This window comes from Poecilia mexicana, unplaced genomic scaffold (assembly GCF_051168715.1).
Source record: "Poecilia mexicana isolate PSO_F unplaced genomic scaffold, ASM5116871v1 scaffold_23, whole genome shotgun sequence".
NCBI lineage: Eukaryota > Metazoa > Chordata > Actinopteri > Cyprinodontiformes > Poeciliidae > Poecilia > Poecilia mexicana.
The window spans coordinates 6,764,472-7,015,111 of record NW_028263392.1 but is presented as its reverse complement, the minus strand read 5'-3'; the positions used below and the strand labels follow the sequence as shown (position 1 = coordinate 7,015,111).

The window sequence follows — 250,640 nt, the reverse complement described above, 5'->3', positions numbered from 1 at the left end:
GACATGCCTATGTGGATAAATAAACAGGTAAATCTGCCTGGTAGTAACCGACAACCTTGTAATTTCCTATGGATCAATAAAGTACCACCTTACCTAACCTACTATTGATAGCAGTCCAGCTACAGCAGCTAGTCCAATAACGCAACACTTAAGTGAAAATTGGCATTGCCTGCTGTCTAAACATTGCGAGTACTTGACCGAAATACAAAAGGAAAAAGAAGTCTGAGCAAAGATTTCCGTTGATGTCTTAAATGTGGTTGCAGATTTGTAAGGGTTGATCAAAAGGGTTGAGAAAACAGACTTTTAATGACTGTCTTGGCGAAATTTTGAATAGGACGTATGGTCTAATAGAAAATACTTCAGAAAGAACACCTGCTTTTCTTTTTTGTCAAAATATGACTATGCCAGTGTGTTTCATTTTACTAAACAAACATATTTAAGCCGTATCCAGCTTTATAGCATATTGATGTTTGAGCTGCATTAAAGTTTAAACCGTTTCATTCTTTTAGAATGAGCAGTCATTACAAAATAATGACTGTCGCGTTTATTTTTAAAGTCTAATCACTGGAGATAATCACACAATGAATACCAGCGGAATGATAGGAGACGGCAAAGGTGTCGTCGCCACTGCTTTTATGCCGAGGATAGACGGTGTGCAAGTCAGCTAAAGGTACTATCCATGTAAGGTTACCAATAACAACCCACTTCTAACATGAAGACGTTGGCGGCTCGCATATCAACGAACCACAGGCGTGTATCATCTCAGTGTTTTTCAGCCACAGGAGCCAGGTTTCCGTCTAATAGAAAATACGATCCGACGTCTTCACCGCATCATGTGGGTCAAGGTTGTGGCGTGGCTACTGATACGACAATCTGCTTGTCTCCAGTCTTTTCAAATGTAGCCGTCTACAAAAGCGGGGTCACGTTGCAGGCATGACGACATCAGCGACGAAAAGTGTGCAGTCAGTGTTGGAGGGTATGCCGGATTGCACGTTATACGAGGATCAGAGGAACTTGCATGATGCAAATCTCTTGCTGAGTAAGCCCGGGGCCAATTTAGCGCAACAATGTAATTTGAACGCTCAAAGATGAATGACACAGTGGGTATACTTGTCGAGACTAATACACTATCAATCCATGACGGCGGCGCCGGAAGAAATTTGTATATATTTAACTGCGTTGCCTTGCAAACGCATTATACCCTTGAACTTTTACGTACACATTACAGCCACAAGCTTCACTGCATTTTATTGGGCTATGATTTGATAGACGAAAACAGAGTAGTACGTGCTAAAAAAGAAAGTGGAGAGAAAAATGGAGATCAACACTTAGATCAACATTTTTCATTAATCTTTTTAGTATCGGAGCAAGAGAGAAACTCCTGTTAGTTTATAAATTACTTATCCTTCTCCGTATTAAACATGGCGAACCAATATGTAGCTCTGTACTTTTACCTTGTCTTTCTTTTGGTTTGTTGTTTCCTTCTAGGTCATGCAAAGCACTTTAAACTGCCTTGTTGCTGAAAATGTGCTACATAAATAAAATGACATTTTAAAACAAGCTGAAGTTGTCTTGGTAATGTAACTGAATGCAGAAACTTTTTGCACTGCTTTTTTTTTTAATCACTAAATACTATTTTTATTTGAAATCAAACCAATCCAACGCTAGCCCCCCCCCCAAAATATTGCATCTCGAGATCAAATATCTTTGCTCTGTCCAGTCGGAGTCCATGCAAAGGAGTGACAGCGCCTCAGAGTACCATTAGTATTCCATCATCGAATGTATTAAACGCGCAGGAATGTCAATTTGCATAGCATGTCAGGCCCAGCTGGAGGGAGGCGGCGGGTCTGTCTGTCTCCCTGCGTATTTGTCTAAAGACGGGACGTGGTTGACACTCTCAGGAGGTGTGAATTCCCTGCTTGTGATTAATTTAGCCCTTCCTGTGGAGGCAGCCTGCCACGAACATTTACCGGGGCCCAGTTTAACTCCAATCAACATGTTCACAGCGAATGCCATCTGGTGGTTTGATTCTGACAAATTACCCCCGCATGTTGTGCTTGATAATGCCTCAAAAAACTGCCGTGTTTATTCTCACTTTGGTGGTTTGTTACTGTGCAAGCAGGGCGGAAAACATTGGCTCCATGTTCCGCCGAGCTGACGATGAAGAGAAACCAGACAGGCGACCGGGCCAAACAAACTCTTGTCGTCTCCTGGAGGGAGCTGCGCTCGGATTTGATCCCACCTCCCCCATCCCCACCCGCCTCCCGAAGACGCTCAAAGAGTTCTTCCGGCTTCGTTGATCCTCACCTGGAGGTTTGCCCCGTGCCGCACCAGTCAGGCTTGGTGGGAGATCTGCAGTGAACGGCGGCGCGCCATGGCGTCCCTGCAGTGCACTGCTGTGTCTGCCTCTGCATGCGTCGAGCAAGACCCAGCCTCCGAGGCCTCAGCTTCAGGCAGCCTTCCTTCTTGTGTCGTTAGGTTCTTTGAAGAACTCAGAGGTCTTTGCTTCCCAGAAAAAAAAGAAAAAAAAAAACAGCTCTGGGGAAACATAAACATGCGTGGGCAGGAGGGTACTGATGCGCTAAGGCGGCACACATGAATTCAAATGTTCTTAATTTTGTTGACAGTTTGAGAGTAAGCTCATTTCTTAAAAGTTGGGATTTCAGGGTTGTAATAAAAAAAATGTGCCTCATATAATTCTTGCCTTTTAAGGTTAATAACAATTTTATTTAGTTTTTCCTGATTGCAACAGGAAGATGGCCTCGGAGAATCTTAATGTCAAATGATTTCCTGGTAGGTAAAATATCTCATGTTTTCTACGTCGGCAAAACAAAAGTTGCGATATTTTTTTTCCAACACTAAAAGACAAAGAACGTGGCAAGCATGATTTTTTTTCGAGGGATATTTCTAACAAGGTATTACATGTTTATTGTGAAATGGTGCTAAAAAAAAAACCTCCATTGAATTTAACATTAAATAAAGGTAGCTCGAGTTGCATGTTTGTTTTTTTTTCTCATCTGAATATTGCACCAATACATTTCTTATTAGCAGGCAAATTCCACGTTATTTCCTTTATTTTCATCAAATGTTACAAGCTGTTAGTGTTTGTACACGAGCGAGGCCTTGGTGTTAATTTTGCCACTTACACACTCAAGCACACATGCACTTTAAGCTTATGCACGACTGGCTTCCTGCCATCATTCACACAACTTAAAGCCTGTGTTTAATTTCCATTTTCGTGCTACGCTGGCTGCCCCTTAAATTATTAATGTCCACCGGCGGCAGCGGGAGTCCTTTTTTTCTTCAAAGTGCTGTGTTTGTGTTAGGTGGGGGGGGGGGGGCAGACACAACTGTGATAAGGAAGTGTGAGGAGAAAGGCTTCGAGAGCAGAATTAGAAGAGAATGGAGAACGGAAAAGGATGTTTGAGCGTATAGGGACGGAGGGAGGGAAAGCTCTGTTTATCATGTATGATTAACTAAGACGAAAAAGGTAGTTCCACAAAAGCGACCAGATGGAGTAAGCGGGAGAGGGGGGGAGACGAGGTGTGGTGCAGGTAGAAAATAGGGGAGGAAATTCTGACCTTTGTGTTATTAACACGTCAGTAATGTCCATGTGGCTTCCCGTAGGGCAGTGGCACTGCGGCAGAGTATCTGTGTAACATTTTGAGGTCCAGTACATGAAGGGAAATGTTGAATTTGTCAGAGATCAGCATTTTTGTTTGTTCCCTTAAAGCAACAACAGCCATGGAAAAAAACACGACCCGCTCCGTGCTTTGGTTTTCTTGCTGCCTTCTGTCTCTCTATGCGCTCCTTAACTCGGATTTCTTCTCTAGATTGTCATTCTGTTTTCTTTTTCTCCTGAAATGAGCAGGTTTTCATAGGTTTCCTGCTGGACAAACTTCACAATGACGCGACAACCGCAATTTTTCCCATCGGAGGAGTTGTGTTCATGTTTATGTTTAGTTTTTTTTTTTTTGTATTTTCCACGTAGACCAAAAAGTCCACTTGGCTGTTCCCACTGGTTTAAAGATTCTCCCACCTGAGATTATTTTTAACAATGACCCACCTGTTTGTTCTGGTTTATCCCAGATAAAGCACACTTCAACATACACCTCGCCATGCAAATTTTTAGCCTTACTAACCCAATGCACAATCCTCACAGTGGACAAGTAACAGCAATCCAAAGTTGTTTTCTGCTTCGCTGAAAATGATTGTGTTCTTGTTTGCGCCTCTCTCTCTTTCTTTTTCTTCTTTTTTTTTGTTTGTTTGTTTTATTTTTCTGATTCATCTCCTTGGCAGCTACAAAGCAGTCATGCTGGGAGAGTGGGAGTCGCCGTTTGCAGTGCCTGGTAAGATATCTCCAAATTACAAAGGAGTGTAAACGTGTTATTGACCTATATTCTTAGCTACACATATAGAAACCTATCTTTTGAACCAGATCCCTCTGGCTCATATATCTGATCTAAGTCTTATTTCTCCTCTCTTCCCCACAGCAGCCTGGTGGGAGGTAATGCTGCTGCTCCGTTTCTTTGTTCTTATAAGCAGAGACTCAAGTCTGGTGACAAAGATCAATGATAAATGTTCCTAGTTTTTTTTTTGTTTTTTCTTCCTCTTCTCGTTTTCTTTAATTGCAGCAAATGTAAGTGGATGCAACCCTCTGCGTGCCGAGTCCTTGTGAGTGTCCGTGTTCGCAGAGTCAGCTGAACCATAAATCATCTGCATATTTATATTCAGAACAACACTTCCAAACAATGTCGCCCCCAATTACTCTAACCGCTGTGAATCACCGTAAGACGCAGAGCGAAACTGCAAAACAGCCACGGCGACAGCCAGGTGAAGAATCCTTCAAAGTGGGTCAGAAAGCAGCTTCGACTCCATAACCTCAAAGAGTCTTTTGAAATTCCTAAAGGCAAGGGTTTGTTTGGTTTTTTCCTTGTTTCTTTTGTTTTCTTCAACCACGCTCCATCGATTCATATAAGGGAAAATTGAAACTAGGAAATGATGCAACAGGAGCTTATTTCATTACCCTGTCATGTTTTAGTTTAGCTTTTCGAAATCTTCATCAAATGCTGCTTTGATTTTGAATGCGCTTTTGCTCGACATCGCTCAAATGTGAATTTGCGGCGAAATAAACACGTACACTGCCTTACTCAACACCAGGAAAAAGCACAAAGTGCTTAAAAAGTCTTGCGGGACATACTGTGTGCTAGCTTTGCACATTTACAGACTGATAATTGATGGGATAAACGGCTCTCGCTCAGCCAGATTATCTGGAGATTACACCAACGTCGATTTCCACGTCAGCCACTTCCACCATCGTTCACTATGGAGAAACATCATCTTGTGCGTCAGTTCAAAGGTTACATTTTCATTTCATCTGACCTTTACTCCCTTTTTTTTTTTTTTTTTTTTTTACCCAACATGGCTTGCGGCAGACTGTAGTAGAACTTTTTACCACTTTCTTTAAACAGCAGATTTCATTTTCCTCTCCAGAGAGAGAGAGATTAGTGGAGTGCGTCTAGTTGTTGGCAGCTTCTTCTTCTTGAGCTTTTCAACCTCCTAACTCAGGTTTCCACAGCTTTGTCTTTGTAGTTTCCATTTTGGATTGAACAGCACCCTGTGAGATGTTGAAACCTTAGGATTTCTTTTTCTTACTTAAACATGCTTTAAACCTTTTCAAACCCTTAGCAGTTCCCTTCCCAGACGAACTCCACAATGCTGTTGGTTGGTTGAACAGTGATAATCAGTCTGATTTTCTTTTCATCCATTTATCAGTTTTTTTTTTCTTGTTTTTAATTCCATTTTTCTGATTTTTTTTTTTAAGTAGAGGGAATCGGCCTCTGTAAACAGCCAGTTTTCCAATGCAGGTTTTGAGAAAGACATCAAAAAGGAGCGAATCAAATGAAACATGACAGTTCACACACTTGCTTGTTTGAAAGATCTGGGTCTTTACACAAGATGTGAGCAGACTGAAAAAAAAATGCTAACAGTTCATTCTGTGGAAAGAAATAATACTAATTTAAAAAAGACTAGAGTGCACAAACTGTGGTGATGAGTAAGTGTTGTAAACCTCGGTGTTCTTTGGCAAGAAGCAATGCGAAGAACCACAATCCAGCAGAGACACAAAAGCGGTAATGACTAACATCACTTTCACTTCAAGGGGGACAAAAAAAACTTGTTTTTTTCTTAAGTTGCGAGGCATAAAAAGAAAAAGAGACAGTCATCAGTGAGAGTCATTAGGTATCTCTGCTTGGGGTGCAGACTCTCACAAAAACAGTGGAAAAAAAAGACTCAACTGCTCTTGTTTTGAAAGTGGATATTTTGTTAGTGTCGGGTAAAAAAAAATAAAAATCTAAACTTAGATCTGAATTGTTTATCGTTCAAGATGCAGAATCACATAAAACCCATCTTAGGCTAAAGGGGAATACAGCTGTTTTGGAGTGTCACACGTTTTAATGGCGTTTGGACTCACCGGTTGGACCAAAAACTCAGATGTTCATCCAACCAGTTGAGACGGTTTTTGTTTTGCAACATAACCATACTTTTCAAGCAAGGAATTCCTCCCCCAAAATTGTAACGCACCGACTTAAATCAAAGCCACTCAGAAATGGAGAGTCCACAGGTTCTTCAGAGCAACGCGCCACCACCCTAACCCTAACCCACCGGTCCCCAACGATTCTGATGCACCACAGGGATTAAACGTTCACAACAGAGATGCTGTTTGCTAAGAAAAGGCTGATAAAACTCCAGCGGCTTGACGACGAGCCATCTGCACGCGGGTAAAAAAAATACAAACACACTTATATGCAATGCATGTCACAGGCACTGCATCCAAAATCTCATTAGATTGATTCTTTTCAGTGGAGGAGTTAATTCGGGCGTCAGCGACGATTGCTTCTGCTTGGAAAACAGGCCAAACAGGTGAAAGATACCGAATGAGAAATGAACATATTTCCTTTTTTTTTTCTTTTTTTTACTCCTGGAGGCACGTTAGGAAATTTAATTTACACATGCAAATTAAATGTTTTTGTTCAACGCATTCCGCTCACGGTCCCGGTCCGGATGCGGTGTACGTTGCAACCGCAGAGATTAGCGCACGTGTCGTTCACGCACACGAGATGTGGAATCTACGGAAAGTCAGACCGGAACATCAGTCACCATTTCTTTGCGTCACTGTTACCGATACGGAATATAATACGGGTAGTTGGTAATTGAATTGGTTGACTCCTGGCCTTCGGTGCTTTTAGTAGCTGCCGTTCAATGACATTTTACTCAAATTTGCTGGAATTGAACAGCTTTGCCAACCTAAATAATAGTTATTTTAAGGAAAGTCCAGCAGCTGGTCTTCTTCACTTGGACTGACCTCAATCAACAAGTTCCAAGACTTCCATTCTAACATTCTTTTGCTGCTATGATCCACTTTGCAAAGCAAATTATTTTCCTTGTCGGAGCTTATAGGTTGGCAGAAAAATCTAGCAAAACGTCTGAAACCGGAAATCATGCCCTGAATACATAAAAGCTGCTAATGTCAATTCGATATCTGGAAGCGTGGCCAACACACGACAGCTGCCAAGCTATGTAATTGTTGTCTGCCAAGCTACGACTTTGGCAGACAACATTTCTGAAAACAGGTTCTAGTTGCAAATAGGAAAAGCTGCTTGACTTGGGAGTGATTGGGTTAACTGTTTGTGGCAACAGACACCGGTTGATTCATTCCTTTACTTTCAAATACTTGAGGAAAATGCACAAGTAGAGATAATACACAAAACATGTTAGCTACATGTTTAAAAGACAATGAAAAAAAAACGTTAATCACTTAAGTCTGAGAATAATTTACATGAGTAAAAGCCATATAGGATTTTAAAATATTTTAATTTTTAAAATTTATTTATTTATTTATTTTTTTTTGGTGTGGTACATCACATTAATGAAAGGTATTTTTGACTCTAAGTTTCTTTAATTTCTTTGAGTTTACCACGCACCCGAGAACAAAACACATGATCGCAAAATTGATTTCGTCCTCTTTTCTTAAGACCCGAGGCCAAATGAAGAGGAATGTGGCGAGAAAAAAAAAAAAAAATCTGCGTCCTTCCTTCGTTGTCTCTTTTCAGTTGGTTTTCGAGGTTCTCCACCTGAAGCGCGCTTATCGCAGTCGATACAGAAGAGAAACCTGACGTGTGCTTTTGTTTCAGCCCACAGTCGCCCCCTCCAGCCCTCACTTTCCGATCCTCCCCTCCTTTTGTTCACGCTTCCACTGTCGGGGGCGACTCCAGCACAAACAAACGCGTATCCGCCAATTAGCGCCGTCAAGCCTTCACCCTCTGCGAACCTCTCCCGTTTGCCACGAAACATACGGCTTTAAAAGACCCGATAAGGAAGCGTCGTCATGCCGGCTGCTATGTGGAGCTGGAAGCAAAACACGTCGAAGGAAGGGGGATTTAAGTTGTACAACCTAAAAGGTCTGGTTCCCAAATTCAGGAAGTAATTTGCCTGCATGCCTGCAACAGTCTGCTCCAGTATATATCACTGCAGAGTGCTCGCCCCGAGCTCAGGTTAATGCAGCGCTCTGCAGTCAGAGGCATGCTGCGGACTCCTGTTGCCATCAACTGCCTGTAACCTCTTACATCTGCATATAATTCTGAAAAGTTAAATTTGATGTATAGGAGAAGAAAAAAAAATCTGCAAAGGTCTAACTTTTACAGTTCCATGAATATTGCCACCGAATTCTGGGCAAATGCCGTATCCTCATGCAAAACCAAAGCCAAAAGCAGTGAGTCTGCAGTTGCCAGCTAATTTATTGCCGCTCAAGTTGTTTCATCGGTCTAAAGGATATTCTCATCTAAACTGTGGGGATTGTCAGCATACATTTAAAAAGTAAAATCAAATTGAGGCTGCATATTTTCATGGGTTTTTTTTTTGTTTTGTTTTTTTTATGACAAGGCTTGAAACAAACCTGGAAAGTTTTAAAAATGTACCTTTCTCGTGGTTCACTGAATGTCCCAGAATAATCAACTTGAGGTGCCATTTTCTCTCGCATCTGTGACTGGAATACCATGAACATGCAACTTTTTAAATCATATTTGCTGCTGTGGTTCCAGAACCATAAAGCTATTATGAATGGAGTTGTAGCCTTTACCTTTAAGGAATATGTACAATAAAAAATAAAAAACAATCTTAGGACATATATTTAATTGTAACTTTCACAATACTGACAAATTTAAGTAACATTATTCAACATGGCATGAGAGGATCTCCAAATCTTCAGACCATCTGGAGATTTAAAAACCAGTAAAGCAATATTTTTGCAATTCCAAATTGAAATGAAAGCTCGTGCAAGTAAGTCAGAACTGGAGTACACAGGCACGATGATTTCCATTTGTTTGTCGCTTTTAAATGAATCACTTTTCAAATAAAAAAAAAGATACCAAAAAAAATGTGTACACGTTTGCAAATTCCCCCTAAAATTTGCACCACATTGTTGCATTAATTATCCGAGTAGGCTCAAATAAAAAATAAAAAAAATCGATGCATTTCTAGCAATATGACATATCAAGCTGCCTCTCCACTGTAAATGTGAGCCCGACAACATGCGGAGAAACACAGTGAAGCAACCGCAGCATCGTTAGAACCATAACAAAGCATGAAACGGTGGCCAGCCGTTGCATCAGCGCCGAATGAACGCACAAGACTTTTTGTTTCAAACTGCTGCCGTTTTCAGAGAAAAGCTCCTACAGAGGCCAGGGTCCTTTAACCAAGTTGAAAACAATGTGCCTCACCTGTCTGTAAAACAGTTCTCCGCTCCTTTTATGGTTGAGTCTTGAGGGCAGTTCGACTTATTTCTCCCCGTTATTCAGAAACTGCTGGTTCCAAAGGCAAAAACGTTCAAACCCACCAGACAGGTTTCGGCGTTTGGGATGCAGCAGTCTCCACACTTGCGGATACCGGAGGAAAAGAAGAATACTTTTGCAACAAACAACAACAACAAAAGAAAAGTAACAACGATAAAAACAAAATCAGCAGTTGCACTCGGGGTTGGCTCTTGCATAGCGGCACCCCTCCTTCTGTGCGCCCTTGAAAATTTTTAATTTTATTCCCACTGAATGCACACAAAATAATCTTTCTGAACATGTATGAGAGCAAAAGAAAACGTGTACAAGCTACAATAGCTATTTGTTTTATCTGGTGCATACCATTATCACCACCCCCTTACCAATGCCGCCCTGGGCTATGTCCACACTCAAATTGTTAGGGAAAGTCCAAAGGGGAAAATGTACAAAATTACATTTCTGTTCATGTCTATGCAATTCATTCATTTAATGTTTAAAGTACAATGAAATTTTAAATTAATAATAAAAACAAAATCTGGTGGCCTAAAAACTGAAAGAAGGTCTTCACAGAATCTCAGCAGAAGAGAGAGGATCTGGACTGTGCTTTGTGTTTTTGGTTTTTTATTTTTATTTTTTTCCAAGGAAAATGTGGGAGTAAGCAAAGTAATATTTGTGTGGCCCAGTGGATTTTTTTTTTTTTTTGGGGGGGGGGATTATTACTTCTGAGAGCAATTTATTTCTTTATTTTTCTAAAGAAAAATGCCCTTAGTTTAAATGTTGAATTTTTCTCATTAATTTTCAACTTGAGCAGAAGGATTTTAATATAACTCTCCCTGGATCTGGATGTGTGCAGCAGTAAAATAAGCTTCTTCTTTTTTCTTTTTGTTGTTTTCATTTTCTGTGCCAATTTATTTATTTCTACGTGTGTGTGTGTGTGTGTGTGTGTGTGTGTGTGTGCGCGCGTGCTACCTATACGTTGCATGTTCTCATCCGACAAAAACGTGAAGGCGCTTCGAAACTTGCTATTGGCATTCAATCGGGAGACTTCACAGTCGTGTTTCTGCACATTTTGTCAGGTCGCAACTTTTAAGCGTATCCGAAGTTTGTATATCTCGACCGCTTTCTTCGCAATATCTAAAATAAACAAACTTCCCTATCGCCGCCTGATAAATGTAGTTCTGCTGCTGTTTCAGACACTTCTTCATTGATAACTGAGGCACAGCGGGTGGTGGAAAAAAAAAAGTGTATTTCTCCAGGCCATCTGTGGGTGAGTCATGACCGGAGTGCATTACAGATTGATATGTTATTATCAAACACTGGCCTCCTGGCTGCGAAGAAGAAGAGAGGGACAGACGGATGGAGGCCAGGGTGGAAGAGTACAAACTAGGATGAAGGATGGTGGAGGAGGAGGAGAGGGACGAGGGAAAGATGAAAAGGCACAGAAGGGAGGGAGGAGAAGATGCTGTTCAGCTGAGAAGTATAAAGTTGTCACTGTGTGGATAGTTGGGCCACATGCAGACATGAAGGTGATGCTGAGTTGTTGTTCCCCCCCAGCATACACCACATATATAGTCCAGCATACAGTACAGTACACCTGTATTATACAAAATGAGGGCATTTTATAAGGGACACACATACCTTAGAGAAGGTTTGACAATAACAACACACAAATGAGGCCATGTATCTTTTACGTTTCTGAATGTCAACACTGCTTCATTCCATTAAAAATGCCCAGCCTCGCCAGAACGTGATCAGTTTACCTCAGCTCAATCTGGTGGAAGTTCATCAAGGTATAATTGTCTTGTTTCCAGTGCTGAGGTGCACAAACCCCCGGATCTCGGCTAGCTCATTATGCGGGCAGCTCCAAATAAAACCTGAGGATGTTGCTCCGAATGAGGACGTTTTATTACCGAGAACCTGGCAGCAGACGAGCAATACGCGTATAATGATGCCGAGAGAAAAGAAATACATAAAAAGGTGGGGAGAGACGGTGCTGAATAATGGGGAGGCTTGATTTAGCAGTTTCACCCTCTAACCTTTCCAGAAAATACTTTTTTTTTCTTTTTTTTTTACAATGGGCTGTTAATGCTTTCTCTCCTTCACAAAGCCCACTGATCCACTTTTATGAAGACACATTTTCTTTGTGCTGTTTTTTTTTAATGCTGCTGTATATGCAAAATTTAAAGTAGCTTGACTACGTGAGGTAATACAGCCAGCGTTCTATTTAATCTGTGCTTTCTTATTTGCTATCCAGTGTCGAACATCGTAATAAATCCCCATGTTGCTGCAGGGCTTACTGTATACTTTCTTTCATTACTTTGGTTTTCATCTCTCTATTCTTACCCCGCCTGCCCCCCCAGAAGACTCTAGAAAATTTCCAAGTTAAATTTTTTTTAAATGTACTTTTGCTTCACAACAGCTGCTCCAGGAGAGCTTTCTTGAGGGAGGGTTGCTCTGGCGACAGTCGCTCGACGTGGTTTCCCTCTCTCTCTCTCTCTCTGGTGATTGGCGTCTCATTTCAAACGACACTCGGAGCTCTAAAGAGAGACTGAATCGGGACAATTTTATTTATTCTTTTATTTTATGACTATTACTTTGTCTAGATCTGGCAGCGCATCTGTGGATTTCATGACGTGCGCCTGGCTCACAAAAGTTCGGAGAAAGGAAATAAGTTTCGACTGAGGCTCAGTTGGCAAATTCTGGAGCGACATGAATGATTTAACAGCGTAATATGTGCTGGAGTTGGAGAGAGATTTTGACAAAGACAAATAAAGTGCAAATGCTCTGATTCAGTCTCGTGCAGTAAAGAGATACGACGTAAAGAATAGCTCTGAACTTGTTTACTAAGATAATTATGCCTTTCTTCAAATGATTGCTGCCCAGTGCGGCAGACTCATCATCTGGTAATTTGGCTGTTTTAACTCATGAGCCCTCTTGTGACACCACTGCGCTCAGTAGCCCTTCACCCAGCATAATTACTTGATTTAGCATTCCCCTCTAAATCTTTGGGAAAGAAGGGCGGCCCACGAGAAAACTGGCTTTGATATTTCTTATGGCTTTACAAAAAAAGTGGAAGATTACGCACTGTGTTTTCTAGTAGAATATTTGGACTCGGCAAAGCCGAACGAACTTCATTTGAAATGACTCGACGAGAATCTTGTGAAACTCTACTGCCTGTCAGCTGCAAGGCTGGAGCAAAGCAAAGCGTCCGAATTTAAGAGGCCTTTAAAAGCTCATATTTCTGCGGCGGGGACTTTTATGGGAATTCAAAGTTGAGACAGAGAAACGAATGATTCAAATCTAGAATTCTACATTAAGACTTCTTCTGCTACTCCAGGTCAGTCAATCAGCATAATCTCAGAGATACTATGGCATCTAAGTACCATGGTTTTCAATACTCACATTTGTGGGAAATCATATTTAACTATGAGGCCATTTTGGCAATGTGTTCAGAAGCATTTCATGCGAATCCGGTCTTAATTCAAACTCTACATGCTACTTTAAGTCAAATGAAAATTGATTCTTTCGTTGTGCCCACTCCCTGTGTAAGGAAACCATTTCTGGTGAGCTCTTCTTGTTTTATTTTGCTGCTGTTGTTGTTGTTTTATCTTAGAAAGTACACCTGGCTCAGCGACTTTGTGTTTTCCTGTTTTTCCCCTTCTGTAATCTCTAAGCCGCAGTCGGCCGTGGCGCGGGGCCACACATCCTGAGCCAGGTTTCGTCTTGTTAGAAGGCAGCTTGTTCCTCTGCACTCCTAGAGATCTGGGCCTGCAGAAAATTTAAAACCTTGATGCAATTAGCTTGCCGTACCTTCGTGGCAAGCTTCTTGCCGTTTGTCTTTTCAGGATCATTTAATATTAATGTATCATTACTGGACAGAATTTAGATGTGATGTCCTCCTGACTACCAGTAGTTCATTTTTGTCCTCTGTAGAGGACATTTCTAAACTTGAATATCTCCCACCCACTGCATTCTACTGAATTAATTCCTTCTGGTATCTAGAGAGGACATTTAGGGCTTTTCAATGATGCCACATGTGAAGGGGTGGGGCTTTTGTACGTGCCTTTTTCTCATTCATAAAAATTACGTTCATCAGTACAAGCACATTTTATGGGGAGAGACAAAGAAAGTGCATAAAACTTTTTATTGTGCAAATTTTGGTTTAAAATTTTGTTGGCACATTCTAAATAAGTCTCTTAGCAGCATATTAAAACATTCTATGAATTATTTTGACTCTATTTTATCGTAGTATTTAAAAGTTGAAAAATAGTCCTTTGTAGTGGACATTTGTAATTATTTTTCTGTTTTTTCTGTATCCATCCATCCACCCACCCACACATCCATCCACCCATCCATCCATCCATCCATCCACCCATCCATCCATCCATTTTCAATACACCCTTGTCCCTTGGTGGGGTCGGGAGGGTTGCTGGTGCCTATCTCCAGCTAACGTTCTGGGCGAGAGGTGGGGTCACCGTGGACAGGTCACTAGTCTGTCGCAGGGCAACACAAAGACAGACAGGACAAACAACCATGCACACACACAAATGAACCTAAGGAGAATTTGGAGAGGCCAATTAACCTGACGGTCATGTTTTTGGACTGTGGGAGGAAGCCGGAGAACCCGGAGAGAACCCACCAGACACAGGGAGAACATGCAAACTCCATGCAGAAAGACCCCGGGCTGGGAATTTTCCTGGTAGTCTTCTTAACCTGATAACATCACTAGGTTGCGTTTCACTGTTGTACATTTAAACTGGTCAAAATTGGGTCGATTAAATAGGGACTGGATTTGAATGTCTGAAGTGTCTTAAATCGTTGTTTGTTGTAAATCTGCACTAAAATAACTGAACTGAAAAGATTTTTCTGCTTCTCACAATTTATTCGTGTCATGTTTTTCAGATAAGAAGGCTTGTTTTCTTTAACATTCTGAAATATTTTAAATGAATAATATACGAGCCAAGCATCGTGGTAGATCAAGAGAAACTTGCATTTTTATCACACTGTGCTTAGCTGACATCTTAAGATGACTGGTTATGGATTTCTTGGGAATTAAGAAAGGATCCTTTCTATGCAAAACGTTCACACGTCTTAACAGTTGACTTTCAGACAACACTTAAAACTTTGACATTTAGATTTGTGTTAGTGAAGGAATTTGGCGAAGAGCAGAGGCGGTTATGATTAGACCCGAGGCCTGTCGAGGATATTCAAAAGGGATTTTTTTTTTTTAGAAAAAAGAGTCAGTGCAAGGTCAGATCTGAGTTGGTTTTGCACTATGTGTCAAAAGGCTCTTCTTATTGCATATTTTTTCTAAAAAAAAAAAAAGCTAATGAAGAAGAAACCCCAGCGTGTGACATTGTATAATAGCGAAGAAATAAAAGTTTAAGGAATCCTAATCAATATGCTTCCATACAGTCCCATTTAATTGAGCTTTTTTTTTTAAATCTGGGCTAAGGTTTATTTTGAATCTATCCTGCATAGAGATCACATCACAAGCTCACAAACTTATTAACATATACTTTATCTATTCAGGTAGAGCAGATGCAGTGACTATGCGTAGCTATCTTCAATATTTGTCTTTAAGGGAAATAATAAAGGCGTATTTCGGCTTCTCCGATCCCTCCATTTCATAATGACCCTGCAGCCTCGACAGAAAGACGGAGGAGTTTTGTTTAGCGTTTGCTAATTGCACAATCATGAACCTTCACTGACTCATTTCGCCCATCTTAAACAGGGCAATAATGCGCACACATACACACACCTGTGTGGCATTTACCCCATAATAACCTGTTAAGGTAAAATGTATTTTAGAAGTCATTTTCACGCCAATCAGGCATCTCAATAGACAGGCAGTTCTAAGCTGCTATTACCGTTCTAATGATGCATGAAAGTGCTTAACTCACTCACCTTGACATTGTGTGAGTAAATGTGTGTCGGAGGTTCTGACAAATGGAAGGGGGAGGAGGAGGAGTGACGCGACGGCGGCGTGAGCGACGACGGAGGCGGAAAACGCTTTAAAACGATGTTGACGAGCGATCCCGGCGTCCTCTGTGAGTGACTCACTCGCGAGAGCGCAGACGGCGTCCTGATCCCCCCCGTTCTCACAAGTTGCGGAGGACAAATTCGCCGCAACACATTTTCGAGAACCGACAATGTGCTGCGTCTTAAGCGGCAAGTTTGTTTTGGAGATTATGCGTGCCGCTGATGTGATCCACAGCGATTGTGTTCGCCAACAGGCCCCGCGCGAGTGACACCAGCCGCTTGGAAAGCGCGACAAATCCAGCCTCCGTTGCCGACACCTGTCAGTCCTATGTTTCTAAATCCAAATCTGTCGCCACTCGTAACCAGGCAAATAGCTTTTGCTGCAAAGCTTTCTAGAACGGCGTAGTTGAGAAAGATGGCAGTAAAGAGTTTACTGTTGATGGTGTATGGTTATAAAGTCCTGTGAAAAGTAAATATGTATTGGGTTTTTTTGTTGTTGTTTTTTTTTGTTTTTTTTTTGTTACACTTATATGTTTGGGATGATCAAAAATGTCATCTTCATATTTGACCTTTTCTTAGAATTCAGTTTTTTTTTTCTAGTGGCCCTAATCACCTTCCATACAATTTTAAGCTACTAAGGAACATTTTTTAAAAATCTACACTGTGCATCTATGCTTAATAACTGTTTGTGCCACCCTTGGCCCCAACAACTGTTTGCATCTTGGCTCTTTTTGTGCTTACGTTTTGATAATTTTCTTGTTTTATGTGTGTGTGTGTGTGTGTGTGTGTGTGTGTGTGTGTGCGTGCGTGCGTGCGTGTGTGTGTGTATATATATATATATATATAGGTAAATAAAACAATATCTTGCCAAGTTAATTCATTTATGCGACTTTATTGCTTCCATTCTTAACTGTTTCCAATCACCCGATTCTAGCATGAACCATATTTAAGTTCAGACTAGGTCACTTCAGGAAATCAGGTTATCTTTGTCTGATTAAATTAAAAACAGTACAAATCTGTAAAATGAAAACACTCTTTAAATCCACTGTATATTAGTGACAGTGATAGCTTCCTGGCCTTATTATGCCTTCAGATGTTGGTTTATTTTGCTTTGGTGTTCAACATGCCCATGAAAGTGATTGTGCCCTAGATATTTGCGAAGCGTGTAATGCTGCACAGCGAATCAGGCAAGGTATATCACTGACGTCCCGCTTCAACATGTCGTGTTGTGCACCATATGGACCTGTGTCAGGACGCATATCTGTTTTAAAGTGCAAGTGGTTCTCAAGGACATGTCATGTAGCCATGCAAACATTAAAAGGATGAGGCAGTTTGACGAGAAAAAAGAAAAAACAACAACACTGAAAGTCTCGCGCTACGGCTAGGAGGGATTTTCTACAACAAATCAAAATTCGTCACAAATTACTCGCTGATTTCCATGTGTTTTTGTTAAAAAGAAATTACATAAAAGTAGACTCAGGTGGTGTATTTTAACATTTATGTTTTTTTGTTTTGTTTTTTTTTTACAAAAATTGACAATAAAAACACAACTGGATGCTAAGGAAGTTTGGCAAAATGCATGTTTAAAAAGGGGGAATCCACTTTTCAGCAGGCTGTGTGTGTATTCTAGTTGATGACATCATAAGAGGCACAGAAATCGAGGTAATTTGTTGGTATTTGGGCTGCACTGTTGCTCTACATCAAAAAGTCCCTGGGTTCAAAAGTAAAATTACAGACTTCCTTCTTTCTAAAACACAGTCAGTCCCACAAGTTTCAACTTTCATACAGAAGTTTAATACACAAAAGTAAAATGCCTTGAATTTCTATAGGCTGCACCTGCTCACAAGGTGCTATTCACTATAAATAAAAGTTATTGGAGTGTATCTGTTTGCCATGACAACCATTTTTCATAGGGTATGAGAGCTCATATTAGGACAGCTTTATGTTGTGACTCCACTGCTTTTTCTGTTGATTTATTTTTTTTCGGAATCCTCCTTAGGATCAAAGTTAAAATCTTTAGTTTCCATGGTCATATAAGCCTTATTTCCATCTCCGTACATGGATGTCTCTTCAGAAACATTATGCCAAGCTTGAGTAATGAAAAAAATTTGGCCTGAGGACGGAACCACTTAGCGCTGCTTTGAGTGCACTCAGAGATCCATTTGGAGGAAACATACGTGGCGGCCTCGGCATTCGCGTTCTTGCTTTCTTCACTTCCAGGTCGACGGAAGACAATGTTGTTAAATCAAGGAAACATGGGCGACGTGCTCACCCCACGTCAGCAATGCAATCTCGGCTCTGAAAAGAAGAAAACAGAAGGTTTCGCCCAAAATGGAGCTTGGGAAAGTTGACAAACAGGGACGCCAGTAGTCCGCATTTCTAATTTCTGGGTGAAAACCTTTACCACAGTCAAGTAGGGGTTCCACAGGGCTGTGTACCAACCGACTAAACAAAATAGCCATGTTGGTGGACAACACAATTGAGCAAAAAATTTCATAGGTAAATAAAAACTGATGGCATAGTTTCTTGACAGTCAACGTTCGGGATCAAGAAAGACGAAGCTCCCGTATATATTTATTGCTCCGACTCTTCATGTTGGACAATTAGCCATTCCCTGACATTTGAGGAACAAGACCAATGCATTACATGAGTAACATGTTTTCTTTTCTTTCCCATTTTGATGGGCCTATATTGAGTCACATTGATACTGCAGGGGAATTGGAAGTAATACCTACTTGTAGAATAATCTCAAAATCTTTGATCAATTTAGCAAAATGATAAATTGCTTCACTTGTATGTAGAATATTTTTCAGGAAGTGGATTTTGTTTTAGATTTTTGAGACATCTTAACCATCAGTAAAGGGTTCTGAGGCTAATTGTTGACTCCTGCCTTTATACTGACTCTTCCCTCAGCGAGTCAGTACAGGTGTTGGCAGGCAGCGTGGAAAACAGATGCTGATTTATTCAACCTGAGAAAGCGCGGCATGACTTCCCCTGTCTTTGTGTCCCATTGTTTTCTACAAGCCAACTTGTGTTTGGGGGGGGGGGGCAATTTTTTCCTCTAATTTGTCCGTTAAAAGGGGAGCGAGCGCAACCGGAAGCTGTTCGGACCTGACAAACGGCAGCCTAAACCGGGTCAATTACAGACGGGGGGTACTTTAAAGCCAACCGGCGGAGATAGGAGTCGAATCCCTCATTTGCGGAAACGGTGTGTGCTTAATGAACAATGCCGTTATCATAAGCTCTGTTGATCACAGAATTAAAATCCGTTCTGCCGAGGCGACCGGTCGACTTCAAGAGAGTGCGCGACATCTCTCACAATGGTGCAAACAGATTCATTATTTGAAGCATAATTCCCCCCCCCCCCCCCGTCCCCATCCTCCTCCCTCGCTGGCACAATTAATAAATCAGACTTTTCATCGTCACGGCCCAGTGGGACTGAACAGGTCGTGTTATTAAAAAGCCATCGCTGCCTCACTCAGTGATCTCGGGGAAAAGGACTAAATTGGAATGGTAATGTATTATTGCTCTCAACTGGTGGTTATATTCTAAGCTTAGGTTTGCAGAGAAGATGTGCGGCTCTCTGCTGTCCAGTCGAAAGTTATTATCAAGTTGACAAATGCCAGCGTAACGACTTTTGCTTCTTTTTCCTTTTGTTGACTTCTTTGATGTCTACTAGTTCATCCCAGTCCTGTTTTCTGTCTTGTAAACAGCAGGTCTGTCACAGTGTCATAAACCATTTTTTTTTTCTCGCAAGGAATTGAAGTGCAATTAGAGGCCTAGTCAAAGCATACTCTGAGCAATCATGTTAAAAGAAAATGACCTAAAGCAGGGAAACAGACTACGATAGAAATGTTGCGCGTACTCTGGAGTCTGACCTCCAAAAACTTGTTTTCCTGTTTATTAAACGTCTCCGTACTCTTCATCCACCAGTCATCAGCTTGTCTAATCACACCAGCTGAAGTCACACGCCTCTCGTTTTAGATTTTTCATCTCAGCCCTGATGGATATGCTAAACACAGAGAACCTTTTTCATTAAGGCTTCTCGTGCAAGCCGCCTCTGCTAACATCCAGATTGGGTTCAACTCTCCATCACACTGATTTCTCTGAAGATGAATCTCTGATTGAACAGACCTCTTCAGACAGCTGGCGTCCCCTCGTGTGTGAGTGTGTGTGTGTGTGTGTGTGCGTGCGTGCGTGTGTTGCCCTGTTAACAGCGTTGTAATAAAGAAGAAGAAGTTAAAAAAAAAGGCTTTCTAGAAGATGAAACTGAAGGAATGCACGTTGTGTGGCCAAACTGAAAATGAGTCCTTTATGTGAAATTAGCTCTGTCTCTGCTCCTCTCAGCCGCGCTCTGCACTGCTGAGACGAAACCTGCAGAAAAAGGTAGCCTGTAATTAAATGCCAAACATCTTAGACGTTTGTGCAGTGACACTTAACAGAGGCTGATAGATAAAATCCCCCAGTGAGGCAGCTAGATGAAATAGATTCTTTTATGTTGTCCTCCGCTCCTTTTGAGTTTTTTTTTTCTCAAATCACAGCTCTGGAATCTCTGCACCGGCATAATGAATCTGCGGCACGAGGTAGGCTGTCTGTGCCAATGCGGTGAGTCGTCACGGCAGCGTTGGAAGAGTCGTAAAGATTTGCGCATTTACATCTCATCTTTGGTTGGAATATGGTTGTTTCCTAATAGAAAGTGAAATGTGTCCCTATGGTTAAGGCGTTTTTAAACACTGACTTGCTAAAGTACCGATTTCAATGCCTATTCAATTTGTTCTGGATAGATTTAGTGTGTATGCTCCAATCACTTGATGACCCCCTTAAATATGTTTTCGATTTTTCACATTTTACACATAATCATGCATTATTTTTAATACCAGACTAATATAACCTGAACTGTATGCGAGTCTTTTATGTCCTTATGGAGGAATTGTGTTTTAATTAAACCCCTAGAAGGTTTTTAAGCATCCCTGAACCAATGGCATCTGTTCGATTTTAAGTTCAGGCTTTGACTGAGCCAGTCCTCAATTTTATTTATTTTTAAAGCTTTTTGCAATGGTGTGCTTTGGTTAATTGCCCTGCTCCAAATGATAACAGGATTTTGCAACCCAGTCATAGGCTTAAATCACAATCTAAATATGACTTTTTGAAGATATAATCTTTTTTATCTTTTTTTTTTTTTAATTGATTCTGTCTTTAACATAGAATTCCTTGGTAAACATGGTTGTATTTTGCTGTTTCATCAGAGAAGAGCTCGTCACGCAACAGTTTCATGGAAATAATTTGATCAAATTCTTCAATTATGTGTGCGTGCAAGCATCTAATTAAATAGCTGGCGACCCTTTAGTTCTGGTATTTATCTAGTTCCCAGTGCAGACATAAATGGATTTGGAACCCCTTAAAGCCTTGGCAAAATCAAGTGAAACTTTTCTGTTTGTTGCTGCCTCATCACAGGAAGAGAATTAACTCATTTTATTTTTTGTCTCATTAATTGTGTCAGGACAGTGCATTTTTTTTTTTTGCAACTCGAGTAGCAAGCAGACTGGATTCGTAGTTCAACAAAAGACACGGTACAGCTTGTTTTGCATTTCTGTAAAGGAAACTGGATTAGTATCAATTAGTCAGATTCCTTTGTTTCTTTACGGTGCTGAAAAGCCAACAGATGCTGGAAGACAAGCCTTTCTTCTCAAGCATTGTCCAGGGAATTTGAGATTTGTTTAGTAGTCACAAATAAAGGTGCTTATCGTCTACAGTTTATAAATCTCCTGCTTACGAAAGGGAAAATGAAACAACATTTTTTTTGTTTTTTGGACCTCTCTAAAGAACTCATTTCAAAATAAATCATGAAAATTTACAAGGGATGTGTTATTTTTCATATGTAAATGCATCGTATCCCATCTAATTTGAATGATTGTGAGTTTCTAATATGTTGGTTGATTTGTGTTTGGTCATCAAGTCCTGCTGCCATCATCTAAGACGTTTCTCTTATCGCAACGTTGATTTATTCTTCAAGGCTGCGGATCCTAGAACACCTCACTGTTTACATCCTATATTCAGATGTAAAGATTTAAAAAATAGGGCGATGTGTGTGTGTGTGTGGGGGGGGGGGGGGGGGTGCGTGTGTGTGTGTGTGTGTGTGTGTGTGTGTGTGTGTGTGTGTGTGCACATTTGTGTGAAAAGCATATGTTCCCACTTGTGCCTGTAACAATCTCTGATCAAAGCACCATGCTCTTACACTCACTCTTTGTTTCTATCTCTCCCACACGTACGTAAAGTAAAAGTCAGAATCCTTTTTCATTTTGTCTGCGTTCTAAGGAGGTGTTTATTGTTTTACGTCTTTGTATGTGAAAAATGTATCTTGGGGTCAATAGAAAATGCTGACTAAATATGTCTTCGTTTATTTATTATTTATTTCTAGATTTTTAGTTAGCCAGAGCTTATTTTATTTGAACAAGTTCAACGTGCAAAATTTGAAGCTGAATCAGTTCATCACCGAATCATGTTAAGAGAAGTGAAGCCACAAGCAAAATAAAATTTATATATATATATATATATATATATATATATATATATATATATATATATATATATATATATATATATATATATATATAACTGTAAACATTATATTTAGCTCATAATCAAACAAGCTTGTTCCATAGCCTGGAGAGTTTTGGAAAATTTTGAATTTTCCAGATGTCAAAAATCTTTTGAATTAAATTGTGGACAACTTATTCTTATTAAACATGGGGAACCTAAATGTAGTTTTATATTTTTATTTCTTTTAGTTTTGTTGTTTTCTTTGTATTTTCTTCTAATTCATGTAAAAGCACAAGTGTTATTATTATTATTATTATTATTATTATTATTAATAATAGTAGTAGTAGTAATATATGTTTGACTGAATGCTTTAAGAAATGTGAGATTTATCTTTATTTATCTAAGGTGATTTTGTGGGGCATTATAACACAAATACAGAAGAAATGGCTGCTTTTGTCTGTACAACAAAAGCGAAGCGACACCCGTTTTACCCTAATGAGATTCCGTAGTGAGAAATCCGGAAGCACTGCTGTTGACAGCTAAATACCCAACATGTAAGTCACTTTTTTTCTCTTTTTTTTACCATTATAAAACAGATATCACATTTGTTTTCCGCTGTTTTATTCTTAGCGTGTGTGAAAGAAACAGTCGGTTGCTCCCGTAAGTTAAAGAGCCGCCACAAATTAGACGTGGTGTTAGTAGAGAAAGCTAACATAGTGAGCAAACTTTTCAGCTTCAGTGAGTGCCACATCGTCACAGACAGACAATAGGGCCTCAGTTTGCTTTTAACGCTGACCAAACAAGACACGCATACTTCTGGTCGCTGATAGTTACGCTTAGATGGTTTTGTAGCTTGTTTGGAGTCAACATTATAAGGTGTCATGGTGATTTAGATCTGAAATTATGTAAAATGGGAGCTCAACTGTCCGTAAACTGGCCGATTAAAATGTTCGGAGCCACATTTTATTCTGCACGTAGATAATATGAGCATGAATGAGGCATACCTATGTTGTTAAACAGCATTCAGCAGAAGGCTCGAAAGAATCCGAATTTTCTAGTAGTGAGCCTGCGAAAAACTGTCTAAAAAAACTTTAACTTATGATTTGTTTTAGAAATTGAATTATTTTTCATTAAATAAATGTTCAGTTTTTGATTCAGGATAGTGCTTTTATTCAGTCTAAAGCTCGCATTTTTTGTGGTGGTTATAGTTTCGCCAGTGAGGGGGAATATTTTTCATTGAATCGAAAACAGATTCAGCATTTCATCCATTCATTCATTCACTCATTCATTCATTTTGGCTAAATCTGGGTTTTGTTAAGACTAGAGCATGTGCTCTCATAATACTTTTTATTTATGAATTGTTGAAAATGGGAACTAGCAGGGTTTGGTAGACATCAAGAATCCCACTAATCTTTTCCGTCATAAAAGGAATGAAAATATAACAGTGATTCTTGAGAATAGGGACAAAATGGGTTTTAATTTTCCCATATTTTTTTTTTTATTATTTCTCAACCTTATGTATGCAAATATGACAAATAATGTTTAGAAAATATGAAGACGCTAAGGTACAGGCTCCCAGTTGCGATTTTTTTTAAAAAAATTACATTTTTAATCGACCTGACCCAAAACTTTGTCATCACCATCTGACAAAAATAAATCTAAAATGATTTTTAAAATACCCCATTAGTGATATTTTTACTCAATTTACAGACAAATGCTTCTCAAGAAATAAAATAAATATTATTTAAAACAAAAAACAAGAAAAAGTCCATCTGATGGAGTTGACAGTGCATGACGGAGTTGACAGAACTGAAGGTGGTGACAAACTAGTGAGTAAAATGAAAAACTTGGTACATGTGAAGTAATGCAATTCATGTAAAATACATTAAAATGAATTAGTTGCACAATTAAGTGAGATTTGACAACAATTTCACTGAAAGAGTCAGAAAAACTGACGGAGTTGACATCTGACGGAGTTGACGAAATGCCAAACTACCTCAATTTATATGATGTTATTCTGAAGGAGGCCATATTGTAGCTCGTCAGGTCCATGAAATCTTTACATTATACCAAAATTAAGCTTTTATTTCGCAAAATTTCATCAAAGTTTTGTAAATTGTCAGTTATGGAGTTGACACATCATGGTTGTGACAAACAACTTAGGAATAAAACAGAAAAAAAAACTAAAGAATAACTTAAGCTAACCAGAGCTAACTAGCCCTCCTAGCAAAGGAAGAGAAAAGACAACGTCATGGGGTCCTCAGAAGTTCTGGTGCCCCCCAATAATGCCTGATTTTTTTACATTCTTTTCATTTCTGACGGTGTTGACAAAAACTAAGGACAAATTTCAACGGAGTTGGAAAATATCTAAAAATTATTTTTAATTCAATTTATCGATACTTTTATAATTATTTATATGACTTCTTATACTTAATTGTCATAATATATAATTTTAGTATTTCTTTAATTGTTTTAAAATATAAGAATGTATTGAGTTCTGCTCCTGGACAAGGGCTTTTACAGGCATCATCCACCGACTACAATGTTTAAAATAAAAAAATATTCAGCAAAAAAAAGAAAAATATACATTGTTGTGCTCACATGACCCAGGGTAGTTTAGTTAGATATTTGAAAAAAATATATTTTGTGTATATTTTATTCAAATTTCATGCTTTATCCATAGGACCTGTTTTGTCCCTATTCTCAAGAATCACTGATAAAATAATTAGTTAAATTTGTTTGCGTTATTTTGCCAAAAACTTTAGAAACTGCAGTCTACAGCACAAAGATCACAGCTGTTTTTAAAGGGACAGCAAAGACAGAAGCATAAAAACCAATCGAGGGAATGAGCTGGAAACTGAATAGTGTGCTGTAACTATTTGACTTTTTCTTTGAAAGCTACATTTATGACTCTTTATTTTCCAGTAATCATTTCTCTTCCTTTTTTTTTCTTTGTTCAACAGGGGTTGATTTTGTGGAAGATCAACATGAGTCAAAAGTCCTCAGAGGAGAATAAAAGCAGGACACTGATCCGGTGTTTTTCTCTTTGTTCCGCGTTTGGATAAGTCGAGTTCGAGCCGACCATGGACCGGGAGGATGAGGAAGAGGAGCTGGCGGTCAAGGCGGCACCGAAGGAGGCGGACGTGTTCACATCCGTGTGCTGCCTGGGCTACTTGTCCAGCATCAACCTCCTGGTGGCGGTGTGTGTCGGCATGTACGTACGGTGGGAGGTGACGAGCGAACCCATGATCCTGGTCATCTTCATCCTCGGCCTCTTCGTCCTGGCAATCGCCTGCATCCTCCATTACTACTTTGCCATGGAGAAGGCCAGCCTCAGCTTGTTCCACCTGTGGTTTGGCTTCCTGCTGGGACTCCTGTGCTTTCTCAACAGCCCCGCCTTGAATTCGAACATCACAGAACTTGTTGCCAACTATCTCCTCGTGGCCAGCGTGGTGATGAAGGCGGTATGGGCCGTGACTGAGCGCATATGCCGCTCCGTCCGCTACAAACCCATGCTGCTGTCGTCGGCCGAGTGGCTCGAGCTGCTCGGGTTTGGAATCGCCAGCACCACGATGCTCCTTTCCAAGTCGGCGGCCATTGTCGGCTTGGTAGTGGCTCTGGGAGCTCTCATCGTGGACTTGAGGATGAAATCCCTTCTAGCCTTGCCCAACTTGATCTGTTTTGCGTTGGTTACTTCGCTTGTGTTCTTTCAGGCCTTACACATCCCAGCCAACCCTTATGCCTTAGGTTGCTACCTGGGCAGGCAGCTCTGTGAGCCCGTTTTGGACGTGTACTTTAGTGGGCTCGGGCCCAGTGAGCGCTGGATGCCAGTGCTCTCACTAGGGAAGGTGTGGAGGAGACTGTCCCTGTTTCCTCTGTGTCTAATGGAGGTGGCCTTCTTTGTCTTCGCTGCCTTAAAGGTGAGAACACCACTGTCAGGGAATTGTTCATTTAAAGCAATTTTACTGTCACATATCGGTCTGATAAAGTAGAAGGAGCTCAATGATTTCCATTTGCATTATTTATCGTTTTTTTCTTTTTCTGTCTCTCCACCAAAAAACTGGATGACAAAAGTTTTCAGTCTCAGCTATCCCTTTTTTTTCTTGGAAGGACAATTTTGTTTGCAGAGACTTCATAATTCATCTTATTTGTTATTCATGTTTATTTATTTTGCATATTTAAAATGTCTTCCAGTTCCAGTTTTTAAATGGTTATTAGAATGTAAAATTTATTGATCTTTGAGAATGTGTCCTTGCGTTGTCGTGGTGGCAAAACCACAATTACAGTAATTTCAATTTATTTACAATTTATCATCCAGCAAAATGTATCACCTTGACTAGTCTAGTCATGTACAGGTTTTTTTGTTGTTAACTTTTTCCGTGTTTCTATGTTAATCCGCAAAGTGTGACAAACTAAAGCAGCTTTTAAGATTACTTTTTGTAAAAAAAAAAAATAAAAAAAAATCTATAAATAAAGAAAACATTGATCATTAGCGCCCCTCTTCAGATTTCTCACCTACTTCGTGTTGGTCTATCTGTCTGCGCGGAGAATTGCAAGGGTTGTGAACATTTTGGCAACGTTTATTATATGGATTTATCAAATCTTTGTCTCCTTGTCTCGGACAGCTTGGCCACTTGGAGCTTTGGTATCTGGTGATCCCCGGCTTCTGCCTGTTTGGCCTTTTCTGGGCCATCTGCCACGTCATTTTGCTGATCACTATTTGGGGCTTCCACACCAAGCTGACCGACTGCCAGAAAGCCTGGCGGACCCATCCGTCAAGTAGACGGAGTCTGGACCAGGTCATGGCCTCTCGGGGCATCCGACACTTCTGCCTCATTTCAGAACGCCTCGTCTTCTTTAGTCTGCTGTCAACTGTCATACTGGGAGCTGTGTCGTGGCAGGTAAGATATTAGCTGTTACATTTTGCCTCCATCTGCATGCGGAAATGTTTATGGCTCACCCCAATGATTATCGCGAAAGTTTTTGTCTACATCACTGTCTTTACATGATTTCTTGTCGCTCCCCAAACGGAGCCTCTTTTGCCTCTTACGTGAAACAAATTTAAATATCCCAATCTCCTTGCACGAATAGCACTGATATCTTAACTGGCCTTATTAGGTGTTTACCTTGGAAGAGTCTTGTGGGCACCGGTCCTGATTCACAAAAACGGTGAATCATGGTTGCTACCAGCTGTGAATGTGCCTAAAAAGCTTTCTTTAGTTTACCTGAGATTTCAATGCAACGGAACTCGAATTGCAGTGAATATCTTCCAAGGTTGACCACATAAGTCCATGTAGCTAAAGTTTTATTGTTGCATATGTAAAATATCATTTAACAAAACTACGGCTGCAGCTAATTATTTTCATCGGTGAGTATTCGATTGAATGAGTTACCAGATAAAAAGAATTGGTCCATTCTGCAGATTTTTTTATTTAACTTCTTAAGCTTATTTTCACAAAAAATACGTTTAAAAAAATGCCCAAAATGCAATAACATATCATTCCTTTCATGTATTTTTGGTCATTTCCACCAATAACCGATTATCGAATTAGTTGATGATTATTTCAGTAATTGATTTGTCACGATTAATCAGATTAAATGGTTTTAAGCCGCAATCAAGATGCAATTCGTTACAGTTTCAGCACCACGTTGGTTGAGCAGGTAACGTTTTTTTAATGAAGCTAGGTGTGTGAATGCATTTGAAAGTGAATTTATTCAACCGAACGCAGCGTTGGCTTGGCTTTTGTCAGAAACTGTTTTCACGAGGTTCACTCAGATCGCCGTGTCACTTTGTTTTTCATTAAATTCCCGACCGCATCTTACCAAAAAACGCAGGTCAGAAAACTGTTAAGTTTTAATATGCAGCAACTGAACGACAACTTCGAAGCGCAGTCATAAATCAACCCCTGGTTTACTCGTTTCTGTTCGGCGTAACGCGACTCTTTCTCCATCAAGATGGCCCATCATATTTTACTTTTTTGCCTTTCGATTAACGGCACTGTCGGTCCTCGACTGTCGTTTCTGTCCCGTTACGTGTCGGCGCCAGTTAAGTGAGCCTGTTTGTCTCGACGCCAGCCGCTTGTGGCTAAACAAAAGCGACTGCCTGTTTGGATTTTCGCAGCCCTCCAACGGTCTCTTCCTGAGCGCCCTGCTGGTGGTGTTGCCCCTGGAGTCTCTCACACACGGCCTGTTCCAGGACCTGGGCAGCTGCCTGGGAGGAACCTGCGCTGGCTACGCACTGGTGATACCTACCATCTACTCCAGGTACGTCCGTCCCGTCACAGACGTGTGAAAGTTCTTAAAATTAAGTCAGTCGCAGATGCGTACGCTGAAAACTGACTCTGTTTTCTTTTACTCGTTTTAAATAGAGTAGAAACAAGTACCATAGGAAAACAGGCATTTCGGTTATTTCGTTTACTTATTTTGGACATTCAAAATGTCTCCCAGTTCCATTGTTGAATGTTCTGTAGAAATTAAGGTTTTATTTTATACTTGAAAGGATGTACTTGCATTAATATGCCATAATAATTATTATTATTATATATTAAATGAAAGCAGAATAGAATAGAATATACTTTATCGATCCCCAAGGGGAAACTGCTTATTAGTTGACAAGCTACTCCATCCAAAATGGTGTCAAAAATGGCAATATTTTCTTTTACTGCAATAATTTCTTGGATAGTCTGTCATCATGACAGGACGAGCTATTGATTAATAACTTAAAATACTGACAAGACCACATTTAAAATATGTCAAAACCTTTCCTTTGGGAGGTAAATATTATTCCTCTCCCTCTCTGGACTTAACACAAGACTAACTGGATTTAAAAAAAAAAAAAAGTTGCATAAACATGTTAATATTTGAACCCTGCAGGGATCACCATGGGTGTCTTTTGCAGCATACTAAGTTGTTCAGCTGCAGCAGACTCTGAGTTAAAAAAACAACAAAAAAAACCAGTGTTTTTGAAGTTGCCTAGTCAGTCAACAGAAGCTAAACACCGCTTACGTGCTCGTGTTTTCAGACATAAGAGCACCTTGACTGTCTGGATGCAGACAGATTCTAGTGGTATTTCTGGCTACTGTCGGAATGCCAAGTCTTTTAGCTGCTTGTTAGCGTCTGGAAAACACACACAGCTTACTCTAAAGAAAAAAAAATAATATCTTAGTTTGATTTTTAGACGTTTTAGATGTTCTGGGCACAAGTCTAATTCTGTAGGGAAAGACGGAGGGAGGAAATCAGCAATAAATAATCAAAACCTCTTGATAGTTGCACGCCGTGTTTTCATATTTGCAGCACCCTCTCGGGGAGATCAGAGAGGTAAGGAGAGGGGACACAAGTTTGGTAAAAACAAAAGGAAGAGAGATCCGAAGGCTTTAAGCACCGAGAGAAGGTGGTGGAGGCAGGGGACACGCAACTGAGGGGAGGATTTTATTTAAGAGGGGCAAGAGGGTGAAGCTCTGAGGGAGACTGGGAGAAAAGGACTCGATTTCTTTTATTTATTTATTTTAAAGATGAAAGAGGAAGTGTCGCAGGGTAAGATGTGGTCTGAATCAGAAAGCGCCAGCTTCGTCTCCCAAAAGCACAATGGGATCTGAAACGATTAAGAGTTTTCGCTTTTTCGCATTCATCTACTGCCACAAAATGTAATATATTTTATTAGAATCACATAAAAGTAGTTCAAACAGGGCGGAATTGGAGGAAATGGAATGCGTGCAAAGCACTCCCACACCATCATGCTGCCACTACCGAAGCAATTTGTCTTTTGCCAAAGAAAAAGATTCCCCACCTCCATGCTTTGCATCGCGGACGATGTGTTCAGGAAAAAAAAGCAAGGATTAGTTTCTCTTACTAAAATTTGACATTTTTTTTAATATTATTTTTAGATTTTAAGGAGACTTTTCACCTCAGACATTCAGATAAACATTTTAAGGATATGTTTGGAGGTGATGGTGAGGGCACAGGGGTGTGTTACGTGTCGTGGCTCCTGTATGGAGACATCTGTAAGTATGATGTATGACTTTGCCATCCACTTGACCATGAATAACATCAAGCCCTGAAGATAAAAAAAAAAAGAAAGAAAATATACAGCTGCCCCGAAATGCTGAAAGCCTTGACTCGTTGTGTGTGTGTGTCTCTTATCGTGTTGTTGCTACTGTCCGGGAAAGCCTTGTGCCACATGCATCCAAATACTCTTTGAGCTCACCTATTTTCAACCTTGTTTTTCATTGCCTTGACCCATTTCTGCCCTTGTTTTTCTATTTTTTCTATATTTTGCTTTCTTTCTCTGCTCCTGTCCTCTGTTCGTAACGTTTCTCAGTGGAAAGCAAAGACACTTCCCTGCTCCCGCAGCCGCGTGCCACTCCATCCTCCACTCTCTCTCGTGAAGGGAACGAACCAAGTCGTTCGTCTCTTCTCTGCTGGTGTCACTTCTCCGACTTCCCCCGCTCTCACGTCTCTCTCTTCTCTCTTTCTCTCTGCGCCTCAGCGCCAGCGGCCAGCCCACCACTCTCCTGCCTCCCGAGCACGTGCAGGAGTTGAATCAACGCTCCACGACCATGCTCAACAACATGCAGCGCCTCTTCACGCACCACATGATCCAGTCGTTCGGCTGCGACTACTCCACCAGCGGCGTTACCTTGGAGACCGTGCAGAACAAGCTCCGCAGCTTTCTGGAGGTCCGGACGGCAGACGGGCCTCGCCACGACACGTATTTGATTTTCTACAGCGGGCATTCTCAGAAGGGCACCGGGGCCTGGACTCTGGCAGGTTAGTGCCCAGCTGCCATCTTTGTTGTGGTGGCAGATGCGTGATATTACAGCACAATTATTTGTGGAAAATGTTTTCTTGCCATTATACCCCCAAAATATTCTGCTCGTATTCCTTAAATGTCTCCATTTTTGTCGCTTGTTTGCCTGGAAAGTCCAATGTCGACCAAACATGTGGAATTTATGCATAAAAGGTCTCGGTTTGGTCGAAGGGAACTCTGGTGCGGTTTGAATGCGTACATGAGTGCAAACTGACCGGAAGCATCATTTAAAGACTTAATTTTTGTATTACCCTGTTTAACTTTGTCTGATATAAACCACTTGCTCAGTGATCTGAGACATTAAAGTGTGACACAAAAACCAAAAATAGAAGAAATCTGTAAATCACAATGTCCTTTTCCTTCCCCAAGGAGGCGAGAGTCTGCACCTGAGCCAGCTGCTGGACATGTGGAAAGAAAAGAACGCCGGCCACGGCTCCCGCCTCATCGTCATCCTGGACACGGAGAACTCCCTCCCGTGGGTCAAGGAAGTGCGCAGAGCCGAGGGCGTGTACATGGCGGTGCAGGGGGCCGAGCTGCCGCCCTCCAGGCTCGACCCGGAGTTCGGAGACGTCCCCCTCCTCGGCGACTTCACCTCCGAGTGGGTGGAGTTCAACTGCGACCCGACCGGCGACGCCCAGTGGGCCGAAAAGGGCAGGACCGTGACGGCCACGTACGGCGTGTCCAGGCACTGGAGCGACTACACGCTTCACCTGCCCACCGGGAGCGACGTGGCCAAGCACTGGAAGACCCACTTCCCCAAGGCCACGTATCCCATGATCCACCTGTCCAACTGGTGCTGCGGCCTGAACCTGTTCTGGCTGTGCAGCGTGTTTCTGCGCTGCTTCAGGAGGTGCAAAATGACCTGGTTCCCTCCAGCCGTTCTGGACACCGGGCAGGGCATTAAGCTGGTGCATTCATAGGAGACAAATGGATTAAAGTTAAAAAAAAAAAAAAAAAGTTTGGGGTTTTCTTAATCTGAAGAGGGTGGGTTTATTTTTTTCAGTTAATTTTCTATCAAAAGTTCTTTATATCTAAAAGAAATGCTTTTTATATTTTTTATTTACGTTATCATTATTTTTAATGTTATGTGTCACAGTATATATTTTTTTTTGCCGCCGAAGACCAAATGAAAGACAGAAAATGAGAATTGTCTTACAACTTAACTTTTTTTTTTTTTTTTTTTTTAAGTTTTAAATTGTGCCATTTATTTATAAAGTTCTGCCTTTACTAAGGGATTTGGGCTCACCATGCCTGCGATCTCGTATCCTCTTATGAATCAATGCTTTACAAAAGTGACTTTACACCGTTCCGTACCCTCTCTTCAGTCGTTTCCCTCCCCCCCCCCCCCAATCAAGCTTAAGAGTTCTTGCATTCTGTACAAATTTACGCTGCAGTGTAGAAAGCATCTAATCACCTTCGTTCTGTCGCACAGAGCACCAGACGATTCCTCCGTGCGTTGCTGCTTTAAAGGGAGAGTGTTTCACAAGCATTTCCAAAGAAGGTCAGGTAGCATCGCTCACATGCAAATATCTCTACTGTTGGAACAAATATTGCAACAATAAACATGATCAATTCTGCTTTTGTCGGAAATATTATTGAAAATGGCTATTTAGAGTGTTGGTCTTTCAAATTAAATGCAGTTTAAATACATGAAATTTTGATGTATTGTGAAAAAAATATGCAAAAGCATAACGTAGGGCGCATCATTTGTGGAAATACACGCGCTTGTTGGATAAAACTTTCACCGGATGACATCAATACAACAGCTGTGCCTTTTTAGAATATCTCAGATGTTTTATAAACACTTTTAAGTCTGCATTGAAAATTAGCAGATTGCATCGTAACTTTTGCACCTGCGATGGCATTTTAAGAGGAAATATAGATGTTTTTTTTCATTACTATTATTTTTGCAGTTCTTTCCAGAAGTCTGGTTCGCTGTGTCTCGCCGTGCGCCCGACTCTGAAATGTCAAAGCTATTATCTCGCATTACAAGTCCGTTCAGAGGCTTTTACACCGTGCTGGATTTAACGCTACTTGCTGGACAGACTGCTCAATTTTCGCAGCAGTGGTGCAACCAAAGGGGAAAGGGTTGCGGCAATGGTCACATCCATACAGTAGATTTCTTCAGGTATAAAAGCTTTTATCCCTATTAATATTAAACGACAAGAAGACAAGTTATAATTAGATGTGATGTTTTTTGTTGTTGTTTTTTTTCATTCATTTGCATGGCTTTCGGTTTTTGGTGTCCCATTCGAAGATTATCAATTTCCCCCCATCTGGTCACTTCCTTCAAATAACTTTGAAAGTGAACTTTGAGTGTTTTTTTTTTTTTTTAACTGTTTCACAATCTGTAGAAAACACAATATTTCACAATGAGATAACTTGTAGTTGACCTAAAGTGCTATATTCCAATATAAAAATATTGGAATATAAAAATATTCAATTAATTATGCAATCCAACTCTGGATTGGATAATTAATTGAACTTAATAAATAAAAATAAAAAAACTTGACATTTAAAATAAATACCCAACAATAATAACCTTAATATCTTCTTACACATTGAAACGTCTGTAAATCTGTCTTTAATTAAACACTTTAGGAAACATTCAGAAGCATTGGGGGTAAACGATCAGGCCTTTTCATGGGTCTCTAGCTGGCTACTGAGATGATAAAAAGAGAATACATGACACTTCAACTATAGTTAGTCTGGGCAAGAGTTATGAGCTTCAGCAGAATTGGGGTCGGACGAAGCCGACCTTTCAGCATCAGTTATTTCGTAATTTCTCTTTTGAGAGTTCAAGGTCAGTACAGTGAATTTAGGCAAATATGAACTGTCTTTTATGTGGGCAGCCTGTGCTCCTTTTGGCATGTATAGATTTCTGCCTACCCACGACACGCTCGGAGAGAGAGAAATCAGAACGATGATCAAAATGCAAATGAATAAAAGTCGTCGTTTTATTATTATTATTTGTCGTGCTATGAAAATTATTGTTAGAGTTCATCTTAAATCAAGCTAAGCTGTCGGTTCTCACAGGCAGCCAGATACGCTTAGTATGAGCCAGATGATGCTGATATGCCAGATTTAATTAAAAAGCGTAAATCGGAGCCTAAAAGGACTGTCAGCCGTCTGTGTGGGATCGGAGGTTCGGTAATTAGCCGCGCTGTCACAGTTGGGTTGAGGCGGGATGGGGCGAGGCTGAGCAGGCTTAGTGAAACAGATGAGATTTTCCATTCTCATCACACATCTGGAAGCCCAGATGTCTTCCTAAGTCGGTCGGGCTTTAACCCCGTAGTTCCGCTCCCGACAAATGCTCATTTAGATGTCATCTGCGAGACTCAGCCGAGGTTTTTTTTTTTTTTTTTTTTTTTTGGTGCACCTTGGTAGCTCTGAATAAAACACATCTGCTAAATGAATCCTATGGAGCGTGATTTTAAGATTAACTGGTGGAAACTGGATTTTCTCTGGGGAAAGTGTTGCTAAAAGTTGCAGGGACAAACTTTTTTTTTCACGTAGAATGATAATAAGCTGATGCTTTGTGAGCTTTACACGTCTGAAATGTTACTGATCTCACTTTCAATATGGAGAATGGCTTAAATTCATGAACAGCCCTTTTGCTTAGTTTTATTAAACGAAAGTAAAACAGAAGAGAACAAACGGACAGATACTGTTAAGAGTATAACCTAATTTTCTTTATTTTGGACTGGTTTTGCCTGCATAAACAACTAGTGGTGTGGCTGTCCTCTGTCTGATGCTTAAATGTCCCACAGCAGCAAACGCACCATGATGGAAAGGCTAATGAGGTTCGCCTGTTGGTATAAGGACAGAAGCCTGAGAAGACCAAGAAGAGCTTTTAGGTGTTTTGGAAGGCAACCACCTGCTGTCAAACAAAAAGTTTTCACCCGGAGCAAAACCCACCTTTAAAACTGGACTGAGCTTCTGAGGCAACCAGATGAGAAGCTGCTTTCCGGAGGGCAACATAAAATGAAGGTCCAGGTAAGCTAACCACTCCGGTCTGGCTAAACCACTCCCTATTGCCATTGAGCTATACTGAAGTTAATTGCATTGTTTACGTTTTTGGTGTTATTTTTGTTTTGGCTAAACATCTTTATCTGAAGACGACATCCCATTTGTCTCGTGAATCGCTCAAACTCCCCTTAGAAAACCTACAATGCCTCGTTTTGCTCGTCTTAGGCAGTTTTTGTAACCATCTTTAATGCTTCCTATGTCTGCGCAGGTTATCAGAGTTGAGTAGTAACTGGTTACATTTACTCTGTTGCATTTGCTTGAGTCATTTCTTAGGCGAAAAATGTTTTACTTTTAGGAGTATTTTCACTTTTACTGGAGTAATTTTGTTATGAAGTATTGCTACCCTTTCTTTGGTAAATTTTTTTTGGCTCCTCTACCTACTTTGAGTAACTTCAGTCAATGAAGAACAAGCTTTAACCAAAGTTCACCAGAAACAGATGAACACCTGCTGTTTTTGTTAGTTTCAGAAGTTGTTTTTAAATACCAAATACCAAAATTTCCATATAACTTTATATTTTGGTGTGGCTGATTAGGTCATTTTTAAGTATTAAATTTTGATCCTTTAGTCAGTACTTGAGTTGCCTTTTTACCAAATACTTTTTTACTCTTCAATAATTTTTTGTACAGCTGCTTTTTTACATTTACTTGAGTAAAAAGTTAAAGTAATGTTGAAATAGTGCAGCTCTTACTTGAGTAGAACTGATGTGACCCCAGCTCCGCGTCACGCAGAGGTAGAGGAACTCGGTGCGTTAACTAAGACGTGTTTTTGAGTCATTTTTCTCTTGCAAGCCAACACTGAGGCAAAGACGACAGGCAAGAAAATTGTCCGAACTACGTCACGTCTGTACGGTTATTTGCAGGAAACAACGGCGAAATCAGCATTGAAGCCCAAGTCTTTCGCAGCCAGAGGGAGAATGAAAACAAAAAGTCTCATTGGATGCGAGTGTGAAAGCTGTGTCGGACGCATTTTGCATGTACAAAGTCGGTGAGTAATCATTTAAATATGAGCTTATGAAAATCTGCCTTCAGGAAAGATGCTTAAAAATACACAGGAAAGATGCTTAATTGTAAATACCACAGTTACTGCAGCACATGTTACCATACTGCCATAGAGGTACCATTGGAATTTACTCAATTCCAATGGTATTGGAATTGAGTAAATTCCAATACCATTGGAATTGGTATCAATTCAAAGATACCTTGATCTTTGATTTGACTATCATACAGTGTCATTATGACAAAACTAGAAGTTACCTTCGTGCAAATGAACATGTGGTACTTGCCTTTGATCACAGTTTCATTCGACTGGACATGAGTTACGCTGCAGGCCTCGACCCGTCATTTCTTGCATTATTCCAGACACCATTTGGGTTTTGGAAATCTAATAAATTTTATTCCGCTCTCTACATCCTCTGGGTAACGGCTGTCGGGATTGTATGTTCCCCACTGACAATGTTTGTCCGTGATTTCCTATTATTTTCCTCAAAATTTCTATGACCACTGCGTGTTAGGATGATGACCCCTGGCAATTCTGACGGGGGTTCAGTTCCTCCAGATAAGAGCCGTGTACTTCAGGACGAATTTTGACCGCTGATTGGGTAGTTGCTGATAAACTCTCTAGAATGATTGACAGGTGGCATCATGTCAGTTTTTGGCTACTCTTCCCACCTCTCTGCACGTTATACAACTATACGTGAGTCACAATAAACTGTCAAAGTTGACACACTCTGCTGGGAAGAAAAAAAAAATACATTTCTGTAGTCTGTGGTGGACACCTCTTTTCAAATCCTTGAATATATTCATGAAATCCTTTTTATTGAGAAGAATCTGAAATCAGACAGAATTAATGCAAACCCGTCTCCTTGTGACTCATCTCCTCGAACTCCCACCGTGTTTTGAAATTGTCTTTCCAGCTAACGCGGCGCTGATGAATGACTCACCTAAACCCACTTCTGCGATCCTCAGTCTGTGTAGCTGCCAGTAAATCTGGCTTGGAGATGCACACGAGTTCCCTTTACCATCACGACTTAACATACTCACACACTGACCAGGAACATGCCTGTTTACTACCCAACAAGCACCCATTTGGCTGTAGGCTGTGGGTAATTCTGGATTGCTCTCTTTATCCCTTTTAATGAGTTGGGTTTTCGTTTGAGCCCGTGAGGAACTGCTTCCCCCTGTGCAGCACACAAGCTAGCATGAGTGACGAATTTAGTTAAATCCATTCGGCATTAGACAGATACTGAATTTATACTGCAACCTTTCCCCGGCTCAACAGAAATCCCGAAGAAGACGCGGGACTTTGAATAATTTGTTGAAACGAGCCATTTAAAAACGGGCGCAACATTTAATTTTGAGATCATTAGCGAGTGGATGCTTGATTCTGACCTGCTTCTAGTAATATAGTGTGTATTTACAGATGTGCACGCAATACCAAGAAAAAGAAAATGAACACTTTTTTTATTTTTCTGTGTGTGTGTAATGTCAGAAGAACCCCAGGAGGTTTAGCAAGAGCTCGTTTGATTGCAGCCTTACAGTCGGCTCATGCGGTTAGCCAGCCGAGTTCCGGGTGAGGAGAAATGAAAGAGATAAAAAGAATGAAAAATCGAAAAATAAGGACAAACTGTGATCTATAAATAGTGGAAAAGACAGCTGTCTCTTTAGCTCCAGCTAAAAGAGAAAGCAACGGGAAGAAATAAAACATCCAAGAGGGATGAATAAGCCATATTTGTCTGCAGATGCGAGGATGAGACACTGACAAACGCAAAATCCAAAACAAATGTAGTCCTCGTTCACACAGATGGTTTACTGTGGGAATTAAAAGCATGCTGAAGCCCTCGCACAGTTAAACTGCTGTGATCAGAGCTTCATGCTGTTGGGCAATTGGGCAGTGACATGGAATAGCCTAATTTAGAGGCAGATGACAGAGTGTCCCTGAACAGAGAGGAAAAATAGACGGAGAAAGGCTCAGCAAAGGTGTGACCCTGAAAATCATTTTTTTTCTTCTTTTTTTATGGCTATAAAAAAATAAATAAGAGCCCACATGGGTAACGGCACAAAAGAAAAATTCCACAGAGGATTGCAGTCATTTCTTTAGTAGGCAGGACAATTGAATTGTCGATTTAATATTTGAGCTGAAAGTAGCTTAGAAAGAGATAAAGGATCCATAACTAGGTGGAATCATGGCGCCATAACCACAGAGCAGCATTTCAGACAAGACCTTCCATCGATCTTCATTGTGTGCCAAAAATATAATTACCCACTTTACAGACTCCTTCAGTTTCTTTTTTTTTTTTGTTGCTGTTGTCGCACTTAAATGTTTCAAATCACCAAACAAATTTTCGTCTCAGACAAAGATAGCCCGCATCAATACAAGAAGCAGATTTCGATTTTCACAGGAAGTTTATCCTTCTTTCTTTGGGAGCCTAATGGTTTGCCATCAATTTATATTAAAATTTTGCTCTGAAGTATTTAATTAAAAACTAACCAGTCTAACTTTCGACTGCTTTTTGTCAATTTCATAAGTGTAATCTCATCCAATGCTTTCAACACATTTCCATGCAAATTATCATTGCATATAATGCAATGATAATTGCATTATATGCAATTATCATTGCATTATATGCAATTATAATTGCATTATATGCAATTATAATTGCATATAGTTGCAATTATCATTGCATATAGTTGCTAAAAGTTGCTTTAGCAACTATATGCAACTTTTAGAACATCCAATAGTTTTATTTTTTCTCTCTCTCTCTCTGTCTTTACAATATGTTGAAGCTTGGAAACAATGTTAGCATCCTTTATATTATAGATAGTAAGGAAAAACATATTCTCCATCCAGGACTAGTACAAGACTAGGGTCAGGAAAAGGGAAGCTGACGTCTTTGCAGACCCCACACACCCTGGACCCAAACTGCTTAGACTTTTACCATCAGCTGGGCAGGACAGAAAGCTATTTGCAAAAACCAGCTGCCACAGAGACTCTCTTTCCCCAGGCTGTTTCTCTAAACATAATGAACACTTCACAGCTAGAGTAGTCAGCTACTCTACTGTGACTCAAAATAAGCTTTTTTTTTTTTTTTTGACACTGCCATAGTAATCTGTTTTTCTTTCTTGACATTGACTGTAAATTCCTGTACATATTCCTTTATCCTTATTTTATTTCCTCTAAAGTTTATATATTTACGCATTATGGGCATGCTTTTGAAAAAAGAGTCAAATTCCTTGATTTTGGACACAATCTTGGCCAACAGAGCTGATTCTGTTTCTGATCTATTAAGGGCATTTCCTGAAAGAACAGAATGTTTGAACTGCAATTTTATGGGGGTGAAAAAAAAAAGTTATTCTAAGCGGACTAATCTGTCTCTATACAACATCCTTTGTGTTTGAAGAACACCACTGGGAGAAAATCTAAAGAAGGAGGAAGTATCCATTATTGAAGCTTGCACTTCCCACTGAGCAAATTGGTAGGGGATCAGTGTTTTTAAGAAACGGTTATTATTAAAAACAATAGGCATGTCAGGAGGGAAATTAACAGAAAGCAGCTCTTGTGTTCATTCCTCTTCTGATTATCACGGATGAGGCATGAGACCAGGCAACCTGTCTTATCACCTGAAGCGTGCATCGCATTTTAATTCGTGAAATGTGCTACGTAACTTCAGTTTTGTCCAAAATTTCTGAAAAGCTTCAAACTAAAACATAATTAAAGCCTATGTGAAGCGCGTCTTGCGGCAGCGGTTTAACGAGGCCTTCAAGGGCATTCTCAAATTCAAACTGCTGTGAAAAACTTTTTTCTTTTTTTTTTAAAAGAAAAAGCAACTTTCTTGATGGGTCTCTTTAATAACATTCCTTGAGGTCTGATCCGCTGCTGGCCTTTCCCACTCCTCCCTCCCAGAACTGGAGCATCTTCTGGAGCTGCGGTCTCGGGTTGAGATGTTTTAACACCCCATTGTTGATCATATTTGGTTTAATTACCCTGACTGGACCACAGGGGCCTTTGGAATCACGGCCTGATGCACATTCAACAAACTGACTGAACCAGCAATTGGGAACGACGAGCGTTCGTCTCTGCTCTGAGTATTTATCCGAGACCGACCTTCATATCTCGACTGTGTTTGCAGAAAAAAAATCTGACAGAAATTCCGATAATATTATGTTAATAGTGAGAAAAGCCGTGAGCATGCTGATTAATACCTTTATCTGAGACGTGGTCAGGCCAGGATTTCATTTCCATGCTGCGTTTAAGATAAACAAGATGGCTATTATTGCTTTCTTAGAATCGGCATGCGTGCTTGAATATTTGAACCAAAGCACTAATTTAGTTCAGTAATTCAAATTGAAAGAAATTTAATCTCAAGGTACTTCACAAAACCATGTAGCCTTCTACGGTTTTAGGCCAGTTATTAAAGTTTTTCATCTGACTGTATTGAGACTCTTTGCAGTGGTCACTCACACCGAGGATGCACCTGGTGATGGTGAGCAGGACTAAACCACCAGCTGAACCTGGCTCGGTGTGAACATCAATCTGCTGTAGCGGTCTAGAGGTTTGAGGAAAAAAATGGAACATAATCGAAATGGTGAAGGACCAAAAGCAACATTTGTAGTTTTAAACATTGTTTAAAACTACAAATGTTGCTTGTGGTCCTTCTGTGGCCTCTCGGAATCATAATTAGCGTGCCCTCAGGAGTAGCCTAGGTCTGCTTAGCCACTACTTTGATCAGTTTGCCACTGCTCCATGGTGAATTGGTGTCTCAAAGCCTTATAAATGCCTAATTAACATTTTCAAACTGACCGATAGCAATTATGTTATTGAGCTGAACTTACATTGAAGATCTTCAAGCATACTTACTGCTCAGTCAGGGTCTGTTTACATGTTTGTTTTTTTTTATTATTAAGTTCTGGCATTGAGAGGCTAGTGTAGCTGGATAAAAAATACTGGTTAATCACAGTAAATTCATGATTTAGCAAGAAAGGCAAAGACATTTTCACATTTCACCAGATTGATTTGGGTCATTCGTACACTGGCTAAATGAAGTGGCTATTTTAAAACTCGTTTGGTTTGAAGCATCAGTAACAAAAAAACAAAAAAAAAAAAACAAGTGGGGGCGGGAGGGCCTTTCTTTTTTTCTGTTTTTTTTGGTCTCACTGTATTTTGTACGCATGACTCACCCTAAGAAATGGCACAAGTTCCTTTTTATAATCAGAGAAAGATAAATTTGAGTCTGACCCTGACCTGAAGAGAGAAGCAGCTGCCAAGCCACTGCATGCTTACTTTATTTACTCACCAATGAGGCTTCCCAGCGGCGGAAAAGATTGAAGCTGCAACATCAGGGAATGACTTTTATTACCCGGGGGGTCCTTTTGTGTTCCTGGCTGTCCACTGCGAAAAAAGGCTTTTTATTGATTTTCTTTTTTTTTTTTTTTTTTTTCCCTCCCTCTCGACAGAGGAGAGGGGATTTGAAAACATGCACAGGCTAGGTTCGCTATCTCTGAGTGCCTCAAGGTAACTACTAATAACACTGGGAGATATTTTACTGTATAAAATATTTACCCTATTTTTATTTTCCTATCTGCATTTTGCATCTCTGTATACAGTCCATATAATTATGCACGCATTGCTGTTTATTTACATACATGAATAAATGCTGGCCTTATGTACCAGTGTTTATCTGGGCATGTGTGTGTGTGTGTACGTTTATTGCCTTGTGCAGCATCACAGAGAATTAACAGTCTGAATAACTTAAGCTCTCACCATGTTAATTAAAGCAGCTTGCCCTCGCAGTGATGCTGCAGCCATGGCGAGACTAATTAATTTTTGAATGGATTCTTTTTGGACACGAGAACGTTTCTGAGAACTACCAGTGTCGAAACAATTCTGTGCAGTTAGAAGAACTGTTATTAAATGTGGCTAATTATTGTCGAGCAGAACACAAATTCATTTCCTCCTGGTTGTCGCAGCTACAGGGGAAGTCTTTGTTTTTGTTTTAATTATTTTTGTAGATGACTGTGTTCGCTAATGACTAGATGGATATCAAAGGTAGAACACATCAAAAATCGCCTAACAAGTTCCAGCTGCATCTTTGCCTGCAAGTCACATCGATGCAAAGATATTGACGGCCCTTGAACTCCTTTTTATGTTTTGCCACGATGCAACCGCAAAACTCAAAATTGTAGCATAGATGAATCCTTTTATAAATAAAAATCTGAAAAGTGTGGCATGGCTTTGCTTTTTCCCCTCCTTTAATCTGGATTACTTTAAATGAAAGCAGTTTGGTCGCAGTGGGGTGTCTTTAAAGAGTAAATGGAGTCTATCTGAACACCAGGACTCCTCATGAACCTGGACACCTTGTCCCCACTGTGAAATATGGTGGTGGTAGCATCATGCTTTTTAGCCTTTATTAAAAAATATAGGTGTGGCACATCACCCTGAATAATCCACCCCTATAAAACATGGTGGTGGCATCATCATGCTACAGAAAACCTAGAATACACTTTGTAAATCACATGAGGCCAAAGCTGACCTTTTTTGACCACCCTATGTGCTTTGAACCACTTATCTCCACTGTGAAATTGTCAACATCATGCCAATATTTTCTTTAATAGGGACAAGAAAGCTGAGAAGATGGATGCCGCTGAATATTGGACATTTTGCAAATTAGAGATACTTTTTCCCCTCTGCTTCAGCTATGCAGCACTTTGTGTTGGTCTGGTGTTTTGTAAGGCTGTGTATTATTAATTTTTTTCTCTATTATTGCCTCAGAGTGGCAGTTAATTAATTTAGGAGTTGAAAACAAGGCAAGATGTTGCTAACAGGATGTCCTTGCTGGCAGCTTTATCGGTTAATAAATTCAGATGACCCACGCGATGCAGAAAACTAACCTCTCTTCCTGAACACAAACTTTCGAAATTGCCGTTGCCAGTGCTTACCTCCAGTCCGTGCGCCTGTGATTGAGTATGCGCGTTTCCGTGTGCCTTCACGCCACAGAGCCACTTGGCCCGGGGAGTCTAAAGAAAACACCTGACCCAGAAAGCGGTACAAGGAATGTGAGGCATAACCCTGTCCAGCTCCCAGGTCCCCCCATTCATTCCCATCAGGACCTGTAATAACGCTTGTAACTCACGGCTGAAATTGCTTTCTGCCTTGTCGGAGTCAGTAGAACCGGACCGCCACGTGGGGGATGGGGCGGTTTCAGTGTCAGTGTTTCCTTCAGTGTGTGAATGTGGTTGTAAGAAGCCTGTGGTCAGCCACCATGAAACAATCATATTAGTGTAATGATTTATTTGTGTTGAAAGACCAGGCAGTCCTCGTGATATAGGTTTACGACGGTGTGATAGAGTGGCCTCCAGGCATGCTGTGTTTCTACATTCCTCCTCGTCTTATCTTCTGCTATGCTCAGAGCACTTAATTCGTCAGTACTGATGTGATGAATAATGTACACTGTCATGTTTTGTTTTTTTTTTGTTTTTTACCGGGTGCTTATCTTCTCTGGAACATTTTTTTTCTTTCACTCTGTGGAGCCACCATTTGGATATACAGTGCTTCAAAAATATTCAGATCAATTACTGGATGATTTTTTTTTTTTTTTTTTTGTCTCACTCCATTGTGTGACTTAGTTCTCAAATTCACTTGGTATACAATTTCATCCTTCCACCAACTTTCAGCAGCTTCCCTGCTAAACAAAAGTGATGTTTACCACCACGTTTTAATGGTATAAAAATACGAACTTTTCTTAAGCTGTATATTTGACCTTTCATTTCACAATATTTGATTACTTTGTGTTGGTCTATTACATAAAATCCATGGATGTTTTTGTAAACTGACAGTGTGAGAAAGTTGAATTAGTGGAAGCACTGTTGTATGGCACTACAGATGTGACAAACTCCTACTTGTTTTTTTTATATCCCCAAAATTTACCCATACCACTCAACATACAGGTCTGTATGACTTGTTGCTAGGCAATCGGCAGCTTCATTTAACCTGGACTGACATTTGCTGCGACGTCGCAGCGGCCCATCAAGCTGCTCGGGGCTCCATTTGAGAAATTCCAGCCAATCATGCCGAGTTATGCAAAGAGCTCTTGAGAAAGTAAAAGGGTTCAAACTGTAGGGAAGGCAGAATCCCAGTCATTACAGCTTTGAAATAATCTTCCATGTCGACACTTGAGGCACGGCTGCATTGATTTTACTCAAAGAGCTAACTGATGGAAGGTACCCTCTTGCAGTTACTGCGCACACTTTTATAATGCTTTTTGAAGGCAGCTATAAGGGCGAGCATTAAAACGGGTGATTAAGCACAAACCGACTGTCCTCCCTTCTGACATATATATTGAGAAACGATATGCTGTGTCAGCTTCTATAAAAGCATTGTCATCAACATCTATTTCATCATTACAACAAAAGTGCTCTTGCTCTGCACTTTACTCACCTTCAATACAATGAAACTGGCAAAAGCTAGCGCAGGACAGAAATGCCTGGCCCAAAGCTTTTTAATAGGAAAGTTGCTTGTCCTGAAAACTTCATTTATTTATGCTGCCACCATTTGTCAGAAGTTATGATTGTCAATGTCACATCTGAGATTTCAGAGAACCCTGTAATATTACAGGCTGGCTCTCATTTTTACTTGCAGGCTTGTATAGAGTAGTTATAAGCAGGCAGTCATCTAGAAAGAGGTGGAAAGTGATTAGTCTTTAAAAAATAATTCATAAAAATTTAGTATTATTACTCATAAGTACATCTTATAAGTAGTAATACTTTTAAAATGCACTTATAAGTAGATTTTATAACTTGCTTATTCATGAATTGTTGTGCCGAACAATTCATGAATAGATGGTTGTTGGGTACACCAAAAAGAGAATTACAATAATCAGAATGGCACAGCTGTTACGTGTATCAGGAGGGCGTGACTATGAAATGTACAAGGATGAAAATGAGCTGACTGTCAATATTTATGCGAGACGGAAATTCGAGTATTGTTAAGGATTTTATGCAGACTCCTGATCTATGGTTGAGTAAACTCAACCAAAACAGTAAAGTTGTTCATTTCAGGGAACGTAGATTTAGGTCGCTATGAAATTGGAGTATTGTCAGGGATTGGTTGTTTTGGGGTCAGAGGCAGTTTCTTTTTGAGGACAATACTTAGCATTGTAGATTTTAGAGCTAAATGGACATTAATAGCATTCAACATGCTGAGGTGAGTGAACCTTCAATGTTGAATATAGTAGATTTGCATAATAAGAGATTAAGTAACATTTAGAGACATGCTGGAACATTTGAGTTAGGTGAGCTATGTTTTTATGTGATTTCTAGAGCTCAAAAAAAAAATTTAATCTTTGAGTAAAATGTTTACCTTAAACACTTTTGTCAAGCACCCAAAAGTTACCAAATATGTTCCTTGCCTTTCATCCATATTAAACTTTTCCTTGACCTTTTGCAAGCCTCCTTCCTTTATGGTTTGTTACGCTTGTAACAAACGGATCCGTGTGGAGAATAGAACATACAGCAACTGGGATATCTATGACAAACCTCTTCTTGTGAAAAATAATTGATCAGACTACACACATCCTGCAGAGCCATGTAATATTTTCCAGGAAAACTCTATCGAACAGAACTAGTTGACGTATTCGAGTGCATCCAGCTCTACGCAGCAAAAATGGGGACAGCCATAAAAATTGCCCCGGGTGTTTTTGGATTGATTCAGCTCTCAGCTTTGGAGGGGGTCAAGGCTGAGTGAGGCTAAGGTTAGCTTTAATGGTTTGAGCCTCAGTTTATTGGGGGTTAAATGAGACAAGGACCCAAAACTATGTGCTACCTAAAATCCAATTTCGTTTTAATGCCTTTTTGTCATGAGATGACAGCAATACTGCTACCAATATTCCTCAACTTACTGGGGGATTGCTACTAAATTTTGTTTATATGCGGATCATTTGGCTCAGCTCACCAACAGAGTAGTAGTAGCACCTACTACTCTGAGCTGCTATAATTTAACAGTTGTTTTTAATATCAGTACACCTGCAGACATTGCTGTCAAATGCATAAAATACACATATGGGCACACATCGTTGAAGAAAAAGAATAACCATTACTATTTGCAAAGTTTTTTTTCCCATACACAAAAAGTATTTTCTTGTTTTTTATGCATTTGTTTAAAATGTCTTTTAAATTATCACCATTTATAGAATAATAGAAAACTGAGGGAAATCACTATCTGACTAGAAAATCTGCAGTTGATGACTTGGTGAGATGCCAAGGGTTTTGACAATGTGGTGTAAATGTAATTATCCAAAAACGGTGGCTGGGATGTTTCCACCACTTCATTACCATGCTAGGTAACTGTTGACAATCTGAGAAAATGGCTTTGCTGTTTTAGCACCAAAATTAAACCTGATGTTCATTAGTGAGAAAAGCAACATCAGCAGAATAAACGAGATGATTTTATTTTTCATAACTGCATGTCTAGGTGTAAACAGACTAAACATTTGTTTGTTTTTTAGTTAAAACACATATAGGTACAAATGAATCTGTAATTACCCTAGGATGATGCTGAGAAAGATCCCATTAACGGGTCTTTGTCTGTGTCAGCGACGGACTTAAAGCTGTCTTGGGCAACGGAGTGGATTGCCAATTTGTTGCATCACTGGTTTAGCAGGCACAGAGGAGGGCAGGGAGAGACGATGCAACACCCCGGAGGAAGTCGGTGTCCAAACTTTTTGGGAACAATTATTGAATTTTCACAGCGTGCCCCTAGACACTGGTGACAAACTGGAAAACAAACATGAAAGGAAGTCTTGTTTGTTGGCAGATGGGACGAAAACAAGCAGCGAAAGGATATTTATTTCTGTTGCGTCTGAGAATTTTACCCCCAGATGTAGTGTGATGTGGGCAAAAAAAACACTAAAATATTGATTTAAATTCAGTCTAAATCTAAAAGAAATGATGAGCCTCTAAAGAATGAGTATCTCTGGCTGCACATAAAGGCATTGCACCTTCTCTGGCAAGCAGCCAGCTTTCATCCAGGCTGCAGCTGCAGAAAATCTAATACAGATGACTTCATCATTTTTGCCTAGTGACCTTTCTGGCTCCCTTTCTTTTCCTCTTTACTCCACACCTCCCTCCCCATCCCCTCTCTTCAACACAAACACACCCTTACTACATTCATCCCAGAGTGTCGGCAGCTCTTTCAGTGCGCACCCTCCCAACCTTTCTCGCTGTTCACCTTGCCTCCTTTGCTACCCCACTGCCCTTCCTCCCTTCCAAGGACATTATCAAAGCAAGGTTGAGCGTTGCTCCAAGGTGAGGCGGCGACAGAACTCTGCAGAGTTGCGGCATCGTTGCCGTCACTGAACTCATTTGCCCGTTGCACAGAACACATCTCATCTCAAACCCAACGGCTGCAGGCGTAGCGATCGATGAGTTTCAGCTCAGCCCCACTAGTGACTGTGAATGAAATGCAAGACAGTGCATTTATTAAGTGAAGAGATATTGATAAGAATGTGTTATACACCTACGCAAAACACACCAATTCAACTGTGTTAGGTTTTTTTGTTTTCTTTTCTTTTCTTTTTTGTTCAGAAATTATTCCTGTGAATGCAATGATGGGTTGCATGGAGAGAGTAGAGTTTTGTTTGTTTGGAGGAGCTGAAAGAATATGAGGAAAATATATTTTTTCTGCTCTGAAGGCTTCACCAGTTGAGTAATCATACCATACATGTTGACACATGGAATCGTTGAGGTGAGCTGTTAAATAAGGTTTTGTAGCTTGGCTTTGTCCCCCTATTAATTCCTTTTCACATAAACTGTATAAATTAATTTCCAGACCCAGAAAATTCAAAATATTCATACATAATTTCCCAATCTGAATTCCTCTCATTTTCCTGTCATGCATTTTTCACAAACTTAGAGTTGAGATGCAAGGTGTTTTTATCTTCAAATTGCAACCTGCTGTATCCATTCCAAAAACACAACTAATGTGTGTTTAGGACTACTATGAGGGAACACTCAACTGAGTTTCAACACTCTGCCTCTTTATTTGAGGAGAAGTTAAGAATTTGCAAATGGCCGTCATTAATTATTTATCCACTTTGCACAATGCATGATTGCCACTGGCTGTGAAACGAGTCAGCATGATACAGCCACCGGTGCAGTTGATGGTTGGCAGTTTCTGAAGTTCAAAATCTTTAAATTGAGTCTGTTGCACTTTCTAATGTCATTGTGGCCAAACATCTTGGTGTTTCCCTTGTCTGATCTAATGCTTTATTAAGAAGCATTCTCAAAATTAAACCAGGTTTGAAGTTGGCAGTTCAAGAATCTTAACTTGAACTTGTCCAACTATCATCAGTAGTAGTTCTAAATCTTTTCTATTGCATTTTTTTTTTGTTTTTGTTGTGTTTTTTCTTTCTGTTCTGCATTTATCCCAACTATCTTCCCATCAACTCTGGCCTCCTTCACTGTCCCTTCTTACGGTTTCTAGCATGACTTGCATTGTTCTGTAAAACCTTATAAGAACAGAATTGGCTTCAAGACAATGAAAACACATTTCTGACCCGACGTTACTTTCCTGGACCCTCTGATTGAAGCGGTTGATTACTGTCAGTGTTCAGCAGCAGCAACTTAAAGAAAACTGCTGTAAACTTCTTCTGGTAGAATACCTTTGCCATGTCCTTCTCTCAGTGTCGAGATGAAAATTGAACGTGGAGAATGTGCTTAAAGAAAATTGAGGCCGTTGTTGGAAATAGCAGGAAAAATTCCTGTTTTAAGTAGTTACAGGAAAGGAGATTGCTTGAAGTATGTTTTTTTTCTATTACTGATAACAACAAAGCTGTTTTCAGGAAGCCACTGGTGCACTTAATGTAGTCTCTCCAGAATAGAAAAACTGCAAATCAATTCAGAAACCCAGTAAACAAGGGCGTTCGGTCATGCTGTAAGCAACTCAGAAAGTGTCTCAACGAAAAAATGTAATGCTTCACTTTTGAGTCAGAGAAACTGTGCGACTTGAAGGTAATTTAACAGTACCACAAAGTCCGAAGTAAAAATGGAAATTCTGGGCGGTCAGCTCCAGGGTCTACCAAAGTAAGCCATGATTTTAAGGCGCGTTTCCATAGTGATGTATACCTTATCATTAGGTCTGTTAAGCTTTGCTGTGCATTGACAGGTGATGCCAGGGGCTTCTGTCCTAGTTAGGAGTGAGAGTCTTTTGAATCTGTGACATTAGGCAAACCACTTGTTCTACTTGAGACTGAGACAAGGGTTGGATGGCACAACTTCGCTTCCAGGAAGCACATGCTTTCTTTACAGTTCTATGATAACTGTTCTTGAGTGAAAAAGTCCAGGTTTTACTTCATGAGTATGACGGTATTTAATAGAAAAACATGGTCATATTTTCCAATTATGGACATTGTAACATTAATTAGGTCATTACTGGTAGTGTAATAAACTTTGCGTTATATACTTTTATTCTAATCTTGTAATTTCTTTAAAATATAAGGAGATTTTTGTGGAATATCCAGTTCAGTCACATCTTTGAGGTAATTTGAAGCAGTTGTCAGTCTTTTTTGCATCTGTTCTGAATAGTGCAGATGGTTTGGGATAAAGGTGTGCTATATAGTGTTTTCTGCATTATTATTATTATTATTGGTAGCAGAAGTATTAAGTTGATCATCCAGAAGTGACATCTCTGATCTCTCACCTGTAAAGTTTCAAGTGTCCAGCATGCTGAGGTGAGTGAATCATTAACTGTTTATACTATTTTGTCAAATGTGAAATGAAGCAATGCTGGACTGTTATGTTTTTGTGCTATTAAAACAAAATGCAGGCAGGAGTGTGTAATTGATTATCTTTTCAAAAGGGCTTTGAATTTTAAGGTGTCAACATTTTTTTGACATTATGTGCACATGATTATGTATTGTACTTTGTTCACATTCCGTTTTTGCTCAAAACCACAAAAAATAGCCAATTCCCAAAGTTGGTACTGTTACATAATAACGAGAGCAACATTTCATTTGCCACTCTATGTGCTGGATTTATTGGCACATTGTATTATAAATCCAGCATATAAATTTTTTTACCTACTTAGGTGACATTTTAAAACATACAATTGAATCATTAAGGAGCTTTATTGCAATTTCTCTGTGCACATTCCAGCACACATGTAGACACAGACAATGAAAAATACTTAAAGTGAGTAGTGAAATCTTTCCTATCATTTAAACCTTGCTTCCTGACATCGGAGAGGTGAACAAGGAGGTGCAGTAAACATACGAGGGGCGACAGCACTGATGGAAGGGAACACAGCATCCTATAAATAACACCAACGCATTTACCTGCACTTGTAAAGGATGATGGAATGCATTTAACCCTGAATGCCATGTAAAAGCAGCGACAGAAATACGCCGTATAGTTAACAATAATTGGCCTCCTGATAGCCTGTGCTGCGCTGCTGTCCTTTCACACCATAAGGCTGCTTCTTGGAGAGGGGTTGAGGATAATTATGGGTGCTGTGTGTGGATCAAAAATATTCACTCCACTTAAATAGTGAGAGAACGGAATGTTTCTCTGATATCGATTCGATAACATGTGGCCATATTAGCATTTTTCTTGGATATTACATGCTAACTTGGCTAACTATCCAAACCTTGATCTAATTTTTCAATGTTACCTTTCACCGTACCTCCCAAGGCCCTTTTGACTCTTAGTTATTATTTCCTATGACTTAAAATTAACGTACCAACAGGCATCATATTTTTTGTCAGACTTCAATCAATTAGAAACATATCTATCAAGAAATTGACTGCATTACCTAAACGTACAACACAGCGGTGCAATAAACTAGACATTCGCGGTTGTGACAGAAAAACATCTTTAACTTAGGAATTACTTTGTGGGTTTCAGGAAATGCATGCTGCCTGACACAAGCGTGTAAGATGTAAGTCGACATTGAGGGAAGGGGTTGTGATTCCCCATGAATGAGATTTACTTGTTGAAGAAAAATAACAGGAGAGCTGAATGTTTGTTTATTGTTGGAAAGGTGTTGCCATATTACTTCATTCCTTTATGTTTAGTTTCTAAGTTTATTCTTCTGTTATGTTCTTTGTCCATTTGGATTTATTTCCTTTGAATCTTTTAGTCTTATTTCAACCAATTAATTCCCACTTAAAATAAATAGTGCTTTTGGATTGGCTGGTTTGCAAACACCATTCAATATCCCGTCATCTTAAGTTGGGAAGGTACACTATATTTAAAAAAAACAACATATTTTTAATCATATCTTGTGGCACATTTCATTTGCCGCATTATAGTAGGTTTTTTTTTAATCCATTCTTCTTCGCAGAGCTAACCTGATTTTTGAAGTACATCGACTTCTCAATTATGACCCATGTACAGAGTTGCATAAACACTCATCTTTTTTAGGGTATGTCCTTTCATCCATTTGTGAGGCAGGATTGAAACAGCTATACCATCCATGTACATAAAGATGGTGTGTGTGTGTGTGTGTGTGTGTGTGTGTGTGTGTGTGTGTGGTGTGTCAGAGGACTGCTGGAGCAGTCATCCTTGCTCTGAGTGACCTTGTTTAATTCAGCACATACATCCAGGCACTGTCACACACACAGCCACACACTGCCACAGGCGTCAGGCACACAAATACACTCATGCACATACATGCTTGCGGTCATGTGAATACACAAGCATGCTCACCCTGGGGACAAGGACATATTTTGTCATTGCTGCTTATCAACAGATATAAACAACAGACAACTAGTGGGAGGTTGGAAGGGGGGGATACAGAGGATTTTCAATCAAGTCAATACAACTACATTTCATCATACATCTGCTTTAACTCAATAACCAAGCAAGTAAGAGGAATATGAATCAAAAATGTGCTTCGATTATTTCGGGCCAGACTCAGGATTCATATGATGATGCCGATAGAGCCGCACTCACCTCACCCCCACTCCCCTCACATGCCCCTCATTAACCTTACACTATCTTGTCTGGTACAAAAAGAAAAGCAATTAAAAAGAGGGAGAAAAAACAGTACAGTGAAGCTGAGCAAATTAAAGAGCGGTGCGCAGTGTGTTGCAATAATGAGCGTAATGACAGATTCAGTGGTTGGTAAAGAAGGAGATGAGAAAACATCTAGAAAAGCTTCCTTTATGAAACCAGCCAATCCAGCTGGTGAGTTCCTGTAGTGATGAGCAGAGGCGACCAATCAACTCACTCGTTCTGAGCCTTGGCAACAGCTTCCCCAGCACAGCCAAGCGACAGTGGGATGTGCGAGTGTGTGCGCGCGTGTTTGTGAAGATGTCCTAACATCTGTGGGAGTGTAAAGTGTGTATTTATGCAGCAAACGTGCACTTCCTGAAAATTCCTTTTAAAAATCCGCCTCCTCTGTATTCAGGTGTCGTGCGAGACCTGGCATGTCACACAGACTGCCACGTCTGCTCCGATCTGCTGTCTACACTCAAGACCAGGGCTGCTGAGCTGCTTTCATCCCCATGAGTGGCAGATTAATTGATGACTTCATGAATTCCTTATTGCGGTCCCCTAAAACACGTGAGACTCTGAGCTAATACACACAGGGGCGTGTGCCTGCATAAATACAACGATCTTGAAAAATTCTTCCAAGTTGGATCAGACAGAAATTGATTTATAGTGCAGCTGATGTTACAGATAACACTAACCATATAGCTAAATTGAAACCAAATGAGTGTTTGTTTTGTCTTTTTTTTTAGTAGACTAAAATCAATATCAATTTTTTTTTTTATGTCCTGTCTGTTGATTTTTAACGCCGGTTTCCATTTGGACCCAACAACAGGGAAAAGCTGCTGTGTAGAGTCAATAAGTTGAAAAATAGTGTAAGCACAGTGCTCATGTTCAAAGCAGAGAGATAAGCTTACAAGCAGGTAGTGCTTCAAATTCAAACATGCAAGAGGCTTCGAGGAAAATAAGGCAGTGACTGCAGCTGAAGATAGATATATATATATATATATATATGTTTCATATCATTGCCAGCATTTCAGCATTTCACAAGTGAAAAGCTTAACCCCTTTTTTTTTTGTACATTTCTTTATTATTCCCCAGTTATAATAATTTTATGGATCTGCTTTGCAATGTCTTAAGTATTTTTAGTTTTAGCTTCAATTTTTCCAGGAAGTCAACGCTCTGATCTGAGAACTCTGATGTACGAATGATGACCTAAGATGAGCCAGCACCTTGTATTTGCAAGTCAGAAAATCATTGGAATTAGCCAATTGTTGTGACGGCAACTACTTTTAGCAATACATGACAATATTTCCCGTTTTATGTATTAAAATGCAAAAACAATTCTTCCTCAAATGGAGATGTTGCATTGCAACATGTGCTGCCGATTCGATAACAAAAAACAGAAGCGACTTTTTCCTTTTTCTTATGAGACGGTCACGTTATTTTGCGATTAGCCACATATTTTAAGGTCAGCAGATGATTTCATCACACACGCTTATGTAAAAGTGGTGTAAATTAGATCAATCTGCACACGTTGAAGGATTTTATGACTGCAGTGATTAAAATATCAGATCTGATGGCTAATGGATTTGACAGTACAAGCACACTGCCAGTCTAGTATCAGTGGGATCGGGCACCCCACTGGGATACAAGTGACAATGAGAGTGCAGAATGGAGTCATGCAGCTATTGTATCCTCTACTGTGGCAAGTTGTACCTGTCCCTCAATATCCTCTCTATTAGCACCCAGTCAGGGCTGATGCTTTTGAATGAGGGATAGACCAGGAGAACTAGCTGGACCTTGGATTTTGAAGGATTACAACATAATGCTTGCCATCCTTACAAACCTGGTATTGGTGGACATGTTTTGTTGAAGATGTAGTCCAAGCAATGTTAAAGGTAAACGCAGCTCATTGACGCGCTTCCTGCTCGTCAAATTAAACCTACTTCCTGCTGCCGTGTCCCATTCTCTGTTATGTCTAGCATGCGTTTCAACGTCTCTGTAGATTCAGAACATGTTGATTAACTCCTCCAGCTTAGACTTAATAGAAGGAAACCCTCCAACATACTACTTGGTACTTTATAAAATGGTCAACATAAGTGTGGGATTAAGACGTGTTGACAAGAAAATCACGTTGATTCTTCCCAAATTTCAGTAATGCAAATCTTTCAGATTTTTTTGCCTTCGAACAAAAGAAGTCTTTACTCTGACTTGTGGTGAAACACTGAAGTTGACTTTTAACCAACCCCTTGAAGATTTGAGACTTGACTTGGAAAAAATGGCTGGTGGTTCGTTGATTAATTTTAGATATGACATTTGTCCTTACAACAGATTTTTAAATTACTACTTCAGATAAATTTACACATGCAAGCATTAGAAGGGGTTAATAACAGCTGAACATGGGGACGGAAACCCTCCAACTTTGGGGTGCCGCCTGTGACTCAGGCTGTGAGTCATTGCTTTGGAAGAAGGGCAACAGCATGTGCTTTTCTCAGCTTCCAATGTCACGTGTGTGTTAACCCAGATTTATAGGCTAGTTGTTTTTTGTTTGTTTTTTTGTAAACATGGGGTTTCTAAGAGCTAGAAATGCAAATAGCGGGTTTCCTGCACTTAATCTGTCATGTGTGGGACTAATGCTGCCACACATGGAGACAGTGTCGTCCACCCTAACCATGGCCTCTTGCCTCCTCTCTGTGGCATCATTTGGCGAACAGTTGTCATCCCTTACAGGGGTCTCCGCTTGTCACTGCCGCACAGAGGAAAAGGGAGTCCGAGTGTGTGCGAGAGACGCAGGGTGTGTGGCAGGGAGGGAGGAAAGCTTTTCGAGGTGCTGGAGGAGGGAACGAGCTTTGCCGTAGAGCTGTGTTTGAGCGTGCTCGCTTGTACGTATCGCACGTCCATGTGTGAGAGCGTACAGTAGCTGTGAGTCACGCAGTGTGTGGGGGCTACGATGCATCTGCGCCCAGCACGACAAAATGTGTTTCGCTTGACTTTATTTCAAGTCTACAACCACATTCCATATGGTGTCGGCTTCGCACAGCGGGATATAGGGCTTCGTTTTGTTGTGCTGCAAGATGAATGAGATGCACAGGCTGTTCGCTGAATGAGCGCAGGCCATCCGTCTATTTCAGAGCATAAATGCAAATGTTTTCTGAACTCGGTCAAGTCATGTAAGGCAGGCAGGGTAAGGGTAGGTTGAGGGAAAGTTAGAACTTCCATCTGAGCCTGTTATTATTGAGTGGTTGAGAATGGTTATGAGGTTATTTTGTTATAGTCCTGTGCGATTCAGTGACGTACTTTATATTTTCCAACAGAATGAGTCTCTGTGTCATTAGCTATGCTCTACACAGCAAACACATAATTGCTTAATGTGGTTTTGAGTGTCTACACATGATGTCTAAGTGGTAAACAGCTGCCACCAGCTGGGGAGGTTTAAAATTACACCCGTGTGCTTCAAAAGGCAGGGATATTTCTTTCATGTTAGTGGCAAAAGAAAACCTGAAGTTAATGATCCTGGACACTCAGCTTAAATGAGTTTTATTCCATTAAAAAAAATAAAAAATATATTGAGTGTTTTATTTTGATTTCATGAAAGACAGAATGAAAGGAGCACATAATATGTGAGAGGTAGCCACAGTGGTGCGGTTTTCCCACAAATAAAAAAATCTGAAATGAGTTTATTTGGTCAAATGGGAACAAAATTGAAGTTGCCAATAGGAAAAAGGGAAACTAAGGCAGGTTACCATGGAAATATCATTCCCATTAAGAATCATAGAATCAGCAGCATCATGCTGTGGAAATATTTTTCCCCCCTTTTGACTTTGACTTTTAATCAAAAATAATTGAAAATGTATCTTTGTTCTTCTATTTCCCAACTTTCCTGTTGGTCTATCACAATAAATTCCAAAAAAATGCACTGAAATTGGCTTGAAAACTTTCACAGGATGACATGTCTCCGCCATTTCTCAAGTTCCTGCAGGAAGAAGCACAGCTGTGCGTGAAAGGAACACATCAGGATTTAAACAGTTTGGGTTTTTTCTCAACAGTTTTAGCTCAGTAGCCATTTTTCATGCCTATTCTGAAACCTAATCTCAAACACCCATCTAGAATCATGATCGTAATCATCCAATATATAAAAAAGACTGCCTCTGAATACTTCTCCATTTTACTGCCATAGAAAACTATTGTGCTGCTATGTTCCCTTCTCATTTGAATATGTCATTCATTAGAATAACAAACATTTAAAGGGCCGTTTGAGTCGCAATGATCATTTTATAGAGTCATTATTCAGTAATAAAGCATCACACTGTGAGCATCTACAGTCAGAGAATCAGACATCGACTTGTCTCGTTACAGACTTATGTGCAGATATACACCCGTAAGACCATTTTTCATTGAGATAGCAGTTACTTTGAGTAAAGCAAAAGCTGTCAGCATGGTGAACACATCTAGACAGCCAACAGAAACCCCTACACCACTTGTCTCTGGGGTTATCGTGTTCCTGCTGCTGCACTGATTCTCATCAAAGTACCTCCGCTGCCTCTGCAGCCGTCTAATTATGCCACAGCTGATCTGATATATAGGACTTTCCCTCCTCTTCCTCTAGAGACCAAACAGAAGAACAACAAAGCACCCCATTTTTGGGGGGGATGTTTCTCTTCCTTCAACACTTAAGTCATCTCCTTTGCTTCCGCTATCTAAAGCCAGTGCACAGAACATGTTGAGGAATCTCGAGCCTGGCTGCTGCAGTCGCTGTGTGGCTCTAACGGAAAGTGACAGAGAGCGGGACGGATAATCTTCTTGATGTGCTGCATTTTTATGCAGCCTCTGGAGGCAGCAGCCATTTTTATCAGTCACTACAACAAGCCCTTTGGCATCTTGGGGATGGAGAGAACACACAGCATCCATTCAGTGACAAAGTACTGACTATCTCAGTCCATTTATTTATTTTTTTTCTTGTGATGGCACATCCGAGTTCAAAATTTCTGAGGAGTGCAAGTATGAGGAGCACTGCTGTCAATGTCAGGCTTGAGCAAAGAAAGAGGGGGGAGCATGCTAGATGACAGGAAATGGAGATCTTACAGAAGCGCACAAGTGGAATAAATGCCTTTATTCAAAAGCATCCATCAGGAAGGGGCTTTGCGTGCAAACGGACTCTTCTCGCTGACAGTGACTGGGAACATGGGATTGCCTAACTAGCCATAGCAAAGACTGGGTCGCAGTTGATCAGGCACGCTGCCACATTAGATCGCATTTACTCATGTGATTATGATATTAAAACAGACTTTGGAATTAAATCAGCTCCCTGAAAGGCCAATTAGCTGAAACACAATTAACATTTCCATAACAATCACATCTAATACTCATCAGCAGCCATCAGCTGGGTCATGCAAAAGACAATAGCGATAACGGGTGCCTTTTTTTCTAATCTTCTTTTTTTCTGCTGAAATGCTTCCACTAAATTAATGTTCTTGTTGCATTTTGGGGGCGGGGACTCGCTGTGAGTTTTGTTGCTCTCTGTATCAGTAAGGCCATATTTCAGAGATCTGAATTTAATGGAGATTTCCCACTTAGAAGATTAGTGATTGTTTTTTGTAAGCATTAGCTTTTTGAAGCTATTAGGTACTTAATAGCTTCAGTACCTAGAAGGTACTGAAGCTATTAAAACCATTAAAGCTATCGGTGCTTTAATGGTTTTAATAGCTTCAGTACCTTTTAGTAAAATCTGACTAATTCTCCACATTTTAAGCATTTAAACACTCTAGTGACACATTTGCAAACAATGTGTTTGCCGGCCACTAGACCATTGAGCTCTGAAGCTGTAATGTTTTTCACTTGAAGGAGCCATTTTAGATTTTAGGTCAGCTTCTCAATAAACCCAGCTTCAAATCCAATATGGCTCACAGTCGCATAAACGATAGCTGTGCTCATTTTACTGTCACACCCCCAATGTCTCGATAAATCAGTTGTGCAGACTCTGCAACCAAGGTTAGGAAAAGTGTAGCTAACACTAGTTAGCCTGCTTACCAATCTTTGTTGGCGAGGCTATGTTGCGTGTCCTCGTTTTGATGATCTGTTGTCAGAAAACAATTTATAGATTTTTCTATTTGTTTTAAGCTCGCTACGGCCATTTTGGATTTGGGGTTCGACATCTTAACTACGGGTTGTTTCCAATGATTTTTCTCACTTAAAATAGATAAAAGGGACTTTTTTTTTCTTTTTGGAATATGTGCCACTATCACTTTCATGGTTTTTCTTTGTGTGCCAGCAGCAACACATTTCAGACAGATAAAGTTCTTCTAAATTCAGGTGAGTGAATAATGGAAATGAGGCTAATCATCAATTAACTGCAGGAATCTTATCAGCTCTCTTCTCATTTGATCCTCATTTATCACTTGTGATTGAACATTATTTTTCACCTGTTCGCAATGGGACTCTGACGAACGCGGAATAACAACAGTGGTCCATTAAGATTTATCACGTCTTCTCCATCTGCCTGGATGTTGGAGAGGGACGATCTAATCAAATGATAATGTTTATCTACTGAGGCCGTACAAAGTGGGGAGGATTTGTATTAAATCAAGGTCCTAACTAATATAGTCCTGTCAGTAAGTGGTAAACGTATATTAATCAAATTTAAGGCTAATAAGGTAAACTTTTATAATGTCAAGAAAATGATCAGAAAGTCATACAAATGATTTTTTTTCCCCAGTGTCAAACCACCTTTTAATATTTTCTCATATTGTTGAAATAAAAGTCTATACCATATGGTACTATATACCATGTCTTTAGGAATTACCCCTTTTTAAATGAAGCCTTTTAACTTGGTATTATGAACTATTTTTAAAATTCAATGTAAAAAAAAAAATCAGAAGCATCTTTTTTGCCTTTAAAGTTTAAATATGAGTGAATTAATGTACAAAACTGACCTGTGTGTACACAGTGGTCATACGCAACATGTCCAAGAGGATTAGATTTTTTTTCACAACAGAACACCAGGAGTAACAAAAACACTTTTTCTTTTTTGTTTATTTCATTACCCTTTAATATATAACCACTACCAAAGACACTATTCACTTAACATAAATAATGGCAACTTATTTAGCAGAGTAACATAAATTCAGAGTTTAGGTCTGTACTTTAATGTAGATACCAATTTTACAGTACAAGACTAAAGTCAAATTTTCCATAAGTTACCAAAAATATTCTGGAAAAGAAGAAATGAATACACAGCAAAAAGACAAAAAACACTCAACTGTACACCACCAGCCTGTTCAAAATCCAATTTTAAATATTAAATATCCTCGACTGTCTAGTTAATGGCAAACAACTGATAAATTAAAGCATGTCAGCTAGCAGAAAACACTAAATGTGTAGGAGGGAATTTGATGCAAATTTCAGAACGGACGGTCACTAAAGAACACAATATTTTTTTAGAATTCCTCATAAAAGTGGCTTAAAAGAGTAAACAAATTCAACAAATAGTGAAAACGACAAAAATCTTAAAATTCTCCCACATCCACCCTCTTGTCTCTGAACTTGCTTCTGGCCTTGGTCCGAGCCTTGAAGGCAGCAGAGTTGTGGAGATGCTGAAACGGAAAGCTTTGGAATTAGTCTCGGTTGAATTTTATAGACAAGCCAGACCTCGTGTTGTTGTAGTTACCCTTTCGAAGCGAGAGATTTTCATGGCCTTCATTGTGGCTGAATCGACCAAAATGGGCGGCCCCAGTTCAAACACGTCCCGGATGAACTCATTGGCCTGGAGGAATGGATGCATTTCCATTACAACTGAAAGTTTCAATATAATTTACATGTGAAGTGTGACATGTAGAAACGCATTTCACTGCAATTCTTTTGAGTTGTGGTGCATCTCTCCAGTTTTGGTTGAATTTTTAGGAGCAAGGTTCTGCTGAAAGATGAACTTCTGCCTTTAGTTTTAAGTTTTGAAACCTTAAATAAGTTTCCTTTAGCTCTATCTCCCATCTTTATTCATTTTCACCATTCTCTTTATCATGATGCTGCCATGAGTATTTTCCCTCGAAGCCATTTTAATTTTAACCTCATCTAACAAAAACTCTCGAAGGCAATTTGGTGTCCTGGACTTTTGTGGGAAGCAGTGCAAGGGGGCAAAAATATTTAAAATGATACAAATGGATTCTTTTGAATACACAAAGAATTGAATACCTGAAGGTGGTAGTTCATCCCAGATCCCACAAACTCTCTGAAAGCATCATAGGTCCTCTTTCTGACCCAGCTGTCGATGGTCATGCGCTCGGTTCCGAAGCGAATCGTCTCCGATTGGAAGTTCCCCTCCTGGAAATGAATTCAAATATTTCAGCCACACATGCCAACCTGACATCCTTTTGAGTGTTGATGAATCTTTCTTCACACTCACCTCAACAGCTTTTAGTACGTCCCTGAACACAGACCTCTGCTTCCTCTTGTCGGTCTTGGCTCGGTGCTTGTTGCAGTCGGTAGCTAAAGCATTCAGCTTATTGCACAGTTCCTCCCACTTGTCAAACTCAAATTCCTGCATATTTAAAAAAAAAAAAAGTACTTGAGAAATCAGAAACTCAAACTTTTTAGTGTCCAAAACATGGTGGTGGAAAACAAACCCAGACATGAACTTACAGAATCGATGTCTCTGGCTAGCTCGAAGAGCAAAGCGATCGTCTCCCCAGCGGCGATCCTCATGTTGACGTCGTCGCTCTCCAGCAGCCGTTGCAGCCTGGGCAGGTGTCTGCGCAACAAACCAGCAAACATTTCAGCACCGGAACAGCCAACGTTAACACCACCGGTCAGATTCTCACTTTTTCAGGACGCCTTTGAGCTGATTGGCCGAGCAGATGGTGAGCAGCAGGGCCCAGGACAGCAGGGCGTTGACGTGCAGCTGGCTCATCTGCGGACTGATGGAAGGACAGGTTCCATCCGCCCGGGCGTAGGACCGGGTGAACAGGCTCTCGAAGCACTCCATGGTCGCCTGCACGTCCTAAAGCAGAGGAGGGGGCAAAAATTATTTAGAACTTGCGAGTGTATTTTACTTTGAAAATAAAATCACGAGTGATTGGGCAGCTCACCAAGATGTCATCCTCTGCAACAAGCGTACAGAGCCCCAAACTTGTCGCCACCTGTTAAAGAAGACATGCCGATTTTAGTTGAATTTCTGAGATTTCAAATCTTTAGACGGGAAGGAAGATGCAGACTTACAGCTTGTCTCGCTTGGATGTTAGCTGACCCATCTGCCAGGATGTTTTTGAAGATGGGCTTTAGAGTCTTGAACACCTCCTCGCTCTCGATCCCCGATCCCAACTGAATACACAGCAAGCACGCCAAAGACGCCGCCGCCCTCTGCTCCTCGCCTTTACCTGGCAACCGGAAGAGAAGCCGTCAACTTCCTGTGCATCTGCTGATGACAAAGAGACTCTGATGTAGAAACGAGGCCGATACCTTTCTTGAGGCAACGCTCAATGCTGTCTGTGATGGTCATCCTTCGCTCTGAGATGAACTCGTACAGGATCCGAGTGGCCATTGCCGTCTTGAGACCGTCCAGAGCCCCCTGTCTCGTCTTGGCACTAAACGAGAGGAATGTAGATAAAGAAAAAAAGATATGATCCAACAATCATAGGTAATCGTTTAATAAAATAAAACTGGTCCAGAGTGTTTTGTGGTCCATAAAGGATTCCTGGATCACCTGCTCAAATGTACAAAAAATATATATGCATTTTATTTTTTTAAAAGTAGGACTTTAACCTCTTATCCACAGTGCTGTCTATAAACCCCTTCAGCTTATACTGGAAATCCTCCTGGGCGGTGTCCTCACTTGCCTCTCCACCTAAAAATAGCAAAACAAATAGTAACATTATTCACAGTTAACATTTAGAAGCTTCCGCGCTTATTGGCACCTTTGAAAGGACGCATGCCATCCCTCAAAATAAAGAGCGTGATCTCATAATTACAATTTTTCAGAAACCCAAGCTATAATTTGAAAGCTCGTTTTGCTTTAAATGGTAATCCACAACGTGTGCTGTATCTCTGGAGCATAAATATAATAGTAGAGAGGGAATTTTCTGCTAGATGTTGTTCAAATTGGGAAAGATGAGAGAAAACGGCATTCCAGTAAAGCAGATGTGTTAAGATAGGAAATGGCTGCAAGAATTTAAATTGCTTTAATTTATAATCAGACTGATAATTAAAAGGTTCAATGCACACACAGAGGGTGGAGATAAAGACGGAAAAATACTCACAGGTAAAACCAAACAACAAGCGGAAAGTTACATTTTCAGGGTTTTATACACATCTTTATCAGGATTGCCAATCATTCTGAAGAACAGAGAGCTGTACACAGACGGGCCTACCTTCATCTGCCACACTTGTGACGTCACTGAAGCTGCTGCAATGACTGAGTGTCTCGATGGAGGCGTCCTCATCACTGAAAGGCTGCACAGCTCCATGCTGGCCCCCTGAAAACAAAACATTTATTTCAGTTTAGAAAAAAAAAAAGAGAAAAAAACCCAACAAAGAGCTTTGTTCTGCACAAATGTGTCAGACAAAATCCCTTATGTAAGTCAAGCATCATGCAGGTACTGCAGCAAACGCCACTGTTATCTAATCAGCTGTGTTCTTTGGACGGCTTATCCTGCAGGTGCCATGTAGGCAAAGGTAGTCGGGAGTGAACCGACTGCAGTTCAAACAGCTGTGTGCCTATTGGAAAGACGCAGGTTGTCAAGACGGCTCAACAGACCACTGAACGTGAAGACCGAGCTCAAATATAAATAAATAAATAAAGTCTAACTGCAGCTGAGAAAAGAACCAAGCGTTCAGATTTGACCAAATACGGAGACAACAGCTTGAAGTCATCTGGTACAGTTATTGGCACAAAGTGATCAACAGAAATACTTAGTCGTACTATTTCTATGTACTTTAAATGTTGGTCTAAGTTCTAGATGTGTGGAGAACAGCATAACAGAGCAGTGTCCAGGCGTGTTTCTGCACATGTCTAGTCAGCAGACTGGAACAATGCAACAAGCTTAGAAAAAGTGGCATTTCTCTTTTTGAAAGTATTTTGGTTGCAGTAAACATGGAAGTGGAAAGCAAATTCACACCACCTGTGACTTTTCAGTTAAAGCTGCTTTAAAACTTACATTTGCAAAGCTGCAAGCAGATCACATTTTCAGTGCAAAGTGTGTAACATTATCTGAAATAAGACCACTTCGAAATGCCTAAATTTAGCAAAATGTTATTACATATTTTTGAACAAAAATAACCAACATTATTACATTTTTGTCAACGTCATAATGCTACAATAAAAAAAACTTTTCTCAATTCTAACGTCCATTAACAGAGCATGTGCTGTTGAGATTTTAGCTTTTGACGTCTCCAAGCTATTTGTGCTTTCCAGTTAAAAATGAAGATACCATTTAAGTCTTCTATAAAAAGTAATTGAATCATGCAATAGACTGTCTTTTCCCACTGTACTCTTTTGTAAATACCTCAGAACTGTTGTGTGTAGGAGCCAGACAAGGTGTGTGTATTGCAAGGCTATCTAGGGAAAAGTGCATGACAACGTGCAGGCAGCTCCTGCACAACAAGCTGTTTAACTTTTTAACATTTATATTTAATATAAATCCAAAAATAAAAACAGAATGTCATTACAGAGCTAAAACGATACATTAAATACATACTTTAATAAGCCAAGGAGTGAAATTGTCTATACTTTGAAGCAGGGTAGGGTTATGCTTTAAACCTTAAGAATCTTTTATCCTTTAGAGAAGGGCTCTCATTTGTACAGGTGAGGAATTTCGGGAAGCATAATGACAGCAAGTAGGAGCCAAAATGAAATCCGACCAGACCAGACTCAACAGGCTCCTCTGTGACCTGAAGTCACCTCAGGAGGACATGTTTGTTTGGCTTTACTAATGCAAGCTTCTCAGATGTACCAGGGAAACGTTCAAAGCCGAGACAATGCACTTTAGCTGATAATTTTTCAAAGAAATTATCAGCTTAATCACGTCACACGTTAATATGTGTTTACAGTGTGTTGACGTGGGCTTTTCCCACACCACAGCTGATTTCTGGGAACCGGGCGGCGCCTCTTCGCTGACCCGCTATACGGAGGACAAAATGTCCTCCCCCTGCTGCTACGCCACCAGAACCGATAACATTGGAAAAAATACAGACGGTATTTAATAAAAAACGTGTTTAACGTCAGTAAATATTTATGACGAAGAACCGGTAAAACAAATCTGGCTAACAATCTAATAAGATAGCAATGACAAGCTTTTAGCTCACAGAGCTGGACTTCTCTTGTTTTTGTTTACACTAAACGCCATATACGCAACTGATAAAACCGTAAAAATAATTTACCGGTTTTAAAAAGTGCTAATCGCTTTTAATTAAATCTTATTGACGGCAGCAACGTGTTTGGGTCAGGGAGTTGTCGATGCTAGCTTGTTAAGCACGGTGTAAACAGAGGTTTTGCCTAACATAATAATGTAAACATTATAACTGCGTTTAGTAAAAAGTCATATACTTTAAAAGATTTTAGAAGAAAGCAAAGCTTTGTGTCGAAAATTTTAGCTAGCTTTTGTTTGCACCTAGGCCCGGGCTCCAACGTTTGTAGTTCCAATTGTTAACACGTACAATTCCACGCAATACGTACGGAAGACTAAAAGAACTACAATTCCCATCATACAAACTGCTCACAGACGCAAGGCCACAGCCTAGCTGCCGCTCTGCTACTCACCCTTGCCGTTCTTCTTCTTGTTCCTTGGCATTTTCGTGCAATTTAATATAAAAGATTTGATCAAAAATCAGCCAATACACGACCAGCTTTTATTGTACTGTCTAGTAAAGTGAAAACGTTCTCGTGGCACAGTGGATAAAAAGAAATCGAAGGCGATCTTGGAGATAGACTGTTGGCCGAGACGATACATTTTCCTCTAATACACCAGTGCTTCTCGACCGAAGGGCCGCTCTGTGGTTTTATACCGGCAGACATGTCACGAGGAGCTTTCCCGGCATCACTGACCAATAGGAGAACGGCCGGGAAGTATCGCGTGTGCTTGCGCGTGACGCAGTGCCGTTTATTGTTTTGGTGGAGACAGGAGGGAGATAAACCCATAAAGGGTTATCAAAAAAAAAAAAACATTTCTGATTTAGCGCAATATTTATTCCCCTTAGTATTTCTATTGGCACTGAACTGTTAACAGACGTACATGGACACACACTTAACCGTTTAAAAAAGACATTTTAATGAGATGTAACTTTGACAATTACCATTGCTTATTATGATGCTACTTAGTAGCATCATAATAAGCAATACATGGCACTGCAATGTGTGTGTCTGTATGTGTGTGTGTGTTTCTTTCACTGGCTTTTAACTCAAATTGAAGTATTGTTTTTTACATTTATTGTATTTATATTCTTTGTTTTTATTTCTGGTTGTGGTGAACAGCACTTTGGTCAACTGTGTTGTTTTTAAAGTGCTTTATAAATGAGGCTGGAGTGGAGTATTTGGCATTTTACAGGTAAATTGAAGTGAGTAGAAAATCAGAGGTTATTTGTAGATAAGCCAAAGTTAAAGGGTTCGTTCACGCAACACCTTTATCATTTATTTGACTTTGTGTTTGGGGTTCAGGGAGGTTCTAGGACAGGACAAAAATAGCTTGCCAGTTGACGGGTGGAAAACCTCACTGGAGATGCAGCCTCCTTGCTGCTGTTCCCATGGCTGGACTGTCAGCAGCGTTCTTCCCAGCTCTGAGGAAAAAGCCATAAAGTGCTGTAGCTTGCAGAATCCAAATCTGACTGTTTTATTCATGCACCTTGCATTAGATTCAAGAACGGTTTCCAGAGGTGCACAGCAGAGTCACCATTTCTTCAGCAGTTAGTCACTTTTTTTTTTTTTTTGTTCAGGGTGCATCGCTGAATCACCACACTCATCGGCAGCAGCGGCTACTCTAACGCCCTTGAGCCACACCGTGTAGGGACAGAAGCGCTGTTCTGGTTGCAGCATCAAGCTTGAATAATTTATTAGCCAATGTGTGAAGCTGGGGTGTGTTGAGTGGGTGCAGTGATGGTGTGCGGAGAGTGTGATGTCGAATGGGAAACACACTCGGCAATACCTGCAAATCCCAGATTTTATGCATGGTTTAGAATAAATTATACAACACTGGGTGGGCTCTGTGAAATACTCTTGCTTAAATGCAAAAAAAAAAAAAAAAAGCTGCTTAGTGTCATACTGATTAAAATCATCCAGCGTTGCTTAAAAATATTGAAGTTCTCTGGGACTCCCACACTTTAACCTTAACCCACTTTGACACTAGGGGGTGCCATCCTGTTTGAAATTCAAAGAGCCACCGTCTCTGCTATCACTGCAGTGAAGCAAGTGGGATTCTCTGAGATGTTTTTATGATGCATAATTTATGAAGTGAGTGAACGATGCTCACTGCCGCTCGGTCTGTGTCTGGCTTTAAACGTTTAATGGGATGGAGCGTGCGATGCAAATATGAAATGATACAGGAGGGAGGAGAGGAGGAAGAAAAGAAGAAAAAAAGTGGAATCAAACACAGTCTGGTGCTGAGGAATAAACGAGCAGATGTTGTATTTAAAGGCACGTTTATGCGGTTCTGGCGAGGCGAAGGAAGGGGTTGTCGGAGGGGAAAAGAGGGAGAAATCACCAAAGTAGGAGCAATGGGGAAAACGGAGTGGCTCGGTTCAGGCCTTGTTCAGCATGCCCTGCGTGTTGCATCAGTGGGCACAAGCTCTGGCCAACCTGATGCCACAGGAATACAAATCACTCCCTGCAGAGAGCGGCTATTGAGACACGGAGCTGACGGGCGATGATAGAAAATGTCTGAATATTAATTTCATTTGCGATGCTTCTCTATTAAATAATTCATAAATGACATAGCCTGGAGCTATGTGTGCTGAAACCGGCTGGGTTAAGCCTGTTGCAGCAAGAGGGGAGCTAAAAAAAATAAAATAAAGAATAATTATGGTGTCTGCAAGTTGATGAGAACACAACATTAAACAAAGATGAGCAGAGGTGATCTTTTCAAGACTGCAAGCAGTTTCCTTTGAAATGTCAGAGTGTGCCCTCTCCCTGTAGTCTACTTCAAACATTGCAAAGGACCTGAAGGAAAATGATATCAAAGTCCCTCATTTGGTTACTTTAGTTCATCTTTTACGATTAGCAGTATTTGCAGTACTGATGAGCAGTGTTTGTTTTGCAGTACCCTACGAAGGAACCATATGTAGTGTCTAAAGTTATGCATCCGTCAAGTGGAGTGTTCTTTCAAGTAGCCAATTTACACTAAAGCCCACATGTTTGTGGGCCTACGGACGAACGATGGCGAACTGAAAATCTGTATGAAAGTAAAAATCTGTCTGTGGAAGTGGGCATTTTTAGCAATATCTGCATTATGTTTATAGAGGTTTTCAAAGACGAACTGTTTAACAAGGTAAAAGTGGGCAAACAAAAAGTAAGTTGCGCATTTTTGACTTTTTCAAAATGCGTAGATCGTCAAAAGAGTGACGCATCTAGCACAGGCTATATAATAAAGGTTTTTAGCTAGTATTAAAAATGCTTGGATGGATGACTCGTCTTTCTAAAAAAAATAATTTGGTGGCATGAGAAAGAAACATCAAAATAAAGACTTCAGAGACGGTCTTTTGGACTGAATTCTATATAATGCTTACAGGAAGGTTTGGCAAAAGCCAAAGCACAAAAAAAAAAAATCAGCACAAACTTCACAGACCGTCTCTTTAACCCTGATTGCAGGGGCTCATAGAACCTGAGTACCCTGCAGTCACTGAGTTGATCAAAGTATTCTGATAGCTGACGGTTGCTTGACCTCACCTCATCGGCAGGGCAATGGTACAAAAAAAAAAAAAAGACAGCGGATCTACAATGAAATGGCACAAAAAGAAAGAAATGGAGGTACAGAACTAACCCAAAATACAGACCCCAACAGATGAAAACGCTCTGGGATATTACAAGAATTTGCAAACCTTGATCAACTAAACTTTAAGCGGCTCTCAAACCCACTATCGTAGCAACAACCCTCTTTGCCACGGCGGTGTTTATCCACAACCAATGTTACAGGCACCCATGTGTTTTTTTGTGAGGATGATTTTCCCAATAAAATTAGTTTCAGAAATCTCTTCATATAATTTCCCATTTATATTTGCGTTTATCAAACGCCCACCCCAACGCTATAACAATAACAGCAAAGTGCTGGTTAATAAAGATCTAATTTGCCCATCCCGCTCCTAAATAGAGACTGCTAGTCACTGAAGCTCTTATTATTTCCCCTCATTTCACTTTTTGTTTTGACAGGATTTAGCACTTCATCAGACAGCGAGGCTACGCTCCCGTCACTGTAATTACCTTCTCATCTTAGCTCGTTTTTTGTGTGTGTGTGTTTTCTTTCTCGCTGCCTCGTGTTTTGCATCTTCAATCTCAATCCATTAACCTTTTAACAGGACTCCAGAGGGATGGAGGGGTAAAAGGGCCTTTGTTCTGGGCTTCGCCGAGGTGCGCACCGCACCCTCAGAGCAATCGATAGGATGGATTTTGCTTGATCAAAGACAGTAAAACAGAATAGAAAATTAACTTGACTCCATGTCCAGGACGAGAAAGTAAGAAAAACAGAGAAATACCTGCAGTAGCACTTTATCACAAGTTTAAACCTCAACTGAGACGCCGTCTGCTTCAGACCAACTGTTTGCAGATTTGTTTACAAGCCATACGAGTTGAATCACTTGTTAAACCTGGCCATAGTTGAATGGACGCTTTGCTGTTAGCTCTCTGTTATTGTTTTAGAGAGAGACTCTTTCATGGACAAAACAAATCCATACTCTAAATTTGCTGAAGGATCCAGGACAGTAATTTGCGTGAAAGAATTTTGCACCCCCAGATAAGACTTATCAGATTATTTAGAGAGAGAAAAAAAAATCCATTTAGGCCCAAAAGCTTTCTCTCTCTCTCTTTATCTCTCCCTCTCTCAAACACACACAAATGCAAAAACAGGGTAATGGCATTATCACCTAGGCATCTGATTAAGCAGATTAAAAACACTAAGTGTCTGGCTGGTAATGGCTCTTTGGCTATCCTAACAAACTTGGATATCCCTCTTAAAGTGTTGCAGCCACTTTTCTACGTGTAATTGTTTGCACTATTATTAAGCCTTTAAGAACCATCTTAATGTAATTCACGTTTTATGCTAAAAACTCACATTGTCCATTTACAGGGAGTGCACAGAAACGCACACCACCCTAATCTTTTTACATTTTGCTACGTTACAGACAAACTTTGTTGCACTGGGGAAGACATTATGAAATGAACAATGTTGCGGGGAATTCTAAAACTACAAAACAAGAAAGTTAATACTTAGAACCAACTTTTACTTCCAGTAGTGCTGTGATTTGCAGATGTAGAGACTGAGTCCTTTTTACCCTTTTTATTTATTTATTTGTAAAATAGCACAAGCTCAAACAAATCTGAAGTCAAACCAGCTGTGAACATAATTTTTCAAGACTTTAGAGTCTCAAATGTATTTAGGTCTAGGTTTTGACTAGGCCATTTTAACTTATGTACATGTTAGGTAAGTGTTTTTTGTTGTTGTTTTTTTCCCCCCGTCTTTCCTAGTGTTTCTTAGGACTCAGGACTAAAGTTGCCCAAAAAAAAAAAAAAAAAAAAAAAAGGAAAACCAGAAAGAATTGCCACTTTAATATCCCACATTGCAGATTTCCACAAACAGATATTCAAAAAGCTCCCGGCGTGAAATGCGTTCAATTTGTCGACAGCATTTTTTGTAATTCCGTCTCTTATAAAAGCCCTTCTTCCATTATGGAGATTTGTCTCTTTGTTCCACTCTTCCCTTCTGCTTCCAGTATGCAAACCAGCACAGAAAAGGGTTGGCTAGCTGTAACTTGGAAGCGAGTTCTGGTAGCCAGCTTTGAAGATTTCTGGACCCACTCCTGTTAAAGCTGATGCAACTGGTTAGTGGTCAGCAAAAAAATACAAATAAAAACTCCCATCTGCACACAGGCATCAACTAAATTGTGGCTGAAAGTAATTCACTAGCACAAGAGATAACAAAAAACAACAATTAATATTAAAATGATATCAAACATTTCCAAAGCACATTCTGCAGGCAGTGATGAAGACTACTGATTTGTGTGTGTGTGTGTGTGTGTGTGTTTGAGAGCTGGCAGCAGCCATCCAGACAATGGGGTTTCTTCGAGAGGAGACATTATGCCCACAGGCTAATAAAGCAGGCAGATCTGTTGGGGAATCTCTCTGGCTTGGCACACTGGATGACTGTGCTTCATTGTTGTTTTCTACCCCTCTACCAGTCTTACCATGTGCATCCGTTCTCTTTGAGCCTCTGGTGCATACCCACACGAAAACATATGCCATCTGTCTATCAACCCAAATGGTTAATAAGCTGGAGAATATTAAAATTCAATTTGTTCCAGTTCGTTGTTAAGGAAAGTCTCTCAGTGGAAAATAAATTTGAGACATATTTATATATATTTTTTGTCAAACATCTTAGTACAAGTATTTGACATTTGCAGAAGGTGTTAAAATGCAGTGTGAAAGTTAGTGTTATCGGTAAAAAGGACATAATAAAAAACATCTTAATGGAGATTCTGCTTTCACACAGAAAAAAAAAAAACCCAATTATAACACTGTTGGATGGATGTTAGACAGTAGCATGTGGACCTGTAGACTAACCGTTGATTTAAAGGTTAATTAATGTCAAGTGATTGCACTCAACCAGGAGGCAATTAAGAGTAAGTTATTGCTCTCTTTTATGCAACAACCACCGTTCTATCACAGTCTGATCTTCACAAGAAAGTCCAATTACTAGTGTATCAAGGCGCAGACCTTTTTTTTTTTTTGTAACTTGGATAAAACATACAAATTTAAATTTGATCCTTTGTATCATCACTCACCGATGAAGCTTTGAAGACGGAAAGATGGAGACAGAACTTTTCTCTATTACTGTCATCTTCAGGTATGATATAGGAAGTACAAGATACCACACATTGGCAATACTTAATTTATTTACCCCAAAGCATATTAATGTTCTGTTGTGAAACTGCCGCTTGACAGAAAAGTGTATCTTGTATTGTCCTATAGCAAATTCTGTGGGCGAAATCATTAAAACTTTACTATTAAGAAGTTTGTTGGTAAATTGTAATGGAGCTACGCCTATTCATGCTTCACTACGGAGAACTCTTAAATTCATTATTTAAGTCAATTGAAGAAAGCGGAGCAGTAAATGTTTCAAAAAAGGAATGATTTTAACTAGGCGACCTCATACTGTGCTTTTTGAAGATGGAGATTCATAAACATTTAGTATTGAGGAAATAGTAGAAACCTTTTGTGAGCCCATTTAACAGTGGAAAGACAGTCGGTGGCAAATTAAACCTTCCAGCAAATTCTATGTTTAAAATGCTTTGCTTGCTGTTTTTTTTTTTTTTTTTTCTTCTTCCCCCGTTTTCTTTTTAGTCACCTGGCTTCCAGCAGCTGAAATACCAAAACGTGTCTCTCCTGCCAGTTCAGTTCAGACAAATCTTGGCAGAGACATGAAAATGTGGCTATAAAGAGCAGGACTTCAAAGAGGACCCAAACAGGGACGCAGCCTCAACTTCCTGTCAAGACACTGCGTCCAGGAAGTCAGCTGGGGAAACTCCACACTGTCATCTGGTGTCCATGAAACGCTCAGTTCCCCTTTTAGACTTCTCTGTTTGGTATTGTTTTTTATTGTTCGGTACAAGTCGGCAATGGCCTAGTTGAGTAAAATCAGGAAACCTGGAGGTGCAGACACAGGAGAAAGTAGGTGGTTTAAAAAAAAGAAAAGGACCAAAGTGTTTAAATTTCAGTCACAAAAAGATTGTGACGATGCAGGTGGGGAGATGTTCATGGTGTTGCCTGGCAACCGTATAGCTACAAAAGTGGGGGAAGTGTTGTGTGTGTTCTTTTTTTGTTTTGTTTTGTTTTTTTTACATAAGTGCTTTGATTGGTTTTAGAAGAAAAGACAAAATGGCTCATTCTATGTGGAATATGAATGAGTGGAAAGAAGAGAGGAAGTATTTTGTGGTGAAATTTACAACAGGCGTAGTATAAAAAGGGATCTAAAAACACAACATTTATAGGTTTTACAGTCTACATTTCACTTGATTAGAATCCATGAGAAACTCTGAATCTGCTGCTGGGGGATTTTTATTGGAGCTAAATTCTTTAATTTAAACACGGCCTCTTGGTATGGCGATCATCGTTTTCCTATGGCTGTACAAAGGCTTATATTACAGGGGCAAAGAGGGGGAAAAATAAATCTCCTGAGCCCAAGGAATATATATCTGAGAGCTGGTGGAGGATCATGGCTTTCAGGTAGAATCCGCTCATTGGCTTTCCTGTTCAGTCAGTTGTAAATCTCTGTAGAGAGGAAACCTGCGATGAACTGGAACTCAAGTAGTTCGTTCTGCTGAACCGATCGATATGCAGCACCGTGAGAAAATACTTCTGAATTTTGTTTTCCGACGAAGCCAAACCAAGAGAATGTAGATTTCATTTTACACGGAGTAAACCTCATCCAAACCAGCCTGGGCCGACTTTAAAAACGGATTTCTCCGTCGGTAAGTTATGCACGTGTGATTGAATTACTATTTCAAACGCGTTGGAATTTAGTGGATCATAGAGCTTGAATTGTTTATGGCTGGTGTGCTGTAATCTGTTCTCGATTGGCAGAAATCGACTAAATGGCAACAGATGAGAACAAGATGGAGGCGCAAGCTGGCAAAGGGAGAAGTTGATTACTCAGGCAAAAAAAACAACAACAAAAAACAGTGAACTACTCTGAAGCTGAATAAATCAAACAATGCAACTCCAATTTCTGGTTCAATGACTTCCTTAGTTTTGATGTTTCACTCATAAATAAACTGGTGCACAAAAACACCAGTGCAATTCCAACTACAAATATAAACGCTTTACTGTCTCGCACCAGCTTTTGTATTTAAATGACACTGGAAGGCAACGTATAAGCCGTCATGTTTGAATTATTAAGCATAAATTATAAGTAGACATTGATGGATGATATCTGCACATACAATTTTCAATAAGTGGCATGAAGCAAGTAGGGCCCTAAATGGATATTCGCAAAATGTACTGAAATTCACATTTATAATGCATGTCATTCCACCTGTTTCTTTTTTTTTTCTTCTTTTTTTTTCTTTTTTTAATCAGTATTCAGGCGGTACAATCTTGCAAGAGCCTTGACGGGATGGATTCTGATTTACACTGACACTAACATTGCTGTGCTCTATCTGAACCCTCACATCACTGCCAGCGGCTACAAATAAAGATAAGTAAATCCCAGCTTCCCCGCATTCCGACCCCAGAGGCTTCAAGGCTTGGGTGAACCTCTACTGTAAACACTGAGAAGAGAGGAAAAAGTTACACCGGCTTCTTATTTGCCGTTGAAGGGTAACGTGATGAACGCGCAAATCGGACAGAGGGCATTAAAAAAAAAAAAAAAAAAAAGGTAGAAACAGTCATGGTGGGAATACATTTGGAGGTCAAATGAGTCAAACACGGGAGAGATGCGTATAATGATAGAGACGGAGAAATACAGTTAATGGCTTCGGGCGGTGTTCAGATGAGTGTGCGTAGCGGTCCGGTGCACAGACTGGCTGTAAATTTATTACCAAAGTGTGCTTTGCTGCAGCTGCTCGGCCCGTGGCTTTCTCCGTAATTCATAGAGACAGAAACAAAGGGAATACGGCGGAATATTAGAAAACGCTGGGAATCAGGGGTTCAACACGTTCTATTAAATTTACGCCACTTTTTTTTTTTCTTTTTAAACGAAATGTATTACTTTGCAATTTGCACTTGGCACTTGGTCAATGGTCTCCTGTCACTTCTAGTCGTGATTAGTTTCAAGGAACCTGAGCAGCCTAGAAAGCAGCGTAACATAGAAATGTGAAAATTAGCAATGAATCAACCATTTTAACAAGCGGAGGGGGGGGGACTATAAAATCTTCCCTGACTCATTTCTACTTGCATATTTTTATTTCCCTGTCTATTCCACTGAGGTTTTCTAACCCCCAAAATACGAGTTTCCCTCTTATTGATGCGAGTGTGTGGTTGGGACTGGGTTTCGTCTTGCAGAGCAAATCTTTAAAGCCCTTAGCAGAAACCTGACATGTCCCAGAGTCCCCAAATCATCCAGCCGTCGTCACTGCACAAAGCATTAAAACTCAACACACTGAGACCAGCACAAACACTGACTGGGTATTCACCGTCTGAGGATGTTTGTGGGGCAGAACGATGCCCCTCTTAAAATGTAAGGTGGAAATGGCAACTAATTATCCATGTTACTCCCAGCCAATAGGACTTTATTTAAAAAAAAAAAAAAAAAAGGCTAGGTTGAGACGTTGTTGAAAACAACCCAAACTGCCTTTCCGTACCTAGAGTGCTTTTGACTTGCTTCCCCAGAAACTACTGTGGCAAGTACTGAAACCTCAAGGAGTTTCGAAACTCTTGCCGCAGTCTGAATTTGCTGCTCCGAAGTTCTCTGACAGGGGGGCTCAGGTGAGCCTGCTCCGGTCTAAAGTTCCAGAACTCTCCATAGGGTTGGCATTGTGACGTCTTTTGGACTAAAAGATCCTACGTGGGACTCTAATCTTCAGCTGTCATTCAGAGTTTCTTGCTGGGTCCTCGCAGTCTCACCAAATGATTACATTTAATTTTCACAACAGAATGACACTAAAAATAGTAGTCATTTTTAATTTGGTCCTATTTTCCTTACCATTAGGAACATTGTACAAATATCGGCATTCCACATCAGAAAATGTAGCCATCCTTTAAAAAAAAAAAAAGTTTAAACCTAAAAATGATGACGGTTGTTCTATTAGAAAATTACAAAAATGTCTTGTAGTAGTTTTTATCAAAAATTCAAAGATTTTTTTTTTATTTTTTCAAAATTTGCAGGTATAAACCTGTTTTATTCATCTCAACTAAGGGCAAAAATACCTATTTGGATTCTAAATGTTGCAGTTCCCTGTTCTATATCATCCTCCATTAGATTCCCCTACAGAAATCAACTGTGGCCGGATGATCAAAAACAACCCGAAGACGGCAGCCATAAGCTGAGCCAACATCCCATATTATTGTTTTGCATGTTTGCAAAAGGATTTTAATCATGGTGTGCTCAGTAAACATAATGGAAGCCTTTGATTCTAATGGGGTGCAAACAGCTGGATGCGGAAGCTGTGCTCATTCCCACCTGGACACATTCTTGGCTGCCTCGCTGCTATCAGCTAAATAAACTCCATTAAACAGTCCTGGCACCGACTCGTATTATTAAAAAAGCTTAATTATGTGTCTCTTTTTCTTTTTTCCTTCTCTCCTTGTCTGCATCTGTGCTGGCATGTGCAATCTGTTTCTCATTTTATCTGCAGGCCTAAATCTGTAAATGTTGCCTCTCTGCCTTCCTATCCTTGTATCCGTGTCTCCTTGGTGAGTTTCTTTTTTCCTCCACAGTCTGTATTGATTCTGCTTTCAACGGCAAGTGTGGAAGTGAGTGTTGCTTCAAGCTGGGGCAGCTGGGTGTCTGTTTTCCCTTGCATGTGGTTTACCCCATTTGCGTTTGTCAGTGTGTGAATCCCCACTCCTCCCCCAACCCCTCATGTTTCTGCTAGTCAACAGAAAGAGACAAGAGATGCCTCCGCATAACGCTGGGACATCAAATGTCAAATCCATGTATTCTGACTCTTGTGGACATTCAGTGAAAAATATAACAGGATTTCAGTGGGTTTATGTTTCTGTAATCATTTGATTTTTGGTTGAAATGTGTTTTTGTTTTGTTTTTTTTGGCAGAAAAATGAAAACCAGAAATCTAGCCCACCCCCCTTCTGCCTCATGTATATGAATAAGGTTTTCCTCTTTCTCTGGTGAATTCCAAAAAAATAATAATTTCTTTGTGTCCCCCCCTCTCCCCCTCCCAGCTTTCTCCGCCTCAAAGGTGCTTTTTTTTTTTTTTTTTTTTTTTTTACCGCGATTACAACCGTGGTGATGCCTGCGCCCTGCCACAGAGATCAAAGATTCACAGATCGTACTTCGGTGTTTGCATTTGCACTCGTACGGGAGCCGCCAACAGCCGAGTCGATCCAAAAGCACCGTGACGACGCCTCGGGGGTAAAGGGCGCGAAATCCGGGTCTGGATGTCAGAAACGTCGACGGAATGAGCTGCCTTCATCTGCTCACCGTGAAGGTGAACCACATGCTGGGATGCCTCAAAGCGTCGTCGGTGCATTTAAGACGGCAGTCTGCAGCCAGTCCTCAGACGTAAATATAGATTTAAAAAAAATGAGTGAAGCAATAACGGGTACTGTAGAGCAGTAAGTGGCTTTCTTTAATGGTAAACAAGCTCACGTCCGTGCAGTGACTTTTTCTCAAAAGCGGACTTTTGTGCAACCAAATCGCAAATCAAACATACAACACTCAGGTGCATTAGACCTTTTTATTAGATTTTTTTTTTTTTTTACATTTTTTGAGTAGATGTTGATTTTTTTTTTTTTTTTTAAATGCTACATTTCACGTTGGCTCTCAGACTGCAAATCAGGAAATTGGACTGTTACATTCTATGTGAGAAACCAAGCCAAAGGGCTTTTAAAGGTTGCATCGTCTTTTGTGACGGTTTGAACAATAAAGGAAAACCCACCGGGACTCCAGCATGTCTGTCAGGCTCAATATGAAAGAGGGAGACAGACGGAGAATGAGGTATCTGTGTGATAAAAAAAAGAAAAGAGAGAGAGCCTAACAAACACAGGAAAGGTTAGTAATAGACGATAACACATTCAAGTCCTCTCGTGGCTAAACTGCATCCTTGTACAGAGTTAATTAATGCTCTACTTATTTAGAAATGCTGTATTTCTTTTGCCACGGGATGTGTGGATGAGTGGGTTGGTGCCTGATTGGTTTGTTTTGATTCAACATAAATTACAGGATGTGATAAATCATGGGCGCGCAGCTGCTGCTTCGACTATTTTGCTTCTCGGTCCCTCGCCCTTCTTCTCGATTGTTCGGTCGTTCCCAACGAGCTTTGCTGATGTGTCACTGTGACAGGGCCATGGTCACCAAAGACCCCAGAGTTACGCACGAAGGACGCCCAAACAGATCAGACGTGCACAGGTCAGAATAAGATCTTTGCTTTTGTCGTGCAAACCCTTGAGCTGTTCCACATTTAGTTATGCTGCAACCATAAAGACGTTGACCGACTTTATTAGGATTTGACAGACCAGTGCAAAGTGGCACATAATGTAAAATTAAAGCGAAAGTTGAACGTTTTTTTTTTTTTTTTCCTTTTACACAATTGTAAAACTTAAAAGTTTAAAATGGACTCCCCCTGTGTTCTAAACCTGGTGGTGGAAGCATCATGCTATGGGAATATGGGAATTTTCTCTACACAGGCAAGCTGCCAAATAGAGGGCAATGTTGCAATTGCAGTATTATTTAAATAGGCAACTTATTAAGGCAACTGGTTGCACTGGATTTTTTTTTAATAGGAATCGGCATAGAGGGGAGTAAGCTCTTTTACTCCACACTTTTCAGATTTGATTTCAAATTGTTAATCTTCAGTTATTGTATAATTCTTGTACAATTATGAACCATATTGCGTTGGTTGGTCAGTCACAAAATCTCAAAGTAGTTTGGGGTCTATGGTTAAATTATGTGAAACGATTCACAAATTATTTATACTACGGATGGAAATCAGCATCTCTTTCAAGCCGTTGTGTTCACGTCAGTATTGTCCGTTCCCTAATATGCACTGTAGCCTTCGAATGGAATCGGTTCAATATCTGCAAGACACTACTCGTTGCATTATATGCTGCATGAAAATCTGTCGCCGTGTGAGTTCCAGATGCATTTGCGTCAGCGTCTCTGGACCGCCCGGCCTCCGCTGTGAGTGGAGCAGCGGGTCAGAGCCTCCTCAGCCTCCCCATCAGACCATTATCAGAGTAAAGCCTGCTGCATCTCCCACCGAGCCAGGAGGCATGGACCTGCCCTCCACACACACACACACACACACACACACACACACACACACACACACACGCACACACAAAGCCCTATTATTAAGGTTTTCATCAGTGTTCTCGGCACTAAGCCCTGTTTTTGGGGAGCATAGAAATTACACACTGCTGCACAGACAAAAAGAGGAGCAATTTTTGAAATGATTCATCTTTACAATTATAGGATTAAGGTAACCGTTCATGCTGGTTGAAATGTTTGTAACTTAAGATCTTAACAGTTGTTAAATATTAGTTTTAAATGGGGAATAAAATGGGGTATTATGTGTCTGAAAATGACTGCTTGCGTTCTCTTTCTCCTGGGAAAATGTTTTTTTTTGTGCATTAGCTTTAAAAGAGAATTTGGTCATGTATGAATGATGCAATTTGCCTGGCCGGGCTACCTGACCAAGACCCGACAACAGGTATGGTTATTTACTGCTGTACGCATGCCATTAGCATGTACGCCAGCATGTAAGAGACTGCTGTGATTTTGTTTTTGACCGTTCGACTGGAACGTGACTAAATCCTGCAAGGATGCCAGTCGTTTTATCTCGCGCCTTTCCGCTTTTGGCTATTCAACTTTTTATTCCTAAGGATTCTAAAGTAACTCCAAGTTATCGGTTGTCCTTCATACAGAAAGGAAGCAAAATTTTGTTTCCCACTGAACAAACAACAAATTGTTTTGTTGTTTGTTTGTTTTTTTTAATAAGTGGATCATTTCCATTTGTAAAGATCTTGTGTTTCTGCAGCAGCCCCTAACGATTTATGCACAGGAGCTGGTGAGATGGTGCTCCTGACTGTGCTATGCTGTGCAGTAAATCTCTGCTGTTTTATATCCTGCTGTGATGTGTAATCCTGTTGCCTTATCTTTCCCACATCAGCCTTCCTGCCTCTGGTTTGCTTGACAAGCCAGAGCCGTACACTCAAACGCACGATAACATCTGTGTCAGAATATTCTTAAGATGTCGTTTTTAAAAAACTGCTTTTGCTTGCTCTCTAATAAAGATCGCGTAATGGTTATCGCATCTCACCGTGTCAGTGGCAGCTTTCAGTCTACATTGTCAGACTTTTTCCATATCTGGTTTCTAATGTCTCCTTTTCTCTTGATCCATCAAGCAGTCAGTCCCCACTGGCGTACGAGCTCCCCATAATAATGATATTAAGATAATGACGGAAATGGAAGAACTTAATTGCCGCATGAATGCAATTAGCTGCTCCACTGACCTCAGCTTACTTTTCCACTAAATGTCAGATTAATAAAATCAAAGATCATCAGCCTAAGACTGCAAAGTTTATTATGCTAACGAAAATGTAAAAGACAATCTAACAAGAGGACAGAGACCTGTCTGATTGAAATCACTCTTTAAAGTCAAACACATGCAGACACACTCTTATGTTGACCTTTTTTTTTTTTTCTTTTTTCAGGAGTACTGATCATCAAACCCCTAATTTGAATGATTTTTTTTTTTTTAAGCGTGAATTGGGCAATTATACTTTGAAAAGGATTGCAAACAAACTCCCCCAATGGTAATTTGTGAAAATTTGCTTTTGTTTGCCGAATTGTTGGGATTCATTTAAACTTGGTGATCTCCAGCATTTATCCAGCTTTTTCTTTTTTTTTCTTCTAGTTGATGCCATATATAATGCAGGGGGGGGGGGGGCATCAATTTTAAATCGAGTCGAGGTCGGGGTTTTCCCAAAAGCTTCAAAAAACACCTTTGATGGTGAGATCGGGATGGAAGTCCAGCTGTGTCCACGTTTGAACTGACTAGCTGCTAATTCGATGTGATTAAGAATTTCACGGTAGTCCAATTAATTACTCCTTACACTCTCCTATGTTGGTAGTTTTTAATTCATTTTTCAACCCTTAGTACAAGGCAGTTGTATTACTGGCAGGGATTATGTGAAAAGTAATTTTGAAAATTACTTTTAAATATTCTTAAAAAAAAATTTTCTCCCCTCTGATGTTGATTCCGTTGCTGCGTTTCCTCATGCCACAAGTGCTGAATGTCGTCGCGTTAACCAGAGGCTCCAGTTGAAAACACGTCGCCGTGCTTTTTTTGGGACCATGTAAACAAGGCTGCCGGGTTAATCGTACCTCTCGTGGCATTTTTCATGCTCTGCGGATCGGGTGAATCAGGAAAGCAGAAATTATCAGCTCACCTCACATGCACCACCTCTTTTAGAAGGATTAGAGCGGACGTAGGTGTTGCAGTTGATGCGCTCGGCGCAGCACAGAGTGCTCCTCGCTCCGACTCCCACAGGCCGAGCGACTGTTCCAGCAGCTTAACTTGAGCCAGAAAAAGAGCAAACGGCTCTTAGGCGGGAGCTTCTCAAGCCTCTGTCGGCGTGCGGTTTTTAGATGGTGAAAGCGTTCAGATCCATTTGAACCCTTGGACTTTTGCGCATGTTACAACCCACAAACCTCAAGAACAGTGTCATTGTTGAAAGGATTTCATGAGGAGTTTTTCAAAAACTATGAAGGGGAACTCGTTTTGCTCGGCAGAGATCCCAGTTGAACCTTTTGGCAGACATCCAAAATGCTGTGTTTGGATTGAAACTACCACTTCACCATGAATGCGCCATCCTAATGTATGGATCATAAAGGATTTCCTTCTCAAATTCTATGGCAGGCTAAAGATTATCACTTTTAGTTTGTTTTCAATTTTGTGTATGGTGGACCCCAGTTTTTGGGGGCAGTCGGGACCACAGTTGCCCATAAAAGCTCTAAATCTGCAAATAATTAAAACCCTTTCGAAAAGTGATTATAGTGGCATATTTTAGCAGTTTAAACACCAAATAATATGCACATTAGAAAACATTCTAGCACTACCACAGACGTAAATATCCACAATTTTTGTTATTTCCACTCTTTGGGGTTCAGCCAATCATCGGCAAGGGCTGCAAATGGCTTTCCTTGATTGGCTGCTTAGAAAAAGCCACCAAAGGGCATGTCAGGTAGCCTTCCACGTATTTATTTAATCTTTTCAAGCTTGCTCTCCTTTCCAATATTTTAGATATGCACCCATATCTAAAATAACCCATAAATCAATGAGTGGACCCTCAATTGGGGATTATAATGGGATGTCTGGGCTCATGGACATGACTAGTCCAATGAGATGTAAACTCACCACAACCTTCCTACTTTTTGGCACAATTGTTTTGTGTGTAATGAACAGTTGGTAAGAGTGCACTATATTTAGCTTTTCGTGATCCATTGTTTCCAGTTTTAGAATGGAAATGTCCCCCTTTTTTTTTTGCTGAAATAACAAATATTAATGCTTACATAAATTAAGCGCACATGCAGTCATTTTCCCCCCATGTGCCCCTTGTTCCTACACCTGTGAAACATTTTCTTTCTTGCTGTCCCACAACTCGTACTCAACAATCATAGATCAGTGACATTTAGGAAAATGTCAATTAGGAAAAGAAATAAAAAATTATCTGGACAAAAGAAGAGGGTGTCATTTGACGTGACATGTGAACTGCAGCGCTTGTTGGTCGGTGGCTGTGTGAAGGGGACACATTGCCAAAGGACGGCTTTCAACCTGTGAAAGATAGCTCAGTTTATGGCAGCCATCTGCCTAGTATGTGTACGTACGTGTGTGTGCTTGGACGTATGTACGTGCTCCACAGACAGGGTCGCGTTTTCACCGACGGGTGCTGGGGTCCAGGTGGCTGCTTATTGTAATATTGCACCGTCAGTGAGCAACAACGCGGGAGATGTCGGAGCCCAGCAGAGCTTGTTAGTCATAAAATCACAGCCGTCGGCGGCCTGCTGTTACCGCAACCCCGAAAACTGTAACCCGAGTAGAAGTTGTGCTCTGGGTTTTTAGGGTTGTGGGTTTTTATTGTTTGTATAGTCTAGAGATCTGCCCTTATAGGGGCAAGTACATAAAGTTGCCCTCTAAAGGTAGTAATCTCGAACTTTTCTGCATTTTGTCGCGTTAAAACCAAAATTTGCAATGACTGTTATTTGGATCTTTTGGCCCATTAAGTTTTTAGGGAAAGGAAAATGGCAAAATTGGAATCCCAGCTAGGAGGCCTGGCAATGGGGCACACAGCTCCCAACTCAGACAGAGGAAAATCTGTTGATGGGACAGCTATTAGTTTTACACACTGCAAATAGGCAAATAGGGTATTTATAATGCCAAACAAAAAAATAAACTATGGTGAAAACACATATTATCTTAAGGACTTCTGGGATAGACTCATACCAGATCAAAACAACAAATATAGTCATGCAAATGCATAGGGCACTGACTATTTCACACATCAACATGTGTGAAAACGGTAAGAACTGTCAGCAGCATACACAAAGGTAATCACTGCTGTTATCACCAGCACGGTAAGGATTTGACCCTTTATTTTTGCTATAACTATTAAACTGGTTAGAAGCTTTTAATTTGAAACACTCAACATCGATCCATCTTGCCTAAAACGGTTAAATTGAAAAAAAAAGAAAAAAACAGGTTGAAATGGTACGTTTTAGCAGTTTAAGTTCGTAAAATAGAAGCCCTTGCTCATGTATGTAAAAGTATTACCTGTAGGTTCAAACACTGACCTAGTCAAAGCACCAGGCTGGAGATGTTCAATTAGAAATGGCAGCCGGTAAATGATAAAAAGGCTGCCTCATCTCCAAGACACCGCACGATCGCAGCGACTTGTTTTCAATGGCAAAGAAGAAGAAGAAGAAGAAGAACATCTTGATGTCAGATCTCACTTGTGCTGCGTGAGGTTTTTGGTGGCAAAGCTACGAGCATCAGAGAAGCACTTAAACTTGACGAGATGAAAGGTACGGCGGCGTCTCCCAGACATTTGATCACACAGCACAGGAAACACTTGCAAATAACACAATCCCGTCGTGTGCGAGCTGCGAATCCTCACCTGCGACCGAGTGTGATTTGGAGCCTCAAAACTCTGGGAAATCATTTACGGTGCTGCTTTTCACCGCCGCTACAATGAGAGAGAACGAGAGACTATTTTTACACCGAGCTTGGAGAACAAAGTGAAAACCCTTCGGAGGGGAGAAAAACTGTGATGCTACAGTCTTTTTGAGAGAATATGTAGACGCCGCTTTATCATTCTTGTTGTTTTTATTCCGACCTTTAAAGATCAGTGTGAAATAAGTAACCGTGTACAACTTAATAATGACTGATTAGGTTATAGCAACTGCTAGCAGGTTGATCGAGATGAACTTGGAAGAAAGCAAAGATTTATAGAAATGTTGCTCCAAGCTGTTGGTTCAAAGAAGTTAAAAGGTGACAGAAAACCTTGGAGTGCCTGAATATATGATTTTAGTGAATATACGATTTTTATACTGAGCCTTTTGTACGCCATCAGTACATGATTCATGTGTTTTTGTGATCCACCGACTGACTAAACTTAGACTTTGACTAAAATGCAATAAGCGGGACAAATCCTGCAAAAAGCAAAGTAAATAACTCAGATTCCTCTCAAATATTCCTCTTGTCTTTAAACAGTACAATGTGCACGGAAGAGTGTTGTTTTTTTTCCCTACCAAGGCACAGCCTATTTTCATGGCTATATTTAGAGGCCTGCTTCTGCTGGAGGTGAGGATATAGCCTGCTGTGTGTGAGCTGAGGGAGGCATATGCTTTCCCCCCCCCCCTCATCTGACCCACGTTTCCTGGTGTGAATTAAATCAGAGCTGAAAAGTGCTAAGAAGCCACGATATGGAATGGTCTCTCGAGATAAGCCAGTGTCTCTTCCGTTTCGTCCGCCGGGGTTAGAGTTGGGCCCGCTGTTTGTGCTCCCCCTTTATGGCATTCTAAACCAGTAGCTTGTGGTGGTTTGAAACCCATAAAATGAGAGGACACACACACACACACACACACACACACACACAAAAAGAAGCAGCCAGAGCTGCACCAAAAATGAAACTTGAGCGCTTCGGCCACCTTTGTTTACTTTAACTTGTTTGTGCCTCAAAAACTAGTACGTCCATCTCATTCGATGCGAGTGCACCAGAAATTCCTCTCCCTTTCGCCTTCCCGCCCCAACCGGCTTGATTTATGTGCCACAGATGTGGCGTGGCCAGAGATGAAAAGAGGATGGTGGTCAAGCAGCGGAAAAGATGAGCTATCTTCATCGGCCGACGCCGCAGACAAACATCCGACTCCACGTGAGACACGCGACGTCTTCTGAGAAAGTTCAGGATGAACGTGGGGAGATGGAGGGATGTTGGGTAGAGGACAGAGCGAGAGGGCAAAGATGAGATGACGGGGATGAAGATGAGATGACAGGAAGGATGAAAAAATAGCACCTGAAGACACTGCTGGATGCTTGATGTGCCCTAAATCTGACAGTAATCCTCTCATGGTCTGTTCAGCGGGCAGACATGCCACCTTTGATCTCTCACCCTGTTTTTTTTTTTTACCTTCTGTCCAGCAGTTGTTACTTCATCTGTCAATTGTTAGACTTCTGAGTTATTTTTGGGTCATTCCAAGCAAACTCACCTTCACTTCCAAGTTCTCCCAGAACCTTTATAAAACTCAATTTTATTGGGTTTATTTTTGATTTGAACTGTAACCCTTTGTCGGAGACCCGGACAAAGCTGCATGTGACTCTTTGAATCCCCTACAGTTGTTCTTTATTACTTTTGTGAAAGATTATGTTAAACTGTGTTTTTTTTGTCTAAAAGTGATGAAAAGCTCAGTTTTTCGCCATTTGTCTGTGATTTGGTTCAGTGTCTGTATAGAAACCCCACAGGACAACACAAAAAGACTAAATGCGTTGCTTGCTTTACCAATTCTTTTGTCATTATTCTGAAATCTAGCACTTGGGCCTTTAGAGTGCTGTAATATCTAATTTTAACAACCTTCTTTAAAAGGATGTTTTATTCCAAAATTTTAGAAAAGGTATTCCAAAATTGAATAACTTTTGAAAATGGAAGGTGCAGAAAAGATGATCTTGGTGAATCTGCGCCGAACTAAAGAGTGGAAACTTGGATCTTGGAATGGGATCTCACCCAACTTAACCATCGGAAAAACCAGTAAGATTTACTACTTGGTGTGCCTTGTAAACCATCTGGACTTAGAAGCTAGTATTTCTTAGTTCTAATTCAGCAAAATTAAATGAAACCTTCCCCGAGAATGGAATTCGAAGTTGGAGCTCCTTCACAAACCCGGAGTTAAAAATCTGACATGGCTGCCAAGGTAAATTTAAAAAAAAAAAAAAAAGGTAGTTATAGCTACTGCAATATATCCTATTGCAGTATTGGGCTGTTTGCATCCCAATAAGTCAGTTGTAGGTACTAAGCAGAGGCAGTGAGCATTCTGTCAGGTTTCTGAGTGCATAAAATAAAGAAATACTTTTGTACTTGTGCTTTTATTGCTAGTAGAAGACAACTTATCATTGACCACAACAATTATCAAAAGCTGTCTGAATTCATCTTGGACCTGGAGCACAGTCCAGATGAGGGTGATGATTGGCGTAATGACCGCCAAGATGGACCCTTTCTTCTTAATTGGAATTCTCACATCATGGGGCATCCTTGTTGGCTTTCACTTTTAATTCTTAAGGTTCTCACTTCAGAATCCAACCTTCTCACCACGACGGGCTGCATTTGTCTTGACGTTCCAGCTCAGGCTAATCTCTTCTGTGTAATCACTTCTTCCCTTCTTTATCGCTACATTAAATGGCATTAAATGGCGATATAGAACTACCCCTTGTTTCCTCTTCATATACAAGAAAATGCACTCTGGCTTTAATCTCCTATCCTCTCAGGGGTGATTCCATGGGGCTCCTTGGCTTACTTTACTCCTTTTGCTCATGGTTTATTCATATGTTAAATGGAGCATTCCAACACTTCCAGCCTGCACCAATCACAAATATCAAAGCTATGGGATGTAGTGGTAAACCCACTGTAAGAAAAGTAAAAAAAAAAAAAAATCCCACTCTGTAAGAAAGCATACCATGACAGTTACCTTAACACATGAATGAGGAAGAGCCTCAGGTTGTTTGCTTTTTCGGGGTGCGTCTGCTCACAATCTGCCGTACGAACTACAAAGGTGAGGCGGGTAAAGTGGACATGCGAGCTGGTGATGAGGCACAAAGAAACGAGTCACTTTTGACACTTCAAAGAATTTTTAAACGCACTATCCGCCGCATGAGGAATGCAGAGAGGGTGTTTGTCAGGATCCTTTGTACTTAAAGGCAACAGCAGCTACACCCAGGTGATCCGAGGGGGAGCAGCAGCAGTAGTAGAAGAAGAAGAAGAAAAAACAGAGTTGTGTGAATTTGTGTCAGATGATTTTCATTTAATGTTTTCTTTGATATTTTAGTTCATTTCTCTGCTCCCTCATTTGAAAACCCCCATGAATTTTTCATGCACAGTTTGTCCCGGCCCACTGAATCTGTCCAAGAGGCTCCTACGCTATTCCAAGGTCATGATTTAAATTGGCACCATGATCCCCTATGCACAGAACACGCATTTTTCTGTCAAAATGTAAATCCCTGTACGTTTTATTTATGGACCTACACAGCAAAAATAATTTTATAATTTAAAAAGAGCAACTAAAAACTTCAACGACTACGTTCACCCAGACGATCTAAAAACAAAGCTACTGGTCAGCTGAAATGTGGAGTCGTAAATGCATAAAATGAAATTATGACTTCAATGTCTGATACTACAATTCCCAGAAGGCTTTGCTATTTTTTTCCTCCTCTCGCCGCGCTCCCAATGAAGTTGCGTTAAAGTGCTGCTCGGAAATTACTTTACTAAAATCACAGCTTCAACTTGAGTCTACTATCATTTGATGGAAAAAGAGAGTTGTACTTTTAAAAGTGATCTTTATTTAAGTGAAATTGTGAAGCAGGTAAATTCGACACATGCAGTGGATTCTAACTAATTTTTGTTAAAAATGCATTGCCACAGTCATTATGATAGTAAAACAGCAAAAGGTAATTTCTATCTTCAATATCAATCTGTTTCTAATAAGCTAATTTCCTTGTAGAAATATTTGCAGTTTCCTCAGCAGGAACTCAAGTTTGAACAGTCTGTGAATTTTAGATTTTGAACCAGAAATTATTGAAATGTTAAGGATTCTTTTATTGGATACCAATTTCAGCATCGTTATCCAGTGTCCATGTTTCCTTACTATGCTTACACTACAGAGGGCCCATTCAGACAACTTGAAGTGAAAATGTTTTTGGCAGAACACTTTATTTTAACTGCTCCTGCCTGCCAGAATGGGAACTTTTAGTCTCAGTCTCCACTGTCTTGTCAGCATTCTGTTTGTGGTCAAATGCTCTCTGAGGGCCAGAAACGTAAGTTTTGGTCTCGACCGACCAGGCTAACATCTTCCACGTTAGCCAAGTCACCCTTCTTCTTTTAGTGAGCATCTAACAACTATGCACTTGTCCTCAGCAAGTTCTACCACTTGAGCTTTGCATCTCTGCAGCTCTTCTATTGACTTATGCTTCCTTGATTAATGCTGACCTTGCAGTTTTGTTATACCCTTAGCATTTTTTCAACCAAGTACTGAAAAATGTCCTTGGTTAGTTTAATCATGCAAGTTAAATCTTACTGAGAAAATAAATTCTGATTTGCATCAGACTTGCTCCAACATCATACTTTGATATGTGGATTGAACTTAACTTTGTATTGGACTTCTCATGACTTTCCCTGATCATTTTGATATTTTGTCTTCATAATGCTGTTTGTTCATAAGTGTTTTCTTGTGAGTCTTAGGTGCTTTCGCACAAGGGGTGTCTTATATTTAGAATAATTTACTTGGATTTTATTTAGGTTTTTCCAAGTAAATGGGGCTAAATATAATAAAAACATTTTAGATTTATTTTTTTCATGTTTAAATATTGAGACCCATTCATTTACCTTTAGCTTCAGTATTGTGTGCTATGCAGTGATGTCTATGTGGGCTTGTCGCTTAAACTCTAAACATAGCTACGTTGACTTACGTAGTTAAACATGCGAGTTTTTTCAAGGCAGAGTATGAGGCAGTAATGCTTCCCCCCCCCCCCCTCTTCCACCAGCACATCAAAAACCAATGTACTTCTGAAATCAAAATTTTCCTAAGCCAGCCCCTGAATGCGGACTCAACTCGCGGTTGTCACGTTTCCCACAGACCCTGAAAGCGGCACGACTCCGTACCACTACGAGCAGCAGCAGCAGCAGCAGCAACGGTGTGTGTGGTGGAGGCGACGCTTTCTCCTTTCTGTAACCTAAACAATGACTCCTGCTACCGACCGGAGGAGAGCCCACTAATAGAATGCTTCACACACACCTAGAACCCGACGTTTCGCTGCTATTCCGTCCGCTCGCTTAAGTGTCCCGAGCGTAAACATGTGGATACCTACAGAACATGAGAAATACGGCGTCGGTGAGTTTTATTATTGCACGTTTTTATTATTGATATTCTCAGTGAAACGAAAAGCGGTTGCCATATTCTTCTTGCTCTCACAAGTGCATTTGTGTGTAAATACATGTGTGGATTGTGAACTGGTTCTATGACTTAGGCATTGTTTATTATTATTATTATTATTATTATTATTTATGAAGCATCATTTTACTGGGCTGTTTCAGTTTTTAATTGAGTCTCGCATCGCAAAACATACCTATCATTTTCTACTAGAGAACCCCACGGTTTGATGCTTACGGGGTTTTTTTTATTATTATTTTTGTTTTAGCTATGTTTTGCTGTGACATTAACCGGACAGCGTTTCTTAAAAAAAAAAAAAAAAAAAATCACTGTTTCTGCTCTTCTGTCTGTTTGAATGGGAACCCCAGCTAAGCTTCGGGCAGTCGCTGAATGTCGGAGTATTTCTGTACAAATTATCCGAGAGAAAACCCCTCGTAGATGGAGGGGAAAAAAAGTAATTAGGAGGTCCTCGGTCACCCGGCGCGATCTCAGGGTGAAATAGACATGGACGCGTGGGGATCATGGTAGCAGTGTGTGTATGCGTGTGTGTGTGTTTGCGTGTGTGTGTGTTTGCGTGTGTGTCCTCCACATCGCATTGTTCCAGACAGTCTGGGAATCACACACTCAAACAAGCGACAACAACGCAAGCGGTGCCAATTGTTGTTGCGACAATCCCGCCGGTAGACTTTGTCCTGTTGATGTGTTTGCGCGGATTTCCGTATTTGTCTGCAAAACCTGGTGCAGCTTATTGAGCTGGGGGGGTAGTGTGTGTATTGGGGGTGCGGGGGGATCAATCAGGAGGGACACGAGTCTGTCATATGGACATTCTCTGGAGAGATCTGCTCCGCGGAGATGCTTTCGGTCAATGCATGCCTCAACAGTTTCATTCAAAGGGACTTAATCAATGGGTGGGAGTGTTTGCCACCTTATTAAAACCGATTTAAACTGCAATTTGTCACTACAGGATGATTATGGGTGGGAGGGGGGGGGGGGGGTCATATAGTTTTGCGTTGCAAAGTGTCCCCCAAAATCCAGCACTTTTAACACCATCACCTGCAGTTTGTGAAGAAGGTTGAAACCCAGCATTTGGTCCCCAGTTGTCATTGTCACCTGACCGCTTTGTGAAATGTTTCCCCTGGTGAGTGTTTGCTTCCCTTCCCTATCCGACTTAAATCGCTGCACAGTTATGGCTTATTTGATCCTGTGCTATACACTCCTCTGGAGCCCACAACCCCTATATTTCCAGAGACAAATGGATTTAAGCCCATTTAGCTACTTAAACCCACACCCGGCTGTCAAAGTTCACTCTGCTGAATTAAAGGAGGTCATTTATTTTGGAGGCTAAATAGTAACCATTGTCCGAAGACTTCTTAAGGGTGCCCAGTTAATTGGATTAATTTTTTATCCATTCCCCCCCCATTTTGCACAATAACAGCAGTAAGACTCTTAATTGGCTGTGATTTATTCCTTAAGACGTGTTGGCAGCCACAGACTTCCTTTTGAGTTGTTTCTCTTTTGAGGAAGGAACAGCAGTGTTTTCCTGTTGTGAAATTCAGCTAGCATTATCCACAAGCGCACAGACATGCACGCATGCACACCCACACTAGCAAACATGACTAGAAGATGTTTTATAGCAGAGAGCGGTCGCCGCAACTTTAAGTCATAAGCTACAGCATGTGAACTGGATGAAATCAGAGGGTCAGTTTGTCTGGTTGGTGTCTGGAGAGGATGTAACTCATTCTGTTAGATCAGCTGAATCAATATGGACTGAAGAAAAGCTTTTCTGTGCTTAAGGAGCATCACGATGGTGATTGTTGAAATTTAAAGGGATGAGCTTATTTGATGATCAAAAGTCAAAAGCATCAATATTTGTGACATAGTGATGACGTATATTTGTGCAACATATGAAATGGACAAATGATGCTAAAACCTTACTAAATGACACATTGGTGTACTGTATCAATAAATCGGATAGGGACAAAACTGAGCGCTTTTCTTTTTTGAAGGGGAATGAAGAAGTGGGGAATTTTTTAAAGTCGAGAGCTGACTGGGAACACCTGAACCTAGTGTACTGTCTCTTTAGATTAGATTGACCTGGGAATGTTTGGGTTGGCATTCTGACTTTTTATTTTTAGACTTTGGGCGTATCCTTGTACAATTATTGGTGCTGTTGCCTTCAACGAGAAGGTCCTTGGTTTGTTTGACATTTGCATGTTGTAACCCTGCACATGCATGCTCTTTGGACACTTCTGCAGTCTAAATACAGGCATGTTAGGTTTATATGGCTTAGGTTTAAATGTGTCCATGTGTTTCTATGCTGCCCCCTAATGGACGTTTTTCCGCCAGTCATGACCCTGCAAAGGTTTGAGTTAAAGAAAATGGTTAAATGGATCAGATGATGTCACTTGTCTTACTGTACGACAAAATCACTGATGCTCAACAGCCCTACTTAGGTTTTACCAAGAATAAGTGAACCAAAGTTAATACAAAACTTGCTGTAGAAATCCCAATATTGTTATTGTCTAATGGTGTGATGGTGCATGCAAGCTGTGGAATTATGGGCTACACTACCCTTTTCCAAAATGGTAATGATTTCACTACAACCTTAGATCATAACTCGAGGTGTCTCCAGTAACCCATGCTATTACAAGACAAAAAATCAGATTACTGGAATCCAGACTGCTTATTTGGGAGGACAAAGCATCATACCAGTCCTGACCATCGATCCCCACCAGAAATCTCTGGAAAGAACACCCAGTTTTTTACAGTTTCTCCCAGGAGCTTGTACAACGTACAACGTCCTTTTTAATGTTACACCGATCAGTAATACTTTTGCTCTGGAGATGCCTTGTTACTCCTTACATTAGCCATTTTAAACTTGACTGTGATCTCCAGGTGCTTTCAACAAACGTTCTGTACCCTATTTGACAGAGAATCTTTTTTATTATTATTATTCTCTCCTTTTTTTTGATGGTTGAGTTTCCTTAGATCCTCACAGGAGCATTTGATCTCAGGGGCAAATCGGGATGAGCTCAGAACGCCTCTCTAATTGGGAATTTGCGGTGTTTGATGTCAATTTGACTTATGAGCAAAAATTGTGGCCCCCTGGATGACGGGAGCCAATGCCATTCATGAAATATGGATGGAGTCTTAGCAGGTTGATATCCGGATGCCCATTAGGTCATTAGTAGGGTAATTATTGGTTAATAAGATATTACAAGAAGGTTAGAAGATTAAAGAGAGATGGTGTATCCGATTCTATAATCGAGGGGATGTATCTTTTCCTTCAGGAATAACAAAAGACATCGTCATGATATTGATTTGTAGTGACTCACATATCCACGAATGTCTATAAGAACATTAAGAGCAGTCGGTCACAGATGTCACATACCCTGTGACTTGCCCACTGGCTACACAAACCACTTGAGGCTGCACTGTTACGTTTCGGAGAGATTAGACATTCGACCGGGCGAAGCCCTTTTTTCCTCATTAAGGTCTTTTGATTCAGCCAATCAACCGTGTCATTGCTCATCAGAATTCGGACAAGTAATTAAAACAATTTTAACGAGCCTGTCCTGGATCCGTTCTCGCCCAAGCGCAATTCTTCGCCAGTGGTTGTGAAAAGAATCATTTTCTATTCATCTGTTTTCTTTTCTGCGAGTGCTGTGGCAAAACAAGCTAGGAGCATCAAAAAAAAAAAAAAAAAAGAAAGTGAGAAGGTTGCAGCATGATAGACTGCTCATGCTTGGCTGAGATAGAGGGCGAACATGAGGCCTCAGGCTTTCCTGCTCTCCCTTGGCTGACATTACGTCTTCCTCCTTTGGGAGCATGTCGCTAGTCCATGGGGTTCTGGAGGAGTGGTGGGGTGTGGGGGGTGTTTAGGGTGCTGGCGCGTGTCAGGGGTGGACTCATTGTCAGGTCGACTGCCTTGCCCTCAAAATCAACCCTTTCGTTATCCCCCCACTCCGCAGGGGATTAGCAGGTTGTTTTGGTTGGAGGCCCTGAGGCCCATTCCACCATTATACCCATGATTTCTTAATGCAGCAAACCCCAGGGCAACGCATGGGGGGATGGTGGGTAACAGGGGCGTGGCGAGGTGAGACCTACCAGCATGTAATTGCTTCATCTCCTTTTGTAGAGATGGAAGCCTTTCTGTGCTGTGTGTCTTGCCCACAGAGATACACAAACGAGCATCACGTCACTAGAGAATCATTTAGCACATTTTAGGCTCCCTTGTGAATAAAACAGGTCGGACAGTTCTCTGTTAATTTTTCAAATTCAGCAATCTAGTTTTATTTAAGCTGTTTAACAGTGCGCACATATATCTACACGGACGTGTGACGTACGACTGTCTTGACTTGTTTGTTCATCACTAATTGACTTGGGTCAGCGAAGCAAATACCTCAACAAGAAAATGTTTCTTTTCTGCTGCGCTCATTCAGCAGTACTACTCCTGTTGCTTGTGTTGTTAAAATGTATAGTTTTATTTTTTTCATAGGCTCATTGGTTTATGTGACGCATGAAAACCATATGCTATAATTGCCTGTCCACATTCACGTGGTTTTTGAGACAGGCTGTGGGTTGGGGGGATCTTAGCTGCATTTCCTTTGCAGTGGCAGTGTAGCATGCTCACAATAGGAAGATTGTGCATCATCTCGTAGATGCATGGTTGAGTGATTACCAGTTAACCAGAATGCATATAGTGATGTTAATAGCCATTATTTCAATTTGATTTGACATGAATTATTTGTCTCATTTGCAACTCTGTTGGCTTGTTTAATTATAGGTCATGTTCATCCAACCTGTAGGTCATTGGTTTTATCAGCAAAATAAGAAAATCAGAAAACAAGCAAATGTATGAGTTTGCATACACACCAAATGCTTTTTAATTCATGCATATATGTGAATGTTCATGCACATTATTATGTATCATCAAAAGTTACTTTAGCAATTTACAAATATTCCACATTATGCTTGTGTTAATGTTGGCATAATGTGAAATGTAAACTGTACTGATAAGGTAGTTTAAAGACAGACATCTGGACAAAAAAAAGGCTGAATTAACAGACAATTGTGTACAAATTGTTCTGTGCAAAAATGAAATGCTTTGGTAATAAAACACGTATTACTGACCAAGGACTCACCCCACTTTATGAAACTCCATTATAATATTGCGAGCCAGCAATCAAACAAGAATTGAAAAAAATGCTGTGAGTGATGCCCTCAATTTTTAAAAAGAAATTGAGGGTCGATTGGGGTGATGACTGACATTTGCGGCGAAATAACAGAAAATTGAGTTAAAAATAATTCAATAATCAAGAGGAAAATTTTAGCACATTTCTGTTGTATAGGAGAAGATGGAGGGAGAAAAAACTGAGTATTTTCTTATAAGTTCGTGTGGGGCTGGATGATGTGGCTGAAAAGCTTATCACGATATAAGCGTTTCATATCAGTCGATATTGATAATTGTCGTAAATAATTTTGTAATTTTGTAAATAATAATTTTGTTGTAAATATCCAAAATGCTGCCAAAGTAGTGGCATGACCTTTCCTGTTTTATCTCCACTCAACACCATTTAAAAAAAAAAAATGTTTAAACGGTTGTGAGGAACGGGGGTGAAACCTGAAACGGCTGCTGTGCAAGCTGTTGCTAGGTGACAGTGAGTTAGTTGATGCAGCCAACCTTGCTTAGCTTGACCGTGAGAGGTTGAGCAATTAAATCCCTTTCCTCTGCCTGCATCTCCCAGAATGCTGTGTGGTTCTATAGATATTGCCTGCCGTGTGTCTGTTGGGATATATTATTGATTTGTTGTCCAACCCTGAGTTAGCATTATCGCTATTACACAACTGGTTGCAACAGAGAATGAGAAAAGATGTAACTTTCAAAGTAAAAACTAGATTTGTTTTTCTAAAGATGAGGTAATGATTGTTTTATTTAATCATGTTTTTTTTCTTTTGCATCGAGTTGGCTGATGCCTACCTGTTTTTTTTGTTTTTTGTTTTTTTTTTGCGAAGTACGTATCCCGCTATTTGCTCATAGTAGTCACTAGCATTTACATTTATTTGACAATTAGTCCCACACTGACTAGACTAGATCTCCAATGCTGATTTGTCAGATGGTTTATGACTGTGTGTGGAAAACACAGGCCCTACCAAAGCATTGCTTAATATGAAGTGATTTACATAATTTTATTTTTTTTATTTTGCAAACTGTGATGCGCATTGATGTGAGACGCATCACTATGTGAACAGCTGTATTACGACTGACTTCAAACGTCTCATTGAAAGTATAGCCACAAGTAAACTCATTGGAGCTTCATTACATTTTTTTTTAAACAGAAAAATCTCTCATCTGGGTTGGAAAATGGGTACACTAAAGTAGGTGGACGTTATCAGTTGTAGAAAACGAACATCATTTGGTTAGCATCCCTGAATAGACATGCCACTTTTGATTTCGTTTGGTTTTGCCAAGCAGCTTGAAAGGCGAAACTGGCGGAAGTTCTCTTTCCTCAATATCAGTCTGTGATTTCTGTGTCAGAGATGTTAATGGGACGTGTCCTATTAGGAATTCAACCATTTAACTGATCAGTAGCACCCCTGCAGCGGAGGCAACGGAGGCATGTGCTACATGTTTGTGTATTTGCTGTTTGTGTGGGCCGAGGGAAGAATGACAGGCATGCCTCCCTTCATAAATGAAGAGCGGCTGCCAGTGGCAATCACTGTGAGTGGCAGGTTGAGAGGAGCTGTTTATGCATGCAGAAACACTCGCTTTTAATTTTCTCATTTGGGGCACAAGACTCGTTTCCTGGAGTGGCATCAGCTTTGGCTCGAATGCGTTTGGTTTTTTCAGGCATCCATGCATTGATCATGGAGGAAGTGGTCATTGATTTGGAGTAACCCAAAGCGCTGATGTGACCTCAAAGCACCATTTGAAACCTCATTTGGTGATAGCTACACGTACCTACAGTCTTTTTTTTTTTTTTTTTCACTGAAACGAATGAGTTAGCTTCATTGCTAACATACTAATAAAAGGAGTTCAGCCTCAGGGCTTTTGGAAAACAGACTCAGGCCTTGTGAGTCAACTAACGTTTGAATAAATTTATCTTTACAGTCTTCTCAAGACTTTTTCTTTTTTCTGCCTTTTGTCAACCCTATTTTTTCTTTCCATTTATGTCCACTGAAAATATAAGCAAGTTCTTTAGCAATGACCTTTTCTGACTTAACCTTGTTGTAAGGACTTGGTGAGTCTCTCCAGGACGACCTTCAAATAAGCAATACACCCGGTGACTGTATAAATTATAAAATTTCCCTATTAGAAATATCACTTCATCAAATTAGCGTAAATAATTTCAGTTTCTCAATTGAGTAGCTGAAATGGTTCACCTTTTTGAAGAGCTTCTGATGTACAGAGTTGGACGTATGAACCCAACAAAATCTGGATCTTGGTTGTCAAGTGTATTATAGATCGGACCCCCTGTGAATTTACGAGCTGTGATCAGAGTGAACTCCAGGATTGGTGTAGATGTGGGAGATGGAGGAAGAAAGGGAGGCGAAAGCCGGTTACGACCTTGGCTGGGAGTTCACCGAGCAGTGGCGTCTGAATTTCCCTCCGAAGTCTGCTCCGATGTTTTTTTTTTTTTTTTGTTTTTTTTTTAGTGCCTCAATTAAATAGAAATCGCATTGTATTTCTCCTTCTCATCGGCTTTCTTTTCCCTCATGTTTTCTCTCCACCTCCTCTCTCTGGCTCGTTCTCGTAGGGTGAGCTCTTTACAGAGACAGCAGGTCGCACTGTGATGACCCCATCTCCTCCTCCCCCCCCCGCTTCTATTTCCTTAGCTTCTGCTCACCCGTTCCTGTTCTGTCTGGATTTTTCTTCCCTTTCTCTTCGTAGCCACTTCCCAGGGTCCATGCTGCTGTCTTTTTTTTTTTTTCTCCCACCTTTATCTCTCTTCCACATACATCGTTTTTCTCACCCCCTCCCTGCTCTCAATCCATACTCACCTGTCCTAGAAATCCCCTGATGCACTGTGTGTGTGTGCTTCATATGTGAATTTGCGCACTCTGTTTTGCACGCGTGTGTTCACGTTGGCCTCAGCAGACTACATGCCTGAAGATGATAAAACACCGTAGATACCCCCCTTTGGCTTTGGAGTAAAGCTGTAGATACAGAAGATCTTCCACATCCTTTTTTTTTTTTTTTTTTTTACACACCTTGCTATCACATCCTGCACAACATTTTTGCTGTTTATTGAAATAAATTCTCAGTTGAGTTTTGAAAATAACCACGGATGTAAATTTAGGACATTTGATGTTTGAAGTGTATATTCATATATTTTTGTGTAGTAACGCAGTTGGATGGACTGAAGAGCAGAGTCTCCAACGCTATTAGCTTTGACTTCACTTTCACAAGAAATCTTGTTTCACCTCTACAATGCTTGATAGATTGCTTAATATTTTCACTGAGTTGCGTGTGTATATGTGTGTGTGTGTGGCATGTATAGGTTTCAATCTAATCAAGTCCGTTCCTTTATTGGCGCCCCCTTCTTTCTGAATTTGGTTTCAAAAGCTGCTGATCTTATAACACCTTGGCATTTATGTTTCGTAGTTTATTACACCTGTCAGTCAAACGCAATAGTGTGCAAATATTGTTGTGCTAGCCTTCCCATCTGCCTATTGAGGTTCTTTGCATTAGCATCTCCTGTGTCCTGTGTCCATATGGTATAACATTGCATACTTAGTCGTAGGATTGACCATGAAAATCTCTCCCAGACTACAGGTATGTAATATCACTGTGTATTGACTGCGTGCTCTGGGGCCGTGGCTGTGACATTGATCGATTGTAGACCCCTCTCTGTCCTCCCTGAGATTGAACTGTTTTCACTTCTCCACCGCTCCCTCCGCTTCTCTGCAAAGATCACAGTGGGGAGGATCAACTGCAGCTTTGCCGATAACTCTCAGACCTCGGCTTCTGTGGGCAGCGTTGTTACCCGCTCTGTGTGTTTTCTACAGCACTTCTTCATGTACCTCTGATATCGTTCAATTGCCACCACATTTGCACTTTGCCCACCATGTAGGTCTGTACATGCGAGCTGTTTGTTTCCTGCTCCTCGTGAGCTGGTGGTCTGGCCTGTCAACGAGTCAACCTGCTACAAGTGATGGGCTGGCGCGCTGCCTGTCCCCAATACTCTTGTTGCCTCCCCCTCATTTCCTGCCACTGACCAGGCAGAAATGCCACTTTGACATCAGGCTGACTTCATAAAGGCTTTTTTTATATATATATATATATATTGCTTCACTTTGTTGTAGATGCCCTTTTTCACCTAGTTTAAGAAACCCATTTGTTAAATTGACGGCAAGATTGATTCGCAGATTGAAACTGACTTACACTAAGCAGGTTATTGGACAAATGACTGCTTTGGTTGTTTTCTTTTTGTTCTTTGTTTAGATGCAACATTTGGATTCAATACTGTGAAACGAGATTTCCTCCACTAAAAGTCAGCCGGCGGCTCTATGACTGACTGCCTCCTCTCATTTGAACAGTTCCCATAAATTCCTAAATAAATCGTGTGGGTGTAAAGCATTATTGCCTCAGAGAGTCTGTTTAATTCATCAGGTTTACTAAACCCCCAACTGTGACCCAGTTCACTTTTTACATCTCTTCCCATCAGCCTTCATCAGGGACTCTTACTATTTGGAACATTTATCCACATCAGAGGAGAAGCTCTCCAACCACACAGACGGAAAGCGAGTTTTTAGTTAAAGGGTTTAAATTAATAACGATCGATGGTAATAATGAAGAAACGCTGACAAATTTGAGCTACTGGTTTGTCTGTGGGGGAAAACCACGAGTCATTTCCTGTCTATCATTGTCGATTTAACGGGTGCCTGTTCAGTATTCTCCCAACAACAGCAAATGTTGGCATTGGGGTGTGTGTGTGTGTGTGTGTGTGGGGGGGGGGGGTGCAGGGTGGCTTTGTTTGTGTTCCTATTTTGGAAGTTGCACAAGAAGGTTTCTTTTGTTGGTTCAGAAGGTCTAGTGTTCTTCTGGCATTTAACCCTTCTAGCTGTAGACTATTTTTGAACCTTTCTCCCGAAAAAACATCCTTAGTTTACATAGCGATGAACAAATTTGTCAGCTTGTCTCGTTGGAAGCGTAGCCGATTCTTTTCATTTGCGGCCTGAGCTGCTAATTCTAACATGGGTCAATTTGAGGTTTCCTTTCAAGGCGCTCATAACAAAGATAACTCTACTTGTGCAAACCTTGCTCAAGAGTGAAATGCTTTGCTTGCAAAAAAAAAAAAAAAAAAAAACAGCAAATATGAAAGGTGTAACAAAATTTGAACTGTTTTGATATAGCAGCATTTTATTTATTTTAATACAAAGTGAATTAAAGAACAGTTGGATTGACTTGTATGTGCTGATCATTATTCTGAGCCCATTAATGAAAGTTAACCCCACTTATATCACTTGTAAATTAATGGATGCATAAATAGTCTTGGGATGGATCCTCGACTTTTTGCCTCTTTTCCATTTTCGCCTTTTGCAGTTTTCAACCTGACTTTTTTTTTCTTTTCTTTTTGGATCTAGGATATTTTAGATCAATGGAAAAACTCCTTTGTACCCACAGTAAACATGTCCCTAAATGTGTGTATTTTATAGTTCTGTAAGTTTGAAATGCCTGAAAAACAAAATTTCCCCTTGGGACAAGAGAAGAACTGAACTGAATAATTCATCCATTCATACCCACATTAGAGACATTTTGTATTCACCTCAGGGTTTTTTTTACCCAATTTGATGATGAATGCCTTAACGTTTCTCCATTTATTTTGATTGTCTTCTTCCAGGAAATGTGGTTTTGGGATTCCAATAAAAAATTTTTTTCCCAACTACTAGAGAAAATGTAAACACACATAAAGTGTCATATTTACATATTTTTGGCATTATCTATCCCCACAACTCCATAACCAAATGGTAATTGCTGGCTTGCTGCTGTCAAAGAGGCACACTGACCTGGGGCATGTTCATATTTTCATCTGTAGATGAGTCTGTGTTACTTCAACAAAGTGAAGCAACAATGCTTGATAAATTTTAGATATCATAATCATAGATATCAGTTTTTCTTTTCTTTTTTTAATTAGAAAGTCAATACGTTAATACCTTTTGGGAAAACCTGACCACTGACTCGCCAGAACCACAGGTTCATTATTATACATTCATTTAGTTAATATACCAAGTAATTATTAACATCGTGTCACTAAAAGACCAAACTCCAGGTTCGTAGTTTGATTATTTTTATCTTTATGTTTTGGTCACAAACTAAATCCAGTTAAATTTTTCCAAGACTAGTGAAACTTTTGACTCGGGTTGTAATTGGATCAGTGCAGACTGTGTTCCCAAACAAGACTCCACTTTTTACGTTTTCTATTTGAGGGAGTGAAGAAAATGTCATTTTATTCGTACTACTGTTATTGAAGGTCAGATAATGGCAAAGATGCGTCCGAGCTTCACACCCACATACATGTGGGTGTGAAGCATGGCTAAATCACATGCAGTATGTAATTGTCTTACAGTAATACACATGAATGCAATGCTTTTTTTTATCCTATCACAATAAAATGCAACCATATGTCGAAACTAAAATGTATGTTTGTTCAAAAGAAGCTTGGTGAATGTTGCATATAGAAGCCCTTCTGTTTTGACATTGAACTCTTCCGGTTTTACTCATTTGGCAGAATAATACTTGGAAAGGCATTCTGGATCTTCCTGCTTCCAGCTGGCTCAATATCCTCCAACTCAACACTAGCTTCATTTCTAAATCTTTCTAAAAAAAACAAACAAAACGAGAAAAAAAAAGAGTCACTTTCTGTAGTGGCTTCTATGTTCAACCTGTTCTTCATTTTTCCCATGATGCAGAGTTACTGATTTAAGACCAGATTAACATCGATTATCAACATGTTGCTTGTGAAATTATCCAAGACGCTGATTTTGATTGTTGTCCAACTCATTGATCTGTTAATGTCCTATTTGCCTTCTCATTTGAAACTTTAGCCAGTAAAGAGTTCATTTAAAAAAAAAAAAAAAGCCTTTGTCAGCACTTCTTAAGCCAATAATAATCCGGCTAAAGAATTGAGAAATCCTGGCTGGAACATCTCGATTTTGATTCTGAACACACATTCTTGGCTTGTATGTATTTTTCCATCCATCTTGACCACCTTGTGCGAGTGGGTAGAGAGATTTGCTAAATACTACAAATGCCATTTGTTTTATCATTTATTTATTTGCAATTTGAGATTTTATGACAAACTTATTGAATTTTGCACAGAGAATGTTTGAGCAAACGCTTGACTTTTCTCTGAAATGGGTGCAAGGAAAGTTATTAAAGCAGATTGGGTAATCTTGTTCATAGCTTGTGTTTAACTGTAAAAATCAAAAGGATTGGTGATTAATACCAGATCAAGATGTAGTTCTGTTTATCTTCTAAGAAAGGGAGAAAGGGGGATGGAGTCCTTCCGATTAAGATGAAATCCTACTACGTGCTGCTGTACAAGTCAGTCTTCTGTGAAAATATTTCTGTAGTTTTAATCTCCTTGCAACCCTAAAGCTGGATTTAATGTTGCTACAGGCACTGGTATCAGTTCCTTTGCTTCCTGACAGGCTTGCCAAAAAACATGTTTTGATTGGCTGATCTTGCCCCACTGTTGGCCACAAGCTTAAAAACTCCCTCTGAATATCCACCTGGTGTCCCACCCCCCCTTGTCTCCCCACTCCAGTTGCACCCTCCGGGGAAGGAGTGTGAAGAAACTATAAGCGGAAAGTAGCGCAGCAACTGAAATGGATCCCCTTTGTGTGGGTGCAAAAGGAGGAAATGTGAAGGAAACCCCCCACTGTGGGAGTCTTTGTGCATGGAATGGCAGCACTTGGATTTGGGTGATGACGGAGGATGGACAATCCAAGCAGCTGGTTCAGTACTCCAGAGGAGCTGATGGAGGCAAAAACGTATTTTTCGTACGCAACATGAGCTTCAACTAGAATCCAGATGACTTCCATTATTGTTGTTGGTTGTGTGCGTTTCGCTCCCAAGGACGTTTCAATTTTAAAATAGCATTATATCGTTTCCCCTGCAGTAATCTCCCGAGTAAATGGATCAATAGTGGAAATCTCTTTCTAGATCATGTGTCACTCTGGCTATTTATTAGCAACCTAATGACCTATCAGTGGTCTCATTGCATCTTTAATGCTCATCACAGAGACCAGTATTATATTCCAGCCCTGCAGGACTTCCAGCATACTCTGTCTTTTTGAAGAGGGATGCTTTTGTTCTTTTATTGTAACGTTAAAAGACTGGCTGAAGAGTGTCTCTTGCTTTTGTAAATTGAATCCTTACTTCTTGATTTAGTCTCCAAAGCACTTACTGGTGCAGTTTTATGCTCGAGAAGTTGGGTGTGCTTGCAGATCCATCACCCTTAAAAATCTTTAGTAGAAGGAAGCACATTCTCTACAGCCAAGATGCATGCTTAAGCGGATGCCCATGTTCAAGGGGAACAGAGCATTGTCTTCCTTCCTGTCTTTCTCTCACTTCAGTCTGGCCAGTCTGCGTTGCTGCGCTGTGCTGACATAATGACTATGGGAGTGCTAAAAATACCAATGCACAAATGGAGCATGTGTCACTGCTCATATCTGTGACATATGCTGCAGGACGGGTGCTGATGCTGCTGTCGTGTCTTCAAGCAGCAATTGAACGTTTGGGCATGTAGCTGAAATGGGACGATCGGCTTGTAACTCAAAAGTCTACGGGTAGAGAGAGGGATGTGGGTCACTCATCAGCTCCCTGTTCTCCGGCTTGGCCCGAGTTCAAAGGTTAGTGTAGTAATGGAGGTGATTGAACGGCTATGTACCGTGCCATTGATTTTTGCAGGGTAATATTTCCAGACACCATCAGTGCTGATGCGTCACCCATAAACTCATCCCAGTCCTTCAGCTGGACAGCAGCCATAATCCTCTTTGCACTGGCTGCCCTAATGCACATGTAACCTTACCATCACCACCTAGGAATACAGATTTGACAGTAGTCTGCTTTTTTTGTTTGTGTTTTATGTTTATAGTAAGCAAAATTACACATACAATACCATTTGTAGATGGGATAATTGATAATAAATGGATCCTTCTTGAGTCTGAAAATGGTCCTGCAGAAAAATTTAATCTTCTTGAATTTAAATCACCAATCTGCAACTTTTTAATCAAGCATCTTTTACGTCAGCACAGTTTGGCACACGTGTCATTTTCCACACTCATATAATGGATGAGGGATTATGTCTTTCCCAGACTTAAGCTAAATTCTTGCATTGTGTGTTTGCACCATAAGCTTCATTTAGAGACCAGTCAACAAAATGTTTCTAAGGCAAAGTTTGAAATCTCATTTCACATCCATTGCTTTTTAAAAGCATGTTGCCCTCCTATTTTCGAGAATAGTCAACTAATTGGCTATATTCCTCTGAGCACTGGTTGATGATTTGTGAGACAGTAATGCTCCTGTGCCAGAGTTTATCTCTTTGACCTCAGTCAGTTGGTGTCCTTATTTAACCCAGAAACGTATGCCTGAGTTGTAACTGCTTTGTTTCATTTTATGCTGTTTGAATGATAGTCAGGCTTGGTTAGCCGTTTGTTTTTAGTGGTTAGAGCTATTTAAATAAACTCCAGCAACTTCACAGCCACAATCAGATCCAAGCAAATGTCGTCTTTTCATTTTGCACTTTTCAACCCCATTTAAATGTTGCAAAGGAGAATTGTAAAGCAGTCCTTGAATGTTGGCGAGACAATTCTGTGGGGCGGCAGTCGGAGTCTTTTTTTTTTGCAGATGATTATCGTGTAATATTACTGACTAACTTGTCTAACGAGGAAACAGTTTTTGCTTGAGCACTGGTTAATCCTTCAGTAGACAGTAGTGATTTAATGTCAGGCAAATTTATTATGAGAATCTGTAGAAAGAGAGCTTGATTCTGATTGGCTAAATATTCTGAATTCATAAAGCTGTGTAAAATAATGTGTGGCCATCTTGTATGGATGACCTTTATGCAGAACTCAGCCAGGTCATTCATCATCTGACTGCACTTTGGGAACCTTTGGTACCTTTGGCAAATTATATTTCTTAGGGAGCAATTAAAACTGAAATTTACCAGTGGCAACTTTTAATATAGGGTCTTTCAAATTATTTACATCCCCCAAGCTTTGGGTTTCCTCTTTTAGAGGCTGCTTGACGAGGAAAACGAAGAATATTAGGGCAGAGATAAACTGCGACAAGATGTGAAGCGATACGGGTAATCTGGAGCCAGTGAGGCAGAGAGAATGTGAGGGTTGATGGGCTGTCAGCTGTCAGTCTGCATGGACTTTCTCCTCAGAGATGCACCACTGATGCTGGCCAAGCACCATGCCGGTGGGTCTCTCTTGGCCCCTCGCTGTGCTTAAGTAACTCTCCCTGAAGCTCATTAGCATCTTCAGAAATCTCAACTCTCCCTCAGGGAGTGTTGGGGATTGAACCAGCACACAAATGAGGCTACCTATCTAGTTTGTATATATCCGTGTTCATCTGTAACTGTGGGAGGAGAAATACAAAGATGGAAATTAATCACCCTCCCCGTTCTCTCATCTCTAGTTTCCCTTCAAGTTCAGCGGGGCCCCTGCCGACTTTTTAACTAGTTCTGTTTAATTACAGACAGCTTTAGAGGATGCACATGACTGATGCTGACCTAAATCAGAAAACTGGGGCATTTTCTCCTCATCGCCCCCCTCTCTTACTTTCTTACTCTACTTTATTGATTCCATCTGTGTGGACCCGCGCGTGAGCAAATTAGCGAAGCAGGGCCATCGGTTTGACACCCTGACCCTCCGGGTGCCGCTGTCGGGCTTGCCCCCCTGTCCCTTTTTGCCTTGTATCTGTGTCTTTGGCCACAGCTACTTCTGCTGCCCAATTTATTCTAAAGGATGTGAGGGGGGAATTGGGATTCTCCTTCGTTTGAGATCCCTGACAGGGACGAGAGCCATTATGGAGCAAATTGGAGAGCAGCCTCGTGGTCCACACTTGTGTGTTAGCGTTAATGGATGAGATCAAGGGAAAGTGTGAAGCAGCTCCACTGAGTAAAAGGAAATTCAAAGCAAACAGAGAGATTTTTTTTCTTTGTGTGTGTGTGTGTGTGTGTGTGGGTGGGTGGAAGTCGGATATTGCTTAATTATTTTCCATGTTGAGGGACTGTTCAAGAGGAGCATCTCCCCTGTGTGGTTCTCAATCACCGTTGCTCTTAGCATTGTTGCATCCTACGTGATTTGCTTTGACAACCACAGCTACTTTTCTGCTGGCCTTTTTTTCTTTTTTTTTTGTCCCCGTTTCCCATTTATTCGAATTCAAAATTCCACAGGCTCTTTCAGGAATAATCCCCTCTTGATCCACCTGTGGCATTCAGGCAGTCAGGGAAAAAATGGTCTTGATGACAGCTGAGCCCCTCAGCCTCACAGGAATGTTTAACCATGTGTGCGCGCGCAAACATACACTCACACAGGCCATACAGTCACTCACAGTGCGTGGTTTAGTGGGCATTTCATTTTAAAGGTCGCCACTGTATGAATCAGCTGCAAGCATCCACCCGCCCATGTTGGCTAAATTACTCTTGTTTACATCGGCGGATACAAAGAGTCTGCCCTCTTCTTTTTACTATTTATATAATCCCTGTAGTTTGAGGAGAGATGACTAAAGAACTTTAGAGGAAGGATATTTTCCATTATCACCAATTTGACATTTTGGAAACAAGAGATTTCTGCTTAATGGTTTGTTTGCGCTCTATTTTTAAGTCGGAAACTATGAGCAACTTGGTTGTGAAATAGATCTTTTTTTTCTTGTTTTCTTTTTGCAGAGTTGGTGTAAAATTAGTGTTTGGTACATTTTTGAAACACCTACAATGCAGGATGTCTCAGGTTCCTTGCCTCCCACATATGCTGCGTCACTAGAGAATGCTTGATTTCACCCTTTTTCTTTTTTTTTTTTAAGTTTTCAGCATGACCTTCTTCTCCATGATAGGAAAGAATGTGAAGCAGTTCCCCTCATAGTAACAGACACTCCCACTTCCAGCTCATCCGTTTTCCACGTCTCGTGGCTCATGGAAAGCAGGATGCGTATCACATGGGAGACGCGCGCTTTATTTTTATTCCGAGGCTCGGGTTCGGTGGCAGATCCCGCTCTCGTCGTGTTTTCGGCTCGGTCATGCCTCACCGCTGTTGCTGTCGTGTCGCCGTCAGCTCGGCTCTTTTGTCGCCAGCCTCTCACATGGTCGCCTCTGCTCTTCCTACCCCACTGAGCTTTGTGGGTCTTGTGGCTGAGCTTTCAGATTTTTTTTTTAGCCTGGTTGCCTGAAGCTCAGTGGTGCACACTGTTGAATGCCTTTTTGTTCGGTAGGCTTTTAGGATTATTAACTGTAAGTGCGACGATTTTAAGTTGTTATCAGGGAGTGGTGGGGGGAGTAATTCTGCTAGTAAACTTTAAAAGTTAAAACCAGAGTTTCCTCGTTTCTTAATGAGAAGTTGTAAAGATGTTTATAGAGTCTCTGTCCAGCTAGTTCTCTCTTTTCTTTATCTTTCATCTACATTAGAACTGCTTCAGGATTCACTTTAGGCTTCAAATCAAGCTGACCTTTTCCTCTCAATAGGAGCAGAACAGGTCTTATTATGAATCAGTGACTGGCAGCCTTAGTTGGTAATAAGGTACGCTTCAGTGGCTTGTATTTGTGTAGCACCTGCCATCTGTGTGTCCTTGAGAGAGCCCACTAAGTGTGTGTGTGTGTGTGTGTGTGCGCGCGCGCGCGCCAAATCTTGGGAAGTATCTTCAATTGCCTCAGCTTTGACCGTCTCCCGGTGCCCAGTCTCTTCTTTCGGAAACACATTGTTCGTCTAGCGCATGCCTCCCTTTCCCCTCTGTGATTCTTCCCATGTCTTGACCTCAAAAGCCAAATCCGAACGTCCAAGTTCGGAACCTGCGCCAGACGGCCCCTGCAGCTAAGCACAGATGAAGGACACTGTGGTCTTTTCATTCACTCTCATGCTTTTCATGCACTCCCTGCTGACTAGTACCACTCACTCTTGTTTCGTCTGTTATACAGTCTTTCTGTCTCCACTTGTCACAGGCTCCCCTTGTTTTATTTTCTCAGGGGGGAATTGAATAAAAGGCTTCTGGGGCAGCGTTTTATTTGGATGTATAGCCTGGTCTCTCCGATGCATTTGGGTCAGAAGACCAGCGGAAGCCAGCCTGTTTATGTCCACTTCAGCTTTATTTTTTTGGGGCCTAATAAGACTCAGAGGAGTTGGGAGAAATGAAATCTGTTCGTAACCTCAACGTTAAGCACAGTGTCATTAATTTATTTTTGTTTTGGTCCCTGTAGGCAAGCCGTACCAGGTTTTTAAAAAGTTTATTCTTTGAGTCAGCTTGCAGAACGACAGCTATTACATTTTCTCTGTTTTTGTTTTTTTTAAAGGACAAAGTTGTCTCACTAGATAACTTTTTGTTTGTATCTGATACAGACAGTCATGACATAAAGACTAATACCCTGTCATAGTATTAGACATGTCCTTTCTGTTTCGACAATGTAGGGAATGTGGAAACTATAGGATAATAATACTCTGGCATTGCCTCGCAAAAGTTGGATTAGAAGCTGAGCCAGGCTCTAATTACCCAATAGCGATGTGACCGAATCTCATGCAGTCTTCCGAAGACGACCCCATCAGTGCAGATGAATCACCTCAGCCAAACTGAAAGTGAAACTGACATCATAACCTACTTTCTGAATAATTTGGATTAGAGATATTTATTGCATACGTTTACATATAAAATGAACAAAAAGAGACTGCAATCTCCTGAAAAGTAAATGCAACATGAAAGTAAAACATATCCCTATTTTCTTTTCTCTGCTAGCTTAAAGGTACGACGCACTTTTTTTCATATCATGCCTTAAAACTTCTGTATTAGCCTCTTTTCTGGTAGTCTATAAGTGGTAGTATTCTCTAAGTAGTCAGCTTTGAACTCTGTATCAACCATTTGATCCACTGCCAACCCCTCCTTTGTTTGTGCAGCCACTACCCCTTTATGCCACATGCATGTTTTAGTTCTGTATGTTTGCCTGCCTTGAGTTTGGCCTTGCAGAAGCACTATATACCCCCACAGGAAATATGTCAACACTATCTGCAGCGTAGACCTTTGATGACTGACCTTTTTGATGCCTCGGGCATTAAGCGCACTTTGACACTCTGAGATATCACACTGCATGCTGTGGGCACATGCGCATTGGCGCAACAGTGACTTGGTATGTGAAACTTTTCTAAAAATCACTCTGTGCCACTTCACCGAAATAAGGAAGCAACATCTGTTTTCATTTCCTCGCTGACCTTCTTTAGCATAGCTGGAGCTTAAAGACTGTAAATGCATTACTGTCCTTTTTACTACCACACAACAAAGATAAAATTACCTTTCGTTTTGGCTTGGAACACTGAGCAGGCAAAAAGGCTTTTCATCTGACTTTTCTGAGAGCTTGTGTTTTGGCTTTTGTCCTATTAAAAGCTCTGTCGGTTGTGCTGTGACAGTGCAGTAGCTGAGATATCTCACATTTAGAATATCAAGTTAGGTGTAATGTCCTGTACAACTTTTCCCGGAACTGTTGTATAAGTAGCACTACACTTTTCTCATGCAAGCCGTTGTGCTTAAACGATATACGTTGGCTATATGCAGGAGTTTTTAGGGAGTTGTGGCTTCTAATGAGAAGAAGCACCATCTGTCTCATGAGTTGAGACTACCAACTCATGATGGCAGGGCATTAATGCTCCATTTCCTGCTGTGTGTAAATGAGAACTGAGCTGCCCGGAGCAAAAACTTCTCCAGGGTTAAAAAAAAATAAAAAAAATCAAAATTTAAGAATGATTCATGGTTTACATTACTAATTTAGAGAGCACAGGTGTAAATTTTTCAGCACTAGTCCAGAGGATATGTGCACAGAAAATACACAGGTGTTTCAAACTAACCTTTTAGAATAGTGAAAGTGGGTTCAGACTGAAATATATTGAGCAGTTAACTCAGGAAAAAAAGGCTTTCATGTTCATGTTTTATTAGCTAAAGTGATTCGGCATAGCATATGTAGTTTATTTGAAGTGAAACGAAGAAAAAGAAGAAGTTGGGATTAATGGCTGTTGATATAGTCATTTAATGGCTGTTGATATAGTCATTGAAATATTCAGCATCAGTTTTAGAAATGCATGTTTTCCTGGGCTGCTGTTGCTACAAAGTATTGACTCGGTGAGGCTAAGCGCAATAACAGGCACTATACCCGTCAGGCTCTTTCGCATAATCTTGTACGATTGGTGATATATTAGCTTCAAGTTCAAAAGTCAAATTGTTGTGTCTTTTCTATTTCTCCTCAAGTGACTATCCACTTTAGAAAGGTTAAAATCTGATTCTCTTTTTAAAAATGAACCCTAATCCTTTTATATCTCTCCTTCCTTATGACCCTGTCTCCGTCTGTTGCTTCTCCGTGATTGATTTGGACTCGTTTTATCCCTCATCTCTTCCCCCGCTGGCCCCCACGGTCAGCATGAACATTCTGTACGGCTGACAGGGACTATCTCCTCTCCTCTCAGGCTGACACACTGCACAGGAGGCACACAAAGTGTAGCGAGAAAGACACAAAAACCTGACAGCTACTTATTTCTTCTGCCTTCCTCCCTTGGCTTTGATCTGCTGTGCTTCTGTTTTTCAGTTACTGGCTTTCAACCTCTCTCTTCCTCCAGTTCTCTCGCTTTGTTTGTCACCCGTGCCTTTTTGCAGCCTTAATACATCCTCTCTGTCTCGTACTCTCTTTCCGCCTCCCTGCTCAGCACAAATCTCAGAAGTGATTGTGGACATAGGCGATGTCCCCCTCTTGACGGGCACAGAATAAAATCCGAATCAGCATACTGTCATTGAATTGAAAAGCGTCGACAGCTTTACTTCAGTCTGACAATGCTGCTATTGCTTTTTTTTTTTTTTAAGAGCAAGAGGAGAAGGAGGTAAAAGGGCTCAAAAATTAAAACATATCTTGGTTATCTTTTCTCTAAATATATCATAATGGTCATATATTGTCTTTGGTTTAGAGAGCAACAAACCGAACTACAGACTTAGTTCATGAAATATGATTTTTGTCCTTCAACCTAAGACCTTTGATTAAAATTACAGATATTTGCATTGTGTAACCAAAGTTTATGGTCACCCTACTTTTGAAGCTGCAAACTGTTTAACCTAAATTAAAACTATCATTTGGCACAATTTTATTTGAAGACCTTCGGATCAACAAAAAAAAGTTCAATTCCTTACTCAGTTTTATCAAAGTTTAAGAACCTCCAGTCAACATTGTTTGCACCAGTTTCCCTCATAAACCCAGATTGATTGGCTTTCATCTCGAGGCCGTGCCTTCTATCCTTCTTATAAATGCTAAATTCTCGAGGTCTACCTGACTGCTGTTCCACTAAATTCAATTGAGTTCATTTTAGAAATACTTCATGAAAACCAAAGGCAAATTAGAGGTTGTTTTTTTTTTTTTTCAGTAACTCACTGCGTCTTAGTGTATTCAGAAACTAATTATAGGTTGTTGTAGGTTTGGATTTGCTGGAGCATAACTTTAATAAAACAAGGGTATATTTTAGCTCTGTAAGACGATCTCGAGGCACTACATCTAAAACGGCTCCATCTTTTTTTTTTTTTTTTTTTTCTGTTGAAGTTTCTGTTGACTTGTTCAATCAAGTGCGACTATGGTACAGTTAGCTTTCCCAGATAAAAACCCGTGTACATCAGGTTTGATTACCTGGATGTTTGTGTTAGGCAGAGCAGGAAGGAAGAATACAAGAAACTTCCAAATCTTTTAAACCATTCACCTGGTCACATTGGTGGTAATAAAAGCAGCAAACGGAGAAAACCACAAATAGCTTACAGTTAGCTTGCCAGCGAAGCTAAAGCTAGCTTACTGTCTGCTCTAAATGAAGTTGTTTCCAGTTTTTTTTCTTTCTCTGTCAAACAGAGTTTTAGAATCTCAAGTTCATTTATCATGTAGCACTTTGAAATTGAAGCACAAAGTGCATTACATTTAAGTACCCCGACAAATCAAACCTGATCTGCATATATGGCAAAGTCTTGCTCTAAATCATGTATATTTGATTTACCCTCTTCAGAAAGTGCTTGCTTTCCCGTTATTAATGCTTTTGCTCCATATTTCCTTGAAACAGGAATGGTAAATAAAACAAGAAAATTAGTTTGTTTCATCACTTATCCTGATGAACTTGAATTTGGACTACTATTTGAACTGCTGGCACACAATGGGATTAAACAAAAAAAATCAAGCGGGTTATTGTGTTTCTTTTTCTGCCTCCTCGTCCTTGATGGTTGTTTGCTTGTACCGGTACGTCAGCATAATGTGACTTCAAGGCCCTTTTCATTCTGCTGCCGAATGAAAGCACGCAATCAAATGGGCCGCATTCATCAGCTTTTGACTAAGAATGCGCCTGAAAGTTTAAAGAGGTCCACAAAAGCTGCAGACTGTGATGTGTATTGTTAAAGGCTGCATGCTTTTTTTTTTTTTCTAGTTTCAAGTTTCTGTGTTCATGTTCTGTTTCTGCCGCAGCAAAACTACATAATTTGTCATAATTGGATTCAAGAGTGCCTGAAATGCAGATGGAGGTCAGCCGCGCCGCCTCCTCCCTCGAAAGAGAGTGGGGAGGGAATGCTTCGGCGGTAGACGATAGCAAAGGAAGGAAGTGGAGGGTGCAGCACACTCAGAAAGTTACAAACCGATGCAGTTTCGTGCGACACTCCCAGTTCTAACGGTTGCACCTGAGGGAGGAGAGGCAGATGTTTCTCAGCCCGCCTCACGCTCACATCTGCTGGCAGGCTTTCTATTATCCATCTGTGGCCCTTTCACGACCCCGTCAACCGTTCTCGGCAGCATCTTTGTTTCCTAAAATCTCTTGGTTTGAGCCGTTTTCCCCATCAGCCGCACTAACAAGCTTAAATTACCTGCTCCTCCCTGCATATATTTGCATTTCTTTGCTATCTCTCCACAAGGTTGCCTGAGCTTATCTGCTGAAAATCAACAGCGTGAGGGAGTGGAGGATAGAAAATGCCTGTTGTGTTCAATGAGTTTGGGCGGTATAAATCATTAATGATGGTTAGACTTCCTCACATTGTTCTCATCTTATTAGCGGTGCACCAATGTGATTTCTGTGGCTGATTTGAGACATTTTCCTCAGATTATAAATATACTTCACAGGAAACCTTGACTCTGTTTGTAAAAAAAAACAAACACATAACCAACACTAATGTGCCAATACACACAGTGCTGTGCGTGGTCCCATCAGCAAAACAACCTCTCTGCAAAGTGTTCCTTTTGTAGATACTTTTTAACATCTTTAAACTCGTGTAGTATTTTTGCTTGGCGGCTGTTTTTCATGTTACCTCTCCAAGAAGTTGCCACAGTTAGCTAATCGCTGTTTCTGATGTTGCCAATTTGGATTTTCCAAAGAAATTGTGACGTACAAACTACAACAAAAATAGCCCAACAGATTTTTTTTTTCTATTCTATTCTACTGTAAGTTGTGCAACAGCTTGCAACGTAGTTGTGTGCGTCTGAGTGGGTTGGAAATGATAAAATGTTGCAATAATCTCCATAAAGAGAATGTTTATTGAGGAAATGTGCAGAGCGGGACTCCAGCAACAAACATTTAGCTGCAACTTCCTCAAACGGAGGTAGAAATTTATTGCTTCTCTGTCTTCAGGGTTGAGTTCAGGTGAAATCTGACCTGGTTTGACTCCCGTCCAACCCGACACAGCAGGGACGTCTGACGGACTTGCTAGCTATTTGTGAGGTTTCATAGATTTTTTTTTTTTAATTTTAGAAAATTAAAAGAATTTCTCGCTATTTCTGCAGCATACTAATTAAAAAGTATTACTACCCAACGCCAACTTGTAAAAAGGATAGGATTGCCCATCTATTCAGGGGGAGGTAAGGCCTCTTGAGAAGATTATCATAATTATCTCATCTCACCTTTGGCATCTGTGAGTTATCTAATGTGTGCTCTCACCTAGCTTAGAAGCCTCACACACGCGTGCGCATCTGCACACAAAACCCTCAGACAGATTAATACCAGGGAATGAGGTGAGGTTTTAGTGCTCTGACCTATATTCCCGCCCAATCTGTGTCATTTATGATATTTTGTGCCTAAGCTGGCCAGTAGGACAGCCTGCGGTGGTTCTTTGTCTTTGTGTACCTGACGATTTGCGGAAACCTGTCTCTCTTTTAGTAGGTGATGACTCCAACTAACGTTTTTTTTTTTGTTTTTTTTTTGTGGGGGAGTGGTTTGCCTTTCTTTGAGTTTGCATCAAATCTGACCAGACACTTTTGCAGGATTTTTAAGCTAAGAAAGCAGACAGAGTTCATAAACCTTGGACTTTGTCCACATTTCATGTTGTAGAGAGATTACTACGATGCTCCTGAATAGAGCATTTGCGTACAATTACTTTCAGAAACACCTTTGTGTCATTCCAGAAGGGTTAGGTTAGAAAACAAAAATCGCAAGTTTTGAAAATCATCACGTTTCAATGGACAAAGTGTCTGTCCAGTAAAATGAATAGCAAGGTAACAAGAGTACTACTTTGAACGAATGACATTAGAGTTGTGTTAACTCCAGAGGAAGTTGGAGAGCAACACGAGAGATGGGAGAATCGGTTCACAAGACAACTCTTCTAGAAATATTTCAAGACGAAACGCTACAAGGAATCATAATTTCTGTTTGCTACGAGCCAAATGGCGCACACAGGAAGAGAGGATGCTGTGGTCAGATAAAAGAAATGGAACTTGTTGTAACATTAACAAGGCACCCCGAACCACACCGGTACTACTGTGAAACGCGGTGGCAGCATCGTGCTGTGAGGAAGCTTCTTTTCTGCAGGTTCTGCTGGTTGGAGTTGATGAAGATGAGTGGAGCCAAATATCCCGGCAGAAACTTGTTGAATCCCTCAGTAGAATCAGAGGGATTCTACTGATTTACAAATGGATACATCCTGAAATTTTCAGATTTTTTTAAATATAAAATACATTGAAGTGTACAGTTGTATTTTGACAATATATATGCATGTATATAAAAAAAAAAAAGATGGATAGGACTACTTTGCTTCTACATGCTGGTGCGACATGCTTCTAGTGTCATTTAATCCAACAGATTTTCTGTTTGTTGCAGAGGCTGTGCAGTCACGTCGCCGAGCCCTGAGCTGCACTTTCAGTCATGCAGTCATTCCAACAGGAGTAATAACATTCCCCACACGGTCCGGCTGTGAAAGCCGCCCGCTCCTGCGGCGCGATTTAAGCGAAAGGTTTATTGTTGTCGCGGAGCAGGTTTTGTGACGGTGGCCGGGCTTGCTATCTGCCGGCACACAATGGCAGAAAGAGGAAGCTGGCGGCCGGCAATGGAGAGGGCTAAATGAAAGCCGTTCCTCCTCGGTGATTCCGCCTGCCCTGGTTTTTGTCCGAGCTGCCTATCAGACCTCTGCGTCTGTCTGCGTGTGTGTGTGTGCTTTTTCTTTTCTTTTTTTGTCAGTTTGTGCGTGACCGTCTGCCAACTCGAGCACCGGTTTGAGTCGGCAGGCCTTTGCTGCTTTTAAGCGGGCGGCGCGCGCTCTTTCCCCTCCTGCTGACCTCGGCAGGTCGTTCCCCTCTTGAAATGCGTGATTTCCTTCCCGTCATTCCGAAGCTCGACCGGAGGAATTATACGCACACGCACACACACACACACACACACACACACACACACACACACGTTTGCCTGATCTCTCCCTCGCTCACACCAAAGCTGTCAGGTACACCTCTTCAGCTGTCAGGCCTGCATTGACTTTGCTTCTCTGTGTTTTGGATTTTTTTTTTTCTTCCCGCCCGTCTTTAGAAGTCTCTGGCTGTGAACACATGCAGGACATTAAGCAGCTGCTTTTCCCTCCACCGCATAGAAACAGGGGATGCCTGAAGCCTCTGAGCCGGAGATCGCTCTGCGCGAACTTGGCGTCAACAAAACATAACTGAGCTAGCTTTGGTCTGAGTAGGAATGTTTCAGTCGCATTGCTGGAATAATAAAAAAATGCACTTTTGGTTTTGGCACAGGAGGTTGTTGCCAATTTTTATGTTTTTAATCAGTGTACCAGATGGGAGATTGAGCAGAATATGAGGGAGAAAAGAGGTACAACGCTGTTTAAGTTTATCCTCAAACACAATCAACAAACATGGATTGCTGAACAAAGAATCAAAGATGTCTATAAATTTGTCACTATTTAAAAGTTACTCCAATCCAACTCTAAAATTGACACTTCAATAAAAAACTATAGGAAAAAAAAAATCAGTTAAAGATGTAGTCAGCTGAATGAAATGTATGTATCATGATCTAACATCTATTCACCAAAAGGACCACCAGCAAAAGCGCTACACTTGTAAACCGCTTACTAACAATAATCATTAAAGGAAAGTATTTAAAACCTAAAATCCATCAAGAACGTTAAAGTTTCTAACGCCCAAAGGAATTGTTTTTATGGCCTAATTGGACTTTCTAAAAATCTAACTAAAAATTCAGAAGAAACCCGCATTGATCTGCCAGCTGTCGGCACCAGAACGGCACCATTTAGATCAGGGGAAAAAAATGCTTTTGTTATTCTGACTTGGAGTTGAGACGGCACTCCGTCTCCCTTTCTCTCACCTCGAGATATGGCTACGTTTTCGGACAACTACCCTAAAGAGAGTCACTAAGTAAAGCTGAGACTTTTTTCCAGATCATAGTAGAAAACATAGAGAGCATAACACAAAAAATAGACAAACATGACGTCGTGTACGAAGCAAACAATATTTTTAGCGCAGTTGCATCTCAAAACAGTGACTAGTCTTCTTTCTGACTTGATGGGCTAAGATTAGATCAGGCCTTTTCTCCACCTTTTAATCAATTTATTAACCCGTTTTTGTGTCTGCTAAGGTCCTTGCATATATGTAATTCACAATTCACGCACAACATTCTCACACACCTATTAAATATTCATGGTCTCTGCATTTGGCACCAACACAGGCCACTGGAGTCGCACCGGTTTCGTTGTTGTCAAATTAGCATATTAATGGCATAAATGGTGTATAATTAACAGGTGGGAGTGGATTATGCATGTGGATCATTGTGGGATCAGTCATTGACAGTAAAGGGTTAGGCTTATTAGGCTAAAAAGGAAAATTGAGGCATGCGTAGTGTAAAATTGTCCATGTGATGTATTATGTAACACGAGTAAAAGCTGTAGTCTCTCAAATCAGCAAATTCATCCTTTTTTTTTTTTCTCCCTTCGCTCCAGTCGTAAAGCACCAAAACTTAACCCTTTGATCGGCTGACTCATGTGAAGTTTGGTCTGTCTTCAAACGTTCAAGGAAAGCTTTGGTGTTCCTTCCCGCCCGGAGCTTGTGGCGCTGCATCTGTAAGCAGCTTAGACGAGGTGACGGGCAAACCCGACGTAACGCCGTTTGACGGGCCTCGGCTCCTAAAACACGCGCAGACCTAATCCGGAGCAGTCGGGCCCTTCTGAAGGGATCTCGACTTAGTCATCAGAACACAAATGGGAAATGGCAAACAGATCTCCGGGTATAATCCTGACAGATTACTGCGAGCTCTAAAGTGGTCGAAATGTAGCCTCTGACCTCGCAGTCACACGTGCCACAGTCGGGGAGTTAAAGGAACGATTGCTTTGAATCAATGCAGCTGTGCTTCTTCTGATGTGTGCATCAAGGCTGCAGATAATGATTTCTCCTCCTGGATTAGTCCAAGTGATCTTTGCTAATAGATTCTTAAATAATTACACGCCGCTTAGCTGTTACTTAGCCTTTTCTTTCTTTGCACCAGCTTTTTTTGCTGAATCTCAAAGTACTTGTTGAAAAGGCGTCTGAGTGACATTAAAAACAAGCAGTGGTTTGCTTCAAAGCACGTTCATTTGTTAGCATGGCCCCATCACACTCCAAGTCTAAGTTTTATTCATGTGTAGCAAGCTTTTGCAACAAAACTCTGCTGGCAGTCATTTGTAAGATAAAGCTTGAAATATGTTTGAAAATGCATTGATCACAGCTGATTAAAAACTCAACTTAAAGCCACTCAGACATGTCAATCCATCAAGTTTATTTGTGTAGCACATTTCAACAACAAGGCAGTTTAAACTGCTTTACATCATGAACATGTAAAAACATCACAAATGCATGCTGATCTCAGTCACCAAATTTAGTCACCAAATTTCATTTCATTTTCTTTTTTTTCATAGAACTTAGATCAATATTGGTGGAAAACCCATTTAAGAGCTACCATTAACCTCTCACTTTGATAGGATGTAGCCAACAATGGAGAAATGAAAAATAGATTTAAAAAAAATGCATTTCAGAGTAATTTCTGGATTATCACTTTTATAGGAGCTCGGATTTTCAAAGCACTGGCCTCAGCTGTTATTGAGGTGATAAGTACATTAAAGGACCCATCGACGCACCGCATTAGCATCAAGCCACCGAGCTCCTCACCGGAGACTCTATCGCAGGTCCCATATCTAGTATTACTATTCTCTTGCTTCTCACTCGTGACCTTTTCCCTCTGTAGCCAAACTTGACAGGCTCACGCTCTGCAATTGCTTTGCTTATTCATGAGCACATGGCTCTTCCAGGCTGCTGCCGACTTCCCGCAATGTTCAGCTTTTGGACCGACGGTGTGCCGTCACCGCTGCCCACTGGACCGGCGTCGGGTAGCATCAGAGCGCGTGTTGTTGTGTGTCAGGGCAGATGCCGGTTATCCTCGCGGCGGTCATCGTGAGCCATCTGGACTGGAAAGCGACGGCAGTCCAGTCAGTTCAACGGACGCGTTATTTATTCTTTTTTACGTCCGTGTTGCATTTTTTTTTTCCTTTTTAGCGTAAGCAGGTCTGTTTTGGTTTGCTTTGCTGCACTCATGCCTCAGTGATCCCCCACCACTGTGATGTGATATTTCTGTGATCACATACGCTTCTGTTTGGTTAGTTTTCCATTGCACTGTCCTCCCCCCCCCCCCTCGGCGCCCCCAACTCTGCAGCTATTGTGTGGTCAGACAGCCATGAATGGTATCCGTCTCACTGTTTGTGTTTGTGCTCTGGCATCATTCTGCACAAACTGAGCAACAAAAAAGGGAAGAAGAAGAAAAAAAAGCTCCCTTGAGATCAAACACCTTCTCACTGTTCTGGATCCACAATTTGGTGGTCAGTCAGCCTAGTTAACTAAAAGACAGTTGGACTGATGACAGGCAGCTGGGGAATAACAGACAGATAGCAGCTGGCTCGCGGATTGAGAAGAGCTAAGCTTTCACTTCGCAGCAGGAAAAAAAAAAGAATTAAAGAGTCGAAACTGAATAATTGAGCCTGGTGAGGCTGAGGGAGCAACTCGGAGGACTCTTGCGTCGGGCAGATGTGTTCTGTGTTCTGCCGTGACTTGTCCTCATGTAAATGTGTGAGTGACGGGGCTTTGAATAAATTACAGCAGAAAAAAACAAAAAAGCAACAGGCTTGTTTCCTTGGATGTGTGCGCTTGTCTTGGAGCGAATTACAAAGTCAGATGTGCGCAAACCCATTTTTAGAGATTGTTTCTGCAAATCCGGGGATAACAAGGAGCTGGTGATGCTTCAACACTGGCTGCGAAAGATGCAGAGACATTTATGGATTACAGCCAGGAGCAGCATGAGGCTGTTGTCCTGAGATGTACAGGAGTTACCCCACTGACTTAGAATTTTTTTAAAATCTTAATTTCAGTAAGTCAACTCAAAAAAGTTATTGGTCGACAACCAAAAAAATTGTCTGGGGTTTTCCCAACTGTTTTTATTGTAATTTTGACGTGTCGTATCCAAAAATCACGTTGGTTTTGTTCAATCAGGCCAACTTACCGAACTACAGATGCAACATGAGCATCAAAATACACGACTTGTTCTCACATCTGGATCGGTTTCCTGAGAATCTGGGATGAATGAGTGACGAGCAGGAGGAGCGACTCCATCAGGGCAGAAAAGAGACAGACAATTTTGCCCAGTGAAGACGTAACGTTCAATTTAAATGTACTTACCCTTATCAGTCTTTACTATTCAATTTACAGAAATATTTCAAGACTATATTTCTGTTCTTTTTTATGCTTGTGGGTTACAGCCAAAGAAATCTCTAAATTCAGTTTCTTAAACTATAATAGCAGTGGAAAATCAAATTTTAATGCAAAAATTGTTACGTTTGCCACCACACAGTCGCGGAGAAGATTGATATGTTGGCGCAGCAGTCGGTCCGTGACACCCTCCTTAGCTACAAAAAGTCATTGCTACACATGTTTTATGTCTGCAAACACTTTAATAGAAAGTGGAGAGGAAGGACAACGTTCAGAAAGAAAAAAGGTGCAGAAGTAACAGAGATGACCACAACTTGAAGAGTGTTGAATAGCTTCCCATGAGTTCATGCAGTTCACCCACAGACAGATTGTTGACCTAGACAACACTCCAGTGAACATGTTTTTTTGTTGTTGTTCTTGTCTAATATTCAAAGCTTAAAAAAAGTTTCTGAAAATGAATTTTAGATTTTCATAAGCTGTAATCCATAATCATTCAATAAATACTAATATTGAACTGAAGGATTCACTGACTCTCCCATCATGCGGCGTTCCAGTTCGATGTGCATTTCTAACTCGGATCGCACTTCTGCCGCATGTGTGTGTCCACGTGTGAATGGCTTCCTGTGTATCCATGTGTGTGCCAGCGTACATTGCCCTTTGAATGGGGCACTTGTGTGAATTTGCTGCCTGCGTGGAGTCAAGTTAATGTGCTGATGGGTTCGTATGAGCGCCGAGGTCCTGTGATATACGGGCAAATACTGCTGACTAACGCAGCTTTGAACGATTGATCTTTCAGTGACACTTCAGATTTTGCATCTCGATCCACCCGTCATCCTCTGCTGCCTATTTTTGTAGATAACTTTTCCACTTGCCGTCGGTGTATAAATTTGGGATCGCTGTGGTGGCGCAGCGGTAAAGCCTCAGCCTATTCTTGGATAAGACTCCTTATTCCCAACTTATAAAATATTTCAATAATTATTTTGTTATTGTTTCGAGTTTGAGCAGAAATTTAGGATTTTGATTGCGTCTTGCTCCTTACGCCTCCTGGTTTACATATTTAGTTCTAGTTTTTCTTAGTTTGTTTGTTTGTTTTTTTCTTTCCAGCTTTGCTTTTCCAATCCCGGAATGAAAATCGGCTCACGTCTGTGTTTTGAATCCTTGTTTTCCAGTGCTGGCCAGCTTCCGAGGGACCGTCCAGCACGGCCTCCCCCTGGAAATCGGAGACACTGTGCAGATCCTGGAGAAATGTGAAGGTACGCTGCACACGGCGACACACAAAGAGCCCGTTTTCTCAGAATGAAAGAAGGGAAAGGAGAAACAAAGTGAAACGCAACACTGGATGTAATGAAACCATTTGCTTCCGCTTGAGCGGAGCAGTAAAAACGCACAGATCACTTCTGCTTCTCGTTGGCAAAATATGTTAAGGATGTGATGACACCTCTTTCTGTGATTTCCCCTGTTAAAGCTCCCACAAATAATGCGACTAAATATATAGAAAGAGTGCATAGATTTCAAGTTTGGATTTATAAAGTAGAGATCTTGAAATTGACCTTTTATTGACAGACAGCATTTCCCCCAGTGTATTGTAAGCCTGGCGGGCCACCAGGCTAAGCATTGCTTTTTCTAAGTTTTTTTTGTTTGTTTGCATTTTTTAAGACTTTATAGTTGGTGTTCAGATAGTAATCTTTCAATAACACATAATCATCAAGTGATATTTAAAAATTTCCTGTCAACTTTAAATATTTTTTAACTCGAAAACACGACGGGACGTTGGATGGAATTGGTTGCCGTAGCGCCCAGCCGCCGGGCTTAGCGAGTTTTCTGGGGGAAAACATCGACTAACAGACTTTACATCTTCTTTCACATCTCAACCTTCTCAGACTTTGTCACGTTACAACCACAAACTTTAATGCGCTTCACTGGGCTTTTATGAGAAGCAGCATATAATTGCAAAGCGGAAGGAAAATGACAGATTGCTTAAAAGTGTTCAATAATAAAACTTGAAAAGATGAGGTGTTCATTTATTGCTGGTGACAAAATGATGAAAAAGTTCCAGATTCTTTTACAGAGAAATGATGAGATACAATATCTGCGAAGAAGAAGAAGAAAAAGTGAGCAGCATCCCCTGCACGACGAACGCCTGCAGAGATTTCTGCTGGCTTCATTTCCTCCAGCAGTCTTTTTTTTTCTTTTTCTTTTTCCCCCCAGCATCCTGCATCTGTTTTTCTCCTCTGCCCGCTTCTCTTCTAAAACCCTCCCGTTGTCGACGGTTCTCCTCTTGCGCGAGCTTCGCTTTCTGCCCCGACCCCTGTGACTTTTGCGAGTTTCCGAACAATCCGAAATCGTTTCGCCGCAGGGCGAGCGCTCTTTACGCACACTTTTACCACAAATAACCGGCCGTGCACAAACCTTTCAGTCACTTTGGTCTCTTCCGGAGCTCGTCTCTCACTTCCTTTTTGGAGATCGAAAAAAAAAAAAAAAAGAAACAAAAAAAAAGAAGAAAAAAAAACATGCGCACAGCCAAACAGACAGGCAGTCATGCATCTTGCCAGTCAGAGGGATGTGATATTGTGGTAAGGGACCCAGAGGAAGTAGACAATAGCAGAGCCAGCTGAATGCTCGGCCCAGAAGGGAGGAACTAAATCAAAATCCTGCCAGCAGCAAAGAGACGGGAGGGGGGAACTGGTGACAGCAGAGGAGACAGACTAATGGCTCTGCCTCATGTTGATACTATTGACACTTCTAAACACACCCGCTACCAGAGTGTCTTTACTGGCTGCTGGCTTCAGTTTGATAATGTACCACCTCAGCTATTGATTTTTGATTTGCCTCTTCAGTTCCGCTTTCTTTGCTAACTTCTTGTGGTCAGTGAATTCATAAACCTTTGTAAAAAAAAAAGAAAAACTAGCTTTGCCTGACATGTCAATAAAACCCGCTGGGCCGCTGTTAAAGGGATAATTCAGATATTTGAATGTTCGTAACTGTTCTTGTGTTTGTTCTGGCTGACTGTTTACTGTCACTCTCCTGGGGGTTATCCCTGAACTGTTCCTTTAAGTTATGAATTAATTAATTTTTAAAAAAAATCATGCTACCTGATTTGAACCAAAGCTGGTCACGTTTGCCGCTTCTTGCATTTAAATATTTCACACCTTGCCGTCTACTTCTCAGCTTACTGCCACAGAGCTTCGCATGGAGCCGCCACTGCTAGGCATGTTCTGCGCTGACTCATCTCTGGAAAAACTGAGCAAAGTTTCCACAGCGCAGACCAAGACAAATTATTCAGCGCTACCCTGACCGAATTTCGCCTGAAAAAGATGAGAGGTGCTAAGTCCACCGGTGCTCTGGCGAAATCTAATAGTGATTAGAATAATCTAATATATTTACAGTCCATCTGAGCTGCACAGCTAATGCTCTTATCTAGAGCGACTTACAATGGCTGTGGTGGCTGTGGGATGAGCTTAACCAGGCTGTTCTGGGTGAAGCGCATCAGCTCAGATGCACACAAATGTAAATTCATTAGATTGTTTCTGCCCGGGTTGGGATTTGCAAAGAGCACTGCATGTTAGCTAATTTGGTGCAGGTCCATTTTGGAGCGTGGAATGGTGTGGGTTCTTTTTTTCTTTTAATTTCCGGTAGTTACTTCTTCTTTTTTTGTTTTTTTTAATACATCTGCTTCTATGAGTCGTATGTATTTACAGAGTTTCTGTTTAGCTTGAGATTTTCTTTTCTTTTATTGTTATTTTTTTACCTGTCCTGCTCTGAATTCATATGTGGTATATATATTTACATGCTTTTTTAAAAACTTGTTTTTTAAATAACTTCAATGTCATAACTAGGCATTTTACAAGATAAGTCTCATCAATGTCTGATTATATTGAATCCAGTTGGGTCCAATTCAGTCAAATTTGATCCAGTCCACCCATACAATCAACACAATCACATATAAACTCAATAAAAGTTGTTGCACAATCAAGTCCCATTCCAGTGGTCAGCTAATGCTAATAGGTCAAACGTTATCCAACAAGAGAAGTGCACTAACTCAAAAGTGCTTTCCATCGGAAATTAAAAATAAAGGCTAAGCACATAGTAAATAAAAGCATTAGATCTCACAAACAGCTGTTTCCAGAACGCAATACCAGCACCGCTAGTACTTTCTGTGCGATGAACAAAACCCTTTTATCCAAGATTGTAAGTACATATAATCTCCAGTGACATTTAGCGAATTCCAACTGTGTTTTGTCTCCACAGGATGGTACAGGGGATTCATTCTAAAGAACCCTAATGTCAAGGTAAACAAACTTTTTCTTTTTAAGAAATGTGTTTTATCTCCTTGCTTGTAATGAAACTTTATGAAGCCTGCCTCAGGTATGTATTCAAAACCCAACAGCTGCACCAGCTTTCAAACCGTTTTAGTGTTGCCTTACGGTCTCTCCCGAACTGCAACAGTCGGTCATCTTAAAGAGACGCGTAGGAAGGTTTGAAGAGTCGCGCTGCGGTTCTGGCCCGAAACACAGTGGCGCAAATATGAGCGTGATGGAAACAGTAAGCAGAAACGAGCCTCCCCGTCAGAAATGGTCTGTAGATAAAGATGAAAGGAAGATGGGAGAGGAATGTAAAAACGCCTGGAAATTCACAGCAATCTGCCTCAGTGGTTGTTTAAAGAGCAAAACATGCAGCGGTGTTGAGTAACCTTTAAAAAGAAAATATTATACAGAGGAAATGCTGGTGTTTTAAAGTGCGTATCTTGTAAGGCTCTTGAAGTTTTACTTTTGACTGTTTAATTTTTTGAAAATTGCAATCTGGATTCACTGTTTTTGAATATACAGGGAGGTTAATATTGCTCACTTAGCTATTCATAGTAGGGACAAGTCTTTTAAAAGACACCATAGAATTGTATTCTACTTGATATTTGTCAAATGACTTATCTTTATTTAAGCGTGTGTTGACATATTTTTCCAAAATTTGCAATCTTTTGGGTCTGAATACGAGTCTGGTCACATTTACACTTCTTTAGATGAGTTTTAAGACTTGTAGCTGATGATGAAAAGCAGGAAAGATGTAGATATGTGTGTGAATAGGTGGGAAGAAGTTTTAGATAATGGACGGATTAAAAAAAAATGTATAGATAAATGATTGTAATGAATTTTGAACAAAAGATGGATGGATAGACAGAACAATCTAACACTTAGACAACGTGGAACGAGTTGGGTAATATAATACACAGTTTTGTACACGCTTTTCTTGTAAACCTTTAAGAAAAATGTGCATTTTAAGACTGTAGCCGTTCTCATCTTCGTCCTCCTACCTCAAACTTCATTTTATCCACACATACTTAGCTCTAAGTTGTTTATCACACGGACAGTCTGGTGCTAATGGCGCCAGAGGCAAACGGCAACGAGAGCGTTCCAATTAACCTGCCTTTGTTCAATCCAAAGGGAATCTTCCCATGCAGTTACATCCACCTGAAGAACGCCGTCGTGAAGAACAAAGGGTGAGTCTCCAGTTCGCCGTTTCCGTTCGTGAAAGCGACGACTCGTTCTCACGCAAACCTCTTGCAGGCAATTTGAGACCGTGATCCCCGTCGAAGACTCGGTCATCACGGAGATGACGTCGACCCTGAGAGAGTGGGGCGCCATGTGGAAGCAGCTCTACGTGGTAGGGATGATTACATGCATTCAGACCCAATTTCAGTGTGAGTTTATACGGGACTCGGTGATTGGAAAACGGTTAAAGCCGTTTCCGTGCCCTTTCATTTGCTGAATTGATTGCGTTTGTGGCCCATTAAGCTATCTGGGGGGCTGATTGAACTGAACTGATGAATACTTTGAGATCGAAGAGCATAGATTCGCTACAAAAAGCAGCAGGGCACTGAAGCTTATTAGCTAAAATCCATTTTTAGCTGGTTTTTTTTTCCCCCACCTCATTATTGTGACACTTTAAAGGGTGGCTTGTCACTTGTAAATTTTCAAGCTGGCAATGGTTGCACATTTCTACTCAGGCAGTGTCCCTCCATAGGCACCCTTTAAAAAAGTTTTAAAAACACAAATCTTCTATTGTTGGATAATCTGTTGCTTCCCAAACATTTCCTTTCTAATAGATTATCTTAAAATATTTTTTTCTTTGTATTTTTTGCAAAGAAAATTATTTAGATTTTTGAAGTCGTTTTGAAGTTGATGGCTGGAATCAGCCTGATCTAATTCCACCTGCTTCTCTCTAAATGTGCGATTTTATAAAATATAAAATATTCCGTCACGTTTGGCTGCGTCTCGTCTCAAAGCTTTCTTTCCCCCTCCTTCTCCTTCCTCTCCATCACTTTCACCTCCACGCAGAAGAACGAGGGCGACTTGTTCCATCGGCTCTGGCACGTGATGAATGAAATCTTGGACCTGAGGAGGCAGGTGCTGGTCGGCCACCTAACTCACGACCGAATGAAGGACGTCAAGCAGCACATCACGGCGAGGCTGGACTGGGGCAACGAGTGAGTATCAGGCCGTCGATGTTCAAGTAAGTCTTTCGTAGAAGCGATACGGGTTCGAGATCGGGTACGCCGTCTAAGGCGAGACATTTATTTTGGCCATTTTAAAGTGCAACTGTGGTTGTGATATAAAGTCACGATGTTTGGGAGATGTCACAATGAAAAGTCTTTGGCTTTGCCTGAAAAGTTTGTCCTCTTGTAGATTTTACAGCGAGCCGACTAATCTGTCATCAGCCCAGCCTCTTCCTGTTCGAGGCAGCAAAAGAAAGTTGAACCGATAATGTAAGATCCTCGAGCGAGTAACGCTCTGGACTCTGCAGGTCATATTTTTCTGCCATTCTTCCGAGGTTGTTGTTGTTGTTGTTGTGAGGATAAAAAAAAAGATTTTCTTTTGATGACTTTTCCATGAAGGTCAGACTCCTGCCGAGTTCAGCCACGTCTTTGATTTGTTTTTCCCAGCAACCCCACGAGCGGCGTCTCGTCAGGTTTTCTTGGTCTCGCCGAGTTCATCTTGACCTTCAGACGCTTCTGTTTTCGGCTCCCTCTTTTATCTCGTCAAAGCTGCGGGATCCTCCTGCTTTGTAGGCAGAAATTGTACACGATCTCCTGCATTTTCTATAAAGTGTTAAATTTGAGTTAAACATGAAAAAGACGTGTTTTCTACCAGGGAAACATTATCCTAAAGATATGATTGATTTAGATATGAAAGAGTTGCGTCTTGCACGAAGGTAAAGTCACATTAACAAGAGTCTGTTTGTGTGACCTTCAACTTTTCGAAGTGCTTTACACCATGAAAACATAATGCGGTAGTTTATTGGTGTAATGAAGCACCAATAAGCACTTTGCCCAATAGCATCAAAATCATCCAAAATATTGATGCCTTGAGTTAAAGGAGCTCAGTGTTTCGCCTGTTTTGCAGTTTTCTGGGAGATTAGTGGAGCATGCCAACAAAATAAGGGAGTAAATCTACCTCCAGGTCTCTTCAGGTTTGGTCGCGTTCATCTTACTGATTTGGTTCAACTAAACTTCTCTCAGGGGGGCGAAGGAAAAAAAAAATCTCTCCTCGCTTTTTGCCTCGGATTATTTCTTACACATTTTTGCAGCTCTGTTCTTCCTCTCCAGCTTTTCCTCGCTTGTCACACGTCTGTCTTTTGTCGTCACCTCCGCTCGCTGTAAGCGCGCTCCTCACTCGAATCAAGTCGGTCTCACACAGCCGGCGCTGGCTCCATCCCTCCTGCTGTTTGCCTTTCTCCAATCTCTTACCGCTCAATGCTGATGGGTTAAAAGAAGAAAAAGAAAAAAAAACCCTCAACTTGTGTCACATCCTCATTCTGTGTGCTTTTTACCTTTTTTATTTTATTTTTTTCACTCTCCCACTGTTGGCCGTTCTCAAACGTTCACACATTCATCATTAGTGAGAGGGGGGACATGTTTGGAGAGTCTCTCTCTGTGGGCCTTTTTCTCTTTTATTGCTGCAAAGGAGACACCTAGCGCTGGATGGTGTTGGTCTGAACCGCAGGAGAAGGGATGATGAAAAAAAAAAAACGGTTTTAACTCTCACATTGGGAGAGTTGAGAATCGAGACTGGAGAGGCGCATAAGCGGATATGAGCAACTGCTGAGAGGTGCAGGAGGACAGGGCAAACGGAAAGGAGCTGAAGAAGAAGTGGGACCATTTGTCAGACGGATTTAAAACCCCGACTGAGGTGGCAGTCGTGTTGGTTTTTGCAGCTGCGCGTCACAGTTCAAAGCACTCTGTGTCTGATTTGTCTTATCTGTGTTTGTTTTAGACAACTCTGCTTGGACCTGGTGCCCAGGCGGGACTTCAGCATGGTGGACCCAGACGAAATCAGCGTAACAGAACTGTACAGACTGGTGAGGACTCCTGATGTTGGTCAAAACCTCATTTATTGTTCACATGGTTGAGGGATTTTTCCCTTTAATGGTTTTTCTACCTGTGTAAGTGTTGGGCTGCAATCTTTCGCCTTATGTTTTACTGACACTGTTGATTTTTTTTCCTTTCTTTTTTTTTTTTTTTTTTTACTTCTAGGTCTAGGAGTCGATATGATTTTTTTTTTTTTTTTTTTCCCCCCTGACTTCCTTGGTTTCCCTTAATGCACTTTACAAGATTAGCAGGGCCAATTCCTATTAAATCATACAGAGTCCAGTCTGAGCAAAAATCAATTTGACTCAATCATAATGCGATCCAGTTGTATGATCACCATCACAACCCATTATGTACTGTACAAATTAATCCAACATATCATAGTTAAAACATTTAAAACGCAATGTCAGTAGGTTACAGTTTGTAAATATCTAAAGAAACTCAGTTGATTTAAGCCCTGCACACACAGAGAGAGGAGTAATGTATATTTTTGTGCTGTAGGACAGATTTGCCCGTTCTTCCATATTTTCCTCCTTTTCTCCCCCCCCCTCTCTCTGCCTTTTCCTCCAAAATTTTTCCCACCCGTCTTCTCTTGAACCCCATCCACTGTTACCGTGGCAACCACTCCTCTGCCCCGGCTCAGAGCAAAAGGGGGGGGGGATTATATCACACGTACTCTCGCGCTGTGTCGGCTTTCGCTTCAGAGAGGGGTAATTGAGGCCCTTAATCCATCTGTTTCATTTCGGTTGTTAGCCGAAACAAAGGCAGCCGTAGTGGATGAAAGCAAAACAACACACCTCTGTTACAAAATAAGCAAATGACTGCAATTCCCAGCTACAGTGAAAAAAAAGAAAAAAGAAAGGCACTCGCGGCATGTATCCATGAACAAAGACCCAGAAATGAGATTACACAAAGGCACAATAAACCATGTAAATGCTGTAATTACATCAGCGTTTCTCCGTGAGATCTTAAGTTGTGAAAAAGCCTTCAACTTATGCATTTTGTGATCTGTTATTTTGTTGTGGCTTACATAAGAGTTTGTTTTTTTTATCAGAAAGGAAAACAAAGAGACTGTGTAAAGTTGATGACGGCAAAGTTAACAGCAAAAGTACTGACTTTAATAACTTCCTCCTGGAAAGAGACACTGCAAAACACAAAAGTTAAATGTCCATTCAATGGAAAAATTACACTGATTTAAAGGCCTTCAAAGAAAAGAGACACGGTTAAACCAAGACACAGCAGAATGGATTAACTTTATATGGGAAAAAAAAGAAACTTGGAACCTCCTAAGTTAATAACAGCAATACCTCCATCAATTTCCCAATCCAGGAAGTGGATATAACTAAACATACGAGCACCAACGTGTTTGGGCAGGCCGACTTTATGCAGGAGATGAAAACAAAGGCGGTACTCAAATGTTACCTTGATGACGTCCTGTAACTTGGAGAAACACAAACGTACACAGAATCAGTGGACCAGGAGAGCTTTCTGTGGAAAAGACGATATTAAAACGGTACACATGTAATGGCATACTGGTTGTACAAGTGGCTCTATTCGGGAAAGGTTAACTTCAAGGTCAACAAATCATGTGACATTTGAGCGGAGGCAGGAAAGAAACCTTTAGCTAAGCAGTACAGCCATGTATTACTATCTAGCTAGTAAAATTTGTGACGTCCAGAAGTTTGAATGTTGGATTTATCTTGAGAAGTCGGTAACATCGTGCAACATTGAGTCGTAAGCTCTTCTGATTTGTCTGTAAAAAAAAAAGAAAAAATGACGTGTCTCAGTTTTTCTGTACTTATTCAGAAAGTAAATTAACACCGTTTTGAGATTTTGGCTTTAGGGAAAGGATAAGAGGATTACTTTACTATCAGAAAAGCCTCGGTTTAATTTGCGGCTCTCCGTATTATATTGCCTTCATCCTGGTTGCAAGCAAAAATGCATAAATTTGTTTTGAATTTGACTTCTACAAATAAGTTGTTTTTTTTCTTCTTCATATATTTATATTAAAAAAAACTTATGTAGAAAGAGACATAGACTTTTTTTTTAAAAAACCACTAATTGGCTCCCTATTCTCAGCCTGAGTCAGCTCACTTGGGATCGTCTCCTACTGCCCAAATGCAATTGAACCTCATACTTCCCACTTAGTCCTTGGAGATTGAGATTAGTTCATTAATTGTGGTGAATCATACAACTGTGAAGGATCACTCAGGCCTGGCACAGGACGTGCTGGCAAAGCTTCCTGTTTGGCATTGCTTGTTGTGGGAGAAGGCCTGCGTTCTCCCAAGATTTTTGGCACCCTTAGTAAAGACATGTAAAAAGAAAAAAAAAAATCTGAAAAAAAAATATTTTCATATCAGAGGCTTCATATTTTCTCAGTAGTTTCCTTTTCCTGAAAAAAGTCAATGGACATTTGCTTAAATGACCTATTCTCTAAATGAAACGGGCCTTTGTGTCTAGTCAAAGGCCCGGGAAAAGTTTTGAAAGTTCAACTCTGAAGTTAAAAAAGTATATAAAAATATATATATAATTTTCTAAGAGCAATTATTTTCTAACACTGGACTTTTTTTTAAATAGATATATATATATTTTCACACCATTTATCTCCTTGAAATCGTCTAGTGGATGCCTTTTCTTCTTCTTCTTCTTCCAGTCTCGTATTCTTGTCGAATCTCAAACACTGACTTCGATTGAGGCGTTTGAAGGAGTGCAGTGCTTTAAGCAAAGCTCTCGTCAATTTTTACGACAGGCAGGAAAATGGGGGAATGCGCTCTTGAGTCGTTTTTTTTTTTATGTATTTTTTGGCCACCCACTCCTGGGAAGGCTCACCTATGACTGATATTTTTTCTATTTGGGCGGGGGAAAGCTCTCTGTGGTTTAATGGAGTCCCACAGAAATTAGAAATGGCTTTGCAACCCTTTAAAGATCGATGTTTCTCAACGACTTTCTCTTCCGATCTCGAATTTCTTTAGGCTGCGGCACGGTGTTTAGCTGTGTGCTGTATTTATGTTCTGCTTAAGCGATTGGTTGTGGTTGGTGAAATAAACTCGTCTTTGCAAAATTGTGGTTCATCACAACTCATTCATGATTTTTTTTTGAAGGTTGTTGAGGTCCATGTTTGGCCCCAAAGCAGTGCACCATGGGTATTTTAGTACTCTAAAATAAAGAGGAACAAATCCCTTTGTAAATATTCTGAATAATACAGTATTTTTATGTTTTTTTACAGAGCCTTTTCACAACATGGTTACTAGTGAACTTTATAGCTGCCTCCTGCAACTCTAAACGCTGTTGGGTGAACTTTATTCCCCTTTTACTGCCAGGCTTTACATAGCAAAGGTTAAGCATGCTGTTTGAACACGCATCTAAAGGTGTTAAAAAAGCAGAAACTGCAGTGTTGTTGTGGTTTTTAGTGCATGCACAACATTCAGTTTGTCCAAAGTCTCAATTCGCAGTAGCTATGGATACGATTAAAACAAGACATGCTTCTGAAAATATTAGAAGTAATGCTTTGTCTGGCTAAAAAGCCATAAAGAAAATAGCAGGTACAAACAAAACAAAAAGGGTGAAAAAAAATACATTTAAATAGGTTGTTAGTGACTCATGGTAGACAATTTCTTTCCTCCTGTGTTGGCTGTCTTCCCTCTTGTAGTTTTTCCCAACTTCTTGTTTGGTTCACTTTGTATTGTTCTCAAAAATTCCTAAATAATAAATAAATAGACAAAAATGACATCGGCATGCCCAGCTGTCTCCTGCCTTCTTCTTCTTCTTCTTCTTCTTCTCCTCGCCTTGCCGTTGGAATGTCACTCTGCCGTGCCCCGTCCTTTGTGTCAAGTCATCCAGAAGCTGACGCATAACCACAGATTGTTCCCATCAGGCAGCCCGAAACGACGCGCTCAAAATAACCTCATAATAAAAACCCAAAGCGCAAATTAGGCATTCCCCCCACCGGAACCAGTCATTTTACGTCAAACTCGGCAGCCCGGCCCCGGCCCGTGTCGTCGCCGAGGCACTGATCCCTTAAAGTCGGCGGCGGGCGCCTTGTTTTTAGATCGTTCCAACAGGTGGCTATTTCTGGGGCCTCAGTCATGCAGGGGGAGACGGGGCTAGACAAAACATATTTGTCGCTTCAAGAGGCGGCGTTGTTGTTGTTTTCGAAATGATTCATGAGCTCATCTTTGCCGGAGTCTCATGTGAATAAGTGGTTTACTCAATGATGTGTTTGTAGCAAAGCTGTTTCCTACAGGACAATGTTTTTCATATTCTTTTCTCGTCGTGCCTGTTTATCACATCTGACTTGCGTCGTGTCTAAGTACGGAGTCTTCTCTTAACGTTTGGACACGCTGGCTGAATTTCCCCATCAAAGCAACACTGAGTGTACGAAGCAAATGCCAGTGACTGCTCTGGCATTTCTAAAGGGTTTAGTTTGAACCGTGCTTTGCTCCCCCCCCCCCATCCCTGCCATCAATCTCCGTTCAGTTGTTGTTCCTAGATATTTTCCCCAGCTTTTTTCTTATTTTTTTCCCCCCCCTCCAGCTAATTCATCTAGAGAATAATTTCCTAAGGGTACAGATGAGATTTTCTGAAGTGAGGTTCTGTTCACAGGTATAAAACGGTTAATCTACCCACAGTCGGTAACCGTCACGGCAGTGACGTTAAGCTACTTTTGCTGTTGAACTCGAAAGTAAATTTTTCGAGGTAGTGTCCCTCTAACTGTCTTCCTGTGTGAAACCTGTACTTTAAGCGAAACTACCTGGTGTAAAAATACTGCGGTGTTAAAGCTGTTTCACTTAAATCTTTACTGGCTTGTCCTTTTTAACGTTTCCTTTTATATCACAGTTTCACTTTGGCCAGTCGCGTTTTTAATGCTTGCTCGGTAGATCATTTCTGCCTCACAGATTCTTTTTTCCCTTGTAAATAATCATTGGGTTTTCTACACGCAATCATGAAACGACCTTGGATTAAAGTTCATAAAACAGAATTAGTTTAAACCATGGTTTGTCTTTTTTTTTTTTTTTTTTGGACTAGCTGTTAACTTTGACCTCCAGAACTGACTAATCTCGATTTTAAAATAAAAAAAGTCCTGAACTATCCCTTCATGTCGGATCTGTTAGCTTTCCATTAATATTAGAACAGCAGCGGAATTTATTCATGCTGGAGAAATATTAATTTAACAAGTTTCGGAGGTTGTGTCTCAGGGACACGGCTTCAGCACCGTTAATGCTAAGGTTGAGTTTTTGTTGGTGTTTTTTTTTAAACACAATATGCGACTTTTGCTGATGCAGGTTGTCATTTTGGTAGCAGATTGTTCCTCCCTGTCCTTGACTTGCCCCTGTTGTGTATTTGCAGTTCTTCTTCTTTTTTTTTTCTTTCTTTTTTTAATATTTCTCTCATTTTCAAATTCTTATTTTTACAACCCCTCCCCGCCTCCCGTCCCCCCCCCCCCCCAAACCTCCTGTTGTGTGTTTTCACTACAGCAGTGAATTTAAGACATGATTTGGCAGTACCTCCTTTGACCATCTGGTGCTGTTTGTGTGCAGTATTTTTGGACATCGACAGCAGACCGGGATAAACCTCTCATGCTGTTAAGTGAGCAGTAATGCGCATGTTGATCTAGACGGTAGTTGCCGTTCTATGATGCAATCCTGGGCAAGGCCTTACTGCTGGTATCCTACATAGCCTGACCTAATGCAGCATGTAATGACCACCTGCAGACCACATTGAGATGTGACGTTTACTTTATGTTAATCATGCTCTGCATTAAAAAACCGTTAGATCATTTTTGCTCCGAATATAATTTGACCCTTTTGGGGAAAAAACATCAGTAGGGAGATTGTTACTTTTAGCTGTTTAGGTGACATAAAATGCCTTTTTTTACTTTCATTGGTGTGAACAAGTTTTTTTCAAACCTCTAGTTTTTTTTTTGCATAGTCCTATGTTCCAACATTTATCATCTTTTGTATTAGGATTTTGTGTGAAAGACCAACAAAAGCAGTGCACAGCTGTGCATTATAATGTTTTATTGCAGCTGAAAATCCAAAATGTTTGGCATGCGTTTTAATTCAGCCATCCTTGAGTTGGAACTTTTTTTTTATTTTTTTTATCCCATTTTGGTGTAATTACAGCTTCACAGCAGCTTTGCGCATCTCAAAATGAAAATGTTGCCCATTCTTCTTTGCAAAGTAGTTTAGTTTTGTCCAGATTGGACAGGGAAGACATACAAACAGATATTTGTGAGTTTTCTGGCAGTTCTCTGCCACACACGGTGGATTTGCACGCTGTCCAAAATGTTTTATAGCCTAATCCAGGCCTGCCTTGTGCCTTCCTTGATCTTCATGTGGCGCTGTGTTCTCTAACAAACCACTCAGACTTTTACAAAAGAGCTGCGTTTATACTGAAATTAAATTACAAACAGGTGGGGCGGTTGACAGCTCTTGATTTTATTAGGCATCTGAACACCCAACCCATGCTTTCACGTTGCCATGGTTTTTGGTGATACTTGGCATTAGTTCCTCACCATAAATGGCTCTTGCACATTGGCTGGATAATTGTTCTTCTTTTAGGCATCGGAGCAAACGGGGCGAACACAAATGCCACCGCCACACTTTTCATCGTCATTTTTGCGCTGCTTCGTTTTGGCCTATCGCCTAAAATCTCAGCGAAACATGTCGGAAGTTTATGACGTGTTGTAAAGTAAATGCACTCCTTTTTGAGAAACGCCTCGCTCCGCAACCGGCGTGCTGATTGTTTTCTTCGTAATGAGACCGAGACAAACTCTGAACAATCCAGCTGAAGCTCTCACCATATTACCTTCTGGTGCTGTAGGCAGTCTGGAATATTACATGCTTTATTACCCCGATCTGTTTTCACTTAATCTATATCTGAGCCTCTTTGGAGGTTTGGATATAAATGCAAATCTGCCTGCAAAGATGGGCGCCCCGCTGTGGGATGTCTCGGGGGGGATGTTATTTATCTCTGACTTGGAAATTCAATATTAAATACAGAAGCTAAAATGCGATTGGCTTGTATTTAAAGAACCGAAGCAAATGTGTTGTTTTTTTTCTTCTTCTTCTTCTTGTTCTCCTTTTCCTTCTCCTTCTTCTTCTTCTTCTTCCTCTTCTTTCTCTTCTTCTTCCTCTTCCTCTTCCCCCCCTTTGGTTGTACGTGTTTCTTTCAAGGCTTAAAATTCACAAACTTTTTAACTTTTCTTTCTGTTTTTTTAGAACTTGCAAATGTCAGAGATTCTCCAGCTGTTGGAAAGCGATAGGAAAACCTTTTTCTTTTGTTGTTGTTCTTTTAATGTGGTTTTCTCCTGTTTGCTGCAGATGGAGCATCGGCATCGTAAGAAGGAGACCGCTACGCCCGCGAGCACCCACCACCTGTTTGTCCATGTGAAGAGCCTGATGAGCGCCAACCTGGGGGAGGAGCTGGAAGTCTTCTTTCACATTTATGATGGACGGGAGAATCGGCCGCTCAGGTGAAAACCCTGCAGCAACACAAACCTCTGTCTGGAAAAGTTGGTCTTTTCCAGCTTTGATTAGCTATGGAATTGATTTTGAGTACATAAAATATGTATGAGAAGATGTTATTTCAATATATTTGTATTTCCAAGCTTAAGTTTTTTTTTGTCCTGTGTCTAAAACAACAAAAAAAAACTAATCTCTCAAGCCGGCAAAGCAACAAGATAATCAGAAATTGTTTTTGGTTTGCAGTTTCTTTAAATTAGCTGACATTTTCTGTTTGGTCAAATTACAGTCACAAACATTTTTCGCATGGAGCCTCTCATTAAAGTCCACTTGGACACATAAAAGTGGGCGAGGCCGTGCCGTTACTGTTAAATGATGACGTCTGAGCCGCCACATGAAAGAGCCTCTTCACCCATAGAGTCCGCTCCTGCAGCACGAATGGATACGTCCACACATGCCACATCCTCCTGATGAACCGTCACCCCCACTCCACCAGAAAAGAGAGGGAGAGAGGGGACGACGATTAAGCTCCCTAGATTCATAGTTCAAAGGGAGGAGATTCCATTTTATGTCCAAAAAACAAGAGGCTTTTTAAGGGCAGAGAAAACGAGGGGGCTGAACAGCGAGTGGGCTGAGGAACGAGCGCGGTATCAGCGGAGCTTCTTTTGAAAAAGTCGTGCTTTCGTCTCTTTTGCCTCACAGTATGACAACAGAAACATGAGGGGTGATACTGATTGGACCGAATGTTTTATTACTTTATCTAGGACTCTATTGCAAAAAAAAAAAAAAAAAAAAAAAAGTTGTTTTAACTATAATTCAAGTCAGAAGAATATTTTTTTTCTCACCACTTGTGTGAATAATTGACTGTTCAGAGGAATGGGCTCGTTTGATAACTGAGCAAAAACACGGAAAAAGAAAAAAACATTTGGCTTGTATTACAAGCGGTAATGCCAGTACTATCACTGCTTCAGCCAAAATAGCATTGCATATACTTATTGATGGTATGAGAGGAATTATTCCAGTCTGTGGCTTATGATTTAAATTGTTCAAATTGTTGCTTTTGAGAACTGCAACGCTTTATTCTGAAACCTTAATCAGGTCCTGATGCTTTTGAGGCTTCTAAAATGTATTTTTAATTGTAGGAAAAACAACTGCAATTTCAAAATTTAAACTTGGAGAAAGCTGAAAGTGGGCCATGCCATTTTTCACAAGCTTTTCATCTGATTTTATTTATTTATTTATTTATTTTTTTAAGTTTTCAGGGAACTCCAGTTTACTGACAGCGAGCAGAAGCAGAGTCTTACTCTATGCTCTCTGGTGTCTTATTAACAGTGATTTAAATCACGGGAACAGCATATTTTAAATATTTTTAGTGGCTTTCAGTGCTAAAATACTTCAACTGTATGTTCTCTAAAACCAGAAATTATTTAGTCACCACTGTCATGAGCCAGCAGGATTGATTAATGCAGCTCTGCGTACACAAACCAAAGCCACAGTTATGAAAGATTTGAAAGAGTTTCAATTAAAACCCATTAAATCATCACTGATCAATTTTTAGCTCTCCCATTCAAAATAATCATGTTTTTTTCCCCCCCTCGCTCCTTATTTTACAAGTGCATAATTACTGTCCACTGCTGTGATTATGCTCCACTTGGATCACTTCTCCTTCTGATTTCCCTTCTCTCTGCAGCTCTCCTTTATTTCCTCTTTTTATCTGCTGCTATTGAGCACATTAACCAGACTTAAGTAATCACACGCTATCCGTTTTGTGACGCATTTGATTTTGAACAAAGGCAGCAATCATGCTAATCACGTCGTTATGCGACGCGCGATAAACATCGTTCGTCCAACTTTACTGCGAGACTCGCGCAAAGGACGCATAAAACAAACGAACGCACTTCCTTACAGATTTCCTCTGTTTTTGCCGTTTCAGATGGTTAAACGGTAATTAAGATTAGGCGGCGATAACTGGAGTAAATATGAAATGCAGAGCTCAGATGATGATGATTAAGTAATTGTTGCCTAAACGCAATAACTCGTTGTGGCATCCTCCTGGCAAGGCCATGCAATTTATCTAAATTTGATTTATATAAAGACTTTGACTATGGCTCTCTGTAAAAGTTTTTTGCTGGTGTCCTTTGGATTATCACACAAGTGCGCTGGGGATCATCAAGACGTAATTTAGTACATTTGAGACGGCTGTTCTCTCAAATGGGGGACGATGTGATACTTTTTGAATCTTTTCACCTACTTCATGTTTGTCAGACAATTTCTATTTCAGTGGTTCTTTTGTTTGTTTTGTTTTTGTCCAGTCAGAGTATTTCTCTGTGTAACAAAAACTGCGGTTAATCACAGTTAATTCGTGATTTAACAAGGGAGTAGTTAATGTTTCCATATCCGGCTTTACTGGGTTGGTTTTTTCACCTAATTAGGGAAAGTTGCCTAATGTATTTACTCCAGTTTCTCTGTCTGGTATTAAAATTAGGTTGAAGCGTTTATAAGAAAGAATATAAGTAAAAGTTCAAGATATCTCTAGGGGGCAAATACTCTTTCCGGGCTTTTTCTATTACTTTACATTTGCATTAAAAAAAGCTAAAAATAGCAGCAGTGTTGGAATAAAGAGACTCTGAGTTTAGAAGCCCTGCCCTAAGAGTCCCATTCCCTGTCTTCTGTGAGCGCAGTTTTGGAAAACAATCGCCGTGGTAACTCATCAGTGTTGACTGTGAATACGCATGGACAAACACACACACACACACACACACACACACACACACACACACACACACACACACACACACACACACACACACACACGCGCACATTAACGTAATCCAGCTGGCAGAGCGCCACACTGTTGCTGCTCCTACTGTGTTGTCACTGGTGTTTGTCAGACGTTTGCGTGTGCGAGCAGATGGGGTTCTGACCCATCGCCACAATGCTGCGCCAACTCAAGCAGCCATGGCAACTTCTTTGGGTCCAGCAGGGACTCCTTGTCAAGCCCTTCGACAGGGTGCGCACACGCTTGCACTTGTCATGCTGTGCCGTGCTCACGCCGGTCCTCCACGTTTTTTGTTGTTGTTCGTTTTCTTTTGTTATTTTTGCTGTGTAAGTTTTTTTGTGACAATCAAAAGCCAGCTTAAAGGGAACCTATTACGCAAAATTGCCATTCTGCATGTTTAAACACTGCCATTTGGATCTTAACTGCTTATAAAACAGCCCAAGATCTTAAAAAAAAAAAAAACACCCAGTTGTATTTTCTCTTTTTTCCTATTTTTGGCAAACAGTTACTGCTGTTTCAAGAACCTCCTAAATTATCCTAGCAACCCCAACGGAGCTCCAGCATGTTACGCTGTACAATGGCTGCTGGAAAAGACAAGTGTTTTGACTAACCAATAAGAAACCATATGCTGCATTCCTGTTGGTTGTGCAGAAGGCTCTACTTCTGCTTGTCAAAGATGTACGGTTACACAGTTGCGCATTTGTTTGCAGAGGTTTTCACATGCGAGTGAACACGTTGAGTTCGGGGCGGCGTGACCGGCAGCAGCAGCAGCTTATTTGGATTTAAAGTGACAAGACACCCTTAAACAAAAGCAGCCAAAGATAGGCAGAACTGATCTGACTAAAATCTCTTGATCTAAGAATGATTTTGTGCAAAAAAAAAAAAAAAAAAAATCTAATAAACATGTTTTCACCTGTTCAGGGAAGCATAATGGGTCACTTTTAAAAATCCTTTCTTCCAGGACTCCATTGCTACCTGCAGGAGTTTTTTTTTTCCTTTTCTTTGCACCATCTATTCTTGTATTGATTTTTTTCTTCAAATTTGAGGTATATTCTTCTTCTTTTTTAGGTGTGCTCTTGTCAGTTTTCCATTTAGCCTCAAGTGTCGCATTTAAAATCTCCTTTTCTGATTGGAAGGCACAGTGGGAGTGAATTTAAACCCCTTTTTTTGCATGTCCGTTGCTCGGTACAACCGATCCTCAGCCTCCCCAGCCCTTATCGGGTGAGCGCCCTGCTCCTGATGCAATTAGCCGAGGGGAGCAGCAAGCGCCTTCAGACCCCAGTGGGGAGGGAAAACGGCCACTCAGGCTATGCTAATGCGAGGGGGTGATAGAGGCAGATAAGGTCCCACCGGGGTCGGAACGTGGCTCCCCTTGGTTCTGGTGATCAACACGCTTCAGCTGCGAGACAGAAGATTTGCCGGCGAGGGAGGGTTCGCGTCGCGTCAAGGGCAGGATCGGCCAGAGCCTCCGCGTTCGCTGGAGCGGTCGTCTATTGGTGGCTGGGGTTTTTCGACAATGAGACCGCTAATTAGGATTCGGGGAGCGCTGACAGAAATCTCAAGTCTGTATGCGAAGGCATCCGTCTCCATATGGTTGGGAGAAATGGCGTGTAAAGTCGCAGACAGAGAGAGAGAGAGAGAGAGAGAGAGAGAGAGGCTAATGAGGAAATGAAATCAATCTGACGGCAGACCGACTCGTTCCAATACTGTTGATTTTAAAAAGGGAAAACTTTACAGAAGGAATACATGTATGAAAAATCATGAGAGCTTGTATAATTAATTATCAGGAGCATAATTAATTCAGGCATGAGCACCCACTGCCCTACATACACAACGCATTCAGCTTCACCTCATATTTACATCAGCGGAAATTTTTTGGGATTCTGTCGTGACTTTAAATACACGGTTCTCGTGTAGTTTAAGCTGTTCGACTGCAAAATATACACAAATATTTATTCTTGTAGATGTTTCCCCATTGTGTGAAAGTTTACCTTTCTTCCCTCCTTTCATATTTTCAGCCTGATCTGCATTTTTATATTTTTATTTGTCTGCTTTATTGTCTAAAATAGCCTAAAAATAACTGAGCACTTGATTAATTCCAATACAAAAGAGAGTGGGAAAATAAATATAAGAATTTGGGAAATGGATTTTTGCATCTTAATCTCTGTGTGCAGCTCTTAGTGTTGCTGGATTAAACCTATAGGATCTGTTCAGATGCGCCTACTGTAGCTGGTGGAAGCTAGCAGGGCTAGCGGCCTCACCCATTGTCGAGCGCTGGCGAATTACAAGGTTTTCTCTCTGCTTATCTGTAGACTGTGAAAGTCACCTAACTGGATTAGCCTTCAGTTCGTCAGCCAGGATGAGAGGCGCCCAGCAGGACATGGCTGCTGCCTCGCTTAAAATGCACAATATAAAAGGCGGGAGGATGAAGTACAGAGGAGGAAAAAAGAAAAGAGTGCCAAGATTCACTCTTCTTTTTTTTTTTTTTTGCATGACATTCAATTTCAAAGGCGGCCTGGTGCATTTGAGGTCAGAGTTGTTTCGTTTTCACATATTTCTTGTTTTATCCATTAGGTGCAGATGTTCACATCAGGGATGTTGTGCAGACTGGAATTTTGGAGGCGTTTCGAATTGTGCTGAAAATGATCCGCGCTTGAACAGAACTCGGCCGGTTTTGTTTCTGTAAGCAGAAAAGATGAAAAGTGAAACGCTTCAAGAAGGAAGAGAGGAACTGCAACTTATTAGAGCATTTCTAAGTAAAAGAAACCCATCCACAAGGCCAACTTATCCATGATGGCAGCATTAGGATATGGGATTTTAAAAAAAAGTAGATTTGAACTTTCGGTCAAATCCGCATGGCTAAAAAAAAGATGCCGTTGATATAACAACTGTGGTAATATGACTGTATAAATTAATGAATTAATTTAACATTTTTATCTTGATCGTCCGATCGCCTACATCCCGTTTCTTTCTTCCGTTATTGTAACGGCAGGCCGGAATATGAAACACCAAAGGCGTCGATATTTACAAATCAGACTTTTACCAACCCAAAGAAAACTCCGTCACCCGTCAGACGTTTTTCCAGATAATCTGTGTTGGGAATTGGAAGATCACACTCTCCATCTTTCTTCTCGGCTTGCCTTTCTGCCGCCTCATATTCCATTTCAGAGCGCTACGGCATGCGGTTTGATCTTTGAAGTGATTCCTCCGATGCCTGCTGCTCAGCACTTGACATTTCTGACACGGTTTCTAATCTTTATTCTGTTCCTGCTCGCAGAGTAACTTGGACACACTCGGTTTTTTTTCCTGCACGACAGTCAGCATATGCTCCTGACCTCCTTAATCATTGTGTGTGTGTGTGTGTGTGTGTGTGTGTGTGCGTGTGTGTGCGCGTGTATTCTCTCCCTCCGTCTGTCTCCTCTCCTACAGCGAACGCTTCTTTGTCAGGCTGAATAAAAACGGCTTGCCCAAGTGGCCTGAGAAGACGGAAAGACAATGCACGCTGTTTGTGGTGAGTATTGTCAGGGAGCGATTGTGTGCAAATGTTTCATACGGTAAAGTAAAAAAGCAGCAGAGCGTTTGAGTCCTGTTCTTCTTTCAGGATTTGGGAAGCAGCGACCTACGGAAAGACGTCTACATTGTCGTACACATCATAAGAATTGGTAGGAATAATTTTTTTTTTTATGTTCATCTAATGCAGTGGTTCTCAAATAGTGGGGTGCGGTGCAATACCTGGGGGGGCGCGTGTGAACCTGGGGAACAGGCTTTTTTTTTTTTTTTTTTTTTTGGGGCGTACTAGTATAAAGTGTAATTGCGCATCCACTACAGTAGGCGGCAGTGGCGCTGTCATTGTTACTTCTGTCACGTTTGCGACAGTGCAACATTTTACGACTTACAAGACAACAGGTTTGCCTTGGTTAGCAGTGTTGAGTCAACAGAAAGCTCCGACTGCGTTCTGTCTATAGCCTCCGTTATTCAACATAACAACCCCCAACATGAAAAAGTTTTAACAGGGATGAAAAGAAAAGCAGAGAGAGACAAAGATAATAATGAGACAAAAGAAAGTCACCGAAAGCTAAGACGAGGAAATACGACGAAGTGTATTTAGCGCTTGGCTTCACTGTCACTACAGTTGAAGAAGAGGAAAGACCGGTGTGTTTCTGTGCCTAAAAATGCTCGCAGCGGACAGCATGAAGCCAAATAAATTAGCGCGTCACTTAAATACGTTACACTCCAATCACGCCGATGAGCCGCTAGAGTTTTTTCAGCGAAAACGTGCTGAATATTGCCAACAGTCATCCCACTTTGTGAAGGCTACTTCAGTAAACCATCGAGCGCTGTTAGCATCATATAAGGTGGCGTACCAAATTGCACAGTGCAAAAAGCCCCACACCATAGCAGAGGAGCTGATATGCAGACGGATAGTCACGGTGGGGAGTGGGGGGCGCGAATAGTTTTCTTCTTGCTAGGGGGGGGCGTAACAGAAAATAATTGAGAAGCACTGATCTAATGGGTGAATCTCATTACTAGGTTAAGTATATCAATGGAAAGTTGAGTGGAAGGAAAACTTTCCATTAGGGAGAATTGACCATTGACCAGGCAAAAGTGAAAATTTTATAACATTGTTTGTTTATTGAAGTGTTCACTTCTTATTCAGATCAATGAAATTCTGATATTTTAAAAAAATATTTGGTCTTGTATAATATTTCAATTTTAATATTTTGATGAGTGGAATTTATGGTCTATGTACGATGCAGCTACATTTGGGTTTCACGTTTACATTCGAGTTGCTGAAGTTGACGAACTTTTCCAGGGTTGCTTTGGTTTATTTGTGTTCAATAGAATATGGTGCATTTTAATAATTCTCTTTGGCTCTGTATTGTGTGTGTGTGTGTGTGTGTGTGTGTGTAGGGAGGATGGGAGCAGGAGAGAAGAAGAACACGTGCAGTGTGCAGTACAGGCGGCCGTTCGGCTGTGCTGTTGTCAGCATTGCGGACCTCCTCACTGCTGACTCCAAGGATGACCACTTACTGAAGGTTTATGCGTAAGTCAGAGGGAAAAATCTTTCTGTTATTATTTTTTTTTAAATCAGTGGAACGCTTCGGAGCCAACAATAATTTATAATTTTTTTTTTTTTGGTCCATTAGAATATAACTTTTAGCAAAAGAAAAATAAAATAAAATAAAAACTCCTTTTCTGATGGGCTTTGTTTGCAGGAGTGTCAGAGGAAGCATTCGCCTGTCCAATGTTGTTTGCTCCCGTGACACCCTCGAGGTTATAAGTTATGGGTGACACAGAAATTTGACCCAAATTATAAATGGAACATGTAAATTTAGCTCCAAAATGCTGCCTCCTGTTTTAAATGCGTGACAATAGTAAGCAGGGTTTGTTAGTTGTGTCTTTATAGAGTTTTAACTGAATGTTTTTGGGACTTTGGATCTGCAGAATATTTTGTTTCCGTCGTACGTTAGGTGATTAAATTTTCCATTTGGGAAAAAAAAACCTGTTTTAATTACAATCATCTTCATGATATATTCATACAACAATACAGCTTAGAAGTTTGAATGCTTTGTGTATCTTCTCCAATTCAGTCATGGTCAAAATTACGCATACATGCACTTATAATGGACTTAAAAACTTATGTTGGCTTCTTGTTAGCAATTAGGTTTAATCATTGTTAGTAGACACATTTTTTTTTACCAGCATACGGCTTGTTTGACAAATCATTATACTGACAAATAAAACAATCAGAGAGTCCAAAGAACTATGAAAGTGCTCTAGAAAGTAAGCAATTAAGTTTTATTTACGTCGCAGGTCAGAAAACCGCCAAGTGTTTTACAATGCAAACACCCATTGAAAACAAAGATGGTTAACACATAAAGGAAATGAATAAAAGCCTGATACCTATAAGGTCATGGAGCATAAAACTGAAAAGTGTCCTGATCTCAACCTCATTAAAGATTTGTTAGGTTTGATAAAAAGTCGCGAACAGCCAGTTTGCATGGGATACAGCAAAGAAGTGCTGTTAAAAAATCCACTTGAAATCATGCTGATAGTTACTTGACGTTGTGTTTGAGCCGTGACTTGCTACGGAGTATTTTACTAACATTAGTGGGGGAGTACATATGTATTTGAGATGGAATGATTTGTACAAGTCAGTAAAAATCCCAGCCACATGTAGCATTCACTTCTGTAAAACTATACTTACATATTTTTTATTTTTTGTTTCCAATTAAGATGCAACACAGAGATTGAGTGGTACCAAATCCACGAAAACATAATAAGAAAGGCCAATTCCAGGTACAACTTGTCTGGATCCAACACTGGTAAGAATCTTTTATGTCCTCTATCGTTTCATTTGGGGGGTGTGGGGGGAAGTGTTATCAGTCTTACAATGCCAAAAAATGATCAAATTTGATCATTTTGATCATTTTTTGGTAAAAATGATCAAAGTATTGCCAGATCCAGCTAACTCTGTATTAGCTGTATCCCTGATGTCAGATTCAGCTTTTCTGTGATGTTAAAAGTCGCTGTTTTGGAGGAGCACTTGGATGGCTTGTGTGTGCAGAAAACCTGCAATTTCACATGCATTCAGATGGTTTTTATAAATAGAAGGTGCGTCTGCATCGCGCTGAACACCAGCATCAGCAGTTTCCCGTGGCAACAGGTTGGCGGCGAGTGAGAACATTCAGTGCCTTGGGACGTCAAAGAAAAACTGTTAGTCAGTGTGAAAAGGTGTCATAAAAGTGACATAAAAGAAGCGAGGAGATCCTCTTTGTATATCGTTTTTCATTCAGTTTTTACTTGCAAATGATGAAGAATGACTTGAAAACTAGAGGAAGAATGCACCGAAAATACAGAAATGAGAATAGAAAGGGCAACGAAAGTACGCAAACATACACTTACTAATACATTTCCAAACAATGACCCTAACCTGAGAAATTAAATGTCTGATTTCTAGGTTTTTGCATGTTTCCCAAACAGCCGGTTGGTGTGCATGCTGCATCTAACGGCTGGCATGGAGACCGGGTGACACCATTGTTCACCTAATAAAGCAGCGTGGTAATTAAGGAGTGTTGGCAGTAAGCAGGGGAATTGTAGAAAAGTGGTTAGCAGAATGTCAAGAATCCCCCAGAAGACCAATAACTTCTTGAGGGAACTTATTGTTATCACTTCAAGCGCGTGCGTGTTCATGAGTAAGAGCCATTAAGCACGTTGTGCAGAGTCTGAGCAGTGCTTTCAAAGTAACACTTAAATAGCATAAAAGAATTCAAATGTGTTCATATTGTGGGGGGTGAGGGGATTACAAAGCCTATTGTAGTCCTTAGTTATAGGCACAACAAAAACCGAAGCCCTATCTGATAATTGGAAAGCTAAGCACCCGTTTACTTGATTCGTCACAGCTTTCCTCCTCCTGCTGGTTTCTTATCTCGCACTCGACTTCCAGCGAAATCTTAATCAGGTTTCTTCTGAGAATTCGGCTTTATTTGCTCATCACTGTAACTTACGCTGACTTGGCCCTGTTGGCGTCGCAGAGCCTCTCCCATGGGATCAAACGATCAGGAGAAAAGGCGCGCAGTTCGGTGTCCGTACCGTTGAATCCACCAATTGTGTGTTTGCGCTTCTCTACTTTACTCTGCTGGATGTCTGCAGATAAGACTGGAAAATCGTCATACTATATGTAAAATCATCATCATCACCAGAATGTTGAATTGTTTAACCCGCATGTGTCAAACTTGAGGCCCGTGGGCCAAATCTGGCCCGCCATAGCTTTTTATGTGGCCTTCCAGACTCTAGACTAAACATTAAGTGTTCTTAAATATTATGTTATCAATCAAATCAATGCAGTTTTTGTCTGCTTACTGCCAAATTATATCAGTCAGACCCTCCGGTTTCTTGAGCATTATTGTGGAAATTCAAAATCAACAAATAGCACTAAGAGTTGGGAGTTTGCTGTAGATTTTTCTCAAAAATTTAAGACTCTCTTACTTGTACTAAGCAGCTGCCTCAGCCTTAATTGATGTCGGATTATAGTCCATGATCTTTACAGCAACAGGGCCGTCATTCAGACTTTCAGCAGGATAACGATCTAACATATGAGTTTTCCTCATTTCTAAAAATTTAAGTGTGAGATTGCACAGCTGGAGTAACAGATTAGCTTTAAAGCATTTTACGTGTCTTTTTGAGGCATGCCAATTCTGGAGGGCGTTACGTAATTGCAGCTGAGTTACAGTTACACAACAATAACAGATTTGACCTGACGGGGCAGCGCTCGAAAACTAAAGAGAGCGTAACATGTCAGTGTGAACATATAGAGGCAAAAATATGGCCGTTTATCTTCATTATTTAGGAACGTCTCATTTGCAGTTTGTTCCTGCACCGTTCATCACTCTTCATGTCGGCTAGGAGGGAAATAAGTGTGCAGCAGAGTGAGATAATCCCACGCTCACATTTGTGCAGGTTTGCACATATTTGTTTGCGTTTCTCCCCTTTTTGACATGGACTGGCGGTTTACATCAGTTTTACTCTAAAACACAAAATACTCGAGGAGTTTATATGAAGGAAAGCTCCTTTTCTCCTCACGACGATGAGCCCTGACGATGATCTCTGTTTCCTTATCTCAGCCGCGTGTTCCCCTTTTCAGATAACTGAATTCAACGGACTAGAGAGATGATGGTTTTGTTTACTTGGACTCTGTGGTCCATAAATGGGATTTCATAAGAATTTGGCTCCGTGTGAGTCAGGCTGATAATTCGGCTCCCACGTCCGCATGCGTGCGTGTAGGCAGCGACAGAAGAGGCTGCGACAACTCACTCTGTTTTTGTTTTGTTTTGTGTTGGGTTTTTCTTTTTTTCCCTCTCTCTCTCTCTTTCAAAGCCGAGAAGAGGCAGTTTGGGTGGGCTGAGAACAGCGAAGGTTGAAGGTGTTTTTTATCAGCCTCGGCTACAGCTACCAAGCTCAATAGCAATCCTAGTTCCCTGCAATCGCTTTAAGAGTTTGTGAATAGAAAAAAAGACTGGAAGTAATATTCACATATAGTTTTCCCTTATTTGCACCTTTTAAAGTTTTTTTCTTCTGCTTTTTTTAATCGTTACAATATGAAATCAAACCAGAGTAAATGCCAAGCAAGGTTTTTAAATTCATTTCTTGCATGGGTGACCTGTTTAAGGTCATGTCACTGCAACTCTATTTTATATTTATTCTACCCATTCAGAGCAGAACTTGTGTCCATCTGGGTCTTTATTTTTGTGCATAATGCAAGAGCTCTTGAGCTTAAGGTCACAACCTGATGACCAGAGATTCCTCCTTCAGTTTTTTTTTGTGGTGGACAGGAGAATTCATGGCTCAATTAATTACAGGGGTTTGTCCAGGTTCTGAAACAGCACAGCGGGCTCAGATCGTTGCACTATGTCATAACTGTCATCATAGTTTGTTCTTATAGTTTTGCACCAAATGCAGTGGGTGCACACCTTTCAAAAGGCTCCGTTTTGTGGGTTTACTTTCTTCATGGTCAGTGGTTTTCACCTTTGAGCTCTCCCATGGAGGCCATTTTTATTCCCTTTGTTATTGTTGTGTAACAAACACTGACCTCAACTGAGACAAGTGATTCCTGCAGTTCCTTAGATGATGTTCTCAGCCACTCCTGAGGCTCTAATATACAAATTAGATTTTTTTTTTCTAGTTATCTAGTACAGTAGGATGGAGACCTGGCAGACTGGCACCTTACCCAGAAATTTAAAAGCGTTCTTTGTGTCACCAATGAGGTAAATAAAGGCTTTTGGTTAAAAATTAATAATAATTCAAATTTAAATTAACGGTGACAACTTTCAGATAAATGTGTTTTATGCTCAACAATTTTTTGGAACATCCAGTAAACATGTAAACAGAAGATTTGGCCTGGGTTCAGTGCGTAGGAGAAGCCCAAAATTTTTCAGTAAAATAAAAAAAAAAATAAAAAAACTTGTGTACTTTTTTTCCTACTTGCTCTTGTTGTACTAGTCAAGAACACTCCCCATCCACCACCCCTACACAATTTCTAATGAGTGCGCTCCAGTAAAGTATGAAATACTCGGTCCTCTACAGGGGAGAGAGGAAAATACTTGGCCTCAATCTGTTCCTCTCTGCTCTGGGGTCAGGCAGTCGCTCCATCATGGTGACTGTGGAACCTGCCTTGGTTTGCTCTCCAGCTGGGCATCACTCATACTCCGTGACCTGTGCTCCAACGCCACTAATGGACTTGGCCATTTCTGTCACAGAGACGTTGTGTGTCTTTGCTAGTGGAAGTTCTGACTAGGACAGCTCCAATAGAAAACATTCGGAGGCTGTCAAACGTCACCGTGCACAGAGGATTTGTGACTGGAGGCGAGCAGCTGCTAGCGGCTGTAGAGCCTCGTCTGCTAAGATAAGATTTAATTTTGAATTAGTGGCCCAAGACATAGGAACAATGTTAAATCAAGAATAATTTTTTATAAAGAATAATCTGACTTAAAGAAAAGTTCATCTTTCCTTTAACCATGACATTGGAGCTCAAATCTAAACACAACCAGTAGCATAGACTTTAAATAATTAAGTATGGAAATCCAGAAGTGCCACAATTCAATACATTAGAAAGGCCCCAAATTGCTATTTTTAAATGTGAAAATTATTATATAGCTGGAGCATTGTGTGTCAAATAAATGCATCGTTTCTTATCTTAAATAAATAAATGAATAATTTTTGTGAATTACATATTTTTGTTATGGCAAAGCTAAATCATTCATTGGGCCCAAGAAAAGGTGTTTGGTCTGCATCCGAGTTGTTTTGTAGGTTAGCCAATCAGATGCTGGGCTTTATTAACTGAGACACAGTAGTGCTTCAAATTAGCTAATGATGTATAAATTTTAAAAAAATGTGTAAAAATAATTGATTATTTTTAATATACAAATCCTTTACATTTCATTTTCATCCCCCAATTTAATTACTTTAGTAAAATATGCAAAAAAAAATTTATTATTTGTATTTATTTAAGCAGTTTGAGCCTAAATCTTCTTTTTAGGCTTTTGAAAATAACAAATGTAAATGTTTGATTATGTTCTGTCATCGTTTGTACTCACTGGCCTCTTAAATATTTTTATGCGGTAAACTGGGAGGATTGTAGAATTGAGAAAGCCCCAAGTGGCCTCTTAAAGCTGCAGTGTTTGACAATTTCATGTTCCTTTTTGTAGGTTTGTCCCTCGGTTCATAATGGCGTAAATAAAGTGATGAGAAGTCGAGCTAAAATTCATTAGAGATGCAGCGCTGCGGCATACTTCGCAGGCACAGTACAATCACTGAAAGTCTTGACCGACCAGTTGGAAAACTTGGAAATCTTATCCGGCACGTCGTCTCTCTTTGACTCCTACTTAACAATTTCTAGACTGCCTCACAACTTCCTCCAAATTGCATCCACAACAGAGATTACCACCTTCATTATCTCGCCTTCTCTCCGAGACGACTCCCCTGCTCTTCACCAGGATCACAGAAAAGCTCACTCACAGGGACATCAGAAAGATGAAGTTTTAACCTTTATGAATGCGCGCTAGGGTTTTGTTATACCTTTGCCGACCGTTGGAGTTGTTCTAAGGGATATTGATTTGAGGCTGCTACCTTCATGCAAGATTTCCTGCTAATGAAAGGGTGCAGATGACTCACTGGCTGCTTGTGTTTTTCTGTTTATGTCCACATGTGGGTGTCTGCTTGCCCTCTATACAGTTAACACAGCAGCTTACACATATATATTCATAGTCATGCATCTAATAAAACTTCTGTGTCCTTTTTGCATTTCACTTCACTGCCAATATGTGACCGTTTATTATCTTGACCCCAGGGCTGCGTTTTATTTTGAGCTCTTCATCGAGTGCCTTTGCTAAAGCGATGGAAAGGAACTAGCCAAGGCAGTGCTGTGGCTTTGTAAGAATGTTGTCATTATCTCATATTTTAAGGTTTGGCGGTGGCTCTGCAGCTTCTCCATGGAGACATAGACCAACTAAGGCGGGAGTACATGGGCCTCTTCACCCGCGGGGTGTGCATCACCAAGAAGCTGGGCTTCTCTGACATCATTATGCCAGGTAGGACTTTCCAGAACCTCCTAGCCTCTTTAGCCTTCTTTTCAAGGACGCTATTGTTTGCTTTGCACAACAGGTTGATGGATGATGGGATGGAAGCAATATTTTTTATTAAATATAATGTTTTGAAAATGAAAATTTCTTTCTTTTCAAATGCCCCCTTTTTCTCTCAACTTAAGATGGCTCTCGTCCCATTTCATATAATACCTCAAGATCCTGGTTCAACAGATCTCTATGCTTACATTTGCTTTAAACTGTTTTTTTTTTTCTGTTTTGTAACTAGCACTGATGGTATAGTTTCTAATTCAAACCAGTTGCAGTCAGTTCATTCACCAAACCACTGATCACGTCGGGTTTCAGAACCCTTAACCTTGGACATATTGACATTGAAGTTGTGTGCTGCCTGTTCCAGGTCAAGAGGTATTCATAGAAGAAACATGCGTAATGCGAATCATTGTCAGAAACACAACTTAATTAGAAGAAGTAGGACCAGTCTGTACTGGGCGTACGGTGAAACCTTAAATGGGGATGGGAGAAATAAATGGATGATTGTAGGGCTCCTAGCATGATGGAGAAATATGACATTAAAAGACACAAAATACGACATTAAAAAGCTCAAAAACTATATACCGTCAGTCGTGTATATAGTTATTTAGAAACGCTACACTACAACCTCCTGTACAGCTACCAGGAGACGCCAAAAAACTTGTAATGGAGGGCTAGCAACGTTGTTGTGCTGTTAGCTTAACAGGAAATCTGGTGCTTTGGTGAGTTCAGTGGATCTCAGAGCCAGTTTCTCAAATGCATCATTTGTAACATCGAACCTGTTGGCATAAAGAGACAGACAGAACTATGTCTCATACCTGGACTCCAGAAGATCATCTTCCTGCGCAATTGTAGCTGTTAGTTGGTTTGGGAATATGGTGACTGTTAACATCTAAAGGCTTTATGTTGAAATCTCTTATCTCTACTATTGACTCTACAAAAGAGAAAACATTGTTTCTCGACAATTGTCGTCTTTTAAATTAACAAGCCCCTCGCCAATTTGTTGCCACTTGTCGCCTTGGTAACAAGTGACGATCCGCTTGACTTTGTAACAGGGAGCCAAACGGGCACACGCCTGTTAATTTTACGCACGCAGGACGCGAAGCAATTTACGGAAGGTTGCGGTTTGAGCTTTAAAAGAACAAGAGGGGAAGTTTCATTTATGAAGATTTTCTTCAATAAGAAGGAGTATCCTTGTTTGGTTAGACAAACCACAGACTGTGTTACCCCAGGGCCTCACTAACACAGATTTATCCTCACCATCTCCTTCATTGTCTTTGTCTGGCTGCAGACCCTTAACGCTGAGTGCTCTCACTTGTTTCATATGTTTAAGTCAGCCCTTGGGCAAAGGAAACGGTCTCTTCTCCTTTTTTCTAGTGCTGCTAGTCTAGATTTGCATCTGACCGACTGCATATTCCTCCTCGTTATCTTTTGCACAAGCCACGGTGCCTTTTTGCTTTGGCAGCCTCCTCCACCATTTCCCTTCCTCCTTCCAGTTCCCCTATTGTTGCGAACATAAAAACACATCTCACCGTGTCTCAAAGCCTTCCTGCTCCAAGTGCGTTTCTCTCTGTGTGTAAGAATACAGTACAGGTTTATATAGACTACCTCATGTTGCTATGGTTTCTGTTGTTAAGGACAGGAAATCAATGTTGACCCCTGTGGTAGAGATCTTGTGATTGCACTCGCACTATTCATAAGGATTTATGTGTCAGAAGTTTCACAGACGGACTCTAAGCTTTGCACAAAGAGGCAGGAAGCGTTTGCCGGCACGCTTTGCAGATTTGAGGATGCATGAGTAGCAATGGTTCAGAGAAGAAGCCTAATTTTGTGTCCGGCAAACCTTTTCTGTGTTGAGTTAAATCATTATTCTCTTGAAAGAACCACATTTTTAGTTTTTTGTCTAATGACGCAAGATTTTAATTTGTAATGCCTCAGTATTTTGAAATTTTCTCGCCCTTTTGAGGCAAAACAAGCCCACAGTAACACAGATTCTCCACCGTACTTTATCGGCATGATGTGCTTTTTCCAATTTTTTTCTTCCTTTTTGCTAGTTTTTGAAGAACTTCTTAAATAATCGACAAAGCAAATCCAGCTTACGAGTCATCGCCCAAAATTTTTTTGCATTGCCTCGGTGTGGAGTGTGTGCACTTTTTGTGCTTGTGTGTTTCTATAACACATGTGGTGGTTAGAAGCTGTAGTTACAAGCCCTTCTAAATAGATTGAAATGATAATAAATCTTTGCAAGGTGAAATAAACAGCAACATTTTCAGTAAGGAAAAAAAACCCAAAACATTAAAAATATTTGTAAATTGGAATCCCGAGAAAACAAAAAGTCTCTCTGCTGGAAGTGATTTTGTATAACATTTTCCAAAGCGAACACGTCTTCTTTTTCTTTAAATCCACCTAAAGCTGATATTTAATAGACCTAAATGTCATCACCACGGGCAGCATGCAGTACATCATTAAACACAGCTAGCATAAATGCTCTCTGCTCCTGCCGCTCGTGAGAGTCTGCAGGGAGATATCGCACAAAGATCCGAGCGCTTGCTGATAACGCTGTTATAGACTCTGTGCCTGTTCAACGTTTCCCGTTCCTGCAGGCGAGATGAGGAACGACCTTTACATGACGCTGGAGAAGGGGGAGTTCGAGAAGGGCGGCAAGAGCGTCGCCAGGAACGTGGAGATCACGGTTTACGTGCTGGACGCCGATGGACAAATCCTAAAGGTGGAACAAAAAAAAACAAAAAAAAAACACCTTTACTTTCGATTCGTCTTGTTTTCATCACAAGGTTTCTTAGCCGTCGGATTAATCCAGATGGGAGCCGAGTGTGTGTGCGTGCGTGTGTGTGTCAGATGTGCTGTCCCGTTTCTGCTTCTGCAATGTGACATTCTGCTCCTGCGGTTTCCTCCGCTGCCGCGGCCTTGGAGAGAAAACGGAGTCAAATATAAACCCTGCCACTGCAGCCACATTACGCTCAACCCTCGAAAGCACATAAACGCGCACATAAAGCTTGTCCACGTAACTCTGTTTCTTTACTACGCTGCCCCGTTCGCCCCCTCCTCCCAGCCCCGTAAACTCTCTTTGTCGTTTGTCTTTCAGGGTTATGTGGCTGCTGGCTCCGGTGAGCCGGGCGCGGACGAGTACCACTCTCTGGTGCTGTACCACAACAACAGCCCCCGCTGGGCGGAGCAGATCAAGCTGCCCATCCCCGTCGACATGTTTCGAGGGTCTCACGTCCGCTTCGAGTTTCGCCATTGCTCCAGTAAGCGAGCTGCGACGCCGTCGACGGCACAAGCGAGCACGTCTCGCCGAGCTTTCGGTTGCAACAAATGTCGCCTCCTTTGCTCCTTTCCTGTCTGGAGGGATTGCAGGGGAGACGGGTTTCTTCTTGCATGCACCATTGCAAAGGCCACACAAATGTCTTCATACTGTTCTCCTACAGTTTGGAGAAGTCTGGAATTTGATTTCAGCTTTTTTCCCCACCTAGGATTCCAGTATTTGTACTTCCAGATTTCTCTCATTAGCTCATTGTCTGGAAATGTTTCCTTCATTTACTGTCATGTCTACTTACTATGGTGCCCAACTTCTGGCTTTCAAATGAGATAAAAATGTACAGTCTATTTATTCCGTCTCACTTTGGATAACATAGAAATGTTACCATCTCTTTTTCTCATAACAAGCCTATATTATTGTTTTGAAGCCAGCCAGCCATGTGGCTGTGTGCAGCATCTATAACAGCCTTATTAGTTCTGGCAGGGCTGTTATTACCTCCTAAAGGCTGCCTGTAAGGATCCTAATTTAAACCTGCGGTGACACCAAAGTTTGAGGGCCAAATAATAGTAAACACGTTGGGGCGAAACTGGACGAATGACTGTGATTAGCAGACATCTTCTTCTGATGTCTGACCTCTACGGGTACATCTAAGTAAACTGCAACATTTTATTTACTAACTCAATTAAAAAAATGTCAATTTTTGAGGAAGAGTGCTGAATCAATAGCTGTCGACCAGTTTCAATCTTTCTGAGTAATACGAGTTTCACTTTCTGAAAGAATCTGTGAAAAACTTTGATGTTCTGTTTTTTTCAGAACCCCGCGAGCCTCCGGAGTAAAATTATAACCAGTTCAAACAGTTCTAACTTCCTTTATGGATCAGGGAGGAAGTCTGCAAAGCATTATAAAATTCCAGGGCCGTGTGTACGACTAAAAATGATTTGTTACCCTAAAAGCGTTTTGTAATAAACGAGACTGGCTCGAAATATCTACAGCTGCTTAATGGTGACGCATGCAGCATCATTCTATCTTTATCCATTTTAACAAACAAAACAAGCCCACTGCATTTAAGAAGCAACGAGGTACTATTCTACATCTTCATCCTCTGTTTCTGAAATGTAACGCTTATCTGACCAAAGCACGCGATCAACATTCAAGTGGCCTTTGGCAAATTTCTGGTGTTTGCGTTTGTAAAGGTCATTCCGAGTCATGCTCATGTTTGGTTCACGTCCAAGACAACAAGTTTCTATTTAGATTGTTCTTAATTGTTGATTTATTATTATTGTTTCAGGTGGGTTTCTTTATCATCCTTCCTAAAACTGGCGAGGGACCCTCATCCTGTCGGAGCAAATTGTGAAACTTTTCAGCCTTTTCAGATATGAACAGGCGTTAGCATGAAACTGCTTGTTTTAAAGCCACACGCTTGTATTAAATAAATGACACGCCGTGTTCATGAGGGTGGTAATAATTGTGTCACTGGGTATTTAGTTAAAATAATTTTAAGTGTAGGATTTTCTTTCCACTGAATAAACGTTCATTTTGTGGTGAATAAAACAAAGCGGCGCTCTTTAAGGGGGTCACACGTTGTGAGTGAGGACAGGTCAGCTGAAACCAAATGAGCAACTCCAAACACTGCAACAATGCTAGTCTGCACTACTTCCTGTTTGTATACAAGGACTGCAGCACAGCTGGGTGACACAGGGAGTTAGAACATTAGCATTTTTAAAAGGTTCCAGCTGCTCTTATGAGCCGCGTGGCACAAAAATACCGTACTTCCTCATGCAGCCATTTCACCGTGAAGCTGCCGTACCCGCGTACTGAAGCGATTGTCGTTTGTGACGCATCACTAACTTACCTGACCTCACCACGTTTTCACAAAGCTGCCCTGTCAGATCGTTTCAGAAACAGAGGGAAGTTTGTGCTGATTCTTTCTTTTTCTGTGATTTTTTTCCCTCCCCCGTCTTGTTTCTTCACTTTGCAGGCCTCTGTTGTCTATTTTTGGGCTCGTAATCATGCCTCTGTGTTGTTGTCGTTTGACAGCTAAAGACAAAGGAGAGAAGAAACTGTTTGGCTACTCCTTTGTTCCTCTGATGCAGGAAGATGGCAGGACTCTGCCAGATGGCACCCATGAGCTCATTATCCATAAGGTAAGAACCGCTTCCCCTCCGTACCAAAGCGTTGCCTGAGCAGCGTAGAATCAAACAATCTGTGTTCTTGGCTAGGTGTTTTATTTAGCAGTGGGTTTTTTTTTTTTATTCTCTACTTGTATTTTGTTGATTAGTAAAATGCAGCTTGAGGTCTCCTCAGTAAAATCTCTCGCCGGTTGGCATCGGTGTTGCTAAGAGTACTTCAAAGGGGGTTTACTCGCCCCGTTTAACATTATATGAATCATCGCCTCTGAATGGCACGGCGTACTTCTCCATTTTGTCATTCTGTTTGTGCCACCGGTGGAGACGCGGCTCACGTTGCCTCCGACAGGCCGATGAGTAATGCCCCCTTTAAGGTCAAATTTAACCTCCAGTCAGAGCCAGCGCTCATCCGCTTGCTTGCGCATGTGGAGAAGATCCTTCTGCCCGTTTATTTTGCACATCAACTCACCATTTCGTGCATCATTTCAGGGTTGACGTGTCGAAGGGGTAAATGCAAATTAAATAAGTATCTTCTCTTAAAAAGCCACCGCTGCGCTGCTGCGTCGACTTGCAACTGCAAATAATTGCAGGCTTCTTGGGTTTCCTCAGCCGCAGGCAGAGGGTGTGTACGGCAACCTCCAGTCCTGAGGAAGACAGAGAAACTGTGTCTCTGTGTTTCTGCCAGGATGGAATGCCAGTAGACTTACGAGAAGCAAAGTCGGATTTTGTCGCACTGTCGTGATCTGTGGTGTTAAGATTCAGTGTTATACACCCATGACCCCCGGTGCCCTGCCGATTTCCGAGGCCAACTTCCTTAACTCTGCGTGTTCACACCGTTAAGGCGGTGAAGGCCCAATGTAATGCCAGATGGACGGTGGCAGAGAAGCCCAATAAAACTGGCATAGCCTAGTTTCTCCTTAGACCTGAAATAGACTCTGAAGAATCAGTCCAACACTGAGTGGAAGCTTTGGATCTCAATCGGCCTCAGCTGTACAGATCATCAAGGCTGAACAAAGTGGAGTATTCATCCCCAGATTATCAGATACGATTTTCAACTCATCTCAAGTTCTCCTGCAGGAAACTGAACATAAAGTGAAAATAAAGTCCAGAAACATGCTTACGTTTTAGCCACACGTCTGCATTTAACTACATCGGTTTTACCATTCTGTGTCTGCAGTGTGAGGAGAACGCCAGCTTGGCGGACTGTTCGCGCTACCTGAAGCTGCCGTACTCCAAGGCCAACCTTCCCACCAACAGTCTGACGCTAAAAGGAAACAAGGAGTCGTTCTGGATCACCAGCTTCCTCTGTTCCACCAAGCTCACGCAAAATGGTAAAGAGGTCTCGGTTGTTGACGTAGTTTTTTTTTTTTTTTTTGATGTTTGGTCCCAATTTGCCAGTGAAAAGTCCTGTATGGATTGCCGGCGGGACGTTGTTCTTTTCAGTTGTCGTTCCTGCTTCCGTGAGGCACTTGCAGAGTTGTAACTTTTATATGAAATGTTTGCTAATGTTTGGTTTTGTGCCACATTGGTGCCACGCTTATGCGGAGTCTCACCTGCTGCTGCCTCAGTTCACTCCTTGTGAAACTCTCTCCTTTTCTTGAGTGGATTATAGTTGAAAACATGTTGCTGGGAAACGTTTTTCCTTCAACTTAACTTTCTTTAAACCTGTTTGGATTCAGCACTTTGTGAACAACCAGTTTCTTGCACTCCATGTTGAGGCTCTGTTTGTCCAGCCAGCACCGAACGTTGGGCCACCTACTTACCCAGGCTGAGACAATCTGACTAATCAGAGGCTCAGGAAACCTCTGCAGGTGTTTTGAGTTAATTGACACCACGAGTTTCCATTATTTCACATTTTCACAATACTCTTAATTTCCAGAGAGAAATGCAACAATGAATGTGTAAATATTAAGGAAGGAAGCTGGGTGTTTGTCTTGGTAATTAAGTGACAGAATGACGGCGAGTGACATCTGGCTTTTGTGCTCGGTGTGAACGGATGCAGTCGACATTGTTTACAATAGATGGATGCCTTTCCCTTAAGCTGCATAAACCTGCACAGCACCATGCATCCTCCCTGCTGCAGGGAAAGCGGCCTACACGCAACTCTCATGTACAATGAACCCACAAATCTAAACGTTTCCTCCACGTCGAGCACGGTGGTGGAAGTCCCTTTCTTTTTTTTTTTTTTCTTTTTTTTTACGTTACGAAACAAAGACGTGACGACGTTCGAGTCGCCGCAGAAATGAATAGCTGTTTTCAGCTGACTGGTTGCAGAAATGTTGCTGACGGGCTAAACAAGAAATACACAAACAATATCGGGGGACGTTTTTAGACGAGAAGTGGCAGCGATGGTTGCGATTTTCCACAGAGCGCAAAAAAAAAAGACGCGCCTTAGAAAACTGAAGAGACAATTGAAATGCTTTCTTTTTAACGCTTATGTTTTATTCATTCAAGCGTCTGGGGACCCTCACTTGGGTGGGTGGAGGGGGAGAGAGAATGACTCTTTATCTCCTTCGTTCCACCGCACTAGAGAAATGTTGTCATTTGTTTGGATTCGGCGGCGTTTAGGGGGCTATAATTGAACGAGAGCGGAGTTGAGTTTTGCCTCCGCTTGGTGCTTTTCTTCACTTATAAACAAGATATTTGCTGCGGTTTTATTTCTTCTGACTCTGGATTTCTCTTTTCTTACAGGCGACATGCTGGACCTGTTGAAGTGGCGAGCCCACCCCGAGAGAATCAACGACAGCCTCTCGAAACTGAAGGAGATAGACGGCTCGGAGATCGTCAAAGTATGTCCGTCTCCTCCGCTCCTCGTTTGATTTTCAATCCGTCGAGTTCGTCCTGGACGCTGAAGGTGTGAACGGCTTTTGGGCCGCTTCTTCTCCTTCTGTCAGTTTCTCCAGGACACCCTGGACACTCTCTTCGGCATTCTAGACGAGAGCTCCCAGAGATACAGCCTCAAGGTGTTTGATTCACTCGTAAGTACATTTTTTTTTGGTCTTTCTCAATCTACGGTAACGACAAGTACAGAAACTTGCTGGGAGAGAAGAAAAAAAGAAATGGTGATGTAACGCTTCACAGCTCGCTAAACCAATCCCGGCGTTCTCGTGCTTTCGCCGAGCAGAGGCGGGAGATCGATCTCTGGGTCTCTGCTTCTGTCTCTCTGCGCATCAATCTCACACTGAGACATGAACACACTCTCTCTCTCTGCACCTTTTCTAATGATGAAAAAGCCTGGTGAGCTGTCACTCAAGTTTTTTAGTTTTTTTCTCTGTGCTTTTGAGATCATCTTTGAGAATATTGACAGGTTTGGCCGGTAAATGCCTCATATGACAGATTATTTTAGATTTATTTTACACACGATGCTTCAGGGTAAAGTATACAACTGCAACGATTGGCGTATTTTATTGAGGTTTTATGCGACGGACATAAGGTTGAAATAATTGTTGACGTGGAGATGAAAAGATTTTCAAAAATGCATTACAAATAAAAATCTGACCTTTGTGTCCATTTATGTTTAAATTAAACCACGGCGCTACCCTTAAACAGAACGGCTAGCTTTTAGTTTGCGTATCAGTGACTTGCAGCTGTACTTATAAAGAAATGTGGTTCAACAAACTTTTTTGGAGTTTTTTTTTTGTTGCTGAAAAATAAAATAAAATTTTGTTTTATCTTTTATTAAGATCAAATTACATAAAAGTGGACTTTATTCATATTTCTGGTTGTTGGCAATGAATTTTATTCAGTTAAAGGGTGGTGAATGAGGATGCATGTCTCACCTTTTCTTATCTTATTTGTCAAGAAATTATAAAACCCTCTTTTTTTCTTTACAACTCTGTGCTCTCATATAAAATCCCATGACAAATTTCAACATTTGGGATTGTGAAATCCTGAGATCCTCCTTTCTAACGTTTGTTTTCCTCCTAATCTCCAGGTTCATATCATCAACCTCCTCCAGGACAGTAAATTCCAGCACTTCAAGCCGGTCATGGACACCTACATCGAGAGTCACTTTGCCGGAGCGCTGTCCTACAGGTATGTAAAGCCTCCCTCTCCGATTCTTACACGTGTAAGCGAGTGTGTGTGTGAGCGCTGCAGCTTTTCCCACTTGTTGTATTCGAATACATCACATCAGCCGGCCGACGCCACTGCTGAGAAGCGGCTCTATACAACGTGGTGCTTTTGAGTCGGGGCTGAGGGAGGAACACTATGCTCATGGTGCCACCTGGCTGGTGGAATGAGAATTATCGAATTGTGCCTCTCACGTCTCATATGAGCACAAATTAACTAACAAGCTGGTGTTTTGCTTTACGTGTCCCATTTTTTATTTATTTATTTTTATTTACATGTGCATATTCTGCACCTACCTATAAGCGCTCACATCTTAGCTTTTGTTTCATTTGCACCTGCTGCTTCTGCAAAAAAAAAAAAAAAAAAAATTCTCATTGAATTTTTCTATTTCTTAAAATTTACCACCACAGATTTTTAATGTATTTTGTTCGGAACACACAAATGCGGTTTGATCGAAATCGTTTCATTGCAGCTCTGGTTGGACGTTAAAAGTAAAACTCTATCAGGTTTTTTTTTTTTTTTTTTTTTTCCCCCCAGGATTTCCCAGCATTTAGCCACTCTTCCATAAAGCTCAGATATTTAAAGTTTTTGAGAAACCTGCAGTTCCACCAGTTACCATGAACCTCTTTGCCACTTCCCTGATCAACATTCCCCTCGGCCCGCGTGTCAATTTAGGCAGACGGCCAAGTTTTTTGTAAGTTCGACACTTATGGCTATCAAAGTAAACAAAACACGTCGTTTTTCTGTAACTTACCTGCTCCTTCGTGTTGTCCCATCACATAAAATAAGCAGTAAAATACAGAAAGTCTTAGGTCGTGACAGCTTCTCCCATCATTAAAAACACACCACTACCTGGAGTAGATTTTTCACCTTACCGAGCCGCAATATTTATTTCATGGCATTCATCATTTATTTTTCCATCGTTACTCTCGGCTGCAGCATCAGCTTCATCCGCCTTGACGAAACGGGTGCAACGGGGTTTCACGTTAAACTGCAGCGTTGCCTCATCGACTGTGGGGTTTGTTTTTTTTTTGCCAGCCGGGCCGAGACGCAGATGGAGGTAAACGGGTGTGTGTGTGTGTGTGTGTGCGTGTGTGTGTGTGTGTGTGCGCGTGCTTCCCTGTCTTCTCCAGGGACCTGATCAAAGTGCTGAAGTGGTATGTGGATCGCATCGTCGAGGCAGAGCACCAGGATCACATACAGCAAGTACTGAAGGTGAGGCATACATGAAGGTAACCTGGACCTTTTTCCATTTTTTTTTTTTTTTTTCTTTTTTAAGAATGTTTGTAAGACAAAAACAGATTTCCCTCTCTCGCTTTTTTCGCCTCCTCCTTCGACTCCTCTGTCAGTCATGCTGCAAGAAGGTTTAATCAGCAGAAACCCAGAGCCTCTGGTTGCTGGGGATCCTCGTCATTTTATTTTAATGATGCATGCCGAAATATACTGCAGACCTGTCTCTGTCGATGAATAGTAAATGGGGCATACGCACCGCAGACAAGTCTGCAGCACCACACCACATAGGTAATCAGCTCGTGCTGTGCTTTGTGATGCCTGCTAATAGTCATGGTGAAACGAGCCGGGTCGTTTCAGTAGGTGATGAAGACTTTCTGCTTCTAGCAGGTTCCTAAAAGTCTAAATCTAACATCAGGTGCACCAAGACACAACAGATTTCACGTTACGATTTGTTATTTGTACGCGGATGAAAACAAATAGAAAAATAAAACTAATTTAATAGATGCAAAACAAACTTTATCTGCCGTAAGTATTACAAAACGTAGGCCTGACTCTTCTCCACAAAGAAGCTTCACATAGTGGAAGTTTTTTTTTTTTTTTGCTATTTACCATATTGGTCTCATTAAATTAGTATTTTATTCAGGTTGAGTTCTGGACTTTGATTGGACCATTTCCATTGTCAGTCACCCCCATTGTAGTTGTGATCCTGTGTTTATCTCCTACTCTACATATTTAAGCACGAAGTTAAACAAAAGTGTACTTTTGGGGGTGTGGCTGTTAGTACATCTCTATTAAAGAGTTCCTCTTTTTTTTCTTTACTTTGAAAGTTTCACAAGCAAAACCTGCTCAGACTCACCTATTTAACCAGCAAACAGGAACCGATCCGCGTCTCTCTGTCCTCCAGGCCAGCGACTACATCTTCAAGTACATCATCCAGTCTCGCCGGCTCTTCTCTTTGGCCACTGGAGGCCAGAATGAGGAGGAGTTCAGAGCCTGCATCCTGGAGCTCTTCATGTCCATCCGCTTCTTCCTCTCCCAGGAGAGCAAAGGCATCAGTCCAGTCACCCAGACGCAGGTGTGTGTGTGTGTGTGTGTATCCAGAGTTGTGTTTGTGTGCTAAAACATGCAGCAAGTCAAAAAAAAAAACTCATCAGAGACGTGCCTCTCTCCGCCTGCTGCACCAAATCGCGTTTTCTTCCTAGAGGATGCTAACGCTGTTGTGGCGGGTTGAGAAGTTGTCTGTAATTGAATTACACGCTGCCAGAGGGGCCCCGGAGTCGAGGGTTGGGAATTCCTGCGACGGTTTTTGTTTCTTTTTCCGCTGGGAGGTCCGCGCTGCCAGGCGGCTGCTTTCGCGCATTTTGACCAAGACCAAAAACAAGCAGGTTATCGATGCCAAAGATAATCCTGATTGCACAGTGGGAGCAAATGCTGAGCGCTGTCGTCTGGGAAATTATTTCTGGGTGTTCGTGTTGCGTTGCTTGTTTTGATCTTTTGTCTGCTCTCCAATTCTGGTTAAACAATTTAAAACAATTTCCTGCACTCCATATCCTTCTCAGAGGAGAGTGCACATAAAAACAAAGAAAAATTAAAATCTCCTCAGCTTCTTTCTGCTTTAAAGCTGAAGGAATCACCGTTACGGTAATTAGCAAAAGCATCCAGACACCTTTCATGGGGAAAAAAAGAAAGAAAATCTGCTAAATGTGTGTGTTCTTCTGATACTTGCTAAATAAAATCCATTGAAGCAAACCTTTACAAATCAGTTCAATTCCAAAACCAATGCCTCAGAACGCCGAACACGTCCGTTCAGGTGAGAGCACTTAGTAAAAACTAACACTGCACTGCAACCTGAACACACCAACTCCTTTGAACCACATTGAAGTTTGCAGTTGTACTGTAACAAAATGTGAAAATTCAGACATTTGTTTTTGTTTGTTTTTTTTCCCCCAAGGCACTGTGTGAGTGCAGCATTAGATCTGATGCAATCTGTTTCCTCTGATCTGCTTTTAATCTGTATTTTCAACACAACAATAGCTTTGGGAGGATGCAGGTCAGGCTGATGTTAATCCCACCTAATCTGTTACATGTGCTGCACACGCAGGCCAACAAATAATAGCACAGTCAAACGAAGGGAACCTGGCCTGGGAAATTCCTTGAATATTTTCGATTAAAAAGTCAAATTTTCAGTAAAAAATTAGAAATGAAGTATTTCCCAAAAACTCACACAGTTCGAACATGCCGGAGTTGCAACCGGATCCACTCCTGATGGTCATTTTTGTCTCGCAAGTGCGTATTTAATTTGATTTTAATTACAAAAAAAAAAGCTTTCGGATCACACTGCAGTGAATGTGAAGGTTGTGTGTGTTTTCTTGTAGAAAGCCTGGTGTAATGAATCACCTGAATGTGCCCCCATTTGCTATATCTGCAAATCAGTTTTGCAGTACGCAGCTCTGATTTAGGCAAAGGGTCACTGAATAATGCACAGCGAAAATATTGTTTCTTATATGAGAAATGCGTGCGTGCCCTTCTGCGAAAGCCTCTTTTTTTTTTTTTTTTTTTTTTTAATCCAATCTTGGTATATAAGTCTTTTGGCTGAGTGATTATGGTTTTAATGGATGTCGCTCGTTTCTAACCGAGCGTTCCTCGCCTCCCTCTGCCCAGGCGGTGTTCCTGCGGACGTTCCCGGCCATCTACAGCGAGCTGCTGAAGTTCTTCACCGTGCGGGACGTGGCCGGGTTCGTCAGGGAGACGCTGGCCAGCCTGCCCGCCGTGGTCCAGGCCGACAGCCCCCTGGAGGCGGTCAAGCTGCAGTGCATCTCCAAGACGGTGGAAAGCCAGCTTTACATTAACCCAGGTGGAGCTCCTGAGTTTTTGTTCGGTCGTGGAAAGAAGGGTGTACAAACGCCACTTTTCTGGATATTTATGACACTTAAATAGAATATGTAGTAAGTCGGAAAACACAAAAACATTTGTAAGAGTTTGTACAGGTGCTTAAAATCCTTGGAAATGCTTCAATTTCGATTTTAAGGTTTGTAAAGTGCTTGATTTTCGCCTAAGCTCCTTGAAATAGCTCGATATTCAAGCTGCACAGTTTTATAATGAAGTGCAACCTAATGTTTGACTAAAGGCCTAAATTTGGAAAGTGAAGCCAGGTATTTCCACACACCTAATAAAGACTTTTCACTCTGAATTTAAATCAGACAAAACAGTTTTTTGTTTTTTTTGTTTTTAGGTTATTTCTATTTGCCAAATGCCAGAAAACGTAGGGAGAACATTTTTTATCTTATTTTTGAATATTTAAAAATCCCCTAAGATACAAATTTAACTCCAAATTTGCCTCACTTAGCTTTCATTTCATAACCCTTCAACAGAAAACGTAAAGATAACTAAATAAGGACAAATGAGTGTAACTATCAGTCTTTTTATTTATTTTTTTTGTTGCCTGGCAACCGTTCTGTTTTCCAGAGTCCCGATGCATCCTGCTACCCGTTGTGCTGCGGGTGCTGCACACCTGCCTGCAGGAGCAGAGAGACCTGGTCATGTGTGCGCGCATCTTCACCAGCATGCTGTCCCTCATTAAGAAGGAGGAAAACGGCACCGTGGTGAGTACAAATGGCTAACGCGCGACCGAAACGACACGTCGGGCCGTCTCGAGCTGCGGCTGGTTGCGTCTGTCGAAAGTCGGCGCCGCTTCCGGAAGCAATCGAAGCCAAGTGTGGGCGGTTTTGCAGCTGTAAGATTGATTCGTGAAGCTGCCTCCCTGGCAAAACGTTCCACAAGCCAGACTGCTTTGTTTGTTTGCACGCTGTCAATTAGCGGTGGCAACATGGACATTGGCAGGTGTGCGGCTCGCTAATGAGGCTGGTCAATTTAGCAGTGGGGCTGTTGAAGTGACTTTGAGCTTTTCCATCTGTCCGATTAGCGCGTGTGTGTGTGTGTGTGTGTGTGTTAAGGGTATGGATTGCAAAGATTTTTGCCAGAAGGGCAGTTTAATGGCAAAGGCTCCTAGAAGGACAGACACCACTCAGATTGGCACCATATTTAAAGGGAGGCGACAGAGTTGGTAGCTAATGCGCCTGTGAGGCTCCTTCTCATTATCAGTCCAAAAACCTGAACGTTTTGTCAGGTGGAGAGAGAAGACTCGAAAGGAGGTGAACTGCTTTGTTTTTTATTTAATTATATTCAGTTTTGATAACTTTTGTGAGCCGTTATTTTTTATTTAAAACTGAGATAAAAAAAAAAATTACATTTAAGCCTCCAGAATTGTGTGGCTAAGTGTATAAAGATGCATCCAAATCATTTATTAGCTTAATATCACGTACAAAAAAGTAAATATTCATATTTTAAACCTGGGTGTATTAATGCAGTGGTTAAAAGATTATCCGATGCCAAGAACTATGTTTTTTTTTTTTTTATTAAATAATCAGTCCTAACAGCTAAAATGGAAGGGAACTGGACTACTTATCTTGTTTCTTGATGACATTTTATATCCTAATCAAAAGACTTCCTTAGTTCTGAACATTGGCTTTATACTACAGGGATAATAACGGTCATTAATGTCCTGTAAACTTTCTCCTGTTCACTGTGTGGATCGTTGCTAATTGACAAGCCCAACTTTTGCCGACTTCTGAATGTGAAAGCCTTTAAACAGCTTGTTAGTCTCTATTTTGATCACTTTATTTATTTTTTATATTTAAAATTGAGGTAAAAATACATCAAGTCTGGACTTCATGTTGTAGAACGATGGAACCCTTTTATGGTTTAGGTTGCTTTTTCATACTTAGACTTGATGGTTTCCCACTCCTCCTCAGCCATCCTCTCCTGTCCAAAATGTCCACATTTCTATCTCTGTGTTCCTCGTCCTGCCCAGCGCTGCCCCAAGGAGCCCGCTCTGAAAAAAGTGAATTGAATGAACTAATATGACCCCAAAAGCTCCATCTGTGTGATTACTAATCCAATCAGTCTAATGCTTCTACCTAATGTTCAGTACAGAAGACCAAATGTACATATTCTAGTAACTCGTGTTGTTATAGTTTGTAAAAGTTCAGAACAGGAAACAGAACTTCTGCTGAACTTGGTCAGATCTACAGTCTCAGTATTTTTATTTATTTTTTTTTTAAACCAACTGGCACTGTGACAATCGAGACTAGACAAGGAGCTAAGTTTATCTTGGCACTAAGTACAGTACGAAGGACGGGTAGGTAAAAAAAAATAATACAAAAAATCTTCTCCAAAGCTTATTAAAGCAAAAATCAAAAATGCCACAATGGAGTCACTAAGTCTCAAATTTTTTTCCCTTTTTTCCACTCAGATAACGGTAAACAAAATGTTCTTTCTCTTTTGCCAGCTGAACGTGGATGCTGGTTAAGTGCCTTCTGTTAAAAATGTTTGATTTCTCTCTGCTGTTTAGGAGCCTGCTGTGTCAGAGGAAGTGGAGCTAATAGTGGAAAGCCTGCTGGAAGTGCTGCTGAGGACCATCCTGGAAATCAGCAACCGGCCCCAGCCTGCTGGGCCTGCCATGAGACTGCAGTTTCAGGATGTCACTGTATGTGTGTGTGTTGGGTGTGTGTGTGCTCATGCTAAATAGCTTTGGCTACGTGCAAAATATCCAAGCGTAATTAAGGGATGTTAAATTGAGCCGCGACTATCACTCCGCCAAGATTATTAATATTGCAGGCGGTAATTAAGATGGGGAGTGGAGATGTTGACAGTAATAATTTTTACTAAGTGGTAATAGAAACTTAAATATAGGGGGAAGACTTTCCCATTGAGACGGTGATCATGTTGGATTAGCTCTAGCAGGCTGTTACCGGGACGTCTAAACATGTCCTGAAAATGTCAAATAAAGGAAAACAAGGCAACAAAAACAAGAAACGGGACAATTAGACTCTGCGGTTTATCCACCTTTAATGTTCCCTAAACTAAAATGTATTTATTCATGTATTTATTCTGTCAGGGGGAGTTTGTGGCGTGTTTGTTGGCACTCCTGAGACACATGAGTGACAAACACTACCAGAAGCTGCTGCAGGCATACAGCAGCAAAGACGACTTGAGGGTAAGGCCATATACATATATATATATATATATATATATATATATATATATATACATACACATATAATGTTTTTCTTTCTTTTTGGAAAACTGTTCTCAATTATCCATCTATAGTACTATCGGCGTGCTTTTCTGAAAGTAAACCAAATATTGTCGCTTTCCTAAAACAATAGCTCAAGTTGTGTTTTTGCCAAAAGTGATTTTTTTGTTTTGTTTTTTTGCTTAAAATCACCTTTTAGCAAAAATATCTGCAAATGCATAGCAGAATTTGTTTTAATTCCTTAATTTATTCTTTCATTTTTTGTTCTGAGGTTATGTTGTAATTTTTTCTTTACTTGTTTTGTTTGTGTTTTTTTTCTTAATTGCTTTTTTAAATCTACTTTCAAAAAGAGCTAATCAAAGCCATATAGTTACAAAGCTTTCATGACAGTAAAGCGCCCAATGTGGTTTTTACTTTATAAAACTCGTGCACATGACTATTTGAACTGCCTCTAAGTGCCGTCTGACCACGTCTGCGGGTTCATTCTGCAGGACTTCCTGCTTCACGTCTTCACAGTCTTCAGAATCCTAATCAGACCGGAAATGTTTCCCAAAGACTGGACCGTGATGCGACTCGTCACGAACAAGTAAGACCACAATCGCAGAAAAATAGAACCTGAGATTATAAAGACATGATTGCAAGAGTTCCTTACAATCATATGAATAGTTAATAAAACGTCTGCCCTTTTCTTTCAGCGTTATCATCACAACCGTCCTCTACCTTTCTGACGCCCTGAGGAAGAACTTCCTCAACGACAAGTTTGATTACAAGGTTTAGCCGTTTGAATCCCCATCTTTGAACTTATCTGCAGAATATTAAGGGATCCATGCCTCTAGTTACTTGATAATCACAAGTAACATGTTGGGTTAAAAACCAAAGCAGATCAGACGAGACGGATCAAAATGAATGGAAATATTTGTAGGACAAATGCCACATTTTTGTCTCGAAAGCCTACAAAATCCTGCTTTTTAAAAGAAAGCTTTGGTCTGTGTGATTTTCCAGGTTTGGGACTCGTATTTCTACCTGTCTGTAATATTCATCAACCAGCCTTGTCTTCAGCTTGAGTCCTTCTCGCCCTCTAAGAGGAAGAAGATTCTGGAGAAGTGAGTCTCAGCTGCTGCAAATCGTGTACATTCAGCAGCACAGTTTAGGTTTAACAGCATGAACCATGCAAGTCCTTTTAATCTTTGCATGTCATCAGCATGCATTCCTGATAACAATGTGGGAGTTTTTTTCTCATGCAGGTATGGAGACATGAGAGTGATGATGGGCTGTGAGATCTTCAGCATGTGGCAGAATTTAGGTAAACTGAATCCGAAGGGTGGAAATTATTACACATGTGTGAGACAGACGCACTAAAGATGGAGTTCATACCGGTGGCTTTATATATATATATATATATATATATATATATATATATATATATATATATATATATATATATATTGTTTAGCTGGTCTTCACTTTACTGTAATAACCCATATATGTCATATAGTTACATTTTTAAAGTTAAACTTTTTTCTTTTAATTGCATATTTTCACAATTTGAGAAGAACTTAAAATGCATCTCACATGCTGCTCATGCTTTTTCCTATAATCACTGATCACTCAGCGAAGATGAAGACATTAAAGGGTTTACCATCATTGATATTCAAAGTAATGTATCCAAGCAGATTCATGGAAAGTCTAGTGGAAGGAAAAAGTGTTATAAAAACAAAATCTTGGCTTATTTTTAGCTTCATTAGCCTTCAGGCATGCTCATCGAAAGAAACAGAAATAAATGCTTTGGTCTTGTTGATTGCGATGATACGTAAACAGAAGTAGATCAAAATTTAGCTAAAGTTAAGTCTTTGAAATACAGTCATATAAGTTTTTAAAAATTCCACTCATACATACAATTCTCTGAGAGGTTTCCCTCCAGAAAAGCCCTTCGCCAAATGATATTTCCCTCGGCGTCACGTCGGGTCCAAAAGTTCACGAGTCAATCAAACGTCTAACCCGTGTCTCGGACTTTGTCACGGATGTAGGGGAGCACAAGCTGAACTTCATCCCGGCCATGATTGGACCGTTCCTGGAGGTGACCCTGGTGCCCCAACCCGACCTGAGGAACGTCATGATCCCAATCTTCCATGACATGATGGACTGGGAGCAGAGGCGCAGCGGCAATTTCAAGCAGGTGGGACACTTTGATCGCCCACCTAAAATCTTCATTTGTATGCTTCGAGGAGATCAGGAGTAGCCGTACAAAGGCGGATTTAAAACGAGGAAGATGAACGGTTCTTTAATTTAAAAAAATAAAAATAAAAAAGAGGTGGATGTTATCGGAGTTTCTAATAATTTTATCAATGTTGCTGAAATGCCTGGATATTTTCCTTTTCCTTGTTGTCCTTCCTCCTCACAGGTTGAGGCCAAGCTGATCGACAAACTGGACAGTCTGATGTCTGAGGGTAAAGGAGACGAAACCTACAGGGAACTCTTCAACAGCATGTGAGTTGTTGCTGAAAAAGCGAAGGGGAACACAAACCATGTAGAACAACACGGAACATTTTGGGGAGACGCAGCTAAAACTTGAAAGTTTCGTCTTTGATTTCTCGTTGAACGTTAGCATTAAGAAATCTGTAATAAGGAGTTTTACATCAGAGCACTTTAAATCAAGTAGAGTGGTTACACGGAGAGGTAAGCAGTAAACACTTTCACTTTGATCGCCACTCTCACCACATTCTGTCCATTTGTTTCCAGATTTCTGTCGCATCGGCTCAGTGTTTGTTTGCATGCACGCGTCCGACTGTGTGTGTGTGTGTGTGTGTGATATTTTCATCACTTGTTTTTAACCTTTTGCATATTTTGTCCTTCATTGTGGGCCAATATTTGAACATTAATGTTAACTCATAATAATTCAAGTTCATTTGCATAAGCAACATCTCCTCGCTGTCACATACAGGGGCTTAAAAAAGTGTTCAACGCTTGAACGTCGCAGATTCGACTGTGATGCGCTTCTTTGGGATTTCACGTGGCAGACACAAATAGTTAGGCCTGTCACAATAACAAATGTTTCCGCACGATAAATTGCCCCAGAGCTTTTTGCGATAAACGATGACATAGATGTTTTGCGACCATTTTCAAGTAATGCAGTAGTAATAATTGCGTAATAATGCAAGAACACATTCTCAAGGATCACTGAACTTTAAATTCTAATGAACATTTAAACACTGGAACTGGAAGACATTTTAAATATCCAAATATGAAATTAGCCAAACGGAAACGTGCAAATAAAATTAATTGTGACGTCTCCTAATTACGAAATAGTCTAAAGGCAAGTTTGTGTGCTAAATGTAATTATCAGATATACTTTTCAGAGTTTTACTTGTAAAAAAAAAAACACTTATAACCTCTTCTCATTTCCTTCTTTAAACACAAGGGGCAGCATTATGCTGTGTGGATGCTTTTCTTGGGTAAGGTCAGGGAAGCTGGTGGCGTCCAAACGTAAAATCCCAATAATAGTTTGTGGTTATAACCTGACAAAATGTGCAGCAGTTCAAGGATGTGAAAACTTTTATAAGTCGCCGTAGGTGTGATTTAAACAGTTTGTCGTAATCCATTCACCTTCTCATCATTTTTTTTTTTTTTTTTTGCATATTAGAAACAGCAGATCACTAAATAACTAATGTTTATTTATATGTAATCTGTAAAATGCAGTGTGAAGTATTTTTCCCCCCATAATCTAATTCTTTTATCATTATAATTTTTTTTGTTTATTATTCTAGTCTGTAACTTCTTGCTTTTTCTGATGAAATTGCAATAACATTTCTATGATTTCAGCATATTTCACTTCAGTTTTTTGCTTTTCAACAACTGCTCCCACCTTGCTGACCTTTCCCCACCCCTTAAGCTGAGCCGTGTGAGTTTGTGCCGATTTTTAATCATGTCAATATTAATTTATTCCGCCTATGCTTCCCGCCTGGAGTAGAATTCCTCTGTTTGGTCCGTACCCTAGGTAAGACGCTCTCGTCTTTGGTCTCTGTGTCGTCTGTGTGAGGGGGAAAACAGGGGGAACAATTGGTCCCAAAACAAAGAGAAAAAAAAATTAAACTATTGTGTGTGTGTTCTCCTAACTTTCCATCAAACCAACCAGTTATTATAATCTATATAATCTGTTTAGCTTCATGGTTTAACTCCGGCAGGCGAGCCAACAAGCATAGGTGACACTTTGCATGACCGAGATTAATTTCCTCTTTGCTTTGAGCCCTTTTTCTTTCTTCAGTAATTCCTTCCATCGCTGTCCCCGTTCCCGTACTCTCTCCATCTCCCTCGCCGATCTGCCCCCCCCCCTTTCGAGTCTTGACGTTCTCTCCGTCTTGTCCTCGTCTCTCTTCGTCTGTCCCGCAGCTTGCTGAAGAAGATTGAGAGGGAGACGTGGAGGGAGAGCGGCATCTCTCTCATCGCAACCGTCACTCGTCTGATGGAAAGGCTGCTGGACTACAGGTCGGAGAGCACGCGCACGCACATGCGCACGCGCGTGTGCGTACACACGAACTCACACAAGAGTCCGATTCGGCTCTTGTGTTCGTCTAGTGTTACATGTTCACATTTATTCCACAGGGATTGCATGAAGTTGGGGGAAGTGGACGGTAAAAAGATCGGATGTACCGTCAGCTTATTGGTGAGTTTTTGCTCTTCCCTTAAAAAAATGATTATTTACTTCCATCTGTCTGCATCAAATTAAAACGTTCTCGCATAATTTGATTTATCAAATAAAACACAGGCTCAAAATCTGTTGGAATGTACTTACATGACTCTTTATCCAATCAAACACTAAGAATACATTAAATATGGATGTGGCCTCATTAAGACGGTGCAAAAATAAAATATTTTTTGTTTATTATTATTATTATTATTATTAAATGTGATTTCTGATTTCAGTTTCTTTTCTTTTTTACAATTTTTCCTTTAAAAGAAATTACAAATGAAAGAAAATCATTTTTAAAAATGTCCTGTATCTGTGAGTTGACATAAATTCCAAGTCAAAATTATAGAAGCTGTCGACACTAATCCACATTCAGAGTAAACCAAAGAGTGCATTGGCTGACTTTTTTCTTCTTCTTCTTCTGCTTCTTCTTCTTCTTCTTCTGCTTCTTCTTCTGCTTCTTCTTCTGCTTCTTCTCCTCCTCCTGCAAATTAAATCCTCAAAAACAGAACATTTGACAATACCATCGATTGATCCCTAATCCATACTGATCAAAGTTAGTTTCAGTCTGATTAATTAATGTGATCAGCATGAATAAGATTGAAAACTCGGTAAGGTTACAGGTTCTGGGGCATAACGGCGCGTTTCATCAGCATTGCAATACGTTTGGCAGACTGATTGTCCCACCTAACTCACTCTGGCATGACAGTCAGAAAGCTACAGAATCCCTTTCTCTTGAATGCCAAATGAGCGTCATTACAGTTAGATTTACTATTACATCAGATAAAACAAGAACAGTAGTAATTTTCCCCAACATTTTAATGTGTTATTGATGTTCTTTTCATAGCTAGATAAAACTATAAGAACCTCTGACATGTTCTATCATTTTTAGAATTTTCCTGCACACCTTATTTAAAAAAAAAAAAAAAATCCAATTAGAGTTGATGTTAAATGCAGACAAATTTGAATACTTATTAAACTCCTAAGAGTTTTTATGTCCCTGCTCATTTTATGCGGGGTTGTTACTTTTGCCGAACAGAAATACTGATTCTTGAAATCTAATGGATGGGAAAAATATAAGCGTGCCCTGCAGGGCTTTGCTTATGTAACTAATTCCTTCGCCCGGGTGTGTGGGCGAATAAATGAGAGGTTTCTGTTACATTGCAGATGATATGTCGTTGCACTTTTTGTCAAGCATCAACGTTTTATTTATTTATTTAGCCTATTTTACATCTTTAAACTCTCAGATTGTTGCAAACTCCTTACCTTCTGTTTGCCCTTTCTTCTCTCTCTTTCAACTGAATCATCCGTTTTGTTTTTTTTTCCTTTCAGAATTTCTACAAAACAGAACTGAACAAGGAGGAAATGTACATCCGCTACATCCACAAACTGTACGACCTCCATCTCAAAGCGCAGAACTACACAGGTACTCTCTGTGGGGACAGGGATTTTATTTATTTATTTATTTTTGATACGCATTCAGATTTTGTTGTTCTCACCGTCTTGGTATTCATTCTCCTTGACCCTTTCCACTTTCAGCCATGTTATAAACACAAACTTGTCGTATTGAGATCTTGTGTGATGGACAAACTCAAAAGACAAAACTTGCTGTACCATCACTGGGGTCTCCAAAAGTCAACAAGTTGCTAAATTTTGATAAAAGTCGCATTCTTTAAAAAAAAAACCCAGTTGCTTAGAGGAGTCACAAAAGGAATACATGAATCAAAGTTCAGGCAGTTAAGACTTGAGACTGAGGTGAAGTTCACCTTCCGACAAGACAACATAGCCCATGAGTTACACTGGAAAAAAAATATGGTTGTAGCTTAAGAAAAAGTGGAAAAATTCAAAACGCACGAGTACTTCTGAACGCCTGTGCCGTGTTGTTATCCTCCAGTCGTTTTTTCGTAGCGTCTGATCTGAACTTCTTTCTTGGTGGTTATTGCAGAAGCTTCGTACACCCTGCTGCTGTATGACGAGCTACTGGAATGGTCAGATCGACCGCTTAGAGAGTTTCTTAACTACCCCATGCAGAGCGAGTGGCAGAGGAAGGAGTATTTGCATCTCACCATCATCCAGAACTTTGATAGGGGAAAGGTGAGCCAGCGCACAGCGTGCGCTATCTTATCCTCCATTTCAGCATAATACTTAGAATTTTAAGCATGCTGTGTTCTGTGAATTCTTTTTTTTTTTTTTTTTTTTTAGCTGAGTTCGCCAACATTTTCATGGTTTGATCAAAAGTTTACTGCTCTTCAGAGAGTCACTTCTTGCAGAGACAAATGATTAAAAAGCTCCCCAATCCCAGATGAATTTAGGGAATCATTAAATCTACTCCTCTTGATGGAAATAGTCCACTTTTCCCTCACGTTCGCTGGCTTCGCCATCTGCCGGCGCGACCTCGTAGGGGCGAGGAGGCAGCAGGAAAAGCTTCCTGTTTAATTAGCAAGTCTGCTGGATTCTGTACCAATACCTGTGCAAGGAGAGGGTGCAATTGATTCTTGATTTTTATTTATTTTTTTTGTTGGCTCAATAGTGCCATCAAGTGGCTTGTTAACAATCCTGCATGTTGAATCTGATTTTTCCTTCAGGGTTTGTTCTTACTTTTTTTTCTCTCTCTCTCTCTCTTTCTGTCCTTTTCGAACCTCAGTGTTGGGAGAACGGCATCATCCTTTGCAGGGAGCTCGCCGACCAGTACGAGTCGTACTACGACTACAGGAACTTGAGCAAAATGAGGGTGAGAGGAGCTGCAGACATGCAGTCAAGATTTGAAAACAGGATTGCTATTAATCCGTTTAGCTTGGGAAAAGAGGAAAATTATAAACGCACCGGCTGATTTTCTTTGTCAGATGATGGAAGCGTCCCTGTATGACAAAATCATGGACCAGCAAAGATTAGAGCCCGAATTCTTCAGAGTTGGCTTCTATGGAAAGAAGTTCCCTTTCTTCTTACGGGTAAAAACAAAAAACAAAACAAAACATAATTTTCATATTCTGTATATTGGATTGTGTAATAATTTTCCTGTCTGCAAAACTGGGGGAAAAACCGCAGAGAAAATTAACATTCTCTTACGCAAGACTCCTCCAGTGTAAGGTGACATTCAGCAACTTTTATTCTGCGCCATTTAATGATGTAACGGACCCTGTCCTTATTGGAGTTTGCAGTTGCGTGCTCCAGCCACTAGATGTCAAGCTAACCCCGTGCTGCTTCACCTTTAAAATCCCCTCACTCTGTGCTGCAGAATAAAGAGTTTGTGTGCCGCGGCCATGACTACGAGAGGCTGGAGGCTTTCCAGCAGCGGATGCTCAACGAGTTTCCTCACGCCATCGCTATGCAGCACGTCAACCAGCCGGACCAGACCATATACCAGGCCGATGCACAGTGTATCCTTGACGAGACAGAATCTTTTCTTCTTTTTTTGTGTGTTTTACTGTCTACTGACAACAGAAAACACGGGTACTTGTATGTTTTCTGCATCCAAAACTGACTCCTTGCCGTTTGATCATCCGCTTACAAACGTAGACTGTACTGCAGAGTGCATGCAACAAACAAACTGCAGTCAGGTGCACTGTGGTGGGGAATAAGCCCAGGATCTGGTTTCCCAAAGAGGCTCATAATATTTTTATTTATTTTTCATTTTTGCCAGCGAATGTGAGTGTTTGGTTTTGAAGATTCACAGAAAACTCAAATCTAAATCAGGTTGAGAAATAGGTCAACGTATATCGAATGGTTCAGCTGTACGAATTGCATCTCTGGCTGCCTGAGCCTCCACAGTGCTGCACAAAACAGTTATTGTACTTGGCCTTATTCTGTGTTTCCTGAAACCACTCTCACTGTACGTGGAGCACGTCCTCTGAATAGCAAAGGGAAAGCTCATTTCACTTCCATGCATTGCTTGAATTAATAAACACAACATGTTGGCCTTGTTAATTATTCACACGTATGTATGGGACAAGTGTTGGCCTACATAGAAGTGCCGAAACGCAACACACAGACGCGTCGACTGGGGAAAAAAAAACACTTTATCTATGTCTCGATGTCCTACGTCTACTTCTTGATTACATATAAATCCTCTTGCGAGTTGTGCGTCATGTGATTTGTGAGTGTGTAAACGGATGTGTGTGTGTGCATACGTCAGTCTGAGCACTATACGCACGGACAGGGTTATTTCACGCCTGTACATGTGCGTAGGATGCGTGCGCATGTAAATCTTCGCATGTAAATGTGAATTGAATGTGTGAACATTAAAATGAAATGGGTTTTGGTGAAATCTGAACACGTACATGCGAGCCGCTACCATGCGTTTTTGCAGTGTCACCATGCAGGTTAAATCTAAGGATGGCACGTCTCTGTTCGCATGTGAATTATTTGCACAAACATGTGGATCGTACGTGTACATTTAACGTGTGCGCGAATAGGATTTACATTTTGCATGTCCACATGTGAATGTTTTGGACATACCGGTGTAAATTTGACATCGATATCGATCGTCTACATCCACACCTGGTGTGTTGTTTTAATATTGTACCAACAAATGGCACCTCTGTCATATTGTTCACCCATTCGTGTATCCTTATCACCAACACTGGTGCATTCATGATTGACTTTAATCAGCCGTTCTTCCTATCATAAATCTGCTCATCAGTGCGAGAGACTCGGCTAATAAAGGTGAGGCTGAGCTAAGCAAAAATAAACCAAATGGTTCCACTGCTGGCTCTGAAGACCCCTACACACCCTATGTCCTGTCGACATTCCCTTCCCTCCATGTGGATTTAAACAAGGCACTCAACCACACTTTAAGAGGGTCTTCATCTGCCCATCGGAACATCCTCAGGGTTCCCGGGGTCCTCCAGCTTTTTGAAAAATTGTCCATTTCAGCCCCGCAGCACTTCTCCCTCGTTTGCACTCCCACACTTTCCTTGACTTGTTGGGGGGGGATTCCAGACCTGCAGATCTACGCTGTAACTCCCATCCCGGAGAGCCAGGACGTGCTGCAGCGAGACGGCGTGCCGGACAACATCAAGAGCTTCTACAAGTTCAATCACATCTGGAAGTTCCGATACGACCGACCCTTCCACAAGGGCACCAAAGACAAGGAGAACGAGTTTAAGGTAGAGAAAGAAGCGCGCGAACACCTACACATGCGGATATCGGGGAAAGACTGATAATTCCATTAGCGCTTTCTCACCTGAACCATTTGAAACGGGCTCATTGACATCCTTCCTGGCCTTACCCATCTGTCACGCACCGCGTTATGTAGCGATAGCTTGCGCTCAGGTATTAGTCTGTGTACGACGCGCATGTTTTATTCATTAGGGAAGCAGCATCGGTAATTATACACAAAAACCTAGGCAGTAGTTGGAGCCGTGTGAGGCTTGAGCGCAAATGAAGCCTTTTCAGGCTCATGCGGTCCTGCAGCTGCACACACTTTTAAGACGCCCAGCAACACAGAACCCAATATTACACTCATAAATATTCAGCTTTTATTGCACGCAGGCTTCGTACCGTTTTCTCATCACTTCCATCAAGGTTACTTGGCTAAATTTAATCACGGTATCGCATTTTCATTTAGGCTGGATGTCTCTGGCCTTGAGGAAGGAATAGCGCGCAATAAACATTAATGTTGTGACTGGAGTGCGCAGTGGGTCTGGTAATGTATGATTATTGTATGATCTCCCCGTAAATAAAAAAGGCATCAATCGAACACCGACACACAAAAAAAAAAAAGTTTTTATTATTTCGGTGGAAAAGCGGAGAGCCTTGTATCTACGTTAGACTTTTCTCTCAACTTCCTGTTCGGAGGCACTGTTTTTTTTGTTGTTTTTTTTTGCCTGCTGCGAGTTGTGTTCAGGTGGGTTTCTTGGCCTTTAAAAGCATAAAATCAATAGAGGGCGGCAGGGCTGTGTAGTGAGTCGGAAGACCCTCCTTCAGCGCGAGGACACTGGATCGATGCTGCGTCTCCGCTCTCAGCTGCTCTTTTGGAGGGTCCTGGAGCAAAACGCTGCGTCCAAAACTGGACTTAAACCAAATAAATGATCTCATCTTGTATCTATCCCCAATTTCTCTTTAAAGTCTCCTCAGCAAAAAAAAGAAAAAAAAGACATTCATAAAAAATAATAAGTTTAATTGGCTTTTCTGTGTTTAAGGAATGCACAGAAGATTTTTTTGTCAGTTTCTTGCTCATAAATCAGTTTTTCTCCTATGTTGCTTATAGCAAAAAGCAATCAAGATTTTCTCATGGCTTTCCTTCAGCAACGGATTAGTTTTTCCACCTCTCTGACCAGATTAGTGACAAATTCCCCCCTACCTGAGCCGTGGATCTGTGCTGCTCCTCCAGAAGCCTGGAAAGTAGTGTTTCTTTTGTAGCTACCGCTGTATTTATCCTTACATGAGACTGCACCAATTTTAACTAAAACAGTGAAATTTGCGGTTGCAAATCAACAAGGTGTGCAAAAAGCTAGATGCTTTGACTAGACACAAAGCAGTGTCTAGTCAAATCAAAAAGAACATGAAGTTTTGAGAACACAGTAGGCGGAAACACTGGCGCTGCCGTCTGTTAAACGGCCAGAGCTGCACAATAAATACTGAACAGCTTTCCCGCTCCTCGGGTTTGTCGACATGGTTACATTGTGGCACACACGCTGCCACATATGCAGCGCTATAGGATGAATGTGTTATATTAAGAGCCTCCTGTAAATACTCGAGTTGCCACGGTTTACATCCTGTCAGAGTGACCTTGCGAGACACGGGGCGTATTGACGAGTGCGCCGGTCCCGCTGTGTAAGCGCCGGAACGTGACTGATGACATAACGGATCAGACGTGACACCGGACCTGCATCCAGAAGCGAACCTTTTTTGCAGGATGTGTCGCCTTAAGTGTTTGAAGCGGAGAGCATTTGTGGATTAGGCATAAGTAGGGATGTTTTTGGGGGTTTTTTCCTAGTGATCAGCAGAATCTCATAAAAATAAGGTTTCCTTTTTTATTTTTTTAAATTTTTTTGCAGAGCCTGTGGGTGGAGAGGACTACCCTGACTTTGGTTCAGAGTCTCCCAGGCATTTCCCGCTGGTTTGAAGTCGAGAAGAGAGAGCTGGTGAGTGTGAACACTCTTGATTAAAAAAATAAATAAAAACTTACCTTGAAGACATAAAATCATACACGGCCGTCACACATAAGGGAGATTTAGACACCTACGTATGTTTTGACATTAAATTCCCCCAAAGAAACGGCTCAGATTTTGGGAAACGCTTAAACGTCCACCAGTTTCGAACGTGTATGTTTGCAAAAACCCTCTAAAATTGTATCATTCAGAACCCAAAGAAGTGGGTTGATACTGAAATGGGGTCCAGGGAACATGCGAAACACGAGGCAACTTCTGTCTTTTAAGGTCTGAGCTCATATTCTTTAGTTCCAGCCGCTGAACTTGCTGCAAAATTGCCTGAATGTAAATTCTGAATTACCCTGTGATGGTTTAGCAGCACATCTGCACATGAAATGTGAAATTGGCTAAAGGATTAGGCTTTATGAGGGACTAAAATATGAATGTCAGAAATGGAAAATGGAGGATGAAAAGAAAAGCATGCTTAAAAGTGACCAGGAGCCGAGTAATTGCTGCTTCCTTCCACTTGTAAAAGAGATGCTAAGATAATTAGCACCCACATCTGAAATGTGGAGAGCATTTTAATTGTTTGGTGTGTTTATTTTGTTGGGGTTTTTTTTTTTTTGTTTGTTTTTTTGCTTTTCATGAGATACATTTAATAGTTTTTATTCACTGCAGGAGAAAATGGCTTTGAAAATTCCGAGTATTATTTCTCAAGAGCGAAAATGTACAAAATGTGTTTTTTTCCCCCTGAAGCACAACTGTCTTAATTGGACCAATTAAATATATAAAAGGTCTGTGATAATTGTCAATTAGAGTTGAGTAAAGAAATGTAGAAACTATCTACTATTTCAGGATAAGCAAAAGATAAAAGCTCAAAATCCAGGAGAATTAAAAGCAAAACTATGGTGTGAATATTTAAGAACTAAAACTTAGAAGGCAGAATGGGAGCAACAAGCCTGATTCCAGTTTTTCAAAGTTGAGCATTATAGAAGATTACAAAAATTATACCCATAAATTTTATTTAGTGTTTTTTTTTTTTTTTTGCATTTTTTTCTTCCACTTAACTTTCCACAAATTTTACTGAGCTTGATTTTATTTTCTATTTTATCATTTATATGCCTGTGATATGTTTGTTGTGAAACACTTTCGTCACTTTCGAAGGATGTATTCTATAAAGTACTATAAGGTACTAGTCATTATCATAATGAGGTATTGTGATTATAAAACGTTTCTCTATTTTTAAAATATTATTTCTGACGTAAGGCAGAACTTTTATGAGAACCGTGTTTTTGCTTCGTTTTCTCAGCCGTGAGCTATAATCCTCAAACTTAACAGAATTAACAGCTTGAAATCTATTAGCGTTGTGAGTCAACGTGAGTTTTCGTCGCCTTGGATTAAATTGAAACGAGCGAACGTTTCGGTTAAATTCAAAGGAAATTCAAAAGGCACCTGTGGAGTTGCTGGTAACGCTGAGCGGAACGTTTCCCCGACCGCGCAGGTGGAGGTGAGCCCGCTGGAGAACGCCATCGAGGTGATCGAGAACAAGAACCTGCAGCTGCGCACGCTGATCACCCAGTGCCAGAGCCGGCAGATGCAGAACATCAACCCCCTCACCATGTGCCTGAACGGGGTCATCGACGCCGCCGTCAACGGAGGCCTGGCCCGCTACCAAGAGGTACGAACGGGGCGGACGGTTCCACAGAGACCGAGGGTCGGGAAGCACTGACATATAGATTGCCTAATGATGTATGAAGGTGGGACGCATGAAGCGGAGGGGGCCGTATGGGGAGAGAGAGAGAGAAAAAAGAAAAAGAAAAAAGGAGCAGATGAACAGCTGGATGGATGGATGCACGAGCGGCTCGGCGAGGTTTTGATCGAATTTATAGATGAGTGGAGAGCAAGAGGAGGGCTGGAAGCAGAAAAATGAGATAGATGGTTGATGCTGGAATGAGGGGATGGAATGGAGCTTTCAGTCAGCGAATAGATGGCTGGATGGAAGGATAGATGAGGGGAGAAAGCGGCGTCGCATAAAAAATCGCATAAAGAGAAATAGCGGGGTGTGGGGGGAGGAGTGTAAAGAGATGGATGACTAATATTAGCTTATTGAATGAGGTAGGAGGATTTATGCAGCTGCCGCATTATGGGATAGAATAGTAAAAGGCAGACACAAAAAGGAGAGACGTCTTCCGTCTCGGCGACAAACATTTGCATCTGCTTGCAGCTTCTCGAGAGCGGCGCGCGGGAGATTGGAGGATAACCGCGCGGCGTGCTCCCAATTTTCCAGGAAAAGCACAACAGCCTCAAAAAAAAAAAAAAGAAAAGGAAAAACAACTTAAAATCTACTCAAGAAAATAGTTTTTAGCCTCAGCAAACTGAGTGGACTCTTCTGCTTGTCGCTTAGCAACTGCTGTGAGCGTGGATCTGGAGGCAGGAAGAGGTGAGGGGTGGGGGGGGGGTGCATTTCCTCGTTGTGCATGCCTGTTTGCAGGCCCAGTGCAGAAAGCTGTATCCATATTTCTCTGCTGCTTTTAATTTCTTGTAAATCCCCCTCCCCTCTTTCTTTGGATAATAATAATAATAATAATAATAATTAATAAAATAAATTTGGAATATTTCCTCACAAACTGGACAAATATGGCTCCTTTTTTTTTTTTTTTCGTGCCGCAAACACACTGCCACCGACATCAACCCCCCGATTTTACTCGAGCCACGCACGACGTCTCGAGCGTTCGCGGGCCGCGCCTATAAATCTATTAATTTCTTTTCCCTCCTTAATGCCGATTGGCAGCCGTGGAGGCCCTGCTACAAATGAGGGAGAAATTGTCATTATTAATATTCAGATTTATCGCTCCAGTCCGAGTTGAAGCCCCTTTCCGAAGAAGAAAAAGAGGAGGAGGGGGGAGGGAAAAACGCGTTGTGATTTATTTTCCCCTCCCATCAGCGCTCCCTCTCTAATTGGACTTTGCTAATGATTAACTGAAGTCGCTCGGTAGCCGGGTCCCACTCGTCGCAGTCCGACGAGAAATTTCCATCACGCTGCAGATTATCGATCAGCTTTGCAGCTTTTTTTTTTTTCCCTTTCCCCGAGGCTTATGATTTGTGGTTGAAGCTGAAATGCAACCAAAGGAAAAAAAAAAAGGAATAAAACAAAACCTACAATATTTATGCACTCAAATGTTTTAAAATTTGTTATCTAACCATTTTGCAGAGCTTAATAAGATATGCTCTCCTGTGCGGTGCATACTAATTTGATAAAGATTGCCATCTGGTGATGTTTGGAATATTAAAACACCTTGAGTATTCAGCCTGCGAAAGCCGTTTGATAGGGATCTGTGTTTGTTTGTGACTGTTTAAAGCAGCCTCAAGCATCTTTTCTCTCAGTCTGTCTCTTTCAAAACAGACAGCTGTGTCCTTGAGAGGAACTGTACTGCGCTTTTTGCAAACAACCCCCTTTTTACCTTTTAGTGCCTCTCCTTGTTTTCTTTTCTTTTTTTTTTTCTTCCTCTCCTTCCCCTTCTGAATTTCCTTTTGGGGCAGATTTGAGAGCAGATTGTGAGCTGGTCTTTTCATCATCTCATCCTCTCTCCCCGCTTTCAGCCGAGTCTAACACAGACTGGGAAGGATTTGCAGTAATCTGTGGACGTATGACAAGTGTTGATGCCACTGTAAACAGCAAGGACTTGACAGTTTATGTATAGGGAATATGAGGGGGAACAAAGCTTCCAGCTCGCAAGGCGAGAATACACAGTGTTTGGTTCAAGGGCAGCGGTGGTTCTTGCATGGTGGGCCACTCCTTTTTGCCGTCCTCCGAACGACACACATGCAGGAAGTCATCTAAATAGTATGGCGGGGTGCGACATGGTGCAGTCTCACACAAAACATGTGGGATAGTTTCCCAAGTAAACAAGCAGGTGGCGCCGAATCCTCATTGACGACACATGTCTAGAGGAAATGGAAAACAATAAGTTCTCTTCTGCCCTTGTTTCTGATGCCGCCCTGGATAACTGCCCAAAAGGTGTTTAAAGAGTGACACTGTTTACAAGATCGGGATGATAGAAGATTTTTGCTATTTATTTATTTTTTAACTACAAAAAGGGTTAATATTTCATAAATCATGCATGGAGTTAAGTAAATTTGCTGTCAATTTATTCAGTCCAGGTTAGAGCTACTATTGTGTTACTTTTCAATGAGTTCCTCCACCAACACACCTGAAACATATGAATGCATCTAATAGATGCAGAATGGCAACTCTGAAAGATTGGACTCATTGGATTAGTCCTTATATTTTCCTATTTATGCTAGTCTTAATCTGAAACTGTTTTTGAAAGAATTCCCGTTCAGCAAATAGGCAAACAGTTCAGCTTTAATTTGTCCAATTATTTGAGATTTTGATCAAAACCAGGGAAGCCGATCCTTTTGTTTAGCTTCACCAAGAAGCCCCAAAGTAGATGCTAACATGAGTAGACGCTAACCACCAAATGTTTTGGGTGGTTAGCTAGTAGACAGTCATTCTGTTACATGGTCGTCACAAAACAAAGCTACCAATGAGAAGACAAATATCAAAAAGAGTTATTCTAACCAGTTACAGGTAGCCAGGCTAATTAACTAGCTAATATTAGCGTATTTGTTTTGTAGTAAGCAAAACCTATGGCTAAATTACATTGGTACTTATTATATTCTTATTATTAAATCAATGTTTTAAAATAAAAACAAGAGTATATAAATGACAGAATTATGAATCGAATTAGTATTTTATAATTAGCTTAGCAGCAGGAGGACTTTTTGCTGCTTCTTTGTTTATGCAATTAGAAAAATCGTATTAAAGAAAAAGCTTCCTACTCCTCTAACATCCAATGGAAGTAATGCTGTTTTTTGTTCACTTTCCTTGTGTGTTTGCTCAAACCTCCCTAAACGCACTGAAGGGCTGCACAAATACAAGACATAAAACGCATTCGCATTCACCGAGTGACGGCCTGCTGGGACTCAGGTAACATCGTCACGCGGAAAGCACAGCCGCCTTCAAATGTTCTGCATTTTGTTTACTTGCAGGCCTTTTTCGTGAAGGACTATATTATGAATCATCCCGAGGACGGAGACAAGATTGGCCGACTGAGGGAGCTCATGTTTGAACAGGTCTGAAATGAAAGAAATAATTATCTTTGGGGATGGGGGGGAAACCCTAGACGCACTGTAAATTTTTGATTATAAGAATGTGCTCACAAAATTCTATGGTTATTATTACTATTAATTGTCATAAATCCTTATGTGGGTTTGTTTTTTTACACATAAATATAATAGCAACTACAGTGTCTGCCTGAAGTGTTACATTCATCACCACTACGAATATAATGTTAGTTTGGTGTTTGCGTTTGGACCATGCTTTGTTTTGGAGGGAAATTATGCTTAAATAGGGAACATTATACATAAAAACCCAAACTATCACATTCCCCACCACGCATATTCTGTACGCAGCATTGGTTCCTTTATCCTTTAGCAATATGCAGAGAGATCTTACACTTTTTTTTATCATGGTTGACAACCTTTTTTCATAATTCTGGCTGGATTACCAGGAAAGGAAGATTTTATTTTAATGGGTTTGCTTACTGGCACAGATCCCGCTTTTAGACATAGTCCATGCATTTTTAATGAGGGTAAGACTGCGTTTTGTCCCAGAACTTGAATATAGGCTTGTATATCCTGCTGGTGCTCCAGCAAGATATATTTAAAGTGAAGTTCAGAGATTTGGATGTAGCTGTACACCTTCATTATTCTGACAATGATCCACACAGCATAATGTCGCCACCACCATGCTTAACAGTTGGTGTGCTCCTCCGAATAAAATATACTTCTTATCATTCCGGGCGAATGTCAGGCGCTTGGAGCTGTTATTGGTCATTTCTGTCTCTGCGTTCCAGGCGCACATCTTAGAATACGGCCTCGCTGTGCACGAGAAGTACGTTCCCCAAGACATGAGACCGCTCCACAAGAAGCTAGTGGACCAGTTCCATCTGATGAAATCCAGTCTGGGCATACAGGTAGGCCACCAGGTTGTAAATCGGGGACAACCTCAAACGTACCAAGCAGAATTTTCTGAACACCGCACGTCTTCTGTCATTTCCTTTTGAATTATTAACGGACGTCTTTGCGGGAGCAAATTCGACAGTAGAAAGCATCTGCTGCGCTCAAACTTCCAAGCGAAATGACCCCTGCTGTCTGCCGAAGGCGGGGGTGGAGGGGCGGGGAAGGGGGAGAGCCACCCCTCATTAAACAAACTTCCCCTCATCTACATACCACGGATTTTTATTTGCGTGCCTCACGCTGGCGCCGAGTAGCGTTTTTTTTTTTTAATCATCCCGCTTTCCTCCGTGTGGAACCGCAGGAGTTCCCGGCTTACGTGCGCGCGAGCCCCGTGCCCTTCACCAACGGGAGCCCGCGGACCTACAGGAACTCCGTGCCCAGCATCATCAGCCCCGACGCAGGCAGAGGGGTTGCAAGGCGGAGGTGACGACCATTTTCTTTTTACGCATTTATTTGTAAATTGCACCTATGTATATGTCAAAGACAACTGTATTTTATCGTGCCAAAGATTTAAAAATGACCATAAAAGCCGTCTGTCTGCATCTTCCATCTGTTTATGGTGTTGGTTTATAATAAAGGAAAGAGTGGGGGAGGGGGGGTAACCTACAGGGATCTGTCTATTCGACTGACTGTTGGTGGCTGCGCTTGTGTGTGCGTGTGTGTGTGTGTGTGTGTGTGCGTGTGTGTGTGTGTGCGTGTGTGTGTGTGTAGGTGTTTTGATGTGTTCAGTGACCCTTCCACCCTGTCTACCTGCGACATTCTCCTTCCCACAGTCTGATCCCACAGGGCACAGAAACTTTGGGGACGCATGCATCACTTCAATCTCACTGTGACATTTACCCTTTTTTTTTTTTTTCTTTTTTCTTCCCCCATGTGCAAAGTTTTGATTTCTGTGGAGACGAGAAAAAGAATGCAAAAACTGTTGGATATCATTTTTTCTTTTCTTTAGATTTTGATATCGTTTTGGTGAAAGGCTGAAGTTGTTGTAACAGTTGTTTATTATCCAAACTGATACCTCTCTCTCTCTTTTTTTTATTTTCCGCTGGTTTGCCCTTTGTGCTGGACTCCATGGTGAATTTATGGTAAGTGAAACACAGTTACCTGCCAAAGTAACAGAAATATATATATATATATATATATATATATATGTATATATATATATATATATATATAAATGTAGCTACTAAGGCCCTCCAGAGTGGCTATTTATAACTGTGGACAATAATAGTGTTTGGCATGTTTTGTTAGGGGAAGATCATGACTGATTTCATTTAGCGTCTGCAAAGAATGTTCAAAAAAGAGTGACGGTTATTTCACAAAAACCACTATAATTCGTTTATTTACTCCAAATGTTTGGTCATTAACCATTATGCTGTGCTGTTCTTTTAAAACAGGTTCTTTAAAAATAATTATTTAAACTGCCTAAGCATTCTGTTTCAATAAAGGTTTGATGTTTTTAGTTTAAAATGCAAAAAAGAAACAAATTCTGACTTAATTCAGTGTTTCACTGTAGGCAGCATTTATGTCATGGTTGCTTTTAGCCAGCGTATCATTTTCCATAAAACCTTAAGCATATAGTCCAAATGTACTCAACATTTACAAGATTGTTTAAAAAAAATGAAATGCGCTTTAGTTATGTGCTACTTTGATAAAATATCCCCCCCAAATACTGCGCTGAAGTTTACGGCTCACAACGTGAGAAAATGCAAAAAAAAAAAAAAAAAAAACGTTCAGTAGGAATTTCAACTCTTTTTTTTTTTGAGTTCACGACAGATTAGAAAAAAACTTCATTTCCTTTTACAAAGATCCTCCGTAACAAGCTCTCTCCCTCTGTCTCGTCAGCCCCTGCAGCTACCCTGCAGTGAACCGGTACTCCTCGTCCTCTCTTTCATCTCAAGCCTCCAACGAAGTCAGCAACATCACCGGCCAGTCGGAGAGCTCAGATGAAGTCTTCAACATGCAGGTAATCCCTCACCTGTAAAACGCACATGCAAGCAGCCTCTTTCTCGCGCGCTACCCACATGCCCCGGAAAAGGCTGTTAAAGTAGTAGATTGAGTCCACATCCCAACATTTGCCCTCTTGCTCTCCCCACAGGCTCAACTCGCATCACTTCTTCTTTTTTTTCCTTTTCTGAATCCGCCCGCACTTCCCCCCCCCCCCCCCACTCCCCTCTCTCTCTCTCTCTCTCCTCTGACCCTTTTTTTCCTCTCTATCATGTCGACTTTTCTCTTCCAGGGCTCTGTCCGACCAAGCAAATTGTCATGATTATATCAATTCAGGACACGGTGCTTTGTGCGGGCCGTCCAGGGAGCCCTGCCTAAGTCTAATCTAAACTGGATTTGGCCAATTCAAAGAGCTGCCGACAACTCCTGGCAAGCCGTCCGCGGCACCTGGCAGGACCGGAGTAATAATAAGAGAGGGGAAACACGGGAGGCAAAAGAGGGCTGCTGTCAGGAATCTGACCGAGTCAATTAGGATAATAGATTGGAATATTAAAGCTTTACTTTACCTGGGGGAAAAAATGATGCAATAAGACATCCAATTGAAAATTTAGGTTTTCATTTTCAGGTGTTAATTGCAGTTATTTGATATGCGTTAGTAGAACGAGGCACCGGCTTTATCGCTACAGAGGCAGTGAAGTTCAAAAGTATTCATACCTGTAGCAGACTTGGATTGAAAACTGTTTCTATCCAACGAAGAAGCTTGTTTTTGATTGGAAATGAGACAGAAATCCCTCAAGTCATGGCTAAACATTTAATATAATATTTTTAAAAATGTCATTGGATCATCGGGGGAAAACTCCTCGCATCAATTTGGCTTTTACATATCTCTGCTGTTCCAGTATTTTGACAGCTGGCTTCAAGTCTTTGGAATGTTTTTGCTCGCTCCACAGATTCTTTGTCAGATTCCAGTCAAAACTCTGGCTGAGTTTTTCACACAAACAAGAAAAAGAGCAAGATGTTGTTATTGTCGGCGACGAGATAAGGACGTGGCTCGTGCTTCGAAATCGCTCGGTGTACCGTGCCGGGTGAAACCAACACCGCTGTTAAATAAAAGTCAACCATCCAGTTTCATTCAGTTGGATGGAAATTAAAATGAAAGGGGAAAAACAACCTGGTTTAAAATGTGTCCAGATCTCCACCAGCTGCGTGTTGGCGGATCAAATTTCATACATTGGTGTTGAGGGCCGCAGAAAAAAATATTCCTAAGTTTGCAAATGACTCGACGATAACTATAAACAAACTGCTGGTGTTTGTGAGCCCCAGGAGCTAACGGGGTTGCTGTTTTTATTTTTTCATAGAGATGCATTATTTAGAGTTTTGCAGCTGATTTTCGATCTCTTATATTTTTTTTCCCCCAAGACTCCATCCTGCCGTTGTTGACTTAGAAAAACGGAGAAATACTTTTTTTTTTTTTACTGATTAAAAATGTTTTAAATAAATCATTACCATTTCTCCAAAGCATATCAAGGTTCCAGTGGGTAACATTGACAATGCTATTTGCTTTGTAAACCACCAACAGATGTTGCTCAGTATTACAGATACTGACTATATTTCTAGTAAATGAATTATGACAGGTACTCTGGAAATGTGTGTTTATATGGTACAGAGTAGAGATTGAAACACAAATGGTTTTATTTCCTCCAAAGATGTGATTAGTAATGCTAACCACTCCAACGGAGCAAATTGGGAATATTCAAATGTAAAATTTACTTCTGAAAGTGCTGCCATTATTTATATTGAAGATTTTTAGTTCATATTCTCATTTAACTGTTTGCCTCAAAGCATAACAATGTATTTTCTCCTAAGTAGTGCTACGTCACAGTTAGCCAACGTTTACCTAGCTAACTATGCTAAAATTGCTACTAATGTACATTAGTTTTGCAAGTTTTATATACCCTCTTTATTTTTAAACTAAATCCATCTGAAATAGCAGAAGTAAATGCACTGATTGTGCAAATCACTTGAATAATGTCTTTAGAATAAAGACTTTATTCAAGTGATGGAGAAAAAAAGCTTTGATTTACTCTAAGACTAAGGATGAGTCTTTGTCAGTATTATTTAGAATCAGTGGTGATGCCACACTGTGCGTGTTTGAACCAACCAAAGCTGTTGTAAACGGGCTATATAAATAAATGAACCTTGACTTGAAGTTTATTAACATTAATGTTCTGGTGATTTAAGACGGATGTTCATAATGCTGTGCTGTTTCCCACCTGCAGCCCAGTCCATCTACCTCGAGCCTCAGCTCCAACCATTCTGCCTCGCCCAACGTCACCAGCTCAGCTCCCTCCAGTGCCAGAGGTAAGGTGGCTTCTATCAAAAAAAACAAAACAAAACCCAAAAAAACAAGCCCTGTGGGCTAGCATGCAGCTGATATTTCAGTCCCAAGTAGTTTGAAATATCGAGTGTTCTTTACGTGCAACGTTGTACTTTAAACCTTTCGGCGACGCCATCTCCCAAAACGGAACGGCAATCCTGTCTGATGAGGTCGGAGCCCGGCGGAAGATCCTCAAAGGGAATGAAGAAAAAGTGAGCTTGATGGAAAACAAACCGAGGAAAGGCGAAACAGAGAGAATACAAAATGAAGACGGATAAATAAATGAGCTGGAAGAAACGGTGTTGAAGGGAACATTGCGCCTGTGAAAGCGCGCAACGTGGCAAGAGAGAATAAGAGATTCCTACAACCGAGCTGACTATTCCCTTCTAACAAGCGCTGTCCAGGCCAGACTCGGTTATCCGAGCGTCCACCGCTGGGTAGAGTGAATTGCTAATGCCTCGTCCTGCTGCCCCTCTCATCCCGATGTGTTCAAATGTGTAAATGTGTTTCTGCCTGATCCCGATCATAAAAAGCGAGAATATATGAAGACGTTTATGGAAGCGAATGCACTCCCCTTTGGCAAGCCGCTGACAGCGGGCGGCGCCCTTATAAAAGTGCCCTCTGTCTACCCATAAAGCGCGCGGAGAATTATTGCCTCTGTGGTGCTACCTGAAGGAGAGCCAGCGATTGCTATCTTATATTCATATGATGGTCTTCCAAGTGCTGTCAAGTTGGCTAATGGTTCAAGATTCATGCGGCGGCCGCTGAGGGGGAAGGGCGGCAATAATGACGGACCAGTTTGCTCGTTTGGATTTCGCCCCCGTCAGTTGACTCGCGTTACACATGTTGCCGTGTCGAGCTGTGGCTCACGTCCCCGTTGTGATTGTCCAGTGTAACGGAGGAGGCGAGGGAGTGAGGAGGGTGTGTGTGTGTGTGTGTGTGTGTGTGTGTGTGTGTGTGTGTGAAGGAGGGGCCAAGCCATTTATCATGTTGTGGAGCTATTGAGGCTGAAAGGACGGCAAAGAGAGAGAGGCTTGGAGGGAGAAAGAGAGATTGGCCTTTCCTGATTGCCAGTATTTGCGGGTAATAGCCTAACACCTTGCTCCCTGTTTGGTCCTGAACATGTTTGCGAATGCGCATGCTTGCGTACGCCTGCGTGTGTGTGTGTGTGTGTGTGTGTGTGTGTGTGTGTGTGTGTGTGCGTGCGTGCGTGTGTGAGAGAGGCAGAGCTCTGACATATCATACTGTTCATTTCAGGTTCACCTCAAATGGCAGAGAAACACAAGCATTCCAGAGAAAATGCCTGTCTGTCTCCACGAGAGAGACCGGTCAGTGCCATCTTCTCCAACCCCCTTGATCCTGCACAGGTTGGCAAATATAAACATATTTTTGTCTATTTATGTCTTGCATTTTTCCTCTTCATAAATTTCTAATTTGTATTAGTAGTTGATACATTGCCATGGAAATGCTTATTATCTTGCAAAGTTCTTGGTAAATTCATTCAGGCTCCAAAGTCTTTAGCCAGTATTCAGTAATTGCTTGATGCTAGCATGACACTAAATTTCCAGATATAGTTTTAATTAGCGTAAAAATAATAATACGTGGCGCTACTTCTCTTTGTTCACCATGGCGGCCATTGTGCTTGACACCGAATTTGAAAAGATGGTGAAGTTGCATGAGCCTTCTATCAACCAGCTGGTAAGCAGTGCGCAGAAACAGGCTAGTATTTATGCTAAATACAATATGTTGCACAGCCACAGAAAAATCCTGGTGACTCAGGCACCTTTCAGTGCAATTAAATGCCTTTTAAACCATTGAACATTTTGGATTTTGGAAATTAGAAGAGAACGAGACCATGACCTGGACATGACGCAGCAGGACACAATAAGTTCTGATCTCCAGCCTGCTTAAACTTTTCACACTGGGACTGTGTCAAAAGCGATGTTCAACAAACCCTTCAGCACATTTAGCAACTCATTCAGGGCAATATTTAGAGATATAGATTGCATTTGCATGCCATAAGCGGGGGAAAATAAGACGATAACCTCAAAGAGTGAGCCATTTCATCTACTTTCTGCTCGCCTAAGAGGTTTATCTGCAGCTCAGTTGAGTTTTTTTTTTTTTTTTTTTTGTCAAAGTGTGCAGTTGTGTGATTGGGACACAAAGACAAATTAGGAAGCAGATCTATAGTTGTCCGGCGCGGTGTTACATTCCGCCTAGAGGGAAACTCCGAAGTTTGTAACAACTGCAGCAGCCAATGAGGTGCACACTGTGGCAGAAAACAAGGTCACCTTGTTAATGTACAATACATCTCAATGGGTTGACTTCCGCCTAAGAGACAAAAATGTCTCCTTGGCGAGGGCTCGTGGTGTAAGGCCATTTTGTCGCTGAGAGGTGCAATTTTTCAAGAGCAGTAGATGTTACTTCTGTTTTTGCTAAAGATTACCCCAGCTTTGTTCCGTTATGTGGCAGCGGCGGGGGGGGAGGGGGCCAAAGGAACCGTTCTGTACACCAAGCTCATAACATAAAAACAAGAGGTTATGAGAGCACACTGATATTGTAATTGCTTTCCCGGTTGAAGGACAGTACGTAACGGAACCACACAATCAATCCACCGACAAAGCCCCGATAACAAAACAAACAAAACAAAACAACCCTAATCTGTTTGCTTTTCAAGGCCGTTCATCGCTCGCGGTCGCGGCTTAATGTGGAGTTCACCTCTTTTTCACCCCGTTTATGTTTAATTCTACGGAGGAGATTATTGCCGATGACCTACATGCCGCAAAGCACTTTTATTGGGTGATTAATGTCGGTTATTAGAAAGACGAGTTGTTTAGCTGCATTCTTATTTTTTGCGATTTTAGGGCGAGCGCAAAGTCATTTCTCTCAGGCGGAGCCAAAGCCAACATGTCTTGACATTTCTTTGCAGTTTTAAATTTATGATCTGCCAGATAATTAGGTCTTTTACACTTATATAACATGTCATGGTAGGATGTTTATTTTTTATTTTTTTGTATCATGATATATAAAGGTAATTCTTCATGATAAAATATACTTGCCCAAAATAAAAGTCTCCATGCGCACATCCCTATTGCGACATCACAAAAGGGTTAAGGAAACTAATCCACTATTTTACATATGTCTATCTATATTTTTCTTAGTGTATTTCACCTCTTTTTTTTTTTTAGAAAATCAAAGCTAAACTTATAGCAAAATCTTGAACACTAAACTTGTTATGATACTCTGCTGTTTGTGCCACCCATATTCTAAAACTCTGAGCCTTTTACGAGAGCTTTAGTCCAATTTTTGTAAAGGCATCGTCTATATCATGGAGCACAGCTGAAATATCTTCATAGGTTGTGTGTGTTTTTAAGATTAATTTGTGTGATTTCCTTGCTCTGCAGAGAGCTCCTGCTCACCAGATAGGCGACACCACTCTACCCAGGAGTGACCCCAACCTCTCGGCACCAGATAAAGGTACACATTCGCTATCGTTGCACATCTATTTATACTCCTGAGTTGTACTGGGAACTGTCCACTCAGCAATCAGAAACACACACAAAAAAAAACCCTCTTCCAGGGAATATCTCTTATTTTATGTCTATAGAAAAAGTGTTTCTTCGCATCACATCTGCGTTGTGATGCGAAGCTGCAGAAGCGGACAGCTTCTTGGGTTTTCGTCTGTGCATGCGGTACTGTCCAGAGTGTCGGCCATCTTGCTCATACATGCAGTGTGTATTTATTACACACTGTACCGAAGCTTTTTTCTGGCAGCTGCAGCGAATATCTCCGTAGAAGCTTCTTTTGAAAACAGAAATATAACAAAAATGCACTGATTGTTTTTTGGGGGTTTTTTTACGACCTTTTCAAAGAACCATTTTTTTTGCAAAGCCTTGACCGTACATTTTCCATTCTGACTGAATTCGGTTTTTCTCAGAGCCGTTATTGACAATAACATTTTTTGTTGCATTTTTTTCCTAATAAACGCCTACATCAAGAAACAACTGAAGACAGATCTTTAATATTTGTTGTTTAACAGTAGTTTGGTGAATTTTGTCATTTCTATAAATTCTCATTCTCAAATTCTCAAGCCTGGTGTGCATCGCTCAGATTGGATATGGTATCGCAGTTTAAAATATGCAGTAAACCTATATTATGTGTTTTGCAATTACCTTTTGTAAAATACAATTTTGTGATATAAGACGCACACCAGGCAATACTGTCACATAAAATTAGTCTTTTTTTTTTTTTTTTTTTTTTTTTTAATTCTTGCCCTCTGCAACCTGATGCAACATGTCTGCCGTCAACTTTTCAGCCAGAGTCGATGCAGACATTAGCATTTTTGAAGTGGGTTCAAAACAAATCCTGAACATAAAAAGAAAGACTTTTTTTCTCCATCAGACCCTAAAGTATTATTCTTTAAAGCATGAAAAGATTTTTTTTTTTTTTTTTTTTTTCTTTAGCCTTTACTGTTTCTCCGAGCTTTACGAAGGCTTTGGGTGCTATGAGATCATCCTCGACCAGCTCTGAGCCGGTTTTATGGTCTTAAACACAATTATTCACAGCTCTGCCAAAATTCTTCCAATTTTCTTCAAAAACTTTCCCCCGCCTCCTTATTTTCTTTTGGACTTAACATTTAAGACGCAACAGAACGAGCAACAACAGCAACGACTCCACACTCATTTTCCTCAGCGTAGGAATAATTACAGATGGTGTCAGATGACGCTCCTTTTAATAAACGGCGAGGAGCGTGGATGCGATGGCTTCCTTGTGACTCGCACGAAAACACAAAACTGTGATCTGGAACTAACGCAGCAGGAGAAAGGCGCTGCATCACAATATGGTGATGCGGGCTGTCTGCACTGATGACAATGATAAAAAAAAAAAAAAAAAAGGTGGAAGAATTTACACAGAACCTGTTACTGAGGAAGTGTAACTTTTTTTTTACCTTCTAATTATAATGTTTGGATGGCGTTGTTAGAGTTTAACACCCACTCTAAGGCTTAGCATGCAAGGAACGACTGCATCGATTTCCTGATTGCAGCTTATTCTCACAGAAATATCTGCATCTGAGGTCGTGACCGAACGTCGGCTGATTTAATGAACTTGAAATTTCAAATAGACATGCGTCGTTTTATTCCGTTCTCTGCGGAAAATATCCAAATGTGCGCATGAAGGGAATCTGTGGGAATCGGAGATAAATCTGTAAAATGCAACAAAAGGAAGCAAAAATAATCAATTTGATTGACAGTGAGCAAACAACCCAATGTCCTTTGTGGGTGCTTTTTTTTGTTTTTTTTTTGTTTTTTTGAGGAATGTGACGTTGCATCATTTCTACTCAGCTACTCTTACTTCAAAGAAAAGATAGAAGTATGTGGTGCACAATAAGCCAAGCTGTTGAAACGGCTCATGTTGAATCCGTAACTCTTAATTATTGGACAGACCCATTGCAGCTTTAAATATTTGTGGGTTGGGGCAATTATTAAATCTCCGTTTCCATTGGACTTTAATAGTAAAACAAGTCTTCTAGCTATGCACATTCTTGAGTCATAGAGATGTTTTGGATTTATTTTACATTTTTTTAGGCCAATCAGAAGTATTATACACTTTTTAATATGGATGACTCCATGACTTCTTGGTGAGGTGAGGCTATACAGTTATGTGACATCTAGAGGTCCATTTTCTTCAAAATGGGAAAGATCAGAGAGCACACCAGGGAAATGTTTATAAGAGTATATTGCAGAAAATGTTTTAAAATCTCGATTTATGTCTACAGTCAGATCAAAATGCACTTAAAGTGTGAAGACTGATGCATTTGCAACGACTCTAACCTCACTCATCAGCATGTTATTACCCATAGAAAATGTCAGTGTTTCTACTGTATGTTGTGTTTTTGCATGCAAACTCCATCCTGTAATTTTTTTATTTATTTATTTCATTTTGTGTGGTGTGTCTGTGTGCTGTAAAGTGAGACCCACTCCCAGTAGCTGGAGCCTTGACAGTGTCAAAGAGCGCGCGCCGTCCTTCTCTGACAATGTCTCCAAACCCACATGCCCTCCCATCCCTCCCAGGCCTCAGCACCCAGGTAAAATGGCCGCCCCTCTGCTGAAGAATGACGCTAACTTCTCCCAGTCCGGCTTTTGACACCTGCCGCTCTCGAACGGCTCTTCTTTTTTTCCTATTTCCCCCCATCTGACTCCTCCTCCTCCTGCTGTTGACATCCTCCTCAAGCCGTATGGCATTTCCGCTCCTTCCATACTGACTGGCATCAGATTCTAATTGTACTTGTTTCAAATTTGTGTTTCATCGCAATTTAATTCTTCTTCTCCTATCAGCTCGAAGTGTTATTTCAGTTTAGATTTTTATTTTTTTTTAATTTATTTATTTTATTATTATTATTTACAGATGAAACCGATTTAGCTTCAGTGTTTTCGGCTGTAGTGCAGTTAACCCGGCAGCGTCATCAGCAGATGGAGTCGCTCTCCCTCTCCAGAGCGCGAGAGCAGCTGTTGGGTGTAGAGGCAGCTTAAGGCAGTCTGGAGGACCTGCAGAACAACAGTGTTTATTTGATTTTGCTGATTCTTTCAGCTCTAGGCTCTCTTTGCTTCGTGTGTCCTTGTTTGCATGACTTCATGCTGTGTCATCCCACTGTGTGAACGAAAACGCTGCTCCCCTAATTCTATTCCCCTCTCTCTCTCTCTCCATTTTTTTTTTTTATGTCTGCAGCTTCCTCCACTAAAAACACCAGGTCGCAGTCGCCAGGTCCCATGTCCAGATCGCCGCAGAAGGTCGGTCCCGCTTCTGTTCACTCTTCTGGAAACGGTCATTATCCCGCTCTGTGTCGAACGTGAGACGGAGACGGGTTGTATTAACTGCTCAGTGGAGCTGTGACCAGCTCCACCACTGGTCACAGGACTTTAATGTGTCAGCCGTCCCAAAGAGGTTCCTAAACGGGATTGGCTGGAGGGTATTAGCTAAATATATTCAAGGTTCTGCAGGGATGTCACCTGTTTAAATGAAAACGTACATGGGTTTATTAGACTTCTACATATATATATATATATATATATATATATATATATATAGTTTCTGTTGTTTTCTTTATTTAAAATGTCTTCCAGTACTAGTCTGTCAATGTTGATTGTAATTTAAAGGTTATTGATCCTTGACAATGTGTACTTGCACTATTGTGTCATTATTGCAACTATATTACTTGAAAATTGTCTCAAAACAACATTATCGTTTATTGCAAAATGTTCTGGACAGTTTATAACCTAGCCTGCAGGTCATCTGATGAAATTGCTGTAAAATGAAGCTTGTGGTTAAATTCTAAAACACTCTGGGTGAAAAATTCTTGGTTATGAACAGTTTTGAATCGCACTGTAAATGAAAAAGACTTTGCTTTTAATGCAGCGAGGAGACCTGTTAGTTAGACGCACTAAACGCTCCCTTTAGCATCAATCAGCCGAGGTGTTGAAACAACCATTTAGTATCTTTGACCTCCGTTTTTTTTTTTTTTTTTTTGTCTGCAAACAAACTGATTATTCTTGCTTTGACTTCATGCTCAGATTTCTCACTAATGAGCTTCTTATTAGTTAACACCAGCCAGTCGAAGCTGCAGAAGTTTGAGGAAAGGTTAAGTAAGCACCGCGAGAGCTCCTAATGAGGGTAAAAACAGCAGCACCGATACTGGTCTCCATCTGGCTGGACTCGCCGTAGTTTGGATTTTTTTTTTTTTTTTACACAGACAGTGCTAACCTCTCCGTCTTCTCACTCGTGACAATTATGTTGTGTGTGTTTTTTTTTTTTTTTTGTGAGTGGCCGCTCAGCGCCCGGTGTGCGGCAACTTTTAGTCAGATTCGTGTGCGACGGCGGCACATCCACGCCCGCCGAGTGTGTTTGCGGCCGCGCGTTGCTGAGGCGAAGCGGAGACGCCCGGAGTGATGCGCCAAGCCACACGGCGCCGAGCCACACGCCGTGGCGACCGATCCTCTGCAAGACCCCAAGCAGAGCCGCATTATCCGGCGCATGAGCGCACACACATCATGGGGCTGCAGCCGGGGGCCCATTAACACACCGCAAACCCTTGGGCAGCAGTGAACCTGCAGAAAATAGATGCAGCCGCTCTGACAGCGCTGCACTCACTCGCCCGTATAGGAGCAAAAACAATGTTTGGTCAGAGAGTTCTCTTTGGGGTGAAAGAAGAAGAAGAAGAAAAAGCAACGAGTTTAAATTACTTATGAGCGCTTTATTAAGTCTATAGATTTTTATCAAACTTGACCCAGATGAAATAAGGTTTCTCCACTTGTGCATGTCAAATGGTTACCTTTCTTTGTGCATGCCCCTTGTAGTGTGAAGTGTACTGATCAACTCCATAGTCCACTGGATCCAATTAGGTTTAGCAGACACACTAGCAGCATGGCATAATTGCTTAGGAAAAAAAAAAAAAAAAACATTTTAAAGTTTTTCTTTTCTTCTTTTTTTTTGTAGGATTGGGCAGCATATTGTATTTTTTTTTATCACTGTGCACCAGATCCATTAAAGGAGTTTAATAGCTTGGTGCTCTTTTATTATTATTTTTTTTACTGGATTCTGTTTGTGCGATTTATTATTGCTACCTTACAAACAGCATAACAGAGGTGCAACTGCACTAATTCATTACTTAGGTAGCATTAACAAATTATAAGTTCATACAAGCATGTGTTGAGGTTATTATATTGTTTAACCTTTAAATTTATGCACTTTTAACCAAGGCAAGTTTCATTGAATTTTAAATAAATATGCTTAGAATATGAGAATGAAAGTATTTCCTTTTTTTTTTAAGTTGGGATTGTGTAGAGTAGGTATCAGCAGGTGATGTGTTACCTGCAACAGCCACCGGTCAAATCAGTCACAGATTAGAAATTTTGACTTTGCGGATGACTGCAGAAAAATAAATCATTGTTGAGACAGCATCATAAGAATTTCTGTTTGCAGTTTGGAAAAGGAGCTCTGATCAGGTGATACCAAAATTTAACCCAGAGATGGGTGGTGCCAACAACAAGCTATTTATGTGGAATCTGGTTTCGTGAGCATCGTTCTACAACTAGGATCAAACGTAATTGTATCTTTATGACAGGATTGAATTGACTTGTATATACCGGACATAAATTGTCTCTGTTTATAAGGTGCATTGAATTTCAGTTAAATTATCGTAAAAGAAAGTTTAAAAAAAAAAAAACAGTTGGAAGCAGGAATGTTCAGAGCATCGGGATTCACAAATAAGATTTCATAAAGAAAAAAAAAGGAAAAACTCAGCCGAAACAGGAAAGAAACAAATGAGCACGTTCATTAATAAATAAACAGGAAGGTTCACCTTACAATGGAAGGTCACCCACTTTAACAAAGCTCTTTCTCTGCCCATCTGCGTTACCTTGTGAACGAAATGGACAACCTTCAATGGGATACGAGTTCCAGCCGATGCAGCGTGTTCTGATACTGATGAATGAAAGCTGCACATTTTTTGTGAAAAGTTAAAAACATGGCTGGAAACTGTAATATTGTTTCCAGTGAAAATGCAAGTGTTTATCTTGTAACTGTTTAGAAAACAAAAGTAATAGAATCAGATGAAAATGTGATTTATTTTGACATAGCAGGGAGTTTGTTGCACTTTTCGGTTTGCTAACGTAGTAAAAAAATAAATAACTTCTATCCTGTGTGTCCTTGTCCTTCCGCAGACCGCCATGCCACCTTTCACCCCTTCCCCCACCGAGTGCCAGTCCACCAGCCTGGTCTCCAACTCGCCCGTCCTGTCCGGCAGCTACAGCAGCGGCATCTCGTCTCTGAGCCGCTGCAGCGTGTCCGAAGCTTCGGGCACTGAGCTGCCCGCCGGCGACCACCTGCCGCACCCTTTGCCGCCGCCCGCCCCGCTGCCGAACTCCATCTCCAGCAGCTCCGACGAGCCCATCCGCCGGGAGAACAAGACCCCGCCTCCCTACAGCGTGTACGAGAGGAACAACCCGCGCCGGCCCGTGCCGCTCCCGCACAGCCTCTCCATCCCGCCGCAGACGGACCCGCCGGCCCTGCCGCCCAAACCTCACCAGATCCGCACAGGCAGCATGAAGCTGGACGGGAACGCCGACCCTCGGGTGCCGAGACCAAGACCCCTGCCCAGGAAGGTGTCCCAGCTATAGGTGTATGTTTAGGTGAAATAATAATAATTAAAAAAAAAAAAAAAAAAAAAACACACACACACACTGGCGTATTTTGCACTTTTCTACTCGGCACTCACTTTTTATGTGATTCTCAGTTCGGCATTCCCGACGCTCCCGATAAAAGGGGCGGGCTCACCGATTTAACAGGCGGTCAGAAGCTGGCAAAAAGAGGTAAAACTTACCGGATCAGAAACGGTTCACTTCCACGTTTACTAGAGGCATCGACTCTGACGTGGTCATTCCCCACTGGTTCCTCCACAAACCGTGGCCAGTCGTAACGTATGTTTACCCAAACCTTCTAGAATTGAAAAGAAAAAAAAAAAAACACAATTTTGACAGAAACAATTTCAGATGTATGTATATTGGTATACATTAGTTTTTTTGCCTTAAGTATTGGAAACAGAGTCTTTTATCTGTGAGTCTTGCACGTTTTTTAATTATTTAGTTTTTTTTTTGTTTTCTGTTTTTACACACAACTCAGTATATTTGTATACTGTTTGGCGAAAAAAAAAAAAGGTGCTAAAGGCCTCGAGTATGCATTTCGGTGAAGTGTGGAAGACAAGGGTGTGTTCTCATTGTTATATCTTCTCAAGCGAGGGTGTAGAATACTTTCTAAAAAGAGCTTATAACTTTAATCAATCTCAATTTAGAGGCTGCATTTGTGCCTCGCGTTAAAATTCATACAGTAGTCGTGACTGGACGTGGGCCGATGTGAGGCTGTTTTGGTACGGAGTAAAAATACAATTTCAGGGTACAAAGCGTAAACTGACGGAACAGAAGCAAAACTTGTAGCCTGGTTATATATATATATATTGCAAAAAATAAAAATAAATTGCAGCGGACTCCGGATGCCTTGATAACGATAATCGGCCCACGACTAGTTGTGACCATATTGGTCATGTTTGTAGGCAGGAATCCGTCTTTGGCACAGTAATGGCAGGTTTGAGGCGCTTTGAGCGATTTTTTTTTTTTTTTTTTTACCTGCCATTTTTGCAAACCAACACACTGTCCTTTCTTTAAACTCAGTGAAGTGAAGTCATGACGTCAGGACCAAATGCATGCTCTCAAACTGTTTGCCGGCATAGGTTTAATGCCGTTTATGTGAACACACCCTGTTCTCTCTGCATGACATGTACATGGTAACACATCTTTGAGCGTGGAGGGGTTTAGTAGTCGTGCCAAAGGAAACTGGGGGGAGGGGGGGAAAGTCCGATAATTTTTACTTTTTACCTCAAATCTCAAAGCGAAACCGCTCAGACATGCTTGAAAATCACATTTTTTTTAACACAAATTTCCTTTAAAAGTCCAAATGAATCTCTACTTCACCCCCGATAAGTTTTGAATCTAGACAAGCACAAGAAAGATTTTTTTTTTTTTTTTTTTTTAAGTGAACTGTATTCGAGCAAATGTCATGATGGAGTCGGGAGTTTTACAATCAACAGTGACCTTAAAACATAAATAAGAGGATTGATGGGGCGGGAGGAATATCTTCAAACAAATCAAAGTCAAATATTTGTACAGTTGAGATTTGTTTTCTGTTTAATTAAAAACACGGACGTGAGTAGACTGCACGACGAGTAGTTGCTCTGTTCAGCTGTCGCTGCGATGAATAGTTGTCCTGTGACAGGCACATTTCACACTGTTTAAGTAAATTAGATGGAACTTCAGCATAAATATTCAGCAAATTAACTTTGGGATGTGGGTGAGGACTGGGTAGCTTTAGCATTGTTTGTATTTTAATTTTCTTTTGTTTTTTAATTCTATGTTGTGAAGTTTTGAGATTAAATATTCACATTAATCAGTACTTGAGAACATGTAAATTATGAAGAGATCAATGTAAGTATGCCAAATATGAAATTTGTGTATTACAATTAAATGTAAATACTGTGTTTTTAACAAGATGTAGCTATAACAATTTACAGCTTTGAATGTAATGTTGAAGCAGCAAATTATTATAAATGTTCAAACTTTTATTGTTTTTGTGAGTGTAGAGAAACGGAGGTCATGCACAATGACTCTAACTCATTTACAAGTTCAATAAACTGCCCTATGGAATAAAGATGCAGTCACTGGAAGATGTTTTATATCCCACGATTGTTACCTTTGTAGAGTAATTATGTTTATGGGAGTTGATGTTAATTTAACCAATAAAACAAAAAAACAAAAAAAAAAAAAAAGCCAAGCTCTACCGGGTTTTCCATAGTCATGAAAAGCGATCTTATTTGGCCTGGCTTGTGTGTTCCACTGAAAGATGGACACTGAGTAGGGATATTAAAAATGAAAGATGGCAGGGCATGAAGTATAAAACTTACAAATTTATGTAAAGCTAAATGTCTCTGAAATGATTTCAAACCATTGCATTTGTTGTAAGAGACATTTTTAATCAATTTCAGTATGCAAACCTGAATGAACTCATTTCTGATTTGCAGCCAGAATAATAAAGTTTGAAGTTTGGGATGTATGTAAGCCTGTATAGGACAAAGTTCCTTTTGCCACCATGTACAATGAACATTGTAGCAAGGGAGATGTATTGAAAGCTTGTTGTTAAAGAGCAAAGTATTCTTTTCAGCGCGAAATTGTTTAAGGCTTCTTTATTTTTAGCAGAGATTATGAGAAAATTGGAGAGGGCTATTTATATTCTCTGATAAGGTCAAATAAAAACTAATGCATTTTGAGAAACTCATTGGATACAGTCAATATTTTGATTCTTTAAAAAAAATCTGAAGGTAGCCTTCAAGAGATGCACTGAACATGAAAATTAGATGCTTAGCTAAATGGGTACTTTTGTAGCTACGTTAGCTCCTCTTGTCCAAATTTTTAGGGAGTGACACATTAGCAAACTCCCCAGATGCTAATGTCATGCTAGCTAACTGAAGCTTTTTTCACGGTGTTCAGTCAGATCAGCATACGTTGTCAGATAGTCATACGCTTAGCTCAGACATGTATACGCCGTCATTACCATGTGGTTTTATTTAATCATCAACATAGAATCATGACGTAGATCATCATACACTTTAACTGCTGCATGGCATCCTGACTTAGCGGTTAAGTAGGTCAATGAGTTTTACACGGGCGCGTGTTGTAGTTGACTGCAGCTGCAGCCAGACCTGCTTTATTAAATACACTTTGAAACCACGACAACCCATGTATATCTATCTAGTTATCATATTATAAACAATTTAACGACTTATTTTCGTCATAACTTGTTTCGTATGCTGAACTGACAACTCCGCTGACGGTCGGACTTCTTAATGCGCATGCGCGGGCATGCGTCCTCACTGCATGTATGCTATCCTGACAGCGTATGGCTGTCTGATAGAACATGGACTTAAATGTTATCACCGCCTGCCCGTGCTGCATTATATTTTGAAGTGGTTCTGGACTTTCAAGTGAGTTTGAACAAATTCTCTACAAATATTTAAAATCTTTGGAAATTGTATAGTTGGGGTAATTAGCTCGGTGGTTAGCTAGCTTATGTTCTCCCCGTGACGTGCCTTTTGTCGCTGTAATGAGCTTAAAACAATAAATTGGATTTTGCTTATTGTTTTTTTATGTCCAGCGCAGGACAAAAATGACGTCACACGTTCTCTGACTTGCTCTTCCTCTTCGGGACTCAGAAAATACTAAAGCCACCACTCCGCCGTGTGGTACTTGACCCCAAACAATCGCTTTGAGTTAGAAAACGCTAAATGCGAATGTGCTGCTGTGCGGGAAAGAAACCGTGCAGTTATGCAAACAGCATTCAGAGTGAAGTTGTACATCATTACGGGTATAGATCATGGTTATCATTAAAAATGCATGGTCAAGTTGCTGCGAAGCGTACAGAAACACACAGGAGGGGTGACATATTTATTCTTTTTTTTTTCTCACTGAAGTCTGAAGTGAGAGACAAGCTCAGTTGCTGAGATCTTAACAAGGCAGAAACACAGACGCCCGTAGACATGAAGAAGAGGTGGGAAAAGAAGAAGAGGAGCAACAGGAATGTCTTAATGACAGTATGGAGGTTCAAGGTGATCGGGGATGTGAGGAAGAAGATGAGATGAAGGATGCAAAGGGACCAGACAACATGCAGATGCCAGGCAGTGAAAGGGAAATGAGAGTTGGAGCCATCACAGCAGACCGCCAGCTGAGCCGGCCGCATGGTATGCAAATTACTGCTGCACACCTTTAACAAAACAGACACTGCTTAGCTAGCTTGAACCGATTGATTAATTGGGATAAAAGTTATGTTTTAATGGAACTCAAATTTTTCAGGGTGTCAAATTGATGTTTTCCTAGTTTTTAATTTTCAAAATGAATTCCGTGTTTTGGAGATTAAACAAGTTATTTGACCCAATCAAGTGCATTATGCTTCATAATCCAAAATTGATGAAAAACCTAAAAAATAAAATGTTATTTAAGTCAACAATAGAGGAAGGAAGTGCAAAGTTGAAAGGAAAGTAAATCTCTCTCCTTTTTTCCGTTAAGTAAAAGGAATGTACATTTGCGGACTTTAAGTTAATGGTTTTTGGTTCCTAAATCATTCACCAGTTCGTTTGTTCAAGATTTTTATTTATTTTTTGGCTAAGATAACACAGCACTGATGCACAAGGAACCTTCAGGCGTTAAAATAGCAGCAAGTGGTCAAACATGTCGTCTATGTTCACAGCAATGCAAACCTGTCAGATTTATAGTAGACTCTGTGAAACAGATGGGTCTTAACTTGAGGCCTGTCCAAACTAAAATAAACTAATTATATGCCATAATTATAGAAGTATATATATGTTTGCCATATGGGGCCATCCCACAAATTCCCCTGCTTCCGTCATAGCACCCCATAAACATTCCCTGATGGTCCTTTTAGTTAAATGAATATAAACCGTGCATCCGTGTTTATTTTTGTGCAGCCTCTTAAAATACATAAGCTTCATCAGAGGTACTACAGACAAGCAAGCACATGTTAACCAAGACGACCTCCGTGCGCGCCCGCTGGGATCTTTTCAGGCCACAGACTCCGGTCGGGAACCTGTGCTTCAGGCTCCGACTCTGAAAACCAATTTCACAGGCAAACAAAAAGAAAGCCTCAAAGCTCTTCGTTTATGAAAAAAGCTGTTTGTATAGGTTAAACAGGGTGTCTTAGTACACAGTACAACACCTGCACATCTGAATATTTTCTTCTCCCCGTCCCGCTGAGCCATTTATAACATTACAGAGAACAACGGTGTTTAGAAAGGGGCAAAAAAAAAAAAAGAATCCTCTAACATTCAGATGTGTAATTGGTTCTGTTCGATAAACACGGGAATCAATAGCACAGAACTGGCGTTGTTAAGTCTGGCAGTTAAAAATCTCCTTTCGCCTCGCGCGGTTTAGAAGGCCGTAAAGGAGTTAGTGGTGTGTGCTAACAGAAGACACGTTTACACAAGGGAGCAAGTTCCGTGTTTATCACAAAGCATCTAATTATCCCAGCACCCGTATAGCTGCTGCACCCGGCTCCTGCTGTATAATCAGCGCCACAATTGCGTGTTGATGGAGCTGTGCTGCTTGACCGGGGGACCTTGAACAATTGCAGATTTCTCTCCCGACTGTAAACACCGGTTGTACGTGTATGTTCGGCGAAAGATGGAGCACACTTCACCGGTCAGCGCCCATCATAATTGCTGGCGGTCGGCTCTAATTTGACAGCAATTATTACGTCAGGAATGAATTCCCTGCTAATCGCCGGGTCTCCCGGCAGCGCGGGGCGCTTTCCGCGGAGACCGGGGGGGCGGCCAAGACGCGATGCTCTTGCTATCGAGCCGGGCCGGCGTGAATTGCTGGTTTTGCCGTCGTCAAGGAAAGAGGCGCTTCGGTTTGAAGTGGCAACAAGCAAACGGGCTTTTCAAGGGGAATGGAAGAAGAAAGTTCAACGGGAATCTGCTGATTGCGGACATCGACTTTCTGCTTCCTCACGTGAACAACTGGACAGTGTCTTGAAAATGTTTTCAAAAGCATTTGACCTATTATACATTTTGTTGCAGGGTTTCCCCCAGTGTATTATAAGCCTGGTGGGCCACCAGGCTTTACTTGGGCCACCACCAGGCTTAGCATTGCTTATTTATTTCAGTTTTTTTCAAATGTTTGCAATTTTTTTAAGACTTTATAGTCAATATTGAAGCATTAATCTTCCAATTACACATAATTATCAAGTGATATTTAAACATTTTCTGTCAACTTTAAACATTTTTTTAACTCAAAAACATGACGGGCTACTGAATGAATGACCCACTGGGCATGGCAAGTTTTCTGGGGGAAACCCTGTTACGACTACAAACTCTGTGGTATTTGGTGATTTTATGTGATAGCCCAACACAAAATAGAGCATAATAGTGAAGTGGAAAAGTATTAGTGGTTTTCAGTACAAAAACAGAGGGGGAAAATACTTAAATCACCTAATTAGTGCATAATTGACGGGTGTGTAATTTAACTTTTTTTCCTTCTGTTTTTTTTTTCTTTTTTTTCTTTACAAGTACAACACCCGGTTCAAAATACCAATATTGAAAAACCTTTCCTTCCTTGCTTAACCTAACCAGAGCTTTAACCAGAGAAGCAGACAATAGGCTGACTGCTACTGGAGTCAGAATCTTTTTAACGGAGCAACTATTAGTTTTGAACTCCACAAGTCTATTTTTTTATGTATGAGTGGAAAGAAGAAAGTAATTGCTGAAGAAGAAAAAAACATGATATTGAGAGATTTTATAACTGTTCTGGCCCTTTCATTCTGCTGCTTTTCTTCCCAGTTATCAAGCAAACAAACTAAAGCAGAAAAACATCCTTTTTTTTCTGACTAAAATTGATCTCATGGTGTAATTGGGAGTATCATAGAAATTGCAAAGATATTTTTTTCCTCAGTGGCCTTGTGCCAAATTGTTCTTGTTAATCCTGCCTCTCAGTCTTGTGTTTGGGGTCTCCTGAAAAACAGCAAACATGTAGGGGAAAAAAAACAACCTTTCGGAGGAAACCAAAGTTAATATTTTACATGCAGCATGTGCAAAAAAGAAAAACCCTAACAATGCACATCAGCTTGAACCCCATGCTTCGGCGTCATCCTGTGTGGACATGCATTTTCTAGGCAGAGAAACGTTCTCAAGGTTTGAACGTCTCACGAAGCTCTACCGTGCCGAGACCCACGGTAACTGTGGAGGGGCCTTCGTAAATCCACAGCTTAGGTGTGAGAATCTGCTGACAGGACACCGATTGGAAGCAGTAAATCTGGGTTTTATGAAAGTCTTAGCAGTAAGAATATCTTTGTCGAAAGGAACCGTACGAAATTAGATTTTTCAGTTTGTCACAAGGCCATGTAGGGGACACAGAAAACATGGAGAAACTTTTTGACTCGCATCCAAAACTGCAAATTGTAGTAGAAATGGCACAACACCCCGTCTCCATGGTGAAACGTGGTAGTGGCAGATTCATGGTGTGGGCATACTTCTCTTTAGCAGGAATAGGAAAAAGCTGGTCAGTTAGTGAGGAGATTAACGGAGATAAATTCAGATTAAGAAACTCTTTAAAGAGACTGGTGAAGAACTTTAACATCCAGGTCTCTAAGGGAATGGTTGGGACCAAACCATACTTGCGTATAAAGTCCATAACTATGTCTTATTCAGAATTAGATGTAGTTTTGATGTTTGCAGATATTCAAACATCAAAACTAATTTGAATCCACGTGATTGGGAGCTGTTTTCCAAAGAACAACGGGCAAGAAATTCCATCTATACATAAAAAGCTTCTATGGACATAGACTTCCAGCTAATTACAGTGAAAAGTGGTCCTACTCTGTATTTTCTCAGTGCCACTGACTGTTTAATTCATGTCACACTTGTCAATTACCTTCCAATCTCTAATAATGCACTGCTTCGTGTTGGTCGGCCACATAAATTACCATTAAAACACTTTGAATTCGTTGTAAGCTGACAATGTGCGAACACGTTTGTGGTACCGTATTGTGAATACTTTCAAGCTCTCCCTGCAATCATGAAGCTACTCGGCATAATTCTTTTTTTTCTCTAAATGGATGTAACCTTCATTAGCCAGCATGTGGTATTTTTGCAGCTGTTTATTATTACGAGTATTAACCGTTTTCCGCTTAAAGCGTTCATGGGGTGATGATGTATAATTATCAAGGGAAAGGTAGTGCACGGTATCAATTTAAAGTTGCCTGCAGCATATTTAGGAGAACACACAGCCGCGGAGAAACTCAAGGTGTTTGTCTCGCTCTGCAAATCTCTCCAGGGAGAGGCGAAGCCGGAGTCGCTCTGCAGGGAGCAAAGAGCCTCCATCTCAGAGGCAACACTGAAGGGGAGTTTCAAAGAGAAGCTCACAAGAATAGATGGCGTGTTTTATCTCTGCGCTCCACTCCTATATCGGCTTTGTTGTGTTCGCCGAGTTGTAGGGAGCGGGGACGGTTTTCACCTGGAAGCTTCAAGTATTTCAGGATGTTTTTAATGGTAAAAAATGAGTGAAGTTTAATTTTTTTTTTTTTTTTTTTGATTTGCACCCTCCTCATAGAGAGACTGTTGCCTCAGCTGAATGGGAAGTTGACTGCTGGTTTCGAACGCTTTGAATACTAAAGTGTGCAAGACAAAGAGGGATCAGAAAGTGGGAAAGAGTACTGTAAATACTCTTGCATATTTATGCAAGTTTTTTTTTTTTCTAGCCTCTCAAAGATGGTGCGATGCCAAGTTCAACCCTCTGAAAAGCCTCTTCTGTAGTTGACTGTATGAAACATTTACAGTTGCACATTTTGTGGCTAAGATAAGTCGACGAAAACAGTTTTCCCTGTGAGTTTGAAGGGTTTTTTCAGTTGCTATAAAAGATGAGCAGGTCGTGAGTAGTCAGTATCTTATTTGTAGTAGACGGCGCAGCGCATTTTCGAGAAACTGGAAAAAAAAACTAGAGTCAAGTCAACTTCTGGTGTGCAGAACCTGTTTCAAAGCAGATTTCTGGCATTAAAAAATAAAACCCTAAAAAATATCCATAAAAATATTTTGTTTGAATTTTTTTCCATCCATTGTATTTCCACATTGAGCTGCATATTCTTATTGTGACACCATAAAATAAAGAACTTATTTACATAAAGCATGAAAACCTAAAGGCTAAAACTTGTGAAAAAGTTACACTTTGTCCCCCAATCTAATAAAAAAAAGTGTAACTTATGTCTTCCCATCAATTAAGTTTTACAAGGGCTTTTGGATTTCAGCAAGCCACAGCGAGAGCCATTTTCTACAAATGGAAAAAATCAGACAGAGCTGCAGTCACAGTATCTTTGATCTAAACATGTCTTTGATGATGAACAAAAACTGCAGAAATCTGTAAGGGCACAAATACTTTTCCAGAGTACTAAGTGATAAAACTACAATTAAAGTGGTCGTATCCCTAACGAGAGTAGAGATACTATTTTGAAAACAACCCACACATGTTCTCATCTCTCATCTTCGTATGCGTCTTCGCCGCTGACTCATCCTCCAAAGGTCAGCGAAAGGTGGTCCTGTTTACAGAGTTTTGTGCCTGTCTTCCATCCGCCTCTCCACCTCAGCTTTCGTGATTCAGCACTCTACCCAACAGGACCCCAGGGCAGCTGCATCAGGCCAGTCGTGTTAAAAGCTACTCATCTGGCCTTATCTAACCTCTTGCTGTCACTAGTTCTCGTTCTCTACAAGGGTGTGTATTAAATTAAACGTTAGGCTCTTGCCGTCTCTCGGGTGATCGCCTTAGTTCTGGCTGGCTGGTTTCGGCGGTGAAAAGCCCCCTCTCCGGCTTCTCCTACTCACATGAATAAACATGAGGTCAGGTGAGATTTCGAAGCGCTGTTCCCGTAGAAGGGGCTGTATTTGAGTTGAGAACCAGCTAAGTTTTGAATTAAAGCAGAAAAGCTGCTTAGAAACGATTGTCTCTGCTCCAGACTGTTTCGGTCCATTTCAAGACATGATGGAAATGATTTCTTGATGTTAAAACCGGTCCTATGACCGGTGTACTTGGTGTGTCATCCGATGGCCACTGAAAACAGGCATGGTAGTTATCCCATCAAGAGATTTTCCCTCTTGAGCTGTGGCTTTCTACATCTCTTCTAGAGTGATCATAAACCTCTTAGTTGTTTTCCTGATAAAAAAAATATATATATATACCTGCTGCAAAGGCCTCAGAGGTTCGTTAGAGAACCCTGGACAACAAACATCATCACAAAGTCAAAGAAACACAACAGATAGATCAGGGACAAAGTTGTGAAGAGAGTTCAATTACTGTAAGCGTCTTTAAATGTATTTTCCGTCCTGCTGGCAGCTGCCCACACATTGTTAATATTGCATTAAAATACAAGACGGGCCAGAATTCTGTGTCTGTCTATGTGATGATAGGGTGTTAACAAGGCAAGCCATGGGAAGGATTTTGCATCGCTCGAGCACGCATGGCTTAATTCCTCCAGGAGGATGACTTCACTGGGCTATTACCGCTTCAGCTCGACAGCAAGCCGAATTGTTCTTTTGTTCTGCCAGAGAAGCTCAGAGGGGGTTTCTCGCAATGAATTCCTATTGATTTCTCTGGTCATGTCATCAAATTGTATGTGGCTTGAATCGTGACTACTGTTTTCTCATCTGCTCCCCTAAGGTTCCTCTCCTGTTTAACTTTTTATCCAACATGGACAGGGGGAAGCTAAACAAAGGGAGACGGTGGGGGGAAAGAAGCTACGTCAGGAACAGCATAAAATTGAAGTTAGCGCGATACGGGGAACTTTAGTTTTAGTCACTTGGAGGGTTAGGTTTCTAATCCTCTTTATTTTTTCCAATTGTTTTTAACAAAATACACAATGCATTTGATGTTGGCACCTTATCGTAGCAGTTCAGCAATGTAGGAGGTTTCTGATAAAAGGCTGATGCAAAACGATATTTCCCTGTGCAAAAAGGTAAGTATTCACAGGGGCGTTTGCAGTTATGTTGTGAAAGTCTTATTATGGAGTAAGCCTTGATCTGAATCTCATCTCCTTGGTAGGAATCTCCCTCGGGCCCTTCAGTTGAAGTCATGGTAAGGTGGTATTTCAAATATTTCACTACGAAGTTGAATAACACTCCAATAAAGCATCATAGCTTTATAATGTTTGATTCAACATGCATGTTTCCTGATTTAAAGTACTGTGCTGTATGACTAGTTGTAGAAATACACATATGTTGGTACTTTTTGAATGATTTACAATGGATTATTATGGGGAATTAAGCCAAATAAGGACACTTTGTTTCTACGATACCTCAGACGTTTCAAAACCCCCTTAAATATTATATCATAAAGTAACAGCAGGGATATGTCTTTCTTTCCTTTGTATAATAAAAGTACTTGGTTCATGTATTTTGTTTTAACATTTTGTGTAAAACCATAAACCATGTTTTTTTTTTTTTTTTTTTAAAGTTCATGGTTCTCCTCCCAATCTTAGATCAACTCAAGCTAATGCTGGGTTTGACCCAAACCAACTCTCTAGAAAGCCACTTGAAAGTTGCATCTCTATTTATCAGAGTTGATCTGATTTAAATAAAAAAATAAATAAATAAAAATTCATCAGAGCCCAGGAGCCCATCTTAATAGCTTCATGCTTCTACGGCTTGTGTTGCATCAGCAAGAATGAAGGTGTGGGTGTCATTGATAGATTACGGGCACCTCATTATTAACAGGTCAGCATGTTTGCTTCTCCGCGCTAATTTGCGATGCTCCTGGAAGACTGTTTGGTCACGATCAACGTAAGCTGCACCTGTATTTGTAGATCAGTTCAGAAGGTGACACCCCATAGGTGCTATTAATTATTTGGGAGTAGACAATAGAGTGCTCCTGCTTGCCGAAGTTAATTAATCTTACTAAATCATAAAAGCAAACCATTTTTTTTAAACCCATGCAAACTACTTCAGGGAGCTAAAGAAATTTAATGATTGTGACCTAAACACTGAACCCCGTCCTCAGTGCATTCCGTCATCAGCAAAGCTGCCGTTTTTAGATATTGGTCGATACGTTTTATGTCAAAACACGACTGTCTGCCTGTATTAATGTTTACTAAATGTGTTGCTGTAGGTCTTTTTGTGCAATAGTTTCACACTTTAGTCTCATTTGTCCAAAAAGACATCGCTCTAGTGGTCTTGAGTTTGTAAAAAATTGCGTGATGCCCTGGATGTGCGTCTGCAAAACAAGCCCAAATCATCATCCCTCCACCACCATGCATGACTGTTGGAAAAAGCTGGATGTACAAAATTGCTGCTTTCCGTCTTGACAAATATGCGCTGTTAAGGCCAAGTCTGGGTCAAATTTTGAATTTGACATTTTGGGGAGAAACTAACATTAGCTCTTCGTAGAGATAAAGTGGCTGCCGTGGTTAGTTTAGTTTGAATTTTTCTTCTCCATGGAATACTCCAGGGTTTTTGTTGCAATATGACATCTACATTTTTAAATATATTTTAGTGTATCTATTTAGTCCTTTGCAAATGTGGGAAAATATCTGAGACGTCACTAAAAGAAGTGCATTTAATACAATGTGCATGCTTTGTACAGTTAGATCAGGTACCAAAATAAATAACAATATGATATTTTATTGTTAATTTATATTGATTGCATCTCTGTTTGAGTGAAGCTCTGGTTATTTCCACTGCTTTTAGGTACAGTTGGTTTCTAACTTCTATCAGCTGCGATTTCTATCACACCTCCCTGCTGTTTTGATACAACATCAGTGTGTTGTGTGACTTATATCCAGTTTGTAAAGACTTAGTATCTTTATGAATGCAATTGTACCATTGTGTCCTTTAGTTCATGTAAAAATAGGCAGAGAAGCTGGAGGCTGCCAGAGCAACTGATGCTGAGGGAGGCACCATGATTGAGGTCCGCGGGTCAAAACGTGTGCTTGTTTTTCTAACAGGTTGTAATGTGGAATCCTGGCAACAAAGCATGTTCTAAACTACAATATTTTTTCATATTTAATTCTGGCCTTAGCTCTCTGCACAAAAAGGCTGCAGCTTCATAAAGTACAACAAACTCTTTGTAATTCCGAAGCCGTTTTCGGTCTTTGCTTTCTCAGTCGCTCACGTCTTTGTGAGGGATTTTTGGTCCACGCTTCTTCCCAGTTGTTTCCATCCATGTAGGTGTATGCAAATTCACTTTTTTTGCTCAGCTCAGTTAGAATCCTGTCACAACATTTCACTCAAGTTGGGGTCTGTACTTTGATTAGGCCTTTGCAAGAGTTTATTGGACCATAGTGAATTACAGGAATGGATGATTGGATGATCGGTTAAAAGAGAAATGTTGATAAGTTGCACTTGGGCTGATTTTTTTCTGTCTTAAATCCTATTGAAACAAACGGTGTACCGACTTTCCACTCATAACATTTCATATTGGAATCTGTTTTTATTTAATGACAGAGCTACGTTTGTTGTGCGATTTTGTTCACCTTTTTTTTTCACTCATTTTAAAACTAATTACAAATCAAAACTTTGTCTCTTTTTTTTTTCTTTAACACAACCCCACCATGTACATTCATAAATGACCAAATTCCTCAAATTTCTTGTGGCACTTGTAGCCTTTATTTGCAGCAATCAGAAAGGAAATTGGTAGAGAGAGAAGGGGAGGGGAGAGGATACAGCAACGTTCCCAGGGCTTGGACTTGAAACCTGGGCGGCTGTGTGGAGGACTGATAAGGAGCTCCCGCTCTACCAGAAGTTTAAGATTTGGAGGAGCAAATGCAGAAAACAGCGGAGAAGGAAAATGTACTAGATAACAGGTCGTATACATGAGTGTGTTACAAACAGCAGGTCATATGACCAGGACACCCTGGGAGCTCCTGCTGCCCAGTGACCAGTGGTGAGGCACTGACTCATCGGAACAAAAATAAAGGGAATGTTTTTTACATTTCTGGAGAATCAGATATATAATATTTGATTTTCCTTTGGGATGTATATGTACATGTTTAAATTTAATTGAATTTAGGTCATTTTAGGACACAGAATGAAAACATCCTTTTCCTCTTCCTTTTTTTTTCCATTTCCTTTTTAATTGGGTTTGTTTTTCTTTGTTTTATTTATGCACACAATGAAAAAAAGCAAAAACTGAATTTTCTACTTTTTTTTTGCTGTTTCTTTTACATTTTGAAGTGTGAAGAGAACATTTTAAGACAACGCAATGAAAACAACGATAATTGTTTCTTTTTTTGGGGGGAAGGAAAACACTAAATGACGTTGACATTTACAATAAGATTATGATCCATACAATAATTAAACAAACTTGTTTTGTTCTGTTTTTTGTTTTGTTTTTTGTTTTTTGCTGAAAATAAACATACTTAGCATTTAAACACAATGCATTAACAAAGAAGAGCACACTATTATTATTTTTTATTTTTATTTTTGAAGGAATTATTTACATGGGTTTAAAAAAGCTGAACTGAGATTATATTGCTAGTCTAATTCGCCGTCTTTGTTCTGCCAGCCAAGCTTCTCGACTTTCCTCTGGACAGCCGCCGTAATCTCCAGGGCCTCCAACTCATAGTTCTCTGACTGAAGTCTTTGGGCCTTTTCTTTGTCTAGCAAGAGAGTGACTGTGGGGACAAAAGTGTCTTATGGAGTTTATGACCGAGTTAATCAGGCTGAGATTTATTGTTAGTGGTTGTAATATACAAAGAATAGGACTATGTTCAATCAGTATGAATACTTGAGCAAGCCACTGTAGTTGAGTCTGTGTTAAGACTCAACTGGACTAAAACTAATATGACTATTAACCCTGTGTTTCTACGGTCGATTTGTCCCTTTGGTCGTCTCATACATTTGTCAATTTCACTTTGAAAAAAGTCACTGATCCACATTTTCTTATGCCTTGCCATTTATTTCATAGCCATGTTCCTGAACCATGGCGTACCAGTTTGTTTTTTGTTGTAGCTTACTCTTAAAGGGATAAAGTTTCTAAAATCTTACCTACGGTTTAATTCAAATGTATTTAATCTGAAAACTTTGGATTTCAATTGTTTCCAATTAGTTTTGGTTTGCGCCTTTTAGAATCTAATAAAATATGACAGATCAAGGCTGGTTGATCGATACTAAGATACCTTCTGCTCATACATTGGAGACATGAAGCACATTTTCTTACGGATTGCTACATGTATAAATTTGAAAATTACTGTAAACCACGGACTGTCACTGTCAAAGCAGGCATGAATTATTTCACGATCGATACGAAACGTACTGCAGTAGATGCTCCCGTTTCATACCTGGAAGGTGTGAAATGGGGTTATGCGTTGTTAGGTGCTGGTAATTTTAGGTGCATAAGAGAGGAAAATCAAACATCTCAGCTGCCTCCTTCTTGTGTGAATCCTTACCCCATTAAAAAACTGTTGGGCAATTGATCTGTTCGAAAATAAAAGGATGGAGCAAAACGTTTTTATTCGCGCTCTATAAGAATTGATTGATAAGTAACAAATACTGTACAGAAGTTCACAATAATTGCAGCAGAGCCAAGAACCTCATTTTATTCTTCTTCTTATTTGCGTCAGCTGAAAATCACTCCTTTGTATCATTTGTAATACGGTGCTTGAACCTCCTTTGATTCTTTCATCAATACTGTAACATTAGATCACTTTGCAGACTGAAATGCGACTACTTCATGCGCCTACATTTGGGCTGAACAAAATGGTGCTTCTGTCACGATCCGTACGTTTTTGCGGTTTTAGTTTCTAGAGCTTTCCACACAAGTTGGCTTATTTGTTGGATCCGGTGACCTCCAGGTCGCTCGCCAGAAATGTTTTGCCTGGTCAGGTCAACCTCAGTAATGCCAGCTTGAACTCTCTGCTTCAGTAGTTTGACCTCCGACTCGCCCACCTGAACTGTGTTTCATTAGGTCAGCCTACGGGAAGTAGTTTTCACTTTTTCTTACTGAGAAAAATGTTCCTGTTGGATCAATAACGCATCTGTTTCAAACTTGTTTGTTGCATTTGGATTATTTTTGGGTTTCCATTGCCTTTAAGGTCTTTGCATATGAATTCTTCTCATAATTTTGCCCATTATGAATTTGGTTAAGCCTCCTATTTCAGTTGTAGTTCTGTTTCTTTGGATTGCAGAACTTTTTGTGTCAAAGCGTCTTTTTTTTCTTTCTTTCCAGTATTGACATCTGTCGTTACTGACATTTTTCAATCTAGTTAGCATTTAGTGTAGGTTTTGGTCACTGTCAACATGTTGAATAAAAAAATGCATGCATTCTCAGCAATAGCTTTTGGCCACCTCTTCATTTGTATTTCAGTTTGTTACCTTTTTGGGTGTGTCCTTGTAGCGGCCATCTTGGAACCTACTAAGGAGGAGGCCCGCCTCAAACCCAGCTCAGTACCGGTATCGGATCAGATCAGTCACAACTGCATTCACAGTGTAAAAAGATTGCGCTGATTCTGATTGAGTATGTATGTGCATTATTACACATCAAATTTGCCTTTAATTCTCTTTGCATTATTTGTTCCTGATCCACCGGCTGGATGATCCTCTCTGCACACTGCTACTCAGAGTACATGAGCCAACTGTAAAACATCCAGCAGAGGATTTACCAATCAATAAACTATCCTCCCTGCACCACTGTTGCTCTCATTAGCTCAGATTCTTAACAACATGCTGGTTAGAAATCTGTTCTTACTTTTGCCTGAGGTGCTTTACAAGAAGGGGTTAGGTAAGGAAAAAAAAGTACCTTTTTTCTCTCGCGGTTGGGCTGTCAAAATTAACTTTTTTTTATGGTAAGCAATCCAGTAAACAAAGGCTTATAAAGACCCAATACATCAATGAACCGTAATTATCTATTAGCTCCTTAATGAGCCTGCTGAACCAGCACAGTTTGTCAAGACTTGTGTGTTAAGGTCCCATTATTTTTAAAAGAAGTTAAAGCGTCCTCTGAGGATTTCTTAAAGTGAGCATTAAGAAGGAAGTTTAAGTTTTTTCTGGCCCTGCTAAGTATGGTAAGGATTCCAGATGGAGACATGTTGGTTGCTTTTTTTTTTTATTGTCAAATATATCTGTCACCTAAAAAATATTTTTCGTAATTCCATTTATATTTTCATCTGTGAATCTGTCAGTTTCTATCTATTCAGATTATCTTCCAATCATCCGTCTGTCAGTCTCTTTCTCTGTTTATCTTTTCCTCTAAGCCGACCATCTTAACAAATTTGACATGAAAAACTGGTGATCCCTATTTCACCCTGGCTTTTAATTTGACCAAAAATATATATATATATATGTGTATATATATATATATATCAGCTGACTGTGCAGAGCTGGTAACAAAAGGGAACAGGAGCAGCCCAGCCAGCTGTAATGAAAAGTGTCCACACTGTACATGAAGGCGATGGATTCTGTGAGCTGTCAGTTACTGCAGTACAACCTTTATCACAAATCAATTTCAGAGGTTAAAGTCTAGGTCAAAGCCGAGATCTGGCCTGCAGACAGAACCGATTCCACCATCTCTGGGCCAGCCTCAGCCAAGCAGTAATCCAGAGGGAACAATATTTCATGCAGCATCCTGCCTCTAATTGGCTCATTTATAATTCTTTATATACGTGCCTTACTTAATGATTTCCATTCTTTGCTGTAGAAGAAAAAGATTGCGGCGGACTTTTATTTTAAGTGGAGGTGTGTGTGTGTAGCTTTCTGTCAGGGTAACTCTTTGATTAGATTTTTTTGAAACTTGTTGAAGCAGTGGAGCCCAATCAAAAGGCATCCATTGTTAATATGCTGGCGGTCTGCAGCGCTTTTCTTAAAACTGCAATCAATGTCGTGAGGCAAGGACTACCCTTTGAACGTTGTAGTTTGTCCACAAAGATTGCGTATTTTGGGATTTATTTGTAGTAATTTGCTCTTTTGTATGTGTAAGCAAGGCTCCAATAATCTATTGGGATGGGAAAACAGTTAAATCCCCCTTCTGCTTTTTTTATCTTCTTTTTTTTGTGCCTGAAAATACAAAATGCAACCACCTGTTGTCTTACAGCTGCAGAGCCGTGCAAAATTGACTGGCACCGGGACTTTTTCCACATTTTTAAAAATCTATTTTATTGGGATGACCAACAAATGTGCAAAATTGTAAAATGGAACGTGGGAGCATTTGTTTCCAAGCTTTACCTTGAGGAAATCTGCCTCCTGAGGCCAAACCTGGCTTACCTCGCTTTTGGAGCCAAGCATTCTCAGCAGCAGCTAGCGTGGATCCAAAACAATTTGAAGAGACGCTTTGTTAATGTGTGAATAATAGGGGCAATCTAAAGCAAGATTTAAAAAAAAAAAAAAAACGGAGGCAGTTTAAGCTGTGAAAACCCGTGTGATGTTCAAGATTTCTTTTAGAAAAAAAAAACACATTTGCCCTTCCTCATGCACCACTCTACTGGAACATTACCATTCAGCTGACCTTATTCAAAAGTTCACGTGAAGGAGGTACGTGCATGCGGAACACGATTCTCTGCTCGCTCTGCTGCTGTCTTTGCTTCAGCGGGCTATCGGCGCTTCATCTGATGCTCGGCTCTAATCTGCAGACTCGGGGGTGTGTTTCCTGCGTCGGGGCTGTGGCCCAATCCATCTGTCTTCATCAGTGAGCTGAGGCGGTTGTGTGCTTGGGCCAGCAGGACCCCGCTAAGCACCAGCTGCTAGCTGCCTTTTACACTGATTCCCACCAAGAGGGACATATTTACAGTACAGCGAGCTTCCCAGTGAGACTCGAGGATCTTTCAGCTCCTAATGGCTGAATTTTTGTTTTGTCTTGGGGTTTCGTTTTGTTTACTCATTATTCTTTTCTTTTTTCTTTTTTTTTTTGATATTTTTACTCTGCAGACTGCTCTACATGTGGTATTTTTTGAATCACTTTGTCATGCTATCAAAACCACATATGTGGATTAATAGGATTAATAACTAGAAAAGACTAATGCTCTTCGGGCTTCATTGAAACATTAGAACGTGCCTTTTAAGTTTTAAGATAGCTTTCTTTCCCCAGAATAGTGAAGATATCTGGTTTTTCACCATTATCACCACCGACTTGGTTTTTATTCTGCAAGTACTCAATTTACAAGAACTAGTTCTAACATAACCTTCTTCACAATACATTCATTTAATTTTCATTTAGGCAGCAGCATTGGTATAATTGGTATAAAATGCTCTTTTTCTTCTAGGAAGTTACAATTTCAAATTTAGTTGGAAATACAAGAGCACACCCTGAAGTTTGAGGTCTCTCATCAGCCTTGTACTCAACATCCAATATAGTTACTAAGCATATATTGTTTGTAAAATATTCATGCACAAAAGCAAAGAGTCTCAATTTACTGGTTTGTCTACTTCCCAACTCTTTAAATGTAGTCATGAAAAATAGATTGTCATTCAGAAAATGACAAAAACGTTGGACAAAAAGCCAAAATCACAGATGTTTTGGTTAAACTCCTGGACCTGCTACTCCCAAAGTAGAAAAATATGTCTGCACTGACTTAAAATGTAGTTTAAACAGTTTTCTCTAATCACAGCCAAAATAAGGCAAAGGGCATTTTTTAAATTTTTTTTATTTGATTTGATTATATATAAGTTTTAGTCACATTTTTAAGGGTGACTACAACATTTAATGTGTATCTGTGGCATTGGTAACAGAGAAAACACACCTCCTGGAATCAGTCACAGTAACTGGATCGATTTTTAAGGAAACGCTACTTTGTATCAAGCTAATCTGATGAACCTCCATTAACAACTCCACCCTGGCCTTCAGTTGGGTCTACGGTGAGTGAAAGGAGAACACCTTGTTTGGGAATCAGTTTTCCCAACGTGGGACTGCAGCTAGCTTGGCGTAGATCCGATGTTCAGGTGCAGGAGACAAGTTAGACCCATTATTATCTGCTACCCCAAAATGTCACTCTACTCCCAACTTCCTTAATTCGTGCAGCACGAGAATTTACTGTTTGTCTAAACTGAAAAAAAAAAACAGCACACTTTAAATCTCTGCCACTTATCTGACAGAGACGATGATTACAAGTGAGACTTTAGCCATTGGTTGCGCACTTAGCTTACAAATGGAACGCAGTGGCTGGTGGGCTTTCATCTGTCACTCCGGTCTTACTGTTCTGGGCAGCAAACGACGGCGGTAATGCTTATTGTTGCAGACACAAGTATCGGTGTCTGCAACAGTAAGCCACGAGGGGACGAGAACACGAGCGGTTTAATTTGATACCGATGGTACAATGACATCCTTTGGCAGGTCCACAAAAGAAAGCCTTCTGCCCGCCGTCTCGGGCCGTGTGAATGGCATTGTCACGGAACGCCATCCAGCGAGGCCACGAGCACGATTGACTGCGAGCCCAGCCCTGTGTTTTTATACAGTGTTATTGTTCTGCAAGGCCTTTCTGACAAATGGCAGCGCGAGTGAACACACACTGCCGTTTTGTGTTACTTTACGGCGCCCATGAGGCACTTGTGGTATTTCATGTCTCTCGAAGCTTCGTACGCGTCAAATCGAAGTTGAAGCGACAAATCTTCATAAAAAAAAAAGAAAAAAAAAAAGGGAGAAGCCCAGTGAAGAGCCTATTTAGCTACGATTTGCTTTGACCTTCGAACATGCTTAGAGTTCTGTGTTTTATCATTTAACAGATTTAGAGGTGAGGGTAAGCAACGTCCCGGAGGAACAAGCACTCACTGCAACCATCTGAGGAGCGTTGGAGATGGCGGCGGTGATGAGAATTGGCTCTGGATGTGAGCAGGCTGGCTTTCCGCCTGAAAGAGAACAAAAGGTGGATCCTGCCTTTGGTCTCACTCTTACGAGCGTGATGGTACATTTGGCTTCTCTCTTTAGTGTACCTCTGTTTCTTTGGGACTGTGGTGCTGTGACGGCACGCCGCAGAATATAATGTACTGAACTTTTCAAAAACCGTCCTCCACCCTTGAGCATTTTGGTGTCTTGCTCTTTAGGGCCATTTCGGTTGCAGCTACTTTTTACTGTTTTGTCTCTGCCACCCTTTAAACGTGCAAAGACTGAAGTGTTTGCCAAATCTCCTCATCACGATTCCTCACATTTCATGAAACGGAGAGCGTTTGAACAGCAGTTTTCAATGGCTGCCACAGGTTTCCATTTGGATTTATATCTGGACTTTGACTAGGCCATTTTAAAACATAAATGTGCTTCAATCTCAACCATTCCACTGTCGCTCTGGGTGCATGTTAAGGGTTTTTGTCTTGTCAGAAGGTGAACTTGATTGTAATTCTGGCCTATGCAAATATTATAGATTAGCTTTTTTTATTATAAACTAATTATTTGATTTTTGAATACAGTTTTTTACACTGGATTTCATTGATTGATACCGAAAACCATCTAAAATGTTAATTCTGCACCCAATAGATACTTTTTTGGCTGCCTACATGTTAATATCTCATTATAAAGCGTCAATGTTTGCAAGAACGTGGGAAAACAATTATGGCGGGTCTCTTGTAGCTTTTCAGACTTCTATATCTTCAGCTGTTTATGTGCAATCGCACACAATCTGAGTCAAATCACTTCCTCAACCTTCACGTTTCTGTCATTCCTGGACCCACACTCTTGACAACTCTTGATTGAAATGTGCAACATATTTTATTTATTTATTTATTTTTTTGTTGCTTACTTGCACTGAAACACTGGCGAAATACTGCCTTCCTGCAGCATGTTGCTCGGTTTTTCATCATTTTCTCATAATCTTACTTCTTTTTTTTTTCTCCCCCTCTCCTCCCCGAGGAATTACGCTTGAACCTTAAGAATGTGTTCCACCCAAACTGTGTCAAACTCCTCAGATATGCAGTAAACAAAGCTGGCATCCAACTGCAGGGCGGGATGCTGTGCCATTTGTGCTGTGCTGGGGGACAGCGAGCCGGTTTTCTTTGCAGGCATACCTTTAAAATGTTAATTGTTGTGCTCATTTTTTTATAATCGAGGGAGAAGACTCTTCCCCCTAAATATAGCCGCGCTTGCTCGCATAGACCAGCACTGATTTATATTGCATAGGGAAGACGTTTAAGTCGGCTTTCCCACAGGTCTCTAGCACCACCGCTTTATGCACATTTTAAAGCTACTGCTGAACCTAAAAGCTGCCCAAGAGGGAGTTGTAGAGCAGATCGTATCGGCAAACAAGCACAGAAAGAACCGAGGATAATCTGAAGGCAAAGCGCTAGGGCCTTTTCTGTAGTGACTCATTTTATCACCCCTTTTTTTCTGACTCTTATTCTTCCTGATCCCTGAATTTATACACCTTCACCTCTGAATCCTGCCTTCATCTTGCTCAGAAAGCCTTGTCTCTACATCACTCTAATGGGAGGTGCTTGTATGTTCCCTGTTAGTCAAACCATCCTCGATCTGCTGGATTTTTTTATTTTTTTTTAAAGGAAGCATGCCATTTGTCTGTGTGCCATGCTGATACCAGCAGGCCTTTTGGATGCTTGCTATCATTGCCTCTCTTAAATTGCCAAATTTAATCGCGGCAGAGAAATGAAAGCCTTATCAAAACTTCTCCCGATGTGGGGCAAACAAATTAAGATTTCAGCCTTTTTTTTTTTAACCTTTCTTTTTTTTTAATTATTTACAACCTCTCTCATCTTTATCTCTTTCAAAAGGCCTTGCGTTGTAGTTTAGAGGTAAAAATCATTAGAAATCCGTCTTTTGAACCCAGATCATTTGCCAGATCAGGTGGAAAGCAACCTCGTGAGATTACTCGTTTGTAGAGTTGAATGGTAATATATCGTTTTGGAAGCTGCGTCTGATCTTGGTGCACGGCCAAATGGCGTACAAGTCACAAGCAAACGACGGACGTGTTTTCAGATCTCCACGTTTTTTTTTTTGTTTGTTTTTCGTATTCGGCTCTCCGCTGGTCCAGCCGTGTTATCTCAGCAGCAGAGATCTGTATAAAGAAAGACAGGACAATAATTTAGCACGCTGGCTTCATCAAAGCGCCTCTGATTGCTTTGAAATGTGCTGTGATGTAATGTTTTCCCTCTCCATTGCTGCCGACAGGACACATAAACACCGCCTCTTTCCATTGCAATTCAAGAGTGAGTGTGTCACTTCTTTCCCGTGTCCACGCCGCTGCACAAAATTAGTCATCAAATCGATTTTTGTCTCCAGTCGCTGCCTGAGTTCGTTTGTACAATCTGCGAGGGCAGCTGCTTTGTTTCATGAAAGATATCAGCGAAGGCAATTAGAGTTAAAATAAATATGTAGTGCACAAGAGGACTTAAATTGGTCTTTCCAGCCTAAAACTTCAAATAATCAGTTTGACATAACTTGAATTTTTGAAGTGAGGTCTGACATTGTGAGTTAATATCTGACCTGCAGTAAGTAGCTACTAGTTTGCAAGGGACAAGACCAATTGGGATTTCTACCATCTCAAGAGTTTCATTTCAAAACTGTCGAGGAGCTTGGCACCACCGATCTTTCCGTGTGAAACAAGTGCAAACTTAAAACGGAGCATGTGACATTTTCTCGTCAGAGTAATTAACTAATGGAAAACATAAGGCTATAAAATTCTTGGAGCCTTTCACTGAGCGCCTGCTAATGTTGAAACAGAAAAGTCGAGGATGTCTTAATTCAAAAGAAAACTCATGTTAAGTGACCACTTTTACATGAGCACATTTAGATTTGAAAGCTATAAATGAGTTCAGCAAAACTGACATTTGTCAAATTTACACAACGGTTTAACCAACAAGGGGTTTTATGTTAACCTTATACTTTTAATAAAGATTGATTTGTGACTGTGTGTGTGTGTGTGTGTTTTTCCTTGTTTGTTTTAGAGTTTATAGAATAATGATCCAAACATGATGATGTTGTTTGCCAACCACCATTAAAAAAATAGGAAGAAAATCAGAGAAATACTATGTATGTATTAAAAATATATACAGATGTATCAAAGAAAATATTTGGATCAGCGTACACCATTCCTGAGTATTCCTGACCAGACATTTTGATGGAAATATAATGAACACTGTTTAGAATCAAACATATGGGATTAATTGTCTTATTTAGATGGATACCAGCTCATGTTGGTATTGAAGAGGACATGAAACGGCAGATAAAGTTGCAAAGGAGTCAGTCTACAGTACACATTTTAGTTGTAATGATTGTAAAAGTGAGTCGAACAGAAGTAAAAAGCGTCATAAGGAAGAAAATGAGAAAAGATGGCAAAAACAATGGGAAGAAGAAAGAAAAGGTAGGTAGTTTTGTAGGACTTAGCGAAAGAGAGATGATTAGTGCCAAAAGGAACATGAGGTAAGAGGTAGTCAGGCAATGAAAGAGTTGAGCAGATGAACAGTCTTCCTAAAATGAAAATAAGATTAAATTCCTCTGATATATTACAGAGACGTTTAATAGCTGATCGTTCTCATTCTTAAGCTTTAATAAATTATCTGAGATTGGCTCGTTTATTTGGAAGGATAGGATTTTTATTTTTTTTTTTTATGTTTCAGTTCACACTCCATTCCAGTTGGTGGCGGTAACGTGCACCCATTTTTTTTTTTTTTTTGTTGCCAATTCGTAATAAACCCCAAGAGAAGAAGAAGACTCGAGATGACAGAGAGAGGGCAGATGAGTTGAACTTGGACCAAAGGCTAGTAAACTGAGAAGTGAACAAATAATGATTCGGCATATTTTTCGTGGCTAAATATGTCAAGGTACGTTTTAAACACACATTTTTCACCTCTATATGCTTGTGCGTTAAAGATGGTTTATTTCCTCTGTTTGGTAGTGACTTGCATTGATGTTGCAAACGTTTTGCTATGTTTTTCCAAAAGTAATTATTATCTACCTTATGTGAGGGTTCTTGCCTGAGTTAAGCTAAAGAAAAACCTACTAAACCAGTGGTTTCAAACTCGAGTCCCCAAGCACCAGTTTCCTGCAAGTTTTAGGTGTCTCTCTGCTTCTGCACACCTGGCTCCAATATGAGCTAATTAGCATAGCTCCGTAGAGCTTGACGGCATGCTAGTGAGGCAGTTAGCCTTTTAATCAACTGTGTAGGACGAGGGACACAACTAAACGGGAGGCGGACACTGGTTCTTGAAGACTGCAGATTTCTTTTTTTTAAAGATTGTCATTTCCATATATTAAAAAAAAATCTTTTCTTTTTTTTTTTTTTTTTACTAGTTCCAAACTGATTTTTGAATAGAATTAAAACTAAAACAATTAATGTTGGCTGCATTCTCCGACTCCCAAAAAGTAAATCTTGCAGTGTAGACATTGTGTTATAAGCAAGTCCAAAAGTAAACTGTTTAATGCCAAGTCTGGCCCTTAAAATCCGCTGTCACACATGTTTAAGTGCTTCCCTGCTGCCACACAACTGACAAATGAAAAGAATGGGTGATTAAAGGCTTTGGAAGAACTTGATGGTATTCTGGGGGATTAATGCAATCATTTGAATTTGGCGTGCTGGGAGCAAAGACAATTTTCAAACATGTGGCAGTGAAAGTAGGCCCCAAAGATCAGAATTGAGAACTTATGTTTTAGACCACCTCAGTTCAAAGTCAAATCAGACTACAGTTTAAAAAGATGAAAAAAAAATATCCAACTTGAATGAATTATGTCCAGTTAATAGACTGGTACCACGACTAAGTTTTGCAAGTTATTCCCTTGACTGTATAAAACTGTTTGAGTTGTAATCTTTTTTTTTCTGAATTGGTGTATAAAGCAACTTTGAGTTTCACAGAGTTCTTGGTAATTCAACTTTAGAAAATATTAATTGCTGAATTATCAGTGGAGGAGTCTGAGGAGTATTCCCTGAATGTGTCATTAATTTTAATCAGTAGCAAGCCGTTTATTCACAGTGCTGTAAAAGCAGATTGGCTTCCTTACAGATCTCTTCAGTTGTTTTTGTCACACTTAAATGGTTCAGCTCATCAAATTTTAATATAATACGAGGCTGACCTGAATAAATAGGGAAAAAAAGCAAATTTTTAAAAATAATTTCATTTATCATGGCCCAATGTGGGGAAAAGTGTCTGCCTCTTAAAACCAGAGAACTCGTTGCATCTCCCCAGGTCCCGTTATCAAGCATCAAAATTAGTCTCTAATGTTACTGGAGAAATTCTGGGACCTTTTTCTTTACAGATTTGCAGCAATTTGGCCACCCTTGATAAGTTGCAAGCAGGAACAATCGTGCCAGCCTTTAGAAAACGTTCTCTTGCTATTGAGCTTTATTCAGAATTTTAAGGTCACAGGGTGAAGGCAAAATATTCTCCTTTCAGATTTTTTTGCCCCCTAAGACATTTCCTCGTTCTATTATTTTCAGAAAGGCTTTCAGTAAAGCGGCTCCAGATAATCATGATACAACCTCCTTTTGTTACTGTTTTAAATGCTAGGGATTTTCCCCTAGCATTTAAAAGCTTTAAAAATGGATTATTTCAACTTATTGTCTATATTGTACTTAGTGTACATTATAAGGAAACGTAGTTGTCAGGCTTGGATAAATATCACTTTCCAGAACAAAGTCACTAGGATGTTTTTGGTTGATCAAGACTCAAAGTTGGTCATTTTAACGTATCAAAGTTGGTCAAAATTGAATTGAAATGGCTGACCTCTGACACTTTTCATTGACGTCAAGAATAAACTAATTCGTGGCATTTCAGAATAATATAAAAATATATATATATTTGATTCAAACGTTTCTGGTGCCAATTCATTAGAATCAACTTCAGGAAGTGTAAATGGGTTTATAAATGATGTGCCTTTTTTTTTTTTTTAAAGCAGGAAGTCATGCATAGTGAGAATTAGCTCACACTCTGTTATTTGCACCACGTGGTACTCCAATGCATATTCAATATGGGTGAGATTTCTCCAGTTTTGTACTTGTTAGGTCGATTTCACACACACCCGTCCCCTCCCCTACAGGTGTTGTTTTCCTTGGGGGGAGCTGAAAACGTTGCCGTTAATTAACTCGCTGCCGATTCCACACTTGTAGCTCTCTGTCAACACTTCCTTTACAAGAGGAATCTAAACGGTCTGGGAAGCCGCGAGTTCTCACATCTGTGCATGCGCCAGGGTGCGTGTGTGTGTGTGTGTGTGTGTGTGAGTGAAGCTAAATGGCATCTTGTCGCCCTCGCACCTGCACAGCTGTAGGAAAAGGCATAGGGGTGGAATAGAGAAGTTGACTTCCTTAAGAGACACAAGTCACACGTTTCCTACAGTATAAACTTTGTTCTGTTTAAAAGTGTACAGAATTCGTCCTAATGAAATGAGGCTTTTCTCATCTGTAGAGGGGTTATTTCCTTATAAATTACATTTTATTTCATAGATTTGCTTTCTTTCAGATGATGCAAGTGCATCTTGCATGTGTTGCCTTGCTAAGCAGAGCAGCACTAGGTTGAATGGTCACTTAGTGCATGATTGCCCCAGGGGTATCAGATGAACATTTAATCACAAACAGAAACACTGGAGGCCAATACAAGCAGACATGACAGTTACCATGTCAGTCAACCGTCGTGCATTTATAGAAATCCAACATCAGTACAGAGACTTTTCACATTGTAATGTAGTGCTGCTTCATCAGGACCTGGACAACTTGCCATAATTGATGAAAACCATGAATTCTGTTATCTGGTTTTATAGCCTTGCAGTCAGGCACACTTGGTTTAAGTGGTGGGACAATGATCAGAAGCATACCAACAACTCTACCTCTGAAAGGTTTTGGAGTGGCCTATTAAAAGTCCAGACTGAAATTGGACTGAGGCTTTGTGGCATGACCTAAACTGGTCCATTGCTGCTCAAAAACCTTCCAATGTGGCTAATTTAAAACAATTCTGCTGTATCCCACAATGAGTATGAGTATTATGAGTATCCCACAAAATGCTTATAATACCACCTAAAACTATTTAGAATCAAACTCTAATATCTGCTGATTTTTCTCCTATCTCTATCAATGTCTTGGAATTAAATTGATTTCGCATATGTAAGCAGTCTTGCTCCACATCAAATAAGCTGGCTCCCACTTCTAACAGTCCGATTTGGCTCCAGTCCTAAACATTGTTGTTTGAAATGTGCGTCTTTGTTTGGGTGGCTGCCTAAAGGTAGCAGCCCAGTGGGAATCGCTGATGTTCAGTCATCAGAACGGATAGATCAGAGGAGACAGCTGGAAGGATTCAAACACACACACACACACACGAGAGTGTCCTAAGGGACGGTGTGCACTATGCCAGGTAGGACAGATCTACAAATGACGCACACATTCTACAGCACACATCACAAACAGGGGCCTTGGGCTGGGATACATATGTAGAACTTGGACTGCTTCAGCTGGGAATGAAAGAGTGAGCTGAGCCAAGAAATCGTGAAACAGACAGATGTCAGACACAATGCAGGAAAATAAACAAACTGAACCTAGTTTTCAGGAAACATTGGAACAAAAACATGGTTACCACTAATGGTTCATTTTATGCTGTATTACCATTTTAAAAAGCATGAAATTAAAATTTCTGAAGACATTTTATGCAGCTAGACTAAAAATATTAAATTGCTCTATTAGCAATTATAGCTCTCTTGCTTTTTAAAAAAAAATATAACAAAAGGACCCATAGCAACTTAAGATGGTAGTTATCTTTTTTGAAATGCAAGGAGGGAATACAAAACCTTTTTAATGCAGAAATGTGGGTTGTTTCTTTTAACCGAGGACAATGGGCCTCATAAAAGGAATTCCAGTGTTATATATATATATATCTATATATATATATATATATATATATATAGATATATATATATATATGAGGAACGCTTCTAATTTTATAACCTTAAAAGAACATTTTGTCTTAATTTGAAGGGCAAGGTCAGGACAAATAAGTTACATGAGGTAAAAGAGTTTGAGTTCCTCTCTGACAAGAGAATCGTGGTTTTAGCTGTGTACAGGTCTTTAGTAGGTTACTAAATGGGAAATCAGCACTGTTGTAATAATAGTGACTAGTCATATTTTTCCACCCAGTAAGCAGAATAAGTACTTTGCTTAAGGTCACATCAACATGTCGATGAGAGAAGCTGAAATTGAACTTGCAACTCTCCAACTGCTGCATGGTTACTTGTCTCACTCTCTATAAACTTAGACAAAATAGAGCAAGGCCATATGGAGCAAAAATAAATGTATATATATTTTCTGTAAAACAATGTAAATTCAAATTAGAAATCAAATTTTTACTAACTGAAAGAACAAATTAGACTTGAAATCAAATGATTACATGTTTGAAAAATCCCTTAATCACTGTGGAACATTATGAATTGCAAGTAAAAAAAAATTTATTTTGTTACTTTGAGTATAACTTTACACTATTAGTTGCAGTCTCATTCTGTACAAAGAGCTTGAATAGTGGTGCCCCTAACTTGTGCTTTGTTTTTGTTTTTTCCCTCGATAAAATATTGTGCTTGAAGCTTACAATGCACTAATATACTAAATTAGTATATGTGCTGCCAAATCCTTCTGCCACACTTTCCATCTATTTGCTGATGGACCTGTGGACATCACAGTCGGTTAGAGAACATAGCATGGTTGAATTTATGTTCTGCACTCAAAGTAGTAAAACATTACGTTCTTTATTTTTATTCTCATTTGTTCTTTGGGTGGACTTGTACTCTGCATGGTTACAGGAAAAACAAACTCTTCACTACATGTTGAAACCCACAAGGTTTCTGGATAATTCAGCACGGGAGCCATTCATGAAGAGGATCAGACTAGATCTGATTTTCAAGAGCCACCTTCACATCCTGCTGAGACCTACAAGACTGCCACCGCATCCACCATGACGGTCAAGAACAAGGAAGCTCAGCCATGGCTGGACATGGAGCATAATCCAAGGTACAATGTTAATTCCAACATAAAGAACACTGCAGCGACTAAATTGTATGAACATTCAGTTGCTGCACCTGATTCAGTTTTACACAAGACAGTAAATGAAGTCTGCTGCTCTGTGATTAAAGCATGGTACAGTGGATTTATATCATTTCTCTACTGGAATGTAATGTAACGGCTGTATTTACAAGCAGCTAACATCCATGTTATTCAGCATTTAAACAGGTATATAAATATATTTCCGTTCCGTTCTGTTCTGAAAACTATATTACCTTCATCACCACTTGTTTCAGTCTTGTTTTTATTAATCATGGCTCATCCGAGTCATTTTCTGGCTCAAACTATATGAATATAAAATTGAGATCCTTGAATTTGCAAGTTCCCCGTCCAACTGCCTTCATCTACCTAAACAAAAATTCTTTAGAATCTGTCCAATTAGTTGTTCAGTGTAAACTTTATTAAAGCCAAAAAATTACCCTCAAGCACAGCTCTGTGTTTTAGATGAGTGTTTGCGCGTGTGTGTGCGCGTTATGGTTGTTGAAAAGGGAATGCACCTCTTAACGTTTGCCTTAATCTTAATCATAATTGTTTCCTTTTTGTAACGGATGAGAAAGAACTAAAGTTTTTGAACCTTCTTATCCAAAATAAAATTAAAGTGATATGTAGTTATCGTCTGCTCTTTAACACATTAACTGAGCTTATTAATAATGATCTTTGCATAGCAGTAGAGAAGTAATGACTATTCGGGTATTTATGATGTCCCACTTATAGTTTTGCTTACTCTTCGCATTTTTAAAAGTATAAAAGGTTACAATGTAACTATATTAGTCCAGGCTTGCTCTTTTCCCATGTAATATTCTTGTTTTTTATTTTATTTTTTTTAACATACTAGACAGGTACTAACATGCTACAAGAAAACAATTATTATTTTGCTGGTGACTAAGTAATAACCTTCAGTCATAAAATTTCAATATAGATTTTATAGTTGCATAAAATATTAACAAGTTGTGTTGAGGAATGTTTGCACATGTTTGCAGGACCAGAGAATATGTGCAACTCCTTTATTTCATACTTGCATTTACAGTATTCATGACCTTTGATTTGCATGCTGTGCTTGTCAGCAAAGAAGAAAAACGTGACGTGCTCTTTATAAATACATTTAATACCATTTAAAACACAACTGTAACTTCAACATCTGTCTTGTTTTTGTTGCTATAGATGCATTGTTTGCTAGAAAGTTTGCAGGAATGCTTGTCGGAATACGACACACAAGTTTGATTTATGTGCTTCAGGTGAGGAACAAGAATTATTAGTTTTTCTAGACTGCCAGAGCCAACAGATAGGTGGTGTAGAACTTAATACCTTAAATGAAAGCCAAAAATCCAAGGGTAAAGTTAGGATAAGCAATGTTCTTAATTACCTAACTGACTTTATTACTAGTAAAAGAATTTTGTCCCATTACCCATTTTTATCTCACTGTAGCCTTGTGCATACAGAATAAGTATAGGCACCTACCTTGCCATAAAACGTGCTTTTCATTAAAGAACCCAGATGCTTTGATGCTCCCAGATCATTACAATCCAGATAAATCACCTTGAAAAATGCTCCATTACCGGCCCAGAGGGGGCACTGTGTCGCTGTGCGGGGGGAAGCTGATCCTTCAGGTCAGGTGGGAAACTGCAATACTTATCCCTCCTTACATCACCTCTCCTCCTGACAAAGTGCACCGAGTGCTTCAGGGGCATACTAATTCGCCCGATGTGTATTAGCTCCCCGTGTCTGCCATTCAACACAGTGACAGTAATTTGGCAGAATGGTGGGAATAAGTCTCATTTCTGTTCTGTTTCCGCTCAGAAGCTGGGAAGATCTTGTGGAGGATTAGAACCAGCATAAGGTAGCAGAGATTTAACCATAACCGACAAAAACATAAATGTCCAACTGCCTTAATTGCTGTTAACAGTATAGCAGTGATATACACTGGATCATAGGCATTGAAAGAACTAAGTACACCCCATAATTCTATAGTTAAATCATTCTGGAGGAATTTCAGCTCATTTTTCTTTACAACATTGCTTCAGTTCATGGACGTTTCCAGATATTTATTGTTTCACTGCACTCTCAAAAGTTTCCAACACAGGGGTTCAGTTGGGTTGAGGAATAAACTTTGACTGGGCCATTCCACCACATTACTGATATGGTCCCTTTTCAACCATTCCGCTTGAGATTTGCGGCTGCTTTGTGTTCAATGTCCTTTTGTTGACCAAGTTTTGACCAAACTTTAGCTTTTGGACAGATGACTTTCCATTTTACTTTAGAGTAAAATAGGACATAGAAAGGTTTCCTGTCGAGTCAAAGACTGCAAGATATTCAGGTCCTGCAGTTCCACCATGGTTGACAATTGGAATGACATGTTGTGCTGTTTTTGGTTTAAGTTGAACTATTATGGAACTGTGCAATAAGACCAAACACCTTTACATTGGTCTCATCTGTCCAAAGGACATTATTTCAGATGTTTGCTGCCATATTCTTATTACAGAGGTGAGATTTTCTTTAGGAAACAATCCCAATAGCAATATTTGTTTCATCTTTCTATTTTTCTAATTCTCATTCATATATTTTGACATTGAATATGCTAATTGAGGCCTGTAGGAATTTGAATGACTGTTGATGATTTTTTTTTATTTATTTGGAGACATTGGATTGTCTGATTCTAGGGTGAATCGTAGGGTTTAAGTGAAAGTTTCATCAGAGAATAATCGACAATTACTAGAAATGCTTGATGGTGGCTAGTGGGCACAACCGGTTATTAGAAGTGGCTCAGGTTGGATTTAATAGCTTTTTTTTTTTTCCTTTTATAAAATAAATTACTTGAAAATTCGATTTTTTTAGGTTACCGTTGTTTGATGATGTTTGAAATTAGGTGTGATAAATGATAAAAACTAAAGAATTAACTCACTTACTACACTTTTTCTTTCCTCATGCAAAGGAACCTTTACATCTGCAGTTTGACGGCTCAGAGTGATAGTGAAACTTTTGCGTCATCAATTTCAGATTTTTAACTGTTGTGCTTTTTGATACTTTGCCGACATGAAATTAATTCAGGTGTCAAATGGTTTGAAAAGGACTTTCTAACCTGTAAGAATTGCTTCTCTAACATCACTGTAGATGTTTTTCTACTTTGACATGGTGTTTAACATATGCATGATTTACAATCTGACAAAACTCCTTTTATGCAGATGGGCACGCTTGCTGATCATCAGCTAATCAAGTGTATTCAACGTTCACCATGTGGCTGCTACAGTCTGTCTTCAGTCCAGTCCAGCCAGGTTGTAGATGGTCTTTCAGGTCAGTAAATCCATCTTTTTTTTTTGTTTTCCATAATTGCATTTAAATGCCACCTTGTTGTCGATTTAGAGCAACAGCTAAGATAATTTTTATTCAGAGTATCGTTGTGACCAGTTAAGGCAACTCCTGCAGTTTTAACTTTTGAAAAACTAGAAATTTAGCTTCCTATTGCTAGGGGAGCGATGTTGGTTCCTTATTCAGCATTTCAATTTCAAACATGTTTGTTTCTAGTGCCGTATATAATTCCCAAACATCATTCATATTCACCCTTGAAAGCAAATAGTTCAAGGAAATGTTTCCTTCCACAGAGAAATGCCTCACTTTGTGAACGTTCTTCATTTCAAGAGGCAGCGTCTGACTCCTAAAAAAACAAAACAAACAACAAACCGCGTCACTCTGAGTCCGTGTGGAATTCAATACTTCTTAGAAATCTTTGTCGTTCCTGCTGCAGGAACATTACAGAGCTGATTTATTCACTATTCTGCAATGAGCACATTTATCTTTGGGCTGCTTGTAAAGCTGATTCATTCAAATGATCAGTTCCCTTCTGATGGTTATGTTTTGTTTGCATTTCTGCAGTTTCACATAGCAAAAACATTGAAGGAGGGAGATCGAATTTCTGTATTGATCCATCAAGTCCTGCATACCTTGGGCATGATCTGCTTTACTTGGTGTAGATCAGCTGCCTAATTTAGGCATAGTTTCTTTTTGGAAATGAGCCCACATAGCTCCCTTCCTGCAAAGGATCTCATTTTTAGCAGAAAATATAATTTCAAGATTTATTAGGCATCATTTCTAAGATTGAAAAATGCATCAACAATGACACACGTTCTAGTAGGAATGTTTAAATGACTCAAGCTTGAGTATTGCCGTGTAAAGCAATCTTTTCACATTTAGACATGACAACTACAGCTTTATTGCGTTTGAATTACATCATCTGATAAAGTAGTTTATAATAATCAGGTTAAAGTAAAAATGATTCATGGTTTCTAAACATTTTTTTCCAAAAAAACAAAGCGTGTTGTGTGGCATGCATTTTTGTTCTGGCCTATTTATTCTGATACCCCTAACTAAAATAAAAAGGGAAAGGGTTAGAAAAATAGTGACATATTCAGTCAGGTTTATGGCTATATATAAAGCCCAAAACTGATTTTAGTTAGAAAAACTGATTTAGCTCATATTATCTGGCTGCTTCATTGAAGAAGATTGCCAATGAGGAAGTTTGTCCAGGAGCAGTTCTATGCCAACTGTATTTATTGTACTTTTCTGCTTCCATTGTCTCTGTGGCTCATTACCACCCCCTATCTGTGCAGCAATGCACTTACTAGTGCATTTTATCTGCTTTTTTTATGACGGATCAGAAAAACTCTCTCTGTCTCTCTCTGTGTGTGTGTGTGCACATATATATATATATATATATATATATATATATATATATATATATATATATTCAATAAATGTGGAACGTCAGCATGTGTAATCAAAAACATCACACAGCAAAAGAATGCTCTAAAAACCTGGACCTCTTGCTATGATGGAGGCTAAATTTCATAATTTCTTGAAACATTGAAATGAGACTTTGATAAGGAAAATATTGGTGGTTGGCAATGAATATTGTCATTCCGGCATCCCATAAATAGCCTGCGTTCTTCTTGTGCCTCCTCTACAATGCCAACACAAATGCTTGTGTGCAACACCAACAAATGAAAGCTAATACCACAATGTCTGGTGTATTTTCCCTCTCAGAAAGATGACAGATGAAAAAGTGAGGGAATGAGAAAACATTCTAGGCAGAGGGCAATGGCTCCAAAACCCAGACGGACCTGGCGCAACCAATCTCAGCTTCACAGGCGCAAGTTGAGGTACGCTGTGGGGAAATCGCCGGGTCTTCGGGGCGGTGTCAAGGGAGAGCGAGTGAAAGGCAAAATGAGAGAAAATGGCAGCAAATGAAGTTGGCGGGCTGTGGAGTATTGTTTCCTCCTGTTCGTTGTAATGAACAGGCCTTCGGAACAGACTGGGGAAATTGGTCCCCAGAGGACCCCGGGCCTTTTTCATCTGTCAGGTGCGTTTGCCACACACATAGACATTCTTTCTCACTAGGCACACACAAACACACACACCGGCGGACACACATTTGTCAAAACCGTCCGAGTACGCTGACGGACACCCAAACACAAACAGTTGAAAAGCACAGCGGTATTGTTTGTGTACTCTGTGATGTCCATTCAAACTTAACCTTGTATTAGTTCTGTTGATGAAGATGGATGGTGCACATATTGTGTACACATCTAACTATGAAGCATCTACCTTCATCTTCCCTTATTTCAGAACATGTCTGTGTAGTTAATCTGATGAAGACGAGGTATAGCTTTTTATTTAAGAGTCTTTTGATTCCCTTTTTCCAGTTTGAGGTTATGAATAACTAAAGTAGTTACATTTCCCTTGGTTATATGTGTTTATTTGTGCTGCAGCGATAAATAAAATATTAATGGCATCGTTGCTCCTCTATATATCATGCAGTATTAAATTTATTCACTTAATGTGTTTGCTTTTACCAAGTTTAAGCTTAAAGAGTCCCACTCTTTTAAGAGCTGTACAGTCCGCACAGTGTGCCATTAGGGAGCAGTGAATAGCAAATATAATATGAGTATAAGTGTTGGTATGTCTGCATTCCAGTGGTCCAATAAAATTGTAAGTGCATATTTGATTTGCTGTCACGGCTAGCTAACCTTTAACATGACAGAAGACATTGAATGATGCATAGTATTTATTGATGGAAGACATTTTGACATGTTTAAAGGTTTAAGATTAACATGCAAACATTTTTGAAACACAGTTCTGAGTGGATGTTGTTGGAAAAGGACATTTTAAAATTCTTATTCTCCCACGTATTTTGTTGCGATTACAGCTGGAAGTCTGTCATTTTGTAGATATAGGAAGTGGAATTACTGCCCATTTTTCCTTTAGGAAATAGATCAAGCTTAGTCAGATAGGATAACGTTTAAACTTGGTCTCATCTGACCAAATCACATCTTCCATGTTTGCTCAATTCTTTTCATGGCTTGCCATGGAGCACAAACATGACTACTTCTTGCCTCCTTTCAACAATGTCTATCTTCTTGCATCTGCTCCGTAAAGGCCAAATTGGTGGCGAGCACAACTGATAGTCGCCGGGTTGACAGATTCTCCCACCTGCGCTGTGGATCTTCGCGGTTCCTTGGCTGCTTCTCTGATTAATGTTCTCCTTTCCCAGACTGTCTGCTTAGGTGGATGACCGTGGCTTGGTAGATTTACAGTTGTGCCATACTCAATCTATTCTGAGAGATTTGTGAGATGTTCAACACTTGGGATTTTGTTTCATAACCCAATCCTCCTTCGAAATGCTTAGCAGCTTTAACCCCGACTTGTCCAGTGTGAACTCTACAAAGTAGTTTTTTTTTTTTTTTTACTAATATCTGACAAACCTCCAAGGCCTTTAAAGAATAGCTCAATTTCTATTGCAACTTAAATTGAACATAACTGCACATCATCAGAGATGAGGTGACCTTCTGAAGGCAGCTAGTTGCAGTGGATTTTATTTAACTGTGTTTGAGTAAAGGGGGTTGATGAAAACAAAAAGCCTGGAGAAAGACTAACTTAATGATTATTCCTAGGGTCTGGACTTTAATGTGTTCATTTCAATTCCATAGATGTTACGCTTTATAAATTTTAATGCTATTAACCACATTTTTAATACATATATATTTTTAACATAGCAAGAGCTTGATCTGGAACTTTTTGTATTGTCGTTTGTTACGCCCATAAGTCTTGCGCACAAGTGACAAACTTTGCAATTAACTATCAATTTTATTTGAGTCCCATTACTAAAGAATTTTTACTTCATACGCCCATGATTACAATTTTCCAAAAGTCAGTTTTAATGTATCCCTGCCCCTTCTAAAACTCTCCAGTGTAAGAGTTAATTTGTCCACCAAGAAAAACATACCATTTTTGGGGGGGTTCGAATTAACCTTAATTGTAGTTGTACTGCGCTTAAGTGATGTTGATCTTGCAAATGAAAAAAGTATGTAATCCTACTGAGCAAGGAGGAGAAACTGTCAAAAGTGTGGGTGAATATCTCCAGTATGAACACCTCTGCAATCCATCAAGGCAGGATGGTAGGTAGTCCCAGATGGCACTGCATGTATGGTGACTGATTGCTGCAGTTGGAAAAAGATGAGACACTCTGTTTGGAAAAACACTCATTTTTTTCTTTTTTTTTTTTTTTTGTCGGCAATGACTGGTGTCTGTTTTTCAAATCCTGCAGAAAGGCGCATACATTTAAAGCAAATGTGTTTACAAACAGCTATGGTGGTGATGTTACATGTGTCCAATGTGATGAACGTTGCTTTCAGTGCAACACAATTTTAGTACAGTTTCATAATAAATGGTAAAAATACTAAGATAGTCTGACAGTGGTTTTGTCTCTTGCTGTGTTAACTAGCTGTAAGGAATCTAACCATCAACCCTACCAGAGGAAAAAAAAATAATGCTGCGTTATAATTTTTATCGACACAACAAAGAGTCTTGTCATTGCTATTACATTTTATTTGTAATACAAATAGCTACTGAGGAAAACTGCATATTTCAATGTCAGTGCTGTTTAGCCCTTCATGCCTAATCACAGTGAGACTAAACCAGATAGTTACATGCATTGTATTAAAAGAAATATTTACTTGGCATTTTAGACTGGTTAATTAGGGTCAAATATTGTAGATATTATTAGACTAACTACTTTCACTTTGCTTACCAGTTTCAGCCAACCCCAGAGACTGCTGGTCACATTTTACACCCAAACTTCATCTCTGGATCACGTCATTTCTTCCTGAACGGTGTGACGACAGGATATTACCTGGTTATCTATACTTGAGTAGAAAATTATTTGAAAAGATGAATGTGGCACTTTCAGGCATCTGGAAATAATACCCAATGATTTACTAGGCTTGTGAAGGTCCACAAACATGTTTCTGATATTTTGATTGATTTTATTTTAATTTGCTGATGATGTCATTCATGGAAACTGTGTGTTTTAGGGTGGTTAGTGAAAATGTTCCCAGGTGTCTCCAGTTCACTCGACTGTTATGCATCAGCTTAGAATCTGTTAAAGCCATGGCTTCGGGCTTCCCAAATCGTTTAAATCAATCAGTTATTGGTAAATCTAAACTTATGAATTTTAAGTTTAGATTTAAACTTAAAGAGAAAATCTATTTTGGCATTCAGTTAATAATCATTCCGATTACCTTAATTGCCTAAAACAAGAGAGGTTTAGTCAGTGTGACAAAACATTTTTAGTTTTGACACTTTAATCATATCATGTTGAGACTTAATTCAGGAAACAACCACTAGCTTAGCTTTGAGGCATTCCTAGAGATGGACAAATACTGAAAATAATTTATTTTCCCAATATTTTGCAGTAAAAAGTTAGCTGCAATACTACTGCTGAAAATTACAAGGAGAATTTCAGTAACGATAACCCAGGTGGTTCTTTAAAGTCCTGCATCTTATCAAATATTGCATCCAAGCAGTGTTTTGGGGTTGTAGTATTCCACACATTCGATATAGTGTATAGCTCCACTCTGTAGTTGATTCCTTATATAGGCTGATGAGGAAGAAAGTTTGGCCTCAGAGGGGCTTTAACAACCTGCTTCCTCTTCATATACAAACACCTGACCAGAAGGGCCCTGCAGTGCTTCCTAATATATGAAAAGGGACTTGGTAGTAACTGAAGTTGTTTCCAGTAATTTCTGATCTGATTGCAGTAATTAAATGGGCCAGTGGAGGGGTGAGAGTTCCGTCCTCACTTTCAGCTCAGTGATGTCCGCCCCCTTTTTAGTACAGCAAGCACTGAGTCTCATTACACACAAGGCCAGTCAGCAATGTGTAAAATAAAAAAAAAGATGATGCTCACTTCAAGACTGGGCAGTGCTCTAACCTTTTTTTTTTTTTTTTTTTTTTTTTTTGCTCTTCTCTCTCAACTTGCTCAGCCACCCGTCAATCCCTTAAATGTTTATTGTCAATGAAATATTTAGTGCGAGAGGGGAACCTGTGTGCACAGCTTGCAGGTTTCACCTCACCCTGAAACAATGTGTGTGGGGAAAGTGCGCTCGTGTTGATTTAGATTCAGGACCTTGATGCAACGATTCTCGATAGGTTTGCATGCCCCATCCATGGCCGGGCTTGTATATTAGCCGTGTGCATCTCAAGGTTTGTCTGATTTAATGCAGCTGTCGACATACCTTCAGGTGCTGCCATGTTGTTGCTGTCAGGAGTATCTGCTCTTTGTGCAAATACCGAGACTTTCCCGATTTCTAAAAATGCCACAAATCTGTCAATCGTACCACGTTCAGTTTCCAAATTTAACAACAGCGAGCCTTGCACTGCGAGCTTAAAGGGATTTAGGAGGTTTATACCCTGGAGTTACCACAAATTCTTGGTGTGCCAGAGCCAATCATTAGATGACTCTTAAGCTGCTCAAAACTCACCAGCAAATAAATACTTGTAATTTGAACAATGAACATTTTATGTTGGGATTAAACTTAAAACTACAGTTGTGGATCCCTCCAAGTATTGTTGCCCAGGACAGTAAGGTCCCTGCAATGGACCAGTTAACCCCATGTACTGATGGATTCTATTTATTTTGTGGAGATTTTATGTGCTAGACCAACACAATGTAATCCCAGTGAAATTAACTGTTTTTCATTTTGTGTACAGAAATGCATGTTAACCATGCATCATGATCAGCTGACCAGTTTCTCTATTGGAGAAATGAATAGCAGCAACACTATATTTCACTGTGAGGGTTGTGTTTTCGCAGTTATGTGCAGAGACGCACACTGCTCGCAGATGTAACTGGATCGAAGTTTGATTCGACAAAGGGTGTGCTTTTAAGCATAAAAGCATGCCAATCTTCATTTTTATCATCCTTTTTATGTTGCAATCTTATGCAGTTTTCTCTCTTGAAGCCCGAGTATAATATTTTTGAAGTTTTCTGGATCTAATGTGACAAAAATGTGAAAACATTTGTGCTCAGTTTTTTTTAAAAATGAGAACATTTGGTACTTGGAACTAATCAAAGCCTCATATTAAGCTTTGGAGAGTGTTCAAGTGGCAACATGAGCACACGGCGAGGGGGGTGGGTGGTAAGGATACTGGTGACTTAATCTAATCAAAGATCTTTTGCAGATGCCTTGGACTCATGTTATGCATTTCAAAGTAAAGGTGGAGAATGGATTCACTGATGGATTCCATGCTAGAGAAGATATAAATAAGTATGATGGATTACAACTGGAGTCAATATTCAAAATATGGTTGTTTAGTCTTATTCCCTTGTACATTTTTATACAGAACAACTTTAAATATGCATTACTATAACCCACCATAGCAACAGTGCGTTTAACACAGTTGTTGTTGGCAGATGGGGGTGAGTATCAAGCTGGCGGCTGGTTTGCATATGAACAGCGTTGAGTTTGTTTGGCTAGTGTTTATTCTTTTGCCATAGTGAGAGTTGAGAGTTGGCCTGAATTTTCTCTAACTAGGTGGAGAATAAACAAAATATCAACCCCTCTAATCAAGATGGTCCTCTTGATCACTTTGCTTACCTCATGGGTTTCAAAAAAGGTCCTTGAACTTTGTTTAAACCCAGTTGTTGTTCTATAATATGTGCTTTACGTACACTCCTTTATGCAAAGTCCCAGGCCAAGTTCTTCCTATACGAGGTGGAAAAATTAAAGGCAGGGAAGTGATATTGAGAAAGATCACTTGGCTTTAAGCATGGTAGCAGAATGGTGGAGAGGATGTGGTAAACAAGCCAAACCGTTTTTAAACAGATGTGACATGCCGGCCCCCCTGGCCATCAGCTCACTTCACAGCTCAGTAAGCGCCTCTGATGGCACCCCACCAACCTTCACACACTCTTTACCTATACACACAAAGACCCTCTGACACACAGACTGTCCACTCACATCCACATCTTGAAAGCTGGTGTATGTTTGTGGTAAAACACAGACCTCAAGCAAGTTTGTGGTAGACAAAAACACATTTGCAATATAAAATAAGACAGTACAGATAAAAATAAAAAAAATCAGGAGAAGCCATGTTTATCTTTTGCCTTGCTTTGAGAATCCATGAAACAATCCTCAGCATGTGAAATCTAAAGGTAGCTTTGTCTTGGCTAAGGGGTGAGATGTTACTTTTCCCCAAAGGACCACATTGGGCAGGTGTGACTGAAGGCCAGCCTGTGGCTTAACACAATTTATTTCAAGTTCGTGTTTGATGACGAGCTTCAAATATGATTCTGATCTTCCTTTGTCAACAGAAAATAGAGTATAATGTGACCCACCATAGTAATGTCCAAAAACTTTATTCGTAGCACAACCCTTTGGGATCATGTATATTGGCATGATAGCTGAGCTGGATAGTGTCCAATATTGTTGATTTACAAGACAGAGAAAAAATATTTTAATCTAGTGGAGAATGGGGGGAAAAAAAATTATTAGATTTTAATACTAAAAATGCAGGGGGTAAGGGGAATCATTATTAAGTTACTTAGCAAAGTCTCAAGTCATTGTATGTTTAGTTTGATGATTTAGATCAAAAATGTATTTCCTAGAAATGGTTTTTTTTTTTTCTTTTTTTTTTTAATAAAGTCCGTCCACATGTCTTTATGACGATACTAAATGCAAACCCCATTTTATATAACCTGAAATCTTTCCTTGGAAAAATGTTAGTGATGCAGGCAGTGAAAATATTCAGACACCTGGGTTAATGCTTGAACACATGAGAGAGCAAAAACAGAGATCTGCATCTTTACTTCTGTCTCGTTTTATTTATTTTTTTAGTTTAAAAATAAGCTCTGCGTTTGGGGTTTAAAAAATATATATCTTTAGAAATAGCTTCTGGCTTGAAAATGATGGTTTTACCTAACAATGTATTTTGGAGAAACAATAGAGTTGATTCTTGAGTGCAGCTGTTGGGGAGTAAACAAGGGTATTTTAAATGCTGCCCTATGGAGATGAGGGGAACAGCAGATGTTTTCCCACTAAATGTGGTTAAGATTAATCAGTTTGCAATGACTGAAACTCATCTCTGCTGAATAACTGTCTCGAGGCATGTGGTCTTAAAAGGAAAAACAGTCTCTGAGCAGAGCTTCACCTGGGCTTTCTGTGCAGGTGTTTTTTGCATGTTAAGTATATTTTTCCCCCCTTTTTTTTTGCATGAGTGAGAACAAACATTTTGTTATTGTTGTGTTTGTATGTGTATTTTGTCATATGTGAGCATATTCTTTGAAAAGGAGCCAGCATGTCTGTCAGGTGTGTTATTTATTTATTTTTTTATAAACCTTGGCAGCAGACGATGGATCGCTGAGCCTCAAGCTGCCACACACCCATCCTGCCGAGGGCATCTAGAAGACAGACTTCAGCATGCTTTAACGTTTCCCTGAGCTACTTCAAACCAAATTTTTTGCTCCTTCCCTTTATTTCTGTTGTTCTTGTTGGCCGTGGGAGTAAACCAGCGGGAAGCGACGGCGTGACGACGTCTGCGTGTCTATTCAGAGATGCGTCTGCTCAAGTTCTTTCTTCTACTCTTGCCTTTTTTTTTTTATGACACTGTCCCTTCTGTGCAATGCTTGCAATTTCCCATGGTGCAGTATGTGCCACTGCAAGTTTGTTTGCCTGTTTGTGTGGGCCTCTCGGTGTGTTGTGGTGTCTGAAATGGTCTGTGTGTAGTAGGGCTGTTGTAAACGAATATTTTAGTAATCGAGTAATCTATCGATTATTCTTACGATTAATCGAGTAATCGGATAAAAAAAATTTATAAAATGAAATATTGGTAAATCTGGCATAATACCGGTTTTACTATCAGATATCAATATCAGTCCAATTTTTCATATTTGAGCATCCCTAACAGTTGCTTTTTTGTAGTTTAGAAAACTAACCTGTAACAATAATAGCTCACTTTCTAAGTTAACCAGAAGAAAAGTTATAGAAAAATCTGAAATTATATTGAATTTAATAACAAAGAGGCAGGCTCACAAATATGCTTATAAAAAATGTCTACAATCCAGCTTTTAGTTTATGTATTCATCTTCAGTGAGTTTAATAGATTAATTAAACTCACCTTGCCACCTAACCTGTCACGCTTTGGGTTTGAAAATACGGGAAATGCCGCCTGGAGTGGGAGGAGAGGGCGAATGAACGAACGTAAGATGGGGTGGAGGGGAGGAAATAGACCAGCGGACTGACGAACCGTTAGACCGGGGGACGAACACGGGGGGAAGCAATACGGGATATTTACGACACCTTCACTGGTCACACTCAGAAACTCATCTACCAGCCATGTACGATGCGCTCCGCCACCCGTTTCTTCAGACCGGGATATGAAATTTATTGTGCGGTTCGTCGGTAAAGCTACATTTACACGGTAAGCATCAGCTACTCAGCCGCCCGCCCTGTTCAGGCTATCCGCTCACCTCAGCGCTCTTCCCGCCGTTCGCTTTCAACCAGCAGCCCCGGAGGAGAAATGCTGCCGTACTCCAGGCATCACCCCCAGTCATTTTAAGGATGCTTATTGGTTCCCCAAAAACGATAAAAAGTCGGGCATTATCATCAATCAATAAAATCCCCACGGGCCAATCTTGAAGATTGGACTTTATGCCGCTGAGACTTAGCTTTTGTCAACAACTCAGAGGCGGAAGTGAGAGCTCCGCGCAACGCAAATGAAGTCCCGGCCGGAACACGGTGCGCTAACTAATAAAACATAAATTAACGAAGCTTCGAGGCAGGTAAATTTTCCTCGAGGAATTTTAGTAATCGAGGTACTCGAATCATTCGAGGAATCGTTTCAGCCCTAGTGTGTAGGTTGTTTTGTTTTTGAAAAGTGTTTTGTGCCAAAGGAAGGATTTCCTCCCGTGTAAAGGAGATGGGATGTAAATGAAAGAATAGACTGTTAAGTTTTTCTTTGCTGACAAAAGTTTAGTGCTTTTAAATTGAATATCTTTACGTATTAAGGTATGGTGTGTGCCTCCAAGATGAAAAAAAACAAAACAAAACAACAAATTGATTTACAGTCAGAATTCTGTTCAGGTGTGAAAAGTATGTGTGTGACAACTCTGTCTTAAGCAGAAGTGATTGAAACTAGCTGTCTTATTGTCAGCTCCCCAAATAGGTAAAGTTATAATCTTGCAATTGAATATAGATTTCCATAGTGTGCCATCTGGTAGTAGTAGCTTAGCTGATAAGCATGGCCTGCCACCAATGTCATTTAGTAATCATAGTTGGGGTTGGATTGGTCACACTGGTTCATGGCAAAGCTTCAACCTCAAGCCCAGAACAACTGTATGTTGCATGTAACAGCTGCTTTAATTACAACAAAAAAATGTTAGCAGCAGTAACAATGTGTTTTCCTGTAATCCTAAGGCTCATACTTATAAGACCAAGTGTGGACTGGTTTCTTGAAGGTAGGACCTGCAACTGGGAGCACACAGCTCCAAATTGCGCATAAGTTTATTTTGGCTATTTGCTGGAGAATTTGCAGTGTTTTTCAACTATCACATTTGTGTAAATTTGTGTCTTTAATGAGACTTGTGCAGCACCAAAAGATTCAAAAATGAAGACCGTTAACACAAATGGCCCATGAATTGTACAAATTAAAAACACAATTGGGTAAAAATTAAACACAATAAACATTATTTCTCAATTTGTTTGTGCACAATATTGAATAGAGGGAAACTTATTGTCATTAAATTTCGTCTAACTCAGTTTAGAAAAGCATTATGTTCTTCAATGGGAATAACCACTTTATTTCAGACATTAACATTCTTTAAAGAAGTTTGCTAAGAGACAGTCTGTTTAAAAACAAAAATAAAAGTAAAAGAAACAATCGCCACACAGACATTACCTGAAGATGGGCAAAAAGAGATTCCATTATGAAAACAGCTGTTTCTCAACATAACTAATCTCATCAAAATCTATAGTCTTCGAAACATCAGCTGAAAAGCAATGCTGCAGAGATGGCTATAGTTAAGTCTTCCAACCCTATCCCAGAGCTTTGTCAAATGCGCATGCTGCTGAATGCCAACTGCAGCCTGGAAAAATTAGCAGGATCCTGGAGGCTTGCCAGTTCAAATTCTCAGACCAGTCAGTAAAGTAAATGACTAATGCTCTCTTCGCTCACTGAGTAATAACCAAAGAAATCATATGTCGAAATGGCCTTAAGCATGGCGCTTAATCCCCTGACTGCTATAGAAAAGCTGCTTAGTTGCAGGAGACAGGAGATGACTTTCTCTAAGCAGCCTGTAGGTGTGATGTGTGTTGCCGTTTAAATATGTGCTGCAGAGTGCAGTTTAGTAAGGCGCTTGGGTGTTTAGCAAACGCCCAGAATCAAAACCCACTATATAACCAGATTTAAAATTTTGGGCCTGGGACTGTTCCGAGAAGAATAATCGTATTTGTGAAAAATACAGAGGCATTTGTGCTTTAGACTCTTGCTTTGATGGCAAAATCTGTTACCGAGGCGTTAGTACTTGAGAAGACATTTCATGGCACACACAATGTTTCTAACATTCTTTTACAGAGTTTCTTACACAAGCCAAACACTTAGACTGGGGTTTTTATGTGATAATCACAAAGCAGTGCTGGGCCCAATACATCAACACTTTGTAGAAACACCTTCTGCTATATTTACAAAGCTACAAATCTTTTGATTCTTTACACATGTATTTTATTTAGTTATTTATTACAAATCATTTTTCAAAAACGGTCAGCTCAAGTTCAGTCAGATTGGATGGATAACATCTGCACATTTTGTCACAGATTGTCATTTGGGTTCAGGTCTGGACTTTGACTGGGCGATTACAACATGAGAATATACTTTGTTCAGAATCATTTTATCATAGCTCTGGCTGAATATTTAGGGTTGCTGTCATGATGGAAGGTGAACTTCCAACCTGGTCAGCTATTGTGTAGCTTTTAACAGGAATAAAAGTGAAAACTGTTTGTGGTCGCATCAAAACTTTCTAGGCACTTTTTAGTACGGAAACATATTTAAAATCTCACTGCTCTGTGAAAACTGCAGTTGTTCGTTTGTATTCTGGACATCCACACACAGGAAAAAAAAAACAAAAAACGCCATTATCATAACTGACCACAAGTGGAGGTTTTTCAACCCGCGTGATGGATTGTTTCCTTTATCCCCGGCTGATTTTGAACCCTTTATTTTTGGTTCTGCTCTACAAAGAGAAGGAGCCACCAGGGACTTCACCGACCGCTTTACTCCACTGAGTTTTAAATCTCCAGTATGATGATTCCAGTCTCTAAGAGCGCTGTACTCAAGAGCCTAAGAAGAAGCTGAGAGAGTTGCAGAAAGATTGTGGGAAGAGTGAAAATGGAAAACTACAGAGCGAAGTAAGAATGTGAATCCTTTGTGATTGCGGAGTACAGTGGTAGAAATGGAATATTAAAGCTCAGTGAATAGGCTTCTCGCATCAGAAGTATTTTGCTCCTCTGGTGCTGCTAAAAGTCTTTTAAATTCTACTGATCAAAACGAACAGCAATTCCTTTTCTTGTTGCATATTTGGAGGCAGTGTTCTTTACCAAAATATATTAAGCTGCTTGGGGATTTGAAGTTATCAAAGTCTGATATTACATGAAAGCAGACTAAGTTGCACGTTTGTTTTGCACATTTGGAAATCATGGAATCTGGATGGTTGCGGTATAGAAAGGCGAGGTTTTAAGATTAAGACTCCAAGATTTAGAGAGCAGATGGACCGTCGAGGCAACATTACTCCCAACACTGGCATTGAGATTGCTGTGGAATGGGCCAGGAATCCCTCCTTAAGCTCGCCATCCTGCCCGGATCAAGGAAGAACTGCCTGAATCCCTGTCGGTTTATTTAGTACGAAGGAGAAAGATAAAAATAACCCACTTTTCTATGACAAGGAGGAATGTCCAGGGTTCAGCTGTACCTTCGTTTGAAAGTCCTCGCTTCAGGCGCTGTTGCTGGAAATATGGTAGAACAACATTAAGGCTAAAATTGTCCTTGAGTTTGTTACTCCACCTCCTCTTATTCTTTACCTCTCCAACTCATATGGGAAAGAAACCCACACAAACATGTTTTACAGCTTGATGCAACAAGAGATCTGCCAGAAACAAAAACTCTTCTCTTTGTGCAAATGTTTGCCTTATTACAACCACCAGTCTATTTTTACTCTGGCTTAAGCATTTTAATTTGCTTCACGAATGGAAATTTGCAAAGTGTAGTAATCTTTGTATTCAACCCTGCAAATCTTAAGGTTTACTTCTGAGTTTGGGCATCTACAGAGCAAAACATTTGACCATCATCCTTTGCAAATTAGCTTAAGCACAGACAAATTGGATTAAGGGCATTGCTGGACCTGTTGATCCTCAATTTAGTGTGAACTGATGAATGTGCTTTGATTTAAATGTGCTTTGATTTAAATAAAGGCTGTATAGCCTTTATTGTACTGGAATGGAAACCAGATTTGCACAATACACAACGGATCGTTTTTCTGTCAAGAGATTATCCCATTTGAAATAACCCAGAGTTCTGCTTCTGATTAATGCTCATCTTGCCCAGCCTTGTCAGCTCAGGTAGACAATGGTGTCATGTTAAGTGAGTTCTACACTCTATCCAAAAATCTATACTAAGGTTTGTGGGTGTTGCATGAGGAGAAACTTCAGTACACGTTATTTTGTAAGGCACCTTAGTCTCCAATATTATGACAAACAAGGATGGATCAAATTAAAAAAAGAAAAAAAATCGAAGGAAATAAATCATTTAAGGTCTTGATTGGTGTGGGTATGATCCGGAGGAGTCTATGAAATATTCATGTCTATTGCCAATCTAGTGCACCAACTGAATGGCCCGTCATCAGCCAGAATAAAGTCTGCATATCATCACGCCGTTCAGCAACCAACCTCTATTCCCTCACAGCGCTTCATTAGTTTCAATGAATCACAACATCTGATCACAGACCTCGTTAGAGTAAATATGCGATTTATGTGGTTCCAATATAACATGGCAATATGTAAAACATCATTAATTGTATTCATTTCCAGTCAGCCTGAGCAGACTGCACCAACATGACAATGATCATCTGGACCCAGAGTTGTGTATTTGCAGCAGTAATAGACTGCTGAAGCGCTGCATAAATTATTCAGTCTTAATCGTCATTTTGAAATACAACAAACCTTGTTAAAAAGGTCTTGAGTGATGCAGTCTGTGTGCAGGAATGGGGCAGTGATTCTATTACATTATTCTTGCGGGAGCAGTTTCAAAACCTGCTACAGTTTTGAAGGATGAAAGTGCCTTCATGCAACAAGTCGTTCAATCTATAAACAGTAGTGCACCGGTTTGGAAGTTAAAGGCAAAGAATGTAAAACCCCTATTACTTACAGTTAAAACCAGATCTTTACACATTTTGTATAAAACTGACATTAAATCAGGGTAAAACCTTTTCCTGCTGTAGGAAATTTGTTCTGTTTTCTAAGTGGTCAGATGTAATAATCTGCTACAAGCAGAATAGAAAGCCAGATTAGTTTGCGAAAGCACCCAGGATCAAAAACATTGTCATCAAACAAGGTCTGGATTTACCCAGGGAACTGATCCAAATAGAGATAAGTAGTAACTTATTACATTTACTCAGTTACATTTACCTGAAGTTTTTGGATTTTTACTACACTGTACCTTTTTTTTTTTTTTTAACTCAAGTCAAATTTTGAAGAGAAAGTAAAAAAAAAAGTCCAGCAGCTACTGACACACCTACAGTTTGTTAAAGTCAGCCTTCTTGTTCATGCAGCTTTAGGCATCAAGTTGACAGTGAACCATTTTTTCCATATTTCTGTGACACCTTGCTTCAGACTGTGCTGCACTCAAAGAATAAATAGTGATGATTCTTTACCTAAGCATGCCCCCTCTTGGCCCCTGAAATGCACAAGTCTGTTTTCCCATAATGGCTCCGCTACGATACAAACTCCCGAGGGAGCCTTGTTGCACTCGCCTTTCTCGCTCTCTGCTTTGCCGAGACAGAGAAGGCATAAGTGTGAATGGGATGAGAAGTAGTATACGGTGTTATGAGTGAGCGCTGATGAGGGACAGTTATTATGCAGAGCTTATTATTCTCCCCCTGCACTAGGGGGGATTGTCAGTGCACCAGCAGCAGCTATTCATTAACGTTATGAAATATTACCCGACCAATTTCGTGTGTGTGGTTTACCCACAGGCAGCCGAAAGCTTTCAGTCCTAAATATTATACGTTTGGAAAACACAAACTATTTGACCGTATTTAGCCCAGAAATATGTGTTGATATTTCGATGCTTTTGCCCAGATTCAGTCAAAAACAAACACGTTTGTTGTTGAGGTTGGTCTGTCTTCTGTGATGTAGTCTAAACTCAGTCAAGTTATATTATAAATGTGTTTACACTTGAAGTAGAAATGAATGCTGCAGACCAACCATTATTCCCATTACCTCTCTCATTCTGCTCTGCCATAAATGAGCCAAACTGGAAAAGTTTAAGAGGCTCAACGCAACTATCTCAAGTTTTTCCACATAGATCACAAAATGGTACTTTTAACTATTGCTTAGTTAAAAGTTAATTTTTAGACTGTGACTCCAGTCTAAAAATTATTCAACCTCTTTAAGAACCATGATCCTTAGTCCTTTGTAGGTAAACACCAGTGTCGCTGCAAAGTCTGAGCCCTCTCCTTGTGGCCAAAGGCTTCCAGTTCACTAATATTCTGAACTTTGCATCCTCGAATTGTCTTTTTCAAGTTCACCAGAAATTTTCAACTGAGATTAAGTCCACTGACTACCATACCCTCTCTAGTATTTTCTGTGACTCCTTGAGAAACCAAGGATGTTGAACTTTGAAATATGAGTTTTCATTTTCTGTTTGAAGGTCCAGTGAGGGTTAAGCTTCAGCTTCCTCAAAGACTTCTCTAGGGAAACTTGAGGCGCTTTGGTTTCTTTTTATATCCCTTCCTTGTTTGTGCAAGGCACCAATTCCTTCTTTGCACCACTCTCTTGACTTTGCCATGTTTCTAACATGCACTGAAATTTTACCCTCTACAAGTGAGGTTTTTTTTAAAAATTGTTTTAATAATTTTATCTCAAGCACATCTGGTGTGATTGAGGGAGTTGCATCAGTCATGTCTGAGACCACACGTAAAAAACAAAATATTTGGGGGGAACAAAAAAACTTTTCAAGAGTCACTGAGGGGAGGATTTGGTGCAGAATGTGGATAAAATTCTTCTAATATTAGAAGTATTTAAACTGAGCTTTTTTTTTTAATTTTAATTCATTATAAATACTGGAACAGTTTTTAATTTTGCCAAAGGGATTAATTTGCAGCAGAGTTTGAATAAAAGCCAAGACCTTGGTGTCAGATTTAAAAAAATAAATAAATAAATAGACCAAAACTGTCAAGAGATACAGAGATGAAATTATTCTTTTTTTTTTTTTTTTTTTTTTTTTGTTGTTTTGGAGCCATTTGATCTTTAGTTGTGTAAAACCTTACCCTGCTGTACTGATTTGACTATTTTGACATTTCTTTAGGGACTATAGTTGACATCGTAAACAATATGTACTCAAGTTTCTTGGCCTTGAGCCATGATTAGTTATTTAGATTATTTAGATGTAGCAGCAGAGGTGACATAATACAACATGTGAGAAGCAGACACTATAAGTATTTATTATTATCAAATTAAAATCTGGCCATATTTTGATTAAAAAAAACAAAAACTTGGCCTAATGCTGAAGCTCTTCAATCATACTTTGACTTAAAGAAGAATTTTGATCTTAACACATTTAAAGAGTGACTTCTCTATGTGGTCAGAAAGAATGAGTAAATAAATTTCAGATTAGCTTTCACAAGTCAACAAGTATAAAAACTGACCTTCAAAGTTTCTTAAAATAAATAATAAAAATATTTACTGGGGATGCACGATAGATCGGTATTAACATCATTGTTTATTTTTTAACATGTCAGTATCATTATGATAGAAATGGGCCAATGTAACAAAAAAAAATTGTTTCCATCATTCATTTGTATACGCGTTTTAGAAAGAACTGTTATCTATGTAGTATGTGTTCAGTCGTGTCATAGTGATTCAATGCAGAATTATGGGATATTTTAACCAAAGCAGAGAAGCAACGTACGTGAGTAAATGTCAAAAGTGTATAGAAAAATAGTGTCTGTAAATATTGCCATAATAGCAGCATTTAAAAAGCTTGGTTTTTCCACCTCCTTGGTACTCAGGGGCAGAATATTTATGTATGCATTATTGATCTAAGATTGCCAAGAAAACAAGTCGGACGATGACACTTTAAAGGTCCACGTTTTCTTAATGCGTTAGAAAGTGAGTGGAAATGCGACCAATTTGATGCGAACTTTCTCTCTTTGGTTCACACAGGATGTCACAAGCCGGTCATGTGTTTAAAATAAGATGATGACTCCAGTACAGCAACTTCTTACTTGATAAATATTCTCAAAACTCCAGTATTTTTTGGCTGCTACTTTGATTTCTTTTTCTCTGTGAGATTAATCTGACTTCATTTTTTTGCTTGTGACCGGACAATACTCATTTGCTAATTGCTCATCATGCACACAAACGATTCAAAATTAGATTTTCTGATATCTTTGTGCTCAATAAGTGAGGAAAATAGTTAAACGCTGAAATTCATTTCCAAGCAAAGGGCCCCACTGCTGAC

The 250,640-nt window shown here is 40.4% G+C and overlaps 3 protein-coding genes and 1 long non-coding RNA gene across 4 annotated transcripts; 3 read left to right on the top strand and 1 right to left on the bottom strand.

The window, feature by feature from the left end:
* The first annotated feature begins 22,789 nt into the window (after positions 1-22,789).
* On the top strand, positions 22,790-32,732 carry tmem168a (transmembrane protein 168a). The gene is made up of 6 exons (XM_014985184.2): positions 22,790-22,903; positions 25,313-26,269; positions 26,975-27,250; positions 28,471-28,613; positions 30,835-31,115; positions 31,525-32,732. The coding sequence occupies exons 2-6, from the start codon at positions 25,433-25,435 to the stop codon at positions 32,073-32,075; spliced, it is 2,088 nt and encodes a 695-aa protein (XP_014840670.1). The 5' UTR covers positions 22,790-22,903; positions 25,313-25,432; the 3' UTR covers positions 32,076-32,732.
* A 26,443-nt stretch (positions 32,733-59,175) lies between these two features.
* Positions 59,176-65,133, bottom strand: ifrd1 (interferon-related developmental regulator 1). Its single transcript, XM_014985183.2, has 12 exons — positions 64,907-65,133; positions 62,520-62,624; positions 61,915-61,996; positions 61,612-61,736; positions 61,372-61,529; positions 61,242-61,292; positions 60,975-61,153; positions 60,796-60,904; positions 60,560-60,694; positions 60,349-60,477; positions 59,828-59,923; positions 59,176-59,753 (listed from the first exon to the last, which is right to left on the bottom strand). The coding sequence occupies exons 1-12, from the start codon at positions 64,935-64,937 to the stop codon at positions 59,667-59,669; spliced, it is 1,287 nt and encodes a 428-aa protein (XP_014840669.2). The 5' UTR covers positions 64,938-65,133; the 3' UTR covers positions 59,176-59,666.
* A 23,221-nt stretch (positions 65,134-88,354) lies between these two features.
* On the top strand, positions 88,355-200,807 carry dock4b (dedicator of cytokinesis 4b). The gene is made up of 52 exons (XM_014985181.2): positions 88,355-88,609; positions 120,018-120,101; positions 123,097-123,137; positions 124,284-124,339; positions 124,407-124,503; positions 125,178-125,326; positions 127,113-127,197; positions 134,530-134,681; positions 140,879-140,960; positions 141,051-141,111; positions 142,361-142,493; positions 143,687-143,775; positions 149,410-149,535; positions 152,181-152,305; positions 152,681-152,843; positions 154,892-154,998; positions 156,158-156,311; positions 157,672-157,769; positions 157,875-157,958; positions 158,915-159,015; positions 160,185-160,266; positions 161,189-161,359; positions 162,946-163,138; positions 163,750-163,886; positions 165,695-165,829; positions 166,241-166,339; positions 166,870-166,964; positions 167,074-167,149; positions 167,381-167,481; positions 167,623-167,681; positions 168,406-168,554; positions 168,780-168,865; positions 170,765-170,860; positions 170,978-171,038; positions 172,395-172,488; positions 173,008-173,156; positions 173,707-173,793; positions 173,906-174,010; positions 174,298-174,439; positions 176,001-176,167; positions 178,061-178,147; positions 179,655-179,831; positions 183,206-183,289; positions 184,072-184,191; positions 184,536-184,657; positions 186,086-186,197; positions 188,458-188,539; positions 189,813-189,922; positions 191,960-192,032; positions 194,524-194,640; positions 195,282-195,343; positions 198,272-200,807. The coding sequence occupies exons 1-52, from the start codon at positions 88,573-88,575 to the stop codon at positions 198,725-198,727; spliced, it is 5,910 nt and encodes a 1,969-aa protein (XP_014840667.2). The 5' UTR covers positions 88,355-88,572; the 3' UTR covers positions 198,728-200,807.
* A 21,901-nt stretch (positions 200,808-222,708) lies between these two features.
* On the top strand, positions 222,709-230,434 carry LOC106916706 (uncharacterized). Its single transcript, XR_001418043.2, has 3 exons — positions 222,709-223,383; positions 228,329-228,536; positions 230,385-230,434. It is a non-coding gene; the product is annotated as an uncharacterized LOC106916706 (long non-coding RNA).
* The last annotated feature ends 20,206 nt before the right edge of the window (positions 230,435-250,640 follow it).

Bases quoted from the DNA above. Each gene is read 5' to 3' on its own strand.
- tmem168a (XM_014985184.2), top strand. From the start codon at position 25,433: ATGGACCGGGAGGATGAGGAAGAGGAGCTGGCGGTCAAGGCGGCACCG. The intron at 27,251-28,470 runs GTAAGATATTAG...GGATTTTCGCAG, and splicing joins TGGGAGCTGTGTCGTGGCAG to CCCTCCAACGGTCTCTTCCT. The intron at 31,116-31,524 runs GTTAGTGCCCAG...TCCTTCCCCAAG, and splicing joins CGGGGCCTGGACTCTGGCAG to GAGGCGAGAGTCTGCACCTG.
- ifrd1 (XM_014985183.2), bottom strand. From the start codon at position 64,937: ATGCCAAGGAACAAGAAGAAGAACGGCAAGG. The intron at 60,695-60,795 runs GTAAGTTCATGT...TTAAATATGCAG, and splicing joins TAGCCAGAGACATCGATTCT to GAATTTGAGTTTGACAAGTG. The intron at 60,478-60,559 runs GTGAGTGTGAAG...ATTCATTTCCAG, and splicing joins ACGTACTAAAAGCTGTTGAG to GAGGGGAACTTCCAATCGGA.
- dock4b (XM_014985181.2), top strand. From the start codon at position 88,573: ATGTGGATACCTACAGAACATGAGAAATACGGCGTCG. The intron at 140,961-141,050 runs GTGAGTATTGTC...TTCTTCTTTCAG, and splicing joins GACAATGCACGCTGTTTGTG to GATTTGGGAAGCAGCGACCT. The intron at 189,923-191,959 runs GTTGGCAAATAT...CTTGCTCTGCAG, and splicing joins ACCCCCTTGATCCTGCACAG to AGAGCTCCTGCTCACCAGAT.